The 288,358-nt window shown below is 34.9% G+C and overlaps 2 protein-coding genes and 1 long non-coding RNA gene across 11 annotated transcripts; 1 reads left to right on the top strand and 2 right to left on the bottom strand.

The window, feature by feature from the left end:
- The first annotated feature begins 27,913 nt into the window (after window positions 1-27,913).
- LOC148949832 (putative inorganic phosphate cotransporter) lies at window positions 27,914-46,759 on the top strand. Its single transcript, XM_089092798.1, has 10 exons — window positions 27,914-27,970; window positions 33,549-33,746; window positions 35,064-35,272; window positions 37,073-37,160; window positions 38,361-38,584; window positions 39,966-40,115; window positions 42,524-42,656; window positions 44,093-44,248; window positions 45,727-45,812; window positions 46,452-46,759. Exons 1-10 carry the CDS (start codon window positions 27,934-27,936, stop codon window positions 46,653-46,655), a joined length of 1,485 nt encoding a protein of 494 aa, XP_088948924.1. The 5' UTR covers window positions 27,914-27,933; the 3' UTR covers window positions 46,656-46,759.
- An 11,604-nt stretch (window positions 46,760-58,363) lies between these two features.
- On the bottom strand, window positions 58,364-65,848 carry LOC148949831 (uncharacterized). The gene is made up of 4 exons (XR_016142101.1): window positions 65,603-65,848; window positions 62,306-62,471; window positions 60,176-60,333; window positions 58,364-58,764 (listed from the first exon to the last, which is right to left on the bottom strand). It is a non-coding gene; the product is annotated as an uncharacterized LOC148949831 (long non-coding RNA).
- Window positions 65,849-113,372: 47,524 nt separating this feature from the next.
- On the bottom strand, window positions 113,373-233,676 carry LOC148949830 (uncharacterized). Of its 9 annotated transcripts, none has more exons than XM_089093791.1 (8): window positions 233,576-233,676; window positions 219,851-220,481; window positions 217,294-217,395; window positions 210,884-210,947; window positions 206,880-207,050; window positions 157,843-158,091; window positions 152,667-153,532; window positions 114,473-114,576 (listed from the first exon to the last, which is right to left on the bottom strand). In XM_089093791.1, exons 2-7 carry the CDS (start codon window positions 220,439-220,441, stop codon window positions 153,180-153,182), a joined length of 1,530 nt encoding a protein of 509 aa, XP_088949917.1. In that variant the 5' UTR covers window positions 220,442-220,481; window positions 233,576-233,676; the 3' UTR covers window positions 114,473-114,576; window positions 152,667-153,179. The 9 variants fall into 9 exon arrangements, with proteins under 9 accessions (XP_088949919.1, XP_088949917.1, XP_088949916.1 ...); XM_089093790.1 differs by having other exon boundaries at window positions 233,563-233,660; XM_089093789.1 differs by having other exon boundaries at window positions 233,526-233,640.
- Between the last annotated feature and the right edge of the window lie 54,682 nt (window positions 233,677-288,358).

Genomic DNA, 288,358 nt, shown 5'->3' with positions numbered 1-288,358 from the left:
GTAATTATTGAACCCTTTAACGTACATCCGGCTTTGCTAAATCCTTATGAATTTGGATAGCAAAGCTTCCGCTTAAAAAAAGGATACTTATTCCCGTCAAATTAAAAACAGTTTCACGCAGAAAGAGATTGTTGTTAATTAAATAAAAGTTCAAATAGGGATAAAATCCTTTTAATAGACAGTGATCATGATAACAGTGATAGAAATTCACAAAAATACCAGATATTTCGGTCATATATACAGTGACCGTCATCAGTAGTAAAACTGTTTACTACTGTTACCGTCAACAGTTTTACTACTAATGACGGTCACTGTATATGTGACCGAAATGTCTGGTATTTTGTGAATTTCTATCACTGTTATCATCATCACTGCTATTAAAAGGATTTTATCCCTATTTGAACTTTTATTTATCGTCATGGAAAGGCAGTGTGGTCTCCGAAATTATCTACGCTGTTAATTAATCTTGTGGGTTCACAACCTGTATGGAATAGGTAAACGGGTTATTTCCAAAATTAAGTCCTTTAGAGTGCATATTTTTTAGATACATCTTGAAATATCTCGCAGGAAAACGAGAGCCATTATTCCTTTTTTCTAGCTTTCTTTCGATGAAGTTTCTTTTATATTCCCAGGAGGGAGCATGGAAACTGTGGTTTTTAACTTTGATACACAAGGCTAGAAAGAAAAGTCTTTAATTTAGGGGAGTGGGGTTACATGAAGTCTATATTAAGTGTAAATTAAATAGTATTTTTAACTATGATCGCAAGTTTTAGGCCTATAAGCTGTGTGTTAACGAACTTTTTTTTTATCTTATTTAAAGCCTATCTACTGGAACTGTATTAAAAAGTTTATATCTAAATACCCCCTGTTTCTCGACCTTATAACGCATCGAAAGTTATGCTATGGGTTTGTAGCCTACGGAACTATCTAAATTATGATCTATCATTTTGAGTACTCAATGTTTATATGGGCAGGCAATGCCTCGCTTCCATCACCTTTGTTGTAAGGTGAAAACAAACTGTTTCTTCGCGTGAAAAGTAAGGGGGGATTCTTTGTTCAGACATGTACACCTTTTAACAAGAAAACTAATGTGCTCATTCCGACACGCAGCACTTCGGTTAGGATTGGGGGTACTAATTTTTCTTCTGTAAAAAGTGGAATCATTATTTATACTAAATTTTTTCTTCTTTTAAGGACCATTATGAAGAATGCGCACCTCCTCCATCAAATTGAGCAAGAGAGGGTGAGGCAGCCCCAGCGCAAGCCTCTATGCAACCTGGCAGAAAATTGAAAAGAGAATGGGCGGTTTCTCATAATACCTCAGCCTCACCTACGCAAGATCATGAGGTTGCCCGCCAGTATGCAATGCCAGAACCATCCGTTACTATGCTCTACCAGCCCCCTGTGTCCTCTATGCAAGCTGCAATGCCTGGGTCTTCAAGACCAACGCTGACTATACAAGGCGAGAATGAGCCTCCTTCAACCCTCCACAAGCAAGCTGCAAATCATAATGTTAAGTTTTTAAATATTTTTTTTAGCTAATGAATTTTCTCCCACGTCAATTTGAATGTTAGAGAATCTGCTGTTAGCCTTCGAAATAATTCCAGATTCTAATTTACGTAATAAAGGCTTCGATAAGAGATGTGAGACTTAACGGTCTTCATTTATCTTATGCTCCGGAAAATCTTGAAAATAACTGACTTGCATTAATGGATGTAAGGTCAAAGTAGATTGGTTTAGACACATAAAAATAGGCTATTCTCAGGAGATTACCTGAAGGAGTTAGACTACCAAGTAAAGACCCCGGTTTTTTCCAAAGCAGATAAAGAGTATTAATATGAAATTTTCGGTGGTTGTTTGAACAAAATCAAAACCTACTATGTCATCTTTTACGTTGTAAATATCTTATATTAAGTTGGAACTTTCAGAATGTATAGAGTAAACCAAATGCTACTATGTGCATACTGCTACTACTACTAAGCACACGTAAATAATAAACCAATTTTAAAAATAGGGTGATTTAGACACTTAGAAAATAAGCTATTTTCTTTTATAGGTTGCATTGGTTCCATATTCGCCATCTCCCCCCTACTCGTCAGTTGGAGAAAAAGACATACCTATGGAGTTCTGCAACAGTTCAAATATCAATGAAAGGTATGGTAATTCACTTGAAATACCGTTTAATACTGATGATTTTTTAACTGAGTATTTTAATGTTGATAATAGCACAGTTGAGCAGGGGGACTTACCTTTGCTAGGTCCAAACACTTGACAGCTTTTAGTAGATTTTGCCAATGAATTAACAGGGAACCCAACCCCCACTGATTACATACTTCCATTTCAAACAACTGAAATGGCTTCGAACAACCCTATTATTGAACAATGTGGGGGAGGGGGTGGTGATAATATACAGGGGGAGGGGGTGGTGATAATATACAGGGGGGGAGGAGGATGAAATGGCTTCGAAAAACCCTATTGATGAAGAATGTGGGGGAGGGGTGGTGATAAAAAAAAGAGGGGGAGGAGGAGGGTGGCAATACCCAATTTATAACATTTCCTGACTTTCAACTGTCAAATTCAATTTTAAATACGATAGTCGTTTACACTGCAACTTTTGGGGATCCTTTTAATTCGCTTATGGGGGGTAATTTTGTATTTGATCCTATAGCAATTGTCCATGAATATGTAAATAAAATTCATGCACTGCTAGAAAACCAGATTCAGTTGTGGGGGGTTTGGATGCTATTAAGGTTTCAATTGTTATAAAGATATTTTATTTAAATGAGGGTAAAAGCGAGGTTTATCATCATTATGTACATACTGAGATGCAAGTGGTCTATTCGCATTTATAAAATTTTGAGGGTGTGTGTTTCGGATTGAATAGGCCACATTATTACGCATCTCGAAAATTATAGCGAAAATGGGAGTGGGTCTGTGGTTCTTTCTGTTGTAAATTGAAGCGTTAATATTTGTAAATTTAAAAGAGATTTTATTTTAAGAAGGGGGCAGGTGGGCCGAGGGCTATAGTTTTAAAATGTCCAGATTTAGCAGGATGCATGGGCGTTCAGCGAATCTGTTTTAAAACAGGTCAAAAATGTTTCATGTACGCTTTCCTATTTCAGCTTTCCGACCTCTAGCACGTGACGCTTCAAAGAAAAATTTAGAATATTGGGCTGTACATGGGAAGGCGGGGTCCGATTTTCCCACCGTTTTCACAGATTTCACTCATTTAAAGGGAAATACCCAGTAACGCTCAGATCCAATGATATTTTTGAAAGGGCCAATGCCCATTTAAATATCGGCGTTACTGTGGTTCAGTATGAAACTGAATTTGAGGATGGGGCTCGTTCTAATAAGAAGGGGGAGGTGTTCCCGGTAAGGGGCCCGTCAATTGAATTGGTGAAGCACTGGGTTTGGTTGTTGTACACACCACCTAGTGCCCCAATGCAATTGGCCATTTCAACCCAATTACAGACATCAGTAGAGTTCTGGGGGAGGGTAAGAATAAGGGGGTACGTTTCTAATGTCCAACATGCCTGTCTCGCTTTTGAATTGATTTAAAACTTCAAAATCATATGAAGCATTGTAGACGGCATGGTTATCAGTCAGTGGAAACAGTTTCAGTTGATAGGGCCATTTTACGCTTTAAATTTTTTTTCAAAATACCCTCCTCCAGAGCAATAAAATCTCTTTGGATTGTGAAGCAAAGCTAGTGGAAGTAAATGATCCTCGATTTCCGAATGGAATCAAAGAACATCGAGCCTTTGCAGTTTCCTATGCCCACGCGCAAAGAGAGAGTTCTTACACAATGCAATTTTTAGAAATCGTTGAAACGTTGGATAAGGATGGTTTCAAAGCCTAGGCATTTATCAAATTAATTAGAACTGCTTATGGAACTATTCTTCGTTTGAGAAATACACATTACCCAATGGTGTTGTCTGCAGAGGATCGTCTCGCTATTAAAAATCAAAAAATATGCTGGAGAGGTAGTTTTAGAGAGGTAGCGCATCAATCATGTAATGTGAATGTAAGCCAGCAGTTTTTTATTCCGGTTTTCCTTCACAATGCAAATTGAGATTTAAAATTTATTTTACCAGATTTGGCACGTATGCACAGGGAGGGAGGGGGTGTAAATAGTCCATGGCTAAACAATTCATTTACCTACAACATCATCCCCAAATCAGCAGAGAAATTGGTGCTTCTCGATTTGAAATGGCAGGTAGTGAATAACGGGCATACGTGCCTGAATAAAATCAGGTTTTTAGATTCATTTAGTTTTTTCCCCAAGGCATTGAGTCAATTGATTCAAGCGCAGAAAAGTGACAATTTTGATAGTTTTCCTTTGCTTAAAAATCACTTTCCAGAAGTGAAATGTATGACCTATTGACCTGTAAGGGTGTATATGCATACGACTATTACTGTTCTGGAGCTTGCTTAAGCGAGGAAAAACTACCTTTAATGTAAGCTTTCTTTAATTGACTCACCAACAGTGAAAGAACTGCCGAGGAATATGAATTTGCCAAGAAGGTGTGGGCTAAGGGTAATTGTAAAAATGGGTAGGATTATTGTAGACTGTACTTGGCCAGTGACGTTTTAATTCTGTTAGATATTGTCCGTAAAAACACAGATCAATTCTATTCAGAGTTTGGACTAGATATAGGATTTTATTTTTCCACACCACATTTGGTGATGGACTTGATTTTAAAAATTAGTATGGAAGAAATAGGCTTGATAACTGATGTAGATCAGCACCTTTTTGTAGAAAGATCAATGAGGGGTGGGTATGTTTTTCATGGATATCGTGTTTTGACAACAGATACGAGTGGGCAAGACACAGGTGTAAGGTCAAATGCAGTTTTCCTTGACATGAACTCGTTGTATCCCTCGGCAATGTCTCACTACTCTTTGCCCTGTGGGAACTATAAATGGCTTGAGAATCTTTGTGAGATCCCCAACCTTAACACCGTCGAGGACAATGGGCCACAAGGATGGTTCATTGAAATTGACGGTCACATTCCATTGGCGCTTCATAATTCAGCCAGAGATTTTGTTTTCCCCTGTATCAATCGACCATTGACCAAGGACACACTGAGTCCATACAATCGATCATTGGTTGAGGATATGGTTATGCACTGGATCCCCTCCAAGCAGAAACTGATTGCAGATCTGGAACCTAAAGAGAATATCGTTGTTAAACCATTTGCTTTTGCACTGGATGGTGAACAATGGTTTCAAGATCACCAAAATACATAGGGTCTTGCAATTCAATCAAAAACCCTACTTGAAGACGTTTATCGATACCATTTTCGATAAACACTCCCGGGCAAACAGTAAAGTAGAAAAGGAAATGTACAAGCTCATTTTAAATTTAGCCTTTGTAAAAATGTGTGAAATTGTAAGGAACAGATCTCGTTGTGACGTCGTGACTGACCCTCAAGAGTGGGAAGGAATTATTGCAGACCCCAATTTTACATCGTTCACGAGCATAGAGACAAGCATGGTTCTTCTACACAGGAAAAAGAGAAATATGGTACTGAACAAGAATATAGCAGGAGGTAGTTCAGTACTTGAAATTTCCAAAAACCTCATGCTGCAGTTTTTTACAATGTATGCAAGGTACACTGGCCGAGGGAGGGGGAGACTCAAGTTTATTATGTGGCTAAAGATTCTCCGCTGTTAAAAGTAAAAATCGGGGATTTATTTGGAGATTTAGAAAATGGGGAACACATCAGCTCGTGGATGGATTTCACTAACTGGAATCCGTCCCTCTACCCCAAGTTGGTGAAATGTCAGGCCCCTAATCAGCTATTTATGTTAAAATCAGAGACAGGGAGTGACATTTGAAAATCAGAGACATTTGATATCCAATGGGGTGTTCCCGGGTCCTAAAGTTTATTGCACTGAAACTCATAACAGGGATGTAAAGCAGGCGTGTAAAGGGGTGCCTACACATTTTGTAAAGAACAATTTCAACATGAGTGTCTACAGAGACTGTGTAGAGAGTAGCCTAGTGCCGAGAGCACAAGTGCTTGCAATTTACTCTCTACAGTATAAAAATTATACTGATAGAGTGGAAAAGATTGCAATGTAATGTATATCCGACAAAGTCTTTGTGCTCGAGAATGGTGTAAATGTACTCCCCCGTGGCCACTATTGAATTTCAGACCGGGTTGAATTTATGGACTATTGCAATCAACTTGGTCTGGATAAATTAAACTAACCTAACCCTAAACCTCACCTGCTAACAATCAAACCCAACCTTTCATGAATTAACTGCTCTAACTTAACCCATCCTTTCATGAATTAAATGCTCAAACCCAACCTGTAGCAGCAGCAGCAGTGATGGCGACTATTGTATACTGTTTTGATCCGCAATCCCCGGGGAGGGGGGTCCCGCCTGCGGCCAGCCTTCTGCCTGCGGCTCCCAGGGGGGGGGGGGGGCGCCGGTGGGTGACCTTCGGCCCGGAGGGGATGGAGGGGTATCCTTTTAAATTCATAGTGTTCAACTGTGCTATTCATGTTCGTGTTTATTTTTTTAGTGTTGTACAAATAGTGCTATTGTACAAAAATGTGTGTGTGTACAAATAGTGTTGGTGTACAAAAAAGTGTTTTTTATGACAATAAATGTTGTTGTACAATTATTGTGTGTTGTTCTTGTTGAACAAATGTTTTTGATAGTAAATGTTATTCTTGTTGAACAAAAAAAGTGAAAAAAATGTTGCTTTTAATAAATGTTGTTCTTCTTGAACAGAAAAGTGTTTTTATGTTAATAAATGTTGTTCTTGTTTGAACAGAAAAGTGTTTTTATATTAATAAATGTTGTTCTTGTTGAACAAGTGTTTTTATGTAAATAAATGTTGTAATTGTTTGAACAGAAAAGTATTTTTATGTGAATAATTGAATGAAGTATTATTTTTGTTGTTCTCGTTAATGTACTAGATAGATTCATGGAAAAACTATTATTACTACTTATTCATTAGACATGTAAAGTTAGCAATTAGTTTTAGTCTGACTGTTGTCAACAGCAGCAGCACTATGTATCAATTTAAAACACCATTCAGGTCGTTTCTGTGTGGCCCATCAATGTCTGGGAAAACGACACTTTTAGCTAAAATAAATCAAAATTGTAATAAAATGTTTTTGGAAAAACCGAAGAAAATTTATTATTGCTATAGTATTTGGCAGGAATCTTATGATAAAATAAAAGCCATTGCCACATCCATACCAATACAATTCATACGGGGACTTCATGTTTTCAATAGTATTGGACAAAACTCGTGGCTGATTATTGATGATTTGGCTGAATCAATTGAACAGTTCTCACAGGAAATGCTACAACTGTTTACCGTTTACTCTCATCATGAAAACATTTCCATAATCCTAGTTCTACACAATCTATTTCATCAGAGCAAATGTATGAGAACCCTTGCTTTGAATTGCACCATCTATATTATCTATTGAGTTGTTCGTGATTTTAGCTCGCTAATAACTCTCAATAAGCAAATATTGAATTATCCTATGAAGAACTCACCTGTGTGAATGATTTATGTCGTTCTATTAATAAAAGAATTTCCGCTAGTAAAAAAGGAGCTTTTCATTTCAACTATTCAAAGGAGGAGGGCAAGATCTACATTAGTTCATCTATTGCTGAGGAAAATATTATTCTCAATGATAATCTAAAAGATGCTCTTGGCTTTAAACTCAATATAATCAATGGTAAAACTGCTGGAAACACTAATTTCATTTTTGCTGACTACCCCCCTGCTTTTTCCAAGGACACATGTACACTTCTCCACGCTTCATTTGTTGAACCATCTCAGTTTGGCAAAAACAATGTCCCCCTCCTACGAGTTCTTGAACGAACAACCAATCAAGAACATATTCACCACTATAATATAAAACATCTTCAGTATATTCCCGTAAACACTTCCTATTTGGAACTCTGTCAGTTAACACTAAGATCTGAATTAGATGACCCCCTAGCAATTTCAGACGGGATGGCTATGAGTATATGCCATTTTCGATCCATTATTCAATAACAACAAGACGTCAAATAAGAAAGTGGCATGTGTTTGTTCAGTACCTGACTTCTTCGGTAATGTTCGTTGTCTAAAACCCCTTGGTAACGAACTGAAATATTACAAAGGTCGTTCGTCAATGTCTGGCTATGGTCTTGGCAGTTGGTTTGCTAAGCTCTTTCGCTCTGCACTACCTCTGGCTAGAAAATATATTGTACCGGCTGCAACAGATTTTGCATCCTCTGAACTATACGATTGGGGCCCTGGCAAGGATTTAAAAAAAAGTGCTTCGGAAAACCTTAGATCCAGTGCGCGAACCCTTGGCGAGAGATTAAAACAAAATGGAAAAAGTTTGAAAAGGTCGAGAAACAGTGCACCACTCATCATTCTCTACTCAGGTCAGCAACGTAAGACATCACCCCTGTCAAAGGAAAGAAGGAAAAAGCCGACACGTACAGTAATCAGTAGAAGAAGAAGCCCCAGGAAGAGAATTGTTGGATCGAAACTAGAATTCTTTTCCTAAAATGTCATATCTACCGCATAAGAATTCTCGACCTTCAATCTCCTCCTCATTAAATCTATTCCATGCGGAAAATGTCAATGTTAGTGTCAAACATGGAAACTATGAATAATTTTATCCTAAGAAATCCCTCTCCAATAATATCCATTTTCAAATTTATTCCAATGAAGACTAATTTATGGATATGTCTTCAACATTTATAGATTTACGAATGAAAGTCCGGAAATTCGTTAATACATTGCCAATTCTTGCCGATGGAATATCCTATGAAATTTGTATAGTACATAATTTAATTCGTTAAATCAGTGTCTACATCAATGGCACACTGGTGAGCACAAGCAACAATCTCTCCAATTATACAAGCTATATGCAATTCATGCTTATGACACCAAAGTCATACAAGGAATTGAGAGGCACCTCCAATGGATATGAATATATTACTAATACTGATAGTACAGATGCACTTAAAAATGCTACAACTAGTGAATTACATCTAGTTGGAAAAATATATCATGAAATATTTAATATACCCCAATGGCTACCACCCAATGTTAAAGTGGATATAAAATTGACACTTGCACCATCCAATTTCATATTGACGAAAAGAACTTGCTGTCAATCCAGATGTAACTCTCTCCCTCACCTCGGCAATACTTCATGTACGCAAACAACAAGTTATGAGTTCTGTTGCTTTGGCAGTGGAAAAACTGAGAGCCAGTGGAAATAATATCAAACTACTTGTTCCTCATACAATCGCCAATCAGCGTCATATTGCCACAGGGTCATGCACCTTCACCGACTCATCATTTATCAATGGCGAAATTCCGTCAAAACTGGCCTTGGCATTTGTAAACAGCGCTAGTGCAATAGGATCGTGGACTGGATGCCCACATAAATTTGAAATGTTTGGGCTTTCAACTCTTGTTTGCAAAGTAAGTGGCATCCCACTCTACAATCTATCTTTTGATAAATCCTATAGAACATTGTATGAGTTGACCATGCAAACCCTAGATCATGATTCACAACTATTTGAAAATGGTATAACCTAACAAATGTTTGCTAGGACACATGGTATCATTTTGTTGGATTTGTATGGCACTGAGCATGTGAGTATAGTACGTACAGGAAGTCTGATTTTAGAGCGTTCATTTGCCGATCCACTAGCAGAGAGTATTGCACTAATCTCGCTAAATCAATATGAAACCTATTGGAAGGCAGTTTTCTACTAGACTTGGCACCATGAACACCAGTCAAATAATCAATGTATTTAATATGGACCCCTACATGTCCAAATACAAATCCTATTGTCTGCCCTCGGACTTTCTTGGAAAAATTCAAAGTGCCAACAATACCCTGATTATTGTTAATAACAGTCCGTCGACTGTGCAGACAGGTCATTGGTTGTGCATCTTTCAAACAATGAAGACGATTGAATTTTTTTATCCTCTTGGTCTAACGTATACATTCTACACACCACACATCAGCAACTATATTGAGAGCCGTGGGAAAGCTATTACTCAAAATCAGAAGAGAGTGCAGGATCTGACGACTAATAGCTGTGGCTTCCATGCACTACTATATTTTGTGTTCCGATGTCGCGGCTATACTTACAAGCAGTTTCTCAACATTTATGTAGACAATTTACGTCTGAACGACTTTATGGTGGTAAATATCCTCTCTGACCTGTATAATATAAATTTTGGTGCCCTGCGAGTAAAGTGCTTAAAAATTTAGGTGAATTTGTTTATTAATAAATGAAAAATGTAGATACAACAATGTCTTTATTCTTCACTTTAGATTTCTTCTTCTTCTTCGATGTATAGGCAACTGTCTTGAACCACTAATGCTGGTAAATCTTTTGGATTCACTATATATTGATCTTGATTGGCTGCAAAGTCAGGGTCACATTTTCTACAGTATAATGTAACTTCACTCTTGTCATATCTCTTTGTATAGTCAATGATACTATTTGCATTCATATTATGAAATTCCCTAGCTTCAATCTGTCTATTTGAAGCAATATCACATACAGTGTTTTCTAATGGTGAATCACATTCAGTAACTGCCAAATAAAAATCACTAGGTTTATAGTCATAATAGGCAGTGTCTTCCCTGGCAGAGTCATAATAGGCACATAATAGGCAGTGTCGTCCAAACGAGAAGAAATTAACATAAGTTGGGCGCAAAACCCTTCTGCTTTCCTAAGGCCAGAACAAAATTTGCACTTTACTGAAAAAATATAAATGTTTTTACTTTTATAACTTTAATAAATCAAATAATATTTAAATTTAGTTACTAAATTTCAGTATATGTATATTAAACTGACAATGCTTATTCATTTGTATTTTTCAGTAAAGTGCAAATTTTGTTAGTAGGGACCTATCAGGAGGTATAAAACGTACATAATTTATTCAAAGATTATTGATCGAGTCTAGGGGACCAATGACCCCATTTTCAAGGTCAATTTATTTGTGGTTTCTAGGTGTAATGACTCCGGTGCGAAGTTTGCACATGCGCATTGAATTCTAACGGGGCAATGTATTGATTCACTCGAGGGGAAGCAGATTTCTGAGAAATTGATTACAAAATCTGACGGTGAATTATTGATTCTAACGGGAACAAGATCACATGTCTCTTTCTAAGCCAATCAGGGAGTCAGAAATATTAGCGGGACAGAATTGCAGAGAATATAAGAAAAGGATTTTTGCTACAGTTTTATTAGTGTGTGAATAGAATTCAAGGAGTGAGAACAGTTTGACTTATCTCATTAGGATATATTTGTAATATTGATGAGTGGAATGTTTACCCTATTAAAAGTTGATATTGGAGTTAGTAGCAATGATACAAGAAGACCAAACATTGCGGTGGAAATCACGTCAGGATCAAGGCTTTGTCTGGAATGGGATGAAGTATATGCAAGATATGTGATATCCTTGAGCAAATTTAAAATGGAGGATAAATTATGCTTCGCTGGAAAAGTTGATATAGCGCATGTGAATAGACTTCAAAGTGTTTTAAGCGCATTAGTAAAGCATATCGAAGACAATAAGCAGTATCATTAATTGTACATGTGTAGTATTATTGTTGTAATTATACAATAAAATTGTTTCGAAATAGAAAAAGTTCCCTTTCTTTTGTTAGATTGTTAGGCTAACGATTCATGATCAGTCTAGAGTCAAGATTGAGAGTGAATGGATTGAAAAATGAATAAATTCGAAAAAGAGATAATCATATCGGATCTGTTGTTTATGGAAAAACATTTGATTTTGTATGATGATTTTCTCAAGTTATCCCTTCAATAAAAGATATTCTCTCGGGGAACACTTGACAATATAATGAAAACTGATCCCCCCCCCCCATTCGACTATTGTATGAAACTTTGTCAATGTGACTCAAATGCTTATACTCAATTTATTGATATATTAATTGGAACAAAGTAGAATAATATCGTGGATATACTTTTGAAAACATTGCCATAGATTCAATGTAGATGGCTCCCCCACCATTCGAAAGAGGTGACGTCACAGAGTTACTCCTCTCCCATTCCTCCCTCTGAATTTATCGAACGAGGATCAGTTTCGTTTTAGCTGTGAGAGAGTTGAGATCGGAAACCAAAAAAATGTTCTATACATTTCCACTATGTATGTACACTCTTGGCAGTTGGACCTCCTGTGAGAATTGTACAATTATTGATGACTATAATGAAAAGTGCAAATTATGTAATCCTTGTAAATTACATAGAGGTTATGCAGTACAAATTAAATGATTTAATTCATGTCTTGAAGAGATTTGTGACTCTCACCCTAGAGGACATCTGTGCTCCAATAGTCACTATGACAAATGTGATCAGTGGGAGAATACTTATCCCGGTATGATTGGAAAGAAGCTCAAACATGATTTTAGTTTATTTCTACGAGATTGGTATCGTCGTAGATTTAAATTATTTTGGGAGGAAGGATCAGGTCTACGATTCAACTATTGGGGTAACAAGACAGTTTGGTTTCTACGTCATCGTTGTGACGACACTGCCTATTATGACTGTAAACCTAGTGATTTTTATTTGCCAGTTACTGAATGTGACTCACCATAAAAAAACACTGTATGTGATATTGCTTCAAATAGTAGTAGAGAAATCATGAATACTCTTCTCAATAACCCCAGTTGAGTTTACCAATTGACAGTTTCCCTGCAAAAAAGAGTCACTTGTCCACGTTGTCAGTTCCATTAAATACTTTGCAATCTGAAGTAAAGGTGATGAACCTTGCTTTCTCTTACCACAGTTAGAAGCCAGGGATGCATACACAGCCCATATTTTATTAACATAATATTCCAGAGCCAGGTTTGCAGTTTCTTTTGAATTTACCCCAATAGGCATACCTAGGTATATAAGGCAGCTGGCAAAAAGAACTTCAGAGATGGATAGACTTATTTGATTTTTATTTCCTTTATAGATAAACGGTAGAGCAACTGTTTTATGACAATTAGAATGTAAACCATTTAGCTCATAATACTCTTGGAGAAGCTCAAAAGTCGAAGAGTATTCTTGTTTGAAAATGCAAGAAAGGTTCAGTAAGTCATTTTGCAAACGTAACTAACGAGAGATCAACTCCTTTGAAGATAAACGCACAGTACAACTTATCCTGAGCACAAGTAACACAATTATTTAATTGAACTGACAACATGGACAAGTGACTCTTTTTTGCAGAGAAACTGTCAATTGGTAAATCCAGCTGGAGCTACTGAGAAGCGTATTCATGATTTCTCTACTGAATACCATAAGTCTCCCTATCTTTCGTCAATTCTGTTTTTTCCTTGTTCGTAGTTGTAAAAATGTGTTTTTATTTCTGTTGCCTCTTTTTGGTTTTACTTGATATATCTTAACCGAGATTATTTATATTAGTCAAAAATAAAACTCAAGTTTCTTAAATGATCAAATATTTTTAATATTTCAGATGTATCTTAACCGTGTGCCATCATATTAATCGAAAACAAAACCCAAGTGCACTAAATGATTGAATATTTTTTAATTGATCAAATATATTTCATCCGAGTGTATTCATATTAGTCAAAATGAAAATCAAGTTTCTTAAATGATCAAATATTTTTTTTTAAATAAAACACCAGTTTCTTAACCCTATAGAGGCAATTGCTGTAAAAAACAACACTGTACTTTTCGAGCTTGGACTGCCATCTTGCTGTAAAAAAAATACTGCTTTTATCAACATCTTTCGATGGGGCTGAAAGATGGCAGTCGATTGAAACCTTCGGGGAGCGGCTGTGTGACATGTGGCCTAAACAGTGAGTCACCAAACCAAGGGATGAGAAAAACGAATGAAAAGGTAGGTAATTTCTAAGCTAGAAACTGGAAACAAAACGAAAAGGTGGGAGATTCCTTGCATGTCATATGTGTATAAAATATATACCGTTTAGAATTACTGTAGTTGAAATTCACGACATGTGCAAGAATTTGGATCATTAGCAAGATAAACTTCCTCCTGCTGTAAAAATACAACATTGGACGATCGTGGCTCAAAATTGTGAAACGAATACGAGAAAACGAGATACTAAGAAAACGAGCTCAAAATCGCCGAATTGACGCAGAAGAGGCGGCCAAGTATATTTTTGACATTCGAGAAGACATGTTGTCTGACTTGTCCGACGATGATAATGACGATGATCCAGACTTCCTGTCTCCAGAAGATCTTATCGATGATCCTGATGCTGACTTGTTGCCTCTACTGGACAATCTCCACTTCTTCTTCGAACAGGATGACGTGGAGGCTAACACTGAACCCAGTGACGATGACTCGGGGGAAACTCCACCCTCCAGTCAGCAACAGCAACCGGTAACAGCAAGTACAGGAAAATCAAAGAAGAAATCGAAAGTCCAAGAAAAATTCGACTGGAGAAAAGTAGAGATAGAAAAAGTTGATCTGTCTTGGAAAGGAGAACCTTGCCAAGTTCCGGGCATCTTGGAGACTCCGCTGAAATAGTTCCAAAAATTCTTTGACGATGAACTTCTTGAGCTGATAGTTGAGCAGAGTAACGTCTTTGCACTTCGGACCGAGGGATGCAACCTCTGCCTCACTGTCGAAGAGCTAAAAGTTTCCATGAGCATTAATCTACTATTGGGAGTGATAAAATTTCCCTATTATCGAATGCACTGGGAATCAGCCACCAGATACCCTCAAATTGTCGACAAGATGGGCAAGGGTTTGACAAAGGTTTGACAAGATCAAACGTTTTCTTCATTTCAACGACAACAATAAAGCTAAGAAACCTGGAGAACAAGGATTTGACAAGCTATACAAGATTCGACCCGTCCTGAGTTATGAGTACAACCGTCATATGGGTGGCGTATATTTAGCAGACATGCTGGCGGATATGTACAGAACTCATCTTCGGACACGAAAATGGTACATGAGAATCTTCTGGTGGCTTATTGACACAGCAGTCTGCAATAGCTGGCTTCTTTTCAGGTCAGACGTCAAAGCGCTGACTTCAAGGAGAGACGAACCGATGATCTTGAGAGCCTTTAGGTCTGAAGTTGCAGCAGGGTTGTATGCCTTGGCACGTGTGATGACCCAACGTAAACGTGGTAGACCATTTGCAGATGTCGAAGAAAGTCCCAGCCCCATTCAAAGTCGCAATCGAATCCGACCGGCAATACCTGCTCAACCCGATGGACTTGATCATTGGCCAAAACACTGACAAGCAGAGCCACTGCAAAGAGTGCAAATCAGAATATACCTCTTTTTAATGTAAAAAAATGTGGCCTACCAATGTGCCTTACAACAGTTGTTTTAAATCCTTCTACACCAAGTGAAAGTTCCCCATTTTTATATACTTGAGATGTTAATGTTGTATTTTTACAACATGGTCTAAAATTGACAATTTTGAATAAATCATGCAAAAAAAAATTTTTTCGTCAATAGTCTGACCTAGAGATTACATGGCAAGCGTTGGAGATTTTTCTTGGTATTCGAACCTATAGTGGCCTGTCAAGGGTTAAATGCTCAAATGTTTTTTTAATAGATCAGATGTATCTAAACCAAATGTATTCTTAGTAGTAGTAAAACTCATATAAAACTCAAGTTTCTTAAATGATCAAATATTTTTAATAAAATAGATGTATCTAAACCATGTTTATTCTTATTAATCAAAAATACACCCAAGTTTCTTAAATGATCAAACATCAAACAGTTCGTGGTAACGAACTGTAAGTAAGGAACGACCCGGCTCAATGGTAACCGAAACTGTAGAAAACGGAATTTTGATACCAATAGATACGTCAAAAGAATCATATTTTAATACTGATTTCAAATACATATGTTTCATCAAGTTTAGTCCTACCTATCAAAAGTTAAGTGCCTGAGAAAATTTGGCTGATTTTCGAAAAAAGGGGGAAAACCCCCAAAAAGTTATAGAACCTTAATGAAAATCACACCATCATATTAAGCGTATCAGAAAATCCTACTGCGGAGGTTTCAAGCTCCTATCTACAAAAATGTGGACTTTTGCAATTATTGCCAGAAGAAAGATCACGGATGCGTGTTTTTTTTTTTTTTTTTTTTTTTTTTTTTTTCTCCCAGGGGTGATCGTACTGACCCAGCGCTCCTAGAATATTGTGGAAGGGCTCATTCGAACGGAAATTAATAGTTCTAGTGCCCTTTTTAAGTGACCAAAAAAATGGAGGGCAACTAGGCCCCCTTCCACACTCATTTTTTTCCAATGTTACCCGATCAAAATTTTGAGATAGCCATTTTGTTCAGCATGGTCGAAATTATGATAACTATGTCTTTTAGGATGACTTAATCCCCTTAAGTCCCCGGGGGGATGGCTGAAAGTTATGAACTTTACTCAATGTTAACATATAGTATTGGTTATTGGGAAGTATACAGACGTTTTCAGAGGGGATTTTTTCTGGTAGTGGGTCGGGAGTTTATGTGGGAGGATCTTGCCATGAAGGAAGTTTTCATGGGAGAAGAGACATTGCTATGAAGGGGGCTCCGGATTTCCCAGCATTATTTAAATAAAGATCAGAAATTATATATACAAAAGACAAGTTTTTTAACTGAAAGTAAGGAGCAACATCAAAACTTAAAACGACAGAAAACATTACGTATATGATTGGGTTCATCCCCTAGTCAATACCTCTCTCTTTAAGCCAAAGATTATTTAGTACTTTCATAAGAGCTATTTATTCTAATTAACGGCATTTGTGATTAAGGGGTCATTTTTAAAGAATTGGAACAAAATTCGAACTTTAGCTTAAAGAGCAAGGTATTGACTAGGGGGCGAACCCTCTAATATACGTATTAAAAATATAAGAATATAGAGGTTCGTTACGTAAGTTAATTCGTAAGTTACGTATATTTATTACTAACTCTCTCTCTCTCTCTTTCTCATCTCTCTCTCTCTCTCTCTCCCCCTCTCTCTCTCTCTCTCCCTCTCTGTCTCTCTCTCTCTCTCTCTGTGTCACTCTCTCTCTCTCTCTCTCTCTCTCTCTCTCTCTCTCTCTCTCTCTCTCTCTCTCTCTCTCTCTCTCTCTCTCTCTTTCTCTCTCTTGCTGTGCCTGTGTGTCTGACTTTGTGTGTTTGTGTGTGTTTTTGTCCCTGTGTCTGTCTTTTTGTGCTCCTGTGTCTGACTCTGTCTGTTTTGTGTGTGTGTTTTGTCGCTCTCTCTCTTTTTTCCTTTTTATCTGACTCTGTGTATTTCTGCGTTTGTTTTGTCTCTTGTGTCTGTTTTGTCTATTGTATTTTTGTCTGTTTGCGTCTTTCCTTGCATATTTGGCTGTGTGTTTGTGTGTGTAGGCGTGTTTTCACTTTGGTACTGGTTTTTTTGTAGGAAAATGCCTGAAAATTTCTTAGGAATAATAATGTTTGCCACAGGATGCCACAGGGGATACACATACGCCCACGGTTGTGCGTGAAGTGAGTTGATACTTGAAGATCAAAGACAATAGGTAAACAACGCTTCCACATACCAATTGAGTTAACAAACTATTTGTATTAAGAAAATGTCTGAAAAAGCCTTAGGAATGATAATGTGGGCCTGAGGTTGCCACGAGTCAGCTAAAGAGTAAAACAGGTGGGGAGTTGACATTGAGTATCACGATCTAATACTGAACTGGTAAGTTCCCATTTTTCAAATAAAAACATCTATCAGGATATTAAAATATCAGAAAACGAGTAAGTAATTATGACGGGTGCCAGAAGGTGCCAACGGGCAGCCATATTGTGCCAAGATTGTATTAATTGTCACAATCCCTCAGAAGAAATGTTATTGGGAATTTTCCTTTAAGTTTAAATTATTATTTTTAGTGCATACGGTTTGTATGGTTATTTTTTGTAGAAAAAAGCCTAAAATGCCTTAGGAATGATAATGTGCGCCAGAAGGTGACACGGGCTAGCTAGAGAGTGGTAGAGGGGGGAATTGCCATGGAATATCACCATCTAATAAGGAAATTGTAGGTTCCCCTGTTCAAATAAAAACAATGATCAAGTTTTGTTTATACGGTTATTTTTGAAGGAAAATGGCTGAAAATGCCTTAGGAATGATAATATGTGTGACAGGGGAGACACATTGTACCATGATGGCATGAATTGCCATTGTATATCACGAGGGGATGACTTACTAAAAAACCACAAAGGAATTAATTTAAAGCATGATTTATATAAAGAAAATGTCTGAAAATGCTTTAGTAATAAATGGTAAGCCCCACTGTTTACATAAAAAAACATCTGTTTGGATTTTCAAACGATAAAATTACTTTAGAAATGATAAGAGGGTGTCAGAGGGTAACATGGGGCAGCCGCAGAGTGGCAAAGGTCAGGAATTGCCGGAAAATAACACCAACAAAAACAAGAACAAAATATGGAATTAAGTCACGTGTCTTGTGTCCCCTTGTATCTACCTCTAATAGCTCACCTCCCCCCTTAACAAATCTAGATTTATCAATCAAAAGATATGGTTTTCATGCAGTATTATGTTTCTGATTTAGTTGGTATATTTACAGCGAATTTCTTAGCTTTTATGTAGACCTCGATTGATCAATCCTCGATTAAATGACTTCATATTGGAAAATACTGTTTCCTAGCTGTATAATATTGATTTCAGTGCCATAGGAATAAATTGTTTAAATAATATTTTTAAATTTGTTTATTAGTAAAACTTATAAGTACAATAACGGTCTTTGTCTTCATCTTTTAGATTTCTTGTTCGACGATGTATGTTTAATATATTTCAATGTAGAAATTAAGATATTTTGCAGTCTATGCACGTCTGTAGTCATTAGGTACGTCCGTTCAATATTTGTGCCATTTTTTCACTCATCAATGTGCTAAGATCTTACATCTTTTGTCAGAAAACTTTTAAAAGCGAAATCTTTGAACTAAGATTCAACATCTTTTGTCGTTTTTATGCAGACATCTTACATCATTCTGCTCTGATCAGCGGTCTGAGAATAATGATGAGTATATCATCAAAGTTCTCTCATCATTGTTCTATATGTCAAAGCAGTGGCGTTCTTCACACTTTTTGCTAACATCAGCGAGCTGTAAGATCTTAGAACAAAGATGAGTTAAAAAATGATAATCTTTGCAGAAATATGCAAGATCTTAGATGTAAGATCTTAATGCTAAAAAACTGCCCTATTGTCTCTAATATAACTGTAAAATTCTTTGTAGCGAAGAGAAAAAGACAAACTATTGACCGTATAAGAAGATGTACCATATTTTAACCATAAGGTTTCTCTTGGTTTCATATCACCTATGCTAGTTAATTCAACTTCCAATAGAGTAAAAACATCAATTCCTAAAAAAATGCTAAAATCAAGATCAATATCTGCAATGTTGTTGCTCCGATAATATCCCCTAAACTATTACATAGAAAGCACATGTGAGTATAAGATCAATAATCAATAACATTGTTGGATACTAGCACGCGCTCGGGAACAAACCATTGCGTAGAATTTATTTCCAAGAAAATGATATTAGGAATGATTTGCTGGTTCAGGTGTCTAAAGCACCATTCCGTTGGGGAAATCTCTGGTCTTACATTTGATTCCTACAGCGGACAAAAATCTTTGATGACGGATTATAAAGGTTTCCTGAATCAAAACACATAATTCTTAAGTGGTTTGGGGAATGCTTTGATGAAACATCTCGAGGGAAAAACACATTGAAGAAAAAAAATATTTCGAAGAAAGGGTCTTGAAGAAAAAAATATCTCGAAACAAAAATATCTTGAAGAAAAAGAAATCTCGAAGAAAAAAAACCCTTAGAAGAAAAAAAAATCTTGAAGAAACTATAGTGAACAAAAACAAATCTCTAAGAAAAAAAAAACGCCTTGAAGAAAAAAATCTTGAAGGAAAAGGAATATCGAAGAAAAAAACCACCTTGAAGAATAAAAACATCTCTTAAAGTATTACGTAACACTTGAGTGTGCGCAATACGTCATCTTCATTCCCAACTGGGGGCTCCCTTCTTGACTAGTGGTCTGTGAGCTCTAGCAAAACAAGGTACGCGAGATTGCTTCATCCTCAGGTACATCCGGGGTTTCCCCCTTCTACTAGCGGGCCGTGAGCTCTAGCAAAACAAGTCATGTGAGATTACGTCATTCTAAGTTACATCCGGGGTTCCCCACATGATTTACATAGGTAATCACTAACACTCCCTATAGTAAACAAATACAACTTAAAAACAATAGGGAAATTTTTTCAAGACAGTGCAATTTAAATCGGTGAATATTTCGGCCCTACGTCCAAGGGCCGTCTTCAGCACAACATTAAAGAAGAAAATATATATAAAAACAAACTTACATTAAAATAGTTGAACTTCGTTGAAGTAAGGATACTAGGGCTGTTTTAAAGGTTTTTAAAAGCGGTTTTTTAAAAGCATTTTTAGTTTATACTTCGTATTTTAATGTAAGGTTGTTTTTATATATATTTTTTCTTTAATGTTGTGCTGAAGACGGCCCTTGGACATAGGGCCGAAATATTCACCGATTTAAATTGCCGTGTTTTGAAAAAAATTCCCTATTGTTTTTAAGTTGTATTTGTTTGATATGTAAAGGCAGTGTGGTCTTCGTCAATATTTACTCCCTATAGTATTACATAACAAACGGGTTTGCAATAAATCAATAATACCGACATCTTGAAGAACTTTAAAAAAAGTGCTGGCATCAGGATTCGAAGCGATAAGGCCCTCATTCAATCTGGGATGAAAAATAACATAAATAAATAAAATATCAAAATTTGTCCATACCCAGACTAAGAGGATCGAACAACAAATTATTTACGGTTTCACTTCCAAAACATTGAAAAAAGAAAGAAAGAAAACGTTACAAAAATCATATCAAGAGATAGTTTTTTAATCCCATAATCAAAGTGGAACCGACTTCAATACCAGTTTTTTCACCCAGCTAACTGACGAAATACCTGTAAACCTTGCAGAACTTTTGTTTCATTTAGTCGCTGATTAGTTATGAAACTACGAGTTCTTACCCCCGTTTCCCCGTCCCCGAAATAGAATTTTAAACAAAGCAAAAATCATATGTTTCGCTATAATAAATATTTAGTTTGTTAAAATCTTGTTGGCGATTTTTAGAGAAAATCCCTTGTCAGGACTGTAGTACAGTTTGGAGAAAAAAATTGGAGATATTGAACAAAAAAATTACAATGGTGACTTTCATATTTTCGTTTAATTTACAACTGATCCAAGATGAATGCTAAATTTGTCTGATAAATTATTCTTTGAATTAGCTTTTTTCTGCATACCTCAAAATATACTAAGATCAACCTCCAGAGATGACTTTCAGGAAATCACTCGTAATCTTGAAAATTGTATAATTTTCCTCATAAGGAGAATCATTGCGACTCAGGTGTTAAGAGGTTGTGAAAATTGTGGATTCCTGCTCTCATCCATTACTTTATTGAAGTTACAAGTCTGTTAATTAGTAGTTAATGTTGAATAGTTAGGAGTAAGCTGTTAGTGTTAATACAAAATTCTGAAAATTATTTTGGTTAAGAATATTACATGCCCTTAAGATTCACAGCTAACCCTAGTCATTACATTTAGTCAAGCTACAGCAGTAGCCAGGAGATAGTGAGACTTGTCTCCTATACCCTAAAACCTGCATAAACACGCACAGGGGTGTTGCTTCCGCATTTCTATGGAGGGGGGGGGGCAAGAAGGGTATATTTCCAGAGAGTCAAGGAACACATGATACAAAATAATTTGTTATCAGATTATTGAGAGGGGGGCCTGTAAAAAAATTTTTCGTCTGTAACACCAAAAGTTAAACCCAAAACTTGATCTCTTGTTCACTGGAAATGTTCTCTGCAGTAATAAAGTCATTAATATTTAATATAACATAAAACACTACATTGATAAACTTTCTTGAAAAAAAGTGAAAAATGATTTATTCGAAATATCGAAAATTAACATATATACATGGAAAATCCCATAAAAGTGTGGCTAATGCTCGCTGATGGAATAATGGAAAAAAAAATTTTTGATTGCTTGCTCGAATTTAGTATAACGTTACTTTTGAAATTTAAGAAAGTGTTTTCAAAACAAAACTGTATTTCCCAAGTTTGATTTGACCAAACAAGTTTTTACAGTGAAAAGTTTCTAATATGGAAATTTTGACCCCCCCCCCTCCTAAAAAAATACCAAGTTTTAAAATTTCAAATTTTCTCAGGGAGAGGACACAGTTGAAAAATTGATATCTTCACACATGAGTCATTCTCAGTCTAGTTATTTTAATTTACCTTGGGGACAAGCCTACAGGGTATTTTTTTCTTATTAAAAAAAATGGAGGCCGAAAATACTGAAGATAAAATAAACTTGGTAGTTGAGATGGTCCTGCCCGTGGGCACAGATGCTTGGGACTTCCTTGTAGTACGAGTTAAAAAAATCTTAAAAACAGACATTTGCAGGAAATATGGTATTTATTACCTTGATGTTTCTTCATTTTATATTTATTATGCAGAAGTTTCTTCACCTTTTTCTATCAAATACAAAAAAGAGTGCTTTTGGGCATTAGTTCCCTTAGTTTGCAATGGATTTTTGGAAACTACCTTAGAGAAGGTTTCCCCATTCTGAAAATATATAATTTCATATGAATATTACGGAGCTTGCAGGTGGATAATCTCCATTTCACCGAATATTGTTTGTAAATTTGGTGAACAAAGTATTTTAGGGCAAAAATACTTTGAAAACTGGTTGAAAATCCTTGAAAATAGAACAACTTCACTTTTTAAGCAAGTTTAGATCCTTCCCTAAGAAAAAGTCTGAGTAGCATAATAAATTCTGGCTCGGTAAAAGGATAGATGTAAGATAGATATAAATCAAATGATAAAAGTATCTTGTTTTGTTTGCGCATAATCCCTCGCTGTTTTTATCTTTGGTTATTACAAAGATAGAATATTACTGTGTTTAGAATATTACTGTATTCTAAAACATAGGTAGAATATAAGATGTTGAATATTTTATAGTGTTTATTTTTACGGAAATTCAACAAGGAAGTGAAAAACCATAAGTTAATGCTGATCCAGAAAAATGTGACCCTGAATTGCCCGTATCCGTAAGACCCCTCAAAAGTCAGGAAGTATAGTAAGTCTGTCAATGCCCAGAGTACCAGTGTGTCTGAAAGAAAAGTGGGTTGAATATTTAGCGAATGAGTTCAGTGCACCCAACAAAAGCACAGACGATTTTTTTTGAAAAACAGCTTGACCTTGTTCTTTCAAATAAAACGAAATATTACATTAACTGTCGCCAAGGACTGTTAACTCTTTGATTTCAAAAATAAAGAAAAATTCTTCCCTTAGTGTTGATTCTAGTTCAGAAAGGCATGTGCAACTTGCAGGTCCTTTAATTGAACAACATGTAGCTCTGCTGTTTCAGATGATCCTGATCCGTGGTGTAGTCCCTATGCAATTTTGTGTTGAACAAATAACTGCCATCCTTAAAAAGGGCAAAAAAAACGCTTCTCTGTTCAGTTTTTACCCCCCACCCCACCCCATTACTGTCTCGTGCACTACTTTCAAGCTCTTCGAGTCATTTTTTATACGAAACATTGAAAAAAAAAGTTCGGCCCCTCCTCGGCAGTTCAGTTAGCAGTAAGGCTTAGGTTGAGAGCACACTCTTTTTCTACTTGTGAATGTGCTAAAGAATATCGAAAAAAGAGGTGATTTCTTGGTCTTGTATGCACTCGATGTAGCAAGAACTTTTGACTCGTGTATATTGTCGACGGATTTACTTGAGGCCCTTTTGAAAGGTACTGATGCTGCAGTAATTATTTGTTTCAGATATATGTATAGAAATCTGAAAGCTGTTATTAAAGATGGTATTCTGCTATTATTGATCCTGAAAGGTATACGCCAAAAAGCTTTGACCTCTCCAGTTTTGTTTAATAATTGTGTTACTGGTGATCAGGATAAGTTGTACTGTGCGTTTATCTTCAAAGGAGTTGATCTCTCGTTAGTTACGTTTGCAAAATGACTTACTGAACCATTCGTGCATTTTCAAACAAGAATACTCTTCGACTTTTGAGCTTCTCCAAGAGCATTATGAGCTCAATGGTTTAAATTCTAATTCTCATAAAACAGTTGCTCTACCATTTAACTATAAAGGAAATAAAAATTCTATAAGTCTATCCATCTCTGAAGTTCTTTTTGCCAGCAGCCTTATATACCTAGGTATGCCTATTGGAGTAAATTCGAAAGAAAACTGCAAACCTGGCTCTGGAAAATTATGTTAATAAAATAGGGGCTGTCTATGCATCCCTGGCTTCTAACTGTGGTAAGAGAAAGCAAGGTTCATCACCTTTACTTCAAATAACAAAGTATTTAATGGAACTGACAACATGGACAAGTGACTCTTTTTTGCAGAGAAACTGTCAATTGGTAAAACCAGCTGGGGTTACTGAGAAGCGTATTCATGATTTCTCTACTGAATACCGTAAGTCTCCCTATCTTTCGTCATTTCTGTTTGTCCCTTGTTCGTAGTTGTAAAAATGTGTTTTCATCTCTGTTGCCTCTTTTTGGTTTTACTTGATTTTTACTCTGTCTTTTTCTGGGCTCTCCCCAGTTTTTTTTTTTTTGACAGGTTATAAATAAATGATGATGATGATTTTTAATTCTCTTAATTCTTTTTGTTGTGTTTTTTTGTTTGTTTGTTGATTTTTTTTTGGGGGGGGGGGGGGTTGTGTTAACAATAAAAATAACATAAAGGCTAAAGAAAATAATTTGAAATATAAAATTAACGGCTTCTCTGGAATGGATGCCCCATAATGAAAGTGTTCAAAAATACAGGATTTGACTCAAAAGTACGAGTAATTACTTCCCGTGGACTTGCTCTGGCACTGGTATTTATTGTACACCTTGCAATTTCACCCCGCAAGGGGTTCACCCCTTGCGATTTAAAGTGCGTCTACTAGGTGTACATTCAAGGTAGTATTCAGGGGTTTGACTCCCTCCACTAAACGTTTGTCCGACCCGTACGAACGTAATCAAATGCATCAGTACACCTTTTTAATGTTTTTTGTGCACCCCCTTCCCTTCCCTGTCGAGCAAAAATCTTGGATAGGGGAGAGAGGGGTGAAACCATACGGGGGCGACTAAGCTCGTTTGACCTCTTGTCTAAAGTTTTTGAGGTAATCCATTCAAAAACTTCCCACTAGATAACTTTCATGTAACGCACATTTGGCGCAAGTTTTAAATTTTAGATAAAAGATAAAACCTAGAAAAGAGATAAGGAACTTTTTATGTGCTTGCTGGAAATCATGACACATGTAGCCTAGTCTGTGTCAAATATTTTTTATGTTATTGTAGCTTTTGGACCTTAAGATAGCAGAATCAGACAAGGTATACCCCTGCTATCTGCATGGCAATTTTCATCAGTAAATATCAGGCTGTTATCAGGGGCGGTTCCAGGATTTTTTTTTTAGGGGGGGGGGCACAAAAAAGGTTGATCTAATAAAAAAAAATTAGGGGGATGCAAAAGAGGTTGATCCGACAAACTTGCGTTTAAAGCAAGTTTAATTAACGCAAACTTGGGTTAATTAAGTAAATTACGCTACTTTAGACTACGCTAGGGGGGGGGGGGCGTGCGCCCCCTCTCCTTCCTTCCCCCTGGATCCATCACTGGCTGTTATCTACGAAAAAATAAATTTTCAAAATGGCCTTAACATGGGGCAACTACGAACACTTTTTGGGGGGCGATTCCGGACACTTTTCATGGGGTCCTGTTTTGCCTCGTACTGACAGCAGTTTTTCGTAACTAGAAAATTGAACTATATGTAGTTGGGGGTAGAACATTGGTAAAATTGATAGTGTTCCTGTTGTGTTTTAGAGGACTGTTGTGAAATTATATATTTTTGCCTATCAAAGTTTGTTTTGTCTGCCTATCAAAGTTTGTCCAAGATTCAGTCTGCCTATTTCTTAGATATTTTGTTCCAGCTTTAAGATCCTGTGTTCAAAATTGGACAACACTTTCCATCAAACTTGCTTATGGCCCCAACTCCTGAAAGCATCAGACGAGATCCACAAGCAAAACTGAAATTGGGTCCACGCAAAAACTGTAGAAAAGGCAAAAGTAGAATTCTGACAGAAACGCAAGAAAAAAGGCACTAGAAGCAGAGACTGAGCTAAGGCTTGCTAAGAAAAAGGAAAAATCACTAAGAAAAAGTGAAAAGGTTTCATTCAATGCTGACGAAACTAGAGACGGCATATCAGACATAAATATGCCACTCAACGACGAGTTGGATGGTAAGTATTTACCTTGTGTAAGTATTAATGAGTTTGAGATTGATTAAATAAAAAAAAACAAGTTTTTTCAACTGAAAGTAAGGAACGACGTTGAAACTTTAAACGAACAGAAATTATTCCGTATATGAAAGGGGCTGTCCCCTCCTCAACACCTCGCTCTTTACGCTAAAGTTTGACTTTCTCACAACGCTATTTTTTTTAAACAATGAAAAACTTTAGCGTAAAGAGAGAAGCGTTGAGGAGGGGACAGCCCCTTTCACATACCGAATAATTTCTGTTCGTTTTAAGTTTCAACGTCGTTCCTTACTTTCATTTGAAAAAACTTGTTTTTTTTTATTTAATTTTTGAACGTTTTTGAATTAATGTAGGTTTTGATTTTGGCTCACCGTGTATGAATAATTAAAAAGAAATTGAATATTAATTTTACTTTTATTTGGTTAAATGACCAAACAACCAAAGCCCTGTGATTTGGCCAAATTTCCCATAACATAAATGTAATGTTGCATTTAACTTCTATATTATCTGAATTAAATGTAATGCTATCTGAATTTATTATTGCAAGCATTGATTAAGAAATGTCCAGGAATGCCCCATGTTTGTCCGAAGTCACCCCGGGGTTGGGGCGACTTTGTAAAGTGTAAGTGTTAAAAAATTTTTGGGTCCCTCAAATAAACGACTCGATGGATGTCATTGAAAAAAATCCCCAATAAAATTTAATAACTGAGTTATATATTCGTGTAAAAAGGAAATTTGTATTTTTAGAAATTTGCCTTGTTGGGGTTAAAATCCTCAAAATGTACGGTTTCGCCCCTTTCTCCCCATCATAGGGCTATTTTGTCAAAAATACATTTATGGGGCGTCCTTTTTTTAAATTCAATTTAAATAACATGGAGTGAAATTGCAATTCGGAACCAAGTAAATCTAAAAAAGAAAGAAGTCCTTATTTCAAATCTGTAAACAAGTTGTTTTCTTTAACCTCTATTTTACCCTTTTATGATAGCTGAACCATGACCCCCAAAAAAGCGAACAAAATACTGTACAGAAATAACAATTTTAAAATAAATAGAAAACTTCAAGATTTTCTACACCATATATTCTATCTGTATTTTAAAATATAGGTAAAATATTCAAAACTCCCTTCTTTTCTTCATTCTAATTATTTTTCTAACTTTCCTTTCGGCTGCTAAATTTTTTAGGGGTCAACAGTTTTAAAGGGGGATTTACATGGATGAATTGCGCACGGGACGGGACAACAAAAGGCAAAACCAACGACGAATTATTTTGAGACAGGGAATTTTTTTTAAATGAATATTTGGTCTCTATATCTCATAGCAGTCATCAGCAAGGCAAATAGTATTATTAATAATCTAGTCTTAAATTCAACAACCTTCTTAATCAAATCAATAAAGCCTTAAACGAAACCCCTCGGGAACCCCTGACCTAATTGTTTATACAGTCACCTGGTAATTATATTCTGTTCTCAGTTAATTATAAACGGTAAATATTTAAACGTCAGTCATTTTAATTACATTTACTAAATATAAAGCTTGAACGATTCCATCTTGCATACATTGATCAGTCTGAATTACACGAGTGCTTTTGTGAAAAAACTCGATTCAATAATGGATATTAAAACAAGTGAGTCGTATTCAATTTATTGTCAGTTTTTTTTTTCAAAATAGTCCAAAGATCACATGACAATATGAAGCCTTTGCGATTGAGACAATCCTCAGAGCCCGGTACAAGGAGTGTAAGTTATGTCTTAGGAGCATATCGGGTTTTTAGAAGGGCAACTAGGCCCCCCATCCACGACCTCATTTCCCTAAACGTATTGGACCGAAATTTTGAGATGGTCGTTTTGTTCAAAATAGTCCAGATGTCAAATAATTATGGTTTCGGGTTTAAACCCTTCCTCCCTCCACTTCTCGGGGACAAGCTTTTTTAAGGTGATATAAATTTTTTTATAAGCGCTAAAACCACATAGACTTGTTTTACCCCCCCCCCAGAATATAACCAAAGGGACTAGCCATATGCTGTTCCCAAAAATTTTAGTGAGTAAATAAATTTTTTAGAATGTAACTAATCGCGTGTAATTTTTTTATCCTATACCAATTTAGCTCTTAATTAACATATATATTTTAGCAAATTATAATTGAACTTAATCTGTGTTTCTTTTAGTTACAGCCAAGGCCGTATCCAGGATTTTTTTTTCAGATGAGGTTTAATAAAAAAACAATTTCGCGGGGGGGGGGGTAGCACAAAAAGCCTAAAAAAACATGACGAATTTGTCTATGTTCATTTTTGTTATGTTTTTACTAGTCGAAAATTTTTTTTTGGGGGGGGGGGGGGTTCCCCCCTAGATACGGCCTTGATTATAGCTGCACCGTCAGTGAAACTAATAATACTTAATTCTAATTATGCTCATGTTAGAGCGCCATAGATTTCCTTTCATTTCGTTTGCAATAGCATACCCCAATGAAACTTTAAGGCTTTGAGGTGAATTAGAAGTAAACGTTAGAATGAACGCCAAAGAAAACAAAAATTTTGTCTATTCTATATGCTATTTTACCTTACAATTGCTAGGGTGCCGGCAAAAAAATTTCCAGGGGGGGGGGGGGCAAACGCTAAAATATGAGTGGTGGTTGGGTGACAGGGGGAATATATTTCAGGAATTTTTTCCATAGGAATAAGTCTATTCTTAAATACTCTTAGGAAAAAAACTCTCAAATAAAAAGAGCAATTAAATTGCCTGCAAAATAAACAAAATACAGTAAATTTTTGGAATCCTGGCAAAGGGATCAATTTATTTTACCAATAATATATTTAATTATTATGATTTTAATCTTAAAAGAAACTCAAATCCAGATTAAAGAAAGATTTATTGCCTCCGTAGATTATAACAGATTGAGACTTGTCTTTATGCAATTTCTTACACCTTAGAATAGTTTACAGAAGGAGTAGAGATACTTAAAAATCATCCTGCCTGCATAGACACCACGTTTTGATTTTACAACATCCATTTAAAATGTACCTCTTTCATAACAGGACAATTCTCCCTCCCTCGAACTTTTTTCAGACATTAAAGAAAATAGAATAGCAAAAAAAAAAAATTTAACTTACTATCCAGCTGCCAAATTAACCCTCTTTCTTTTTAGTGTCCTATTCAACTCAATAAAATGAACAAGTTCACAAAACTTTCGTCACAAGAGAATCTTATCAAATAGTTTGTGATAAAAAAAAACAACTGGAAGTAAAAAGAGATTTGGACGGGAAAGACAATTGCTACACCGGCAGTATTGGCTTTTTATGCCGCCTCTACATATATAAAATTCTTTCAGTTTATTGTTAACCACCCAAAACCAAAAATCTGAGAAAATTTTCCTGATTTTTGAAAAAGGGGAAACACCCTCCAAAAAGCAAGCGATCTTATTGAAAATCCCCATATTAGATACATCATATCAGAGAACCTTACCATACAGATTTCAAGCTCCACTTTTCAAAATGTGGAATTTCGCATTTTTTTTTTTTAGAATAAACGTTAGGGCCGTTTTTTAACTCATCAATGTAACACCTTTATGTTTCAGAAGTATAAAAAATTAAATCTTTTTCAAAGTGACAACTAGATAAATACAATTACTCCTGGAATAAATCTTGGAACTAAGATCTTACATCTTTTGTCGTTTTTATGCAAACGTCTTTCATCATTCTACTCTGATCAGCCGTCTGAGAACAATGATGAGTATATCATCAGTTCTCTCATATGGCAGAAAAATGGCGTCTTTCACGCTTTTTGCTAACATCAGTCAGCTGTAAGATCTTACAACAAAGATGAGTTGAAAAAACGGTAATTTTTGCAGAAGATGAAAGGCCTTCGATGTAAGATCCTAGTGCTAAAAAACGGCCCTATTGTCGATGCACGTTTATTTGTTTTGTTTTTCACAGGAGACAAATGTTTAGAGACAAACGTTTTTCTAAAGGCTATGGAAAAAAATATGTCAATTAAAGTAAAAGTATATAAAAATGAAAAGAGTAATTAATTACCAAAAAATACACAAAACAATAGCCTACTTACAAAAACTAAGATACAAACTCCCAGCAATCAGTTCTGTTGAGCAATGCCGAAGCGTTGGTCGGATATTTTATAACAATATCGACAGTTTTGAACTTGGTTATCAAACACCAAAATATTTAATACCTTTAGACTCAATTGCTTATAAAAAGTAACGCATTATCAAAGTAGTTTGTTCAAAATAAAAAAATTAAAATTAAAGAAATCAAATAAAAATTTTTAATTCAATATTTTTAGAATACCAAACTCCAATATATTTGACACCTTTATGCTTCAGAAGTATAAAAAATTAAATCTTTTCCAAAGTGACAACTAGATAAATACAATCACTCCTGGAATAAAATAAATAATAGTAAAACACAAAAATGTATCCGTTCAGGCCTGTTCAGGGGGAAAATACACAAATTCCCAGCATTCCGTTCAGGGGAATCATTTCTGATTACAGCGGCTTCATATATCAGCTCATGGGTACTCTTGCAATGCAAGCAAAAGTGGACGGCATATTTTTACCGAAATTGCCCTTTATTAAGTTGTATTCATTGTGTTTTCTATAATTAAACGAATTTTCTTGAGTACTAATAGCTGGACTAATTACTAGTAAACAAATACATATTTAGATCACCATAAAAGCTGATTCTTTGATTGAATGCTATCAATAGTTAAACTCGTACACTTTCGTTATTTACAAGGATCATTATTTACTTACCATTTGTTGCTATGAAGAATTTGATTTTTATTTTGTTACTCCAACCAAATCATATAGAAAAAATGTTTATGGAAAACTGGAAACAGGTCACTCAGTCACAAATTAGAACTTATATTTCCCTTATTAAAGGTCAAAATCTATCGGCTGGCAGCCAACAATGGGGTAACACACATTTTTTCCATGTTTTTTCCCTATTCAGCTCTTTTTCCTTTAGTTTCCTTATAATTACTTTATAGTTCCAAATTTCTAGGAGGGGGGTGGGCATGCCCCCCCCCCTGCCGGCACCCATGTACAATTGTGCTGTTGAAACAAATTTAAACTAAGCATTAGCTCTGATATAATCGTGTGGACAGATTTTTAAGGTGTTTGGAGTACTGCTAGTGCTTTGAAAATACAAGAATCAAAGACAATTTGAAATTAACATTTCAAGGTCTTTTTCAAAATTTCCGAAAAATAATTTTCATATTTAACTCTAACCGTTGGGATAAACTAAGATAGCAGTTATTACTTCCAGACCAAATAAAATTATTTTCCCTTTGAAAAGTTTTGTTTTAACTTGTTTTCTAGTTTCCACTTACTAAGCGGGCCATAAGGGTGAATTGCAAGTTGGAGAGTTGTAAGCCCCCAGTAAAAGTTTTCAGGCCATATATACTATGATGGTATCCTTTTATGCTTCCCATGAATAACTGAATGATTTTATTCAGTGACTAGACCCGTGTAGAGTATTTCAGTGTCTAATCTACAAAATACAGCAAAATACATCAGAAATTGAAGACAATATTAAATAGCACAAAGTAACAAAAAACAATGAATAGGCAATACTTATTAATAGGAAGTAAATATAGGGGAGAAAGAAAAAGAAGAAGAAAAACATTTATACAATATCCATACCGAGCCTCTTTAATAGACAAAATAACATTAATACTAAAATATCAGAGTAAGAAAATTCTTGTAATTTAAATTGCATTTAAATTATTTCATTTTCAAAATATTTACACTCAAAATCATAATAATTTAAAGTCTCTTAATCACCACAATCACAAGCGGAACAATTACTTTATTAACTCTACATAAAAATGAATTCAATTTAAACTGAACAGTAACTAGTTGTGTCAGTCTATAATTACGAGAAGTTTTTGCAACTAGAAGAAGGTCAATGTGATCAGTAAAAAAAACTGAAGGGTCCAGGGCTTAATAGCTTGGCAGAATAACTTATACCACTTCATTTATAGATTTTTGCGTAAAGTTTTCGAATTTTAATTATAATATTGGGAATTGAAAAGAAACTGTCGAGTGCATAATTTACTTGCGAGTCAGTATAGTAAGCATGTTTATTTAATTTATAGATATTTCAATTATGCAGGGTGAACAATAGTCAGGCCGTAATCTCTTTAGATATCTGGTGAGAGCTATTTTTTGGCTCTAAAGTCAAAAGGAAGCCATCTTGCTAAAGCTGTTATTTTCTCATTTTTAGCGGATTGAAAAGCTTTGGAAATTGAAACCATAACCTTGAATCCTTTGGAAATTGGAACCAGTTTTTTTTTTCAATTTATCTCAATATAGACTTTGTCACATGTAAACAAATCCGCGTAACGCAGGTACCTATGTCCCGATTCTCAGGCTTTGATGGAAGTTGCACAGGTAGGTGTGATATTCTTAAGGAGTATTTTTAAGAATATATATATTTTGAGAATATATATATTTTAAGAATACATATATTTTAAGAATATACAAGTATTATATGTATATAAGAATATCACGCATAAACCTCACTAAAAGCATTATGCGTGCCTTGCTATTTGAATTTACTGAATCGCTGCTGAAAATTATAGGTTAATTATGGTCTAATATTCTACATTAATTTTCTTAGATTTAGAAGGAGCTCAGAATTAAATTTTTAATTATTGTGGGTATTTTTCTGATCATCTTTGATTTGATATAGCTCTTTACTTTTCTTTTCAATACTTTTTTATTTTTTTTTCTCAATTTGTCTGAATTATCTTAGTTGAATCTTTCTCACATGCAAACCAATGGTCCACGCAACGCAGGTATCTGTTTCTGGGATATAGCTGTTACGCCTTTATAATAGCCTGCATCCAGACCGCGTGTTCGAGTTTAGTTCAACATCCTCCTCAAAATTTCCTGAAAGTTTCACCGTTATATCTTTAATCTTAGTGGTACTAGTAGTAGCTGTCGTAGTTGCAGTTGTAGTAATAGTAGTTGTAGCAGTAGTAGTAGTATGTACATAGTGCATTTTGGTTAGTTTAATATCCTTCTCAACACGTCCTGAAACTTTCAACTTAATGCTGTAAGCTTAGGACCGAATCAGGACCGATGTCCTGATGCTCAGCCTTGGTCAAGAGTACTACACGGGTTGGATATACATATAGTCAATTTCTCGTTACAGGAAGTTTTCTTTGTGACATATTTAATATTTCCGATTTTAACTAATTTTTTTTTAGCTTACATACCGACAAGATATATCATGGCATTCTTGGCATTCCTGGGCTATATCAACATCTTTTTGGTTAGGAATAGTATCAATCTTGCTATAGTGGCAATGGTGAATTATACAGCTGTCAACCATAATGTACTAATCATAGATAACACGACAAAACCAGGAGCGATACAATGTGAAGTTCAGTCACAAAATTTTACCGGTAAGCCTGATCTATTATCATTTCTCCAGAATTGCAAAAATACTGCAAGGAAGACAAAGAAGACTTTTCGAGTCAAAATTTATGTTCAAAATAATTTGCATAAATTAATATGCTAATCAGGAATGTTTTTGACTGTAATAAATTATTTTTATTGAAAGTAACTCTATTTTTATTCCTTATGGCATTTCAGTGATTTGTCCTATTAAATTTTTCGTTGACAACTTTTTTTATATAAAATATTTCCATTCTTCTGTGAAGTGAAACTTTGCAAATTCAAGTTCAGCATTAATAGTTGTTATCTGTTGTTACATATGTTCTAGTCAAACTTTATTTTTTAGAGTTTTGGTCAGAGGCGTTGCGCTAGCGCAGCCCAAGTGAAGACCAATACACCTTACAGTCATATTTGTAGTTTGTTGCTAAGAAGTAGTGGATCAAGGGCTCTTTTAAATATGGAGAAGGCTGCCACCCCCACAACATCAGTTTTCCACTTCAAGTTTCAATATTCATAATTTAATGTTTTGATCCTTTCTGAACAAAATCCGGGCTTGGAAAGCACATTTTGAAATACATGTTATAGAAGGGGGGGGGGAGAGACGGATCAAAAGGTTTTGAAAAATAATTTTAACAATTTTTGTTCGAAAAATTCAACTTGAAAAGTGGAAATGATTACCTGAAACTTTTTTGCGTGTAAACATTAATACAATATTTTATTAAGTCTCAGTGTTAATCTTAAGTTTGAACAATCGTTATTTCTTAGAATAGTCTGTAAGAATAATCTTAAAGATAGCTTCTGCACAATAAAGGCAGTCTTTATTCAAAGGAACGATTTTGACGTTGAATAAATATATGCACTATGTTGACATAAAACACAAATGATGTAAGAAGAACATGCATTATTTGACTGTATGACAGTATTTAAAGCCTCTAAGTTGCAAAAAGAAAACATACTTTAAAAATTAATTTAAAAAATATCACTACTCAAGATTAACATATAAGGGTGAATCTAAGGGTATTATCAGTTAAAATAAAATTTACTCCGTTGGAAATAATTATTAAAGTTAAAAATACCCTGAGCTATTGTATTGCTGTTTAAGTAGCACTTATCAGAAAATTGTCTTAAATAAACAGTCTTGAGTTTCAAATATCTATCTTTGATATTTCCCTATATATTTTTTTTTTAATTCTCACAAACTAAAGGTTTGAAATTAGAACCAACCATTCAAAAACAGGATGCTCTCTCAAGAGCCAAAATTCCTATGACAATCCTCCACCGAACTGACAAATTTGAACCAGCAATAAGCTGCCATTTGTTTTCAGGTAAAAATGAAGATGGTCCTTTCGTTTGGAGTCAGCCAATTCAAGCATTAATCAGCACCAGCTTTCTCTGGGGCTACATTACAACCAATATTCCTGGCGGTAGACTAGCAGAAGTGGTTGGTACAAAGTACCTTCTTACCGGTTCTATCCTCTTAACATCAGTGCTGACCGTACTTGTGCCACCTGCAGCCTACCTTGGATGGCAAGATGTTGTGTTTATTTGAATATTGATGGGGATTGCCCTGGTCGGTGTAATATTCGTCGGATGTATTATTAAAACTAGCAGACGAAACTGCAGAGGGGGGGGGGTTATATATCGTTCTGAAGTCTTAAATATAACTGGAACTACAGGTATTTATTTTTAAAAATAATAAAATAAAATTAAAACCTGATCTTCTAAGTATTAAAACAGATTGCAATTGATTGAATCCAATGCTTATGATGTAACTGTATATGAAAGATAGCTGTGTAAAAATATTTCATAGTGATTCCAATAAGCACAAAAATATCTTCAGGTGAAGTTAAAATGTTTATATTTTCATTTATCTTGAAAACACTATTTTAGATTTAGTGAGGAAGTAAGATGACGTTTCAGTATGTCTTGAGAATTTAAAGACTGCAAATTCAGTTGTTTGTAAATTTTCAGAGACATTCAAGAATATTACTCAATTATTACAGACTAGCAAAAGTAACTATTTAGCTTATATTTTTTTGTGAAGATTACAAAAAAAATACTGATTAATGCATAAGATAAATATTCCCTGTACCTTCCCTCCCCCCCCCCTTCAAAACAAAAAACGAAACAAAAATCGTTTTCAAAATTTTTATCTTGATCCCCGAGCCGAGAGACATTATTGGGCATTCCTAGGAAAGTATATAAATTTATTTAAACCTTATCAAGGCCGTACCCAGAGGGAGAGCTTGGGGGATTTGAACCCCCCCCCCCCCCCCGAAATGTTTGTCTGACTCATAAAAACGTAACAAAAATGGATATAAACAAATTTTGTATGAGTTTTTTAGTTTTTTTTTGTGTGTAAAACCCCCTTCGAAAATTTTTTTTCAGTAAAACCCCCTCCGAAAAAAAATCATGGGTACGGCCTTGCACCTTATTATTTTACCCACTATAGTTAGAAATACTTACTTTCCTTCAGGCTTCAGACAATACAAAACAGAAATTCTCGTTGACTCTTTCTCAAATCCTGCTGACTCTAAATGTGCTGAATCAATTGTTTTCTGATTAATGATTTGCTAGGTTTTATGGACTCTTACTAATTATATAAGACAAGGTAATGGGCCAAGTTTTGGAGCTTACGTGTATGCTAATTTATTGGAGCAATTTATATCCGAATTGTTTTTTTGATTCGAAGGGGTATAAGAATCCTTCCGTTCAATGCATATTAAATTCCAATGGCACGCGTAGACAAAAACCTAAATAAAAGAAATCACTCTTCATATTAAATTATACTCAAATGTGTCTAGTTGAATTCTGATTGGATGCTGTATAGGCATTTCGTGCAAACGCAACCAGGGAGATTTTTAGGGAGCTACTTTTGGCTCTACCTCTGTCATTATCAATAATTGATCGGAATTTTTTTTTAGTAAGAATTAGATAGGAAACATTTGACTTGCCTTTGTCTTGAAAAATTTAGTCATATATTACCGATCAATTATTCGTTGTAAAATATTTTAATAAGAAATTACCAGTATTTTTATATTTTTTTATCATTCTCACCAAGATCAGTGTTGGCATTTCGGAATTAAGAAATTTGTCTTGATAATTTTATCAGAAGTGAATCCTTTTGCACTTTGAAATGCGCGTTAGGGGAATTAGAACCTGATAGCGCCCCAATATAGGTCAAGTTATATCTTTCATAATCATGCATTCTGAATAAAGAAATACACCTAACGAGCTTAGAAATCAAATGTCTGCTTAGATAGACGCACATCATGGTGTGCTTGCAAATAGTCTCTTCATTTTCTTCCCTAAAAGTACTTATTTATTTTTACAGGGTCCATCATTCCCGTCTATGCACCCGATGATAGCAAAATGGATTCCACCGAATGAGCGCAGCACCATTTCCGCCCTGGTTTATGGAGGTAATTATATGTTTACATGCTATATAAAAAATTTTTCACTGAATAAAATTAGAACTTACAGCTATTTTGAGTCTTCCAAATATATTATTTGTTAATTTTTCCATATGAATGGCCAAAGGAATAAGTATATCTATCTGTTTTTACTGTTTTTTTTTATCCCAGAAACACCAACAATCTTAACTCAAAATAAAGAATATACTCACTCATTAGCTTGTTCATCAAAAGCCTCTTTCATCTATAATGTCTTAAATGAATGTAATTTCTTACATTTATTTTGGCTTTTTGCTGCTCGGCTATATTTTTGCGGTTATGCCTATAATTAGACATTTTAGAAAGTAAAAGGAACCTCAAGGATCTATCCTTGGTAGCAAAGACAGGTGAAGTGCTATATCTTCCCATTTTCTTGTGATTCTACCGGAATATATCAAGACAGGCCGGGAAAATCTTTAAGTTTAAGGGGTAATCAAAACTAAAAACCAGAACTAATTTGATTCTTTTTACCTTTATGTAAGTTAAAATTAACTTAATTCATCTTTTATTTTCCGAATATATTATAACCTGATGCTTTATAACAGGTTTTGGTGTGACGACGAAGAATAAAGATTTAACTGCTACAAAAACAGTAGTTTTTGCACCATCACAAAATAACAAAACGTTACTTCTTAAAAAACAATCATCTCTAAATGACTTTTTGACACACTTTGGACTAAAAGCGTTTTTTTTTTGTGACATAAATGTTAGAAAACGCCACCAGTAGAGCATTATCTTTACTAATTTTAGTCGGGCCTAGAACTTATAATTAGAGTTCAAATTAGCCTATCTAAGACCATTGGTTGAATTTGATGATTCTCGAAAAATGATAAATAAACAAATTTTCGATATTTTCTAGAAAAAATCCCCAAATTCGACATTTTTGCAGATAGGTGCTTCAAAGCTTAAAAATAAGATCTTCTTTCTAAAGCTCCACCACAGGGTTATATGCATAGTAAACTTTGGCAAAAGTGGATTGCAAAAAAAAAGAAAAAAAATTGCTTAATACTTTTTCATTTGCGATTTTGTAACTTGTATTAGGATTTTGCTGGGTAATGCTAGATGTCACTGGTTGTGAGGCAAACTTTCTTTTCTGTATTTTCAGAGACAAACTTTAGGCTTCGTCGAGTACTTGTTTAGACTCTCGGCTTTGAAATTATTCTTTTTTAGGTGCTGAGCTTGGTACGGTGTCAGGTCTTCTGCTAACCGGTTTAATTATTGAGAATATTGGTTGGGAAGCCGTGTTTTATGTTGAAGGCTGTTTCGGTGTCGTTTGGGCCGTATTCTGGCTGTTGTTAGTTCATGACAATCCTGAAGAACATCCAAGAATAAGTGAAAAAGAAAAAATATATATAAAAACAGAAATTACAAAAGATGCACATGTGTCACACAAGGTAAAGTGTCTTTTAAAATCTTACGAACTTTTTTCGGTACTTCTGCGTTATAAACACTCCTTTATATTCTGCTAATTTGGTTAATGCTAATGAAATAAAATAAAATAGGATGAATATAGAATAGTTCAGAAACAAATTTGGACTATATATTTGTACATTAGGGGGGGGGGGGGGTGGTGGTGGGGGGCGAAGCATAACATATGTAAAATACGTAACCTAACCTAGGTACCTCCCCCCCCCCAAACCCAAAAAACAACACTTTAAATATCGTATACGCAATTAAAACCACGCTATACATCTACAACAGTGTGTTGAATCATGCCGTAAAATCGGCTTTCTTCAAAGCGTCTTGGGTTTGAGCTATAAAAAGAGTAGGTATAGAGCAGAAGTACCCTTTTTTCATAAGAAAAGAAAATTAAAAAAATAATTTAAAAAGGAGGATCATTTTTTTTTAAATATAAATATTTCATTAATCCTAGTTTATGAACTCATTTTTAACTGGACTTTTGGGTTAAAGATTTAAACTTGTCGAAATTATGCAAATACCCCATGGAAAAGAAGAACCCAAGACCAGATGAGGGGGTGAAACCTTTCATTTATTACTGAGATGATAGCTCATTTTGAACAATTATGCTTTATTTTGATAATCAAAAAGGACTAACTAAGTTCTTTTTATCAAAGTATTGTTCAACAAAGGTCAAACTATTTTATAAAGACTTGGGTTTGAGCTGAAGGTAGGTTTTCGCCACATTAAGGATACCACAGGGTTTGAAATTAAAAAGAAATAGAAATTGAATTAAAAACAGGACAGAGAACAATTATTTTTTTCACAGAACAGGGTCGGTTTTTTTTTTACAGTATCTCAAGTATGGAAGAGCCTATTTGTGTTCACTTCTTTTTAAAAATAGTGTTCGTTCAAAAGTTTAAAAAGTAAATTACATCTAAACACCATGTTTAAGCACACGTATGCTCCTACAGGGTTATGCCTAATGCACAGACCTATGAAACATTAGCGTAAAGAACAGGGGGCCGAGGAGGATGCAGCCCCCTTCGCATATGAACTAACTATGTTTGTTTAAGTTATCATGTCACTCTTACTATCATTTGATTTTTTAACAGAGGTAGATATAACTTTTATGTTAATTGCAACCTGCACAAATATAAGACCTATGTTGACAATGTATGGGATAGCTAATTGTATTGGATTGCCTACGTTGCATGACTAATTGATTTTGATTAAAATATTTTTTCAATCTTTTTTCTTTATGGCTCTTTTTTGTTCAAAATCGCGTATTTCCTCTCATTTCACGTACTTTTTGGGTAAGCAGAAACACTCTGAAATTATTTGCTAATATTCGATTGAAAAAAATTATCTTTTTAGGCTTTGCCTATACCGTGGAAGTCTATTCTGACGTCCATGCCATTCTACTCAATTTTGATAGCCAACATTGGTCACAATTGGGGATTCCTCATCCTTCTAGTGGACCTGCCAGTATATCTAAAGACTATCTTTGGCTTTGACATCAGAAGTGTAAGTTTTTTTCTATTTTCTTACTCTGCTGCTCCACATAATACAAAAATGAGTGACAGGTGCTTAATTCACTTTATTTTGTTTTTGTGATGTAATGTCTTTACTAGGTCTACTAAAGAGCTTAATACCCCAGAGTAAGTTTAGAGGACAGAAACTTTTTCTAAACTTAATTGTGTTTTAGTTGTTATAGTTGTTGAACTGTTAGTTATAATTTTTTTTATAATTGGTGCCAAATTAAATGCTCCGTTTCTACTGCAAGTCCATCTGCCTTTCATAAGGCTTTAAGATGAAATTGGGGAGAGGCCACTCTTAAAGAATAAGGAAATTTTCAAACAATTCCCAAATTTGAAGATAAAAAGAATATTCTATTTGAAGAATATTATAAGAATAGAAAAACCCAGTTTTTATACGAGTTTAATTCAATACTAAACTAAACTATGCCGGGTTCGTCTTATTAAATTCACAGTTCTACACTATGAATGAGTGCATTACTAATTTGTTTTACTTTGGTTCAAAGTAACCCAACTACTTCATTTAGAATGAATTGTACTAAAGCAGAAACATAATTATAAATATTTTATTGGTTAAACAAACAAAAAACCCATTTATTTAGATTACAAATTGTTCTTCTCTTCATAAAAACTGTTGATAGTAGTTTATTTTAGTTTTTGTAGCCAGTTTAATAAATCTGATATTTTTTTGACTTTTTAAATTTCTGAGAAAATAGTAATCTTCTATTTTTTCTCACGTTGGCTTTAGTATTTTCCCTCACTTAAAAGAATAGTTTGAAATTTGAGACCTGACTTAACATTATTTGTGTCATATATTGGATGTGCCAAAAAGTAAATAAAAGATTTAAGAACATAAGGAAAGCAAATAAATGATGAAAATATTTCTATTTTTTGTTATGCTTCATCTGGGAATTGACGAAGAGTTTTTACTGTGCCCAACAGAAAAGCTTCGAATTCTAAGTTTTTTGTATCAATCTATTTGCAATTAAATTTGTTTAATTTTCCACATCCAACTTCCACATTTTCAGACTCCAATTTCTAGTTTCACACCCGATTTATCTTTTTATTTTCTATTCAAATGTTAATTCCAAAGTGCCAACTCAGAGTATCAGAGTGTCCCATCAGTGTCATTAAAACCTAAAAATAGTTCGTTGTTTCTATATCTCATCATCACCGCAGTCATGAATTTTGCTGAGTGCATTCTCACAATAATTGTGTACATATATATCAGTAAATTTCTATCGAAAATGATGCTATAATCTCTTCTGAAAATCACTGTGCTGCATTTTGCAATGTGATAAAACAATCTAGATAGGTCAAAACTTTTGGAAAATTCGTTTCACCTCCCAGAACCTATAGCAATTTTCAAAAATCGTCTGCTGAAAGGAATTACAGACTCTTGAAGGTTGAAGGCCTTGAGCGCAAGAAGGATGAGTTTCAAAACACCATTTATTTGTTCACAAATCAGTTAATTCCGAGCTTTTATAAAACTTGGGGATTGCTGTAAAGTGAGTCAAAGGCTCTTAATAGCTTTGTGTTACATGCTACGCATCGCGAAGGAAAAATTACAACGACAATCCGTACACCAGGTTTCTCGGATTCTCGGATAATTTGAATCTGATGGTGTGGTTCTCATTAAGATTCCTTAATTCTTAGAGGATGTTTCTCCCTTTTTTCGAAAATCTTGACGAACTTTCTCATGCTCGTATCTTTTGATTTGTACAACCAAACTTAATGGATATTATATATTTGAAATCAGTATTATAAACCAGTTTTTTTATGTATGTATTGATATCATAAGTTTTTGAGTTCAGTTGCTATTGGGCGGAGTCGCTATTTACTTACAGGTCGTTAGCACAAACCCTCTGAAAAAAAAAGATCAAATTTAAGATGAATTCTACTTGGGGCTGATTGTCCCTTCTCATAAAATGAATTTAATGAAAACATTATATTAAATGATTTAGTAGAACACAATACTTACATTATTCTAAAAACTCACACTAGACTCTGCAATAATGGTTATACCTTTTGAATTGATTTAAAACTTACATCACCCTCCTAACAAAAAAGAACTTAAACAAACATTATTAAATATCAAATTGTATGGCTAGAGTATATATGATTCTTTTCTCTGCTTATTTTGGTTATGGTCAGATTGAGAATTTTCCCAGGCCTTCTGACGGCGAAAAAGCTTCAGGTTTGATAGATTGTAAAGTTAGGGGAGACGGATAACCTTTAAATATCCAGACTTTTCATTAAGGCATAACCACAACACGGCTTTTGGTAAGCCAACACAGTAATTATAGGCCCCACCTTCCCAAAAAATATTGTTCGTGGTAATAACGCTAAACCCTAGCCGTTTGATTCGTTCATTGCTTAAAGAATTTCCTATTTTAGAACGCTATTATCCTGGCTCTACCATATTTCTTATCATGGATCTCAACTTTGATACTCTGCCCATTCGCTGATCTATGCAAAAAAAGGAAATGGCTGTCCACCGTTGCAGTACGAAAGATATGGACACTTATTGGTAATTCTGCTGATATTACTTAGTCTAAATTTCGAAGTTATTTATTTCTTATCAAACTTTGGTTGAATATTCATTTTGTTTAGGGTTTTGTTTGAAGGATTGTGAGTGTAATGACTTAGTTTTATATATTGGCTTGTTTCGAGTCTGAAGATTAGAAGGAGGTTGCATGAGGAAGGGAAATTCCTAATCTCAGTAACTAGTCTGTCTATTCTCAGTAAGTCTAGTCTGTCATGCTGCATCCCCCCCCCCCTTCTTAAAAATAAAGACCACCAAGCTAGGAGAACTGTTGTCACGGAATATGTTTTTCTTTTTAAATAATACTTTTTATTTTTCCTAATTATTAAAATTTTTTTTATTTTCAATGAAATTTTTTTTAATATTAAATTTTCAGGTTCATTCATTTTTATTAAAAAAAAAACAACTCAATATTACAACAAGTCGCGATAAAGCAAAAATATAGCTGAAAGAGTAACCGGTTGGATATAATGCATGCCAATTCAACATACCAAATAAAATGAAAAAAGGGGATAACAATAATAATAACTGAAATTAATGATAAATATATAATGGCACAAAATATAAAAAAATAAAAATAAAATACCTACAAAAAAAAACACAAAAAAAAACAAAAGCCTTCTCTCCAACCTTTAACACTACCAAATTCCTGAAAAGAAATGATTTTTAATACGGGTTTTAAGTTGCGGCACACTTTCAGCTTGACGAACAGAATCTGGGAACGAATTCCAAACTGACGGGCCCATGTGTCTGGTCACTTGACTCGCTCTCGTTGTGTTCCGTGGCTCAGATGCAAGACTTGGCGAATAATCGTGATAAAACGAATTAGGCTTAAAAATATTAATAAAAAAAATCCGGTGCAAGACCATTCAGACACTGAAATACAAATACTCCAATTTGATAATCCCTTATTTCACCAACCTTTAAAATTTTAAACTTTCTAAAAAGTGGTTCAGTGCTATCAATACCACGATCATACCTTCCAATCAACCTTATAGCCTAATTCTGCAGAACTTGAACTCTTCTAAAATTGCAACTAAAATTACTCGCCCAAATCAAACATTTATATAAGGCGCTATTAATGAAAAATACAATAAAAGCAGAATTTTCAGAGGTAAAAAATTTTGAAAACGGTTCAGAACTCCAAGGCCTTGCGCCAGCTTGCACGCTATGATGTCGAAGTGTTTTCTCCGACTCAAGTTTCGATCCAGGATGAATCCCAGATATTGGATCTCTTCGACTTGTGAGAGCGAAAATGATAGCTATCATTTTTTTTTTTGTGGTTTCTAGTAATTTACAAGGCATTCACCAATTGTAGTGAGGCTACAAATGAATTTAAGGAATCAAGAAACTAGATTTACACTTATGTCATATATGTCAAAACAAACGTAAAAAAAAGTATAATTTTTTTTATCTTTTAGGTCATTTAGGACCAGCACTATGCCTCTTTGTTATGGCAGGTGCTGGATGCAATATTCAGTTAATTATTACAATGCTGATGTTATCACAAGTTGTTGAAGCTGGAAATTACGGTGGCTGGCTCATTAACCATATTGATATAGCGCCCAGTTTCTCAGGTAATTTGGTCCTCTGTTATTTTTTTTTTTTTGTTACACCTGCGCTTATGTTTCTTGATCGGAATTTTACAAGTAGGCTACTGCCAAGCCTTAAACGTTATTTCCTTAAAGTGCCGTAAACATAAGAAAATCTTTTGGACCTTCTACCCATTTCAAGCTAATACCTAAAGCGAGAATCTACTGTTTTCTGTGAGGGTTTCTTTCAGTTGTTTAAAAATTATGAAACTTTTAGGGCAGTATCATCGTTTCCGTCAGTGTCAACACCCTGCGAAAAACAAATAAGAAAAATAAGTTAGACAAATTTCACAATGCTGTTTGTCTGTTAATATATATAAAAACTATAAAAACAATTTAAAATTCTTTCTTTCACAACTATTTCTTTCTTTCTTTCTAACACCCTTTTCAACGCTCTTTGACTGTGAAATAACTTTATTTAATTGCTCTTTCCTCTTGAAATTAATGTTCATTTACAAAGGAAAAAAAGTTAAGAAAATCCTTTAATTGGTATTAGTTCTGTACGGCTAGCTTATTTACATGTCTAAAAGCTCCTAGAAATAATTTTAATGTTCATACGAAACTTAATTACTTTTAAATATCTAATTGATTCATAAGATGAATAGATTTAGTCACCTCTTTAACTTAGTCTATTAATGTCTGATTGGTTTTAGATGTTTAAAAAATTAAAAATGTCATTTTTTCTAAAGTGTTTCTATGTCGTTTTTTCTAAAGTATCATTTCTATTTTGCTTGTACTCTTTCTAACATGTTGTCACTTATTCTTTTTTTCTTGTTTTTTCTTTATAGATGATTTCTATTTTTATTGTTGTTATGTGGTCTTACGTTAATTCCACTTCCTGTCTTGTCAGAATTTTTAAAATTAGTAAGCATCTATTGGAAATCGAATGTTAGTTTAATTATATACATTTTGTTCCTCTGCAATATACTGTCTATTTTTGACTCTGGAATATCTACATCGCCTTTTCTTCCTTCCCTCGGTTTTTTTTTTTTTATTTTTTTTAAGAAGTTTGAAAGGATTCCTTTTCGATTGAATAGTCATATAAGGTCGTAAAGAGTGTATATTTTATTTTGTTTTCAATTAACCTGTTAGGTAGATTGTATATTAACACTAAGAATTGTTTTTGCTTATAGAATTTTTTATACCATCAAATAGAAGTTAAAAGTTTGCATATATCGGACTTTTTTCCATTTCACGTATGACCACGAATCTCAATTCCCAAACCAGGACCTTTTTAGGTTCATTGATTATTGACCAGATCATAAAATTTTGAAATTTTGTGTTTGGCTTTTCTCCCATACACAGCTTATTGGCCCCTAAAATTACTCAAAGCTAGTGTATAGTACATTTTAATGGCAAACGACACATTTTTCTCCCAACCTATTAGTGGGTGACATCTCACCGCAAGGACATATTATTAGCTATTTCTATTTGACCCTTTTTATCGAAATATTTTCCCACAGGGACTCTGTTTGGAATAACAAATGGCGTTTCAATGCTGATCTCCTGGCTAGGCCCAGTCTTAGTAGGATTCATGACGGATGAAAATGTAAGTATATTTCTATATTTGTCATTTCCAATATTTTTTTAATTTTGACATTTGTTTTTTAGTCCGTAGTTAAGAGTGTACGTGTGTGCTTTCAGATATTCAAAGGAAAAGTCAAACTGCGAATTACTTCCCTGCGAAGTACAAATTACTTATAATACCATTTAGAAATAATAATGTACAAATTTAATTTTTCATGCAATTGCCTAAAAAAATTATCTTTTCAAATTTAAAAAGTATCTTCAAAATTATCAATAGAGATTATTAAAATTTTGTTGCCGAAAGTTTTGAGTAACTTATTGTGTTTTTTTGCTGAAATTGGGTTTGCAGTGAATTTGTACAGTTTGTACTAGCTTATAAAATTGAATTGTGTTACAAAAACATATTATAAATACACAAATGTGTATTAAATGTTTCTAGAAAAAATTTAAATGCAGCCAAGGCTTCTTTGACTTCAATCTGTATCACTTCCGTAATTTTCTCTAGTGGACAACATATGCGATTTGCCTTATGCGGGTTTTCTCGATTTTACTACTTCTGATTTCTTATCCTGATTTTACCTTTTTCTACTACTTCTTACTACTACTTACTACTTCTGATTTCTTATCCTGATTTTACCTTTTTTTTTTTTTTTTTTTTTAGCAAACTCTTGAAGCTTGGTTGGCAGTGTTTATTATGGCAGGTGCTGTGTTAGCAGCAGACTCAATTTTCTTCATTATATTTGGATCTGGTTCTGAACAATCATGGAATTACAAGGCTGAAGGAGAGAACGATAAAGAAGAAGCTAGGATGAATATTGAAAATAGTCCATCTATAGTAGCACAAGAAAATACTGGACTTCCTTAATTTACCTTTACTTCGTTAAATCTATTTTAGTTATGACCTTTCTTTGAAATATGTTATATAATTCTGTATACAAAAATGAAGCATAATTTTATATTAAAATATGTACTAATATAAAAGTTTAATAAAATCATAAACTTTATGTAATAAACTAAATCAGACTAAAGTATCAGGTTGATTATTGAAATGATTTCGAAGTTATTTTTGAATCTAACGGTGTGATTTTCATTAACATCACATAGCTATTTGAGGATGTATACTCCCCCCCTCTTATTTTCGAAAATGTTAAAAGTAGACAAATAGGAAGATAAGTCCGCAAACCAAAATTAAAATATAGGAAGCCACATTGATGACGATTGTTAAATATGGTTATGAAGCATGGATGCTCCGAAGAACGGAAGAAGATTCATCATTTGTTTTCTAGAGAAATTGCCTACTGATTATTTTGGGTACCCGACTGAGTGACCGTATTCCAAATAGTAGGCTGTACGAAAAATGTGGTTCATTTGCGCTTTCTAGGGATATAATGAGAGAAAGGTTGAGATGGTCAGGGCTAACTCTGTGGATAAGGGATGACAGATTGTCAAATATTGTCTTTTTCGGCAAACCATCAATGGCTAACGAAAATAAATAGCGACGAAGACCACACTGCCTTTCCATCATTAACAATAAGTAGAACAACAGGGAAATTTTTACACAAGACAGTGGATCACAACTTTAGATGAATATTTCGACCCTATATCCAAGAGCCGTCCTCAGCAAAACAAACGAAAAAAAAAACAATATAAAAGAAACTTACATTAAAATTCGATCCTTAAAACAGAATTTTTTTTTTTAATTTTCAAAACTGCCCTAATATAATTACTTCAATGAAGTTCAACCAGGACTCAAATTTTCAACAAGGAAGTTGACAATTTTAAAAAGCCTTTTTCAGTTTTAATGATCGAATTTTAATGTAAGTTTCTCTTATATTGGTTTTAATGTAAGGCCGTCCTCAGCAAAACAAACGAAAAAAAAACAATATAAAAGAAACTTACATTAAAATTCGTTTGTTTTGCTGAAGACGGCCCTTGGATATTGGGTCGAAATATTCATCTAAAGTTGTGATCCACTGTCTTGTATAAGAATTTCTCTGTTGTTCTTCTTATTGTTTATGCTAACGAAAATACTTTAATAAAAGAGCTCTGTTAGTCTTTTCGGTTTTCAAAATTGTTAAAAATTAACAATCATCTCAGCAATAAATGAAAGGTTTCACCCTCGCATATGGTTTTTGGTTCTTCTTTTCCATGGGGATTTTCATACTTTCTACATTGGTTTCAATCTTTAACCAAAAAGTCCAGTTGAAAATGAGCTTATAAAATAGGATTAATGAAGTTTTTTTTTAAAAAATTATCCTCCTTTTTACATTTTTTTTTTCTCATTTCCTTTTTTATGAAAGATGTTTGTAAGATTTTAAAAGGCACGTTACCTTGTTTGACATATGTGCATCTTTTGTAATTTCTGTTTTTGTATATATTTTCTCCTTTTCACTTATTTTTGGATGTTCTTCAGGATTGTCATTAACTAACGACAGCCAGAATACAGCCCAAATGATACCAAAACAGCCTTCAACATAAACCACGGCCTCCCAACCAATATTCTCAATAATTAAACCGGTTAGCAGAAGACCTGACACCGTACCGAGCTCAGCACTTGACAAAAGGATAATTCAAAGCTCACAATAAAAAATATACTAAGATCAACCTCCAGAGATGACTTTCAGGAAATCACTCGTAATCTTGAAAATTGTATAATTTTCCTCATAAGGAGAATAATTGCGACTCAAGTGTTAAGAGGTTGTGAAAATTGTGGATTCCTGCTCTCATCCATTACTTTATTGAAGTTACAAGTCTGTTAATTAGTAGTTAATGTTGAATAGTTAGGAGTAAGCTGTTAGTGTTAATACAAAATTCTGAAAATTGTTTTGGTTAAGAATATTATATGCCCTTAAGATTCACAGCTGACCTTAGCCATTACATTTAGTCAAGCTACAGCAGTAGCCAGGAGATAGTGAGACTTGTCTCCTATACCCTAAAACCTGGATAAACACGCGCAGGGGCGTTGCTTCCGCATTTCTACGGGGGCGGGGGGGGGCAAGAAGACTCTATATCCAGAGAATCAAGGAACACGGGCTATATAATAATTTTTCTTGCCTGGGAGTCTGTCAAAAACGAGGTTGCAGCACAGGCTATCTGAAGACACGTTACACTTGCTTAAACATTGATATTCAAGGTTGTCACTACCCCTTTTCCTTTGGGAATGGACCATGAAAACATGCCTAAATAATACCCACTCGTATTCTTAAAAGTAGTAACACTTTCTATAATAAAGCAAGTGTATGGGTTGGAGAAAGTATTTTCTGCCGCAAAGCGATAGAAATTTTTGAAATAAGTTATCCAAAATTGCAATTGTTCTTATATTTGCATCCCTTTGAAAACCTATTTAAGAGAAGAGAATACTTAAAGAAAGTATTGTGTGGCAAAGGGTCAAAGTTTCTTTGAAATTCAGAATTTGAGAAATTTCATTTTACGTAATTCCCTAAGTATGGAGACTGTGTAGGGTCTAGAAAATCATGTTCTAGTGGAAAGTGCTATAAAAATATACGACGTACCCATTCACTATGAATGGTCTTTTTGATTTTTGTCTCACGGGCATTGGCTTGAAGATAACTAATCTAAAAAGGTTGTTTTAAACCACGAGGCAATGAAAATTGTTGACTTGGTGGTAAGAAGTGTCATTTTCCCGTGCATTTTTCTTCTTTAATACATTGTTTCAGATGGCTTCCAAACATCAGGATTGGGGAAGGGGAAAGCAAGGTCTGGAGGGGGAGACTGTAGCCTGCCAAAGCAAATATGGGCTCTTCTTAAACACTAATGGCTTTGATCTGACTGCGCAATTTGACGACGAAAGTTATTTTATTCTCAAAACGTCTCAAATAACTAGTAGGCTATGCATTTCTGAGAAATTCGAGGAGATTCCGTATAAACATAAAAGCGCATTTTTGTAAAAAAGGAACGGGAAGATGGAAGAAAATAACCATAAAAAAGGATGGCGATGTTGTGTGCAGAGACAGTTTTTCAGCCCTTTATTGAAAAACTGTTCTTTTTGGCGAAAAATGCTGCAATAGTACTGATAATAAACCAAAACGTATCATTTACATTTTTTTCTTCTTTAAGCTTTAGGTGTTCGAAAAACAGCTGTTTTTTGAACGAAAACAGCTGTTTTCTGTTTTAACCAAAAAACGGAACAGCAATAGAAACAGGTTTTCTGTTCTGTGTTTACCTATTCTGTTTCTGTTTCATTCAAACCCTGTTTATTTTTTTCTGTTTCTTCAGAAAAACAGAACAGTGCCCATGCTTACAATAGAGCCTCTTGGGGGATGTGGGAAAGAGACCAGGTAAACATCAAATCCCTTTACATCCTTTAGAAGGAAACTAAAGTTTTCGATTTCTATGTCAATAAGCCCCCTAAGATATAATATGATACAAATGAGTAAATGGAAATATAGTACTTTAAATTTTAGTCTTTTTTTTTTTTTTTTTACAGAAACTTGTTTGATTCATCTTAAAGTTTGATCAAAGACATTGAAAATATTTTTTATTGTGTAATTTAAATTATTGTGTAGTTCGACAATTATAGGGAAATCGAATTGTGTTTTGCGCAGGAGCATCCCGAGGCACATTTCATTGGGTGGGGGCCGATCTTCGTAAATTTTACCGAATCGCTACCTGATTTATGCCGAATTTTCTGCAGAAATCAAGAATTTTGCAAAATTTCGGCCGATTTTGTAAAATTTCTGTCGAAATTTTCGCCTTTGACAAAAATTCTACCGAATGCCAAAAAAGTTAGGGGGCGGCACGCCCCTCCCTGCCCCCCTCGGGACGCCCCTGATTTATGATAAATTTTGGGAAACACTATTTAAAATTTTTGTTCTTTTTGGAAATTAACAGCCTTATTTACTGTTTTTCCCTCTCAGAAAAAGTTAGAAATTTAAACTTTTGATGTCACATAGATTTTTGCCGTAACTTGTATGCCTCATAGGTGTTGCTTTTAGTAACTGTTCCAAGATACAGCAGTGAATCACGGCAGTTGATTAGACCCATTCTACTGCCCTAGGTTAAAGTTTAGTACAGAGATATCACAGTATCCTAAAACTGGATCCTTATATTTTATCCGATACATGTTTTGGGGTACCTTATGATGCTCTTCTTGCCCAATCTTAGCAAGCAGTGAAAGCTAGGAGCTGAGTAGGGTGGTGAAAGATTACTATGCTTAAACTAGACTGTGACATCGATGTGTCTCCAAGCATTGGCAACTTAAGAATTGTTTAGGTGTCTTTTAGTATTTGTGAAGAGAAGTTGGGTAATGCGCCAGAACAAAGATTAAAGCTAATGTGTAAAACTGCGTAAAGAATAGGATGTTTATCTGATAAATAATTGGGGTCTCTACCCTCAACATATACTATGGAAATAAAAACAAAAGCAGCAGATGGTTTCAGAACCTCAAAATAAAGGACATGACAGTCTATTTATCATTTTCCACAAGAAAACTTTTTCATTCTTTTCTTTATCATTTCTTGTAACTTTAACACGGTTTAGCACGGTTTAACACTAATTATAGCACCATTTCTATCTTTAATTGAGACAAGTCCAGATTAACTATTCCCTCTCAGATTTAACAGGTCAATACAATATTTTCCTATTTTGCGGCCTGGCTGAACATTCTAGATCTTTAGCAATTTTACCCATGGACTCCACTTCCCACCTCCTTATTCATACTTTCATGTATTCTCCACTTTCTTTACATCCCTCTTATTGTCATGTGTCCTATCACTAAGATAATTCTTACACAAGCCCCTCCTCCTCTCTGTTAAACATAAAGAATTTTCACTAATTTTCCTAGCTGCATCCCCAACTTTCTTTCCTAGGACACCATCAGCAACCTCATAAATTATTTTTCTAAAATTATTATATTTCACCTTCTAGATTGTCAAATTTTAAACTCTCCAATTTAGTATTCAACTGTTCCTGGAAAGTTTATCTCAAATTCTCATCCTGGAGTCTACAACGTTATGGCTTCCTGGAAAGAATCTTCCTTAATTTTAGCTTTAGGTTAACCCCAGACACTACTTGATGGTGATCTTTACTTTTAACATCAATAACAGCACTCCTATATACCCTAGTATCGTACCTATATACCTATTAGTATATATATTTGTATCGATCCTGGCAGTCTTCTGTTTCCGATAAAATAATCAGTAAGGTCGGTCGTCTTACCATCTTATGAGTACCTGACATGTATTTGTTCTCGCTAAAAAAAAAATTTATGAAGAAAGTAGATAATATTCTCATTTATTCAGAATATACACGTGTATTACACACATAAATATATTAAAAAAAGATAATATTGCATGTATATATATATATATGTATATATATATATATATATACATGTATATATATATATATATATATATATATATATATATATATATATATATATATATATATATATATATATATATATGTATATATATATATATATATATATATATATATATATATATATATATATATATATATATATATATATATATATATATATATATATATATATATTTGTGGAAGAGAAAGTAAGCACCTTTAAAATGCATGAGAGAAGACAAAAGTCTGCAAATAAATATTGCACACAAACAAGATCTAACAGAAACACCATAAATTAAGTCATCCTACCTCACAACCTTTGCAATGCGAAATCAAAGAAAAATAACAAACAATAATGCATATATTTTTGTTTGGAGAAACAAACCTTTTCCCTGTCCCACTCTTACAAAATTTAGGCTATGCTAAAGAGTATTTTGTTATATACAACATCCATTTGACTGGACAGCAGTGGTGTCAATTCATGGAAATTAGGATGAGGAGCAACAATACATTTTTCATAAGCCTAGGGGGGAAGGAATTTTTTTTAAATGAGGTTAAAACATTAAGTCCTTTTCCAATTGTAATACCACTTTTTTTCCAAATTGGGTGGTGGGACAAAAAATCCTGAGGTGCGAAGGACAGATCCCCCCAAGCGACGAAACTGCAGGACAGTGCGAAAAAAGAAATGATATTTTATAGTTATCAATAACTAAGAGTAATACCAAGAGTTTATTTGACATGAATATGGAAATTATTATATTTCAGTACAGGTCTGTTACGCAGATTAATTCCGGTAAGTCCCCTTTCCCTTGCCATCCTTATCTTTAATACAACTCAAGAAATTTTATTTAAGTGACCGAATTAGTCTAAAACCTAAAAGATCGATCTTTCTTTAGCAGAAACTTATTTTATTTTCAATTGTTTGTTGTAAAACATAAGATTTTAGTGATAACATTTTGTGAAAAAGCGTGAGACTAGGCCAAATTACTTCACTAGTGGTGCTGAGTCCGTTAAGAGCAAATTCAAACGACATTATGCTACGAAATACAAATTATACAGGAGAGAAGAACCATTGAAAAAGAGCTTCTTGTTGTTGTATTTTTCTTGGGACAAAACCAGTGGCGTCAATTCAAACAAATTTACAAGACAGGGGAAATGTGTTTTTAAACCTATGGGGGAGGGCAAACTATTTAAATTTTTGTCAATGAAAGTACCAAAAAAAATCTTGCACCCGAAAAGGTGTTTTTCAAAGTCTAGAGGGAGGGACAAAAATTCCCCTCATCTTGCATACGTAATTTGAACACAAGAAGCATCTCAAAAAGTATTTAAATCTAGGGGGGGGGGGTGGCAAATTTGTCATGTTTTCAGTCAGAAAAGAAATTTTACACCCGAAAAGGTATTTTCAAAATCTAGGAGGAGGGGGCCAAAAATGCTCCTAATCTTTCATATATAATTTGAGCACAAAAAGCATCACAAAAAGTAAAACTTAATGCAAATCATTCTGCTATTAAGTAGTAATATAAAAGCGAAAACATATAAATTTGTGAATTTTATCACACTTCTATTTAAATTTCTTCGGACTGAAAAAAAAAAAAAATCTCTTCTACTTCCTAAGCAAAACTGGGAACTAAGGTCACAAATTTTTGCAGCCGAATATCGACCAGTAGCAAACCTATATACATTAATATCCACCAAAAAATACTTGGATCACTTATTCCAAACCAAAGGAATGGAAAAACTTGGAAGTCTTTGACGATTTAACAAGGAAATATAGGGAGTTACGGAATACAGGGAATAAGGAAGAATAGGGAATTAGGGAACATAAAGAATATGAAGTCTAAGAGCTACTAGCATTATTGACAGAGCAAGGCGTGGCGACTTTATTAAAATAGTGGATGATTTCAAAGAAACTGCATAATCGATATAAACTAATCAGGACTGTTATGAGGTTAAAGCAGGGATTTCTAAGCAAGTAATAATTAATCAGTATCTTTTAAGGTTTTTTTTAGTCAGAATCTGGTTTGCATAAATTAGGCATAGGAAAAATCCAAATTATATTTGCTTAGGAAAAGTTTCGGCGTGAAAAGTAGGCTAGCGGATTTTTCCCTGGTAGACCTACTCGTGACATAATTTTGCTCTCTTTGTTTCCTCCCAGTGACGTATATTCACAAAAATGTACAGGGAAGGGGTAGAGGATAAAATTTATCATTCAAAATTTTGTGAAGGGCAATTTTGCTGCATTTTTTAATGAAAATAACAAAAGCTATTTTTCAATGAAAATACCAAAGAAAGGTATTTTTCAAACCCAGAGGGAAAAAAACCAGGAAAACATACCCCCTGCCTTCCCAGTTAACGCTTCTTTCCCCTCGTGCAAATTAAAGTATATGGAAAGACAATTAAGCAGCAGTCTTATATAGGGTAAATAAAGGAAAGAAATGGGAAATTTTAGTTTTTTGAAACTTACCTTTTTTTCTTTTTCTTTTGAATTTCCTTTTCGACACTAGCAAAACTTTTGACTCGTTTACCCTTCTTATATTCTCTATTCTAAACTAAAAAAAACATTTAAGGCTAGGTTCTGAAAAAACTTGAATTTGGCTTCAATCGCCAGATTTGCAGTTTCCGGAGCGGCTGGTGTTGGATACAATGAACATGAACGTCATTATTTAGGTGGGAGGACGAACATTTGGTTAATTTCTGTTCTGGACCGGAGTTGAAAAATTAGCTTATGTAGCCAGCAAAATTATGCTTGAAAAGAATATAAAAGTTTCCTGTTTATGTACTTTAATTCGTCTGATTGACATTCCTATTACTGGAGATGGCAACACACAATAAATCTTAATTGACTCAAGTCCAGTCAAACGGGAATCAAGATCGTACTTATCAATATCAATCCTCTTACCTCGAAACAATGGGTGGTTAAACCGATTTGGGTATTGGGATTTTTTTTCAATTCGGGAGGGAGTTATTTGGGGTTGAAGTTTATGTGAAGTATGATGTGGATAAGGGGATGATTTTGGGGTACTCTTAAAAGGCGGGACTGGACCAGGCTTGAAAGGAAAAAAGGAAAGCGGAAAAATTATGAGGATTTTATTAAGTTGGGATGGAACTATGGTGGAATTAGTTTACTATTGGAAGTTTTAGAAACTCTGCACGGATGTGTTACCTGTGGATCATTCTTAAGCCAGATCATTCTTACTCTTAAACCAGTCATACTGGTAGGGTAGCCAGGGGGGATAAAGTGCAAGGGAAGGGAAAAAGGTTTCCTGGTGATCTGGGAATAAGCCAAATTGGGAGTGTTCTTTATATGGGGCAAGATGATGCTGAGGGAGGGAAGTACGGTGGGGGTGTCTGAGAGGGGAGGGGTTTGTTTCGGCAAATAACGGGTGGAGCCCAGAACCGGTCGGTAACTTCTTGGATGCACAGAGAAGAACGGAGTCGAAAGGAAGTGGATTTCTGGGAGGAAAATGAGTGAGGGGGTTTGGGGATGGTCCGAATTGAGTAAAGTGATTGTGGGGGTTTGACTGACTGGGCAGGCGTAAGTACTTGGGGCGGAGGATTGTTTCGAGGTAAGTACGATCCCACCCCCAACTTATCAGATTATGATGAAATTCTATGGCTGAGCCTCAGACCGAAAGTACTTCCCCGCCCTTTCAATTTAATTGTAACCGCCGTCTTTTATCATTCCCCTAACCAAAGTATTGACCAGAAACGCAAATTTATACAACAATTTCTTATAAGTGCTGACTTTGTGTTATCAAAGTATCCGAACGCTGGTATTTGCTTACTTGGCGATGCAAATGACTTGAGGATAGACTCTATCTGCACCTCTCTTAATATTAAACAACTGGTTAAAATATCTACAACAAAAGGTAACACCTCTCTGGATGTTATTTGTTCAAACATGAGTAAGTATTACAACTCCCCGCAAGCACTGCCACCACTAGGAGGCAGTTACCACTATTGTCTTCTTTTTCTCCCTCCTCAGCCATTGAACATTCCTTTACTACCTCCATTGGGGTTTGCCGTCCCCTCAGTGACACAGGCCTTTTTTATTTTGTATCATGACTGACCGGTGAAAGTTGGTCAGACACATATAAGTATAATAGTCTTTGTAAAAAAATTTGATTTTTCACAAACAACTAATGCTTCAAGCTCATTATATTTCCCAGAAAAAAAAAAATCAGAAAATGCTCATTTGATTAACATTACATAAATAATCACATAAAAATTTTAATCCGCACGAAAATAAGCTTAATTAAGAGGGGTAATTTAGCTGAAGCAAATAAGTTAAGACAGGAATTATAAAGTCAAATTAGAAAAGATGCCCGAGCCTAATATAAAAATTAAATTATATACTTTCGCGCTCATAAACAAAAGAACTTGTACTCTGAAATTAAAAAAATTACCAGCAAGAGTCAAGAACATCTAAATTTTTATATAAATGAACTTCCAAAGACCACAGCTAATGATCTCAATGAGTTTCAGGCTTCTTTTTTCCAGATTCTCCCATCACTATTTTAGGCACTTCCAGATATTCCTGATCCTTTTTCACTCCTACATATTTCTCCACTTGATGTTGTAAAAAAAAATGAAAAACTAAAACGATCAAGCATTTGCCCTTTAGATATTCTTGTTCCTCTGATTAAAGCTTTCAGTGATTACCTGTCAAAACCCCTATCCACCCTGTTTAATGAAATTACCGAATCTGGACAGTTCCCTCAATATTGGAAACAAGGCTTTATAACCCCAATCAAAAAGAAAAATGGGAAGCCTGGCTTTGATGGCATTCTTCCTATTACCCTCACCTCGATTTTTTCAAAATTGTATGAAAGTTTTCTCGCAGACTGTCTTAAGATGAAAGTCCTCCCCCTCATTGATCTTAGACAGTTTGGTAATCTCAAATCCACGTCAACCTCTCATTACCTGATCCATCTTGTTGATACCATGGGTAAATTACTTGAAAAACCTAACACTTGGCTTAATCTAATTTCTGTTGATCGTCAAAAAGCCTTCGATTTGATTAACCACGATTTACTAATAAATAAACTTATAAATGAATTCCACATTGAAACTTTCCTTGTTAAGCTCGTTGCCTCTTTTCTTTCTAATAGATCTCAAGCAGTTAAATATCTAAATTGTTTCTCAGATCATCTCCCCATATTTAATGGCATTCCTCAGGGCCCTCTCCTTTTTTCTCTTATGATTAATAGCCTTTCAACCCTTTATGACAATAGGTGGAAATTTGTCGATGACTTGACAGTTTTAGAGATATGTCATAAAAACATCTTTAGCAACCCAATGGGCATACTCCAAGATATTGCCTGTGAGGCCTCTTCCCTTGACATGACAGTTAACCCTTCTAAATCTAAGTCTCAGTAAGTTTCCTTAAATCCCCTTCCCTTTTTCTTGCCCCTATTCCTCCTAAAACCTCTGTCACATCTCTTAAACTCCTTGGTGTTACAATTTCTTCCAATTTGAAATGGGATGCCCATATAAATAATATCCTACGACAAGCAAACTCCTCGCTTTCCCTCCTTAAACCTTTAAATAAATTCAGCTGCCCCCAATCACATTTACTACAAGTATACATATCTTTTGTGCGTCCCATATTAGAGTATGCTTGTCCTGTGTGGCAGCCTGGCCTCTCAAATGAAGCAACACAAAAATTGAAAATGTCCAAAAGAGCTCTAAGAATTATTTTTAAAGAGGGCAAGATACCGTATTTGCATTTGTTAAATATTTCAAACCTAGAGACCCTCGAGAGACGAAGAGATAATTTGCGCCTCCGTTTTGGTAAGTTGGCACTTTTGAACCCCCGTAATGCGAACCTTTTCCCTGAATACCAAGTACCTGATACAAATCGTCCTCCACGTACAGTGTCACAGCCTATCCCCACCTTATTTCCCATTCTTTGTACTACCTTGCGGTATAAGAAATCTTTTATCCTTTTTTTTACTGATATAATAAATAGTGGTTAATTTGTACATAAATTTTGTCTTTTCTCTTATATAATAAAAGAAACACCTCGTTTTTCTTTATACCCTTTTTTTTTTGTTCCCTATCCCCTTTTTATGTTGTTTTTTAAACATTTGTTAATATGTATATTATTTATTTTTTAGGTTTTATCAGTTTTTATCTTTTTAACTAATTGCCAATTTGCAATTTTTAATATAAGTGAAAAAGGATCATATAGCATTCTTATATCTAATTAATTATTTATTTTTTTGCATTGGTTGCCTTTTTTTTAGTTGTTGTGCTTTTGTTATGATTTTCTTGCTTGTTTGTTTTTTTATGGACTTCGAAATTCGAATTCGGCCCTTCAGGGCTTGTGATAGTAATTTCTTGAAATAAATATCTTTTTTTTTTATCAATGATCAATAAACGTCTTTAAATAGATGGGTGAATTTCTATCTTAGACCAAAGCTGAAAAACTAATCTATACGGCTGGTATAATGATTTGAAAATCAATAAGTACTTCATATTTATGCAAGTCAAAATGGTATCATTGCCATTCTTATTACAGAAGATGGCAACACACAATCGATCTTTATTAACTCAAATCAAGTAGAACGGGTATCAAGACCGTGTTTCATATGTGGATTTTCCAGAAACTAATTCACCTTTTGGGGGATCCAGGTTAGGTTCTCGTCCTAAAATGAAAATACAAAGATAATTTAATCACTGGAACAAAAGTATGAAATAAAGAGGAATCAGAAGATAAAAGTAATGTAGCTCAAAGGGCTTACCCATACTTTTTGGGGGGAAGGGGGAAAGTTTTCTGGGGTAGGGGTAGAACAAAACATAAAAACATACATACAAAACTTGCTTATATACATTTTCATTACTTTTTAACGAGTTGAACAACAATTTCGATGGGGAATCGAACCAAGTAGCGTCCCCCTGAATACAGCTTTGGGTGGCTCCCCTCAACGTTGGTCAAAGTTTTAGAAAAGCCATTCTCGTTAAAAATATTCAAGAAATTTAAAAAGTATGCCTCCGGGTATCCCATTTCTCTCACAGACTTGGGGCAAGGATCGTAAATAAAGAAAAATTATATTGTTTACACGAAGGACATTTAATTTGGAAAAGGGAGAATGTTTGATCCTGGGTGTGTCCAATAAAACCAAGGCTGTTAAGATTAAACTAGATTAAAAACACTATACACTTCCAAGTTCGTTTTCAATCTTCTTTCTATTTTGTTTTCTTTCATATGTAATATTTTGAACATTCTCCGATGAGATTTCTTTCGAGTATATTTTCTAGATAATATTTTCTATTATTTAATTCTTTCGAGTATATTATCTAAATTGCTTGTACAATAAAAATTATAGTTCAAGAAATATTCTAAAGCTTGATTTCAAATCGACCTAAATTTATGCTATAGTTACACTAAATAAAATGAGAGACAACGCTCAGAAAACCTTAGGAAATTTAAATTAGAATGTGATAATTTAATTCTCAAAAAGGAAAAAAAAAGAAATATTTTGCGGTGATAAAGCGACCATATTAGCCGAACTCCTGTTTTTTGTAATTTTGTTCGTTTATTTATTCAGCTATATCAATATTTGTGATCTTAATGTTTAGTTTGACTATTTTTATATTCTTTGATGGTAATTCTTGGTCATTTTAAGTTGAATTATTATATGACTTTATTTCTACTCGTTTGGAGTTCATTGTGGCTTTTCATTTTTCTTTGTAAAACCTATTATACCAATAAAAGGTGGGTACGTATATGAGAGGTAATACTGATTGGGCTTGATGTCACTGATACACAAACTTCTCCCCTTCAAATGGAATAGCTTACATAAATTACGGCTTGCATCGTTGTGTCCTAACAGCCTAAAAAAGATAGACACATGAGAGAGAGAGAAAAAGAGAGAGAGGGAGAGAGAGAGAGAGAGAGAGAGAGAGAGAGAGAGAGAGAGAGAGAGAGAGAGAGAGAGAGAGAGAGAGAGAGAAATAGAGAGAGATAGAGAGAGAGAGATAGAGAGAGAGAGAGAGAGAGAGAGAGAGAAAGGTAGTAGTAAACTAATGAAACATTTTAACGAAAAAATGCCTTACTTCATACATTTCAAATATTTAACGTTCCATTGCGTTCATGATGCCGAGCTCCTGCTTGTTTAGCACCATATTAATAAAATCAATATAGCTCCAAATGTCATGTTGTGTAGAAATATGCCGCTTAAACTCGGTTTTTCCACAGCTATATTTGTTCAAGCCTAAATAAAAAAAAAAAAAAAATAGAAGGTTCACTAATTAAGCTTGACTTATGCAATTCCTACTTTCAGGTTTTTGCTAAATAGATTGAGCTTTCTGTACAATTTTGTATGACTGTTGTGTTGGTTAAATTACACTTTGCGCGGGTTTAGGCTGGAGGACAGGAGGGGTGGGGAGGGGGCAGGGAAACAAAATATGTGGAAAGAACAAGTTAATTTCCTTTGAAATGAGTTCATAAAATATTACTAGCTCAACGAATAACAGGATTTTCAAAATTCTTAAACTTCGGAGATTGAAAAAGACTGCGATGCCAGAATAGGAAAAAAAGTTGTTTGAAGCATCGAAACTTATACTACTGAAAGCCCATGAAATTCCCCCTCCCAAGGAAAGTGCAGTCATTTGTTGGCTAAAAAAATGACCTATGAAGTACCCTAGCCAAAATCAAGCCCTCCATTTTATTTTACGTAAACTATTTGTGAATAAAGGGCCCTAGGCATTACTCAGGGACTGGGGACGCACTGGCCATGTCAAACGTGGAATTCATATTTATTTGACCGTTAAACAATTTGAGAAAAATGGTTGTCCACTAATTTTGACCCCAGAGCTATAGAGACTCTTGGGACATGTGGGAAAGAGAGCAGGTAAACATCAAATCCCTTTACATCCTTTAGAAGAAAACTAAAGTTTTCGATTTCTATTTCAATAAGCCCCCTCAAGATATAATATGATACACATGAGGAAATGGAAATAGAGTACTTTAAATTTCAGTCTTTTTTTTTTTTTACAGAAACTTGTTTGATTCATCTTAAAGTTTGATCAAAGACATTGAAAATATTTTTTATTGTGTAATTTGAATTATTGTGTAGTTCGACAATTATAGGGAAATCGAATTGTGTTTTGCGCAGGGGCTTCATGAGGCTCATTTTATGGGGGGGGGGGAGGGGTGATCTTCGATTAAATCGCTGCCTGATTTATGCCAAATTTCCTGCAGAAATCAAGAATTTTGTTAAATTTCGGCCAATTTTGCAAAATTTCTGCCGAATGTCAAAAAAGGTAGGGGGCGGCGCCCCCCCCCCCCTCGGGACGCCCCTGGTTTTGCGATATATTTTGGTGAACATTCTTCAAAATTTTTGTTGTTTTTGGAAATTAGCAGCTTTATTTACTGTTTTTCACTCTCAGAAAAAGTTAGAAATTTAAACTTTTGATGTCACAAAGATTTTTGCCGTAGCTTGTACGCCTCATAGGTATTGCTTTTACTAACTGTTCCAAGATACATCAGTGAATCATGGCAGTTGATTAGACCCATTCTACTGTCCTAGCTTAAAGTTTAGTAAAGAGATATCACAGTATCCTAAAACTGGATCCCTATAGTTTATCCGATACATGTTTTGGGGTACCTTATGATGCTCTTCTTGTCCAATCTTAGCAAGCAGTGAAAACTAGGAACTGAGTAGGGTGGTGAAAGATTACTATGCTTAAACTAGACTGTGACATCGATGTGTCTCCAAGCACTGGCAACTTAAGAATTGTTTAGGTTTCTTTTAGTATTTGTGAAGAGAAGTTGGGTAATGCGCCAGAACAAAGATTAAAGCTAATGTGTAAAATTGCGCAAAAAATAGGATAATATTTGTCTCATAAATAATTGGGGTATCTACCCTCAACATACACTATGGAAATAAAAGCAGAAGCAGTAGATGGTTTCAGAATCTCAAAATAAAGGATAGGACAGTCTATTTATCATTTTCCACGAGAAAACTATGAGCAAAAAGAATCTTGTTTTATTGTGACTAGCAAATCTATTGACTCTGAGGTTTAGCCTAAATACAGAGTTTAATAGAGAGGTTTCTGTCTTCATAGTTCCCAATCTAAGTAAAAAAAGACCATGTATCCTAGGCAACTCATATTTTGGCAACAATAACTATAATACTTAAAATGGTCAAATAAAATGAAATGAAATTTTTTTTTTTAACTTACTGTATATACAACATGCGGAGTTTTTTCTTGTTGTGCAAGACGATTGTAAGCTTAGCCAGTAGGCTAGCCGAGCATACACGGCAGATCCAATCACGCTGAAACTTATCATTGTAGTGCACAATCTCAGACTAACATCATATACTAAACGTCAGCTGTAGTTTGGATCCTAAAAACCAAAGATCAAGAAACTATGCAATTTTAATCGAATCAAGGGCATGAAACAACATAACAAATAAAAACCTCGAAAAACAGAAACATAAATAAATAAAGGCAAGACAACCATTGTCTTAACAAGAACCTTACAACCTACAACACTGGTTGACGCAGCAGACCTCTTCAAGGAAAAATATTACACTAGAAAGAAAAATCTACGAACTTCAACGCATCAGAGAGAGCTAATAAATTTTGGCTTAATATCCTGCTGGATGTACAAGTAAGTAAGCTTCTCCTATTGTTAGCTGTCTAGCAAGAATTTACACCGTTGCTTTTTTTCTAAGACTCATCAAAATCATCGACAGAAGCTGTCAACTCACTGGAAAAAAAAAAACGAAATTAATTCCACCCCCCCCCCCTTCGATTGTAATTAATAAGAACTTTAGTATATATTGTATCTATATTGAATCTTTCAATGATAAAAAGGTGTTTTGAACGATAATTTTCTTTTCCGAGTCAGCAACTGACCCAGCTTTCATAACCAATCCGGGTCTATCACTCAAGAGCCTGAAAAATAGTTAAAATAGAAATCCTTTAGTTTTTAAAAACTGGATTTTTTTACACAAATCATCGCCCTCTGCGCGTCCCATTTCATGTGTAATGTGTTGTAAACCCATGTAATGTGTTTCGGCTTGGTTTACCTAGGTTCAGCTCTTTTAACGATTATCAAATTTGAATCTTTTTTATCCTAACTATAAATGATTTTCGTAACATGTCATTATATGCCTTCAGGATTCTTGATGTCTGCAAAAAATGCTTCACCACAACGAGACACTATTTTCTCTTCCTGTGCTGTTCATTTGATTAAACTTTACTAAAACAGCAAAATTACCAATAGCAAAATATTCCGTTCCCTGTATCTATGGTATCCCTTAATGCACATCCTTACCAAGTGCATTGCTCAAAAGTGGTGACACTCGTAATCTATTTAATAGTTAAACTTTCTACATTATTCAAGAGGAGAGGCTGTTTTTTTTCTTGTCGTGGAGGGAACATGAACATTTCTTTTTGAGTCAAAAGTCAAATAGTGGAAATGACCTGAAGCTTATGATCGCACTTATACTAAGTGAAATATATTTTCCTTATACAGTCTAATCCAAATCGAAGGGATGTGGTAGGATTTTTAGATGTTTTCCCTTCCAAGATTAATTATTCTAGGGATTAACACAATTTTCAGATGATACGACAACCAATAAAGCTTGTTTATGGAGATGGGATGTTTTTTCATTATATAATTCATACGACAAAAAACGTGCACAATCAATATGATCTATAAGTCCTATAAGGAAATGAACAACCGTTTAGAAAAATACTTCAAAGGTCCCATAGCTAAGCCTCTAAGGATCGCATTACCCCCTTAATGCCCATGAGGCAAAGTGAAGTCGTTCAAGCAGTCCATTATTCACACATAGAATTATTTTTATGGAAAGCGAATCCTGCTTGAATTTAGGTCTCCAAAACAGAGTATTAGGGTGAAGATTTCAAAGAAATTTTAGTATTGAACTATATCAAAACACACCATAGACATGCAAAAAGTCAAAAGGACGTATCAGCAATATCTTAGGAGTAAATGGAGGTATACAATTGAAACTTTCAGGATATTTTGAAGGGGTTGCTGAAGTAACCTGTGTACATTCTACTGTAACCACTTCCGTTGCTACTTTAAGTATTAAGTTGAAAATATTCAGGCATACTGAGGGGCTGGAGGTGGTTTAGTCAAGGTACAATTTTCTTATTCCTAAATTCATGGTACCAGGTTTAATTAAACATCTAATTTGTAATCTAATATCTAATTTGTAAAATATCTAATTGTAACTATCTTAGGAAAATCATCCCAGATCAAAGTGCACCATCAAATGAAGCTATTTTTTGAGTACTCTGTTTCCGGGTTGCAAGCCTTTAAAATTTGACCCTTCTGTGTGCCTTCTTGCCTGTCTTGTTAGTTGAACAATTGGAGGCAACATACGAAAAAGCTCTAGTGAAGGAAGCGAGCTTAAGTATTTATAGAAAATAGTCATCGACACTGTATCAAAACTCACACTAACAAACTGGAGATAGTCATGAGATACAACTAAACCTACCCGATTAGCCCTATTTTAGATCTTTGGAGTGGTTCCAGAAACTTTTTGGGAGTACCTGCATAGAACTGGCATCCATACTTGCAAATGAGTATGACTCAAGAATTGTAAAGCGGGCTGATGAGTTAATCGGTAGAAGGTTTTGTAGCAAACAGATAAACCCAGCTTTCTTGCGCAGGGTGTTCTTACAAGATTAAGGCAGTTGTCCGAAGAGAGATCTGTGGAGAAGTGGATTCCAAGGAGACAAAACTCAATCGAATTTCTTTGTAGCTTTGATCAAAAAGATGAAGCTGGGGATGTGTTGTGTGCGATACTTTTGATCGGGAGATCGTCATCACCTTTGTTTTCGATGCATTGAATCTGACCATCCAGGCATCAGACCACTTCAATTTCCAAAAGATCTGTCTGTAGTGGCAGGGAGGCTTTAATTGGGTTAAAAAGCTCTGGGAGGATTAAATCCGTTGTAATGTCATCGGCAATATGATACAGAGGACTCACAAATCTATCTCCTATGTCAGTTATGTAAAAAATGAAAAGCGTAGGTCCCAATATACTACCCTAGGGTACACCTCACATTACTGGATATTAGAGGGACGTGAAACCATCAATAACAACTTCCCATGAAAGATCAAAAATTCGGTTCAAGTTGCTAGTGATAACAAAAAAAAAACAGTTGATATTAACACCACATAATTTTTTTTCTTCTATATACGGACACAGTCCACAAGACGCCTATCCAAAATGAACAATCACCTTGAAGACGTATTGAATTATATCCTAATCAGCTGCTACTAATAAAGGAATCTTTAACAAAATTAAAGTTAAATAATAACCATCTTAAAAACAGGAGGGTCAAGCAGCGCTTAACAAACTTGAGCACGTAAAACCTGATATGGCTTCAAGGCTTTCCTATGAAGACACTATAAAGACAATTGCTTCGAGGAAAACCCGTAAAGGTAAATTTTAGTGTACAGAATAAGATTGGTTTTATATAACTTAAACTTACGTTCATGCTAACGGGCCGAAGAATGCTCAGAGGGCCATTCCCGTTCCCAATAATTTGATGTACGAGGGTTCACCCATACAAATCAAAATGAAGGTGCAAGAATTATCCTTTTTTTCCTCTTGGCCATCATCTATAAGAAAAATGCAAACCTATGAGAAAAGAATGTAGACAACTGAAAACTAAGAGAGTAGCTGAAACACACTTAAAAAAAAGTTAGTTGAAGTTATTTTTGATGACCTAGCTATATTGATGTCATTATGAATTTAAGAGGTCCCTTAGTGCTCTACTTTTTTCTTCCCTTTTTATTAACCAAAAGAGATACAAAGATCAGAGGAAGTATCACAGTTGATGTGTGATTATGGTCAAATTCCCCCCACAAGAGTAAAAACGACTAATTTGGCTAAATCATCATAAGCATAGGCAGCGCGCTAGCGCTGCCTAAGTAAAGAACGATGTGGGTACAATGTGTTTTTTTTTTCTTCTTCTTCAGTCGGGTACTTCGTATCGAAGGAGTTGTCGTAGAAACTTCGAAAAGGCATCATTCGTTTGGAAATTGAAGTGGCTAGGGCCCTTTTTTATAGTCAAAAGTGATTTGAGGGAAACTAGCCCCCCCCCAAACACATCATTACCCCAAACACATCCAATCAAATTTTTTAAGTAGCCAGTTGGTACAGCGTAGTTGATTTTCAGATGGAAAATATATTTTTGAGGAGGAAATTCCCCCCCAAACCTCAGGGCAAGGGTTTTAAGGTACGCCCTGATGGTATTTAAGAATGATATCGGCACAGTGTACTATGTATTAATTTTTCCTTTAGAGATGGGCACTTTCTTTGTGCAGGGTCGTCGTAAAAACTTCAAAGGGGGCTCATTGGATTAGAAATCCAGAGTTAAAATGCCCTTTTCAATATTCGGAAGTGAATGGAGGGAAACTAGCCCCCCCCCCACGACCATTATTCCCCCAAACACATCCAATCAAAATTTGGAGATAACCATTTTGTTCAGCGTAGTTGATTTTCAGATAGAAAATATATTTTGAGGAGGACACTCCCCCAAAACCCTCAGGGCAAGGGTTTTAAGTTATGCCCTGTGGGCATATAAGGTTTTATAAAAGTCGTTGTCGTAGAAACTTCAAAACAGGCTCATTCGATTAGATATTCGAAGGGCTAGTACCATTTTTAATAGTCGAAAGTGATTGGAGGGCAACTAGCCCCCCCCCACGCCCATCATTCCCCACAACACATACTATCAAAACTTTGAGGTAGCAAATTGGTTCAGCGTAGTTGATTTCCAGATAGAAGATAGGTTTTCAAGGAGGAAACTCCCCCACAGACCTCAGGTAAAGGGTTTTAAGTTATGCCCTGGGGACATATAAGGTTTTTATAGATGGCGTTGTCGTAAAAACTTCAAAAAAGGCTCATTCGATTGGACATTCAAAGGCATAGTGCCCTTTTTATGTCCTCCGTAAAAAGAGGGGGGTCGTCCAGAACTTCAAATCCACTTCCTGTTGCCTGTTTCTGGGCAACAAATTTCTTGTATGTCTTAATCATATTACTCCATTTATTTTTAGATTTGATTCCTGGGTTTTCTCCCAAACTATACTCCATTTGCTTTAAATTATCTCCAACCAAGTCCCAAACTTCACTCTTTTGTGTTTTATCATCACTTAACTTTGGCCAATGCGTTTCTAAAATATTTAAAAATAATTTGGTAGCATCAAAGTCAATTTTTTTTTGGTGCTTGTCTTTCTTCCCAGTCCAAATTTGTATTTTTTTTTTCTTTGCATGAATTTTCTATAATCATTTTCAAGCTACTTTCATCAAATCCAGCTGATATAGCTTCTGTGAAACTGAAACTGTAAAGTATTTCCGGTGATTCTCCTAAAACAAAACAACATTTATTATATATAATATGTATCTAACAGAAAAATGTGTAACTTAATGAACAATAATTATATCACTTCAAATATTACAGTAAAACAAAAATGGTTGTATCTCTAAATTACTATTTTAGGGCAAGTTTAAAAATGATGTTTCAAAATGTTATTCCAAAGCTTTGTAAATTTTATTTTGATAGAATATAGAATTTAGGATAATGACTGAAGATGATTTTTTTTTTTTTTTTGCTAAGTTTAGGAAATGTATTTCCAGTCTCAACAAGTTGTCATGTTCGGAGCTATCTCAGCTCATCATACTATTATTCCACCATGCATGATTTCCCCAAGGATTCCCCACACATACGCAACAAATTTCTACCAGGGAATGTGGGAGTTTCTCATCCCTCAGGGTGGATGACTGTAGAGAACTTTGTTTATCCTAAGTACTTTATTAAACAAACATAATATTGTAATTATGACCAGCCTGCGTTATATCTCTGATCAAGCTGTGCACTGGGGTACATTGGTCACTCCTGACTTTGCATGTCAAAAATGCTGAACAACATAATGGGCATAAAAGTCTTAAAAAAAATAATAGGAGCCAGAACAATGAATCCTGCAACATTTAGTGTTCAAACAATTCTTCTAGCCTTTCTAATTTGGCTAAACTGTCTATAACAGCAAAAGTGGGACCATCTATATCCACCTTCCCCTTCAACTACTGCAAAGAAAAGAAGAAGGAAACAAATTATTCTATATATTAGGCTGTACATAAAATTTTCTGGTCTTTCTGAATTATAAGACATTCTTGTGATTGAGACTTTGCAAAATAGCCAACTGAGAACCATTGTTAAACTGTTTTCAATAGTTTTCTCGTATTTATCTTCATTTTTCTATTGTAAAACATAAAAACACTGGTGCTTTGAAAACCAGTTATGGCAGATTAATTTGGATTTTAACCCCAGGTTTTCAAGTTCATTGCAGAAATGTTTACATTGTTATCACTTTTCTTTATTTTAAATTTTAAGTTAAGTTTTATCACATATTTTACTTTTTTTTAAACTAAACATGTCTAAGTAAAATAAACTTCTAGTGTTTTCAGAATTAAGTTATCTATTAGCTTATTCTTCCTAATTTGAAAAAAATCTACAAAATTTGACAAGCAGCTTTATGTAAAACATATTTTACTTAATTGATATCACAATATTGTAGAACATGGAATACTATGTGTAAACATGAATAGTGTATGGAAAAATACTTTTTATGGGGAAGAAATTTAAAATCCAAAAAATTATATAGACTACGAAAATGGGAAAGTATATAAGAACATAACTATTCAAGCTGATGCAGCGCTTGGAAAACACTATACTGGACATACCGTACATATAAAAAAAGGCAATCATGTTTTTTTTTTGGTCAAAACTTTATTTAGGAAGATTAAACACAAGACCCTTCATTTTCTAGTTTCATTATTGTTGTCTCTTTATATTTGCAGTTTTTTGGGGCTCCTTTATGGTTTTCTATCCTAATCCATAAGAGTATTATGACTTTTAAAATGTATAACCAAAGAAACAGACAATTAGTTTTATTTCGGTTAACTTGTAGTGATGACTGCCAATTAGGTAAGCTACAATAGGAGTAATCATGTAAATCTCCAGCTTTTGTAATTTTGTTGTACAGCTTCAGTTTACAAAGCAATAGACAAGTAATTTGCAAAAAGATTTGTCAACCCCTAATTACTATTACTCTATTACCAATCAAGGAGGCACACTTGTGCCTCTATAAAGAGGCGACCCACCACAATATTAAGCGATTTCAGGTCCTAGAGGTCGCAGAGAGACGGCGGTAATCGCATTTTGTAGCCCAAGCTCAAACTAAGAAACTTGCAAAATTTCATCCTCCTCCGACTTTATCTTCATGGGGTAAACTGGGCCGGAAGTTTGGACCCTCCCACCACAGCCCCCCTTTAACGTTGTCCGATTGGGCTGATAATTTAGAGGTTAAGCTCTCCTAGGGCCCGGGAGCTTATCCTCGAAATTTCAGCTCAATCCAATCAATCCTTCCCTGTTTTCAAAAAACCAAATCTCGCCACTTAAAAGTCATCATTTATTTTTTTTTTCTTAGCCACGCCTAAATGTCACAGTTGACAATTGATCTAGGTGAATGATGACTCATTCAAAGCAGAATTCAACCTGGTATGGCCTGTTTATATTTACAGACAGAAAATATTATAACCCGAATTTACATTTACGAAAAACCTTGTTTTCCTATATTAGCCCATGTTAATTTTTCCCACCACAACCCCCTTTAACGTTGTCTGATCAGGCTGAAATTTGGAGGATAAGCTTTCCTGGGGCCTGGGAACTTATCTTCGAAATTTCAGCTCAGTCTGATTACTTCTTTTTTTCAAAAACGAAATATCAAGTTTTGCTTGCGTCAAAAAGGTTTATGACCTTACTAAAAAACAATTCCAACTATGTCTCTTTAGTGTAGCGGTGAGATTCTTGGATATCAGACGGAAATTCCGAGTTCAATTCAACGTTAGATTGAATTTTTTATGTACTGAATTTAAATTTTTTAAAAAAAACTCATTTTCTTTTTTAAATTATTTGAAAAAAATTATGTTTTCTAAAGAGTTAAAGAGGCTGAGTTACAAGGTCGACCCTTAAAACACCCTGTCGAGAAAGAAAAGAATAATACACAATCATCTAACAGTTAGTCAAGCAATAATAAGTAATAAACTGTACAAAAACGTGCAGAAATTATTTGAAAAAAACTACGTTTTCTAAATAGTTAAAGAGGCTGAGTTACAAGGTCGAACCTTAAAACGTACAGAGATTAGGAGGCACAGTCGGGGGGCTACCACCCCCCAAACCCCACGCTTTCACAGCCTTTAAATAAAAAAAAAAAGTTGTTTAAACTGAAAGTAAAGAGCGACATTAAATCTTAAAACGAACAGAAATTATTCCGTATGTGAAAGAGGCTGTGCCCTCCTCAACGCCTCGCTCTTTACGCTAAAGTTTGACTTTCTCACAACTCTTTTTTTAAACAATAAAAACTTTATATTTTTTTTAAACAATAAAAAATTTATAGCCCTGGGTAGTTCACAGCATATTTTTCATTTTCCTTATTCTTAATAGTTAAATTTTTGTATGAAAATAATTTTGCAGAATTTTTTAAAAGAGCCTGAAGCGCTCTCAAAAATGACTTTAGTTTTGTTGTGAAGTCATTTTCAATGGGCTTCAGACACTTTTAAAAAGTTCCTTTAAATTTTTTTTCAAAATAAAATTGCCTGCAAGGATGGCCAAAAAACATCTCCAAATTACTGTCTGGGCTCCATTTGAACAAATAGACAGAAGAGAATAAATTTGTTTTATTCCTATTCAATGCTCATGTTAAGAGATTCTTGGACATCTGCCCAAGTCTTGAGACTTCCCAACTCAATCTAGCCCCCTTTACCTGTTAAATACACCATGTTTGAATGCTCAAGGAGGGACATGGTCATTCAACCTTTTGACCTAACTGACCCCCTTCATTTCTCCCAATTTTATCTCACACTTGTTCTTCAAAGTAAAATTGTAAAATAACAATTAGGCCTACCATTCTTGAATCAGCTACAAACTATTTTTTTCACTAGAGTTTTCTTTGAATGATTTTAAACTTCTGGTTACTATAGGCTTTGAGGCCTTTGGGGGTTTAAATTCTGACTGTACCCCCAGAGTAATTATTAAATTTTGAAAAAGAATAAAAAAATTCATCATGCAATGCAGTGACTTTCATCAAAGCTAAATTATGTTGTCAACCAAGCATTTACCATTATTGATGTGAAGTAAAAACATTAAATTGATACTGATTAGACATACAAACTAGCTTTTGAATGAGCCCACAAATAGGTCAATGTTTGTCTCAACTCCTAATGGGATCAAACATAGCTGTAGGTTATTTGGTTTTTGATTTTAGAGCCATATGATATATCTCTTTTCCATAATTTTTCCATCATACACATGCTTATCTTTTCAACTTCTTCAGCTCTTAAAAATCAAATTTAAATACTTGTACAATTGATACCTTTGTCTTTAAATTAGTTCAAAAAATGTGTTTGAATAAAAAGAGGTTGTAAAAGAGTTCTTAAGACCTGATCAGGAAAATTTTTAATTTAGGTGTAATAAGACAAATCTAATAAGTCTAATTAAAAGAATATGTAAAAAAAAATAATTAAAAGAATAAGAAAAAAGGTAGCATGAAGCAAGAACAAACTGAATCATATGCTCAAAAATAAATTACATAAATTCACCACAGACTTAGCAAGAAACAAAAATGCAGTATCATCAGGAAGTATAACTGCCTAAAATGCCATAAAGGAGCAACAAAACTTCAAACATTAGAGATGACAATAAATGAAGCTGAAAAATACATGAAGGAAAAGTTGTTATTCAAAGACAGAATTAAACCTTGAAACTTGTCAGTTTACTTTATGTATTAAATAATAAATATTCTTAAATGTGAAGTAAGAGTTGGAACAAAAAACAAATTTTTTTCAAACAAAAAGCAAAATTATTGTTATTTCATGATATGCATGTCAGATAGTGCTTTCCAAGCACTCCATCAAATTGAAGAGTTTAAAAATCATCAACTGCATCAATAGTTGGCTTACAATTATGGCCCATTCTCACAACACACAGGGTCTGCAATAGTTGACTTGGCTATAGACACGTCTAGCACGGATAAAAACAAAAATCATGGACCAAAAAGTTTAAAACAACAAATTTTTTCAGTCTGTTTATTTTGTACTATAAAGTCGTTGCTAGTATATTATTTAGGTAATGTTGCATTGAAAAATTTGGTCTTATTGTTATTGGTAATAGAGTAATAGTAATTAGGGGTTGACAAATCTTTTTGCAAATTACTTGTTTATTGCTTTGTAAACTGAAGCTGTACAAAAAATTACAAAAGCTGGAGATTTACATGATCACTCCTATTGTAGCTTACCTAATTGGCAGTCATCACTACAAGTTAACCGAAATAAAACTAATTGTCTGTTTCTTTGGTTATACATTTTAAAAGTCATAATACTCTTATGGATTAGGATAGAAAACCATAAAGGAGCCCCAAAAAACTGCAAATATAAAGAGAAAACAATAATTAAACTAGAAAATGAAGGGTCTTGTGTTTAATCTTCGTAAATAAAGTTTTGACAAAAAAAATGATTGCCATTTTTTTATATGTATGTCCAGTATAGCGTTTTCCAAGCACTGCATCAGCTTGAATAGTTATGTTCTTATATACTTTCCCATTTTCGTAGTCTATATAATTTTTTGGATTTTAAATTTCTTCCCCCCAAAAAGTATTTTTCCATACACTATTCATGTTTACACATATCATTCCATGTTCTACCATATTGTGATATCAATTAAGCAAAACATGTTGTACATGAAGTTGCTTGTCAAATTTTGTAGATTTTTTTTTTTTAATTAGGAAGAATAAGCTAATAGACAACTTAATTTTGAAAACACAAGAAGTGGAGTGGAAGTTCTGGACGACCCTCCTCTTTTTATGGAGGACATTCAGCGAATCCTTGGCGAGGCTCATGGAATTCACCCAACTTATATTGGGGATTCCATGAAAAAACTTAAACGCCTAAATTGTTATTAAATTTTTTTTTTTTTTTAGAAAAATGTAATATACAGAGGGGCCAAGACATTCAGCCTAAAGAATTAAATTTAAATGAAGAGTTGAATAATATCAGCCAAGCTGATACTTCATTAAATGCTGATTTTATCAGCGAAACTCCCTCCCCTGCACTATCAACTTTCACTCAAAATGAAACTCTCTCCTCTGGACAATCAGCTTTCACTCAAAAGGAAACTCTCTCTCCTGGACAATCAACTTTCACTCAAAATGAAAACTCCATTCCATCAACTTCAGCAGCTAGTTGTGAAATAAATTGTGCTAATGATATTCATAACCCCAGGAGAAGACCCCCATCTAAGGCCAGCCATTTTGAAAAACTTGTCAATTTGTTAACGGAAAGTGAAAAAAAAGGATCAAGAAATTGAAGAGCTAAGAAATATTCGTGGGGAAAAAAACAGCTAGAATTAGACAAAGAAGTGAAAAAGCAGAAGAGACATGAAGAAAAATTAGCCTTATATGAGAAAATGCAGCTGAGCAAAATTGCTGCCATGAAAGAACTTTTTGGCGAAAAACAAAAAAAGTGAAAAAGAAGACAAGCTAGCTCTGACTCAGAAAAAAAGGTTATGATATATATATATATATATATATATATATATATATATATATATATATATATATATATATATATATATATATATATATATATATATATATATATATATATATATATATATATATATATCTAATCACTTTCAATAGCATTTTCCAAGAACTTTTTTTCTTATGAATAATAGTCATATTTGAATCATTTATTTTTTTCTAATTTAACTCAGTGGTTGATTTAGTAATAAAAAACGTATCTAGTAATTAAACTATTTCTTAATTACTTTTCTTTCTTACTGCTAATAGAAAAATATAAGATTCACAAAAAATTATTTTCTAGGTATTTTGGTGTGACGATCTTGTACTTTAGACTTTTTTAACTTGCTGATTCAGCTTTTCTAAAATTATGAATTATTCAATGATTTTAAAGCAGTTCAAATATGGATCAAAATAGAGAGAAGATAACTGTGGTCAAAATTTACAATGATTGTTGTTACTTTTAAGGTTACAAGCCTATGTTTAACAATTTCTTTTTCTTTCACAGAAAAGATCATATAGCTTCTGATTTCCTTCATTTCAATGTATTGTATATAATTCTGCCATTTTCGTGAGATGTGATACTCAAATACGTTCCTACACTCCTAACCTTTAGAAAATTTATTCATCAATGTGCCATTTTCAAATTTTATGAGTAATGTTTCTGTGCAATTATTGTTTTGGGTTGTAGGATTGTTGATATATATTCATGTATCATGAAAAGTTGAGTGCCAAAGTTGTCAATGAGTCTTCCTGGAATGAGACTTGTGCAAGTTGACAACAACCTTAGAAGGAATTCTCGTTCGCTTTTCTCTCTAGCGAGCTGTTTGATGAAAATTTATGGGTTTTGATTTAGTTGGATTTTCATATTGTTGAATGTAATTTTAGTCATTTCGATGTCGGGGCTATTCTTTTTCTGTGTTTTTTTAACTGGTTTTTAAATTGATCTGTGCACAGTTATATTTCGGTCTTATTTAAATAGATCCTTGCCTGATCTAAGCAAACATGACCCCATAACCTTAAGAAGGTGTCTTGAAAGTATTGATATGACTATTATCAAACTAGTAATTTCCTTCATTTCAATGCATTGTGTATAATTCTGCCGTTTTTGTCAGACTTAGTATATATATATATATATATATATATATATATATATATATATATATATATATATATATATATATATATATATATATATATATATATATATATATATATATATATATATATATATATATATATATATATATATATATATATATATATATATATACTTTGAAGTTATTTTCAATCCCTACTGAATATTCAATTACTTAAAAATTTTAAGAGTATATGCTCCTACTACATTAGTGCAGAGCCATTTGTAGACTTGGTAGTTTCCAGGGCAAAATTCAATTATAGCATTACCTCCTAGGAACAGCAGTGTCAGGGCGATATTACAGCCAGTATTCCAGAATTACACGCTAGAAAATTTACAACAGTAAGATAGCCAAGGTATCTAAATTATATTAGGCTACCCCTCAGTATGTATTTTTATGCTCTTTTCCAATAAGGATAAACAAAAATCAGGTAAATATGATCAAAAGATTTTAATTGAACCTTTAAATATCTTCCCATGAGGTTAGATTTTTTCATAGATAACTTTGTCTTTTTGGTCTAAATATAAAATTTGTCAAGTCTATCCCAAATAATTTAACCAAAGATCAAGGTTTTCAATCGCAAATTTTTAATAAATATTTTCAGTTTGTCTTAGAAATTTTCTATACAAGGTCTCAGTTCAAATTTTCTATATTCATTCATTTTTCAGGAGAAATGCACACAAAAATATATATCTATTTCGTTTTTAAACTGTCTTCTCATAAACTAAAGCCTGGTTTATCACAACAATAACAAAGAGTTCTAATTGCTACACTGTCATGTCCTCTTTAACAGTATTTGTTGTTCCCAACCAGTCAAATGTTACTTGTGCAGGAATTTTAGCAGTAAGATAGCCTAGAACTCAAATTATTATTTAACCTTAATGTGTCTTTTTTTTATTTTCCTTTCAAATATTAATAAACAAAAAACATTTTAGCATAATCAAATTTTTAAATGATCTTTCACAAAGAGAATTAACAACTAGACTGTAATGTCTTCTTTGGCAGTGACTGTTTTATAGTTTTGCTTTTCCTAATCAGTCACTTAGTATGTGCTAGGAAATTTATAAAAGTAAGATAGCCAAGAGGTCAAAAAACTATTAAAGCTCAATGTGCTTTTTCTATGCTCTTTCAAAAATTGAATGCACAAAAGCATGCTAATATGATCAAAAGTGCCTTTTATATGCTCTTTCAAATATGACTGCACAAAAAGTATGTAAATATGATGAAAAGATTTCAGTTGTACCTTTAAATATCCTTCCATGAAATTGCAGTTGTCTATTCTATCCATTCACACCAGGGGCCCTTGCCCCCAAGGTTTCATTGCCCCCCCCCCCCAAATCAAGATGTTAAAACTTGCCTTTTTAGGTATTTATTGTGAAAAAAAGTTTGGCACTCCCAGACATTGAAAAATACATTTTACCTCTCTCTCCCCTCAATATTTTTGAAGGGATCCAAAACAACCATCCTAGTTCTGTTAGTCAATATGCAATTTATAAGACTTACTAAGGGGAAAAGAAGGGTGAGGTTACAAGAAGAGGAGTAATAAACTTCAAGTTAAGAGTTTTTGACAATGGAGATTATGAAGGTGCTCTTTTCATGCTTCCCATCTTTTCAGTCAGGAAAAGGCATCAGAAGTGCCATTTTCTGGTGTCATATGAAACTATAATGGTATTATCAAAATATATTCATAAAAAGCCTACAGACACAAAATTTATTTTTCAAGTCAGCCAAATGCTATTAATTTGTTACTAATAGTGTTTCTATGTGAAGCAAAAATAAAATAACCTAAATTAGGAATTACTGAGGATAATGAGGCTCAAGACTTTGTTTAGCTAAAGATATTGAAGCCTATAAGAAAGAATTTTTTCATAGATAACTTTGTCTTTTCAGCCTAAATACAAAATTAGTCAAGTCTTACCCAAAAAATTTAACCAGAGATCAAGGATTCCAATAGGCTACCAAAAAAATTTACAGATTAAAACTAATAAGAAAACTGGAAAAATTATCAGAATGCCAAAACCTATTAAATGATAGTGTACCCCCCCCCCCCTGAACCATCAAGGAGGAATGTGCATTTCTAGTGTAATAACTCTTATATTGAAAAGGAGGATAAAATAAAGAATCTAATGACAGGCTATTTCCTTTATTAGCATGTTTCCTTCATAGGAGCCCTAACTCTTAAATGTCACTAAATTAGGTTTTAAAAACGAAAAACCAAACCTTATGTTGCCTGACTTGATAAAAATAATTAAAATTGAGTGTTCCAAACCAGCTAGTTTTGCTTGAAATTTTCTATATGAGTTAAGGTATAGCTGAGATGGATTTATATTTTTTGCTACATGTTTAGCTGGATTATAAAATCAACCTCTAGTTGAACAAAAGATGTATTTTATCCATCTTTCTTTTTTTTCACGTGGTTTTTAGTTTAACTAGAGTAAAACTCACGTCCTCGATAAAACGGCCTCTATGCGTCTCTAGGTCCGGGCCTAGTGGTAAATCCAGGCCTGAGCTTGCAAATATTTCCTTTTGGTGAATTGACTTTCCCTTTAAGTACTCTCTGAAAGTTCCAACTTAATACCCAAATCCCTTTTTGAGATACGCCATTTTGACAATCTGCATGCACATAGTGGCTTTTGATTTAGTTCAATTTCCCCTCAAATCGCCCATTCTGTCAATTTGTCAACTTTAAATGCGCAACCTTAATAGTAATAGTTTAATAGTAGTAGAGATTGTAGTAGGAGCAGTAGAATAATAGTGTTGAATCAGTAGTAGCAGTAACAGTAGTAGCAGCAGTATTGATAGCAGTAGTAGTAGGTTCATGTTGTCTTTTGGTCAGTTAAACATCTCCCTCATGATGTCCCGGAAGTTTCATCTTGATAGGCTAAGCCGTTCCAAAAAAATTGCTGATGCACCTATATCAGCAATCTGTATGTTATTGCAAGCTACCCATTGTTAAAATTTAAGGTCTTTATAGAAGGGATGGTCGTATAAACTTTGAAAGAGGCTCATTCGGTTGGAAATGGAAAGATCAAGATTAAATTTGAAGAATCAAACGTAATCAGAGGACAATCAGCCTATCTCTCTTAACCGTCATTCCCCCTCCTCCCCAATTCATCTAAAAAAAACAACAATCGTTCAAAATAGTCCAAAGGTCAAATAACCATGCCTCTGGAGTTAAAAACCCCACCAGCAGCTCCTGCGGCAAGGCCTGTAAGTTAAGTAAGTTGCTCATTCCTAACACATAAGGATTTTATGGAAAAGATTTTGTAGTAACTTTGGGAGGGGGGGGGGGCTTCATTCGAATGGAAATCAAAAGTTCCAATGCACATTTTCAGAGTTAAAAGTGATCGGAGGGCCTCCACATCACCCTCGAAGCATTTGCAGAATAAAAATTTAGAAATATATGCATTCACGTGCCTATATTCGGTGATATAAATTTCAAAAGGCATTTTCATGATAATAATTAAAAAAAAAAAACTTTCCGAAAAACAAGTTTTCCAAAGAAAAGTAAAAGCCATTTTAAACTTAAGCTCAGCAGATACAAATACCTTTTAAAATTCAAACTCAAAACGACCAGAAATTACTATTAAAGAATAAATGAAACCCAAAACGAACAGAAATGAAATAAACAATCATAGCAAAAAACATACAACAAGTAATAATATAAATGAATAAATAGATCTTAAAGCGAGTAATGCTTATATTGAATATGAAAATCAAGCTTAAAACGAAAAAAAATTATTTTGCTATTGAAGTACAAATGAAACTTAAAACGAAGAGAAATTAAATAAATAATCAATGCAAAAAAAAAAAAAATATTAGTAAATTTTTAACTGATGAGCTTTCAGCAATTAATATCATTATACATAAAATATTCAGTTTAATTTTTTAGTTCTTTCTAAAAATGTTCAAGACCAATATAGTTTCACTACAAACAAGAGTTTGGATACCGCCCCCTTCCTTAAATGTAAATAAAAACCAAAAGCCTACTACGTCATTGGCGCTTAACTGAAAACGAATTATATCACAAATATTTTCTTTTCCAGTTCTTACAGCATTGAAAATAAAAATAAAATTACAGTGAAATAAATTTTCGAACTGATGGATCTGAACATCAAATATTCAATTCGATGTTGTTTATGCTTTCCAAGACCGTTCAAGACGCATATAGTTTTCAGTGAAGCGCCAATGACGCAGTAGGTTTTAGACTTTTACAGTGAGATAAGGAGGCGATACCCAAACACTTGTTTGTAGTGATTTTTGTTCGTTTCAAGCATGATTTGTAAATTCAATTTAAGTTTCACTCGTTTTAAGATTTATTTATTCGTTTCCATTAATATCTATTGTATGTTTGTTTGCATTGATTGTTTATTTAATTTCTGTTCGTTTTAAGTTTCATTTATACTTCAACAGCAAAATACTTTTTTTTTCATTTTAAGCTTCATTTTCATAATCAATCTAAGCATTACTCGCTTTAATATCTATTTATTCATTTATATTATTACTTGTTGTATGTTTTTTGCTATGACTATTTATTTAATTTCTGTTCGCTTTGGGTTTCATTTATTCTTTAATAGTAATTTCTGGTCGTTTTGAGTTTGAATTTTGACATATATTTGTATCTGCTGAACTTAAGTTCAAAATGGTCTTTACTTTTCTTTGAACAACTTATTTTTCGGAAAGTTTTTTTTAATTAATTTGTGTTCGTTTTTGATTGCAAAAAGTTTCCAGTTTTTGAAAATTCCTTATTTCAAAATCAAACTTTATAAAAAATCAAATGTTCATCAAAGTATCAAAACTGGCATCAAAGTGAAAAAATGGGTTTTTGTCAACCTCGGAGTTTTTATTATCTGATGTTGGAACTATTTTTAACAAAATGGCTATATACAATTTTTATCGGATGGGTTTGGGGGAAAAAGGGCGTGGTGGAAGGCTAATTGCCCATCGGTCTCTTTTGACTGTTTAAAAGTGAACTAGAAATTTCTATTTTCCATCAAATGAGCCCTATCTGAAATTTATACGGGCATCCCTTCATTAAGAACCATATATACCCCCAGAGCAAAACTTACAACGCCTTTACCTGGGCCCTGGGGGGTCGTGCCGACCCCGAAGTTTTAATATCTGATGTTTGAACTGTTTTTAACAAAATGGTCACCACAAATTTTTATCGGATGAGTTTATCAATACGATAAACCCAAAGGCGTGGAGGGCGGGAGGGCTAATTGCCGTCCAATCTTTTTTTACTCTGAGAAAATGAACTAGAACTTTTAATTTTCATTCAAATGAGCTCTCTCTGAAGTTTTTACGAGCATCCCTTTCATAAAAACCATATACGGCCCCAGGACATAGCTTACAATGCCTACCCCCGAGCCCTGGGTGGTTTTGTCGACACCGGAATTTTTGTTATCTGACCTTTGAACTATTAAAAATGACTATCTCAAAATTTGTATCGGATGGGTTTGGGGAAAACAGGGCTTGGGGGGACGGGTAGGGGCCCTCTGATCTCTTTTGACTCTTAAAAATTGAACTAGAACTTTCAATTTTCACTACAATCAGCCCTCTCTGAAGTTTATACGAGCATCCCTTCCATAAAAACCATATAAGCCCCCAGGGCGTAACTTGCAACGCCTGCCCCCGGGCCCTGGGTGGTTGTGTCGACACCGAAGTTTTTTCATCTGACCTTTGAACTATTTTTAACAAAATGGCTATCTCATAATTTTTATCGGACGCATTTGGGGGTAAAGGGGCGTGGGGGGGATAGATGCTCAATGATCTCTATTTACTCTTAAAATCTGAAATAGCACTTTCAATTTCCAATCAAATGAGCCCTCTCTGAAGATTATACGAGCATTCTTTCCACAAAAGCTGTATATACCCCCCATGCATAACTTACAACACCTACCCCAGGCCCTGAAGGATTTTGTTGACCCCAGAAATTTCGTTACATTATTTTTGAACCATTTTGGAAAAAAATGGGTCTCTCAAAGTTCTTATCGGACGGGTTTGAGGAAAATAGGGCGTGGAGGGGGGGGGGCTAGTTGCCCCCCGATCTCTTTTGACTCTTAAAAGTGAACGAGAACTTTTAATTTCCAATCATATGAGCCCTATCCGAAGTTTACACGAGTATCCCTTCCATAAGAACTATATATGCCCCCAGAAAATTGCTTACAATGCCTGCCTCTGGGCCCTGGGGGGTTGTGTTGACCCCAGAGTTTTCATTATATGATCTTTGAACTATTTTTTAATCAATGGCTATCTCAAAGTTCTTATCGGATAGGTTTGAGGAAAAAATGGCATGGAGGGGGGGGGGGGGAGTTGCCCTCCGGCAATTCTCTTTGAGAGTTGCCTCTCTCATATCTTTTGACTCTTAAAAAGTGAATTACAACGATCAATTTCCAATCAAATGAGCCCTCTCTAAAGTTTTTACGAGCATCCCTTCCATAAGAACCATATATGTTTAACAAAATGTCTATCTCAAAATTTTTATCTAATGCATTTAGGCGTGGAGGGGGCGGGGGCTAGTTACCCCCCGATCTCTTTTGACTCTTAAAACGTGAACAAGAACTTTCAATTTCAAATTAAATGAGCCCTCTCCGAAGTTTATACGAGCATCACTTCCATAAGAACTATATATGCCCCCAGAGCATTACTTACAACGCCTGCCTCCGGGCTCTGGGGTGTTGCATCGACACAGGAGTTTTTCTTATCTGACCTTTGAACTATTTTCAATGAAATGGCTATTTTTAAAAAATTTATCGGCTGTGCTTGGGGAAAAAAGGGTATGTGTGTGGGGGGTGGGGGGGTGGGAGGTGGGGGGGGGCTAGTTGCCCTCGGATATTTTTTGACTCTTAAAAAGTGATCTAGAACTTTCAATTTCCAATCAAATGAACCCTCTCTGAAGTTTATACGAGCATCCCTTTCATAAGAACCATACACGCCCCCAAGGCAACACATAGAACACCTACCCCCCGGGCCCTGGGGGGTTGTGTTGACACCGGAGTTTTTGTTATCTAATTTTTGAACAATTTTGAATCTCAAAGTTTGCAGCGAATGGCTTTGGGGAGAAAAGAGCGAGTTTGGGGGGGGGGGGGCTAGTTGCCCTTAAATCTCTTGACTCTTAAAAAGTGAACTAGAACTTTCAATTTCTTATCAAATGATTCCTCTATGAAGTTTATACGAGCATTCCTTTCATAAGAACCATACATGCCTTTAGGGCATAACTTAGAACCTTTTCCCCCCGTCCCTGGGGGGGGGGGTTTATTGACACCGAAGCTTTTCTTATCCGACCTTTGAACTTTTTTCAAAAAAATGTCTATCTCAAAATTTTCATCAGAGGTTTGGAGAAAGAAGGCGTGGGGGAGGGGCTAGTTGCACTAGGATCTCTTTTGACTATTAAAAAGTGAGCTCGAACTTTCAATTTCCAATCAAATGAGCCCTCTCTGAAGTTTATACGAGCATCCCTTTCATAAGAACCATATATGCCCCAGGGCATAACTTACAACGACAGCTCCCAAGCCCTGGGGGGGGGTTGTGTCGACACCTGAGTATTTGTTATCTGACTTTTGAACAATTTTTAACTTAATGGCTATCGAAATTTTTTATCTGATGCATTTGGGTAAAAAGGGATGTGGGGGGGGGGGGCTAGTTGCCCTCCATTCTCTTTTGATTTTCAAAAATTGAACCATAACTTTAAATTTCCAATCAAATGAGCCCTCTTTAAAGTTTTTACGAGCATCCCTTCCATAAGAACCATATAGTCCCCCAGGGCATAACGTAAAACGCCTGCACCTGGGCCCTGTGTCGACCCCGGAGATTTCGTTATATGGTCTTTAAACTATTGTTAAAAATGGCTATCTCAAAGTTCTTATCGGATGGTTTTGAGGAAAAAAGGGCGTGAAGGGGGGGGACGAGGTGCCCTCTAATGTCTTTTGACTCTTAAAAAATGAAATAGAACTTTCAATTTCCAATCAAATGAGCCCTCTTTGAAGTTTATACGAGCATCCCTTCCATAATAACCATATATGCCCCCAGGGCATAACTTATAACGGCTGCTCCCAGGCCCGGGGGGTTGTGTCGACACCGGTGTTTCTTTTATACAATCTTTGAACTATTTTTAACAAAATAGCTATCTCAAAATTTTCATCATATGAATTTGGGAAAAAGGGCGTGAGGGGGGGGGGGGGGTGGTTGGCGGTTACCCTCTGATATGTTTTGACGCTTAAAAAGGGAACTAGAACTTTCAATTTCCAATCAAATGAGCCTTCTCTGACGCTTATACGAGCATTCCTTAAATAAGAACCATATATGTCTCAAGGGCAAAAATGACAACTCTTGCATTGAAGACTGTGGGGGGATTGGTCCTGGTCAAAGGCTTCCTTTCAAGCACTATCGACTACCTTTAACAAAAGGGATGGATAAAAATTTTGAGTGGACGTTTTTGGGTAAATGGTGGGCGTGAAAGGGAGGTTAGTTGCCTTCCAATTACTTTAGACTATTAAAAAGGGCACTACCCTTTGAATTTCCAATCGAATGAGGCTTTTTTGAAGTTTCTACAACAACGCCTTCAATAAACACCTTATATGTCTCCAGAGAATAACTTACAACCCTTGCCCTGAGAGCTGTGGGGGGAGTGTCCTCCTCAAAGACAATTTACAAAACTTTAAACTACGTTGAACAAAATGGCTATCTCAACATTTTGATTTGATGTGTTTGGGAAAAAGGTGGGCATGAGAGGGGGGTTAGTTACCCTCCAATCACTTTAGACTATTAAAAAGGGCACTACCCTTTGAATTTCCAATCGAATGAGGCTTTTTTGAAGTTTCTACGATAAAGCTTTCTATGAACACCTTATATGCCTCCAGGGCATAACTTACAATCCTTGCCCTGAGAGCTGTGGGGGGAGTGTCCTCCTCTAAAACGTAATTTCTATTTGGAAATCATCTTCGTAGAGCAGAATGGCTATCTCAAAATTTTGATTGGATGTGCTTGGGGAAATGATGGGCGTAGAAGGGGTGTTAGATGCCTTCCAATCACGTTTGAACCTTAAAAAGGGCACTAGAACTCTCGATTCCCAAGCGAATGAACCCCGTTTGAAGTTTATACGACAACCTCTTCCATATGAAGTGCTTCTGGGACAAAAAATTAATAAATAATAAAACATTGGAGCCGTATGGCCTTTACTATAGGCAATGTTATAGCATTGCCTCTGATTTAGGGGACACAGACGTAAATTAAGGTAAGCACAAAATGAGCGCAAAAAAGAAGAAAAGAGAACAAAACCGTAAGCTCAAAATGAACCAACTGAACCATCAAATGAGAAAACATCAAGAGAATTACCTCAGAAATGTAGATGAACGAGTGAAAATGAACAACCTAGATCATCAAAAGTGACAAGACTAATCCAAGCAGCTAAGGCAAAAGGCCATGTAAAATGTCTGAAGCAATGATTAACGACAGCAAAGATCAAATAGATATGTAGTCAGAAAATTGGCAAAACTGACAATTAGAACAAAGTAAAAAAGAAATTGAAGAGAATAAAAATATGGATTTAAAAGTTAAGTTGCAGCGAGAATCGCAACGACACAAAAACGAAAGTGAAGAACAAACAAAGTATACTGTTATAAGACATATAACAATGAGGATCAGAACGAATCAAAATGAAAATGAAGAACAGAGATGTGTGGTTAGAAGATATAAGACCGCGAGAACAAAGAAATGCATTTAGAAGATAATCAGTAGCGAAAATCACAAGCAACAGTAGGAATAAGAACGTGTCAAAAATGAAAGTGAAGAACTGTGCTGTTAAAGGAAAGTGAGAATTGGAACGAATCAAAAATGAAAGAGCAGAAGAAAAAAATATTATTTTAGAAGAACAGCACCATCACAATCTCTGATGCTAACTAACTGTGGCGTAAAACCCAGTAAAAACCTAAAAAGATGCCGTAAACTACGCAGGTGTTATTCACAAGTCGTTGGGGCCTTTCAACTCTGTAAGTATTCACTGTGGAGTCCCCCATTATGCCGCAGTAAAAGTTGCCAACAAAGATGAGTTACTTGGGGACGCATTCCTGCATTGTTGATGCATTCCTGCATCAACAATTTCTAAATGAGTTTGTTTGGCCTGTTATAGGACATTACTTGCTGTCTAAAGAGTTCCACAAACAAATACGGAACTGGAACTCATGTTTTACTTTAGATATATATATATATATATATATATATATATATATATATATATATATATATATATATATATATATATATATATATATAAAGGATCTGAATTTTACTAAAATTTAATTTATAGAGGGCCCCGCAAAAAAATTCAATCGGGCCCCACATTTAGTCAATCCGGCCCTGAAAGAGGGCATGTTTGATCCTATTAAGAAAAAGAAGCATGGAGCATTAAGGTCAAACCTTAGGGAAATATCAAGAAGAATGCCAAACATAATCAAAAAATATTTTTTCCTTTATTGGTTGTGAAAAGGAAATACCAGCAATATATACAGCAATATATATACAATATATAGCAATATAATCGTTCGGAAAATGTTTAGGAGCATCTCCAACTAAATCAAGAGGCAATTTGTGCATCCAGTTTTAAATGAAGTTGTATCTGCAATGTGTCGAGAACATTTGAGGGTATAAACCTGAGGGTATGAAGTTTAAACTTTCAGGGTATGTTGAAGGAATGTTGAAAAAAAAAGGCTGTAGTGCAACCAGTCTCCTTCCCATGTCCTTTGTATCTGCAATCTCCTCAAAGACATCTGATCAAAATTCGTTATCTAGATTCACAAAGGTTAAATATTTTCAACACATGTGTTTATTACTTAACGTCTAGAAAGGTCTGATGCATTTAAAAAAAGAGAAGTAAATCAGCTTTAATGGTTTGTGACATCGGATATTCTTTTTTTTTGCAAAAAAAACAAAACAAAAAAAAGTTTTTTAAAGTTAAAATAAGGAGCAACATTAAAACATAAAAAGAACAGACATTACTACGAACAGAGGGGGGGGGGAAGTCGCCCCCTCCTCCACACCTCGATATTTACGCGAAAGTTCGAATTGTGTCCCAATTATTTAATAATGACTCCTGATCCATAAATGCCGCTAATTAGAATAATAAGTTCTTTTACAGGTTCTAAAAAAACTTTTGCGTAAAGAGCAAGATATTGAGGAGGGGGCGACCCCCCTCATATACGTAATAATTTCTGTTCGTTTTAAGTTTTAATGCTGCCCATTACTTTCAGTTGAAAAAAGCTTGTTATTTTTATTTAATTTCTGATCGTTCCCCGAAATCCGGCTCTGGAAAATTCCCTCCTCAACGCCTCGCTCTTTACGCTAAAGTTTGACTTTCTCACAACTCTTTTTTTAAACAATAAAAAATTTATCGTAAAGAGCGAGGCGTTGAGGAGGGCACAGCCTCGTTCATATAAGGAATAATTTCTGTTCGTTTTAAGATTTAATGTCGCTCCTTACTTTCAGTTTAAAAAACTTTTTTTTTTATTTAAAGGCTGCGAAAGCGGGGGATTGGGGGCGGCAGCCCCCCAACTGTGCCTCCTAATCCCTGTACGTTTTAAGGTTCGACCTTGTAACTCAGCCTCTTTAACTCTTTAGAAAACGTAGTTTTTTTCAAATAATGATAAATAAGGGCTAACAATAGAATGATAAAGTAAAAGTAAAACATTTGACGGTAGTTGATTTTTCAGTCTTCTTATCACACCCAACCCTCTTGAAATCTTAACTGCCACAAGATCACAATGTGATTTCCAATTTAAATTAAAATCAAGACTCAAGCCCAAATATTTAACACTATTTACATGCTTTAAAAATTCACCATTAAAAACAATTTTATTATCTAAAACACATGAAACTCCATTTCTACAAAATGTCATGAAATTTGTTTTGGAAATATTCACTACCAAATAACTAGAATTTGTAAAACTTATCAATTCAGCGAGGGCCTTATTTGTCTTCTCAATTAACTGGTTCAGACATGTAGCTGTAATCGTAAACACCATGTCATCAGCAAAAGACGTTATCAGTGCATCTGATATATAAAAACGCATGGTGTCAACGTAAATTAGATAAAGAAGTGGGCCAAGCACTGAACCCTGAGGCACACCGGAATTAACGATAAAAGTTTTTAAAATAGAATTTTTAATAGAGACTCGAATAATACGCTGGTTAAGATAAGATTCAAACCATTTCAGAATAACCCCTTGGATCCCTAAACGGCTTAGCCTATTTAATAAAATTTTATGAACCACCGTGTCAAAAGCTTTTCTAAAGTCTATAAATACTGAAAGTACCAGTACACTTTTTTCGAGAGCAACATTGATGAAATCTGTTAGGTGCTGGACTGCATGTATTGCAGAGTGGTTTTTACTGAATCCAAACAGAGTATTACTAAGAAAACAGTAAGTAGTCAGAGGGTTATAAAGCCTCCGATACGTCACTTTTTATTTCAGCTTAGCAACGAAGGGTAAAATTTAAATTGGCCTCCAATTAGACGGCTCGGGCTTTTCACCCATTGACTGAAGGTGACTAATCTTAGCCTCTTTGAGCCGAGTCTGAAACTCATATGTCTTCAAAGTAAGGCTCATCAAATAGATCATACAAGGCAACAAATATACCATAACATACTTGAACGCTTTCAGATTAATTCCATCATTCCCTGGAGAACTTGATTTTACCAATCCTATTATCTGTTTTAACTCTTCAACATTCGTTTCATCTGCAGACATTTCCAATCCAACTCCCCTTTCATCACTAAACGTCTCATTAATTTCATTATTTTCATCGTATTGATTCTCACTTATTGATTCACCAATCTTAGAAAAATATACACCAAAGAAATTAGCCACCTCTTCATTTCCATCAACAAATTTACCATCAAAGATCAGACTAGCAGGAATCTCGGTCTCTTTCTTCTTATTTACGATTTCGTTTATAACATTCCAAGTCGTGTTCGTATTGCCTTTGTTTTACTTAAATTTATCTCCAATATATTAGCGGATGCATGACCGCCATAGCCGATTTAATTTATTAAAGATTTGTTTAAATTCAGTTATATCTTGACTATGGTTACTATTTAAGTAACTCAAATACAATGTATTTCTCCTTCTAATTAAGTCAAGTAGCTCCATAGTTATCCAAGGTTTCCGGGGTTCCTTTTTCCTCACCTTTATGCTCTTTACTGGGCAAGTTCTCTCAAATATTGGCTGCAATATGTCCATGAACTTATCGAACGCCGCAGAAGCACTTTCAGATTCTTCATAAACTGGTTTCCATGACACGATACTTAGTTCCTCTCTAAACTTCTGTAGGTTCTCTTTTTTTTAGTTGCCTTTTTTTAACCTTTGTCTTGTTCTGCTTTATCGCATATTGATATGAAGTCAGTGCTACTATAGGAAAGTGATCGGAAGCCTCATTTACTATAACGTCAGCATAACAGCTATGTAATACCCGGGATCGCACGAAAATACTGTCAATAAGTGTAGCTGACTGTCCTGTTACACGAGTCGGAATCCCAACTCATGGATAAAAAGCATAACTGGAGAAAAGGTTTAAAAAATCCAAATTATCAATGTATAAACTTAAAAGATCAAAATTAAAACCCCCCATGCAAATGCACTCCAGATTACTCAATTCTACTGCATCCATTAAACTACTAAAACCATTTTCAAACTCCTCCCAAACTGTACTCGGCTGCTTATAAGCCTCAGTAATCAATATATTTTTTCCACCAACTTCCAGCTCAAGAGTACGAGATTCTACCTTACCTTCTATCCAAACTGATAGGTCTTCCCTTATTTTAGCAACAAAATGATCCTTAACCAAAAATGCCAAACCTCCACGCCCCATTCTCTCTCTATTCCTTACAATAAGCCTGTATCCTGGAAAACTATATAACGACAGAACATGCTCAGAAGTTAAAAAAGTTTCACAAAGGCCAATTACATCAAATTTGCTATTCACATTATCAATTAACTGGAGAATTTCATAATACTTTGAAGTTACATGGCGATTCCAATGACACAGGCAAATCAATCTTGAATTCACCTCTAATACTGAAGAAATCACATCCACATAACAACTATCCCTCTGCGGTGACAAATAAGCATTTTTACTTTCCGAAAATAAATCATCAGATAGAATATCTCTTACTCTAAAGGAAGTACTCTCTAAAAAACATAAGTGAGAAATATCACCCATTATCCTTACAAAATCCACTCAAATCAACTTTAAAAAATTCAGTAAGTATCAGCTAGGCTATAGAGCCGACGCGGTGCGCTTTGGCTGGATAATTTCGCGAAAATGCGACCTTTGTCCAAACATTTTTCACACCGAACTTGTCCCGTGCACTATTTAATATTGCCTTTCTACGTTTTGTAAGAAATTCACTAACATAAACTCCGGATCCAGCTAATTTTGATTTAGTTTTAAACACTTTGTACGCAAGTTCTTTTGAAACCAACTTCACTAAAACTGGGGCCACAGGATCTGGATTTCTGCGGGCTAAATTTTGAGAATCTTCCGTAGAGTTGAGTCTGAAACGCTGAAACGACACGAAATGCTCCCTAGTAATAGTCGAAACTCCCATAGTTGAGTTAACATGGTTTAGGACAGTCATATCAAGATCTGAGCCAGGTGTCTGTCTTATTCCTGAGAATATCAGACAGTCTTGCATAGCTTCCTGTTCAAAATCATCAAGCTTGTTCTCCATTGTAAAAATACGATTTTCTAGTGCTTCAATTTGACTCTTTAGTCCTTTAAGTAAGTTTTCAATGCGTTCAAACCTCGGATTAAAATCTAGCACTATAGCATCATAAATTTCTGCAGTAATAATTTGAGTATTTATCTGTACAGCACCAGCACCCAGTTCCAATGTTTAGCGCTATTTTTTCTGCAACACGTTTTTCAATATCTGCCGCTAGCTTATTCTTAGTTATCGTAACTTCTTCCTGGGTCGCAGCTAACTGTTGAAAAAGTCCAGAAATAGACAAACTAGAAGAATTTTCAGATGTCCCTGTTCTTGCAAACTCTTTGTATATATTGGGGAAAGTCGCTACTTCTGTGAATGCTTGTCCTACCTTTTTAGCTTTCGATCTCTTTGCTTCATCAATATTCTCTGCATAAGAAACTAAGCAATCTTCACTAACTGTCTGCTTATCATGAGTACCGTAACAGAATACTAGATAACTCAGTCCATTTCTAGTGGAATTTCTTCCAAGTATTCTAACTGGCCAAAGGGGGTAGTTAATAAACTTTGCTAAGGCAAGATCTCCGATAGTAAACATCTCTTGTTTAGTTAATCAGTCTATCAAGAAGCACATCAGTAAAAAAAGAGATATACCGGTCTTAATTTTGAACTTTTATAACTGCTGAAGGTCACTGTATTAATTAAGTTCTTGCTAGTGAAATAATAAGTCCAAACCCATTAGTGTATACTCAGAAGACTGGCTATGGACATTTACTGTCCTAGCCCGCAAAACTATAATCCGCTTATGAAAATAAATCCAAAAAGACACTTTACAATGACCTTTCACAGATTGAGTAGGGTCCTATGCGACAAATTTTTGATGTTAACACAACGAAGTCTGAATCAATACAGATTTTACCATTCAAACATTAAACATATCCCTCTGTTAAGAAAAAGATAAGAAGAATACTTGTACTTACAATCAACTAAACTTTACATTAAAGGTGGGTTTAATGGTCTAAGAGTTTGCCTTTGTTTGCTGATATTTTAAACAAAACAATGAGAGGCAAATTAAAAAAAAAGTGACCTTAAAAATGTAGCCCTTTTTTTACGTAATTCTATTTATTAATTCCGTTAACAAATTATAATAATTAATAATAATTTCTTACATAATTCTATTAATTCCATTGCAACTGAAACACCGTGTAACTGAACCCCAAGCAACTGAACCACCGTGCAACTGAACCACCGTGCAACTGAGCCACCTTGAAACTGACCCACCCCGCAAGTGAACCACCGTGCAACTGAACCACCGTGTAACTTAACCACCATGCAACTGAACCCTCGTGCAACTCAACCACCGTACTCACATTGGATAAAACACAAGTTAGAATCTTTACATATTCAACCTTTTTGGAATTGTTTGCTTTTTAGAGTCTTGATATAAATGACTCTCAAGATGAATAATAAAAAAGATCTGTTTTGTTGTCACAAACTAAAGAAGATCGGACGTCATAAACTCTTAAAGCCAAAATTGATTTATCCTCTTTTATGTCTGTTAATGGGGTCCCCTTCACCCTCTCACTGTCTATGGATCTAAACGTTTATCCCCCGCGGGAAATACCCCCCTCCTACCCACGGAAGCCCCTCACCTGGAAAATACCCCCCTCGTGGAAAATATGGTTTTTAAAATTTCAAAATCTTATTTGAGTTGTGTTATCTTTTAGTCCAATTGAGAGGTGCTAAGGAAAGTGGAAAATAGGAATTTATGTGTAAGTCTTGCCCCCCCTCCGTGCGAAAAATTTCTTCTCACAGAAAATATTCCAGATCCCCCCCCTTCAGAAAACCCCACGCGAAAATCGTCCGCATATTTACCAATGACAAATACTATCTGTAAGCAATAGACAAATTACAAAACTTAAAAAGGAACTGAAACTTGTGCAATGAGGTTATCTGATTGTTTTGTAGCTAGGGAGAGAGGTAGATACCCCAAAGGGTGCAAATTGATGCCAAAACATGTCTGCTCTCATTGAGCTTTCAGATAAATGCAGAATTAGCTCTAAGGGAGAGACGAGAGGAGGATTTTGGTAAAAATTGTTTGATAATCCCCAGTAATTTCTAGTCTTTTTATTAGATGAATCAGACCTTTCCTAAACGTTGACTAATGAAAATCTGTGTTGAAAATATCGGAACTTTGAGAATTTAGATAACAAAAAGGTAGCTTTTTGTTGCGCTTTCTTTAAATTAATTAAAAAGATTCTTTCGAAAAATAATTTTTCAAAGAAAAGTAAAGAGCCATATTAAACCAAAGACTAGCATAAACAAATTCCTATAATAATTAAAACCCAAAATGATCAGAAATTACAAAAAAAGGAAACCCAAAACGAACAGAAATTAAAACAAACGATCATAGAAAACATAGGGGTTTTAGGGACTGAACCACTGTAACTGAACCACCGTGCAACTGAACCACCTTACAACTGACCCACCGTGCAACTGAACCACCGTGCAACTGAGCTACCGTGCAGCTGAACCCTCTGAACTTACACGCTGAACCCCCATTCTAGAAAAAAACCCCATTTAATTTAACCCAACCCTCATTTAAATCAAGTTCTGTTTCACTGAACTCAAGCCAAGGCCTAAAAATAAGTTTAAACTAAGGCTGATTAACAGCTCAAAATCTATTTCTTTCTTCGTTTGCAGTTTTTAACTTGTATTACTCATCAATGTTACCCCTAAACCCTCTAAAATAAATGAAACTTTCAGGAATGGGCCTATCGCCAAAAGCATGGTTCGATAAAGTGTTTGTTTTGGTTTTATTACAAACTATGAACTTCTCAATTAGAACTTGGTTAGGGACGTGCCAATGGGCAAATAAACGCATCGATTTTACAATTTAAAACCGGTTCCCAAAGCTCTTTCAGTTTGACTATTAAGTGTTTGAGTCAGTTTGACTTTGACTATAAAGCGTTTTGGTTATGTCGGTGGAGTCTGTGTCATTCTGATATCTGAATTTGCTATAACTGAATCTCAACGTGGAGGAAATGTTCTAAACTTGAATGGACACGAGTACCTTTCCCATAGTAACTTTAAGAATGGCTCCATCTTATGGAGATGTCGCAAGTATGTTACATATAAATGTTCAGCTACTATAACAACAAGAAATGAACAACTTGTGACGCAACCACGTGACCACTTACACTCTGGTGATTCATTAAATATACAAAGGAATCTTGTTCTAGCTGAAATTAAAGGTGCAGCCGCAACAACAAATGTTTCTACTAGAAATGTCCTAGGTACACTCGAGAAACTTAAATGAAGATTTAACGTTACCAAAAAAAGTTCAATTGAATCAACTATTAGCAGGGAGAGGCGGAACAAAACATTTCAGCAGAGAGCCACAGTCAGGCACTTTTCTATTCCTCAAGAATATAAAGATTTAGTTCTTATTGCCTCAGGAGAAAATGATTACAGAAGAATTTTGGTTCTGGGAAACAACAATAAGGTGAAACTTTCTGAAAGATCGGAATTAATACTCTGTGACTGAACCTTTAAATGCGTACCACGTGTATTCTTCCAACTTTACAGTATACATGGAAAAGTAGAAGATGCTTGCCCCCTTTGTCTATTTTGCCCTCTTTGAATATTTTAAGCAAGTATCTCCTCTAACCAATCCGAGTAAATTATTGCTGGACTTGGAGGCAGCAGCAGTTAATGCATTTAAGCAAGGCTTTCCAAACACTCAAATATCTGGATGCTTTTTCCATTTTAGCAAGAGCATACAAAAAAAAATTTGTGCTATAGGTTTGAAAATTGAATATGGAACAGATGTTCACATTAATATGCTTGTGAAAAGTTTGTTTGCTATGGCATTCCTTCAAACTGATGACATAGAAAACGTTTTGAGTTATTATGTGGGCAGTTTCCGGATCGTAATGACACAGAGCTACTGTCTTATTTGGACGAAACATACGTAAGGAGAGTCCAGATACATGGCCGTAGGACAAAACCTAGATTCCCACCTGAGCTTTGGAATCATACAAACGATGCACTAGTTTGTGAACCAAAAACAACCAATACTACAGAAGGCTTTCATTATGCTTTAAACGCCATGTTCTCTTGCAATCACCCAGGTGTTTAGAAATTATTTGAAGGAATAAAAAGTGATATCGGCATTGCAAGATTAATGGCCATTCAAGCACAAAAGGGCATAGAAGGTATTAGAGGCAAATGCAAAGTTATTGCTGAAAGGATGTCTATGAACATACAGGGATATTCTAATGAGCCTGACAAGCTCAAACATCTTCGGCAAATAGTCCATTTGCAAGTTTCGTAAACACAGTATTAGTGTCATATTAGTGAATGTTTAATGTGAAAAATTATGTAAAAAATTCCATATTAGTGAATTATATGACTAAATTCATACTAGTAAACGGAAAAGTAGTTTGTGTCATTAAGTCTTTGTGTAATCCATAAAATAAATAGATAACTGAAAATATTGTATTCCTCTTTCAATATTAAGGAATGTATACAACTAGCGTTAATACTGTCACTACCAACTTAATGCAGCATCAGGATGCTTAAGGCCGACGCAGCTTCACACGCTCCTCCTCCATCCCAATTTATTGAGAGCCTCCCTTTTTAAACCCACCCAAGAAGTTCTTATTTCCCTTAAATATTTCCTTACGACATCTACCAACTCCATTGGCTGATAACGTTTAGGGTACTTACGTTTGGTTTTTGTTTGGGGTACTTGTCCATTTTTCAGAAAACTGCCAAGTTGATTCAATTTACAGGTATAAGGGTTGAAACAACTGAGACACAAGAGACAGATAGGATATATATAATTTGAGCTATATATTTGCATATTATGGGGACTGGGGGTTAAATATAACGGCGGTGAATACAAAATGTAACCTAACCAAAATATCAACTCTATATATTAAATATTTAATTAAAACATAACTACAAGGTAGTTATTCCCTTGAGCCTAAGCTAATTGTCTCCGAATACAGACCACTATAAACCAGTTATTGTCTGATCTTGCAGATCCAAACTCTTGGTGTTTTCTGAATAATGGACAAGAACCTCGTTTGGTCCTAGATTGTTGACCGACACGGATAATCTTTGGCAATCCTTCAACCACAAAACATGTCCTAGCCATCACAAACTTTCTCTCACTACAGCCCTAGAAAGTGGGACTGAACTACATTTTTGTACAGCCCACGAAATTTTAACTTTGAATCAAATTAGCTCTTTTAAAAGTTTAAAGAATATTTCTAGCTATTATAGAGCAGGGCTGCCGATTATTTTGTTTATATGCCCTTTCAAAAACCTGCATGCACATAATATTTTTGTTTAATTAAAATATCCTCTAAATGTTCCTTAAAAGTTTCACTTTAATATTCTTAGCGTCATTAGTTACAGTGATTGTAGTAGTAGTATTAGTAGCATATACATGGTGCCTTCTGGCTAGTTTGAGGTCCCCCACAATTTATCCTCAAAGGTCGAACTTACTAATAGAAGCCGTTCTTGAGATACTGCTGTGTAACTAGACCCCGGCGCCGCGCCGGCGGATCGACCGAACGCCGCCGACGAGACGCTCGGTCGAACGCCGCCGAACAGTCGTAACGCCACTGGCGCGCCACAGGCGCACCGCCGCCGGTAGAGGCAGCGGCGTTCGGTCGACTTTAAATTAATTTTGCGGCAATTCTTTATTGCGTCAACCGCAAAGCTGGAGCTTTTTCTTCTCGTGTGGTTTAGTATTTCGATTTTCCTGAATAGAAATCAAGCAGGGCTTACACTATCCCCGAATTTTCGGGAATTTCCCCCAAAATCTATGCGTCACCCCGAAATAAAATTTGGTTCCCCGAATCCCCGAAAATCACGCAATCCCGGTGCCACCCCTAGCGATTTATCACCGGTGACTTTCCCTGCCAAATATTACTTTGCATACCATAATTCTTTACTTCTCTCTTGTTCATTAATTTTCGTCTCTTTTGTTACTTTGCATAAATAAAAACCAGACAGATGCAATATGCAATTGCAAATATTGTAATATACACAGTTCTTCATATGTTGACAAAAAAAGTATCGTCTTTATGAAATGAGTTTAAATCATTTCGAATGCAGTTTCCCAACCGTTATTTCTTACATCATTCGTAGTCAAGAATTTTATTTTCAAGTTGAATAGAATTATAGAACGCATTCACTACTATACAGCTTTAGCCTTCAGTTGGATTTTGAAATTGACAGCCGACAGATTGTTTCTACAGCTAAATTGTAAGTTTGCATATTTTTTTTTTTGCTGATTTTAGATGAGATTTTCTTAATGTTTAATACTCAATTGTTGAACGCCTGATAGAACATACAATCTTCTTTCTGAAACATTTTTACCCCCCCCCCTCCCACCAAAAAAACCTTCTATTAAGACAAAATTTAGCTATAGACTAAGCTATGTACAAAGTTGGGTAAATAAAGATTGAACCGGAAGTTACCCCGAAAATATGATTCATAAATGAATTGTAAATTATTACCTATAGGGGGGGGGATATGGATTTATCATTTTTAAATGATAGTACCTCATTTTTTTTTTTTTTGAAATCTGGGATGCCAAAAATATAATTATTTTTTTCAATTAAATTGGATACAGGAGTAAATGATATCAAATTCCCTGGGAAACCATTGAAATATATTGACAGACCCAGCCCCCCCCCCATTAGGACTTGTTCATTGTCTTGGGTATTTTGCGATTTCTCATAGACTACTGGCCTAATTTGGCTTTTGTGTGTGCTCCCTTTTAATTAGATTCTTTGGATCTTTAGAATGCCAGGGCGAATCTATGACTCAGTTTTCCAGTAATTTGAGGTAAATCTGAATAATTTCGACATTTTTGTTGTCGTCTTTGTACCCCTTTACTCATACCCTCAATTTTTTTTCAAGGAACACTAAACTGTTTACCGTTATTTTGCGTGTTTGTTTCAACCAAATAGCGACCTAGTTAATTATTAAGTAAATAATTCTTCTAATGAAAGCTGAGACGGCATCCTATCAAGAGGGTATCCAGAGGGGGGGGGGGTAGGGAGGTATTACATTTAAATGATAATATCTTGAAGTTTTTTTTTATCGAAAGCAGGGATCCCAAAAAGTTTTTTTTTATTTTAAAGCAGAGACTGCATCCTATCAAGGTGGTATCCAGGGGAGGGGGGGGGGTAGTTAGCTATCACATTTAAATGACAATACCTCGTTTTTTTTGAAAGCAGGGGTGCCAATAAATTTTTTTTTTAATTAAACTAGAGACGGTATCCTATCAAGATGGTATCCAGAGGGGGGGGGGGCATAGGGAGTTATTATATTTAGGTGATAGTAACTTGATTTCTTTTATTGAAAGCAGGCATGCCAAAAAGTTGACAAAAATTAACAAGATTTTCGTGAGCTATACTTGATACAGCACTTGCAGGGTTTTATCGTCCAAAGGGAAAGGGATATATGCGTCCAACCCGTTTTTTTTTATTGATGAAACGGGTTTACTTTGAAAACATTCATTCATTAGTACCAGGCAGATTAACGCTAAAACGAATTGGTGTGTTAGGATGACAGTTTTTTTTTTTTTTTTTTTTTTTTTTTTTTCTTGCCAAGTACTTACCTCTAAAACATAAAATGTAACATTTTGAATATTATAACACTTTTTTCAAAGCTTTGAAGAAAAGCAAAAAAAAAAGGCTAAATACCCCTAACTACGCTTGAAAGCTATTTTAAAAAGATACTCTTTGGAGATTTCCATGGAACTGACCATAGCAGAAGCTTTGAGCCTGGGTGGGGATCAAAGAGGAGTCTTTGAGTATTTTGACCACAGGTGACTTATTGTTGCGACTTTCTTAAATTTGGTAATTTTTATGAGCATTTGGAAATCAAAGCTTAAACTCAAAAACTGATACTAAGTCTCCTAACATTTTGCTTGGATTAAAAGTGATGAACTAGGAAGAAAATCTCAACATCTTCCTGGAGCTACTTCAGTCTGCATATTATTTCATTTAATTACATTTAAAATGGATGAGCTTTTCATTTTTACCTAAGAAAATAGCTGGCACTTCATTTTTCTTCATACCGAATAAACCACTGAGTGTTTTTTGTTTCATTGTAATTGGTGTTCTCATGTGAAGTGTTCATCATGTATTTTTCTATTTGATAAATTTATTCCTTTTAGATGCAGTGACTGATATTAGGTATTTGTGAATTTATAATTTGAAATGAATCCCCAAAAGAAAAAATGAATACTATCCAAAAGAGCAGCCAAAAGCAATAAAAAAACAGCAGTTCAGCCTTAGCCTACATGACATATATTCTATAAAGAAGCCAAAAAAAAACTTCAAATGTATTTTTTTTAAATTGTTATTAAAAACCACTTTTTAATACAAGAAGGCTTCTTAGGAATCCAAAAGAGCAAAAAAAAACAATCAATATCAAAGTAGCTCATTTCAACTGTTTTAAAGGTGAACAAACAGATATAGGCAAAGGGCATTATGAAAAAATTAAGCTTCTAAGTTCAAAGTTCTTACCCAGGTAACTGACGAATTTTGTGATACGGTATTTAAAGTTTTGTATGCGGCAATGCTCGATGAAAAAAAACTACTAATTTTGATAATAATGTATGTTAAGAATTCATACAGGCATTTCATTTCTACGAGATTTCTTCTTCTCCTGATGAATAACGAAGAAGACCAGTTTCCAGCCAGCGACTTGTGAATTTTTGAACTCATGAATAGGCTCGAATCTGTTGTAAATTTAAGCTTTGATTTGAGAAAGACTGATGAAAACACTAATGTTTGCAGTCAACATTTATCGTGCCGGCGACGTGCTGTCGACATATTAGAGGTGGCGTGGCCCGGCGTGCTGTTTTTGGTCTCGCCGCAGCCGGTTTCCCTTATCGGCGCGGCGCTGGGGTCCATGTGTAACCCTTTTGAGAATGTACATAATCATTGTCAATTGTATTCAGTTCAATATCCGCCGAAATATTCTTTGACAGCTTCACCTTAATGCCCTTAGCTTGCGTAGTAGCAGTTATAGAATTAGTAGCAGCATGCACATAGCACCTTTTATTTTCTTCAATATTCTCTTCAACACACCAAACTGTTCCTAAGATATTGCTAATGCACCCTTTTGACAACCTGTATACAGATGACGTGATGTGATTCAGTTCACCTTCCACCCTAAATATTCCCTGAAAATTCCACCTTCATATCGTTAGGTACAGCTGTAATAGTAGTCTCAGTAATAGTAGTAGTATTATTCGTAATAGCACTAGTACCAGTAGCAGCAGTAGTAATAACATATTACCTTTAGGTCAGCTGAATATTCCTCTCATCAAGTTCTGGATGTTTCAACTTAATAAAATTAGCAGTTGCTATCCCATTGCAGATATATCCTTTTGATAACCTATATATTCATATAGCTCCTTAATTTTTGTCTTAATACTTTTAGCTTACAATTGGTTGCAATAGAAGAAGTAGTCGAACTAGCAGTAGTAATAGTAGGATGTAGTAGCAGCAGTAGTAAATGTGATTAAAATAGTAATAGTATTAGCAGTAGCGTGCACAGGGCCGGATTTAAAGCTTTGACGCTTCAAGAACTAGAGTTTTTGCAAGATTTTCGGGTTATTCCCAAAAATTTCAGGGATAATGGAAGCGATTAACAGAACACAACTGATGTGCGAAAAGTGACGAAAGAGAGGAGTAATACAGAACTCTGAGCTAGAATTCTCGGGAGACATCTGATAGTTTATAAGCACAGTTTATATAATTATCAAGTAAGTTTACCGCAGATGATTTCTGGCTCTTCATTCTCAGTGCAAACAAAAAGCTCCTCCCACTTATTTGTGCACTTATTGTCCACTTATTGGTGAGCCGGCCAAGTGGTTTTGTCAGTACTTGTTCCATAGGTGATTATTCTTTGTCTACCCGAGAAAAGATCTAATGCCGCTTATGTTTATAAGTTCTCTGGAGCACTCGCATCTCCGTCCGGGTTTTTATAATGGGTGAGATAGGGAAAGATCATACTGCTAATTATATAAACTGTGGTTTGTAAGTGACCATGGAATTCCTGTGTTATGTTAAAGTCACTTCTCTGTGAACAGGTAGCGTGGCGGCAGAGTGCACCTGGCGACAGTAGATACCTATCTTATACTCCCGTCCGAACCACGTGGTTTATGGTTTTTGTCAGTGAGAATGGAAAAACAGGAAATATCTCACTTTGATGGATCTTTTCTGGATTATTGAGTAATTTCTGACAGGTGACGTCAAGTTGATTAATGTCTTTGGAGTTTTTCCCGAGAAATTGTTTCTAGGCGAAGCCTATTAATGTCTGATGTATTTCCAAAGAGAATTGTTCCCAAGCGAATGTTTATTAATATCTTTGGAGTTCTTTCAAGGGAAATGTTTCCGGGTGAATGTTTTGATCTTAGCGATGAATAGATTAACGCGGGAAAGGGTTTCCCAGTAATTTCAAATGTGACAGCACAGGGATGCCAAAAATAAAAGTAACACGTTGAAATTACGTTTAGGGGTTATTTGGGCGAAACCGTTTTAGACATTTTAGGGAATTATTTCGGCAAAACAGTTAGAGACATTTTAAAAGATGATTTTAGAAGATGTTTAATAAGAGGATTTGAGGGTGAAACTCTGTGGTCGTTATAATACACAAGTTGTATTTGAACAGCGTTGTGAGGTCCTCTACCCAAACCTTAAAGGGTCCTCATACCCCACCCCAACCCCGAAGGAAGCCCCCCGGTCCTCAAAAGTCCCCCGGCGCCCCAAAGGGCCCCCGGCGTCCCAAAGACCCCTGAGTCCCCCTTTTTTTAATACTTTTTTAAGGCTTTATTATATCTTTTCATAACAACTTCTTTTCTTAATGTCCTTAAACCCATTTTGTAATTTTAATTACCCTTCCTTTATATACACAGCTTTCCTATACCGCTTTTTGGAATGCTCCAACACCAAGCAATACTTTTCAAAAGGCATTTCAGAACGAGTTCTTTTCAGAATGTCCCTCCTAAACCCATTTTACAAGTTGAAGTATCCATCCTTTTTACACACAACTTTACTTTACAGCTTATTGAATGCTCCAACACCAAGCAATACTTTTCAAAGGGTATTTCAGAACAATTTCTTTTCTTACTGTCCTTCCTAACCCAATTTTACAATTTGAAGTTCCCATCCTTTTCAGACACAACTTTACTATACACCTTTTTGAATGCCCAACACCAAGCAATACTTTTCAAAAGGCATTTCAGAACAGGCTATTTTCTTAATGTTCCCTCCTAAACCCATTTTACAAGTTGAAGTACCCATCCTTTTCACCCACAACTTTACTTTACAGCTTTTTGAATGCTCCACCACCAAGTAATACTTTCAATGGCATTTCAGAACCAGTTATTTTAATAATATCATTCCTAAACCAATTTTACAACTTGAAGTACCCATCCTTTACACCCACAACCTTACTTTACAGCTTTTTGAATGCTCCAACACCATGCAATACTTTTCAAAGGCATTACAGATCCATTTATTTTCATAATTTCCATCCTAAATCCATTTTACAAGTTGAAGTACCCTTCCTTTTCACACACAACTTTACTTTACAGCTTTTTGAATGCCCAACACCAAGCAATACTTTTCAAAAGGCATTTCAGAACAAGTTCTTTTCTTAATGTCCCTCCTAAACCCATTTTACAAGTTGAAGCATCCTTCCTTTTCACCCACAACTTTACTTTACAGCTTTTTGGATACCCCAACACCAAGAAATACCTTTCAAAAGACATTTCAGAGCAACATCTTTTCTTAGTGTCCCTTCTAAACCCATTTTCCAACTTGAAGCATCCTTCCTTGTCACCCACAACTTTACTTTACAGCTTTTTTTATACCTCAACACCAAGAAATACCTTTCAAAAGGCATTTCAGAGCAAGTTCCTTTCTTAATGTCCCTTCTAAACCCATTTTCCAACTTGAAGTACCCATCCGTTTCACCCACAACTTTACTTTACAGTTTTTGAATGCTCCAACACCAAGCAATACCTTTCAAAAGGCATTTCAGAACAACTTACTTTCTTAATGTCACTTCTAAACCCATTTTCCAACTTGAAGTACCCATCCTTTTCACTCACAACTTTACTTTACAGCTTTTTGGATACCTCAACACCAAGCAATACTTTTCAAAAGGCATTTCAGAACAAGTTCTTTTCTTAGTGACCTTCCTAAACCCATTATACATAATTGAATACCCCTCCTCTTCACCCACCAATTTAATTTATAGCCTTTTGTATTACAAAACGCCGATAAATACTTTTCAACGGTCCTTTCAGACCAAGTTCTATTCTCAATATTCAATCTGACGACATTTTATATTTTGAAGTAAACCTAATTGACAACCAATCCCAAGCAATAAGTCTCAAAAGGAATTTCACAACACGCTCGTTTCATAGTGTCCATCTTAAAGACAATTTACAAGTAGAAGACCCCATCCTTTTCACCATAGCGAAACTTTACAACTTTTTTTCTTAATATCATTCCTAAGCCAATTTTACAAGTTGAAGTACCCAACTTTTTCACACAGAACTATACTTCACAGCTTTTTGAATGACCACAATACCAAGCAATACTTTTCAAAAGGCATTTCAGAACAAGTTATTTTCTTAATGTCCTTCCTAAACCCATTTTACAAGTTGAAGTTCCCAACCTTTTCACCCGCAACTTTACTTTACAGCTTTTTTGATACCTCAACACCAAGAAATACATTTCAAAAGGCATTTCAGAGGAACTTTTTTTCTTATTGTCCTTTCTAAACCCGTTTTACAAATTGAAGTCTCAATCCTTTTCTCCCACAAATTTACTTTACAGCTTTTTGAATGTTTCAACACCGAAAAATACTTTTCAAAAGACATTTCAGAGGAACTTCTTTTCTTAATGTTCTAAACCCATTTTCCAACTTGAAGCATCCTTCCTTTTCACCCACAACTTTACTTTACTGCTTTTTGGATACCTCAACATCAAGAAATACCTTTCAAAAGGCATTTCAGAGCAAGTTCCTTTCTTAACATCCCGTTTAAACCCATGTTGAAACTTGACGTACTAATCCTTTTCACCCACAACTTTACTTTATAGCTTTTTGAATGCTCGAAAACCAAGAAATACATTTCCAAAGGCATTTCAGAGCAACATACTTTCTTAATGTCTATTCTAAACCCTTTTCCTATCTTGAAATACTCGTCCTTTTCACTCACAACTTTACTTTACAGCTTTTTGGATACCTCAACACCCAAGAAATACTTTTCAAAGAGCATTTCGGAACCAGTTCCTTTCTTAATGTCCCTCCTAAACCCATTTTAGAAGTTGAAGCATCCTTCCTTTTCACCCACAACTTTACAGCTTTTTGGATACCTCAACACCAAGAAATACTTTTCAAAATGCATTTCAGAGCAACATCTTTTCTTAGAGTTTATTTTAAACCAATTTTCCAAGTTGAAGTACCAATCCTTTTCATCCACAGCTTTACTTTACAGCTTTTTGGATATCTCAACACCAAGCAATACTTTTCAAAAGGCATTTCAAAGCAAGTTCATTTCTTAATGTCTCTCCTAAACAAATTTTACATGTTGAAGCATCCATCCTTTTCACTCACAACTTTTCTTTACAGCTTTTTGGATGCCTCAACACCAAAAAATACCATTCAAAAGGCATTTCAGAGCAACTTCTTTTCTTAATGTCCCTTCTAAACCCATTTTTCAACTTGAAGTACCCATCCTTTTCACCCACAACTTTACTTTACAACTTTTTGGATGCCTCAAAACCAAGCAATACTTTTCAAAGGGCATTTCAGAGCAAGTTTCTTTCTTAAAGTCCCTCCTATATCCATTTTACAAGTTGAAGCATTCATCGTTTTCATCCACAACTTTACTTTTCAGCTTTTTGGTTCTTTTGAATAAGCTAATACCATGCAATACTTTTCAAGGACATTTCAGAACACGTTATTTTCATAATGTCCATACTAAAACCATTTTACAAATTGGAGTACCCATCCTTTTCACCCACAACTTTACTTTACAGCTTTTTGAATGCCCCAACATCAAGCAATACTTTTCAAAGGGCATTTCAGAACAAGTTCTTTTCTTAATGTCCTTCCTAAACCCATTTTACAAGTTCAAGTACCCATCCTTTACAACCAACACCAGGCAATACTTTTCAAAAGGCATTTCACAACAAGTTCCTTTCTTAATGTCCCTCCTAAACCAATTTTACAAGTTGAAGTACTCGTCTTTTTCCCCACAACTTTACTTTACAACTTTTTTTCTTAATGTCCCTCCTAAACCCATTTTACAAGTTGAAGTACCCAACTTTTTCACCCAGAACTATACTTCACAGCTTTTTGAATGCCCACATCACCAAGCAATACTTTTCAAAAGGCATTTCAGAACAAGTTATTTTCTTAATGTCCTTCCTAAACCCATTTTACAAGTTGAAGTTCCCAACCTTTTCACCCGCAACTATACTTTACAGCTTTTTGAATGCCACAACATCAAGCAATACTTTTCAAAGACATTTCAGAACAAGTTCTTTTCTTAATGTCCCTCCTAAACCCATTTTACAAGTTGAAGTACCCATCCTTTTCACCCACAACTTTACTTTACAGCTTTTTGAATGCCCCAACACCACGCAATAGTTTTCAAAAGACATTTCAGAACAAGTTCTTTTCTTAATGTCCCTCCTAAACCCATTTTACAAGTTGAAGTACCCATCCTTTTCACCACAACTTTACTTTACAACTTTTTTTCTTAATGTCCCTCCTAAACCCATTTTACAAGTTGAAGTACCCAAGTCAGTTGAAGTCATTTCAGAACAAGTTCTTTTCATAATGTCCATCCTAAACCAATTTTACAAATTGAATTACCCATCCTTTTCACCCAGAACTATACTTCACAGTTTTTTGAATGCCCACAACACCAAGCAATACTTTTCAAAAGGCATTTCAGAAGAATTTCATTTCTTAATTTCTCTCCTACATCCATTTAACAAGTTAAGGTACCCTATCTTTTCACCAAAACTTTACTTTACAATTTTTGTGCACGCCACAATATCATGCAAGTTTCCACTTGAGTTCAGATTTTTTTTTTGTACACAACACAATATAATGCAAGATTCCACTTCAGTTCAAATTTTTATCAAAGAGATGGAATAACTTAAAATAATTTTCCAAATTTTTCATAGAAGATAGAATGTTCAAGTTATATTCTGAATTTTATTAAAGAACTTACAGTTCAATTCTAACTTCGCCGGAAAAAATAAAAATCTTCCACTTCAGTTCTTAATTTCATCAGGACACAAGGAAATTTAAAGTTCTATTCGAAATTTTTCCGTAGAAGATAGAAAAAGCTATACCATAGTTGTGAATATTTTCCCGGAAGATAAAAATTTCTTCTTCAATTGGAAATTTCTACGCCTGCCTCCGGGCCCTGGGGGGTTGTGTTGACCCCGGAGTTTTCATTATGTGATCTTTGAACTATTTTTAAATCAATGGCTATCTCAAAGTTCTTATCGGATGGATTTGAGGAAAATAGGGCATGGAAGGGGGGGGGGGAGTTCCCCTCCGGCAATTCTCTTTGAGAGTTGCCTCTCTCATATCTTTTGACTCTTAAAAAGTGAATTACAACGATCAATTTCCAATCAAATGAGCCCTCTCTAAAGTTTTTACGAGCATCCCTTCCATAAGAACCATATATGTTTAACAAAATGTCTATCTCAAAATTTTTATCTAATGCATTTAGGCGTGGAGGGGGCGGGGGCTAGTTACCCCCCGATCTCTTTTGACTCTTAAAACGTGAACAAGAACTGTCAATTTCCAGTCAAAAGAGCCCTCTCCGAAGTTTATACGAGCATCACTTCCATAAGAACTATGTAAGCCCCCAGAGCATTACTTACAACGCCTGCCTCCGGGCTCTGGGGTGTTGCATCGACACAGGAGTTTTTCTTATCTGACCTTTGAACTATTTTCAATGAAATGGCTATTTTTAAAAAATTTATCGGCTGTGCTTGGGGAAAAAAGGGTATGTGTGTGGGGGGGGTGGGAGGTGGGGGGGGGGGCTAGTTGCCCTCAGATATCTTTTGACTCTTAAAAAGTGAGCTAGAACTTTCAACTTCCAATCAAATGAGCCCTTTCTGAAGTTTATACGAGCATCCGTTTCATAAGAACCATACACGCCCCTTAGAACACCTACCCCCGGGCCCTGGAAGGTTCTGTTGACACCGGAGTTTTTGTTATCTAAATTTTGAACAATTTTGAATCTCAAAGTTTGTAGCGAATGGCTTTGGGGAGAAAAGAGCGAGTTTGGGGGGGGGGGGCTAGTGGCCCTTAAATCTCTTGACTCTTAAAAAGTGAACTAGAACTTTCAATTTCTTATCAAATGATTCCTCTATGAAGTTTATACGAGCATCCCTTTCATAAGAAAAATACATGCCTTTAGGGCATAACTTAGAACCTTTTCCCCCTGGCCCTGGGAGGTTGTATTGACACCGGAGTTTTTCTTATCCGACCTTTGAACTATTTTCAACAAAATATCGATCTTAAAGTTTTCATCAGAGGTTTGGAAAAAGAAGGCGTGGGGGGGGGGCGAGTTGCACTCGCATCTCTTTTTACTATTAAAAAGTAAGGTCAAACTTTTAATTTCCACTCAATTGAGCCCTATCTGAAGTTTATACGAACTTCCCTTTTATAATAACCATATGTGCCCCAGGGCATAACTTACAACGACAGCTCCCAAGCCCTGGGGGGTTGTGTCGACACCTGAGTATTTGTTATCTGAATTTTGAACAATTTTTAAATTAATGGCTATCGAAATTTTTTATCTGATGCATTTGGGGAAAAAGGGGCGTGGGGGGGGGCTAGTTGCCCTCCATTCTCTTTTGATTTTCAAAAATTGAACCATAACTTTCAATTTCCGATTAATTGAGCCCTCTCTGAAGTTTTTACGAGCATCCCTTCCATAAGAACCATATATTTCCCCAGGGCATAACTTACAACGCCTGCCCCTGGGCCCTGTGTCAACCCCGGAGTTCTCTTTATATGGTCTTTTAACTATTTTTTAACAAAAAAAAGGCTATCTCAAAGTTCTTATCGGATGGTTTTGAGGAAAAAGGGCGTGGAGGGGGGGGACTAGGTGCCCTCTAATGTCTTTTGACTCTAAAAAAATGAAATAGAACTTTCAATTTCCAATCAAATGAGCCCTTTTTGAAGTTTATACGAGCATCCCATCCATAATAACCATATATGCCCCCAGGGCATAACTTATAACGGCTGCTCCCAGGCCCGGGGGGTTGTGTCGACACCGGAGTTTCTTTTATACAATCTTTGAACTATTTTTAACAAAATAGCTATCTCAAAATTTTCATCAGATGAATTTGGGAAAAAGGACGTGAGGGGGGGGGGGGGGTGGTGGTGGTGGTGGTTACCCTCTGATATGTTTTGACGCTTAAAAAGGGAACTAGAACTTTCAATTTCCAATCAAATGAGCCTTCTCTGACGTTTATACGAGCATTCCTTCCATAAGAACCATATATGTCCCCAGGGCATAACTAACAACCCTTGCCCTGAAAACTGTGGGGGAGTGTCCTGCTCTAAGATATAATGTACAGAACTTTCAACTACTTTGAACAAAATGGCTGTCTTACAATTATGATTGGATATGTTTGGGGAATTGGTGGGCATCAGAGGGAGGTTAGTTGCCGTCAAAAAACATTCGACTATTAAAAGGTGCACTACCCTTTGAATTTCCAAGCGAATGAGCCTTTTTTGAAGTTTCTACGATAAAGCTTTCTATAAACACCTTATATGCCTCCAGGGCATAACTTACAATCCTTGCCCTGAGAGCTGTGGGGGGAGTATCCTCCTCTAAAACGTAATTTCTATTTGGAAATCATCTTCGTAGAGCATAATGGCTATCTCAAAATTTTGATTGGATGTGTTTGGGGAAATGGTGGGTGTAGAAGAGGTGTTAGTTGCCTTCCAATCGCGTTTGACCCTTAAAAAGGGCACTAGAACTCTCGATTCCCAATCGAGTGAGCCTCCTTTGAAGTTTGTACGACAACCTCTTCCATATGAAGTGCTTCTGGGACAAAAAATTAATAAATAATAAAACATTGGAGCCGTATGGCCTTTACTATAGGCAATGTTATAGCATTGCCTCTGATTTAGGGGACACAGACGTAAATTAAGGTAAGCACAAAATGAGCGCAAAAAAGAAGAAAAGAGAACAAAACCGTAAGCTCAAAATGAACCAACTGAACCATCAAATGAGACAATATCCAGAGAATTACTTGAGAAATGTAAATGAACGACGGGTTATAATGAACAACCTAGATCATCAAAAGTGACAAGACTAATCCAAGCAGCTAAGGCAAAAGGCCATGTAAAATGTCTGAAGCAATGATTAACGACAACAAAGATCAAATAGATATGTAGTTAGAAAATTGGCAAAACTGACAATTAGAACAAAGTCAAAAAGAAATTGAAGGGCATAGAAATTTGGATTTGAAAGATAAGTTTCAGCGAGAATCACAACGACACAAAAACGAAAGTGAAGAACAAACAAAGTATACTGTTACAAGACATATGACAATGAGGATCAGAACGAATTAAAATGAAAATGAAGAACAGAGATGTGTGGTTAGAAGATATAAGACCGCGAGAACAAAGAAATGCAGTTAGAAGATAATCAGTAGCGAGAATCACAAGCAACAGTAGGAATAAGAACGTGTCAAAAATGAAAGTGAAGAACTGTGCTGTTAAAGGAAAGCGAGAATTAGAACGAATCAAAAATGAAAGAGCAGAAGAAAAAAATATTATTCTAGAAGAACAGCACCATCACAATCTCTGATGCTAACTAACTGTGGCGTAAAACCCAGTAAAAACCTAAAAAGATGCCGTAAACTACGCAGGTGTTATTCACAAGTCGTTGGGGCCTTTCAACTCTGTAAGTATTCACTGTGGAGTCCCCCATTATGCCGCAGTAAAAGTTGCCAACAAAGATGAGTTACTTGGGGACGCATTCCTGCATTGTTGATGCATTCCTGCATCAACAATTTCTAAATGAGTTTGTTTGGCCTGTTATAGGACCTTACTTGCTGTCTAAAGAGTTCCACAAACAAATACGGCACTGGAACTCATGTTTTACTTTTATATATATATATATATATATATATATATATATATATATATATATATATATATATATATATATATATATATATATATATATATATATATATATATATATATATATATATATATATATATATATATATATATATATATATATATATATATATATATATATATATATATATATATAAAGGATCTGAATTTTACTTAAAAATTTAATTTATAGAGGGCCCCGCAAAAAAATTCAACCGGGCCCCGCATTTAGTCAATCCGGCCCTGAAAGAGGGCATGTTTGATCCTATTAAGAAAAAGAAGCATGGAGCATTAAGGTCAAACCTTAGGGAAATATCAAGAAGAATGCCAAACATAATCAAAAAATATTTTTTCCTTTATTGGTTGTGAAAAGGAAATACCAGCAATATATACAGCAATATATATACAATATTATTTGAAAAAAACTACGTTTTCTAAAGAGTTAAAGAGGCTGAGTTACAAGGTCGAACCTTAAAACGTACAGGGCTTAGGAGGCACAGTTGGGGGGCTGCCGCCCCCAAACCCCCGCTTTCGCAGCCTTTAAATAAAAAGAAAAGTTTTTTAAACTGAAAGTAAGGAGCGACATTAAATCTTAAAACGAACAGAAATTATTCCGTATATGAAAGAGGCTGTGCCCTCCTCAACGCCTCGCTCTTTACGCTAAAGTTTTTATTGTTTAAAAAAAGAGTTGTGAGAAAGTCAAACTTTAGCGTAAAGAGCGAGGCGTTGAGGAGGGCACAGCCTCTTTCATATACGGAATAATTTCTGTTCGTTTTAAGATTTAATGTCGCTCCTTACTTTCAGTTTAAAAAACTTTTTTATTTAAAGGCTGCGAAAGCGGGAGGTTTGGGGGGCAGCAGCCCCCAACTGTGCCTCCTAATCCCTGTACGTTTTAAGGTTCGACCTTGTAACTCAGCCTCTTTAACTCTTTAGAAAACGTAGTTTTTTTCAAATAATTTCTGCACGTTTTTGTAGTTTATTACTTATTATTGCTTGACTAACTGTTAGATGATTGTGTATTATTCTTTTCTTTCTCGACAGGGTGTTTTAAGGGTCGACCTTGTAACTCATTTTTTTTAACTCTTTAGAAAACATAATTTTTTTCAAATAATTTAAAAAAGAAACTGATTTTTTTTTTTAAATTTAAATTCAGTATATAAAAAATTTGATCTATAGTTGAATCGAACTCGGGTTTTCCGCCTAACTCCCAGAACTCTCACTGATACACTAAAGAGACATAATTGAAATTGTTTTTTAGTGAAGGGATGAATCTTTTTGACGCAAGCAAAACTTGATATTTGGTTTTTGGAAAACAGGGAAGGAGTGATCAGATTGAGCTGAAATTTCGAGGATAAGCTCCCAGGCCCCAGGAAAGCTTATCCTCTAAATTTCAGCCCGATCAGACAACGTTAAAGGGGGTTTGTGGTGGGAAAAATTAACATGGGCTAATATAGGAAAACAAGGTTTTTCGTAAATGTAAATTCTGGGGGATAATTTTTTCGGTCTGAAAATATCAAAAGGCCCTAACAGGTCGAATTCTGCTTCGAATGAGTCCTCATTCAACCGGATCATTTGCCAACTGTGGCCTGTAGGCGTGGATAAGAAAAAAAAAGAAATGATGAATTTTAAGTGGCTATATTTGGTTTTTTGAAAACAGGGACGGAGTGATTGGATTGAGCTGAAATTTTGAGGATAGTCTCCCGGACCCGAGGAAAGCTTACCCTCTAAATTTCAGCCCAATAACACAACGTTAAAGAGGGGCTGTGATGGGAGGGTCCAAACTTCCGGCCCAGTTTACCCCATGAAGATAAAGTCGGAGGAGGATGAAATTTTGCAAGTTTCTTAGTTTGAGCTTGGGCTACAAAATGTGATTACCGCCATCTCTCTGCGACCTCTAGGACCTGAAATAGCTTAACATTGTGGTGGGTCGCCTCTTTATAGAGGCACAAGTGTGCCTCCTTGATATAGCAATATAATCGTTCGGAAAATGTTTAGGAGCATCTCCAACTAAATCAAGAGGCAATTTGTGCATCCAGTTTTAAATGACGTTGTATCTGCAATGTGTCGAGAACATTTGAGGGTATAAACCTGAGGGTGTGAAGTTTAAACTTTCTGGGTATGTTTAAAGAAAGTTGAAAAAAAAAAGCCTGGAGTGCAACCCGTCTCCCTCCCATATCCTTTTTATCTGCAATCTCCTCAGACATCTGATCAAAATTCGTTATCTAGATTCACAAAGGTTAAATATTTTCAACACATGTGTTTATTACTTAATGTCTAAAAAGGTCTGATGCATCTAAAAAAAGAGAAGTAAATCAGCTTTAATGGTTTGTGACATCGGATCTTCTTTTTTTTTGCAAAAAAAAAAAAAAAAAAGTTTTTTCAAGTGAAAATAAGGAGCAACATTAAAACTTAAAACGAACAGACATTACTACGTACAAAAGGGGGGGGGGTGTCGCCCCCTCCTCAACACCTCGATCTTTACGCTAAAGTTCGAATTGTGTCCCAATTCTTTAAGACTGACTCCTGATCCATAACGGCCGTTAATTAGAATAATAAGTTCTTTTACAGGTTCTAAAAAAAACTTTTGCTTAAAGAGCAAGATATTGAGGAGGGGGCGACCCCCCTCATATACGTAATAATTTCTGTTCGTTTTAAGTTTTAATGCTGCCCATTACTTTCAGTTGAAAAAAGCTTGTTATTTTTATTTAATTTCTGATCGTTCCCCGAAATCCGGCACTGGAAAATTCCCTTCCCCAATGAAAAAATTTTTCATGGAAAGATCCTCCCACGTAACCTTCCCCCCTCCACGTTAAAAATCACCCCTGAAAATGTCTATAGGCTATACTTCCCAATAACCAATACTATACAATACAATGGGAAAACTTCATAATTTGCAGCCCTTTCCCCAGGAACTGCGGGGGGTTAAGTCATCCTCGACGACACAGTTATTAGACTGTTCGACTATGCTGCAAAAAATAGCTATCTTAAAATTTTGATCGGGTGACTTTGGGGAAAAAATGAGCGTGGGAGGGGGGCTAGCTCCTCTCCAATATTTTTGGTCACTTGAAAGAGCACTAGAATTCTTGATTTCTGATCAAATGAGCCCTCTCCCGAGCCTCTACGATCACTGGTTCGATACGACCATCTCAGGAAAAAACATAAAACAAAACATAACAACAAATAAACACGCATCCGTGATCTTTCTTCTAGCGAAAAATGCAAAATTCCACATTTCTGTACATAGGAGCTTGAAAACTCTAAAGTACGGTTCTCTGGTACGCTGAATCAGACGGTGTGATTTTCATTAAGATCATTTCATGTTTTGGGGGTGTTTCCTCCCTTTTTCAAAATTCTGGCAAATTTTCTCAGGCTAGTAGCTTTTGATGGGTGCCATTAAATTTGGTGAATTATACATATTTTGAATAACCATCAAAATTCGATTCTCTTTATGTATCTATTGTTATCAGTAAACTGTTTTTTTAGCGTTTCGGTTACTATTGAGCCACATTGCTCCTTACTTACAGTTCGTTACCAGGAACTGTTTAATAAAACAAAGCGTTACCACGAGCTGTTTGAAAAAAAACAACGTTTTTTATGAATGACCTTGACAAGTGATGTGACTTTAAAAAAAGACAAGACAAGTGACAAGATCATGACTTTAAAAAACAAACAATTCCAACAAGGTTGAACAGATAAAAATTCTAATTTGTGTTTTACCCAATGATATTGCCTCAAATTTTTAGAATACTGAAAAACTGAGTTCAGTGGTTCAGTTGGATGGTGGTTCAGTTGCACGGTGGTTCAGTTGCACGGGGTTTAGATACACGGGGGTTTAGTTGCATGAGGGTTTAGTTAAATGAGGTTCATTTGCCCGGTGGTTCGGTTATACAGGGGCTCAGTTGCACGGTGGTTCAGTTACAGGGGTTCAGTTGCTTGTGGTTCAGTTACACGGTGGTTCAGTAACACGCACACCGCTTATTGAAATTAGCAATAACTTACTGTAATATTGTGGTGAAATAAACGCCGTTTATACAGCATTACTAATTTACGCAAGTAATTTAAAAGGTGAAAAAAACGAAGTTCAGGCTACTATTGATGCTTTCAAAAATAAAACGAGTAGCGAAGAATAATCCAAAAATAACGAATTATAATAAGTGAGTTAGTCAACAGTAAAAGAGAACTTCATTCAGGGTTCATATTTACAACCTGAAAGTTATAGGTTGTGGTTTGCTCTTTGTCAAGGCCTAAAACACCGCCAGATTTGCCATATTGGCATATTTCCTTCCAGACTGACGGGAAAATTTTGAGTTATGCAGCCAGGCGGGATAATCTTGGCGTATTTTGAAAAATTAGTCAAGATTTACTTAATATTCACCATTGTAAGGTTGAATTGCTACTTCGAAAAAAAACAACAAACAAACGAGGGACAAATAATAATAATAAAAAAAATATTACTCCCCCTCTTTCTTACATAATTGTACATAAAAAGAGCTAGTACTAAATCTGAAAGTCCTTTATTACTTAATTTTTGCATTGCAATTATCTTTTACAGCAGGTATTATTTTAAAACAGAAGCTTTATGTAAGGTGTACACAAACTTCCTGGGATCCAAAAAGATTGATGAAAGTAATTTGTTTTTGAGAATAATAACAAAATCAACAATACATGTCATAGTTCACCAATCAGCTGTCAGAACACGGGATTGTTAGGGCTCATGAACCGATGATCTAATTTTACACTATTTTTACATCTTGTTTTGGCTTTCACCTGTGAAAAACAATTTCAGATATCAAGGCTGTAGAAAGGGCTGATCCGACTGATCAGCAGTCCATTTGTACAATAACCTCACTTATATATGCCCTGAGTGTCTTGTACCGATCCTGCCAGTCTATGGTTTACAATGATAGCATTAATGGGGTTACCTGTCATAACCTTGTATGAAAAATCACTATTCTGTAACAAGTTTTTATTTGAAACTACAAACAAGCGGGATTTCTCCAAGAATGGGTTGTGAAATGACAGTTCAGATTCGACTTAAGCTGAAAATGCTCTCTTATACACTTTTTCACATATTACATTTAAACGGTTTCTACCCACTGTGCACCCTTCGGTGTATAATCAAAGAACCTTAATGAGAAAAGCTCTTCTCACATACCTCACGTTTATAAGGTTTCTTACGAGTGTGCAGTCTTTGATGCGTATTCAAATTAATCAGGTGAGAAAAGTTCATCTCACACACATCACATTTATAAGGCTTCTCACCTATATGCACTCTTTGGTGCAGATGCAAACTGCTTGAGTGAAAAAAAACCTTTTACACACGTCACATTTAAATTACCTCCCACCTGTGTGCACTCTTTGGTGCTCATTCAAACTGCTTGATCGAGAAAATTTTTTTTCACACATCACATCACGTTTCTCTCTCCTGTGTGCAGTTTTATATGTCTTTTCAAATTGCCCAGATGAGAAAAGCTCTTGTGGCATACATTACATTTAAAGGGTCTCTCACCTGTGTGTAGTCTTTGATGGATTTTCAAATTGCCCAGCTGAGAAAAGCTCTTTTGGCATACACCACATATAAACGGTTTTTTTCCCGTATGTTTTCTTTGATGTGTTTCCAATAGTGAATGGGAGGGAAATCTTTTATTGCATATATTGCACTCATTGTCTTTTTTGCACTTTTTCCTATGCAAGCCAATGTTAGAATTTGAAGTTTCCATAAGTGCACTGGTATTACTTGATGATATATCTGCACCTCCTACAATAAAATAAATAAAAGCGATAAAAAAAACCTATAACACTACAATGAAACATTCTCATTCATATAATCTAGAGCAATGATGCTCACATGAAAAAATCAATAAAAAAATGAAAAAAATCAGAAAAATTAAGAAAAAATTATAGCAAAACGAGAGGCTTGAAAACATTCAGGCCTATTGCTATGAGCATTATAAAATAAAACTCCCCAATTTTATTTACAGATTTTACCATTCAAACATTAAACATATCCCTCTGTTAAGAAAAAGATAAGAAGAACACTTGTACTTACAATCAACTAAACTTTACATTAAAGGTGGGTTTAATGGTCTAAGAGTTTGCCTTTGTTTGCTGATATTTTAAACAAAACAATGAGAGGCAAATTAAAAAAAAAGTGGCCTTAAAAATGTAGCCCTTTTTTTACGTAATTCTATTTATTAATTCCGTTAACAAATTATAATAATTAATAATAATTTCTTACATAATTCTATTAATTCCATTGCAACTGAAACACCGTGTAACTGAACCCCAAGCAACTGAACCACCGTGCAACTGAACCACCGTGCAACTGAGCCACCTTGAAACTGACCCACCCCGCAAGTGAACCACCGTGCAACTGAACCACCGTGTAACTTAACCACCATGCAACTGAACCCTCGTGCAACTCAACCACCGTACTCACATTGGGTAAAACACAAGTTAGAATCTTTATATATTCAACCTTTTTGGAATTGTTTGCTTTTTAGAGTCTTGATATAAATGACTCTCAAGATGAATAATAAAAAAGATCTGTTTTGTTGTCACAAATTAAAGAAAATCGGACGTCATAAACTCTTAAAGCCAAAATTGATTTATCCTCTTTTATGTCTGTTAATGGGATCCCCTTCACCCTCTCACTGTCTATGGATCTAAACGTTTATCCCCCGCGGGAAATACCCCCCTCCTACCCACGGAAGCCCCTCACCTGGAAAATACCCCCCTCGTGGAAAATATGGTTTTTAAAATTTCAAAATCTTATTTGAGTTGTGTTATCTTTTAGTCCAATTGAGAGGTGCTAAGGAAAGTGGAAAATAGGAATTTATGTGTAAGTCTTGCCCCCCCTCCGTGCGAAAAATTTCTTCTCACAGAAAATATTCCAGATCCCCCCCTTCAGAAAACCCCTCGCGAAAATTGTCCGCATATTTACCAATGACAAATACTATCTGTAAGCAATAGACAAATTACAAAACTTAAAAAGGAACTGAAACTTGTGCAATGAGGTTATCTGATTGTTTTGTAGCTAGGGAGAGAGGTAGATACCCCAAAGGGTGCAAATTGATGCCAAAACATGTCTGCTCTCATTGAGCTTTCAGATAAATGCAGAATTAGCTCTAAGGGAGAGACGAGAGGAGGATTTTGGTAAAAATTGTTTGATAATCCCCAGTAATTTCTAGTCTTTTTATTAGATGAATCAGACCTTTTCTGAACGTTGAGTAATAAAAATCTATGTTGAAAATATCGGAAAATAACTTTGAGAATTTAGATAACAAAAAAGTCGCTTTTGTTGCGCTTTCTTTGAATTAATTAAAAAGATCCTTTCGAAAAACAATTTGTCAAAGAAAATTAAGGAGCCACATTAAGCCAAAGACTAGCATAAACAAATTCCTATAATAGTTCAAACCCAAAATTATCAAAATTTATTACAAAAAAAGGAAACCCAAAACGAACAGAAATTAAAACAAACGATCATAGAAAACATAGGGGTTTTAGGGACTGAACCACTGTAACTGAACCACCGTGCAACTGAACCACCTTACAACTGACCCACCTTGCAACTGAACCACCGTGCAACTGAACCACCGTGCAACTGAACTAACGTGCAGCTGAACCCTCTGAACTTACACGCTGAACCCCCATTCTAGAAAAAAACCCCATTTAATTTAACCCAACCCTCATTTAAATCAAGTTCTGTTTCACTGAACTCAAGCCAAGGCCTAAAAATAAGTTTAAACTAAGGCTGATTAACAGCTCAAAATCTATTTCTTGCTTCGTTTGCAGTTTTTAACTTGTATTACTCATCAACGTTACCCCTAAACCCTCTAAAATGAATGAAACTTTCAGGAATGGGCCTATCGCCAAAAGTATGGTTCGATAAAGTGTTTGTTTTGGTTTTATTACAAACTATGAACTTCTCAATTAGAACTTGGTTAAGGACGTGCCAATGGGCAAATAAACGCATCAATTTTACAATTTAAAACCGGTTCCCAAAGCTCTTTCAGTTTAACTATTAAGTGTTTGAGTCAGTTTGACAAAGTCAGTTTGACTTTGACTATAAAGCGTTTTGGTTATGTCGGTGGAGTCTGTATCATTCTGATATCTGAATTTGCTATAACTGAATCTCAACGTGGAGGAAATGTTCTAAACTTGAATGGACATGAGTACCTTTCCCATACATGGGCGCCCATATGGGGGGGCAGGGGGGGCTCTTGCCCCCCCTGGCTGAATGATGCTGCCTTATTGTTATATTTTTTTTCTGAGATTTCTATTATATAGCATTAAAAGTAGCAAATAGACGAAGTTTGCCGCCCCCCTGGAATTCAGCTTATGGGCGCCCATGTTCCCATAGTAACTTTAAGAATGGCTCCATCTTATGGAGATGTCGCAAGTATGTTACATATAAATGTTCAGCTACTATAACAACAAGAAATGAACAACTTGTGACGCAACCACGTGACCACTTACACTCTGGTGATTCATTAAATGATTCACAAAACATTTCAGCAGAGAGCCACAGTCAGGCACTTTTCTATTCCTCAAGAATATAAAGATTTAGTTCTTATTGCCTCAGGAGAAAATGATTACAGAAGAATTTTGGTTCTAGGAAACAACAATAAGGTGAAACTTTCTGAAAGATCGGAATTAATGCTCTGTGACTGAACCTTTAAATGCGTACCACGTGTATTCTTCCAACTTTACAGTATACATGGAAAAGTAGAAGATGCTTGCCCCCTTTGTCTATTTTGCCCTCTTTGAATATTTTAAGCAAGTATCTCCTCTAACCAATCCGAGTAAATTATTGCTGGACTTGGAGGCAGCAGCAGTTAATGCATTTAAGCAAGGCTTTCCAAACACTCAAATATCTGGATGCTTTTTCCATTTTAGCAAGAGCATACAAAAAAAAGTTTGTGCTATAGGTTTGAAAATTGAATATGGAACAGATGCTCACATTAATATGCTTGTGAAAAGTTTGTTTACTATGGCATTCCTTCAAACTGATGACATAGCAAACGTTTTGAGTTATTATGTGGGCAGTTTCCGGATCGTAATGACACAGAGCTACTGTCTTATTTGGACGAAACATACGTAAGGAGAGTCCAGATACATGGCCGTAGGACAAAACCTAGATTCCCACCTGAGCTTTGGAATCATACAAACGATGCACTAGTTTGTGAACCAAAAACAACCAATACTACAGAAGGCTTTCATTATGCTTTAAACGCCATGTTCTCTTGCAATCACCCAGGTGTTTAGAAATTATTTGAAGGAATAAAAAGTGATATCGGCATTGAAAGATTAATGGCCATTCAAGCACAAAAGGGCATAGAAGGTATTAGAGGCAAATACAAAGTTATTGCTGAAAGGATGTCTATGAACATACAGGGATATTCTAATGAGCCTGACAAGCTCAAACATCTTCGGCAAATAGTCCATTTGCAAGTTTCGTAAACACAGTATTAGTGTCATATTAGTGAATGTTTAATGTGAAAAATTATGTAAAAAATTCCATATTAGTGAATTATATGACTAAATTCATACTAGTAAACGGAAAAGTAGTTTGTGTCATTAAGTCTTTGTGTAATCCATAAAATAAATAGATAACTGAAAATTCCTCTTTCATTATTAAGGAATGTATACAACTAGCGTTAATACTGTCACTACCAACTTAATGCAGCATCAGGATGCTTAAGGCCGACACAGCTTCACACGCTCCTCCTCCATCCCAATTTATTGAGAGCCTCCCTTTTTAAACCCTCCCAAGAAGTTCTTATTTCCCTTAAATATTTCCTTACGACATCTACCAACTCCATTGGCTGATAACGTTTAGGGTACTTACGTTTGGTTTTTGTTTGGGGTACTTGTCCATTTTTCAGAAAACTGCCAAATTGATTCAATTTACAGGTATAAGGGTTGGAACAACTGAGACACTTAAGAGACAGATAGGATATATATAATTTGAGCTATATATTTGCATATTATGGGGACTGGGGGTTAAATATAACGGCGGTGAATACAAAATGTAACCTAACCAAAATATCAACTCTATATATTAAATATTTAATTAAAACATAACTACAAGGTAGTTATTCCCTTGAGCCTAAGCTAATTGTCTCCGAATACAGACCACTATAAACCAGTTATTGTCTGATCTTGCAGATCCAAACTCTTGGTGTTTTCTGAATTATGGACAAGAACCTCGTTTGGTCCTAGATTGTTGACCGACACGGATAATCTTTGGCAATCCTTCAACCACAAAACATGTCCTAGCCATCACAAACTTTCTCTCACTACAGCCCTAGAAAGTGGGACTGAACCACATTTTTGTACAGCCCACGAAATTTTAACTTTGAATCAAATTAGCTCTTTTAAAACTTTAAAGAATATTTCTAGCTATTATATAGCAGGGCTACCGATTATTTTGTTTCTATGCCCTTTCGAAAACCTGCATGCACATAATATTTTTGTTTAATTAAAATATCCTCTAAACGTTCCCAAGTTTCACTTTAATATTCTTAGCGTAATTAGTTAGCGATTGTAGTAGTAGTATTAGTACCACATACATGGTGCCTTCGGGCTAGTTTGAGGTCCCCCACAACTTATCCTCAAAGGTCGAACTTATTAATAGAAGCCGTTCTTGAGATATTGCTGTGTAACTAGACCCCGGCGCCGCGCCGGCGGATCGACAGTAGAAATGATTATAAAGGTCGTGACGGGCACCCCTGCTGCCACCTACAACTTTTTTTACATAATTTATTCAAGGATTATCGATCGAGTCTAATGGGGGTCGATGGTCAATCGATCTGTTGTTGTTTGGCCAAGTGTAATGACATGAGGGGTGATTTACATAATCGCTAGGGGAATGTATTGATTCACGAAGGGGAATTAAGAAACAAACATGGCTTGTTTGATGTTTGGCTAGCCTAACCTGAGAAATTGATTTACATAATCGGTGGGGGAGAATGTATTGATTTACGAAAGGGGAATTAAGAAACAAACATGGCTTCTTTGATCTTTAGGCTAACCTAACCTGAGAAATTGATTTACATAATCGGTGGGGGAATGTATTGATTCACGAAGGGGGAATTAAGAAACAATCATGGTTTCTTTGATCTTTAGGCTAACCTAACCTGAGAGCTTGATTTACATAATCGGCGGGGAAATTATTGATTCACGAAGGGGGAATTAAGAAACAAACATGGCTTCTTTGATCTTTAGACTAACCTAACATGAGAACTTGATTTAAATAATCGGGGGGGGAATTATTGATTCACGAAGGGGAATTAAGAAACAAACATGGCTTCTTTGATCTTTAGGCTAATAACCTAACCTGAGAAATTGATTTACATAATCGCTAGGGGAATATATTGATTCACAAAGGGGGAATTAAGAAACATTATGGCTTTCTTTATTCTTAGGTCTGAGGGATAAACGTTCTTTAGGTCAGAGAGAAAAATTAATATTTTATTTTTAAATAGGGCTTCATTGATCTTTACTGTCAGGAATTAGAAATAACATCACTTGTTATCTTGGAATTATGCGGGAGGCTAAAGAGATAGAAATTCTATTTTTAAATAAGGCTTAATACCTTAATAGTGTAGCTAGGAACATTTATGAGATGAAGAGAGTAACGTAGGAAAGGGTTTCCTAGAAATTTGAAATGTGAAAGCACAGAGATGCCAAAAACAAAAGGAACATGCTGAGATTACTTTTAGGGGATTATTTGGGTGAAACGGTTTTAGACATTTTAGGGAATTATTTCGGCGAAACAGTTAGAGACATTTTAAAAGATGATTTTAGAAAAGGTTTTAGAAGAGGTTTTGAGTGTGGTCGTTATAGTAAACAAGTTCTATTTGAACAGTATCGTGAGGTCCTCTACCCCAACCCCAAAGGGCCCCGATCGCCCTACCCCGATCCAAAGGGTTCCGATCCCCATACCCCAATCCCGAAGGAACCCCCCGGTCCCCAAAGGTTCCCCGGGCTCCCACCCGGCCCCCCCAGACCCCAAAAGGCCCTCCCCGGGCCCCCAAAGAGTCCCCTCCATATTTTTTAATACTTTTTTTTAAGGCTTTATTATATCTTTTCAGAACAAGTTATTTTCTTAATGTCCATCCTAAACCCATTTTACAAGTTGAAATGGGCGAAACCGTTTTAGGCATTTTAGGGAATTATTTCGGCGAAACAGTTAGAGACATTTTAAAAGATGATTTTAGAAGATGTTTTAGAAGAGGATTTGAGGGTGAAACTCTGTGGTCGTTATAATACACAAGTTCCATTTGAATAGTGTCGTGAGGTCCCCTACCCCACTCCCAACGGCCCCCGGTCCCCCTAATGCACATCAAGCCCCCAAAGACCACCGGAACCCCATCCCCCCCATTTTTTAAAAATAATTTTTGAATTTTTTTAACATGGTATTTTCTTATATAAACCCTTTTCCAACTTGAAGTACTTATCTTTTTCACTCACAACTATACTTTACAGCTTTCTGGATACCTCAACACCAAGAAATACTTTTAAAAGACCATTTCAGAGCAAGTTACTTTCTTAATGTTCCTCCTAGACCCATTTTGCAACTTGAACTACTTATCTTTTTCACCCTCAACTATACTTTACAGCTTTTTGAGTGTCCCAACACCAAGAAATACTTTTCAAAGACCATTTCAGAGCAAGTTACATTCTTAATGTCCCTCCTAAACCCATTTTCAAACTTGAAGTACTTATTTTTTTCACCCAAGACTATACTTTACAGCTTTTGGATACCTCAACACCAAGAAATACTTTTCAAATACAATTTCAGAGCAAGTTACTTTCTTAATGTCCCTCCTAAACCCATTTGTAACTTGAAGTACTAATCTTTTTACCCCACAACTATACTTTACAGCTTTTTGAATGACCCAACACCAAGAAATATTTTTCAAAGACCATTTCAGAGAAATTTTCTTTCTTAATGTTCATCCTAAACCCATATTGCAACTTGAAGTACTTATCTTTTTCACCCACAACTATACTTTACAGCTTTTTGGATACCTCAACACCAAGAAATACTTTTCAAAGACCATTTCAGAGCAATTTACTTTCTGAAGGTCCCTATTAAACCCATTTTCCAACTTGAAGTACTTATCTTTTTCACTCAAAACTATACTTTACAGCCTTTTGGTTACCTCAACACCAAGAAATACCTTTCAAAGACGATTTCAGAGCAAGTTACATTCTTAATGTCCCTCCTAAAACCATTTTCCAACTTGAAGTAATTACATTTTTCACCCACAACTCTACTTTACAGCTTTTTGTATACCTCAAAACCAAGAAATACTTTTCAAAGACCATTTCAGAGCAAGTTACTTTCTTGATGTCCCTCCTAAACCCATTTTTCAACTTAAAGTACTTGTCTTTTTCACCCACAACTATACTTTACAGCTTTTTGGATACCTCAACACCAAGAAATACCTTTCAAAAGGCATTTCAGAGCAAGTTACTGTCTTAATGTCCCTCCTACACACATTTTCCAACTTGAAGTACTTATCTTTTTCATCCACAAATAGACTTTACAGCTTTTTGGATACCTCAACAACAAGATATACCGTTCAAAGGCCATTTCAGAGAACGTTACTTTCTAATTGTCCCTCCTAAACCCATTTTCCAACTTAAAGTCCATATCTATTTCACACAAAACTATACTTTACAGATTTTTGGATACCTCAACACCAAGAAATACTTTTCAAAGACCATTTCAGAGCAAGTTACTTTCTTAATGTCCCTCCTAAACCCATTTTGCAACTTGAAGTACTTATCTTTTTCACTCACAACTATACTTTACAGCTTTTTGGATACCTCAACACCAAGAAATAATTTTCAAAGACCAGTTCAGATCAAGCTAATGTGTTAATGGCCCTCCTCCCAACTTTTTCAATCATGTAGATCTTATCTTTTTCATCCACAACTATCCTTTACAGCTTTTTGGATACTTAAACATCAAGAAATACTTTTAAAAGACCATTTCAGAGCAAGTTACTTTCTTATTGTTCCTCTTCAACCCATTTTCCAACTTGAAGTCCTTATCTTTTTCACCCAAAACTATACTTTACAGCTTTTTGAATGCTCCAACACCAAGAAATACTTTTCAAAGGCATTTCAGAACAAGTTCTTTTCTTAATATGCTTCTTGAACCCAATTTTACAAATTCTAAATTTTTCCATAGTAGATAGAAAAATCTATATCATAGCTGTGAATATTTTCACGAAAGATGAGCAGTTCTATTTCAATTTTAAATTTTCTCAATGAAGTGAAGAAAAGTTCAAGTTCTCTTCTGAATTTTCTCAATGAAAAAGAAATTAGTTTTTATTCAATTCTATTTATTTCACAAAGACATAAAGAAATTTAATGTTCAATTCTAATTTTTCGGTGGAAGATAGAAAAAGTAATACCATACTTGTAAATATTTTCACGGACGATAAAAAGTTCTAGTTCAATTTAAAATTTTCTCAACGAAGTCAAGGAAAGTTCAAGTTCTCTTCTGAATTTTCTCAATGAATAAGAAATTAGTCATTGATCATTTCTATTTTTCCAAATAATATAAAAATTTTCAACTTTAGTTCAGATCTGTCTCGAAGAGATGAAAAATTTAAAATACTGTTCCAAATTTTTCACAGAAGATAAAAAAGTTCAAGTTCTCTTCGGAATTTTACCAAAGACAACAATTGAATTCTAATTTCTTCAGAGAAAACAAAAATCTTCCACTTCAGTTCTTTATTTCACAAAGACATAAAGAAATTTAAAGTTCAATTCAAAATTTTTCGGTGGAAGATAGAAAAAGTAATACCATACTTGTGAATATTTTCACGAAAGATAAAAAGTTCTAGTTCAATTTAAAATTTTCCCAACAAAGTGAAGAAAAGTTCAAGTTCTCTTCTGAACTTTACCAAAGAACATACTTCAATTCCAATTTCTCCAGATAAAATAAAAATCTTCCACTTCAGTTTTTTATTTCACAAAGACATAAATAAATTTAAAGTTCAATTTTAATTTTTCGGTGGAAGATAGAAAAAGTAATGCCAGACTTGTGAATATTTTCATGGAATATAAAAAGTTCTAGTTCAATTTAAAATTTTCTCAACGAAGTGAAGAATGGTTCAAGTTCTCTTCTGAATTTTACCAAAGAACATAATTCAATTCTAATTTCTCCAGAGAAAATAAAAAGCTTCCACGTCAGTTCTTTATTTCACAAAGACATAAAGAAATTTAAAGTTCAATTCTAATTTTTCGGTGGAAGATAGAAAAAGTAATACCATACTTGTGAATATTTTCATGGAAGATAAAAAGTTCTAGTTCAATTTTTAATTTTCTCAACGAAGTGAAGAATAGTTCAAGTTCTCTTCTGAACTTTACCAAAGAACATACTTCAATTCTAATTTCTCAAGAGAAAACAAAAATCTTCCACTTCAGTTCATTACTTCACAAAGACATAAATAAATTTAAAGTTCAATTCTAATTTTTCGGTGGAAGATGGAAAAAGTAATACCATACTTGTGAATATTTTCACGGAATATAAAAATTTCTAGTTCAATTTAAAATTTTCTCAACGCAGTCAAGGAAAGTTCAAGTTCTTTTCTGAATTTTCGCAATGAATAAGAAATTAGTCATTGAACATTTCTATTTTTCCAAAAAATAAAAAAATTTTCAACTTTAGTTCAGATCTGTCTCGAAGAGATGAAAAATTTAAAATACTGTTCCAAATTTTTCACAGAAGATAAAAAAGTTCAAGTTCTCTTCGGAATTTTACCAAAGAACACAATTGAATTCTAATTTCTTCAGAGAAAACAAAAATCTTCCACTTCAGTTCTTTATTTCACAAAGACATAAAGAAATTTAAAGTTCAATTTAAAATTTTCTCAACGAAGTGAAGAAAAGTTCAAGTTCTCTTCTGAACTTTACCAAAGAACATACTTCAATTCTAATTTCTCCAGAGAAAACAAAAATCTTCCACTTCAGTTCTTTATTTCACAAAGACATAAAGAAATTTAAAGTTCAATTTTAATTTTTCGGTGGAAGATAGAAAAAGTAATGCCATACTTGTGAATATTTTCACGTAAGATAAAAAGTTCTAGTTCAATTTAAAATTTTCTCAACGAAGTGAAGAATAGTTCAAGTTCTCTTCTGAACTTTACCAAAGAACATACTTCAATTCTAATTTCTCCAGAGAAAACAAAAATCTTCCACTTCAGTTCTTTATTTCACAAAGACATAAAGAAATTTAAAGTTCAATTCTAATTTTCGGTGGAAAATAGAAAAAGTAATACCATACTTGTGAATATTTTCATGGAAGATAAAAAGTTCTAGTTCAATTTTTAATTTTCTCAACGAAGTGAAGAAAAGTTCAAGTTCTCTTCTGAACTTTACCAAAGAACACAATTCAATTCTAATTTCTTCAGAGAAAACGAAAATCTTCCACTTCAGTTCATTATTTCACATAGACATAAAGAAATTTAAAGTTCAATTCTAATTTTTTGGTGGAAGATGGAAAAAGTAATGCCATCTTGTGAATATTTTCACGGAAGATAAAAAGTTCTAGTTCAATTTAAAATTTTCTTAACGAAGTCAAGGAAAGTTCAAGTTCTCTTCTGAATTTTCTCAATGAAAAAAAAAATTAGTCATTGATCATTTCTATTTTTTCCAAATAATATAAAAATTTTCCACTTTAGTTCAGATCTGTCTCGAAGAGATGAAAAATCTAAAATACTGTTCCAAATTTTCTCAACGAAGCGAAGAAAAGTTCAATTTCTCTTCGGAATTTTACCAAAGAACACACTTCAATTCTAATTTCTCCAGAGAAAATAAAAATCTTCCACTTCAGTTCTTTATTTCACAAAGACATAAAGAAATTTAAAGTTCAATTATAGATTTTTCGGCGGAAGATATAAAAAGTAATACAATACTTGTTAATATTTTCACGGAACATAAAAATTTCCATTTCAATATAAAATTTTCTAAACGAAGTGAAGAAAAGTTCAAGTTCCTATTCTGAACTTTACCAAAGAACACACATCAATTCTAATTTCTCCAGAGAAAACAAAAATCTTCCTCTTCAGTTCATTATTTTACAAAGACATAAAGAAATTTAAAGTTCAATTCTAATTTTTCGGTGGAAGGTGGAAAAAGTAATATCATACTTGTGAATATTTTCACGGAAGATAAAAAGTTCTAGTTCAATTTAAAATTTTCTCAACGAAGTCAAGGAAAGTTCAAGTTCTCTGCTGAATTTTCTCAATGAAAAAGAAATTATTCATTGATCATTTCTATTTTTCCAAATAATATAAAAATTTTCCACTTTAGTTCAGATCTGTCTCGAAGAGATGAAAAATTTAAAATACTGTTCTAAATTTTTCACAGAAGATAAAAAAGTTAAAGTTCTCTTCGGAATTTTATCAAAGAAAACAATTCAATTCTAATTTCTCCAGAGAAAATAAAAATCTTCCACTTCAGTTCTTTATTTCACAAAGACATAAAGAAATTTAAAGTTCAATTCTAAATTTTTCGGTGGAAGATAGAAAAAGTAATACCATACTTGTGTAGATTTTCCTGGAAGATAAAAAGTTCTAGTTCAATTTAAAATTTTCTCAACGAAGTGAAGAAAAGTTCAAGTTCTCTTCTGAACTTTACCAAAGAACACACTTCAATTCTAATTTCTCCAGAGAAAACAAAAATCTTCCACTTCAGTTCTTTATTTCACAAATACATAAAGAAATTTAAAGTTCAATTCTAAATTTTTCGGTGGGAGATAGAAAAATTAATACCATACTTGTGATTATTTTCACGGAAGATAAAAAGTTCTATGAAGTGAAGAAAAGTTCATATTCTTTACCGAATTTTACCAAAGAACACAATTCAATTCTAATTTCTACAGAGAAAATAAAAATCTTCCACTTAAGTTCTTTATTTCACAAAGACATAATTAAATTTAAAGTTCAATTCTAAATTTTTCGGTGGAAGATAGAAAAAGTAATACCATACTTTTGAATATTTTCCCGGAAGATAAAAAGTTCTAGTTCAACTTAAAATTTTCTCAACAAAGTGAAGAAAAGCCCAAGTTCTCTGCTGAATTTTAATAGAGAACACAACTAGTTTATAATTTCAGCATAGAAAATAAAAATCTTCCAATTCAGTTCTTTTTTTCAAAAAAGAAATAAAGAAATTTCATGTTCAATTCTAAATTTTTCGGTGGAAGATAGAAAAAGTAATACCATACTTGTGAATATTTTCCCGGAAGATAGAAAGTTCTAGTTCAATTTAAAATTTTCTCAACGAAGTGAAGAAAAGTTCAAGTTGTCTTCTGAACTTTACCAAAGAACACAATTCAATTCTAATTTCTCCAGAGAAAATAAAAATCTTCCACTTCATTTTTAAGTTCCCCAAAGAAATACAGAAATTTAAAGTTCTATTCTAAATTTTTAATGGAAGATAGAAAAAGTAATACTATGACTGTGATTTTTTTTCCATGAAGATCAAAAGTTTCACTTTATTTATAATTTTTCTTAAATTCAGTTCTGATTTTTCTCAAAGAGATGAAAAATTTAAAGTCCTGTTCCAAATTTTTCATAGAAGATAGAAAAAGTTATACATTGATTATGAATATTCAACATGGAGATAAGGAACTTCACTTTAATTCTGAGTTTTCTCGAAGAAGTGCAAATTGTTCAAGTTCTCTTCTGAATTTTCTTAAAGAAGAGAAAAAAGTTAACTCAATTCTGAATTTTACCAATGAAAATGAAAAAACCTTTCACTTCAGTTCTTAATTTCTCAAAGACATAAAGAATTTAAAGTTCAGTTCTAAATTTTTCTATAGAAGATGGGAAAAGTTATACTATGATTGTGAATATTTTCCAGTGAAGATAAAAAGTTTCACTTTAATTCTAATTTTCTTAAGTTCACTACCGATTTTTTGCAGAGATGAAAAATTTAAAGTTCTGTTCCAAATTTTTCATAGAAGATAGAAAAAGTTATACATTGATTTGAATATTCGACATGAAGATAAGGAGCATCACTTTAATTTTTAGTTTTCTCGAAGAAGTGAAAATTGTTAAATTTCTCTTCTGAATTTTCTTAAATAATTAAAAAAAGTTAGATCAATTCTTAATTTTACCAATGAAAATGAAAAAAAGCTTCCACTTCAGTTCTTAATTCCTCAAAGACATAAAAAATTAAGTTCTCTTTTAATTTTTCCAAGAAAATAAAAGGGCTCCACTTCAGTTCTGGTTTTTTTCTTCAAAGAGATTAACAATTTAAAGTTCTATTCTAATTTTAAATTTTATTTTAACTCCTTTGTCTTATGGATTTAACCATCAAATTTTTTAATTAGAAAATGAGTGACTCGTTCTATTATTAAAGACAATCGTTCAAACTCCTTCATCTAACCTCCAAAACAATAGGTTAGGTTAAGTATAAATAAATATTAATAAATAAATAGAAACATTTCTACATGTTTAAGTTAGGTTAGGTTAACTTATCATGAGTGCTCATGATAAGTTAGCCTAACCTTTTCCGGCGAGTATGGTTAGGTTAGGTTAGATTAAGTTAGGTTAGATTAGATTAGGTTAAGTTAGGTTAGGTTAGCCTACGGACGCTTCACTTAGGTTAGCTTAGGTTAGGTGAGAGACAGGCAAAAAGTTAGGTGTATGATTAGGTTAGGTTAGATTAAGTTAGGTTAAGTTAGGTTAGGCTAGGTTAGCCTACGTACGCGCTTACGTGTGTTCTTTGGTAAAGAGTGTGTTCTTTGGTCGAAGTGTGTTCTTTGGTAAAGTTCAGAATAGGAACTTGAACTTTTCTTCACTTCGTTGAGAAAATTTTAAATTGAACTTGAACTTTTTATCTTCCATGAAAATATTCACAAGTATGGTATTACTTTTTCTATCTTCCACCGAAAAATTTAGAAATGAACTTTAAATTTCTTTATGTCTTTGTGAAATAAAGAACTGAAGTGGAAGATTTTTATTTTCTCTGGAGAAATTAGAATTGAAGTGTGTTCTTTGGTAAAATTCCGAAGAGAACTTGAACTTTTCTTCGCTTCGTTGAGAAAATTTGGAACAGTATTTTAGATTTTTCATCTCTTCGAGACAGATCTGAACTAAAGTAGAAAATTTTTATATTATTTTGAAAAAATAGAAATGATCAATGACTAATTTCTTTTTCATTGAGAAAATTCAGAAGAGAACTTGAACTTTCCTTGACTTCGTTGAGAAAATTTTAAATTGAACTAGGACTTTTTATCTTCCTTGAAAATATTCACAAGGATGGTATAACTTTTTCCATCTTCCGCCGAAAAATTAGAATTGAACTTTAAATTTCTTTATGTCTTTGTGAAATAATGAACTGAAGTGGAAGATTTTTGTTTTCTCTGGAGAAATTAGAATTGAAGTGTGTTCTTTGGTAAAGTTCAGAAGAGAACTTGAACTACTCTTCACTTCGTTGAGAAAATTTTAAATTGAACTAGAACTTTTTCTCTTCCATGAAAATATTCACAAGTATGGTATTGCCTTTTCTATCGTCCACCGAAAAATTAGAATTGAGCTTTAAATTTCTTTATGTCTTTGTGAAATAAAGAACTGAAGTGGAAGATTTTTGTTTTCTCTGGAGAAATTAGAATTGAAGTGTGTTCTTTGGTAAAGTTCAGAAGAGAACTTGAACTATTCTTCACTTCGTTGAGAAAATTTTAAATTGAACTAGAACTTTTTATCATCCATGAAAATATTCACAAGTATGGCATTACTTTTTCTATCTTCCACCGAAAAATTAGAATTGAACTTTAAATTTCTTTATGCCTTTGTGAAATAAAGAACTGAAGTGGAAGATTTTTGTTTTCTCTGGAGAAATTAGAATTGAAGTGTGTTCTTTGGTAAAGTTCAGAAGAGAACTTGAACTTTTCTTCACTTCGTTGAGAAAATTTTAAATTGAACTAGAACTTTTTATCTTTCGTGAAAATATTCACAAGTATGGTATTACTTTTTCTATCTTCCACCGAAAAATTTAGAATTTAACTTTAAATTTCTTTATGTCTTTGCGAAATAAAGAACTGAAGTGGAAGATTTTTGTTTTCTCTGGAGAAATTAGAATTCAATTGTGATCTTTGGTAAAATTCCGAAGAGAACTTGAACTTTTTTATCTTCTGTGAAAAATTTGGAACAGTATTTTAAATTTTTCATCTCTTCGAGACAGATCTGAACTAAAGTTGAAAATTTTTTTATTTTTTAGAAAAATAGAAATGATCAATGACTAATTTCTTATTCATTGAGAAAATTCAGAAGAGAACTTGAACTGTCATTGACTTCGTTGAGAAAATTTTAAATTGAACAAGAACTGTTCATATTCTCTGAAAATATTCACAAGCATGATATTACTTTTTATATCTTCCACCGATAAATTAAAATTGAACTTTAAATTTTTTTATGTCTTTTTAAAATAAATAGAATTGAATAAAAACTCATTTCTTTTTGATTGAGAAAATTCAGAAGAGAACTTGAACTTTTCTTCACTTCATTGAGAAAATTTAAAATTGAAATAGAACTGCTTATCTTTCGTGAAAATATTCACAGCTATGATATAGATTTTTCTATCTACTATAGAAAAATTTAGAATTTGTGAAATTGGTTTAAGAAGCATATAAAGAAAAGAACTTGTTCTGAAATGCCTTTGAAAAGTATTTCTTGGTGTTGGAGCGTTCAAAACGCTGTAAAGTATAGTTGTGGGTGAAAAAGATAAGTACTTCAAGTTGGAAAATGGGTTTAGGAGGAGCATTAAGAAAGTAACTTGCTATGAAATGGTCATTGAAAAGTATTTCTTGGTGTTGAAGTATCCAAAAAGCTGTAAGGTATAGTTGTGAGTGAAAAAGATAAGTACTTCAAGTTGGAAAATGGGTTTAGGAGAGACATTAAGAAAGTAACTTGCTCTGAAACGGTCTTTGAAAGGTATATCTTGGTGTTGAAGTATACAAACAGCTGTAAAGTATAGTTGTGGGTGAAAAATAAAAGTACTTCATGTTAAAAAAGGGGTTTAGGAGTGACATTAAGAAAGTAACTAGCTCTGAAAGCGTCTTTAAAAGGTATTTCCTGGTGTTGAGGTATACAAAAAGCAGTAATGTATAGTTGTGGGTGAAAAAGATAAGTACTTTAAGTTTCAAAATGGATTTAGGAGGGACAATAAGAAAGTGACTTGCTCTGATATGGTCTTTGAAAGGTTTTTCTTGGTGTTGAGGTATCCAAAAGGCTGTAAATTATAGTTGTGGGTAACAAATATAAGGACTTCAAGTTGCAAAATGGGTTTAGGAGGGACATACAGAAAGTAACTTGCTCTGAAATGCCTTTTGATAGGTATTTGTTGGTGTTGAGGTATCCAAAAAGCTGTAAAGTCTAGTTGTGGGTGAAAAAGATAAGTACTTTAAGTTGCAAAATGGGTTTAGGAGGGACATTAAGAAAGTAACTTGCTCTGAAATGGTCTTTGAAAGGCATTTCTTGGTGTTGAGGTATCCAAAAAGCTGTAAAGTATAGTTGTGAGTGAAAAAGATAAGTACTTCAAGTTGGAAAATGGGTTTAGGATTGACTTTAACAAAGTATCTCGCTCTTAACTGGTCTTTGTAAGGTATTTGTTGGTGTTGAGGTATCCAAAAAGCTGTAAAGTATAGTTGTGAGTGAAAAAGATAAGTACTTCAAGTTGGAAATTGGGTTTATTAGGGACATTCAGAAAGTAACTTGCTCTGAAATGGTCTTTGAAAAGTATTTCTTGGTGTTGAGGTATCCAAAAAGCTGTAAAGTATAGTTGTGGGTGAAACAGATAAGTACTTCAAGTTGCAAAATGGGTTTAGGATGAACATTAAGAAAGTAACTTGCTCTGAAATGGTCTTTGAAAAGTATTTCTTGGTGTTGGGACATTCAAAAAGCTGTAAAGTTTAGTTGTGGGGGAAAAAGATAAGTACTTCAAGTTGCAAATGGGTTTAGGAGGGACATTAATAAATTAACTTGCTCTGAAATGGTCTTTGAAAAGTATTTCTTGGTGTTGAGGTATCCTAAAAGCTGTAAAGTATAGTTGTGGGTGAAAAAAATAATTACTTCAAGTTGGAAACTGGGTTTAGGAGGGACATTTAGAATGTAACTTGCTCTGAAATGGTCTTTGAAAAGTATTTCTTGGTGTTGGGACACTCAAAAAGCTGTAAAGTATAGTTGAGGGTGAAAAAGATAAGTACTTCAAGTTGCAAAATGGGTCTAGGAGGAACATTAAGAAAGTAACTTGCTCTGAAATGGTCTTTGAAAAGTATTTCTTGGTGTTGAGGTATCCAAAATGCTGTAAAGTATAGTTGTGAGTGAAAAAGATAAGTACTTCAAGTTGGAAAAGGGTTGATATAAAAAAATACCATGTTAAAAAAATTCAAAAACTATTTTAAAAAAATGGGGGGGGGGGTCCGGTGGTCTTTGGGGGCTCGATGGGCATTAGGGTGACCGGGGGCCGTTGGTATTGGGGTAGGAGACCTCACGACACTGTTCAAATGGAACTTGTGTATTATAACGACCACAGAGTTTCAGCCTCAAATCCTCTTCTAAAACATCTTCTAAAATCATCTTTGAAAATGTCTCTAACTGTTTCGCCGAAATAATTCCCTAAAATGCCTAAAACGGTTTCGCCCATTTCAACTTGTAAAATGGGTTTAGGATGGACATTAAGAAAATAACTTGTTCTGAAAAGATATAATAAAGCCTTAAAAAAAGTATTAAAAAATATGGAGGGGACTCTTTGGGGGCCCGGGGAGGTCCTTTTGGGGTCTGGGGGGGCGGGGGGGAAGCCGGGGGAACCTTTGGGGACGGGGTGGTTCCTTTGGGATGGGGGTATGGGGATCGGAACCCTTTGGATCGGGGTAGGGCGATCGGGGCCCTTTGGGGTTGGGGTAGAGGACCTCACGATACTGTTCAAATAGAACTTGTTTACTATAACGACCACACTCAAAACCTCTTCTAAAACCTTTTCTAAAATCATCTTTTAAAATGTCTCTAACTGTTTCGCCGAAATAATTCCCTAATATGTCTAAAACCGTTTCACCCAAATAATCCCCTAAAAGTAATCTCAGCGTGTTCCTTTTGTTTTTGGCATCTCTGTGCTTTCACATTTCAAATTTCTAGGAAACCCTTTCCTACGTTAATCTCTTCAACTCATAAATGTTCCTAGCTACACTATTAAGGTTTCGTTAGAATATCAATTTATCTCTCCGACTTAAAGCTCAGTGAAGCCGTATTTAAAAATAGAATTTCTATCTCTTTAGCCTCCCGCATAATTCCAAGATAACAAGTGATGTTATTTCTAATTCCTGACAGTAAAGATCAATGAAGCCCTATTTAAAAATAGAATATTAATTTTTCTCTCTGACCTAAAGAACGTTTATCCCTCAGACCTAAGATTAAAGAAAGCCATAATGTTTCTTAATTCCCCCTTCGTGAATCAATATATTCCCCTAGCAATTATGTAAATCAATTTCTCAGGTAAGGTTAGCCTAAAGATCAAAGAAGCCATGTTTGTTTCTTAATTCCCCTTCGTGAATCAATAATTAACCCCCCGATTATGTAAATCAAGTTCTCATGTTAGGTTAGCCGAAAGATCAAAGAAGCCAGGTTTGTTTCTTAATTCCCCCTTCGTGAATCAATAATTTCCCCGCCGATTATGTAAATCAAGCTCTCAGGTTAGGTTAGCCTAAAGATCAAAGAAACCATTATTGTTTCTTAATTCCCCCTTCGTGAATCAATACATTCCCCCACCGATTATGTAAATCAATTTCTCAGGTTAGGTTAGCCTAAAGATCAAAGAAGCCATGTTTGTTTCTTAATTCCCCTTCGTGAATCAATACATTCCCCTAGCGATTATGTAAATCACCCCTCATGTCATTACACGTGGCCAAACAACAACAGATCGATTGACCATCGACCCCCATTAGACTCGATCGATAATCCTTGAATAAATTATGTAAAAAAAAGTTGTAGGTGGCAGCAGGGGTGCCCGTCACGACCTTTATAATCATTTCTACTATCGACCGAACGCCACCGACGAGACACTCGGTCGAACGCCGCCGAACAGTCGTAACGCCGCCGGCGCACCGTCACCGGTAGAGGCAGCGGCGTTCGGTCGACTTTAAATTAATTTTGCGGCAAGTCTTTATTGCGTCAACCGCAAAATTGGAGCTTTTTCTTCTCGTGTGGTTTAGTATTTCGATTTTCCTGAATAGAAATCAAGCAGGGCTTACACTATCCCCGAATTTTCGGGAATTTTCCCCAAAATCTATGCGTCACCCCGAAATAAAATTTGGTTCCCCGAATCCCCGAAAATCACGCAATCCCGGTGCCACCCCTAGCGATTTATCACCAGTGACTTTCCCTGCCAAATATTACTTTGCATACCATAATTCTTTACTACTCTCTTGTTCATTAATTTTCGTCTCTTTTGTTACTTTGCATATAAACCAGACAGATGCAATATGCAATTGTAAATATTGTAATATACACAGTTCTTCATGTGTTGACAAAAAAAGTATCGTCTTTATGAAATGAGTTTAAATCATTTCGAATACAGTTTCCCAATCGTTATTTCTTTCATCATTCATAGTCAAGAATTTGATTTTCAAGTTTAATAGAATTATAGAACGCATTCACTACTATACAGCTTTAGCCTTCAGCTGGATTTTGAAATTGACAGCCGACAGATTGTTTCTACAGCTAAATTGTAAGTTTGCAGATTATTTTTTTTTTTGCTGTTTTTAGGTAAGATTTTCTGTAATGTTTAATACTCAATTGTTGGACGCCTGATAGAAAATACAATCTTCTTTCTAAAATATTTTTACCCCCCCCCCTCCCACCAAAAAAACCTTCTATTGATACAAAATTTAGCTATAGACTAAGCTATGTACAAGGTTAGGAAATTAAAGATCGAAATGGAAGTTACTCCCAAAATATGATTTATTAAAAAATTGTAAATTATTGCTTATAGAGGGGGGGATAGGGGGCTATCATTTTTAAATGATAATACCTCATTTTTTTTTGAAAGCAGGGATGCCAAAAAGATAATTATTTTTTTCATTTAAAGTGGAGACAGAAGAAAATGATATCAAATTCCCTGGGAAACCATTAAAATATTTTGATAGACCCAGGCCCCCCCCCATTAGGACTTGTTCATTGTCTTGGGTATTTTGCGATTTCTTATAGGCTACTGGCCTAATTTGGCTTTTGTGTGTGCTCCCTTTTAATTATATTCCTTGGATCTTTAAAATGCAAAGGCAAATCTATGACTCAGTTTTCCAATAATTTAAGGTATATCTGAGTAATTTCGACATTTTTGTTGTCGTCTTTGTACCCCTTTACTCATACCCTCAATTTTTTTTTCAAGGAAAACTAAATTGTTTAACGTTATTTTGCGTGTTTGTTTCAACCAAATAGCGACCTAGTTAATTATTAAGTAAATCATTCTTCTAATGAAAGCTGAGACGGCATCCTATCAAGAGGGTATCCAGAGGGGGGGGGGGGGTAGGGAGGTATTACATTTAAATGATTATATCTTGAAATTTTTTTATCGAAAGCAGGGATCCCAAAAAGTTTTTTTTTAATTTAAAGCAGAGATTGCATCCTATCAAGGTGGTATCCAGGGGGGGGGGTAGTGAGCTATCATATTTAAACGACAATGCTTCGTTTTTTTTGAAAGCAGGGGTGCCAATAAAATATTTTTTTAATTAAATCAGAGACGGTATCCTATCAAGATGGTATCCAGAGGGGGAGGGGGGGGCATAGGGAGTTATTATATTTAAGTGATAGTACCTTGATTTCTTTTATTGAAAGCAGGCATGCCAAAAAGTTGAAAAGTTGACAAAAATTAACAAGATTTTCGTGAGCTATACTTGATACAGCACTTGCATGGTTTTATCGTCCAAAGGGAAAGGAACATATGCGTCCAACCCGTTTTTTTTTATTGATGAAACGGGTTTACTTTGAAAAAATTCATTCATTAGTACCAGGCAGATTAACGCTAAAACGAATTGGTGTGTTAGGATACCTCTAAAACATAAAATGTAACATTTGGAATATTATAACACTTTTTTCAAAGCTTTGAAGAATAGCAAAAAAGGCTAAATACCCCTAACTACGCTTGAAAGCTATTTTAAAAAGATACTCTTTGGAGATTTCCATGGAACTGACCATAGCAGAAGCTTTGAGCCTGGGTGGGGATCAAAGAGGAGTCTTTGAGTATTTTAACCACAGGTGACTTATTGTTGCGACTTTCTTAAATTTGATAATTTTTATGAGCATTTGGAAATCAAAGCTTAAACTCAATAACTGATAATAAGTCTCCTAACATTTTGCTTGGGTTAAAAGTGATGAACTAGGAAGAAAATCTCAACATCTTCCTGGAGCTACTTCCGTCTGCATATTATTTCATTTAATTACGTTTAAAACGGATGAGGTTTTAATTTTTTACCTAAGAAAATAGCTGGCACTTCATTTTTCTTCATACCGAATAAACCATTGAGTGTTTTTTGTTTCATTGTGATTGAAGTGTTCTCATGTGAAGTGTCCATCATGTATTTTTCTATTTGATAAATTTATTCCTTTTAGATGCAGTGACTGATATTAAGTATTTATGAATTTATAATTTGGAATTAATCCCCAAAAGAAAAAATGAATACTATCCAAAAGAGCAGCCAAAAGCAATAAAAAAGCAGCAGTTCAGCCTTAGCCTACATGACATATATTCTATAAAGAAGCCAAAAAAAAACTTCAAATGTATTTTTTTTAAATTGTTATTATTACCACTTTTTAATATAAGAAGGCTTTTTAGGAATCCAAAAGAGCAAAAAAAAAAACAATCAGTGTCAAAGTCACCCATTTAAACTGTTTTAAAGGTGAAAAAACAGATATAGGCAAAGGGCAGTATGAAAAAATTAAGCTTCTAAGTTCAAAGTTTTTACCCAGATAACTGACGAATTTTGTGATACGGTATTTGAAGTTTTGTATGCAGCAATGTTCGATGAAAAAAAAACTACTAATTTTGATAATTATGTATGTTAAGAATTCACACAGCCATTTCATTTCTACCAGATTTCTACTTCTCCTGATGAATAACGAAGAAGACCAGTTTCCAGCCAGCGACTTGTGAATTTTTGAACTCATGAATAGGCTCGAATCTGTTGTAAATTTAAGCTGTGATTTGAGAAAGACTGATGAAAACACTAATGTTTGCGGTCAACATTGATCGCGCCGGCGGCGTGCTGCCGACATATTACCGGCGGCGTGGCGTGCTGTTTTTGGCCCCGCCGCCGCCGGTCTTCCCTCATCGGCGCGGCGCCGGGGTCCATGTGTAACCCTTTTGAGAATGTACATAATCATTGTCAATTGTATTCAGTTCAATATCCGCCGAAATATTCTTTGACAGCTTCACCTTAATGCCCTTAGCTTGCGTAGTAGCAGTTATAGAATTAGTAGCAGTATGCACATAGCACCTTTTATTTTCTTCAATATTCTCTTCAACACACCAAACTGTTCCTAAGATATTGCTAATACGCCCTTTTGACAACCTGTATACAGATGACGTGATGTGATTCAGTTCACCTTCCATCCTAAATATTCCCTGAAAATTCCACCTTCATATCGTTAGGTACAGCTGTAATAGTAGTCCCAGTAATAGTAGTAGTATTATTAGTAATAGTACTAGTACCAGTAGCAGCAGTAGTAATAACTTATTACCTTTTGGTCAGCTAAATATTCCTCTCATCAAGTTCTGGATGTTTCAACTTAATAAAATTAGCTGTTGCTATCCCATTGCAGATACATCCTTTTGATAACCTATATATTCATATAGCTCCTTAATTTTTATCTTAATACTTTTAGCTTGCAATTGGTTGCAATAGAAGAAGTAGTCGAACTAGTAGTAGTAATAGTAGGGTGTAGTAGCAGCAGTAGTAAATGTGATTAAAATAGTAATAGTATTAGCAGTAGCGTGCACAGTGCCGGATTTAAAGCTTTAACGCTTCAAGAACTAGAGTTTTTGCAAGATTTTCGGGTTATTCCCAAAAATTTCAGGGATAATGGAAGCGATTAACAGAACACAACTGATGTGCGAAAAGTGACAAAAGAGAGGAGTAATACAGAACTCTGAGCTAGAATTCTCGGGAGACATCTGACAGTTTATAAGCACAGTTTATATAATTATCCAGTAAGTTTACCACAGATGATTTCTGGCTCTTCATTCTCGGTGCGAACAAAAAGCTCCTCCCACTCATTTGTGCACTTATTGGTGAGCCGGCCAAGTGGTTTTGTCAGTACTTGTTCCATAGGTGATTATTCTTTGTCTACCCGTGAAAAGATCTAATGCCGCTTATGTTTATAAGTTCTCTGGAGCACTCGCATCTCCGTCCGGGTTTTTATAATGGGTGAGATAGGGAAAGATCATACTGCTAATTATATAAACTGTGGTTTATAAGTGACCATGGAATTCCTGTGTTATTTTAAAGTCACTTTTCTGTGAACAGGTAGCGTGGCGGCAGAGTGCACCTGGCGACGATAAATCACTTCAGTCCAGTTTTGTCAGAAAAAAAAATCAGTCAGTGATAATTTATTGTGTCCTCTGGCATTATGCGTCTCTAGGTCCGGGCCTAGTGGTAAATCCAGGCCTGAGCTTGCAAATATTTCCTTTTGGTGAATTGACTTTCCTTTTAAGCACTCTCTGAAAGTCCCAACTTAATACCCAAATCCCTTCTTGAGATACCCCATTTTGACAACCTGCATCCAAATAGTGTGTTTTGATTTATTTCGAATTTCCCCTCAAATCGCCCATTCTGTCAATTTGTCAACTTTAAATGCGCAACCTTAATAGTAATAGTTTAATAGTAGTAGAGATTGTAGTAGGAGCAGTAGTAGCAATAATTGTGTTGAATTAGTAGTAGTAGAAGCAGTAGTAGCAACAGTATTAACAGCAGTCGTAGCAGGTTCATGTTGTCTTTTGATCAGTTGACCACCTCCCTCATGATGTCCCAGAAGTTTCGTCTTGATGAAACTGCCCACTGAAAGTTAAGTTGATTTTTCTTCTCTTTTTTTTTGGGTTTTTCTCGTAGTAGCGAAATAATGACAAAATTCCAACAGTTCCAGCTTGTGTTAGCGAATTTCAAAAAATTACCGCTGTGCCCCGTAAGAATTATCCAAGTTTCAAAGGATTAAAAAGGAATCTTCAACTACTTAGTTTTTGCGTATGGAGATCACAGAGTCGCACCTAACGGAGAATAGTCTCATCTCGTTTGAGGATAATTACTGCGAAGCATCTACAAAAACTGATAAAAATGTTGGAAGTGCGTTTAAAGAGGTTAACCAAAACCCGGATATTTATAAGACGGCTTCCAAAACTTTCGTGTCGCTGAAAGTAGTTTCTTCTGAACCATCTACCGCAGATTTGCTAGCTAAAATAGTCGCAACTGAGATAGAAATCGCTAAGACAAATGAATCAATGATGAGCGCGATTACTAAGCAAGTTCAAGATAAATGCGGAAACGACCGAACTCTGAAAACTTCTGTTGAGAATATCGTGAGTGAAATATACTCGTCAGTGTCGCTTGAGTTTAATCCGAAGCTAGAGCAGTTGTTGGTATCAGTAAAGAATATCAAAGGACTGGAACCGTATGTAGCCTCCAGATTGAAAGCATCACGCTTATAAACGTGCACATGCCTTCGGGAAGTAATAACATCAAAGCCAGAGCTGATTTTATTCAGAATATCATACCAAGATACGTCCCTATAACTGGATTTAAATTATTGATGGGAGATTCCAATTGCGTAGCCAGAGAAGAGGATGTGCAAACAAGAACGGGGACGAGTCTCAAAAAGAGAGTAAGTGAAGATCTGAAAAGCTTGGTAAAACCATATGATTTAACATACATGTGGATTCTAAAGAAAAAGAATGAGTCTTCTTTCACCCGAATCGGAAACCAAGGAGCAATTAGAATCGATAGGATTTACATATCCAGGGAGATGGAAAAGTCTGTAAATTCCATTCAGCATGAGCACGTTTTATTCTCTGATCATTACGCGGTCCGAGCAAGTATAGGGGATGTAAACAGGAAAACAAGTTTCATGAGAGCTCCGTATTGGAAACTACACCCTGATACTATCAAGGATAAAGGAAACAAAGAAATAATCCGAGAAAAAATCCAAAAAATACTCACAGAACGACAACAAGACGAAAGCCACCTAAAAGCATGGATTAAATTTAAAGAACAGATCGTAAATTTTCTAAAATACCTACAAAAGGAAAGCGAAAGAGAGCGGTTAGCCCACGAACGATTTTTAAGAAAAGTCCTTAGCCAACTAAAAGATGAAATAGACCAAAATACAGGCGATCCGATTTTCAAATACCATGAAATAAGGCGACAATTAAAGGAAATCGAGCAGAAAAAATTTGAAAACTGGACAGTAAAAAATCGTTTAAACGATTTATATGAGGGAGAACAAATAAGCCTGGCGACAATCTTGAAAGCTAAAAGGAAACGAGAAGAAAGCAAAATTGACCGAATAAAAACACATGATGGAAAGATAACAGATGATCACGAAGAAATAAAAAAGACGGTATACGGTTTCTTCTCAGAGTTATATAAATGGAAAGAAGGAGCAAGAGAGGCAAATGCTTTTGGTGATTTTAAAGTGAAGCGAAAGGTTTCAAAGGACGAGAATGAAATGTTAAGTCAGCCCATTACTGAAGATGAACTAAAACAAGCTTTAAGTTCTACTAAAACAGGGAAAGCCCCAGGAAGAGATGGTTTAAGCTATCATTTTTACAAACTGTTTTTTAGTGAAATCTCGGAAATCATGTTATCAGCAATGAACGAGATGCTACGTGAAGGAGCTACACCGGATAAGACCCTAGCGATCATCACATTAGTGCCAAAAAAGGGAGACATGCAACATATCGAGAACTGGAGGCCCATCTCTCTACTTCCCTGTGATACCCGATTATGTTCCAAAGTACTCATGAACAGGCTCAGAAAGCTGATGGGAGAGATTCTGGGTGAGACCCAACATGGGGGCATAAAGGGTCGAAAAGTCCAACATATTCTTGCAATTTTACGCGACTTACTCCTTAGAAGAGAATAACTATCGGAAAGTGATCTCAAATGGGTTTAAATATGCGTTGATTTTATCAAAGCTTTCGACTGGGTAGTCCGGTAAGTCCTATGGGAACTGATGACGGCGAAGTATTCGTTTTGTGGCGAATATGTCGTTTTTTACAAGAACCTATACCGTGGTGCAGCGGCGAAAGTGGTGGTAAACGGAAGCCTCACTGAGGAATTCCCCCTTGAAATATCCCTCCGGCACGTTGATCCAAGCTCTTCATTTCTGTTCGAGATCTATTTCGACCCTTTGATAAAATACATAGAAGCCAGAATAACGGGTATCAGAGTACTGCCAACTTTAGTTCTCAAGTCTGAAGCCTTTGTGGATGATGGGAATTTCTTCGCCGATGGAGTGAGTGACATTAAAACAGTCATGCGGGGCCTAGAATGGTACGAGAAAAATTTTGCCGTCAGGACTCACAAGAAAAAGAGCAAGATCCTCCCGTTAACAAAAAGTGCAAAGGCGAGTTGGATTAGGAGCTCGGAAAAGGAAACTTGGCTGGAAGTCAGTCCTACAGTAAAGACACTTGGCGTGGAGTTTTCAGTCAGAGGAAATTGCTTGCAGAACGCATGGGAAAAGAAAGTACTCGAGATTCAGTGTTTGCTATGTGGCGAAGATAGAGGCAGGAATCTTTCCTTGTTCCAGAGATCAACTTTCGTCAACATGTATTGTGTATTAAGAATACTTTATCTGGCCCCAGTAATACCCCTCCCGGAACCTATAGCAAAGAAAATTGAAACCTATATGTGGCGTTTTATATGGAGCGGTAAGCTAGAAAAACTGAGTAAAAAGTTGCTCTTTTCCACAAAGGAATCGGGAGGTCTAGGAGTACTGGATTTTAGAAAACTGTGCCAAAATATACTTGCTAGAATGACACTTGAATTTTTAAATGGACCACAAGAACACTTTCAAATAACCAGAGAGTGGTTGGTTCCCCTACTAAACAATCCTAATTCAACAAATTCAGACACAAACGGTCCAATTTTCATGAAAGATTCTTTCCCGATATTAAAGCAACTGCAAGAGAAGGGACTTCTTCTGTCAGATAGTACAGAAATAAAAACTGAAATAACCAGGATTTTAACTCCCGAAGAGGAAAATAACGGATATCACGTAAAAGAAAAGAACCATTTGTAAATTTTGAAAATGCCTTTAGAAATTTACATTCTTTCCCCATGGAACCAAAAGTGAGAGAGCTTATGTTTCAAGTCATACACATGAATTTGCCTTACCGAAATAGAGTGTCACGTTTCCTGAGAAATGAAGATAAAAAATGCTCTTTTTGTTTTAAAGTAGTGGAAGATGGTTTAGACCACGAGTTCATCAAGTGTAATGAAAATAAGGGAATTTTTCAGTTTGTTTTTGATTTAAGTGAAAAGTGCAAAATTAAAGTTCAAAGTGATGAAGAAAAGAAGAAGCTGGTGAAATTTGACATAAATTCGGATTTGGATGTGAAAAAGAAAAATTCTATGTGTTATATTATTGGAAATATGTGTCATTATGTGTGGAGTAGAAGGAAAAGAAAGAAAGTGGTGTGTTTAGAGGGTTTTAGGAGTTTAATTGAGAAGAAAATGGAATTATTGAAGATAAGAAATGAGTGGAGAGTATTTTTTTGATTTTGAATTATGAATTTTTTTTGTAAATATGGTGGGTGGAAAAAGAGAGTGAGAAAGTAAGTAGTGGAGAGTTTGAGTTTTTTATTGGTAAGAGATTGGTGTTTTTGCGTGAGTGAGTGAGAAAACAGCGCTGCCAGTAAGGTAGTTTAAAGAAAACTATTGATAATTGTTTTTTTTTCTTTTTTAATTAGCAGCCAAAAAAGGAAAAAATAGGAAAAAAGGAAAAAAAATGAAATTTAAAAATGGAGTTTGGTGGTCATTTCAGCTTATTTGTTTTTCGTAAATATTAGTGTGTTTATTTTTGTGTGTTGTAAAAATAATCTGAAATGATAATGTAAAAGAGGTTTTTTTTAGGGTTTTTTGTTGGTTTTTTTATTTATTTTCTATTGGGATATTTTTTTTATATTTTTTTTTTTAGTAGTGGCTTCTTTGCAGAATTGGAATTTGAGAAAATTTTGTCTGTTGTTGTAAATAGCCACCGCAAGCGGGGACTTCCTGTGGAGGGGGGACGTCCTCTCTGCGGGAGAGAATTTTATTTTATTGTTAATATGGATTAAAAATTATTTTAGTAGAAGTACAATAATGCGAAGACCACTCTTTGGCTGCTAATTTTAGTAAAATGCGGAGTGTAGGTGGCATTTAGATTTTTGTAATGTTTAAAGTAGTTTTTTTTAATGTTAGTGCCACTGAGAGGAGAGGAGGTGGGATTTAAAAAAAAAGAAAAAAAAAGGACTGATTGAAAATCTAGAGAACCGAATTGCAAAATTAGAAGTGAAAATTGATGATTATGAGCAAGAAAAACAGCTTGGAACTCTAGTTTTTCACGGTATGAAACAGCAGCCGGGTGTTGACTTGAAGTCGACCATTCCGAATATAGCCTCGCAAAAGCTGGGACTTTCCGGTATCTCTGATTGTGATTTAGGCATAAAGGGTAGTGATTTAAATTGGTTTGAATCGTATTTAAGTGAAAGGAAGCTACGAGTGACTTTGAGTAATAAATCTTCTCAGCCGTTTCCCATAAAGTGTGGTGTTCCACAGGGCTCAGTTCTTGGTCCTCTCCTGTACCTGATATTCGTAGACACAATGAGATTCTACATTCCCGGAGCTTCAGTTACTTCGTTTGCTGACGACACGGCTTTAGTAATTGCAGCAAAGTCGCTGTAAGAGCTCTTGTTCAAGGCGAATAAGGCGCTTGATGCCCTACATGAATTTGTTTGTGCTAGCATACTTAGCGTCAATGCATCAAAAACAAATTTTATGATGCTTACGAGGGCTAGTTTTCCTCCCATTCTCCCTGGTGTCCGTCTATATAATGACCTACTGCTCTCCCTAGTCGAAGAGATCCGATATCTGGGATTCATCCTGGATCGAAACTTGAGTTGGAGAAAACAGTGCGAGACTTCATAACATGCAAGCTGGAATGAGGCCTTGGAGTTCTGAACCGTTTTCAAAATTTTTTACCTGTAAAAATTCTGCTTTTATTGTGTTTTTCATTAATAGCGCCTTATATAAATTATGGTTGTTTGATTTGGGCGAGTAATTTTAGTTGCAATTTTAGAAGAGTTCAAGTTCTGCAGAATAAGGCTATAAGGTTGATTGGAAGGTCTGATTGTGGTATTGATAGCACTGAATCACTTTTTAGAAAGTTTAAAATTTTAAAGGTTGGTGAAATAAGGGGCTATCAAATTGGAGTATTTGTATTTCAGTGTCTGAATGGTCTTGCACCGGATTTTTTTATGAATATTTTTAAGCCTAATTCGTTTTACAATGCTTGTTCGACAAGGAGTGCGGATAGTCTTGCATATGAGCCACGGAACACAACGAGAGCGAGTCATGTGACCAGACACATGGGCCCGTCAGTTTGGAATTCGTTCCCAGATTCTGTTCGTCAAGCTGAAAGTGTGTCGCAACTTAAAACCCGTATTAAAAATCATTTCTTTTCAGGAATTTGGTAGTGTTAAAGGTTCGAGAGAAGGCTTTTTTATTTTATTTTTTTTTGTAGTTATTTTATTTTTTTGTGCCATTATATATTTATCATTATTTTCAGTTATTATTATTGTTATCCCCTTTTTCCATTTCTTTTTGTGTGTTGCATTGGCATGCATGATATCCAACCGGTCGCTTTTTAAAGCAACTTCTTTCTTTCGTGCGACTTGTTGTCACATTGAGTTGTTTTTTTTTGTTAATAAAAATGTATGAACCTGAAAACCTGATAGGCTAAGCCGTTCCAAAAAAATTGCTGATGCACCTATATCAGCAATCTGTATGTTATTGCAAGCTACCCACTGTTAAAATTTAAGGTCTTTATAGAAGTGATGGTCGTATAAACTTTGAAAGAGGCTCATTCCGTTGGAAATGGAAAGATCAAGATTAAATTTGAAGAATCAAACGTAATCAGAGGACAATCAGCCTATCTCTCTTAACCGTCATTCCCCCTCCTCCCCAATTCATCTAAAAAACAAAACAAAAAACAATAGTTCAAAATAGTCTAAAGGTCAAATAACCATGCCTCTGGAGTTAACAACCCCACCAGCAGCTCCTGGGGCAAGGGCTGTAAGTTAAGTTAGTTGCTCATTCCTATCACATAAGGATTTTATGGAAAAGATGTTGTAGTATCTTTGGGAGGGGGGGGGCCCTCATTCAAATGGAAATCAAAAGTTCCAATGTGCATTTTCAGAATTAAAAGTTCGGAGGGCCTCCACCCCACCCTCGAAGCATTTGCAGAATAAAAATTTAGAAATATATACATTCACGTGCCCATATTCGGCGATATAAATTTCAAAAGGCATTTTCATGATACTAATAAAAAAAAAAACTTTCCTAAAAAAAATTTTTCAAAATAAAAGTAAAAGCCATTTTAAAATTAAGATAAGCATATACAAATACCTGTTAAAATTCAAACTAAAAACGACCAGAAATTAATATTAAAGAATAAATGAAACCCAAAACGAACAGAAATTAAATAAACAGTCATAGCAAAAAACATACAAAAAGTAATAACATAAACGGATAAATAGAACTTAAAGCGATTAATGCTTAAATTGGATATGACAACAAAGCTTAAAACGAAAAAAAAAATATTTTGCTATTGAAGTACTAATGAAATCTTATACTAACAGAAATTAAATAAACAATCAATGCAAAAAAAAAATATTAGTAAATTTTGAACTGATGAGCTTTCAGCAATTAATATCATTATACATCAAATATTCAATTTAATTTGTTAGTTATTTCTAAAACTGTTCAAGACGAATATAGTTTCACTACAAACAAGAGTTTGGATACTGCCCCCTTCCTTAAATGTAAATAAAAACCAAAAGCCTACTACGTCATTGGCGCTTAACTGAAAACGAATTATATCACAAATATTTTCTTTTCCAGTTCTTACAGCATTGAAAATAAAAATAAAATTACAGTGAAACAAATTTTTGAACTGATGGATCTTTTAACAATCAATATCATTATACATCTCTAAGTTGTGTGTGTGTGGGGGGGGGGGGGTGGGCTAGTTGCCCTCGGATATCTTTTGACTCTTAAAAAGTGATCTAGAACTTTCAATTTCCAATCAAATGAAGCCTCTCTGAAGTTTATACGAGCATCCCTTTCATAAGAACTATAAACGCCCCCAAGGCAACACTTAGAACGCCTACCTCCCGGGCCCTGGGGGGTTGTGTTGACACCGGAGTTTTTGTTATCTAATTTTGAACAAATTTGAATCTCGAAGTTTGTAGCGAAAGGCTTTGGGGAGAAAAGAGCGAGATAGGGGGGGGGGGGGGCTAGGTGCCTTTAAAGCTCTTGACTCTTAAAAAGTGAAATAAAACTTTGAATTTCAAATCAAATGAGTCCTCTATGAAGTTTATACGAGCATCCCTTTAATAAGAACCATACTTTCCTTTAGGGCACAACTTAGAACCTTTTCCCCCTGGCCCTGGGAGGTTGTATTGACACCGGAGTTTTTCTTATCCGACCTTTGAACTATTTTCAACAAAAATATCGATCTCAAAATTTTCATCAGAGGTTTGGAAAAAGAAGACGTGGGGGGGGGGGAGGGCTGGTTGCCCTCGGATCTCTTTTGACTATTAAAAAGTGAGCTCGAACTTTCAATTTCCAATCAAATGGGCCCTATCTGAAGTTTATACGAACATCCCTTTCATAAGAACAATATATGCCCCAGGGCATAACTTACAACGACAGCTCCCAAGCCCTGGGGGGTTGTGTCGACACCTGAGTATTTGTTATCTGAATTTTGAACAATTTTCAACTTAATGGGTACCGAAAATTTTTTATCTGATGCATTTGGGGAAGAAGGGACGTGGCGAGGGGGAAGGTCCAATTGCCCTCCATTCTCTTTTGATTTTCAAAAATTGAATCATAACTTTATATTTCCAATCAAATGAGCCCTCTTTAAAGTTTTTACGAGCATCCCTTCCATAAGAACCATATATTCCCCCAGGGCATAACGTAAAACGCCTACCCCGGTGCCCTGTGTTGACCCCGGAGTTTTCGTTATATGGTTTTTGAACTATTGTAAAGAAATTGCTATCTCAAAGTTCTTATCGGATGGTTTTGAGGAAAAAAGGGCGTGGAGGGGGGGACTAGGTGCCCTCTAATGTTTTTTTACTCTTAAAAAATCATATAGAACTTTCAATTTCCAATCAAATGATCCCTCTTTTAAGTTTATACGAGCATCCCTTCCATAATAACCATATATGCCCCCAGGGCATAACTTATAACACCTGCTCCCGGGCCCTGGGGGGTTGTGTCGACACCGGAGTTTCTTTTATACAATCTTTGAACTATTTTAACAAAATAGCTATCTCAAAATTTTCATCAGATGAATTTGGGAAAAAAGGGCGTGAGGGGGGGGGGGGGTGGTTACCCTCTGATATCTTTTGACACTTAAAAAGTGAACTAGAACTTTCAATTTCCAATCAAATGAGCCTCCTCTGAAGTTTATACAAGCATTCCTTCCATAAGAACCATATATGCACCCATGGCATAACTTATAACTCTTGCCCTGAAGACTTTGGAAGAGTATTTTGCTCAAAGATATAATTTCCAGAACTTTCAATTCCGTTGAATAAAATGGCTATCTCAAAATTTTCATTAAATGTGTTTGGGGAAATGTTGGGCTAGTTACCCTCCAATCACTTTAGACTATTAAAAAGGGCACTACCCTTTGAATTTCCAATCGAATGAGCCTTTTTTAAAGTTTCTACGATAAATCTGTCTATAAAAATCTTATATGCCCCCAGGGCATAACTTACAACCCTTGCCCTGAGAGCTGTGGGGGGAGTATCCTCCTCAAAAACATAATTTATATTTGGAAATCATCTTCCTAGAGCAGAATGGCTATCTCAAAATTTGATTGGATGTGCTTGGGGAAATGGTGGGCGTGGAAGGGGTGTTGGTTGCCTTCCAATCACTTTTGACCCTTAAAAAGGGCACTAGAACTCTCGATTCCCAAGCAAATGAACCCCGTTTGAAGTTTATACGACGACCTCTTCCATATGAAGTGCTTCTGGGACAAAAAAATAATAAATAATAAGACATTGGAGCCGTATGGCCTTTACTATAGGCAACGTTATAGCATTGCCTCTGATTTAGGGGACACAGACGTAAATTAAGGTAAGCACAAAAAAGAATAAAAGAGAACAAAATCGTAAGCTCAAAATGAACCAACTGGACCATCAAATGAGACAATATCCATAGAATGACCTGAGAAATGTAAATGTACGACGGGTTATAATGAACAAACTAGATCATCAAAAGTGACAAGACTAATCCAATCAGCTAAGGCAAAAGGCCATTCAAAATGTCTGAAGCAATGATTAACAGCAATAAAGATCAAAGAGATATGTAGTTAGAAAACTGGCAAAACTGACAATTAGAACAAAGTCAGAAAAGAAATTAAAGGGCATAAAAATATGGATTTAAAAGTTAAGTTGCAGCGATAATCGCAACGACACAAAAACGAAAGTGAAGAACAAACAAAGTATACTGTTATAAGACATATAACAATGAGGATCAGAACGAATTAAAATGAAAATGAAGAACAGAGATGTGTGGTTAGAAGATTTGCAGTTAGAAGATAATTGAGAACAAAGAAATTTGCAGTTAGAAGATAATCAGTAGCGAGAATCACAAGCAACAGTAGGAATAAGAACGTGTCAAAAATGACAGTGAAGAACTGTGCTGTTAAAGGAAAGCGAGAATTAGAACGAATCAAAAATGAAAGAGCAGAAGAAAAAAATATTATTTTAGAAGAACAGCACCATCACAATCTCTGATGCTAACTAACTGTGGCGTAAAACCCAGTAAAAACCTATAAAGATGCCGTAAACTACGCAGGTTTTATTTACAAGTCGTTGGGGCCCTTCAACTCTGTAAGTATTCACTGTGGAGTCCTCCATTATGCCGCAGTAAAAGTGCAACAAAGATGAGTTACTTGGGGACGCATTCCTGCATTGTTGATGCATTCCTGCATCAACAATTTCTAAATGAGTTTGTTTGGCCTGTTATAGGACATTACTTGCTGTCTAAAGAGTTCCACAAACAAATACGGAACTGGAAATCATGTTTTACTTTATATATATATATATATATATATATATATATATATATATATATATATATATATATATATATATATATATATATATATATATATATATATATATATATATAAAGGATTTGAATTTTACTTAAAAATTTAATTTATAGAGGGCCCCGCAAAAAATTTCAATCAGGCCACGCACTTAGTCAATCCGGCCCTGAAAGAGGGCATGTTTGATCCTATAAAGAAAAAAGAAGCATGGAGCATTAAGGTCAAACCTTAGGGAAATATCAAGAACAATGCCAAACATAATCAAAAAATATTTTTTTCTTTATTGGTTGTGAAAAGGAAATACTAGCAATATATACAGCAATATATATACAATATATAGCAATATAATCGTTTGGAAAATGTTTAGGAGCATCTCCAACTAAATCAAGGGGTAATTTGTGCATCCAGTTTTAAATGACGTTGTATCTGCAATGTGTCGAGAACATTTGAGGGTATAAACCTGAGGGTATGAAGTTTAAACTTTCAGGGTATGTTGAAGGAATGTTGAAAAAAAAAGGCTGTAGTGCAACCAGTCACCTCCCATGTCCTTTTTATCTGCAATCTCCTCAAAGACATCTGATCAAAATTCGTTATCTAGATTCACAAAGATCAAATATTTTCAACACATATGTTTATTACTTAACGTCTAGAAAGGTCTGATGCATTTAAAAAAAAGAGAAGTAAATCAGGTTTAATGGTTTGTGACATCGGATCTTCTTTTATTTTTGCAAAAAAAAAAAAAAAAAAAAAAGTTTTTTCAAGTGAAAATAAGGAGCAACATTAAAACTTAAAACGAACAGACATTACTACGTACAGAGGGGGGGGGGGTGTCGCCCCTCTCTCAACACCTCGATCTTTACGCTAAAGTTCGAATTGTGTCCCAATTCTTTAAGACTGACTCCTGATCCATAAAGGCCGTTAATTAGAATAATAAGTTCTTTTACAGGTTCTAAAAAAACTTTTGCTTAAAGAGCAAGGTATGGAGGAGGGGGCGCCCCCCCTCATATACGTAATAATTTCTGTTCGTTTTAAGTTTTAATGCTGCCCATTACTTTCAGTTGAAAAAAGCTTGTTATTTTTATTTAATTTCTGATCGTTCCCCGAAATCCGGCACTGGAAAATTCCCTTCCCCAATGAAATTTTTGTTCCTTGAAAGATCCTCCCACGTAACCTTCCCCCCTCCACGTTAAAAATCACCCCTGAAAATGTCTATAGGCTATACTTCCCAATAACCAATACTATACAATGCAATGGGAAAAGTTCATAATTTGCAGCCCTTTCCCCAGGAACTGCGGGGGGTTAAGTCATCCTCAAAGACATAGTTATTAGACTTTTCGACTATGCTGAAAAAATGGTTATCTCAAAATTTTGATCGGGTGACTTTGGGTAAAAAATGAGCGTGGGAGGGGGGCTAGTTGCCCTCCAATATTTTTGGTCACTTAAAAAGAGCACTATAATTCTTGGTTCCTGATCAAATGGGCCCTCTCCTGAGCCTCTACGATCACTGGTTCGATACGGTCATCTCAGGAAAAAACAAAAAACAAAACATAACAACAAATAAACACGCATCCGTGATCTTTCTTCTAGCAAAAAATCCAAAATTCCACATTTTTGTACATAGGAGCTTGAAAACTCTATAGTACGGTTCTCTGGTAGGCTACGCTGAATCAGACGGTGTGATTTTCATTAAGATCATTTGATGTTTTGGGAGTGTTTCCTCCCTTTTTCAAAATTCTGGCAAATTTTCTCAGGCTAGTAGCTTTTGATGGGTGCCATTAAATTTGGTGAATTATACATATTTTGAATAACCATCAAAATTCGATTCTCTTTATGTATCTATTGTTATCAGTAAACTGTTTTTTAGCGTTTCGGTTACTCTTGAGCCACATTGCTCCTTACGTTCAGTTCGTTACCACGAACTGTTTAATAAAACAAAACGTTACCACGAGCTGTTTAAAAAAAACAACGTTTTTTTATGAATGACCTTGACAAGTGATGTGACTATAAAAAGACAAGTGACAAGATCATGACCTTAAAAAACAAACAATTCCAACAAGGTTGAACATATAAAAATTATAATTTGTGTTTTACCCAATGATATTGACTCATATTTTTAGAATACTGAAAAACTGAGTTCAGTGGATTCAGTTGGACGATGGTTCAGTTGCCCGGTGGTTCAGTTGCATGGGGTTTAGATACACGGGGGTTTAGTTGCATGAGGGTTTAGTTAAATGAGGTTCATTTTCCCGGTGGTTCGGATATACAGGGGCTCAGTTGCACGGTGGTTCAGTTGCTTGTGGTTCAGTTACACGGTGGTTCAGTAACACGCACACCACTTATTGAAATAACTTACTGTAATATTATGGTGAAATAAACGCCGTTTATACAGCATTACTAATTTGCGCAAGTAATATAAAAGCTGTAAAAAAAAAGTTCAGGCTACTATTGATGCTTTCAAAAATAAAACGAGTAGCGAAGAATTATCCAAAATAACGAATTATAATAAGTGAGTTAGTCAATAGTAAAAGAGAACTTCATTCAGGGTTCATATTGACCACCTGAAAGTTATAGGTTGTGGTTTTCTCTTTGTCTAGTCCTAAAACACAGCCAGTGTTGCCATATTGGCATATTTACTTCCAGACTGGCGGGAAAATTTTGAGTTATGCAGCCAGGCGGGATAATCTTGGCGTATTTTGAAAAATTAGTCAAGATTTACTTAATATTCCCCATTGTAAGGTTGAATTGCTACTTCTAAAAAAAAAAAAAAAAAAAAAAAAAAAAAAAAAAAAAAAAAAAGGACGAATAATAATAATAATAAAAAATAAATGTTACTCCCCCCTTTTCTTACACAATTGTACATAAAAAGAGCTAGTACTAAATCTGAAAGTCCTTTATTACTTAAGTTTTGCATTGCAATTATATTTTAGAGCAGGTATTATTTTAAAACAGAAGCTTCATGTAAGGTGTACACAAACTTCCTGGGATCCAAAAAGATTGATGAAAGTAATTTGTTTTTGAGAATAATAACAAAATCAACAATGCATGTCATAGTTCACCAATCAGCTGTCAGAACACGGGATTGTTAGGGCTCATAAACCGATGTTCTAATTTTACACTATTTTCACATCTTGTTTTGGCTTTCACCTGTGAAAAACAGTTTCAGATATCAAAACTGTAGAAAGTGCTAATCCGACTGATCAGCAGCCGGAACAGCTACTTTTTAATGCTCTCAAATCACTGGAAACCGTTGGAACTTGATTATATCATGTGTATAAATAACAAACGATTAGCAGCCAGGACACGTGATTTTTAAAGCTCCTGAATCGTTGGAGGCAGTTGAAACTTGATTATATACCATTATTTGTACAATAACCTCACTCCTAAATGCCCTGAATTTCTTATACTGATCCTGCCAGTTTTCGATTTAAAATGATATCATTAATGGGGTTACCTGTCTTAGCCGTCTATGGAAATCACTATTCTGTAACAAGTTTTTATTTGAAACTACAAACAAACGGGGTTTCTCCAAGAATGGGTTGTGAGATGACAGTTCAGATTCGACTTAAGCTAAAAATGGTCTCTTATACACTTTTTGGTGAACTTTCAAATGACTTGATTGATTTGCACATATCACATTTAAACGGTTTCTATCCACTGTGCACCCTTCGGTGTCTAATCAAACAACCTGAATGAGAAAAGCTCTTCTCACATATCTCACATTTATAAGGTTTCTTATCTATGTGCAGTCTTTGATGCGTATTCAAATGAATCAGCTGAGAAAAGTTCTTCTCACTTACATCACACTTATAAGGCTTCTCACCTATATGCACTCTTTGGTGCAGATTCAAACTGCTTGAGTGAAAAGAAAATTTTTACACACATCACATTTAAATGACCTCCCACCTGTGTGCACTCTTTGGTGCTCATTCAAACTGCTTGATCGATAATTTTTTTTTTTCACACATCACATCACGTTTCTCTCTCCTGTGTGCAGTTTTACATGTCTTTTCAAATTGCCCAGATGAGAAAAGCTCTTGTGGCATACATTACATTTAAAGGGTCTCTCACCTGTGTGCAGTCTATGATGTCTTTTCAAATTTCCCAGCTGAGAAAAGCTCTTTCGGCATACACCACATATATACGGTTTTTTTCCCGTATGTTTTCTTTGATGTATTTCCAATAGTGAATGGGAGGGAAATCTTTTATTGCATATGTTGCACTCATTGTCTTTTTTGCACTTTTTCCTATGCAAGCCAATGTTAGAATTTGCAGTTTCCATAAGTGCACTGGTATTACTTAATGATGTATCTGCACCTCCTACAATAAAATAAATAAAAGGGATAGAAAAAACCTAAAACACTATAATGAAAAATTCTCATTCATATACCTTAGAGCAATGATGCTCACATGAAAAAATCGACAAAAAATTGAAAAAAAAAATCAGAAAAATTAAGAAAAATTATAGCAAAAAGAGAGGCTTGATGAAATTCAGGTCTATTGCTAGAAGCATTTTAAAAATAAAACTCCCCAATTTTATTTAAAGATTTTACCATTCAAATATTAAAAATATCCCTCTTTTAAGAAAAATATAAGAAGAACACATGTACTTGTAATCAACTAAACTTTACGTTAAAGGTGGGTTTAATGGTCTAAGGATTTGCCTTTGTTTTCTGATATTTTAAACATAACGATGAGGGGCAAATTAAAAAAAGTGACCTGAAAAATGTAGCCCATTTTTTACGAAATTCTATTTATTAATTCCATTAACAAATTATAATTATTAATAATAATTTCTTACATAATTCTATTAATTCCATTGTAACTGAAACACCGTGTAACTGAACCCCAAGCAACTGAACCACTGTAACTGAACCACAGTGCAAATGGACCACCTTGCAACTGAACCCCCGTACAACTGAACGACCGTGCAACTGAACGACCGTGCAACTGAACAACGTGCAACTGAATCACCATGTAAGTTAACTACCATGCAACTGAACCCTCGTGCAACTCAACCACCGCACTTACGCTGAGTAAAACACAAGTTAGAATCTTTACATGTTCAGTCTTTTTGGAATTGTTTGTTTTTTAGAGTCTTGATATAAATGACTGTCAAGATGAATAATAAAAAAGATCTGTTTTGTTGTCACAAAACAAAGAAATCGGACGTCACAAAGTCTTAAAGCCAAAATTGATTTATCCTCTTTTATGTCTGTTAATAGGGGTTCCCTTCGCCCTGTCACTGTCCATGGATGTAAACGTTTCCCCCTCCTCCGCAGGAAATAACCCTCTTCTACCCACGAAAACCCCTCACCTGGGATATATCCCCCTCGCGCAAAATATGGTTTTTAAAATTTGAAAATCTTATTTGAGTCGTGTTATTTTTTAGTCTAATTGAGAGATGCTAAGGAAAGTGGAAAAGAGAAATTTATGGTTAAGTGTTGCCCCCCTCCCCCTCCAGGCAAAAAATTTCTTCTCATAAAAATAATGAAGAACCCCCCACGCGAAAATTGTCCGCATATTTACCAATGACAAATACTATCTGTAAGCAACAGACAAATTACAAAACTTAAAAAGGAACTGAAACTTGTCCCATGGGGTTATCTGATTGTTTTGTAGCTAGGGAGAGAGGTAGATACCTCAAAGGGTGCATTTTGATGCCAAAACATCTCAGCTCTCACTGAACCTTCAGATAAATGCAAAATTAGCTGTAAGGGAGAGACGAGAGGAGTATTTTGATAGAAATTGTTTGATAATCCCCAGGATAACCACAAAACATGTCCTAGCCATCACATACATTCTCTCATTACAGTCCTAGAAAGTGGGACTGAACCACATTTTTAAGTCATCCTCAACGACACAGTTATTAGACTGTTCGACCATGCTGCAAAAAATAGCTATCTTAAAATTCTGATCGGGCGACTTTGGGGAAAAAATGAGCGTAGGAGGGGGGCTAGCTGCCCTCCAATATTTTTGGTCACTTAAAAAGGGCACTAGAACTTTTGATTTCTGATCAAATGAGCCCTCTCCCGAGCCTCTAGGACCACTGGTTCGATAAAATCATTTCAGGAAAAAACGAAAAACAAAACATAACAACAAATAAACACGCATCCGTGATCTTTCTTCTAGCAAAAAATACAAAATTCCACATTTTTGTACACAGGAGCTTGAAAACTCTAAAGTACGGTTCAATGGTACGCTGAATCAGACGGTGTGATTTTCATTAAGATCATTTGATGTTTTGGGGGTGTTTCCTCCCTTTTTCAAAATTCTGGCAAATTTTCTCAGGCTAGTAGCTTTTGATGGGTGCCATTAAATTTGGTGAATTATACATATTTTGAATAAGCATCAAAATTCGATTCTCTTTATGTATCTATTGTTATCAGTAAACTGTGTTTTAGCGTTTCGGTTACTATTGAGCCACATTGCTCTTTACTTACAGTTCGTTACCACGAACTGTTTAATAAAACAAAGCGTTACCACGAGCTGTTTGAAAAAACAACGTTTTTTATGGATGACCTTGACAAGTGTTGTGACTTTAAAAAAAGACAAGATAAGTGACAAAATCATGACTTTAAAAAACATACAATTCCAACAAGGTTGAACATATAAAAATTCTAATTTGTGTTTTACCCAATGATATTGCCTCATATTTTTAGAATACTGAAAAACTGAGTTCTGTGGTTCAGTTGGATGATGGTTCAGTTGCACGGTGGTTCAGTTGCACGGGGTTTAGATACACGGGGGTTTAGTTGCATGAGGGTTTAGTTAAATGAGGTTCATTTGCCCGGTGGTTCGGTTATACAGGGGCTCAGTTGCACGGTGGTTCAGTTACAGGGGTTCAGTTGCTTGTGGTTCAGTTACACGGTGGTTCAGTAACACGCACACCACTTATTGAAATTAGCAATTACTTACTGTAATATTGTGGTGAAATAAACGCCGTTTATACAACATTACTAATTTGCGCAAGTAATTTAAATGCTGAAAAAAAGGAAGTTCAGGCTACTATTGGTATTTTCAAAAATAAAACGAGTAGCGAAGAATTATCCAAAAATAACGAATTATAATAAGTCAGTTAGTCAATAGTAAAAGAGAACTTCATTCAGGGTTCATATTTACCACCTGAAAGTTATAGGTTGTGGTTTGCTCTTTGTCTAGGCCTAAAACACAGCCAATGTTGCCATATTGGCATATTTCCTTCCAGACTGGCGGGAAAATTTTGAGTTATGCAGCCAGGCGGGATAATCTTGGCGTATTTTGAAAAATTAGTCAAGATTTACTTAATATTCCCCATTGTAAGGTTGAATTGCTACTTCGAGAAAAAAAAAAAAAAAAAAAACAAGGGACAAATAATAATAATAATAATAATAAATAAATGTTACCCCCCCCCCTTTCTTACATAATTGTACTTAAAAAGAACTAGCACTAAATCTGAAAGTCCTTTATTACTTAATTTTTGCATTGCAATTATATTTTAGAGCAGGTATTATTTTAAAACAGAAACTTCATGTAAGGTGTACACAAACTTCCTGGGATTCAAAAAAATTGATGAAAGTAATTTGTTTTTGAGAATAATAACAAAATCAACAATGCATGTCATAGTTCGCCAATCAGCTGTCAGAACACGGGATTGTTAGGGCTCATGAACCGATGTTCTAATTTTACACTATTTTCACATCTTGTTTTGGCTTTCACCTGTGAAAAAAAATTTCAGATATCAAGACTGTAGAGTGCTGATCCGACTGATCAGCAGCCGGAACGGCTACTTTTTAATGCTCTCAAATCACTGGAAACCGTTGGAACTTGATTATATCATATGTATAAAAAACAAACGATTAGCAGCCAGGACACGTGATTTTTAAAGCTCCAAAATCGTTGGAGGCAGTTAGAACTTGATTATATACCATTATTTGTACAATAACCTCACTCCTATATGCCCTGAGTTTCTTATACTGATCCTGCCAGTTTTCGATTTACAATGATAACATTAATAGGGTTACCTGTCTTAGCCGTCTATGGAAATCACTATTCTGTAACAAGTTTTTACTTGAAACTATAAACAAGCAGGGTTTCTCCAAGAATGGGTTGTGAGATGACAGTTCAGATTCGACTTAAGCTAAAAATGGTCTCTTATACACTTTTTGGTGAACTTTCAAATGGCTTGGTAGAGAAAAACCTTTTTTGCACATATCACATTTAAACGGTTTCAATCCACTGTGCACCCTTCGGTGTCTAATCAAACAACCTGAATGAGAAAAGCTCTTCTCACATACCTCATATTTATAAGGTTTCTTATCTATGTGCAGTCTTTGATGCGTATTCAAATGAATCAGCTGATAAAAGTTCTTCTCACTTACATCACACTTATAAGGCTTCTCACCTATATTCACTCTTTGGTGCAGATTCAAACTGCTTGAGTGAAAAGAAAATTTTTACACATATCACATTTAACTGACTTCCCACCTGTGTGCACTCTTTGGTGCTCATTCAAACTGCTTGATCGAGAAATTTTTTTTTCACACATCACATCACGTCTCTCTCTCCTGTGTGCAGTTTTATATGTCTTTTCAAATTGCCCAGATGAGAAAAGCTCTTGTGGCATACATTACATTTAAAGGGTCTCTCACCTGTGTGCAGTCTATGATGTATTTTCAAATTTCCCAGCTGAGAAAAGCTCTTTCGGCATTCACCACATATATACGGTTTTTTTCCCGTATGTTTTCTTTGATGTATTTCCAATTGTGAATTGAAGGGAAATCTTTTATTGCATATGTTGCACTCATTGTCTTTTTTGCACTTTTTCCTATGCAAGCCAATGTTAGAATTTGCCGCTTCCATAAGTGCACTGGTATTAATTGATGATGTATCTGCACCTCCTACAATAAAATAAATAAAAGGGATAGGAAAAACCTAAAACACTATAATGAAAAATTCTCATTCATATACCCTAGAGCAATGATGCTCACATGAAAAAATCGACAAAAAAAATGAAAAAAATCAGAAAAATTAAGAAAAATTATAGCAAAAAGAGAGGCTTGATGACAATCAGGTCTATTGCTATAAGCATTTTAAAAATAAAACTCCCCAATCTTTATTTAAAGATTTTACCATTCAAACATTAAACATATCCCTCTGTTAAGAAAAAGGATAAGAAGAACACTTGTACTTCAATCAACTAAACTTTACGTTAAAGGTGGGTTTAATGGTCTAAGGGTTTGCCTTTGTTTGCTGATATTTTAAACATAACAATGAGGGGCAAATTAAAAAAAAGTGACCTGAAAAATGTAGCCCCTTTTTTTACGTAATTCTATTTATTAATTCCATTAACAAATTATAATTATTAATAATAATTTCTTACATAATTCTATTAATTTCATTACAACTGAAACACCGAGTAACTGAACCCCAAGCAACTGAACCACTGTAACTGAACTACAGTGCAAATAGACCACCTTGCAACTGACCCACCGCGCAACTGAACCCCCGTGCAACTGAACGACCGTGCAACTGAATGACCGTGCATCTGAGCCACCGCGCAACTGAATCACCGTGTAACTTAACCACCATGCAACTGAACCCTCGTGCAACTCAACCACCGCACTTACGCTTGGTAAAACAAGTTAGAATCTTTAAATGTTCCACTTTTTTGGAATTGTTTGTTTTTTAGAGTCTTGATATAAATGACTGTCAAGATGATTAATAAAAAAGATCTGTTTTGTTGTCACAAAACAAAGAAATCGGACGTCACAAAGTCTTAAAGCCAAAATTGATTTATCCTCTTTTATGTCTGTTAATAGGGGTTCCCTTCGCCCTGTCACTGTCCAAGGATCTAAACGTTTACCCCTCCCCCGCAGGAAATAACCCTCTCCTACCCACGAAAACCCCTCACCTGGAAAATATCCCCCTCTTGCAAAATATGGTTTTTAGAATTTGAAAATCTTATTTGATTCGTGTTATTTTTTAGTCTAATTGAGAGATGCTAAGGAAAGTGGAAAAGAGGAATTTATGTTTTATTCTTGCCCCCCCCCCCTCTATGCAAAAAATTTCTTCTCATAAAAAATAATGCAAAACCCCCCACGCGAAAATTGTCCGCATATTTACCAATGACAAATACTATCTGTAAGCAACAGTCAAATTACAAAACTTAAAAAGGAACTGAAACTTGTCCAATGGGGTTATCTGATTGTTTTGCAGCTAGGGAGAGAGGTAGATACCTCAAAGGGTGCATTTTGATGCCAGAACATCTCAGCTCTCACTGAGCCTTCAGATAAATGCAGAATTAGCTGTAAGGGAGAGACGAGAGGAGGATTTTGGTAGAAATTGATTGATAATCCCCAGGAGTTTCTAATCTTTTTCTTAGATGAATAAGACCTTTCCTGAACGTTGAGTAATAAAAATCTGTGTTGAAAATAACGGAACTTTGAGAATTTAGATAACAAAAAAGTCATTTTTTGCTGCACTTTCTTTAAATTAATTAAAAAGATTCCTTCGATGCACAGTTTTTCAAAGAAAAGTAAAGAACCTTATTAAACCAAAGACTACCATAAACAAATTCCTATAGCAATTCAAACCCAAACTGATCAGAAATTACTACAAAAAATAAATGAAACCCAAAGCAAACAGAAATTAAAACAAACGATCATAGAAAACATGGGGGTTTTAGGGACTGAACCCCTGTAACTGAACCACCGTGCAACTGAACCCCCGTGTAACTGAACCACCTGAACTTACATGCTGAACCCCCATTCTAGAAAAAAAAAACATTTAATGTAACCCAACCCTCATTTAAATCAAGTCCTGTTTCAATGAACTCAAGCTAAGGCCTCAAAATAAGTTCGCACTAAGGCTGATTAAAAGGACAAAATCTATTTCTTGCTTCGTTTGCAGTTTTTAACTTGTATTACTCATCAATGTTACCCCTAAGCCCTTTAAACTGAATGAAACTTTCAGGAATGGGCTTATCGCTAAAAGAATGGTCCGATAAAGTGTTTGTTCTGGTTTTATTACAAACTATGAACTTCTCAATTAGAACTTGGTTAAGGACGTGCAAAGGGGCAAATAAACGCATCGACTTTACAATTTATAAATAAAAAAAAAAACAAGTTTTTTAAACTGAAAGTAAGGAGCGACATTAAAACTTAAAACGAACAGAAATTATTGCGTATATAAAAGGGGCTGTCCCCTCCTCAACGCCTCGCTCTTTACGCTAAAGTTTTTATTGTTTTAAAAAATAAAGTTGTGAGACAGAATCAAACTTTAGCATAAAGAGCGAGGCGTTGAGGAGGGGACAGCCCCTTTCATATATGGAATAATTTCTGTTCGTTTTAATTTTTTATGTCGCTCCTTACTTTCAGTATAAAAAAACTTGTTTTTTTTTAATTTAATTTCAGATCGTTTTTCAGTTAATGCAGCTTTTATTTTAGCTCGCCGTCGTTGAATAAGTAAACAAAATTTGATTAAAAATTTTACTCTTCTTTTTCTAAGTGGCTGTCTCTCAATTCGGTTATGACGTGATTTACAAATTAACTTACGTAACGAAATTCTATATTCGTATATTTTTCTTCTGGCAAAAAATACAAAGTTGCAGATTTTTGTAGATATGAGCTTGAAACCTATGTAATAGGGTTTTATACGCTGAATCTGACGGTGTGATTTTCATTAAAATTCTTTCACTTGTAGGGGATGTTTCACCCCCTCTTTAAAAAATCAGGTAAATTTTCTCAGGCTCGTAGCCTTTGATGAGTAATACTAAACTTAATAAAATTTATATATTTAGAATCAATAAGCCCATTCTTTTGATACATTTATTGACATCAAAATTCCGTTTTTAAAAATTTCGATTACTATTGAGCCGTATCGCTTGTTTTTTTTTTATTACGTATATTTTATTACGTATACGAGGGGGTTCTTGCCTTAGTCAATAACACGCTCTTTACGTTAAAAGTTAAAAAAAAAATTTAATTCACAAACCCCTGAATCACAAAGGCCGTTTAATTAGAATAGATAGCTCTTTTGAAAGCGCTAAAAAAAACTGTAGCGTAAAGAGTGAGGTATTGAATTGGGGGACACCCCTCTAATATACGTAATTATTTCCGTTCGTTTTAAGTTCTAATGTTGCTTCTTACTTTCAGTTGAAAAAACTTGTTTTTTTTAATTTAATTTCTGATCGTTTTTTAAATAATGCTTAGAAATCCGACGCCCCCTTCATAGAAATGTCCCTTACCCCTAAGAAATATCCTCCACGGAAAGATTCTCCCGAGTAGCTCCCTCCTCCAGCCCCCCCCCCCACCAGGAAAAATTCTTCCTGAAAATGTCAGTATACTTCCCAATAACCAATACAATATGTAAGCAATGGGCAAAGTTCACAACTTGCAGCCCTTCCCCTGGGAACTGTGGGGGATTAAGTCATCCTAAAAGACATATTTATCAGGTTTTCGACTATGCTGAACAAAAAGGCTATCTCAAAATTTTAATTGGGTGACCTTGAGAAACAAATGAGCGTGGGAGGGGGTCTAGTTGCCCTCCATTTTTTTGTCACTTAAAAAGGGCACTAGAACTTCTAATTTCCGTTCCAATGAGCCCTCCTAAGATATTCTAGGACCACTGGGTCAATACAATTACACCTGAAAAAAAAAGAAAAAAAAAAAAACAAACAAAGAAACACCCACCAATGATCTTTCTTCTGGCAAAAAATGTAAAATTCCACATTTTTGTAGATAGGAGCTTGAAACCTCTACAGTAGGGTTCTCTGATATGCTGAATATGATGGTGTGATTTTCATTAAGGTTGTATAACTTTTAGGGGGTTTCCCCCTTTTTTCGAAAATCAGGCAGATTTTCTCACGCACGTTACTTTTATTGAGTAAGATTAAACTTGATAAAACTTATATATTTGAAATCAGAATTAAAATCTGATTCTTTTGATGTATCTATTGGTATCAAATTTCCGTTTTTTAGAGTTTCGGTTACCATTGAGCCGGGTCGCTCCATACTTACAGTTCGTTACCACGAACTGTTTGACAACCGGTTCCCAAAGCTGCTTCAGTTTGACTATTAAGTTATGTAAAAGCATTTTGCTGTGTCGGTGGAATCTCTGTTATTCTGATATCTGAATTTGCAATAACTAAATCTCAACGTGGAGGAAATGTTCTAAACTTGAATGGACATGAGTACATTTTCCATAGAAATTTTAAAAATGGCTCCATCTTATGGAGATGTCGCAAGTATGTTACATAGAAATGTTCAGCTACTATAACAACAAGAATTGAACAATTTGTGACGCAACCACGTGACCACTTACACTCTGCTGATTCATTCAGTATACAAAGGGATCAAGTTCTAGCTGAAATTAAAGGTACAGCAGCAACAACAAGTGTTTCTACTAGAAATGTCCTAGGTATACACGAGAAACTTAAATGAAGATTTAACGTTACCAATAAAAGCTCAATTGAATCAACTATTCGCAAGGAAAGGCGGAACAAAACATTTCAGCAGAGAGCCACAGTCAGGCACTTTTCTATTCCTCAAGAATATAAAGATTTAGTACTCATTGACTCAGGAGAAAATGAATACAAAAGAATTTTGGTTCTGGGAAACAACAATAAGGTGAAACTTCCTGAAAGATCGGAATTAATACTCTATGACGGAACATTTAAATGCGTACCACGTGTATTCTTCCAACTTTATATTATGCATGGAAAAGTAGAAGATGCTTGCCCTCTTTGTCTATTTTGCCCTCTTTGAATATTTTAAGCAAGTAGCTCCTCTATCCAATCCGAGTAAAATATTGCTGGACTTAAGAGGCAGCAGCAGTTAATGCATTTAAGCAATGCTTTCCAAACGCTCAAATATGTTAATGCTTTTTCCATTTTAGCAAGAGCATACAAAAAAAAGTTTGTGCTATAGGTTTGAAAACTGAATATGAAACTGATGTTCACTTTAATATGCTTGTGAAAAGTTTGTGTGCTATGGCATTCCTTCCAACTGATGACATTGCAAACATATTTGAGTTATTATGTGGGCAGTTTCCGGATCGTAATGACACAGAGCTACTGTCTTATTTTGAAGAAACATACGTAAGGGGAGTCCAGATACATGGCCGTAGGACAAAACCTAGATTCCCACATGAGCTTTGGAATCATACAAAAGATGCACTAGTTTGTGAACAAAAAACAACCAATACTACAGAAGGCTTTCATCATGCTTTAAACGCCATGTTCTCTTGCAATCACCCAGGTGTTTAGAAATTATTTCAATGAATAAAAAGTGATATCGGCATTCAAAGATTATTGGCCATTCAAGCACAAAACGGCGTAGAAGGTATTAGAGGCAAATACAAAGTTATTGCTGAAAGGTTGTCTATGAAAGTTCAGGGATATTCTAATGAACCTGACAAGCTCAAATATCTTCTGCAAATAGCCCATTTGCAAGCTTCGTAAAGTCAGTATCTTCGGCAAACAGCCCATTTGTAAGTTTCGTAAAGTCAGTATTAGAGTCATATCAGTGAATGTTTCATGTGAAAAATTATGTGAAAAGTTTCATATTAGCGAATAATATGACTAAATTTATACTAGTAGACGGAAAAGGAGCTTATGTCATTAAGTCATACAATAAATATGTGATTCATACAATTCATACAATTCATACAATATGTGATGTGATTCATACAATCATAAATATGTGATTCATACATGTGATTCATACAATAAATACATAACTGAAAACATTGTGTTCATCTTTTCTTATTAAGGAATGTATACTACTAGCGTTAATACTATCACTACCAACTTACTGTAGCGTCAGGAAGCTTAAGGCCAAAACAGCTACAGACGCTCCTCCTCCATCCCAATCTATTGAGAGCCTCCCTTTTTAACCCCCCCCCCCAAGAAGTTCTTATTTCCCTTAAATATTTCCTTACGACATCCACCAACTCCATTGGCTGATAACCTGGTTTTCGTTTGGGGTACTTGTCCATTTTTCAGAAAACTCCCAAGTTGATTCAACATTTTATACGGGTTGCAACAACTGGGACGCTTGGGAGACAGATGGGATATATATAATGTCGGCTATATATTTGCATATTATGGGGGTTAAATAAAACGTCGGTGCATGCAAACCCAACCTAACCAAAATACCAACTCTATACATTAAATATTTAATTAAAAAATAACAACACGGTAGATTTTCCCTTGAGCTAATTGTCTGAGCTAAGCTAATTGTCTCCGAATACAGACAGCTGTAAACCGTATTGTCTGATCTTGCAGATCCAAATTCTTGGTGTTTTCTGAATAATGGACTAGAACCTCGTTTGGTCCTAGATGGTTGACCGACAAGGATAATCTTTGGCAATCCTTCAACCACAAAACATGTCCTAGCCATCACATACATTCTCTCATTACAGCCCTAGAAAGTGGGACTGAACCACATTTTTGTACAGCCCTCGAACTTTTAACTTTGAATCGATTAGCTCCTTTAAAAGTTTCAAGAATCTTTCTAACTATTATAGAGCAGTGCTGCATATTATATCGTTTATATGCCCTTTCGAAAACCTGCATGCACATAATATTTTTTTTTAAATTAAAACATCCTCTAAACGTTCCTTAAAAGTTTCAGTTTAATACTCTTAGCGTCAAAAGTTACATTAATCGTAGTAGTAGTACCATATACATGATGCCTTCTGGCTAGTTTGAAGTCCCCCACAACTTATCCTCAAAGGTCTATTTTATTAATGGAGGCCGTCCTTGAGATATTGCTGTGTAACCCTTTTGAGAATGTACATAATCATAGTCAATTGTATTCAGTTCAATATCCGCCGAAATATTCCTTGACAGCTTCACCTTAATGCCCTTAACTTGCGTAGTAGCAGTAATAGAATTAGTAGCAGTATGCGCATAGCACCTTTTATTTTCTTCAATATTCTTTTCAACACACCAAACTGTTCCTAAGATACTGCTAATGCACCCTTTTGCCAACCTGTATACAGATGACGTGATGTGATTTAGTTCACCTTCTACCCTAAATATTCCCTGAAAATTCCACCTTCATACCGTTAGGTACAGCTGTAATGGTAGTCCCAGTGACAGTAGTAACATTAATAGTAATAGCACCAGTAGCATTAACATATTGCCTTTTGGTCAGCTGAAGATTCCTCTTATCAAGTTCTGGAAGTTTCAACTTGATACAATTAGCTGTTGCTATCCCATTGCCGATATATCCTTTTGATAACCTATATATTCATATTGCTCCTTAATTTGTATCTTAATAATTTTAGCTTACAATTGGTTGCAATAGAAGTAGTAGTCGAACTAGTAGTAGTAGTAGTAGTAGTAAGTGTAGTAGCTGTAGCAGTAAATGTGATTAAAATAGTAATAGTATTAAGTGTAGCATGCACAGGGCCGGATTTAAAGCTTTGACGCTTCTAAAAACAAGCGTTTTTGCCGCTCTGTTTTTGCAAGATTTTCGATGTTATTCCCAAAAATTTCAGGGATAATGGAAGCGATTAACAGAACACAACTGATGTGCGAAAAGTGATGAAAGAGAGGGGTAATACCGAACTTTCAGCTGCCATTCTCGGGAAACATCTGATAGTTTATAAGTGACCATGGAATCTCTGTGTTGTTTTAAAGTCACTTTTCTGTGAACAGGCAGCGTGGCGGCAGAGTGCACCTGGAGACGAGAAATCACATTATTCCAGTTTTGTCTGGAAAAAAAAAATCAGTCAGTGATAATTTATTGCGTCCCCTGGCATTATGCGTCCCTAAGTCTGGGCCTAGTGGTAAATCCAGGCCTGAGCGTGCAGAAATTTCCTTTTGGTGAATTGACTTTCTATTTAAGCACTCTGAAAGATCAAACTTAATACCCAAATCCCTTGAGATACGCCCTTTTGACAACCTGCATCCAAATAGTGTGTTTTGATTTAGTTCGAATTCCCCCTCAAATTGCCCATTCTGTCAAATTTTTAACTTTAAATGATCAGCCTTAATAGTACTAGTCTAATAGTAGTGGAGGTCGTGGTAGGAGCAGTAGTAGTAATAAGTGTTGAATTAGCAGTAGTAGTAGCAGTATTAATAGCAGTAGTGGCAGGTACATGTTGTCTTTTGGTCAGTTGAACATCTCACTCATGATCCCCCAGAAGTTTCATCTTGATACGCTAAGTCATTCCAAAAAATAGCTGCTATACCTGTATCAGCAATCTGTATGTTATTGCAAGTTACCCATTGTTAAAATTTAAGGTTTCTATAGAAGGGATGGTCGTATAAACTTTGAAAGAGGCTCATTCGGTTGCAAATTGAAAGATCAAGTTCAATTTTGAAGAATCAAAGGTAATCAGAGGACAATCAGCCTATCTCTCTTAACTCCCCCCCCCCCAAATGCATACAATCAAAAAAAAATGTTCAAAATAGTCTAAAGGTCAAATAACCATGCCTCTGGGGTTAACAACTGTAAGTTAAGTCAGTTGCTCATTGCTAACACATAAGGTTTTTATGGAAAAGATCTTGTAGGAACTTTGGGAGGGGGGGGGGGCTCATTCAACTGGAAATCAAAAATTCCAGTGCACTTTTTCTGAGGTTAAAAGTGATTGGAGGGCTTCCACCCCACTCTCTTTTTTCCCCAAATACATCCAATCTAAGTTTTGAGACGGCCATTTCATTTAAAACAGGCTAAAGGTTAAATAACTATGCCATAGTTAAATAACTAAGGGTCCACAACCATAAGCCCCTGGTGCAAAGGCTATAAGTTATTGCATATTGTTAACATATAAGGTTTTTTTTTCAAGAAAAGAGGGCAGGGCCAGATAACGGGCAATTGGAGCGATTGAGCCCAATCGGGTCCCGCGTTAGAAGGGGCCCCGCGCTGCCATCAAAATGAACAATTGATTTTCAAAATTGTGAAATGTTCTTAACAATTCCAGTAAGCATTGCTTCTGGAGAGAGCTCATTTTCCAGGCTAAAACCAGTAAAAAAAAAACTAGCTGATATCAACAATAATCAGGATAAACTAAATAGTTAAGCAATTATGTAGATTCAAAGTGAAGACGCAAGGAAAATAGATTTTATAATCGTTGTAGAAGTATTTGCAGAATAATAATTTAGAAATATGTACATTCACGTGCCCATATTTGGTGATATAAATTTCAAAAGGCGTTTTCATAAAATCTAGGGGACATAAACGTAAGTTAAGGTAAGCACAAAATGAGCACAATAAAGAAGAAAAGAGAACAATACCGTAAGCTCAACATGAACAAACTGGACTATCAAACGAGACAAGATCCAGAGAACGACCTAAGAAATGTAAATGTACGACGGGTGATAATGAGCAACCTAGACCATCAAAAGTGACCAGCCCAATCCAAGCAGCTAAGGCAAAAGGCACTGTAAAATGTCCGAAGCAATGATTAATGAAAATAAAGATCAAAGAGACATGTAGTTAGAATATTAGCAAGACCAACAATTAGAATAAGTCAAAAAATAAATTGAAGAGCATAGAAACATGAATTTAAAAGTTAAGTGGCGGCGAGAATCACAACGACACAAAAACGAAAGTGAAGAACAAACAAAACATACGGTTACAAGACATATGACAATGAGTACCAGAACGAATCAAAATGAAAATTCAGAGCAGTGAAATGTATGGTTAGAAGATATACGACCGCGAGAACAAAGAAGTATGCAGTTAGAAGATAATCGGCAGGGAGAATCACAAACAACAGTGGGAATAAGAACGTGTCAAAAACGATAGTGAAGAACAAAGAACTGTGCTGTTAAAGGACAGCGAGAATTAGAACGAAACAAAAATGAAAGCGCAGAAGAAAAAGAATATTATGTTAGAAGAACAGCGCCATCACGATCTTTGATGCTAACTAGCTTTGGCGTAAGACCCAGTAAAAACCTATAAAGAAGCCGTAAACTACGCAGGCGTTATTTACAAGTCGTTGGGGCCCTTCAACTCTGTAACGGTGGGATACAGAGTTGCTCTATTCAACTGCAGGATAATGTAGAGTCCTCCATTATCCCGCAGTAAAAGCGGCCAACAAAAATGAGTTATTTGGGGACTGCTGCCTGCTTGGTCAAATTTGCATTCTTGCATCAACAATTTCCAAATAAATTTGTTTGGCCTATTATAGGACATCACTTGCTCTCTAAAGAGGTCCACAAACAAATACGAAACTGGAACTCATGTTTCACTTTGACTTCATTCAACGTAAGCGATGATCGAACCCAAAAAGCTTCAAAACAGCTTCAAAACAGCTGAACAAATTTATTGCAAAATGAATTTAGCGGCACACCCATCACAGACTTCTGACGGTGATTTTGAACCAATTCAAAAGGCCAAATGCACTTTTTAGACACCAATGGAGGTGTTGAGAAACGCCTTTCACATCTTTTAAATCATTAGATCAGTCGTAATCCAATACATCTTATGGAAGAAATATTAGGAGACACAAACACCTATGCTAAAGGTTACATGAAAATGCAATATATATATATATATATATATATATATATATATATATATATATATATATATATATATATATATATATATATATATATATATATATATATATATATATATATATATATATATATATATATATATATATATATATATATATATATATATATATATATATATATATATATATATATATATATATATATATATATATATATATGTGTGTAGTAGTAGTGTATATATATATATATATATATATATATATATATATATATATATATATATATATTCCTTTATTGGCTTAAACATTTTTTCCTTTATTAGTTGTGAAAAGAAAATACCAGCAAAATATGGTAGCTGATGGTATTAGACGTAAAATCGTTTGGAAAATGTTTAGGAATTTGAAAATTTGCACTTTAATGAAAAAATATAAATGTTTTTACTTTTATAGCTTTAATAAATCAAATAATATTAACATTTTGATTACTAAATATCAGTACATGTATATTAAACTGAAAATGTACATTCATTTGTATTTTTTTCAGTTAAGTGCAAATTATTATTAATATTTTATTTAATAAAGGAGGAAGCCATAGGCTTGTCGCATAAAATGTCACAATTATGTTCTGGCCTTGGGAAGGCATAGGGGTTTTGAACCCTATTCATGTTAATTTCTGCTCGTTTTGGGTTTGACTCGGTTATTTATTGTAATTTCTGTTCGTTTTGGGTTTCATTTATTTATCAATGCTGATTTGTGGTAGTTTCACGCTTGGTAGATTATTTGATTTTATTTTTGCTCATTTTTGGTTTAATGGAGTTCTTTACTATTCTTTGAAAACCTTATTTTGTGAAAAAGTTTTTTAATTAATTTCTGTTCTTTTCATATTGACATAGTCTTTTTAGAGAAAAATAAAATAATGCTTTAAATCTTTTCGTTTGTTTTAAGACTTTATAGTTTGGCCTGCTATTTGTATTCTGGACAAAAATTTTCAGCAATTTTTAACTACATACACTCTTTTAAAAACCTGGACACAAATAGTAGTGTTTAATTTAGTTTTATACCTCCTCTAGTTGAACTGAAATAGAAAACTTGATACCATTCGAAAAAAATCGGTTTACTTTCTTTGATAGCTTAGAAACCCTTACGCTATTTTGATTTGGTCAAATTTTAAGAGCAGAAGTAGCCCCGAAAGTTTCAACATAATACCCTCAGTCATTCTTGGGATCCTGCTGAGTTGCCTTATTGGGAATTCGCATTAACACGGTGCATCTTGATTTAATCTTAAGGCAACATTTAGTTTTTAAGCCTAATGGGCAATTGAGAGGGTGGGTGTGGGAGGGGGATTAGTTGCCCTCCAATCACTTTCGACTATTAAAAAGGGCATTACTCCTTTCTATTTTCAATCGAATGAGCCCTTTTCGAAGTTCCTAAGACAACTCCTGCGATACGAAGTGTCCTGGTCTAAAAAAAAAAAACAAAAAAAAACGGCAATCTCGAAATTTTAATTTTTTAATTGGATGTGTTTGGGGAAATGGTGGGCGTGAGAGGGGCGTTTGTTGCTCTCCAACCACTTTCAACTATTAAACAAGGCACTAACCCTTTCAATTTCCAATCAAATGAGCCCTTTTGAAGTTTCTGCGACAACACTTTCAATAAAACCTTATATATCCCCAGGGCATAACTTACAACACTTGCCCTGAGGGTTGGGGGGGGGGGGTGTCATCCTCAAAGACCTAATTTCCAGAACTTTCAACTACGTTGAACAAAACGGCTGTATCGAAATTTTGATTGGATGGGTTTGGGGAAATGGGGGGCGTGAGAGGGGGGGTTAGTTGCCCTCCAATCAATTCCAACTATAAAAAGGGCACTAGCCCTTTCAATTTCCAATCAAATGAGAACTTTTTGAAGTTTGTACGACAACACTTTCTATAAAAACCTTATATGCCCCAGGGAATAACTTACAACCCTTGCCCTGAGGGCTGTGAGGGGATTGTCATCCTCAAAGACATGATTTCCGGACCTTTCAACTAAGTTGAACAAAATGGGAATCTCAAAATTTTGATTGGATGTGTTTGGGGAAATGGTGGGCATGAGAGGGGGGTTACATGCCCTCCAATCACTTTCGACTATTAAAAAGGGCACTAGCTCTTCAATTTCCAATCGAATGATTCGTTTTTGAAGTTTCCAAGACAACAATATCTATAAGAACCTTATATACCCCCAGGGAATAACTTACAACCCTTCGTCTTAGGGCTGTGAGGGGGTTGTCATCCTCAAAGACATAATTTCCGGACCTTTCAACTACGTTGAACAAAATAGAAATCTCAAAATTTTGATTGGACGTGTTTGGGGAAATGGTGGGCGTGAGAGGGGGTTACTTGCCATCCAATCACTTTCGACTATTAAAAAGGGCACTAAAACTTTCAATTTCCAATCGAATGATTCCTTTTTGAAGTTTCCACGACAACGCTTTCTATAATAAAAACCTTATATGCCCCCAGGGCATAAAAACATAGTTCCCGGACTTTTTAACTACGTCGAACAAAATGGCCATCTCAAAATTTTGATTGGACGTGTTTGGGGAAATGGTGGGTGTAAGAGGGGTGTTAGTTATCCTCCAGTCACATTCGACTATTAAAAAGGGCATAAGCCCTTCTAATTTCCAATCAAATGAGCCCTTTTTGAAGTTTTTACAACATCAGTATCTATAAAAACCTTACATGCCCCCAGGGAATACCTGATTTACGCCGAAGGCTAAAATTTCGGCAGAAATTTTGCAAAATTGCCCGAAATTTAGCAAAATTTTTGATTTCTGCAGAAAATTCGGCATAAATCAGGTATCGATTCGGTAAAAATTTACGAAGATCCCCCCCCTCCACTGAAATGAGTCTCTGGACGCCCCTGGAACTAGCCCTTTGAAGTTCCAATCGAATAAGCCCTTTTTCAAGTTTCTATGACAAATTTTTCAATACGAACCTTATATGCCCCCAGGGCATAACTTACAACCCTTACCCTGAGTGCTGTGGGGCTAGTGTCATCCTCAAAAATATAATTTCCGGACCTTTTAACTACTTTGAACAAAATGGCTATCTCAAAATTTTGATTGGATGTGTGTGGATAAATGGTGGGCGTGGAAGGGGTGTTAGTTGCCTTCCAATCACTTTTGACTATTAAAAAGGTTACTAGCCATTTCAATTTCCAATCAAATGAGCCCTTTTTGAAGTTTCTACGACAACGCTTTCTATAAAAACCTTATATGCCTTCAGGGCATAACTTACGACCCTTGCCCTGAGGGCTCTGAAGGGGGGGGGGATATAATCCTCAAAGACCTAATTTCTAGAACTTTCAACTACGTTTAACAAAATGGCTATCTCAAAATTTATATTGGATGTGTTTGGAGAAAAGGTGGGCATGTGAGGGGGCTAGTTGCCCTCCAATCACTTTCGACTATTAAAAAGAGTACTATCCCTTTAATTTCTAATCAAATTAGCCCTTTTTGAAGTTTCTACGATAAAGCTTTCTATAAAAACCTTATGTGCCGCCAGGGCATAACTTAAAACCCTTGCCCTGAGGGCTGTGGGGCTAGTGTCATCCTCAAAAATATAATTTCCGGACCTTTTAACTACTTTGAACAAAATGGCTATCTCAAAATTTTGATTGGATGTGTTTGTATGAATGGTGGGTACAGAAAGAGCGTTAGTCGCCCTCCGTTCAATTTTGACTATTTAAAATGGCATTATCCCTTCAAATTTCCAATCAAATGGGTCATTTTTGGAGTTTCTACGACAACGCTTTCAATAAAAACCTTATATGCCACCAGGGCATAACTTACGACCCTTGCCCTGAGGGTTGTGGGGAGGGGGTGGGCTGTAATCCTCAAAGACCTAATTTCCAGAACTTTCGACTACGTTCAACAAAATAGCTATCTCAAAATTTATATTGGATGTGTTTGGGAAAAAGGTGGGCGTAGAGGGGGGCTAGTTGCCCTCCAATCACTTTTGATTATTAAAAAGGGCACTAGCTCTTTTATTTTCCAATTAAATGAACCCCTTTTGACCTTTCTATGATAACGCTTTCTGTAAAATCTTATATGCCCCCAGGGTATAACTTAAAACCCTTGCCCTGAAGGCTGTGGGGGAGTTTCCTCCTCTAAAACAAAATATCTCAGTGGAAATCAACTATGCTGATCAAAATAGCTACCTCAAAATTTTGATTGGATGTGTTTGGGGACATGGTGGGCGTGGACGGAGTGTTAGTTGCCTTCCAATGACTTTTGACTATTAAAAGGGCACAAGCCACTCCGATTTCCAATCGAATGAGCCTTTTCGAAGTTTCTACGACAACTCCTTTGATACGAACTGCCCTGGTCTAAAACCAAAAAATAAATAATAGTATTACATTGTGCCAACATAGTTGTTTACTTAGGCAGCGCTATTGCGCTACCTATGATTAGCAATAACTTACTGTAATATTGTGGTGAAATAAACGCCGTTTATACAGCATTATTAATATGCGCAAGTAATTTAAAAGTTGAAAAAAAAGAAGTTCAGGCTACTATTGGTATTTTCAAAAATAAAACGAGTAGCAAAGAATTATCCAAAAATAACGAATTATAACTAGTGAGTTAGTCAATAGTAAAAGAGAACTTCATTTAGGGCTCGCATTTACAACCTGAAAGTTATAGGTTGTGGTTTGCCCTTTATCTAGGCCTAAAACGCTGTCTCAATATAGGCATATTTCTTTCCAGACTGGCATATTTTGATGGTGACAGGCGGGAAAATTTTGAGTTGTGCAGCCAGGCGGGATAACCTTGGCATATTTTGAAAAATTAGTCAAGGTTTGCTTAATATTCACCATTGGGATGAATTGCTACTTCAAAAAAAAAAACGAGAGATAAATAACAATATAAAAAATCAAGTAAAAAATGTTACGCCCCCCCCCCCTTTCTTACATAATTGTATTTAAAAAAAACTAGTACTAAATCTGAAAGTCCTTTATTACTTAATTTTCTTTTAATTTCTGCTTTGTAATTAACTTATAAGATAGGTATTATTTTAAAACAGAAGCTTCATGTAAGGTGTACACAAACTTCCTGGGATCCAAAAAGATTGATGAAAGGAATTTGTTTTTTAGAATAATAACAAAATCAACAATACATATCATAGTTCACCAATCAGCTGTCAGAACACGGGATTGTTAGGGCTCATGAACCGAAATTCTAATTTTAAACTATTTTCACATCTTATTTTGGCTTTAACCTATGAAAAACAGTTTCAGATACCAAGACTGTAGAAAGTGCTGATCTGACTGATCAGCAGCCAGAAAACCTGCTTTTTAAAGCTCTATAAAACATAAAATCGTGAAGAAAGGATGAAAACTAGGACAATTAAAACTCTCAAATCGTTAGAAACGGTTGGAACTTGATTATATCATATGTATAAATAATAAATGATTAGCAGCCAGAACACGTGATATTTAAAGCTCCTAAATCGTTGGAGGCAGTTGGAACTTGATTATAAACCATTACTTGCACAATAACTTCACTCCTATATCCCCTGAGTGTCTTGTACCGTTCCTGCCAGTCTCCGGTTTACAATGATAGCATTAATATGGTTACCTGTCTTAGTCGACTATGGAAATCACTATTCTGTAACAAATTTTTATTTTAAACTAGGCTACAAACAAACGGGGTTTCTCAAGAATGGGCGGTGAGATGACAGTTCAGATTCGACTTAAGCTGAAAATGCTCTCTTATACACTTTTTGGTGCTCTTTCAAATGGCTTGGTTGAAAAAAAAAACATTTTTTTGCACATATCACATTTAAACGGTTTCTAACCACTGTGCACCCTTCGGTGTCTAATCAAAGAACCTGAATGAAAAAAAGCTCTTCTCAGATTCCTCACATTTGTAAGGTTTTTTACCTGTATGCAGTTTTTGATGCGTATCCAAATGAACCTGAATGAGAAAAAGCTCTTCTCACATTTATAAGACTTTTCACCTATGTGCACTCTTTGGTCAAGATTCTAACTGCTTGAGTGAGAAAAATACTTTTTACACACATCACACTTTAATGGTCTCCCAAATGAGTACAATCTCTGGTACTGATTCAAACGGCTTGATCGAGAAAAATTATTATTTCAAATATCACATTTAAAGTGCCTCTTCCATTTAAAAGGGTCTGTGTGAACTCTTTGATGTCTTTTCAAATTGCTCAGCCGAGAAAAGCTCTTTTGGCATACATTACATTCAAAGGGTCTCTCACCTGTGTGCAGTCTTTGATGGCTTTTCAAATTGCCCAGCCGAGCAAAGCCCTTTTGGCATACACCACATATAAACGGTTTTTTCCCGTATGTATTCTTTGATGTGTTTCCAATAGTGAATGGGAAGGAAATCTTTTATTGCATATGTTGCACTCATTGTCTTTTCTGCACTTTTTCTTATGCAAGCCTGTATTGGAATTTGAAGCTTTCATAAGTGCATTGGTATTAATTGATGATGAATCTGCACCTCCTACAATAAAATAAATAAAGGAGATCGAAAAAACCTAAAACACTAAAATAAAACATTCCCATTCATATACCCTAGAACAATGATGCGCACCTGAAAAGAGGAAGAAGAAAATAAATAGCAAAAGGAGAGACTTGAAAACATTCAGGTCTATTGCTATAAGCACTATAAAAATAAAACTCCCCAATTTTTATTTAAAGATTTTACCATTCAAATATTAAAAATATCCCTCTGTTAAGAAAAAGATAAGAAGAACACTTCTACTTGCAATCAACTAAGCTTTACGTTAAAAGTGGGCTTAATGGTTTAAGGGTATGTCTTTCTTTGCTGGTATTTTAAACAAAACAATGAGGGACAAATTAAAAAAAAAAAAGTGACCTGAAAAATATAGCCCATTCCTAACATAATTCTATTTAAAAAGAGCTAGTACTAAATCTGAAATTCCTTTATTACTTAATTTTCTTTTAATTTTTGCATTGTAATTAGCTTTTAGAACAGGTATTTCTTTAAAGCAGAAGTTTCATGTGGTGTACAGAAACTCCCTGGGATCCAAATAAAACTGATAAAAGTAATTTATTTTTGAGAATAATAACAAAATCAACAATGCATGTCATAGTTCGCCGATTAACAATCAGAACAAGCGATTGTTAGGGCTCATTTATCGATATTCTAATATTACGCTATTTTCACATCTTGTTTTGGTTTTCACAAGTGGAAAAAACCGCTTCCGATATCAAGACTGTAGAAAGCAGTTGGAACAAAGAAAATGCGATCAGCAGTCAGAACACGTAAATTTTAAAGCTTGCAAATTATTGGAAGCAGTTGGAACCAGATTAAATCATATATAGAAATATCATCCGATCGGCAGTAAGGACACGTGATTTTCAAATCTTGCAAATTATTGGAAGCATTTGGAACCTGATTATATCATATATAGAAATAACAACCGATCAGCAGTAAAGACACGTGATTTTTAAAGCTTACAAATTATTGGAAGCATTTGGAACCTGATTATATCATGTATAGAAATCACAACCGATCAGCAGTAAGAACACGTGATTTTCAAAGCTTTCAAATTATTGGAAGCAGTTGGAACCTGATTATATCATACATAGAAATAACAAACGATCAGCAGTAAGGACGCGTGATTTTTAAAGCTTGCAAATTATTGGAAGCAGTTGGAACCTGATTATATCATATATATAAATAACAATCGATCAGCAGTAAGGATACGTGATTTTTAAAGCTTGCAAATTATTGGAAGCAGTTGGGACCTGATTATATCATATATAGAAATAACACCCAATAAAGGACACGTGATTTTTAAAGCTTGCAAATTATTGGAAGCAGTTGGGACCTGATTATATCATATATAGAACAACCGATCAGCAATAGGGAGACACGTGATTTTCAAAGCTAATAAAAACTAGGATACAGTTGGAAGTTAACCATACTATATATTGAAACAATAACCAATCAAGCAATCAGCAGCCAAAGAACGTGATTTTTAAAAGCTATTAAGCCGCTGGAAGCAGTTGGAACTTGATTATATTATATATACAAACAAAAAGCGATCATCCAACCAGCAGTCAGAATACGTAATTTTAAAGTTCAGAAATCATTAGAAGCAATTGGAACTTTAGACCATCATGCATATAAAATTGCATAATGTATATTATATCATCATGTATATTATACATCCTATTATATAGCCTACATGATACCATCATGTATATAATAACATCCCTCCTATATGTCCCATTATCTTGTGTCGACCCTGCCAGTCTTTGGTTTGCAATGATAGTACTAATAGGATTAGCCGTCTTACCATCATGTGAGTTTCATCTTAGCTTATGGGCAATCTTAAGACCAAATACTCTGGACGAAATGGCAGAAGATTTCTCAGTAGTAATCTCTAAGTTTCGAAGGTTGAGTTTTAACGGTTTGAAGATTTGGTTGTTGATGAGAAAAGGAGGAACTCAGAAATCTGTTCAATTAATTTATTACAACCAGTTCAAAGAGTAGATATTTAAGTTAGAAGGTTTTGGAGAAATTAGACATTAAATCTATTGCAAAAAGTTTTATTCACCTGCCAAAACAAATTTGAAATGAATAAATTACGTTTTATTTACATGGAATAGCTTTAGTTCTTCATTGAGTATTCTTCAGCGTGCAAAAATCACTATTCTGAAGCAAGTTTCTATTGTAAATTACAAACTAGCAGGCTTTTTCTTAGAATGGATTGTAAGATGGTATTTCACATTCGACTTAAATGAAATCCAATTCTCGCAATTTCATGTATCCTTTGGTATAGTTGCTTTTGTCTTGCAATATTGTTTCTAAGATATCCATTACTTTACCAGAGATCTCATAATTTAAAGGATGTAAAAGGCGTTCTTCAAATGCTTTATCAAGTCTAAAAAGTACATTTGGCTATATGAAGGTGGTTCAAAATCACCTTCAGAATTTGTGATGGATGTGCCTCTTAACTGGTTTGGTGATAAATTTGTGACACTACTTTGAAGCAGAAAACATTATGAGTATTGATGGTTCGATCATCGCTTACATTAAATGAAGCTAAAGCAACATATAATTACAATTTTCGGATTTGTTTGTGGAACTCTAGAGAACAAGTGACGTCCTATAAAAGGCCAAACCATTTCATCGGGATATTGTGAAGGTGGTAATACAGGTCGATTAGGTAAGAAGCAGCCTCTAAATAAACATTCTTTGCTGGCTGCTCTTTCTTTGGGAAAAGGAGGACTTAACATTGAATGCATAAAAACCTGTAGGGTCACAATAAATTTTGATTAACAAAATTTGTTGTTCTACTGGATCTTTATTTCTTTGTTCTTCATTTTTATCTGTTCTGATCCTCGTTGTGGCATGTCTTGTAAACGCATATTTTTCTTGTGCTTCACTTTCGTTTTTGACCCCTTGTAATTCTTGCTGCCGCTTATCTTTTAACCCCATATTTCTGTGTTCTTCATTTTCGTTTATTATTACTTTAGAACTTTTTTTCAATACCCCTCACCATAGCTACTCAAATTGGTCTTGTCACATTTGACGGTCTAGGTTGTTCACTTTTACACGCGAATTTCAATTTCTCAGACCTTCCTCTTTATCTTGTCTTATCTGATGGTTCAGTTTGTTTATTTTAATCAATTGTCAATTTACAGCAACCGAGCAATTGACCACCCCCATGCCTTCTCAAGACCAGAACATAACTTGCACTTTATTGAGAACAAAATAGATTTTAAATGTTTTCACTTTTTTAATTTTACCAAACAAAAAATTATTAAAACTTTAAGGAATAAATATCAGTATATGTATATCAAACTGACAAACCATGGCCATTTACTTTTTTCTATTAAGTGCAAATTATTTTCTGGTCTTGAGGAGGCATGGGGGTTGCCATCGCTGCTCATGTTAATTTTTATTCGTTTTGAGTTTGACTAGGTTATTTATTGTAATTTCTCTTCGTTTTGAGTTTCAATTATGTTTAATGGAACTCATTACTTTTATTTTTGAAAAACTCATTTTGCGGATAACGTTTTTTAAATAAATTCCGTTCTTTTTTTATTGACTTTTTCCCTGAAAGATAATAATATATTATATCTCTTCGTTTTTTTCTGTAAGAATCCATAGTTTGGCTTGCTAATTGTATGTTGGAAAAACTTTTCAAACAATTTTTAATCCTGACACAAATAGTAGGCTACTGTTCAATTTAATTTTGTACCTCCTCAAGTCGACCTGAAAAATAAAACTCAGTGTCATTCCTATAACATTATATCTATGTTCTTTGACCAGTTGGACAAAATGACACTTTTTAGATTTATTTAAATTGTAATAGCAGAAGTATTAATATTAGTAGCCCAGAAAGTTTCAACTATATATGCCCAGTCGCTTTCGATATAATACTGAGGTCTCTTATTGGTAACCATATACACAATGCCTTTTCATTTGGTTTTTAAGCATAATGGGCAAATTGCATACTTATGGGGGTGACATAACCAATATCCCAAAGATTTTCGTTTACGGTAGACCCTCTAGGGCTAAACAAAAACAGGTCATCTGCGGTTTGGATTGAAGGATGTCGCAAAAAAAAAGATCTAAGGGAAATAGAAACTACCTTGGAGGGTGTAAAGAGGGATACTTCGAATAGATTGGGATGAAGGAGGAGATTGCGTAGCTGTGTTGGCCTCAGACGGCTTGGTGCTGGGGTAAGTTTTTTAGTATTAGTAGCAGCATTTCGATCCCTGGGTCCTGTATTACCAAGTTGAGGATTGGTGCTCTGTCATTTTATGGCCTAAGATAGGTGCATAGAACAAGAAACAGAGACAAGACACATTTAATAGCAAACGAAAATGTGACTTACTTAAAACTAAAGAATAATACAGTAATTATTGTACTGTAGAGTTTAGATATTCCGAAAAATTACGTTTTAACAAGGAACGTGTTAAGTAGAAAGGAACAATAGAAATCAGGACAAAATTTCTGACTTCAACTGAAATTACTGATTTGCCACCATATTACTTGAAACTAAAAAATTAAGGATGATTATGTCAATTTAGGTGTTTCAGAGGGCATAGGCATTACAGCACATGGTTTTGAATGAATCCAAACAGCTATAGTAAAGGGAATGAAAAAAGCCTGAGGTAATGATGCACGTAAATAAAGCGTAAGCGAGATCTGCGGCTAGAAGACATTTGAATGCCAGTATCATAACAAATACATCGAATCGTAAATAAAGAGAAGTAACAGTGACAATCACAAGACTTCCAGAGGAAAACAAATCACGAAAAACGGATGATTCTTTGATGCATTAACAGGAAGGAGGAATTGACTTCACGACTTTTTTAACTCAACTGATATTGCTTATTTGACACCTCATGACTTAAAACAAAAGAATAACGAATATATATACTTCATTTAAACAAGCAAATGTGCATTTATTAAAACATCTTTTTGTTAAAATTATATGCTTTTTTAATACGCTATATACTTTTTTTTAAGAGACAATGAGAATTATTATGTACAAGCCTGCCACGTAGCATGGCTACACGGCATGCTTGTATTTTTCCAATCGACTAACAACTTCAAACGACATAACCGCTTTATATAGGCCTCAATATTGCACCCCCTCGTTTAAGGAGGACAAGGGTCTAGGGTGGGATTTAGTTTTTCTTATCGGCTAAAACATACACGGGTCAGACACTTAGAGTTCTTATTACGAGACTTTGTCTTGCAAATCAGAGTTTGTTTATTTAACACTAAATCTATAATAAAAACAGCTTCAACATAGCAACTTACAAACAACATAACTTTTTGAACTAAAATCAAGTTGCCCTGAAGCAATGGATAATTGGAGAAAAAGCCAAGACAGATAGTCTGAGGGAGAGGCAAAGCTGGCATAAGCCATTTTTAGGATTGTATAAAACAACAAAGGCCACGTAGAAAAAAAAACAGAAAGAAATGCAATCCCTTACCTCAAGGGTCCCCAAAACCAGAAATTAGACAAGAAAGTAGCGCCTTGTTTCAGATCATTAGAGCCCAGTAGAACTTATATAAATCATGCTCTAGCAAACATACAAACCTAATTGGGAGATACTAACTCTAGCAGAATCTATACAAAAACTTTTAACTAGAAATTCTTTTTAAGGCACCCAAAGTATCGTAGATTCGCGAAGACTCTAGGAACGTGGTTCTGGTCATATCGAAACCTGTGAGAGGGTTAAAGTCAGACTGCAGTGATTGAATATAAGAAATCTGTTAATTGTTGAAAGTGCAAAGATGATAAGCGGATTGATGTCAGACTGCAGTGATTGAACATAAGAAATCTGTTAATTGTTGAAAGTGCAAGATGATAAGCCTATTGATGTCAGACTGCGGTGATCGAATATAAGAAATCTGTTAATTGTTGAAAGTGCAAAGATGATAAGCGAATTGATGTCAGATTGCAGTGATTGAATATAAGAAATCTGTTAATTGTTGAAAGTGCAAAGATGATAAGCGGATTGATGTCAGACTGCAATGATTTAATATAAGAGATCTGTCAATTGTTGAAAGTGCAAAGATGATAAGCAGATCGATTTCAGACTGTAGTGATTGAATATAAGAAATCCGTTAATTGTTGAAAGTGCAAAGATGATAAGCGGATTGATGTCAGACTGCAGTGATTGAATATAAGAAATCTGTTAATTGTTGAAAGTGCAAGATGATAAGCGGATTGATGTCAGACTGCGGTGATTGAATATAGAAATTTGTTAATTGTTAAAAGTGCAGAGATGATAAGCGAATTGATGTCAGACTGCAGTGATTGAATATAAGAAATCTGTTAATTGTTGAAAGTGCAAGATGATAAGCGGATTGATGTCAGACTGCAGTGATTGAATATAAGAAATCTGTTAATTGTTGAAAGTGAAAAGATGATAAGCGGATTGATGTCAGACTGCAGTGACTGAATATAAGAATCTGTTAATTGTTGAAAGTGCAAGATGATAAGCGGATTGATGTCAGACTGCAGTGATTGAATATAAGAAATCCGTTAATTGTTTAAAGTGCAAAGATGATAAGCGGATTGATGTCAGACTGCAGTGATTGAATATAAGAAATCTGTTAATTGTTGAAAGTGCAAAGATGATAAGCGGATTGATGTCAGACTGCAGTTTTTGAGTATAAGAAATCTGTTAATTGTTGAAAGTGCAAGATGATAAGCGGATTGATGCCAGACTGCAGTGATTGAATATAAGAAATCTGTTAATTATTGAAAGTGCAAAGATGAAAAGCGGATTGATGTCAGACTGCAGTGATTGAATACAAGAAATCTGCTAATTCTTGAAAGTGCAAAGATGACAAGCGGATTGATGTCAGACTGCAGTCATTGAATATAAGAAATCTGTTAATTGTTGAAAGTGCAAGATAATAAGCGGATTGATGTCAGGCTGCAGTGTTTGAATATAAGAAATCTGTTAATTGTTGAAAGTGCAAAGATGATAAGCGGATTAATGTCAGACTGCAGTGATTGAATGTAAGAAATCTCTTAATTGTTGAAAGTGAAAGATGATAAGCGGATTGATGTCAGACTGCAGTGATCATCTTTGCACTTTCAACAATTAACAGATTTCTTAAATTCAATCACTGCAGTCTGACATCAATCCGCTTATCATCTTTGCACTTTCAACAGTTAAAACATTTTTTATATTCAATCACTAGAGTCTGACATCAATCCGCATATCATCTTTGCACTTGCAACAATTAACAGATTTCTAACATTCAATCACTGCAGTCTGACATCAATCCGCTTATCATCTTTGCACTTTCAACAATTAACAGATTTCTTATATTCAATCACTGCAGTCTGACATCAATCCGCTTATCATCTTTGCACTTTCAACAATTAACAGATCTCTTATATTCAATCACTGCAGTCTGACATCAATCCGCTTATCATCTTTGCACTTTCAACAATTAACAGATTTCTTATATTCAATCACTGCAGTCTGACATCAATTCGCTTATCATCTCTGCACTTTTAACAATTAACAAATTTCTATATTCAATCACCGCAGTCTGACATCAATCCGCTTATCATCTTGCACTTTCAACAATTAACAGATTTCTTATATTCAATCACTGCAGTCTGACATCAATCCGCTTATCATCTTGCACTTTCAACAATTAACAGATTTCTTATATTCAATCACTACAGTCTGACATCAATCCGCTTATCATCTTTGCACTTTCAACAATTAACAGATTTCTTATGTTCAATCACTGCAATCTGACATCAATTCGCTTATCATCTTTGCACTTTCAACAATTAACAGATTTCTTATATTCGATCACCGCAGTCTGACATCAATCCGCTTAAGATCTTGCACTTTCAACAATTAAAAGATTTCTTATATTCAATCACTGCAGTCTGACATCAATCCGCTTATCATCTTTGCACTTTCAACAATTAAACAGATTTCTTATATTCAATCACTGCAGTCTGACTTTAACCCTCTCAATGGTTTCGATATGACCAGAACCACGTTCCTAGTCTTCGCGAATCTACGATACTTTGGGTGCCTTAAAAAGAATTTCTAGTTAAAAGTTTTTGTATAGATTCTGCTGGAGTTAGTATCTCCCAATTAGGTTTGTATGTTTGCTAGAGCATGATTTATATAAGTTCTACTGGGCTCTAATGATCTGAAACAAGGCGCTACTTTCTTGTCTAATTTCTGGTTTTGGGGACCCTTGAGGTAAGGGATTGCATTTCTTTCTGTTTTTTTTTTCTTCGTGGCCTTTGTTGTTTTATACAATCCTGAAAATGGCTTATGCCAGCTTTGCCTCTCCCTCAGACTATCTGTCTTGGCTTTTTCTCCAATTATCCATTGCTTCAGGGCAACTTGATTTTAGTTCAAAAAGTTATGTTGTTTGTAAGTTGCTATGTTGAAGCTGTTTTTATTATAGATTTTTTGTTAAATAAACAATCTCTGATTTGCAAGACAAAGTCTCGTAATAAGAACTCTAAGTGTCTGACCCGTGTATGTTTTAGCCGATAAGAAAAACTAAATCCCACCCTAGACCCTTGTCCTCCTTAAACGAGGGGGTGCAATATTGAGGCCTATATAAAGCGGTTATGTCGTTTGAAGTTATTAGTCGATTGGAAAAATACAAGCATGCCGTGTAGCCATGCTACGTGGCAGGCTTGTACATAATAATTCTTATTGTCTCTTAAAAAAAGCATATAGCGTATTAAAAAAGCATATAATTTTAACAAAAAGATGTTTTAATAAATGCACATTTGCTTGTTTAAATGAAGTATATATATTCGTTATTCTTTTGTTTTAAGTCATGAGGTGTCAAATAAGCAATATCAGTTGAGTTAAAAAAGTCGTGAAGTCAATTCCTCGTTCCTGTTAATGCATCAAAGAATCATCTGTTTTTCGTGATTTTTTTTCCTCTGGAAGTCTTGTGATTCTCACTGTTGCTTCTCTTTATTTACGATTCGATGTATTTGTTATGATACTGGTATTCAAATGTCTTCTAGCCGCAGATCTCGCTTACGCTTTATTTACGTGCATCATTACCACGGGCTTTTTTCAATCCCTTTACTATAGCTTTTTGGATTCATTCAAAACCATGTGCTGTAATGCCTATGCCCTCTGAAACACCTAAATTGACATAATCATCCTTAATTTTTTAGTTTCAAAGTAATATGGTGGCAAATCAGTAATTTCAATTGAAGTGAGAAATTTTGTCCTGATTTCTATTGTTCCTTTCTACTTAACACGTTCCTTGTTAAAACATAATTTTTCGGAATATGTAAGCTCTACAGTACAATAATTACTGTATTATTCTTTAGTTTTAAGTAAGTCACATTTTCGTTTGCTATTAAATGTATTTTGTCTCTGTTTCTTGTTCTATGCACCTATCTTAGGCCATAAAATGACAGAGCACCAATCCTCAACTTGGTAATACAGGACCCAGGGATCGAAATGCTGCTACTAATACTAAAAAACTTACCCCAGCACCAAGCCGTCTGAGGCCAACACAGCTACGCATGCTCCTCCTTCATCCCAATCTATTCGAAGTATCCCTCTTTACACCCTCCAAGGTAGTTTCTATTTCCCTTAGATCTTTTTTTTTGCGACATCCTTCAATCCAAACCGCAGATGACCTGTTTTTGTTTAGCCCTAGAGGGTCTACCGTAAACGAAAATCTTTGGGATATTGGTTATGTCACCCCCACAAGTATGCAATTTGCCCATTATGCTTAAAAACCAAATGAAAAGGCATTGTGTATATGGTTACCAATAAGAGACCTCAGTATTATATCGAATGCGACTGGGCATATATAGTTGAAACTTTCTGGGCTACTAATATTAATACTTCTGCTATTACAATTTAAATAAATCTAAAAAGTGTCATTTTGTCCAACTGGTCAAAGAACATAGATATAATGTTATAGGAATGACACTGAGTTTTATTTTTCAGGTCGACTTGAGGAGGTACAAAATTAAATTGAACAGTAGCCTACTATTTGTGTCAGGATTAAAAATTGTTTGAAAAGTTTTCCAACATACAATTAGCAAGCTAAACTATGGATTCTTACAGAAAAAAACGAAGAGATATAATATATCATTATCTTTCAGGGAAAAAGACTATGTCAATAAAAAAAGAACGGAATTTATTTAAAAAACTTTTCCGCAAAATAATTTTTTCAAAAATAAAAGTAATAAGATCCATTATACATAATTGAAACTCAAAACGAAGAGAAATTACAATAAATAACCTAGTCAAACTCAAAACGAATAAAAATTAACATGAGTAGCGATGGCAACCCCCATGCCTCCTCAAGATCAGAAAATAATTTGCACTTAATAGAAAAAAGTAAATGGACATGGTTTGTCAGTTTAATATAAATATACTGATATTTGTTCCTTACAGTTTCAATAATTTTTTATTTGGTAAAGTAAAAAAGTGAAAACATCTAAAATGTATTTTGTTTTCAGTAAAGTGCAAATTATGTTCTGGTTTTGAGAAGGCATGGAGGTGGTCAATTGCTCAGTTGCTGTAAATTGACAATTGATTAAAATAAACAAACTGAACCATCAGATAAGACAAGATAAAGAGGAAGGTCTGAGAAATTGAAATTCGCGTGTAAAAGTGAACAACCTAGACCGTCAAATGTGACAAGACCAATTTGAGTAGCTATGGTGAGGGGTATTGAAAAAAAGTTCTAAAGTAATAATAAACTAAAATGAAGAACACAGAAATATGGGGTTAAAAGATAAGCGGCAGCAAGAATTACAAGGGGTCAAAAACGAAAGTGAAGCACAAGAAAAATATGCGTTTACAAGACATGCCACAACGAGGATCAGAACAAATAAAAATGAAGAACAAAGAAATAAAGATCCAGTAGAACAACAAATTTTGTTAATCAAAATTTATTGTGACCCTACAGGTTTTTATGCATTCAATGTTAAGTCCTCCTTTTCCCAAGGAAAGAGCAGCCAGCAAAGGAGACTTATTTGGACGTTGCTGGTTGCCTGGTCGAACTGCATTGCCACCTCCACATTATCCCGATGTAATGGTTTGGCCTTTTATAGAACGGCACTTGCTCTCTAGAGTTCCACAAACAAATCCGAAAATTGTAATTATATGTTGCTTTAGCTTCATTTAATGTAAGCGATGATCGAACCATCAATACTCATAATGTTTTCTGCTTCAAAGTAGTGTCACAAATTTATCACCAAATCAGTTAAGAGGCACATCCATCACAAATTCTGAAGGTGATTTTGAACCACCTTCATATAGCCAAATGTACTTTTTAGACTTAATAAAGCATTTGAAGAACGCCTTATACATCCTTTAAATTATGAGATTTCTGGTAAAGTAATGGATATCTTAGAAAAAATATTGCAAGACAAAAGCAACTATACCAAAGGATACATGAAATTGCGAGAATTGGATTTCATTTAAGTCGAATGTGAAATACCATCTTACAATCCATTCTAAGAAAAAGCCTGCTAGTTTGTAATTTACAATAAAAACTTGCTTCAGAATAGTGATTTTTGCACGCTGAAGAATACTCAATGAAGAACTAAAGCTATTCCATGTAAATAAAACGTAATTTATTCATTTCAAATTTGTTTTGGCAGGTGAATAAAACTTTTTGCAATAGATTTAATGTCTAATTTCTCCAAAACCTTCTAACTTAAATATCTACTCTTTGAACTGGTTGTAATAAATTAATTGAACAGATTTCTGAGTTCCTCCTTTTCTCATCAACAACCAAATCTTCAAACCGTTAAAACTCAACCTTCGAAACTTAGAGATTACTACTGAGAAATCTTCTGCCATTTCGTCCAGAGTATTTGGTCTTAAGATTGCCCATAAGCTAAGATGAAACTCACATGATGGTAAGACGGCTAATCCTATTAGTACTATCATTGCAAGCCAAAGACTTGCAGCGTCGACACAAGATAATGGGACATATAGGAGGGATGTTATTATATACATGATGGTATCATGTAGGCTATGTAATAGGATGTATAATATACATGATAATATAATATACATTATGCAATTTTATATGCATGATGGTCTAAAGTTCCAATTGCTTCTAATGATTTCTGAACTTTAAAATTACGTATTCTGACTGCTGGTTGGATGATCGCTTTTTGTTTGTATATATAATATAATCAAGTTCCAACTGCTTCCAACGGCTTAATAGCTTTTAAAAATCACCTTCTTTAGCTGCTGATTGCTTGATTGGTTATTGTTTCAATATATAGTATGGTTAAGTTCCAAGTGTATCCTCGTTTTTATTAGCTTTGAAAATTACGTGTCTCCCTACTGCTGATCGGTTGTTCTATATATGATATAATCAGGTTCCAACTGCTTTCAATAATTTGCAAGCTTTAAAAATCACGTGTCCTTACTGCTGATCGATCGTTATTTCTATATATGATATAATCAGGTCCCAACTGCTTCCAATAATTTGCAAGCTTTAAAAATCACTTGCCCTTACTGCTGATCGGTTGTTATTTCTATACATGATATAATCAGATTCCAACTGCTTCCAATAATTGGAAGCTTTAAAAATTACGTGTCTTACTGCTGATTGGTTGTGATTTCTATACATGATATAATCAGGTTCCAACTGCTTCCAATAATTTGCAAGCTTTAAAAATCACATGTCTTCACTGCTGATCGGTTGTTATTTATATAAGTGATATAATCAGGTTCCAAGTGCTTCCAATAATTTGCAAGATTTGAAAATCACGTGTCCTTACTGCTGATTGGTTTTTATTTCTATATATGATATAATCAGGTCCCAACTGCTTCCAATAATTTGCAAGCTTTAAAAATCACGTGTCCTTACTGCTGATTGGTTGTTATTTCTATATATGATATAATCAGGTCCCAACTGCTTCCAATAATTTGCAAGCTTTAAAAATCACGTGCCCTTACTGCTGATCGGTTGTTATTTCTATACATGATATAATCAGATTCCAACTGCTTCCAATAATTGGAAGCTTTAAAAATTACGTGTCTTACTGCTGATTGGGTGTGATTTCTATACATGATATAATCAGGTTCCAACTGCTTCCAATAATTTGCAAGCTTTAAAAATCACATGTCTTCACTGCTGATCGGTTGTTATTTCTATAAGTGATATAATCAGGTTCCAAGTGCTTCCAATAATTTGCAAGATTTGAAAATCACGTGTCCTTACTGCTGATTGGTTTTTATTTCTATATATGATATAATCAGGTCCCAACTGCTTCCAATAATTTGCAAGCTTTAAAAATCACGTGTCCTTTATTGGGTGTTATTTCTATACATGATATAGTCGGATTCCAACTGCTTCCAATAATTTGCAAGCTTTAAAAATTACGTGTCCTTACTGCTGATAGGTTTTTATTTCTATATATGATATAATCAGGTCCCAACTGCTTCCAATAATTTGCAAGCTTTAAAAATCACGTGTCCTTACTGCTGATTGGTTGTTATTTCTATATATGATATAATCAGGTCCCAACTGCTTCCAATAATTTGCAAGCTTTAAAAATCACGTGTTCTTACTGCTGATCGGTTGTGATTTCTATACATGATATAATCAGGTTCCAACTGCTTCCAATAATTTGTAAGCTTTAAAAATCACGGGTCTTTACTGCTGATCGGTTGTTATTTCTATATATGATATAATCAGGTTCCAAATGCTTCCAATAATTTGCAACATTTGAAAATCACGTGTCCTTACTGCCACTCGGATGTTATTTCTATATATGATTTAATCTGGTTTCAACTGCTTCCAATAATTTGCAAGCTTTAAAATTTACGTGTTCTGACTGCTGATCGCATTTTCTTTGTTCCAACTGCTTTCTACAGTCTTGATATCGGAAGCGGTTTTTTCCACTTGTGAAAACCAAAACAAGATGTGAAAATAGCGTAAAATTAGAATATCGATAAATGAGCCCTAACAATCACTTGTTCTAATTGTTAATCGGCGAATTATGACATGCATTGTTGATTTTGTTATTATTCTCAAAAATAAATTACTTTTATCAGTTTTATTTGGATTCCAGGGAGTTTCTGTACACCATATGAAACTTCTGCTTTAAAGAAATACCTGTTCTAAAAGCTAATTACAATGCAAAAATTAAAAGAAAATTAAGTAATAAAGGAATTTCAGATTTAGTACTAGCTCTTTTTAAATAGAATTATGTTAGGAATGGGCTATATTTTTCAGGTCACTTTTTTTTAATTTGTCTCTCATTGTTTTGTTTAAAATACCGGCAAAGAAAGACATACCCTTAAACCATTAAGCACACTTTTAACGTAAAGCTTAGTTGATTGCAAGTAGAAGTGTTCTTCTTATCTTCTTATCTTAGATTGAATATAAGAAATCTGTTAATTGTTGAAAGTGCAAAGATGATAAGCGGATTGATGTCAGACTGCAGTGATTGAATATAAGAAATCTGTTAATTTTTGAAAGTGCAAAGATGATAAGCGGATTGATGTCAGACTGTAGTGATTGAATATAAGAAATCTGTTAATTGTTGAAAGTGCAAAGATAATAAGCGGATTTATGTCAGACTGCAGTGATTGAATATAAGAAATCTGTTAATTGTTGAAAGTGCAAAGATGATAAGCGGATTGATGTCAGACTGCAGTGATTGAATATAAGAAATCTGTTAATTGTTGAAAGTGCAAGATGATAAGCGGATTGATGCCAGACTGCAGTGATTGAATATAAGAAATCTGTTAATTATTGAAAGTGCAAAGATGAAAAGCGGATTGATGTCAGACTGCAGTGATTGAATACAAGAAATCTGCTAATTCTTGAAAGTGCAAAGATGACAAGCGGATTGATGTCAGACTGCAGTCATTGAATATAAGAAATCTGTTAATTGTTGAAAGTGCAAGATAATAAGCGGATTGATGTCAGGCTGCAGTGATCGAATATACGAAATCTGTTAATTGTTGAAAGTGCAAAGATGATAAGCGGATTGATGTCAGACTGCAGTGATTGAATATAAGAAATCCGTTAATTTTTGAAAGTGCAAAGATGATAAGCGGATTGATGTCAGACTGCAGTGATTGAATATAAGAAATCTGTTAATTGTTGAAAGTGCAAAGATGATAAGCGGATTGATGTCAGACTGCAGTGATTAAGTATAAGAAATCTGTTAATTGTTGAAAGTGCAAGATGATAAGCGGAATGATGTCAGACTGCAGTGATTGAATATAAGAAATCTGTTAATTTTTGAAAGTGCAAAGATGATAAGCGGATTGATGTCAGACTGCAGTGATGGAATATAAGAAATCTGTTAATTGTTGAAAGTGCGAAGATGATAAGCGAATTGATGTCAGACTGCAGTGATTGAATATAAGAAATCTGTTAATTGTTGAAAGTGCAAAGATGATAAGCGGATTGATGTCACACTGCAGTGATGGAATATAAGAAATCTGTTAATTGTTGAAAGTGCAAGATGATAAGCGGATTGATGTCAGACTGCAGTGATCAAACAGTTCGTGGTAACGAACTGTAAGTAAGGAGCGACCCGGCTCAATGGTAACCGAAACTCTAGAAAACGGGTTTTTGATATCAATAGATATATCAAAAGAATCAGATTTCAATGCTGATTTCAAATATATAACTTTCATCAGTTTAGTGCAACCCATCAAAAGTTAAGCGCCTGAGAAAATTTGGCTGATTTTCAAAAAAAGGGGGAAAGACCCCCTAAAAGTTATAGGACCTTAATGAAAATCAAACCATCATATTAATCTTATCATAGAAACCTACTGTTGAGTTTTCAAGCTCAGATCTAAAAAAATTTTGAATTTTCCATTTTTTGCCAGAAGAAGGATCACGGATGCGTGTTTATTTGTTTGTTTTTTTGTTTTTTTTTTTTCTCAGGGGTGATCGTATCGACCCAGTGGTCCTAGAATATCGTGGGAGGGCTCATTGGAACGGAAATTAAAAGTTCTAGTGCCATTTTTAAGTGACCAAAAAAAATGGAGGGCAACTCGGCCCCCTCCCACGCTTATTTTTTTCCCAAAGTCACCCGATCAAAATTTTGAGATAGCCATTTTGTTCATCATGGTCGAAAATACGATAAATATGTCTTTTAGGGTGACTTAATCTCCCGAAGTTCCCAGAGGGAGGGCTAAAAGTTATTAAATTTACCCATTGTTAACTTTTTGTTTGGTTTTTTGGTATTTATACTGATTTTTGCAGGTGTTTTTTTTGGGGTTAGGGGTGGGGATGGCTGGGTCAGTGGTTATGTTGGAGGATCTGTTCATGAAGGAAGTTTTCATGGGGGAAGGGAAATTGCCATGAAGGGGGCGCCGGACTTGCCAGCATTATTTATTGGTTATTGGAAAGTATACAACCATTTTCAGGAAGGATTTTTTCTGGAGGGGGGGGCTAGAGGAGGGGGTTACTCTGGAGAATATTTCTGTGGAGGATGTTTCTTTGGGGTAAGGGACATTTCTATGAAGGGGGCGCCGGATTTCCAAGCATTATTTAAAAAACGATCAGAAATTAAATTAAAAAAAACAAGTTTTTTCAACTGAAATGTAAGAAGGAATATTAGAACTTAAAACGAACAGAAATTATAACGTATGTGAGGGGGTTCTCCCCCAAGTCAAAACCATGCTCGGTACGCGACAGTTTTTTTTTAGTGATTTCAAAAGAGCTATCTATTATAAATAAACGGCCTTTTTGTTTCTGGGTTTTTTTAATAAAATTTTTTTTATTTTTTATCTTTATTAGCTTGTTATTGACTACGGACACAAACCCCTCATATAATTAATAACATAGACGTAATAAAAAAAAAACAATGAAAAAACAAGCGATACGGCTCAATAGTAATCAAAACTTTTAAAATCGGACTTTTGATGTCAACAAATGTATCAAAAGAATGGGTTTATCATGCTGATTCTAAATATATAAATTTTATTAAGTTTAGTATTACTCATCAAAGGTTACGAGCCTGAGGAAATTTACTCGATTTTTTAAAGAGGGGGGAAACATCCCCTACAAGTGAAAGAATTTTAATGAAAATCACACAGTCAGATTTTCAGCGTATCAGCGTATCTGATTCAGCGTATCAGAAAACCCTATTACATAGGTTTCAAGCTCATATCTGCAAAAATCTGCAACTTTGTATTTTTTGCCAGAAGAAAAATATACGAATATAGAAGTTTGTTACGTAATTTAATTTGTAAAGACATCCATTTAGCAAAATAAAAGTAAAATTTTTATAAAAATAAAAGCTGAATTAACTAAAAAACGATCATAAATTAAATAAAAAAAAACAACTTTTTTAAACTGAAAGTAAGGAGCGACATTAAAACTTAAAACGAACAGAAATTATTCCGTATATGAACGGGGCTGTCCCCGCCTCAACGCCTCGCTCTTTACGCTAAAGTTTGACTCTGTCTCACGACTTTATTATTTAAAACAATAAAACACTTTAGCGTAAAAAGCGAGGCGTTGAGGTGGGGACAGCCCCTTTCATATACGGAATAATTACATTTCAACTGAAATGTAAGAAGGAATATTAGAAATTAAAACCAACAGAAATTATAACGTATGTGAGGGGGTTCTCTCCCAAGTCAATGCCTCGCTCTTTACGCTACAGTTTTTTTTTTTAGTGCTTTCAAAAGAGCTATCTATTCGAATTAAACGGCCTTTGTGATTCAGGGGTTTGGGGCTGTCCCCTCCGCAACGCCGCGCTCTTTACGCTTAAGTTTGAATCTGTCTCACAACTTTATTTTTAAAAACAATAAAAAACTTAAGCGTAAAGAGCAAAGCGTTGAGGAGGGGACAGCCCCTTTCATATACGGAATAATTACATTTCAACTGAAATGTAAGAAGGAATATTAGAACTTAAAACGAACAGAAATTATAACGTATGTGAGGGGGTTCTCCCCCAAGTCAATAACTCGCGCTTTACGCTAAAGTTTTTTTTTAGTGCTTTCAAAAGACCTATCTATTCTAATTAAACGGCCTTTGTGATTCAGGGGTTCGTTAATCAAATTTTTTTTTAAATTTTAACGTAAAGACCGTGTTATTGACTACGGGCAGAACCCCCTCATATACGTAATAACATATACTATATAAAAAAAAAAAATTAAAAAAACAAGCGATACGGTTCAATAGTAATCGAAACTTTTAAAAACAGAATTTTTATGTCAATAAATGTATCAAAAGAATGTGTTTATAATGTTGATTCTAAATATGTAAATTTTATTACGTTTAGTATTACTCATCAAAGGCTACGAGCCTGAGAAAATTTACTCGATTTTTTAAAGAGGGGGAAACATCCCCTACAAGTGAAAGAATTTTAATGAAAATCACACCGTCAGATTCAGCGTATCAGAAAACCCTATTACATAGGTTTCAAGCTCATATCTGCAAAAATCTGCAACTTTGTATTTTTTGCCAGAAGAAAAATATACGAATATAGAAGTTAGTTACGTAAGTTAATTTGTAAAGACATCCATTTAGCAAAAGAAAAGTAAAATTGTTATGCAAATAAAAGCTGCATTAACTAAAAAACGATCAAAATTAAATAAAAAAACAAGTTTTTTAAACTGAAAGTAAGGAGCGACATTAAAACTTAAAACGAACATAAATTATTCCATATATGAAAGGGGCTTTCCCCACCTCAACCCATCGCTCGTTACTGTTTATTTTTACTATTTATAAAAAATTAATTTTTTAAAACAAAAAAATACTTTCTATTAACGCGCGAGGTGTTGAGGAGGGGACAGCCCCTTTCATATACGAAATAATTTCTGTTCGTTTTAAGTTTTAATGTCGCTCCTTACTTTCAGTTTAAAAAACTTGTTTTTTTTATTTAATTGAATATAAGAAATCTGTTAATTGTTGAAAGTGCAAAGATGATAAGCGGATTGATGTCAGACTGCAGTGATTGAATATAAGAAATCTGTTAATTGTTGAAAGTGCAAAGATGATAAGCGGATTGATGTCAGACTGCAGTGATTGAATATAAGAAATCTGTTAATTGTTGAAAGTGCAAAGATGATAAGCGGATTGATGTCAGACTGCAGTGATTGAATATAAGAAATTTCTTAATTGTTGAAAGTGCAAAGATAATAAGCGGATTGATGTCAGACTGCAGTGATTGAATATAAGAAATCTTTTAATTGTTGAAAGTGCAAGATGATAAGCGGATTGATGTCAGACTGCAGTGATTGAATATAAGAAATCCGTTAATTGTTGAAAGTGCAAAGATGATAAGCGGATTGATGTCAGACTGCAGTGATTGAATATAAGAAATCTGTTAATTGTTGAAAGTGCAAAGATGATAAGCGGATTGGTGTCAGACTGCAGTGATTAAGTATAAGAAATCTGTTAATTGTTGAAAGTGCAAGATGATAAGCGGAATGATGTCAGACTGCAGTGATTGAATATAAGAAATCTGTTAATTGTTGAAAGTGCAAAGATGATAAGCGGATTGATGTCAGACTGCAGTGATTGAATATAAGAAATCTCTTAATTGTTGAAAGTGCAAAGATGATAAGCGGATTGATGTCAGACTGCAGTGATTGAATATAAGAAATCTGTTAATTGTTGAAAGTGCAAGATGAGAAGCGGATTGATGTCAGACGGCAGTGATTGAATATAAGACATCTGTTAATTGTTGAAAGTGCAAAGATGATAAGCGGATTGATGTCGGACTGCAGTGATTGAATATAAGAAATCTGTTAATTGTTGAAAGAGCAAAGATGATAAGCGGATTGATGTCAGACTGCAGTGATTGAATATAAGAAATCTGTTAATTGTTGAAAGTGCAAAGATGATATGCGGATTGATGTCAGACTGCAGTGATTGAATAAAAAAAATCTATTAACTGTTGAAAGTGCAAAGATGATAAGCGGATTGATGTCAGACTGCAGTGATTGAATATAAGAAATCTGTGAATTGTTGAAAATGCAAAGATGATAAGCGGATTGATGTCAGACTGCAGTGATTGAATATAAAAAATATATTAACTGTTGAAAGTGCAAAGATGATAAGCAGATTGATGTCAGACTGCAGTGATTGAATATAAGAAATCTGTTAATTGTTGAAAGTGTAAAGATGATAAGCGGATTGATGACAGACTGCAGTGATTGAATATAAGAAATCTGTTAATTGTTGAAAGTGCAAGATGATAAGCGGATTGATGTCAGACTGCAGTGATTGAATATAAGAAATCTGTTAATTGTTGAAAGTGCAAAGATGATAAGCGGATTGATGTCGGACGGCAGTGATTGAATATAAGAAATCTGTTAATTGTTGAAAGTGCAAAGATGATAAGCGGATTGATATCAAACTGCAGTGATTGAATATAAGAAATCTGTTAATTGTTGAAAGTGCAAAGATGATAAGCGGATTGATGTCAGACTGCAGTCATTAAATATAAGAAATCTCTTAATTGTTGAAAGTGCAAATATGATAAGCGGATTGATGTCAGACTGCAGTGATTGAATATAAGAAATCTGTTAATTGTTGAAAGTGCAAAGATGATAAGCGGATTGATGTCAGACGGCAGTGATTGAATATAAGAAATCTGTTAATTGTTGAAAGAGCAAAGATGATATGCGGATTGATATCAGACTGCAGTGATTGAATATAAAAAATATATTAACTGTTGAAAGAGCAAAGATGATAAGCAGATTGATGTCAGACTAAAGTGATTGAATATAAGAAATCTGTTAATTGTTGAAAGTGCAAAGATGATAAGCGGATTGATGTCAGACTGCAGTGATTAAATATAAGAAATCTGTTAATTGTTGAAAGTGCAAAGATGATATACGGATTGATGTCCGACTGCAGTGATTGAACATAAGAAATATGTTAATTGTTGAAAGTGCAAGATGATAAGCGGATTGATGTCAGACTGCAGTGATTGAATATAAGAAATCTGTTAATTGTTGAAAGTGCAGAGATGATAAGCGGATTGATTCGAAAAAAAATATATTATTACACAGGGGTAGCCAAAATGTAGCCATGCAATTGTAGCAAAGTCAAAAAAGCATAAGACATCCTACATACTAATCCTTTCTTTATTGCTAAATTCTGAAAGCTACTTTCATGACGAGGGAATAGTTGACATCCACACAGTATGAATATTTTCTATGAAATATACTATTTAAGAAAATGTATATTAGAAGTATATTACAAAATATAGTAAGAACTTTTGGTAGATAGTAGAGACCAGTTTGTGCTTTTTTCAAAATCATAATCTTTCATTGTAAAATCAGATGATAATAAACGAATTCAAGCATTGGTTTACAAAAAAAAGAATCAATAGCTGCGTTTTTGGTCACTGTTCAGTAAAACAGTTTAACTGATAGCGTTGGACGTTCAAGTGGTTAATTTTCGTTTTTACTCCACGGTGGACGTTTATGAGGCCGTTTGGCGTTCTTCAGTAAAAACAGGAATTAAGAACGGATGGCTAGAGTAGCATGGTTTTTCAAATTGCAGTCAACAACTAAAATTACCCGAAGATGACAGCTAAAGAAGTTAGTAAAATTGTGGGGTAAATAGAAGGGGGGGGGGAAATTGTTGTTTTTTCAAGGGAAATACGAAAAGGGGTATTATTCATAAGAAATATCCTCCAAAAGTATTTTCAAAGTTCAAGATGGAGGGGTATCCCGATAAATCTAAACCTAAAATTTTATTAAGCAAGCTCAACTACTTTCCAAGATAGTAAACAGACAATCATCTAAAATTCAAACCAGCATAGTCTAAAATCTTACCATAATAATTCAGCTGAAGGTCAGGAGTAATATTTCAACAAGTGATAGTGACGTTAGCTCAGAAAGTAAACCCCTAAAACTGATGAAGATATTTATAATAAATCAAATTTAAACCGATGCATTTAAATTTAATTGTCTGCAAAGTTAATACGTTTGCATACTTACTCTATTATTAGGTTAATCATGCAATGTCCTACTTCCCTTTTTGAGCAGAAACTTAAGTCATTTTATACAACAGTTTATGTTTAAAATCAGCCTACAGGCTAGTCAACTAGCTACCCTTAACTCTCCCTACAAGTCAAGGGCCAATCCTTTTTTTCTAGTACCCTATACTTTCCAGGCTGAAAAGTATCTTCAAACCGTCAACTTTTACTTGAAACTAGCTATTTTCATAGTGTAAGACTTCTAGCTCATGCTTATCGATTTTATTGTCTAAACTCTATCCAAGTTGAACTTCCAACGTCCTCGTAATCAAAGTTCGACGTTCTACTGCTTTTCGCCGTAGGCCTTTGACATCACCGGTCGCCATTCTGAGTTTTACTCGAGCAAAAACGCAAAAAAGCACAACGGTGAACGTGCCGGCCATCAAAAACAAATTTTAGGCAAAAACGGCAATAAAACGGCGATCAGAAACACAGCTAATCTTCACCAAAACTCTTTCAAAAGGACGATTTGAAACGTTCCTTCTTGACATAAAAGCCAGTTTAGCATTTAGAACAATGAAATGAGACAAGAGAAAAATTCCGTCTTCAGATTAGTCTAAAATTTAAAGTTTTGTCCACTTGTCAGTGCTAGTTTTTTTTCTTCAAATAATTTAAACTCTAATGCATTTGATTCTATGAATTTATTTATTATGTATCTATATATTTATGCATTTGGTGTGAGGTTGAAGTTTAAGAGGTCCCGAAAAGCCAGAAAAATTACCCAAAGGACCATCTTCACGTTTAGGAAACAAACGAAAATTTAGATCGCCCAAAACCTCCTCATTGTGGCTTGGTGAAGCATCTTCAACTTTTAAAACAATATTTAACTCAAATTGACATAAACAAATTCAGCAGTAAAGCTTACTAAACAAATTTAATGAAATTTGTTTTTATTATACGTTAGTCACGAGAATTGATAATAATAAGCAGCACAGTAGCACTCTGAGTTTTCAGGTTCTGTGCATTTTTAGTATTTGCTTTTTTTCCCTCACCACTTTGTACAGAAGAAATTTCGAGTATCGTTTTTTAAGAGTGCGAGATACCCCACCAGAACCTTCTGGCCATGGGCTATAATTTATACAAGATTTTGTTATTTCGAAAAGGAGATGTGTTTTATCGTCGTTCTTGAAAACGGCTATGGGTATGCATGGACACCCATAGACTGAATTTTAGGGGGGGCTTTGATAATTACTTTATACCCTTGAGTATCCGTATATTCTTCATTAATTTTTTTAGAGAGCACCTTGTTGTACAAACACACGATTTTCCCTTTTAAAATGCGAAATGTAATTTTGATATTGGCCTTGCTTTCAAAACCAACAAAAACAGAAACAAAAAACACAATGGTGGCAGAAAATTTTGCCAACAATGGTGGGTTCTGCTAAAAATCACATTTTTCCTCTTAGCGACCTTATCTGTTGTGAACTACATGAGTGAAATGAAATGAACCACTAAAAAGTGAAAAGAGTGAAACTGGGGTTCGCAACATAATCATGAATTTTTAATCATTAAAAATAAAAATAAAAAAACGGATTTAAGATTTGGATTAACCAAATCTTAAAAAAACTGAATTAACTCATGAAAAGAAACTTACACATGATCTTTACATCACAAGATTATAACTTTTCAGAAAAAAAAATTGTAGATTTCGGTTCTGTTTGGAAAACTTGTCTATAGCCAGCTCTTCCAAATTGAGCTCTTGTACTCTACACCTATGAATACTTGATAAGCTCAAACTTGATAAGCGTTATTCACTCATAGTGCTCCTCAGCCATGTTTTAACTCGCCTCAGGGCGCTAAAGGATCTCTCTACAGTACATGTTGTTGGTGGGATGATTAGATAGTTAACAAGGGCTCTCATAATTGAAAAGAAAAATGTAGTGTCAGAGAAGAGATCTATGAGCTTCACTTCCTCACCATTGAACCTCGATTCAAATGACAAAATTAACGAGTCCAAATAAGGAATAAAAACAACTAACCTATAGTAATCTATTGGATTAGTCGTAGAGATGTTTGAGCGATGAGTTTGTCTTGCGGTTGTCCTAGGTGTTTTGATTTCAATTTCCAGTATATCCCAAAAGACCCCAAATTTTTGGGGTCTTTTTCCTTCTAAGAGTGCTCTCCCTGAAGAATCCGATCACTTTTTTTTATTGCGCCTATTGTGTTTCTAATTCCTGGTACAACATTGTGGTCATTGACTACTAAATTTAATCTACGAGAGGCAAAGTAAAAAAACACAGCTTTTGGATATTTTTCCCGGATTCTTCGTTGAACTCCAGTATCTTTCCCGGCCATCTTTGAACATCCATCAAATCCTAAACCAATTAGCTTTGTCATGTTAGGTCCCATCTTGTCTGTGAAATGCAAAATTGCATCAGCAATACTTTCTGCATCTAATTTTTCAAGTTCGGCAAACCCCATAAATTCTTTTGTGATCACCCATCCAGCGTTTGAATCCGTTTTTATGTAACGTACCCTTATTGACATCTGCTCTTTCCCAATAATATCAGCAGTCTCGTCTGCTAGCAAAGAGAATGTTTGGCTATCATTTACTGTTTTGACTATTGTATCTTGTAGTATAGTCCCACAAATATTTATCAGCTCATTTTGGACTCTATGAGGTGTATATTTAGCTTTTCCTGAATGTGTCGTTATGTGGTCTTTAAGGACTTGATCTCCTGCTTCAATGCGAAAACGGCGTAGGTCTTCAAAGTTTCCTCCATTTGAATGTTTTCCACGGAGAGAAATGTCGTGAGTACCAAAAAATATAATTGCTTTTAAAACTGATGTAAGTTTGCTTCGGTTTATCTGTATAAGATCAGATATAGCAGAATCCAGTTGTTCTTTGATGTTTTTTTCTTCATCGTCATTGAATCACAGAAGTTATTAGCATCAATTACAGCTTCATAGTGGCATCAGGATTTGGCATGATCCCGTGCGTCTTCATGAAAATGTTTGAAGTCCTTGTGACCTTTTATCACAAAAGAACCGAAATAGCCTCTCTTCAAGGCTGGCTTAAATAACACACAATATTTCCAAAGCCCGCCTTTTAGTGAAGTCGAATACACTAACCATGGATAAGCATACCACCAGCTTTCCTTAAATTGACGGGTTTTTTTTATCAATAATGGAAACATCTTTCTTGAAATCATGAGAATAACAGTTTACATTTGGGTTTGTCAGCAATTCGTATTTTTTACAATCAGAAATACCTGGCTTTTCCAAAAAGCTCCCTAAATCAACACTTTCAACGGCACCGTCATTAACCTTCGTGTTCTTGGATTGTAAAGATTGCGTTCAATCATTAGGTATTAAACATTAATACAGTATGTCCAAAACCAAAGTAGCAAAAAAAAAAAATTTTTACTTACGATTCAGCTTTCAAAAGAATTCTCCTTCTCTAGATGTTCAATTTCAGAACCCAAAATCCAACTGAAAAATCCAACTTCAAATAAAATTTTTCACTAACCTTGACCACGAATGCTGTAGAATCGTACAGCATTAAGAATACTGCATTCGAAATGGTTTAATCTCATTTCAGGAAGAGCATACTTTTGTCAACATATGAAGAACCGTCTACCATTTTTATGCATAGTAACACAACAGACCAAAATTAACGAGCAAAAGATTAAGGTAGTGAAATGTATGGCAAGTAAAGTAATATTCGCTAGGGATGGATAGTCACTAGTGATAAATTACTGGGGGTGGTAATGTGATTGGGTGACTTTCGGGGATTCGGGGAACCAAATTTTTTTCGGGGAGCCATAGAGATTTTGGGGAAATCCCCAAAAATGCAGGAATAGTAAAAGCTCTTAACGCCACGCAACCCCATTTGTGTAAATTTAAACGGGAATATATATATTTAAAATGAAGATTAAAAACTAAAACGGAAAAAATAAAAAAAACGAACATTTCGCGCGTTTTTGACCCTAAAAACTTTAGCAGAAGTCAGAATTTGCCGCAAACTTACAGGGCTTTTATTTGGGACCCCCAAAACCTATTTAAACACTTTCCAGCTTTTGAAGATCTTTCGGGAAGCATATGTGTAATTTAACTGGTCTAATCGGTACTTCCAATGCTATATAATAGAAATCTCAAAACAAAATGTAAGGCAACGTAATTCTGCCCGGGGGGGCCCCTTATGGGCGCCCATGTGGGTATGAGGGTCAAAGTTTTGAGAAATAAAGAAAAGAACAAAGAAACAGTATGTACATGCAGAATGACCAAAGAGCGCATCAGCAATATTTCAGCAGCATCATACGGTCTTAAATTGAAACTTTCAGGGATATAACTATTAACACTGCTACTTCTATTGAACTGAGTTTACAGGTTTTGGGCTAATCCAGATCGCAAAAGGGGCGTCCACGTGACATCCAAGGTAAAGCTAAAGATATTACGCAGGAATGCAGGCCTGTCATCAATGGTTTGCGGCATTAAGCTGAAACTTCCGGGACTTTAACAACTACTACTGCTTCTACAACTGAGCTAAATCAAAAGAAGTGGATTTAGTCAAAAGAAGTTGATTTAGGTTCTCAGAATAGCATAGATGTAATATCCCAGGAACAGAAGAGAATATTAAGTTGAAATCAGAGGCAACGTTGTAGCGTTACCTATAGTAAAGGCCATACGGCTCCAATGTTTTTTTTTTATTTTTTTTCCCCAGAGGCACTTCAAAAGGAAGGAGTCGTCGTAGAAACTTCAAAGGGGGCTCATTCAATTGGAAATCGAGAGTTCTAGTGCACTTTTTAATAGTCGAATATGATTGGAGGGCAACTAGCCCCCCCCCACGCCAATCATTCCCCCAAACACATCCAATCAAAATTTTGAGATAGACATTTTGTTCAGAGTAGTTTATTTCCAGATAGAATACATATTTTTGAGGAGTACACTCCCCCACTACCCTCAGGGCAAGGGTTTTAAGTTATGCCCTGGGTGTCATATAAGGTTTTTACAGAAGGCGTTGTCGTAGAAACTTCAAAACAGGGTTATTCAATTGGAAATTCAAAGGGCTAGTGCCCTTTTTAATAGTCGAAAGTGATTGGAGGGCAACTAGCCCCTCCCCACGCCCATCGTTTCCCCAAACACATCAAATCAAAATTTTGAGATAGCCATTTTATTCAGCATAGTTGATTTCCAGATAGAAAATATGTTTTTGAGGAGGACACTCCCCCACAACCCTAAGGGCAAGGGTTTTAAGTTATGCCCAGGGGGCATATAAGGTTTTTAAAGAAGGCGTTGTCGTATAAAATTCAAAAAAGGCTCATTCAATTGGAATTTCAAAGGGATAGTGCCCTTTTTAATAGTCGAAAGTGAATGGAGGGAAAATAGCCCCCCCCCCCTGCGCCCATCATTCCCCCAAACACATCAAATCAAAATTTTGAATTAGCCTTCAAATAGAAATTCAAAGGGCTAGTGCCCTTTTTAATAGTCGAAAGTGATTGGAGGGCAACTAGCCCCCCCACCCATCATTCCCCTAAACACATTCAATCAGAATTTTAAGGGGTCGACTTATTTCAGCGTATTTGATTTCCAGAGAGGAATCACGTTTTACAGAAGGATACAGCACCACTACCTTCAAGGCAAGAATGGTAAGTAATACCTTTGGGGCATATAAGGTTTTTATAGAAGGTGTTGTCATAGAAACTTCAAAACAGGCTCATTCGATTGGAAATTCGAAGGACTAGTGCCCTTTTTAATAGTCGAAAGTTATTGGAGGGCAACTAGCCCCCCACCCCCACGCCCATCATTTCCACAAACACATCCAAACAAAATTTTGAGATATCCATTTTGTTCAGCGCAGTTGATTTTCCGATAGAAAATATGTTTTTGAGGAGGACAATCCCCCACAACCCTCAGGGCAAGGGTTTTAAGTTATTCCCTGGGGGCATATATGGTTTTTATAGAAGGCGTTGTCATAGAAACTTCAAAAAAAGCTCATTTGATTGAAAATTCAAAGGGCTAATGCCCTTTTTAATAGTCAAAAGTGATTGGAGGGCACCTAGCCCCCCCCCCCCACGCCCATCTTTCCTCCAAACACATCCAATCAAAATTTTGAATTAGCCATTTTGTTCAGCGTAGTTGATTTTCAAATAGAAAATATTTTTTTGAGGAGGACACTCCCCCATAACCCTCAAGGCAAGGGTTTTATGTTATACACTGGGGGCATATAAGGTTTTTATAGAAGGCGGTGTCGTAGAAATTTCAAAAAGGCTCATTCGATTAGACATTCAAAGGGCTAGTCCCTTTATAATAGTCGAAAGTGATTTGAGGGCAACTAACCCCCCTCTCACGAGCAATTTTATTAAACGTAGTTTTAAGTTCTGGAAATTAGGTCTTTGAGGATGACAACTCCCCCACAGCCCTCAGGGCAAGGGTTGTAAGTTATGCCCTGGGGGCATATAAGGTTTTGTATAGACAAAATTGTCGTATAAACTTCAGAGAGGGCTCATTTGATTGGAAATTGAAATTTCTAGTTCACTTTTTAAGCGTCAAAAGATATTGGAGGGTCACCAGCTCCCCCCCCCCACTAAACCCTATTTTCCCAAATGCATCTAATAAAAATTTTAAGATAGCTATTTTTTTAAAAATAGTTCAAAGACTATGTAACAAAAATCCCGGTGTTGACACAACCCACCAGGGCCCAAGGGTAGGCGTTGTAAGTTATGCCCTGGGAGCATATATGGGTCTTATGGAAGGGATGCTCGTATTAACTTCAAAGAGGTATCATTTGATTGGAAATTGAAAGTTCAAGTTCACTTTTTAAGAGTCAAAAGAGATTGGAGGGCACCTAGCACCCCCTCACCTCCACACCCTTTTTTCCTCAAACCCATCAGATAAGAACTTTGAGATATCTTATTTTAAATGGTTCAAAGACCATATAACGAAAACTCCGTGGTAAACACAGCCCTCTCAGGGCCCGATGGCGGGGGTTGATAGTTATACCCTGGGGGAATATATGGTTCTTATTGAAGAGATGCTCGTAAAAAATTAAGAGATGGTTCATTTGATTGGAAGTTGAAAGTTCTAGTTAAGGTTTTTCCATTTAAAAGATATTCGAGGGCAACTAGCCCCCCATGCCCCTTTTCCCCAAATGTATCCAATAAAAATTTGGAGATAGGCATTAAATTAAAAAATTTTCCAAAGTCAGATAACAAAAACTCATGTGTCGTCACAACCCCCCTGGGACTAGGGGCAGGCGTTGTATGTTATGCCCTGGGACATATATTGTTTGTATGAAAGGGATGCTCGTATAAACTTCAGAGAGGGCTCATTTGATTGGATACTGAAAATTGGATATTGAAATCCAGCCCTTTTTAAGTCAAAAGTGATCAGAGGGCAACTGGCCCCCCAAGCCCTTTTCCCCCAAATACATCTGATAAATAGCTTGAAGTAGCCATTTTGTTAAAAACAGTTCAAAGATCATATAACAAAAATGCTTTACGTATCGTCATTTCGTTAAAAATAGTTCAAAGGTCAGATACAAAAAACTCATGTGTCGACACCCCCCCCCCCAGGGCCGGGAAAGGCGTTGGAAGTTTTGCTCTGGGGGCAAATATGGTTCTTATGGACGGTAAGCTCGTATAAACTTCAGAGAGGGTTCATTAAAATGGAAATTAAAAGTTTTTGCTTATTTTCTCAAATTGAAAAAAGATTAAAGCGCAACTAGCCCCTCCCGCCCTCCACATGTATGGGTCTATTGTATGGAAAAACCAATCCGATAAAATTCGAGGAAACCATTTTGTGAAGAATAGTTCAGATATCATATATTAAAACTCCAGAGTCGACACAACCTCCCAGCGACCAGGGACAGGCGTTGTAAGTTATAGTCTGGGGATTTATTTGTTTTTTATAGAAGGGATACTCGTATAAACTTCAGAGAGGGCGCATTTGATTGAAAATACAAAGTTCTAGTTCACTTTTAAAGAGTCAAAAGAGACTGAAGCTTAATCTAGTTCCCCCACGCCCTTTTTCCCCAAACCCATCCGATAAAAATTTGGAGATAGGAATTTTGTTAACAATAGTTCAAATATCAGATAATAAAGACTCCGAGGTTGACAAAAACCCATTATTTCACTTTTATATTCTTACTTTGATATCAGTTCTGATACTTTGATGAATATTTGATTTTTTTTTTTTTTAAGTTTGATTCTTAAATAAGAAATTTTTTAAAACTTTAAACTTTTTGCAATCGAAAACGAACACAAATAAGTTTAAAAAAACTTTTCAAAAAATTAATTTTTTAAAATAAAATTGAAGTAAATTTTAAACTTATGATCAGGATATAAAAATACCTTTTAAAATTCAAACTCAAAACGACCAAAAATTACTATTTAAGAATAAATGAAACCCAAAACGAACAGAAATTAAATAAACAATCATAGCAAAAACATACAACAACTAATAATATAAATGAATAAATAGATCTTAAAGCGAGTAATGCTTAGACTGAATATGAAGATCAAGCTTAATATGAAAAAAATATTTTTCTATTGAAGTAAAAATGAAACTTAAAACGAACAGAAATTAAATAAAAAATCAATGCAAACAAACATACAATATATATTAATGTAAATTAATAAATAAATCTTAAAACGAGTGAAACTTAAATTGAATATGCAAATCAAGCTTGAAACAAATAAAAATAACCACAAACAAGAGTTTGGGTATGACCTCCTTCTTTCACTGTATAAGTCCAAAACCAACTGCGTCACTGGCACTTTACTGAAAATTATTTGAGTCTTAAACCGTCCTGGAAAGTATTAACAACATCAAATTGAATATATGATGTATAATGATATTAATTGTTGTAAGATCCATCAGATCCAGAATTTATTTCGCTGTAATTGTATTTTTATTTTCAATGCTGTAAGAACTGGAAAACAAAGTATTTGCAATATAATCCGTTTTCAGTTAAGTGCCAATGACGTAGAAGGCTTTCGGTTTTTATTTACAGTTAGGAAAGGAGGCCAAACACTTGTTTTTAGGGAAACTATATTGGTCTTTGACAACTTTAAAAAGTGCTAATAAATTAAACTGAATATTTGATGCATAACGATAATAATTACTAAAAGCTCATCAGTTTAAAATGTTAATATAATTTTAATGTTTATTTTCAGAGATAAGTACAAAAGAAAATATTTGTCATAAAATTGGTTTTCAGTAAAGCACCAATGACAGCAATGACGCCAAAAACATCACTTTTCCTAATTAAAAGAGTTGTACCGCCCCAATGATTATTGAAACACCTAACTCAATTGATACGCGTAGAATGGGCGGTACAAGTGTCTTTTTTTTCTGCTTTCAATGTAAAAAAGTCAATTTTTGGCATTTTTCTCCACGATTTAATGTGGCAATTAAGGAGAGAATTTACATGATCAAAATGATCTTAACATTTTAATTACCACTGTTTAATTAGACAGGGAAAAATATGTTTTTCCCTGATCAGCCTTTTAATAACCACTATAATAATTGTAAAGAATCACTGTTTTAAGGAATGGATAAACCTAAGATGGAGCGAGGGATAAAATGTTTTCAGTTTGATACCCTTGGCGCCCTAATCATACACTTCTCTGCCAGGAAAATGCCCAATATGGTATCCTCGCGATATACACTTAGAATGGATATCAGACATTTTAAGTATTTTCTAGTTCGTTTTTGGAGCAAGTCATATGTGTTCTGGACTGAATAATAAGAACAAAAAATATCAGAAAACTCACTTTCATGATCACGAAAATTTGATTCAGGCTCAGAAGGCTTGAAATTACAATTAAGCTGTTCAGATACGCCAGAAGAAACCACCAAAGGAACATCTTCATGTTTGGGTGATAAAATAGCATAATTCCATCCAATAATATCTTCACTAAAATTTGGGAATGTTTCTTCAACTTCTAAAGAAAATTGAAAGTAAATCAATATTAAAACTCTCAAAAATGTAACCCTTCTAGTCTTACAAATTATAAAGAACAAAAAACAATCATTATATGGTACTTCCAAAAGTAGAAAAGAAAACTTAACAGTAAAAAACAAAATCGAAAAACAACAAACAAACAACAAGTGTCGTGGCGACATTTTGACAGACGAGTTTAGACACTTAAGACTGGACTTGAGGGGAATTTCAGAAACTCATATCCCAGGGTAAGGAAATATAAAGTTAGGGGAAATACAATTTATTTACTCAGGGAGGAAGGATGGGGTGAATAGGCCTGGAGTAGGCCTTGAATACGGATGCTGCTAAGTAATGTTTAATTAGAGAAGCATATAATAATAGAATTCTAGTTGCCCATTTTATGAGTAAAAAGTTAAAGGTATCAGTCGTAGTAGTGGTGACTCAAACGAAATTTTACCCACAGCTGAATTTTGTCCTAGGTAGAAATATTGTAATTTTATTAAAAGATTTTACCACCCAGGTTGGTAGAAATAGGGATAGATTGTACCTTGGGATGGATGAATTTGTCGTAAGAAAACAAAACAATAATGGTGGTACTCCCTGCAAACAGAAAGGTATCCTAGCATACGTAAATTTTTTGAAGGCAAAGAAAATTATAATGGTTATAGACTGCTGCAATTTAGTAAGCATTACAATCTAGTTACAACCAATACAATATCTGGCCATAAAATGGCCCATAATTTAACATTGAATTTACATGATGGTAAGACAGCTACCCTTATTCATTATTATATTTGAAGCCAAATACTGACAGGATCAATACTAAGGAATATAGAAGTGCTGTTATTGATGTTAAAAGCAAAGATAACAATCTAGTTGGGTCTAGGATTAACCCTAAACATAACTTAGGAAGCCTAACTACTTTCCAGGAAGCTATGACGTTGGCAGCCTCCAGTATGAGAATTGTAGAACAGGATTAAAAAATAAAAAGCATCTGATTGCGCAGTAATTAGAGCAGAACATACTCAGAATGGTTCTGGTTTGTTGGTATATCAACTCCCCTTGCTACCTCAAATAATTCCTGTTTGATATTATTGTTATTTTTATTTCATTGTAATGTTATATTTGTATTGATATTGTTATTATTGCCTGTTATCTTGGTTTTTTTGTGTAATTATTCATTTAAAATTTTGGTTGTTCCGGGCTCCACTTATTCATTGATAATGGTTTATATTCGTTTCAAGTTTGCATTACTGTCGATCATTATTTCCGCTCATCATATATTTTATATGGCTCTTAATTTTTCTTTAAAAGACTTTTCAAAACTATCTTTTAGATGAATCTAAAAAATCAGAATGATTATTCTGAACATTATTCCTATCTAACAATCTCACAGCACAGCAGAAATTTGAAAAACAGTCCAGAACCCAGTTTAGTTGACCAAAATGTATTTTTTTTTAGATCTATATTTGGCAAAATGGCAAAGCAGGCACAGAAAAGAACCTGAATTAATTTCTAGGTATTAACACTTTGGCTGCTACAATATAATGGTTTTGTATTCTAATAGCTCTGTTTATTATAGACTCTTGGAAAAATTACTGTCATGAGTGGATTCAGTAAGCAAAACTTTGAGCAACGAAATTAAAATAAAATTATTTAATCGTACTCCCGTCTAAGGGTATCTTGGATATTCGATAATGACTGAATCAAGAATTATACTATCATGCATTTAGGAGAGGAAGTAATGACCCTTACCACTGGATAGAGGATATCTAGAAATATATCTAAATAGACTATCTAGAACTACACCATATAGAATATGGTATTTAAAGAATACAAGAATACCTATAAATAAAAGTTAAACAAAGTATTATGACTAGTTGTGGATCTATATCTAGACACACTCTATCTAGAACTATATCTACATATTGATAAATATCTAGATAAAAACCTAGATGAAATAAGAAAAACCAAAAATATTCGAAGCAAGAGTGGATATTCACAGTTAAACTTAAAGCAGTATTTTGTCGTTTTAAGCAATAGACATGTCGATATTTGATAAAGTAGACTATCGATTATCAATGGACACCAAATCCTATTGCACTATTATGATTTTTTTTTTTCCATAAAAAAAATCCCTCTTAGGCAAACGAGTGCATAATTTTATTATAATGATAAAGAAAAAATAACGCTCCATATAACCCTTTGGCTGCATACTGCATAATATTGTTATTTAAAATGTGTAAAGTCTTTATTTCTTATATTGATTCCTTCACGAACCTCTAGTGTTGGTTTAGAGTGAAGGCTTAAGCAAAAGATTAGGTTTAATAAAAGGGTTTAATTGGTTTAAGCAAGTCATTAGGCCTACTCTTGTTTTTCCTATTCTAATCAAAATACAGAAACAAAAGAAAAGAGAATAACAAACAGTACACATTGCTTCTTCTTACTTTCTAATTAATTAAAACACTTTTTCCACAAATAAGTTCTTCAAAGAACAGTGAAGAACTCCATTAAACCACAAATGAGCAAAAATAGAATAAAATAATCTACCAAGCGTAAAACTACCACATATCAGCATAAAAAAATTGATGAAACCCAAAACGAACAGAAATTACAATTAACCGATTCAAACTCAAAACGAACAGAAATTAACATGAGTAGGGCTCACAACCCTTATGCCTTCTCAAGACCAGAACATAATTTGCACTTTACTGAGAAAAAAATTAATTTTTTCACTTTTATGATTTTAATAAATAAAAAATTATTAAGACTTCTAGGAATAAATATCAGCATATGTATATTAAACTGACAATGCACATTTATTTGTATTTATTCAAATCAGATTTAGCCCCAACTGAAGTTTTTACGACCACCCATTCCATAAAAACCTTATATGCCATAAATCAAAAATTATTAAGACTTCTAGGAATAAATATCAGCATATGTATATTAAAATGACAATGCACATTTATTTGTATTTATTCAAATCAAATTTAGCCCCATCTGAAGTTTATATGACCACCCATTCCATAAAAACCTTATATGCCCCCCGGAGCATAACTTGCAGCCCTTGCCCCAGAGCTCTGGGGGTTTTGTCAACCCTAAAGGCATTGTTATATGCTCTTGGGCTATTTTGAACAAAATGCCTATCTCACAATTTCAATCAGATACGTTTGGTGAAGATGGGTAGTTGGGAGGGGGGGGGGCTAGTTGCTCCATCAGTTTTGACTCTAAAAAGAGATCTAGAACTTTCAATTCTCAACCAAATGAGCCGCCTCTAAAGTTTATTCAGCCATCCCATCCATAAAAACCTTAAATGCCCCTGGGGCATAACTTACAACCCTTGCCCCAAGGCTCTGGTGGTTTGTATCAACCCCAAAAGCGTTGATATATGATCTTTGGAGTGTGTGTGTGTGGGGAGGGGGGGGGGGTTAATGCCCTCTGATCACTTTGATGCTTAAAAATTCACTAGAACTTCTGATCACCAATCTAATGAGCCCCCTCCGATGTATATACGACCACCATTTCAATAAAAATCTTATATACCCCCAGGGCATAACTTATAACCCATGCCCTGAGGGCTGTAGGGGAGGGTTGTCATCCTCAAAAACATTATTTCTGGATCTTTCAACAATGTTGAAAAAAATGCTATCTCAAAATTTTGACTGGATATGTTTGGGGAAATGATTGGTGGGGGGGAAGACATTTCCTTTCTATATAAAGTGCCCTGGTCAAAAACCAAAAATAAATAAATAAATAATATACTGTGCCAACATTGTTCTTTACTTGGGCAGCGCTATTGCGCTGCATATGATTACGCAATAAAAGACTAACCTGAAAAATTTAACCTTGAGTTCGGCTTTCTCTCTCTTCTTTCCAAAATCTGATTCCCATTGAGCTTAGAAAAAAGAAAAATTACGCACAGAAACATGGACAAATCTTTAGAGTTGGGATAAACCTAAATTTCAAACATGTAACCACACATATTTAGTAATGTCAATCCTGCTAAAATGTCAATCTCAAGCATAAAAATCAAGCTTTTTTGAGGCAAGACCATAATATTTATTCATGTGTAGTATGGGAGAAAAATAATGAAAATCTCTCTTATGGGCAATTGCTTCAACCCATCACCATTTTTAGAGGTTTCAGGCTGTTTTTTACCCTTAAATTTGTTCTCAAAATAACATTTTACTATTCAAAACGATTTAGATGATAATAACTATCCATGAATCAGCTACAATTTTTTCTAACTTGCAAGTGTTTTTTAAATGTTTTCTTTTATTATTATTTTTGGTTACTATGAGCCATGAGCTATTACTATGATGCAACCATGATTCTATATCACATAGGAAAAATCCTTCAGCTTTTTTTGGCTAGATATAGTAAATAAAACGTACCACAGTTGCATTGCAACCTGTTGATGTTGAGGAGAAAATACGTAAACTAAAGAGAACTTCAATATGCCCCCTTGTTATTCTGATTGATTTAGTAAAACCATTTCCAGATAAACCATCAAAACCCTTATAAAATATTTCAAACACAATAACTAGAAGAGATTCCTTCCCTAAGAGCTGGAAAAAGGGATACATTACACCCATACGGAAGAAAGGTGTTAGTTTGGATTTTTATGGAGTCCAACCAATTATCATAACACCGTTATTCTCTCAACAGTATGAGAGATTCGCAGCAGATTGACTTTAAGAGGCGATTCTTGAACTTACTGATGAACAAAAAGTTGGAAACATGAAAAGTTTATCAACGACACATTACCTGGTCAGTCTCCTAGATATAGTAAACAAACTAATTGACGAGCCAGATACTTGGCTCAATCTTCTTTTAATTGACCTCCAAAAAGCTTTTGATCTTGTTAGTCATAACGATTTAGTTTAAAAATTACTGAGTAAATTTAAAGTACCTCATTTTCTAGTCAATATTATTGCATCTTTTCTGTTAAATAAGAGTCCAGTTGTTAAGTACATAAATGTTTATTCTTATTCACTCCCTATTTCTTGCGGAAATCCGCAGGGTACTCTCTTAGGTCCTTTTCTATTTTTGGTAATGACTAAAAATCTTGCTTATGAATCATCCAATCGAATCAGCTGATGGAGATTTGTGGATGAAATGTCATTGCTCGAAAAGTAAAGAAGAAATATTAAGAGCAGTACCATGGAAATTCTCGAAGACGTTGCAAGTGAAGCAGCCCAGTCAATTTGAAAGTGGATTCCCATAAATCTAATATTATGACCCTTAGTTTTCTTAAATCAAAACCATCGTTTAAAACTCCAATACCTAATGAAATAATCAACACAAAAACTAAACTCTTTTGGAATCAAACTGATGAGCGATTTGAAATGGGAGGCCCACATTTGTTTTATTAATAAACAGGCTAGTGCGTCTCTGTTACTCCTTAAGCTATTTTCTAAGTATTCATGGCCAAAAGCACATATCCTCCGCTGTTACACATCTTTAATCCATCCACTGCTTGAGTATGCTTGCCCAGTGAGGCATTTTGGCCTTATGGTGGATCAGTCCGACAGGCTAGAAATTATCCAGAAGAGAGCCTGAGAATTATTTATGGTCAGAACAAAGTGCCTTACATTCTCCTCCTCAAGGAATTCGGCCTACCTACCTTGGCAGTCCGGTGCGTTAATCTTTGCACCAATTTCGGGAATAATCTGTGTCGTAACCAACGCTCTCAATGTGTATTCCCAGCCCCTTATTGCCCACCAAAGTCCCGTTTACCTCGATGAAACGTAGAGGAAATCCCGGTTCTAAATCCTATTAATGCAGGAGCAAGCGTTAAAGAAAGAGCTTTGTGCCAGCGTTTATTGAAATCATAAATAAATGAAAATAATAATGTATCATGTGTAGCCTAAGTTCTAGTACCCCACCTGCATGAAGAAGTAAAAGGGAAAAGATACATAATACCACACATCAACTCACTACTGTTTGAATTTCCTTTAAACTTGTTTTTAAAACAGCATTTTACTATTAAGTCTGATTTAGATAATAATCAAACAGTTCGTGGTAACGAACTGTAAGTAAGGAGCGACCCGGCTCAATGGTAACCGAAACTCTAAAAAACGGAATTTTGATACCAATACATATATCAAAAGAATCAGATTTTAATGCTGATTTCAAATATATAAGTTTCATCAAGTTTAATTTTACCTATCCAAAAGTTACGCGCCTGAGAAAAGTTGGCTGATTTTCGAAAAAAGGGGGAAAGACCCACTAAAAGTTATAGAACCTTAATGAAAATCACACCATCATATTCAACGTATCAGAGAACCGTACTGTAGAGGTTTCAAGCACCTACCTACAAAAATGTGGAATTTTCCATTTTTTGCCAGAAGAAAGATCACGGATGCGTGTTTATTTGTTTGTTTTTTTTCTTTTCCCCAGGGGTGATCGTATCGACCCAGTGGTCCTAGAATATCGTGGGGGGGGGGCTCATTGGAACGGAAATTAAAAGTTCTAGAGCCCTTTTTAAGTGACCAAAAAAAATGGAGGGCAACTCGGCCCCCTCCCACGCACATTTTTTTCCCAAAGTCGCCCGATCAAAATTTTGAGATAGCCATTTTGTTCAGCATGGTCGAAAATATTATAACTATCTCTTTTAAGATGACTTAATCCCTCGAAGCCCCCAGGGGGAGGGCTGAAAGTTATGAACTTTACCCAAGGTTAACATATAGTATTGGTTATTGGGAAGTATACAGACATTTTCAGGGGGAATTTTTTCTGGTAGTGGGGGGGGGGGGTGGGTCGGAGGTTATATGGGAGGATCTTTTCATGAAGGAAGTTTTCCTGGGGGAATGGACATTGCTATGAAGGGGGCGCCGGATTTTCCAGCATTATTTAAAAAAAAGATCAGAAATTAATTAAAAAAAAAAACAAGTTTTCCAACTGAAAATAAGAAGTAAGATCAAAACATAAAACGAACAGAAAATATTACGAGCATAGTTAGGTTAACCCCCCAATCAATACCTCTCTCTTTAAGCCAAAGATTTTTTAGTACTTTCATAAGAGCTATTTATTCTAAGTAACGGCCTTTGTAATTAAGGGTCATTTTTAAAGAATTGGAACAAAATTCGAACTTTAGCGTGAAGAGCGAGGTATTGACTAGGGGGTAAGCCCCATGATATACGTATTAAAAATCTATGAACATAGAAGTTCGTTAAGTAAGTTAATTCCTAAGCTACATAAATTTATTACTAATAAAAAAGTTCTTAATTAAAAATAAACAACTGTCAAGAAAGCAGTTTAACAAATAAAAGTAAAACTAATATGCAAATTTTGTTTAATTCTTTGGCCTTTGTGATTAAGGGGTAATTTTTAAAGAATTGGAACAAAATTCGAACTTAAGCTTAAAGAGCAAGGTACTGACCAGGGGATGAACCCCCTAATGTACATATTAAAAATATATGAATATTTGTTCATTTGTTTCCTCTTTAAAACATTAGGAACTTGTTGCTTTTTGTGTTTTGCATAATTGTAATTCCTTGTTTTTGCAAATATTCTTCAGTTTTCTTGCCTTCTATGTCAAAAGGCACTTACCGCCATAATTTGGCAAAGTCCGTGTCCACATTAAAACTAATAGTTTTATAGTTGTGCCATACCCATGTAGTATCATGTAGTATCCAAATACACATGATGGCGTATATATTTTTCATGATTGCTGTTTTATAAAACGAACAGAAATTATTCCGTATATGAAAGGGGTGTCCTCTCCTCAACGCCTCGCTCTTTACGCTAAAGTTTTTTTTGTTTCAAAAACGAGGGCAACTAGGCCCCCTCCCACGCTCATTTTCTTCTCAAAGTCACCCAATTAAAATTTTGAGATAGCCATTTTGTTCAGCATAGTCGAAAATCTAATAAATATGTCTTTTAAGATGACTTAATCCCCCACAGTTTCCAGGGAAAGGGCTGCAAGTTATGAACTTTGCCCATTGCTTACATATTGTATTGGTTATTGGGAAGTATACAGACATTTTCAGGAAGAATTTTTTTCTGGTGGGGGGGCTGGAGGAGGGGGTTGCTCAGAAGAATCTTTCCGTGGAGGATGTTTCTTTGGGGTAAGGGATGTTTCTATGAAGGGGGCGCCGGATTTCCAAGCATTATTTAAAAAACGATCAGAAATTAAAATTAAAAAAAAACAAGTTTTTTTCAACTGAAAGTAAGAAGCAACATTAGAACTTAAAACGAACAGAAATTATTACGTATATGAGGGGGTTCTCCCCCAATTCAAAACCTCGCTCTTTACGCTACAGTTTTTTTTTTAGTGCTTTCAAAAGAGGTTTGTGAATAAATTTTTTTTTTAACTTTTAACGTGAAGAGCGTGGTATTGACTAAGGGGAGAACCCCCTCATAGACGTAATAACATATACGTACTAAACAAAACAATAAAAAAAACAAGCGAGTCAGCTCAATTGTAATCTTAAGTTTTAAAAACTGAATTTTGGTGTCAATATATGTATATGAAAAATGAGATTATAATGATAATGCTAAATATAAAAAGGTTATTAGGTGTAGTAGTACTCATGAAAGTCTACAAGCCTGAGGAAATTGATAGTATTTTTTAAAGAGGGGGGAACATCCCCTACAAGTGAAAGAATTTTAATGAAAATCACACCGTCAGATTCAGCGTATCAGAAAACCCTATTACATAGGTTTCAAGCTCATATCTGCAAAAATCTGCAATTTAGTATTTTTTGCCAGAAGAAAAATATACGAATATAGAAATTCGTTACGTGAGTTAATTTGTAAATTACGTTAGAACCAAATTTAGAGACAGCCATTTAGCAAAATAAAAGTAAAATTTTTATTCAAATTTTGTTTACTTATTCAAGGACGGTGAGGAAAAATAAAAGCTGCATTAACTAAAAAACGATCAGAAATTAAATAAAAAAACAAGTTTCTTAATCTGAAAGTAAGAAGTGATATTAAAATTTAAATCGAAAAGAAATTATTCTTTATATGAAAGGGGCTGTCCCCTCCTCAACGCCTCGCTGTTTACGCTAAAGTTTGACTGTCTCACAACTCTTTATTTTTTTTAAACAATGAAAACCTTATTCTTTATATGAAAGGGGCTGTCGCCTCCTCAACGCCTCGCTCTTTACGCTAAAGTTTTTTATTGTTTGAAAAATAGAGTTGTGAGAAAGTCAAACTTAAGCGTAAAGAGCGAGGCGTTGAGGAGGTGACAGCCCCTTTCAAATAAGGAATAAGGTTTTCATTGTTTAAAAAAAAATAAGAGTTGTGAGAAAGTCAAACTTTAGCGTAAACAGCGAGGCGTTGAGGAGGGGACAGCCCCTTTCATATACGGAAAAATTTCTGTTGGTTTTAAGTTTTAATGTCGCTCCTTACTTTCAGTTTAAAAAACTTATTTTTTTTTATTTAATTACCATTCAAGAATCAGTTAAAAATGGCAAATTTTGCTGACCTGCCAGTTTCCTTTAAAAAAGCGTTTATTAATTTTTGGTTGCTATAGGCTGCAGTTTGTTCCCTATTAGATTGCAGCTAGTGGTTGGTGGTGGAAAACTTAATCAAAGTGATCAAAGACTTATTAGAAAATTAGAGTAAAGCCAAGACAGATAGTCTCTGTGAGAGGCAAAGCTGGCATAAATTTTTCCGAGTTTTATAAAAATGATTATTTCTTTCATAGTCTATCATCCTAGGTAAGAACTGAGGCAGATAAAAAATGTAGCAAGGGTAATTCAGATAGTCTATCAGTTTTGTAAGCCATTTGAGGGTATTAGAGACCAAAATATGACTAAAAAATTCACTATGCACACAGAACTTACAGGCAAGTGGGCAATTGAGATTGTCCATATTTTATGGACTTTGTCTACTGGGAACATTCATTAGAATTGGCTACTGCAGCAACCATGATTATTTGCAGCTACATCTAAATACTTTTTCAGTAAATGACTGTGTAGAATAAGATCATTTTTACAAAGAAGATAACAAAAACAACTGAATTTGAGAAAAAGACATATCTGACAAACTGGACCTTGTTTTAGTCCTATACAAGAATGAACATCCCATATTTGTGGCTTAAACAGGACATTTATTTTTAGTGAGCATAAACAGATAAAGTCATCCTTAACTATCCTCATTGCTGATCTAACTATAAAAAAGAACTGCCAGTCAGCCAAATGGGGAAAGACCTGTTTCAAAATAAAAGCTATGATCAATCATGTGCTTTGAAAAAAGCTAGACAATAATAAAAGAAAACAAATGCTTACTTTGTCACTGCCAAAGTCAAAATGTCCTCTATCATCTCCAAACTGACTAGAACTATTGTTCCCCTCTTTGTCTATAACTACTGCAAATTCATTTTTGACTTGCTAAAAAAAAAAAAATGAAGGTTATCAAAGGACAAATATAAAGAGCAGGGCAAAATTTAATCTTCCATTCAAATTAGGTACTTTATGGACTGATAGATGAATCTTGTCTCGTGGGGGTGCAGTGAATTTGACCTCAGCTTAATAATATGAAATCTAAAGATTGAATCCGGCCGTAGTTACAAACTACAGCTAATCCAATACAATACAATAGATAAATCTCTTAAACATAATGAGAAAATTGGAGTTTTCTTTCTACAGACTTTACTTGATCCTTTTCAGCAGAATACAGAGTCATTCTGACAGCTTAATAGGCCTAGTTTTTATTACAAGATATATAATATGAATATCTTTTTCAAATTAATCACTATAGATGAACCTAGTTATTCCAGAAAAATACTTGATGTGACTGTCCGTGCCAGAGCAAATCTGCCAGGACACGTCTACCCCAAAGAAATGAATACATAATTTAGACTAATCCTTATCTTAAAAGTATTTTGTATTAAATCAGGAGCTAAGCAGGGTTGTGTTCTATCTCCCTTTATATGGATTATTTTGATGGATTTTGTATTAAGGAGCACAGGAAAGGCAGTGGGAGACCACGGAATCAATTGGGGAGGAAAAAGTCTCCTGGACTTAGAGAATGCTGATGATCTAAGCATCCTAGAGGAAAGCGTGAGCAAAATGAACGAACTTTTAGAGGTTTTGCGAGTTCAGGGTGCTAGAATAGGTTTGAAAATTAATACTAAGATGCCTAAGTCACTAAGGCTAGGAATAAGGGAAGATGAAAAGGTGACGTTGGGTAATGAAAAGATTGATCAAGTGGGCAGATACACTTACCTTGGTAGTACTATTAGTAAAGATGGTGGGAGCACTGAAGATATTAAAAGTAGAATAGCCAAGGCTCAGGGTGCTTTTTCACAATTAAAAAAAGTTTGGAAGAATAGTAAGATAAGTCTGCAAACCTAGATTAGAATGTTAGAAGCTTCAGTGATGACAGTAGCCAAATATGGCTCTGAAGCATGGGCGCTTCGAAAAGCGGATGAAGATTTGCTAGATGTTTTCCAGAGAAATTGCCTAAGGATTGTTCTGGGTACCCGGCTGACTGACTCAAACAATAGACTGTACAAAAAATGTGGTTAAATACCGCTCTCTAGGGCTATAATAAAAGAAAGGTTGAGATAGCTAGGGCACGTAGTGCGGATGAAGGATGACAGATTGCCGGTGATTGTTCTTTTTGGCCAACCATCTAGGGCTAAATGGAAAGCAGGTTGTCCTTGTCTGGGGTGGGAGGACATCATAAAGAAATATTTAAAGGAAATGGGAACTTCGTGGGAGGGTGTAAAAAGGGAGGCTTTGAATAGAATTGGATGGAGGAGGAGCGTGCGTAGCTGTGTTGGCCTCAGGTTGCATGTTGCTGCAGTGAGTTGTTAGTAGTAGTAGTAGTTATCTTACAAGTTCAAGGGTGTGAAATTAAAAACCTTTTAAAGATACAAGAAATTTACACATGGCCAGGAGCATTTGTAAAAAAAAAAGTTAAAAAAAATTAAAAAAAAATGTAAAAAAAATTAAAATAAAAGTAAATTTAAAAAAAAACTTTAATAAACAAGGAGTAACAATGACCTGAGAATGCAGTTTTCTTAAAAATTTAATCTATAGGGCAGAAAGGTCTTCTAGCAGATTTCTAAAAGGACTGGAAAAAGACCCCGAATATGAACTATGCCATACAGTAAATTCCTGAACTGCAAACAGTCTCTAAAGGAGTTAACATTGCAGACATATCAAGGTTTTCTAAATTGAAAATTCAAGAATCTAAGAAGGGTTTTTTTCTTTTACCTTGGATTTGTTTATTTTCCGCAAAAAGTCTCATCAAATTATGCATAAAGAAGTCTGGTAATGCCTATTATGAGCAGAAATCAGTTTAACTTGTGATGAAAAAAAATTGAAATAATTTTCTTTATTTAAGCCTAATGTGTGAGGAGTCTAACCTCAAATTTAACATCTCAGATCCTTTCTCAATATATGAATGTTCATTCTACTCAAGTAAGTAGTCTAAGATATTTGATTTAAATATTACTAAACTGCTCTATCCTTGTCTTATAGGAGAAATAAAAATAAAACAGTTTTGGCAAAGATCAGGAAGCATTATAATAGCCTATTGACAACTTGAACTAAATAGTGAATGTGAGAAATAAGAAATTTCACATCAAAGAAAAAGCCTTAATAGCAATATCAGACCTTGTGCTTTGTACTTTTTAACTGTTCAGTTAATCAAGTTCTAACCAATGGTATTCTTCAGGTGGAGATGGAAATTCTGGTGGCCAGGTATTATACAAGTATCATGTTACCTTTTGACATCAACCTAGCCTAGTTCCTTCCTGAAATCATAATAAAATACATAACCATCCTTTGGTCACTTAATAAAGTGGACCTCCAGAAAAAAAAACAAAAAACTTACCAATGAGTTGCATGCAGCAATATCTGTTTTATAAACAGAGGAACTAGTTTCAGAAAAATAGTTTTCCAACTTATTACTTGAGGTATCTGCTACAGGAGGTTCTACATTACTGGAAGAATCTTCAGCCAAAAAGTTGTTTCCAGAGGCTTTATCAACTCCATTTCCTTTTGCATTAAGTTGATTCATTTGAGTATTTTGAGAGAGATAGCTAGGTTTCTGCATCTGGTTAAGTGTCTCATCAGGATAAGCAAGACCCTTTACTTTCAGCATTTCAGCCACTTTTATTAATGAACTAGTCTGACCTTGTGGAACAGTCACTTCACCTGTATACATAAACTTCACCAAAGCTAGCAGATCATAAAATTTTACATCCTTTAGAATGATAATAGGATGGGGGTGTGAAATCCCTGGAAGCAGAGTTTCAAAGTAGGAACTACAAGATGAGAGAACAAGTCTGTGACATTTGATGCTTTGACTGTCACATGATAGGGTGACATCTGTGAAATGTTCACTATTTAATAGAGATAAAAAAGTTCCATGAAATACATCCATGTAGTTGTTCCACTTCAAACAAAATTCTTTTTGCTCCATTTCAGAAATAGTGACTAAATCCTTGAATAACACAAACTCACTGAAAAAGATTGAAACATATAAATAAATATTCCAAATCACAGGTATTATTGGCACTAAAGGTGAAAATTAAGGGAGTAGTCTACAATTAGAAATTAAAAAGCAACTCAATACATGTATTTGTCTTTTAGACCTTTAACATTCCATTTCAATTTATAAATATATAACCTCTTTTGATAAGAATGCCTAGCTTGATAAGAATCACTCTTGGAATGTTGAACAGTATGCTTTCATAATTTGCAAGAACTCTTAAGACAACATTATCCCATATAGTTTGTGTATACACCACAATGGAACTAATTTTTATTACTGATACAATAGTTCTAAAGGGATTTAAGGACCTAATAAATGTAATAATCTACTTGTCCAGACTGTATTCATCCTTCTATCCTTCATGAATGTCATATACTCTTGTGTCAACCCCTTTTCGTGCTATTCCATTTATCATTGAATCTTTCTAGACTACCTCTGAATAGATAAACTGCCCATTTTATTCCAATCATAGGCATCGCAATCGCGCTGCCTAAGTAAAGAACAATGTTGGCACAGTGTATTATTTATTTTTTGTTTTAATTTTCCATACCAGGGCACTTCATATCAAAGGAGTTGTGGAAACTTCGAAAAGGGCTCCTTTGATTGGAAATTGGAATTGCTAGTGCACTTTTTAATAATCAAAAGTGATTGGAAGGCAACTAACACCCCTTCCACACCCACCATTTCCCCAAACACATCCAATCAAAATTTTGAGATACTGGTAGCCATTTTGTTCAGCATAGTTGATTTCCAGATAGAAATATGTTTTTGGAAACTCCCCCACAGCCCCCAGGGCAACGTTTTAAGTTATACCCTGGAGCATATAAGAACAATGTTGGCACAATGTATTATTTATTATTTTTTTTCCTTCAGACCAAGGCACTTTGTATCAAAGAAGTTGTTGTAGAAACTTCGAAAAGGGCTCATTCAATTGGAAATTGGAATGGCTTGTGCCCTTCTTAATAGCCAAAAGTGATTGGAAGGCAACTAACACCCCTTCCACGCCCACCCTTTCCCAAAACACATCCAACCAAAATTTTGAGTTAGCCATTTTGTTCAGCGTAGTTGATTTCCAGATAGAAATTACGTTTTTGAGGAGGAAACTCCCCCCCACAGCCCTCAGGACAAGGGTTGTAAGTTATGTCCTGGGAACATATAAGGTTTTTACAGAAAGAACTGCTGTAGAAACTTCAAAAATGGCTCATTTGATTAGAAATTCAAAGAGCTAGTGCCCTTTTTAATAGTCGAAAGGGATTGGAGGCAACTAACCCTCCTCACGTGTCAACCTTTCCCCAAAACGCATCCAATTAAAATTTTGAGATAGCCATTTTGTTCAACGTAGTTGAAAGTTCTGGAAATTAGGTCTTTGAGGATGACAACCCCCTTACAGTCCTCAGGGTAAGGGTTGTAAGTTATGCCCTGGGGGCATATAAGGTTTTTATAGAAAGCGTTGTCGTAGAAACTTCAAAAAGGACTCATTCAATTGGAAATTCAAATGACTAGTGCCTTTTTTTAAATCAAAAGTGATTGGAAGGCAACTAACACACCTTCCAAGCCCACCATTTTCCCAAACCCATCCGATAAAAATTTTGAGATGGCCATTTTGTTCAGCATAATTGATTTCCAAATAAAAATTATGTTTTTGAGGAGGAAACTCCCCCACAGCCCTCAGGGCAAGGTTTTAAGTTATACCCTGCAGTTCCTTGTCATAGTTCAACCTGTCAACACCTCTAAGTTCAAAGCTACAGTGAATGTGACCTTTGTCCAAATGGCAAAACAAAAACAATACTGTCCAGAATGCAGACTACGAGTTACTTCTAACTCAATCAAATGTACCAATTGTGACTCTTGGTTCCACACAGGGGCCGAAAAGTGTACCAGGATAGACATTGCTAATTGGAGTAACTCCTGGATGTGCCTTGACTGCTCCACTAAATCCAAGGTAAACCTTACTTCTTCTCCGGGTCTTTCTGTACCCAGTTCTGACTTCCCACAAACGCCTCGTACCCCAGTTGAAAGAAAAAGAATTCTTAGCATCCTAAGTGACCTAAGCAGTCCTACTCCTTATCCTGACCCTCCACACAGCCAGCTTTCTGTTTCAACAGAAAAATCAAACAAGCCCCAGGAGGCTAGTTCAGTTGGTCCAACAATTTTACTTGCCCCACCTCAGTGCCAAGTTCTTGAAGTTCTTCCCGAAGGTCCAATGCATGTATCATGCCAAACCACTGAGTGCAGCATGGATAAATATATTCAAACGGACAGCGTCACGACATCCCCCTCATCACAAGCAGATTTTACAAAAAATTTTACTTTAAAAGAAAAGGTAACGGATGTGTTAATGCTAATTAGAGATTTTTTGTCAATTTATGAAAATGATTCAAGAAGTCAATTTACAAATTATTCCATCACAAACGAGGTAAATAACACCTTAGATTCTCATCATCAAAACAGTGCATCGTCCCCAAGCTCAATGAATATTAATGAAGGAAGCAGAGGATTAAGTTCATCAACTTTAGCCACTACAAGTGATATAAACCTAAGTTCAGAAACTGTACCTGACCCCAATATCACCTCTATTCAACCTAATTATAATCCTGACCTTGAGAACTCAATCAGAGATGCCAGAATTTATATTAAAAGTAATGAAGTGACTAATAAAAGGGGCTTCTCTGCAAATAATCGCAAATGTGCTAATATAATTTTGGCAGGTATTTGCAAATTAGGTGATAAATGTCATTTTGGACATGATCGTGCACCAAGCAAGCTGCAGGAAAAAAGTATTCCTGATAAAAGTGCTATGAAAAATTGCAAGTTTTTTAAACAAGGAAATTGTAAATTAGGTCCAAAGTGCCCCTATAATCATGGATCTATTACCCATAACTTCAAAAAACAAAATGAAGGTAGTCCAAGAGTTTGTTCTCGATTTTTATATAGCAAGTGCGACCAAAAGAAGTGCTCGTTTTGCACTTATGTCGTTTTTACCTCACTGGCAAGTGTACTAAAACAAAGTGTAATCTTGACCACGTTCGTTTATGTAAGTTAGCATCAAGTGGTTGTTGTTTCGGGTGTGATAGCCTGCATATTTATGTCCCCCCCTTCCTTTTTACGAAATAAATCAAGCTGCAAAAAAAAAAAAAGTGCACAAACTTGGGCAGTCCCAGCTGTTACCAGTCAAGGATTCAACACTGGAAAGCCCCTTTTTTTAGGCAGCACTACGGACCCCATTCCTCCCTCATTACCTACCTCCCTATCCATTACAAAGCAACATGCCCCAGGCATCCTCTACCTGAAACGCCCCTCCAACCCGAAATTTTACTCACGACCAGTCAAATCATCATCACAGACGTTACTGCACTAAAACCCTCCCACAATCCCCTCTTACTCATATCCCTCCCAGTCACAAGCCCCCTTGCATACCCTACCCGCTCCATATGCCCTAGATGCTGTTGATTGGTTCTGGCCTCCATCTATCATTTGCCAAAGTAAATCCCACCTCCCTCCTCCCAGTACGTTCCCGCCCCCCTTCCATGTCCCACCCCCTTCGGACCTTCCCCTCTCCCCATTTCCTCCCGACCAAAAATCCGCCCGAATCAACTACTTCTTACCCTATATCCACGAAACACCACCTCCGACCTATTCGTTTTACCCCGCGTGCCCACCCTACCAGTGTGACTCAGGTCTGAGACCATTTGCATTTAATAATTGTCTTGTATTAAATCCTAATTGTTCGCACTTCCCGACAACTGAAAACAAGTCGCACCTTCCTCATCATGCTTCGTCTGTATCCTCGCCCTTCCTTCCACCTCCAAATCCCCTAGGTAAATCCTTTTCTTACCCTACTTCTCTGTGGCATCATAATATTAAATTGAAACCCCATCCAGGAAATTTTCAAACACACCAAGTATCCCTGTCAAGATTCCCCAATTGGTTTGTTTTTCCTAAACTTTTAGTTACTAATGCTGAAAGTCTTAATTTTGAAAAGCTTACCAAACTCGAGGTGCTTTCAGAATCAAATCTAATCGGTATTATAGCTATTACGGAAGCACAGTCCCATGACCCAGGGTCTCTGCGCCTGACAAATTATATGGAGTTTATTAAACTCCGTCCTTTAGACCACCCACTTGGAAAAAAAGGTGGCGGTGTTTTGTTCTTTACTAAGAGTAACCTTTACCCCAAGGTTATTCGAGTCCCTAGTTTATCCGAGTATGGTGAAATCCTCTGGCTTAGACCAAAGTATTAGACCAAAAGTTCTTCCTCGTCCATTTAATATTATTGCAATAGCTGTTTTCTATTACTCCCCAAATCAAAATATCGAGTCAAAACGTAAATTCATCCAGCAATTGCAGACAAATGCTGATTTTGTTATTTCTAAATACCTTAATGCTGGTCTATTTTTAGTTGGCGATGCAAATGACCTTAAAATGGATTATTTTTATTCCTCACTTAAAGTTAAGCAAATTGTTAAAATACCAACAACTCGGGGAAATACCTCTCTTGATGTTATTTTAACTAATATGTATAATTTTACAACCATCCCTGAGCTCTCCTTCCATTAGGTAGGAGTTATCATCTTTCGATACTTTTATCTCCCTCTTTAAATTTTAAGTATTCTTTCTCAATAACTTATGGCAGTTATTACCCCCTTCAAAATTCTGTTCTTTTTACTTTTGGTATGCGGCTGAATGCTGAAAATTGGTCTTATATTTACAGTTAAAAAAATCTTGATGAGAAAATGGCTATGTTCCACAAAAAGCTAATTGACAGATATAAAATTTGTTTCCCAGGAAAAAAATTTAAAAAGTGCTCCAGTGATAAACCCTTTATTAACCAAACTATAAAAACACTAATTAGAACCAAATTGAAGCTTTTCAGAAATGGTAAACAAGATGAAGCGAATAAACTAAGAAAATCCATTAAAAGAGAAGTTCCCAAATTGGCACAATTGTACTACAAAAATAAAGTCGAAGTATTGTTCACTAATAAACCAAAAAACTGGTATTCTGAGGTTAAAAAGCTATGTGGCAGAACGTTTGAACAGCTTAACTTCAATCTACCCGAGTCCCCTGATATTACTGCCAATAATCTCAATAAATTTCTCGCTTCCATTGTCCAGAGCCTTCCACCACTGTCCTACCAATTACCATCAGTAGCCCTTTCCCCTTCTTTACCCACTGTTTCCCCGTCTGAGATAGAAAGAAGAATTCAAAACTAAGAAAGTCAAGTATTTGTCCTTTGGATCTCCTATTTCCTCTTATTAGTGCCTTTGGTGATTTCTTGTCTAAGCCCTTGTCTTTCCTATTTAACAAAATTACCGAGCCTGGGCAAATTCCTACAATTTGGAAACAGGGTTTCATAACCCCTTTGAAAAAGAAAAATGGAAAGCCGGGTTTTGAAGGCACTCAGCCTATAACTCTTACTCCTATTTTCTCAAAACTTTATGAAGGATTACTTGCAGATTGGCTAAAGGAAAAAATCCTACCTCTTACTGACTTGAAACAATTTGGGAACCAAAATCCACCTCTACTTCCCATTACCTCGTTTCTCTTATTGATCACATCGGGAAAACCCTTGAAAAGCCTAATTCCTGGCTAAATGTAATTTCTATTAACCATCAGAAACATTTAACCTTCTTAATCACAGTATTTTAAATGAGAAACTTGTTAACAAGTTCAATATTGATCCTTTACTGGTGAAATTAGTTGCCTCCTTCTTAACAAATAGATTACAAGGTGTCAAATACCAAAACCATTATTCAAATCCTCTACCTGTCCACAATAGCATACCCCAAGGTACTCTCCTTTTTTCAGTAATGATCAACAGCCTCGCAAAGGAATTTCCTGACCAATGGAAATTTGTTGATGACCTAACGGTTGTCGAAACTTGCTTCAGAAATTTAATAAGTGACCCTATGAGTATCCTCAATGAAATTGGACACGAGGCCTTAGACTTAGACATGACAGTAAACGCCTCTAACTCCATGAAAATGCCCATTTGTTTCCTCAAATCCTCGCCCTGTTTTCTTAATCATATCCCTCCTGAAATTCCTGTGTCCTCAATTAAACTACTTGGCATCACAATTTCTTCAAATTTAAAGTAGGATATCCACATTAAAGACATCAGCCATAGAGCTAATGTGTTTATCACCCTCCTTAAGCTCCTAAATAAATTCAGCGTCCCCCCTTCCCACTCCTTACGAATTTACACGTCTGTTGTCAGCCCGCATCTAGAATAGGCTTGTCCAGTTTGGCACCCTGGTATCTTTCGCGAAGAATCGGAAAAAAAACGAATCAATTCAAAAAAAGGCCTTACGAATAATTTTCAAAGAAGAAAAGGTGCCATACTCTCTGCTTCTAAAAATAGCTAGTCTGAAAACCCTGGAGCAAAGGAGGGTTTCGTTGTGCCTCCGTTTTGCAAAAAATGCCATAACAAACACTCGGACGGCAAGTATTTTCCCCAAACGTCACTCCCCATCCAGATTACGGCCGCCTTGAGCTGTTTCTGAGCCCATCCCTGTTTTGTCCCCCATTCGCTGCGTTACTTCCTGATACAAAAGAACTTTTATCCCCTTCATTACAGAAAAAATAAATAAAATGTCTCAATAGTTTCTTCCCCCCTCTTTTTTGTTTGTTAGCTGATGGTACTGCGCCGGTTCTTGCACTCATTTGCTTGCCCCCTCCCCTTTTTTTGACCAGTTTTTATTGTTTTTTAACTCTTTTATTGATTTACTGTAGTTGAATTATTGACATTTTCTTAGTATCCCTTTTAATTTAAATGCATTTATGTCTTGCTCTAAGTTTAGTTTGACCAGTTTTTAATGCATTTATGTCTCGCTCTAAGTTTAGTTTGACCAGTTTTTATCTTTTAATTTTTTAATTGACTTTTTACAGTTTTAATTATTGACTTTTAAATGATTGTTCATTATGGTTTTCATTTATTTTGTTGTTGTTCTTTGCATTTTTAGTGCAACCATTTATATTATCGACTCTAAAGTCCGAATTCGGCCCTTTGGGGCTTGTGATAGCGATTTTTTTGAAATAAATATCTTTTCTCATACCCTGGGGGCATATAAGAACAATGTTGGCACAATGTATTATTTATTTATTTTTTCCTTCAGACTAGGGCACTTTGTATCAAAGAAGTTACTGTAGAAACTTCAAAAAGGGCTCATTCGAATGGAAATTGGAGTGGCTTCTGACCTTCTTAGGAGTCAAAAGTGTTTGGAAGGCAACTAACACCCCTTCCACACCAACCATTTCCCCAAACACATCCAATTAAAACTTTGAGATGGCCATTTTGTTCAGCAGAGTTGATTTTCAGATAGAAATTATGTTTTTGAGGAGGAATCTCTCCCACAGCCCTCAGGGCAAGATTTTAAGTTATACCCTGGGGGCATATAAGAACAATGTTGGCAATATATATTATTTATTATTTTTTTCCTTCGGACCAGGGCACTTTGTATCAAAGAAGTTGTTGTAGAAACTTCGAAAAGGGCTTATTCAATTGGAAATTGGAGGGGCTTGTGCCCTTCTTAAGTCAAAAGTGATTGGAAGGCAACTGACAACCCTTCCACACCCACCATTTCCCAAAACACATCCAATCAAAATTTTGAGATAGCCATTTTGTTCAGCGTAGTTGATTTGAAGATAGAAATTATATTTGAGGAGGAAACTCCCCCGACTGCCCTCAGGGCAAGGGTTGTATGTTATGCCCTGGGGGCATGTAAGATTTTTACAGAAAGCGTTATTGTAGAAACTTCAAAAAAGGCTCATTTGATTGGAAATTCAAAGAGCTAGTGCCCTTTTTAATAGTCAAAAGTGATTGGAGGGCCACTAACCCCCGCCCCCCACCTTTTCCCAAAACACATCCAATCAAAATTTCGAGATTTTGTTCACTATAGTTGAAAGTCCTGGAAATTAGGTCTTTGAGGATGACAGCCCGCTTACAGCCCTCAGGGCGAGGGTTTTAAGTTATGCCCTGGGGGCATATAAGGTTTTTATAGAAAACATTGTTGTAGAAACTTCAAAAAGTGCTCATTCGATTGGGAATTGAAAGGACTAGTGCCCTTTTTAATAGTCGAAAGTGATTGAAAGGCAACAAACACCCCTTCAAAGCGCACCATTTCCCCAAACAAATCCAATCAAAATTTTGAGACAGCCTTTTTGTTTCATGCAGTTGAAAGTTCTGGAAATTATACCTATGGCAGGACACTCCCCTCACCGTCATCAGGCCAAGGGTTATAAGTTAAGCCCTGGGGGCATATAAAGTTTTTATTGAAATGTTTGTCATAGAAATTTCAAAAAAGGCTCATTTGATAGGAAATTGAAAGGGCTACTGCCCTTTTTAATAGTCGAAAGTGAATGGAGAGTAATTAACCCCCCTCTCAAGCCCAGCATTTTCCCAAACACATTAAATCAAAGTTTAGAGATAGCCATTTTGTTCAACATAGTTGAGAGTTCTGGAAATTATGTATTTGAGGATGACAAACCCCACAGAGCCCCCCGGGCAAAGGTTGTAAGTTATGCCCTGGGGGCAGATAAGGTTGTTATGGATAGCGTTGTTGTAAAAACTTCAAAATGGGCTCATTCAATTGGAGGGCTAGTGCCCTTTCAAATTTTAAAATAAAATGAAACAAAAAGATTTAAAATATTATTTACTTTTTCCCTAAAAAGACTATGTCAATATAAAACAAACAGAAATCAATTAAAAAAACTTTTTCCATAAAATAAGCTATTCAAAGAAAAGTAAAGAACTCCATTAAGCCAAAAATGAGCAAAAATAAAATCAAATAATCTACCAAGCATGAAACTACCACAAATCAGCATCAATAAATAAATGAAACCCAAACAAACAGAAATTACAACAAACAACCAATTCAAACTCAACACAGGCAGAAATTAGCATGAGTTGGGCTCAAAATCCCTTTGCCTTCCCAAGGCCAGAACATAATTTGCACTTTAGTGAAAAAAATACAAATGAATGTGCATTGTCAGTTTAATATTATTATTATTTATTTATTGCCCATCAAAAAAAGGTACAAAAGATGGAGTATTAGTAAAAAAGAAAAACAAAAAAACACACACACAAAAAAAAAGCACATCAAACAAATTACAAAGACAAGAAACAAAACCTCAATTATAAACTGCACTGCAGGTATGTAAGAAATTTTACTTTTTAAACATTTTAAACTACAAGTACTGAACAAACATAAGCAATATGAGCATCATTGCATCAAGCTGCAATCGGTAAAAAATTAAACCCAAATAACCATCAGTGAATAAAAAAAACAACAACAAAATACAGATAAGAGATGGTAAAAAGATTAAATATAACAAGATAATAAATATGACAAGAGATGGCAAACAAAATTAAATGGACACCAATTCACTGCTGTAGCAAATGGTACCAAGAGTGGGAAGAAGCTTTCTTGTTGTATTGTTTAACTTGTTCATATACTGATATATATATACTGATATTTAGTACAATAATTAAAATGTTAATATTATTTGATTTATTACAGTTATAAAAGTAAGAACATTTATGTTTTTTTCAGTAAAGTGCAAATTGTGTTCTGGCCTTGGGAAGACATAGTGGTTTTGAGCCCAACTCATCTTAATTTCTGCTGGTTTTGAGCTTCACTCGGTTATTTATTGTAATTTCTGTTCGTTTTGGGTTTGATTTATTTATCGTTGCTGATTTGCGGTAGTTTTACGCTTGGTAGATTATTTGATTTGATTTTTCTTATTTTTGGTTCAATGAAGTTCTTTACTTTTCTTTTAAAAAGTTATTTTGTGGAAAGTTTTTTTTAATTAATATTTAAGAAAGGTACATAGGACCTTCCTGAAAATTATTGACCTATTAGCATGACATCAGTGATTATTAATGTTCATGAAAAAATAATCAATTCTGCAGTTATTAGACATCTTTAAGCAAATAATACCTTGCACAGCCCAAGGCATGGCTTTTTTTCTGAAAGATCCGAAAAAAATATATATATATATATATATAAAAGATATATATATATATATATATATATATATATATATATATATATATATATATATATACATACATATATATATATATACATACATATATATATATACATACATATATATATATACATACATATATATATATATATATATATATATATATATATATATATATATATATATATATATATAGATATATAGATATATAGATATATAGATATATATATAGATATATAGATATAGATATATAGTATATATATATATATATATATATATATATATATATATATATATATATATATATATATATATATATATATATATATATATATATATATATATATATATATATATATATATATATATATATATATATATATATATATATATATATATATATATATATATATATATATATAGATATATACATATAGATATATATATATATATATATATATATATATATATATATATATATATATATATATATATATATATATATATATATATATATATATATATATATATATATATATATATATATATATATATATATATATATATATATATTAAAGTTGCCTCCTCAAAAAGAACCAAAGGTGTAGGATTTTCAAAGATATGCAGGGCCTAGGCAGAATCAAAGTTGTCATTTTTATTTTCGAATCTCAGGGACTATTCTATTGAGATTTTGTGTTCATGCAAATGTTCACCAAGTTGTTGATGGGTTCTACCTGTGTAAAATTTCCCACATGAACACGGGACTCTGTAGACACTACCATGGGCGCCCATAAGGGTGGGGGTAAGGGGGGGGGGGGCACCTGTCCCCCTGGCTGAATGACGGTGCTATATATTTTTATTAATTTAAAAAACTTTCCACAGATTACGTTTTCAAAGAAAAGTAAAGAGCTCTATCAAGCCAAACATGGGCAGAAATAAAGTCAAATAATCTTCCAAGCGTAAAACTATCACAAATCACTATCAACAATTAAAGGAAACTCAAAATGAACAGAAATTATAATAAATAGCCGAATCAAACTCAAAACGAGCAAAAGTTAACATTACCAGGGCTGACAACTCCCATGCCTTCTCAAGACCAGAACATAACTTAGGCTTTACTGAAAAAAAATTACCATGGATTGTCAGTTTAATTTACCTATACTGATATTTATTCCTTAAAATAAAAAATGGGTAAAAAAAGTGAGGAAATTTTTTTTTACTTATTTAAGTAAAAAAAGGTGAAAACATTTAAACATAATTTGTTTTCAGTAAAGCGCAAAGTGCAATTATGTTCTGGTCTTGAGAAGGCATGGGGGTTATTAGCCCTACTAATATTAATTTTTGCTAATTTCGAGTTTGACTTGGCTATTTATTCTAATTTCTGTTCATTTTGAGTTTCATTTATTTATTGATAGTGATTTGTAGTAGTTTTACGCTTGGATGACTACTCTACTTTATGCCCGGTCATTTTGGGCTTCTGAAGCTATTTACTTTTCTATGAAAAGCTTGTTCTGTGGAAGAAGATTTTTTTTAGATGAATTTTTTTCATTTTTTATTGACAAAGTCATTTTCATGAAAAAAAAAAAATTTATATCTTTTCTTGTTTTTTTATATACGAATCCATATTTTTGCATAATTGTGGGGGTTTGACATGCTCAATATTCCTAAAGACATAGTTGCTGGACCATTCTACTACTCTGAACAAAATAGATGTCTCAAAATTTTGACTAGATGTGTTTGGGAAATAAATTGGCTTGAGAGACGGGCTGATTTCCCTTTAATCTCTTTTTACTCTTAGAAAGGACCCTAGAACTTCTAATTTTGAATCAAATTAGCCCCTTTAAATGTTTCAATGGTATTTCTAGATATTATAGAGTGGTGCTGCCTATGATATTGCTTATATGCCTTTTCGAAAACATGCATGTATACAGTTTTTTTGTTCAATTGGAAATGCTTCCTAGAAGTTTCACCTTAATACTCTAAGTGTCATTAGTTACAGTAACTGTAGTTGTAGTACTTAAAGTATACACATAGTGCTTTCTGGCTAGTTCAAAATCCCCCACAACTTACTCATAAAGATCTAACTTAATAATATAAATTGTTCTTGGGATATTGCTTTGTCACCTTTTTGAAAGTTCACATGTTAATAGTTTGTTTTTATTTTGTTCAACGTCCACCTAAATATTTCTTATATTTGATTACTGAAGATATTGTTATATTCTCTTTGGACTATTGGCTACAAAATGGCTGTCTCACAATTTCAATCGAATGTTTTTGGGGAAAAGAGGATATCATGGAGAGGGGGGGGGGGCTATTTTCGCTCCAGTACGCTTGACTCTTAAAATGAAACTAGAAGTATGCATTTCTAATCAAATCAGCCTCCTCTAGTTCACAAGACCACCTCTTCATAAAATCCTTACATCCCCGGGCCTATTGAGTTAGGAATAAAGTGAATAGCCTACACATTTGATGCCTTTTTTATGCTGATTACGAATATAATAGCCTAAGCATTTCTATCAGAAATGAATTTCAGCCCCCCCCCCCCATATAAAGGCTATCGGCCTACTTAACCTAACCTAACCCTGAATTGGCATATATGGGGGGGGGGGCTGTAATTCATTTCCGATAGAAATGCTTATTATATTCGTAATCAGCATAAAAAAGGCATTGAATGGTGTATTCACTTTATTCTTAAGTCAATAATGATTTGGTAGATATTGACCAAAAAATGATTATTCTTTTAAGGATCATAATAACCACTGATGTCATGCTAATAGGTCAATAACTTTCAGGAAGGTCCTATCTACCTTTTTTAAGTATTGGAATGATATGGGCAGTTTTTCTCTTCAGAGGTAGTCTAGAAAGATTCAGTGATATGTGGAATAGCAAGGAAAGGGGTTGGCACAAGAGTATATGACATTCATGAAGGATAAAAGGATGAATACAGTCTCGACAAGTAGATTAGGTATTTGTTTAGCCTTATGTCATCTGCTAAGGAGACATGTTAAGAAAACAATTCTTACTTCAAAATATGTATAATGATCCTAGATCTTATATTACCAAACGGGAGAACCTTTATCATCAAGTATTTCCTCTAAAAATCCTTCTTTTTCCAGCTTAAGAGAATAAGTTTCCAAAAATCACCACGTTTTAGAATCAATGCTCAGGTCTTTTTAAATTGCCGCCTAATAAGTTCTTTTATAGATAGCGTTCAAGCCGGTCTTTTGCGTTCATATTTTGATATTCTCCCTTCACCACTGTGCTTTAAAAAAAAAAGTATTAAAAAGACCGGCATGAACGCTATCTATAAAAGAAATTATTAGGCGGCAATTTATAGCGGCAATTTAAAAAGACTTAAGCATTGAATTCTCAACTATGGTGATTTTTGTAAACTTTTTCTCTTAAGCTGGAAAAAGAAGGATTTTTAGAGGAAAGACTTGATGATAAAGGTTCTCCCGTTGGATAATATAAGAACTAGGATCATTATACATATTTTAAAGTAAGAATTGTTTTCTTAACATGTCTCCTTAGAAGATGACATAAGGCTAAACAAATACCGTAGATTATTTCATTTTCTAGGTCCATAAATTCCTTAAGAACTATTGTATCAGTAATCAGAATTGGTTCCATTGTGGTGTATACACAAACTGAATTGAATAATGTTGATTTAAGAGTTCTTGCAAATTATGAAAGCATATTGTTGAACATTTATAGAGATTCTTATCTAGCTAGGCATATTTATAAATTGAAATGGAATGTTTAAGTTTTGAAAGACAAATACATGCATTCAGTTGCTTTTTACTTTCTAATTATAGAGTACTCTCTTAATTTTCACCTTTAATGCCTATAATGCCTGTGATTTGGAATTTTGTTTATATGTTTCAATTTTTTTCAGTGAGTTTGCTATTCAAGGACTTAGTCACTATTTCTGAAATGGAGCAAAAAGAATTTTGTTTGAAGTGGAACAACTACATGGATGTATTTCATAGTGCTTTTTTATCTCTATTAAGCAATGAACATTTCACAGATGTCACTCTATCATGTGACAGTCAAAGCATCAAATGTCACAGACTTGTTCTCTCATCTTGTAGTTCCTACTTTGAAACACTGATTCCAGGGATTTCACACCCTCATCCTATTATTATTCTAAAGGATGTGAAATTTTATGATCTGCTAGCTTTGGTGAAGTTTATGTATACTGGTGAAGTGACTGTTCCACAAGCTCATTAATAAAAGTGGCTGAAATACCAAAAGTAAAAGGTCTTGCTTATCCTGATGAGACAGTTAACCAGATACAGAAACCTAGCTATGTCTCTCAAATGACTCAGGTGACTCAACTTGCTGCAAATACAAGTGGAGTTGATAAAGCCTCTGAAAAGAACTTTTTGGCTGAGGATTCTTCCAGTAATGTAGAACCTCCTGTAGCAGATTTGAATTGAATTCAGAGAGAGAACAGTTTACTTTTTATGCTCTATTATTTGACACGATATTACCATAGAAAATGAGTGGTATGTTTACACTATTGGAGCTTGATGGTGGTGTAGGTAGCAGCAATGATACAAAAGCGAGAGTACCAAAGGTGGTAGTGGAAATAAGACGAGGATAGACTAAGCCTTGAATGGGACGATATGTATGCAACATATGTGATATCATTGAGCAAATTTAAATTGGAGGAGCAATTATACTTTGCAGCGAAACTAAATATAGTGCATATAAATAAACTTCAAGATACTTTAGATGCACTAGTGAAATATATCGATGAGAATAAATTTTATCAGTGATTATTATTATTGTTTTAATTATATTTAATACAATTGTTTCTAAATTGAAAATATTTTTTTTATATAGTAGGTTAAAGTATATTTTTAAAGTAGAAAACGAATTTTGGTTAGTCTGAAATTGGTTGTGAGAGTGTTAGGACTCTAAAAAATGGATAGATTTGAGAAAGAGAAAATTAATGGGAATCTTGTGTTTATGGAAAACGTTTGACTCTAGATGATGATTTTCTGGAGTTATCTCTTCAAAGGAAGATATTTTCTCAGGGAATGCTTGTCGATATAATGAAAACTGATTCTCCACCATTAGACTATTGCATGCAGCTTTTACGTTGTGGTCCAAAGGTATTTACACAATTTATTGACATATTAATCACGACAAGACCACAATGATATTTTCCAAAATCCACAAAATCCCCAATGATATTGTGGATTTGCTTTTAAACACACTAGCTTAGAAATTTAAGACTATTTTTTTTTCACGAAAAAGATATTGTTCAAAGAGGATTTACTCCTCTCTCTCCTTCCATCTCAATTTGTTGATCGTAGCTCAGTTTTATTTTGACGGTGAGAGTGTCAACACATGAAAAAAATGTTCTATACATGTCCACTATGCATGTATACACTGGGCAGCTGGTCATCATGTGAGAATTGTACAATGATTGACGAATATGACGAGAAGTGCAGATTAAGCAACCCGTGTAAATTGCAAAGAGGATATGCCGCATAAATTATAGAATTTAATTTCTGTCCTGATTAGATGGGTGACTCTCACCCTAGAGGGCATCTATGCTCTAATCGTCACTATGATAAATGTAATCAGTTGGAGAATACATATCCAGGTATGATTGGAAAGAATCCTAAACGTGATTTTAGTTTATTGCTAAGAGACTGGTATCGTCATGGCTTTAAATTGTTTTGGGAGAGGGAACCAGGTCTACGATTCAGTTTTTGGAATAACAAAAGAATTTAGTTTCTACGTGATCGTTGTGAAGACAATGACTACTATGATTATAAGCCTACTCATTTTTATTTGGCTGTTACAGAATGTGATTCACCACTTGAGGACACTGTATGTGACATTGCTTCAAATAGGCAAATTGAAACACGCGAATTTTACAAAATAAATGAAAATGGTATCATTGATTATACAAAGAGCTATGATAAGAGTGAAGTTACATCACACTGTTTGAAATGTGACCCTGACATTGCAGCAAGTGAAGATCAGTATACGGTTACTTAATATAATCTTACTAATATAGTTATTCTTAACAAAAACCTATACGTAGTAGAAAAAGAAATTACACGAGCATAAACGTCGTTTTTTTATAATGTATATACATTATTTTTTATTAATAAACAAATTTACAAACATTTTTAGAACATTTTATTCGCAAGGCACTAAAAACAATGTTAAACACGTTTGAAAGTATATTTTCAACTAGAAAGTCGTTCAATCAAAGAAACTCAACATAAAAGCTAGGAAACTGCTCGTAAGTATAGCCATGACATCTGAAAATGAAATATAGTAGCGTATGAAAGCCGTAGGTCTTAGTCGTTAAATTCTGCACTCTTCTCCGATTTTGAATAATAGTTTTCCCACTGCTCTGAATAAAATTGTGTTTGTGTGGAGTATAGAATCTATATGATTGGCCAAGAGGATCAAAAAATTCGATATTCCTCGCTATTTAAAAGATGCATAGCCAGTGACCTGTCTTCAAACTCGATAGACTGATATTAACAATGATTAGGATATAGCCAGCATTTAAATCTTTTTTAATGAAGTCCGATTGTATGTAATAGAAGTGGTGTTAGAACATATATAAGTCCAAATTAATTACACTGATTATTTAGTTTGTGTTCATGGTGCAAGGTCTAGTAGAACACTGCCATTGGTTGTGATTTCCCAAAAGGTTTCAAGTTGACTCAATGATACTTTCAGCCAAAGCATCGGCAAATGTGCAGTAAACGTACATTCCTCGTTCGTACTATGCTTTTATCTTGAGTGCCAGACAAGTTCAAAACAATTACACCCTGATTTTTTGATAACATTGAATCGGTTATTCCATTGTCAAATAGTCGTGAATCATGATCTAGGGATTGCACGGTCAACTCATACAGAGTTGTGTAGGATTTTGTATCAATTGATTGAGTGTACAGTTGAATTCCCTTCACTTTGCAGACAAGGCTAGATAGACAAAAAAAAAATTAAAATCATTGGGGGATGCAGTCTAGGATCCAACGGCACTAGCACTCTTCACAAATGTCGAAGCGAGTTTTCAGGGTATTACTTCATTGACAAATGATTAATCGGTATGATTACAAGAGCCTCTGACAACGTGACGTTGATGGGCGACTATATGGGGGACAAGAAGTTTGATGCTGTTACTATTGGCACTTAACTTTTCCCCTACCAATGCAAAAGAGCTCATAATCTGATGTTTTCGAACATGAAGATTTGCTGAAGTGATAATGACATTTGCATCAGGTGCTGCAGCAAGTGTTTTTCTCAAAATGAAATTCGATTGAGCTAGTTGTAATTCTATGTCAATCTTGACATTGGGAGGTAACCATTGGGATATATCTCATGATAATTTTCCAACTAAATGATACTCCTTGGTCACTGCAGCAGTTAACTCACCGTCAGTATCAACACCTGATCTATATTCATAGCCCAGTGCCTGTCCTTTCAACTCCTGATATACCTTTGGAGTCATCATGATAAATTGTATATAGCTTGCATAGTTTGATAAATTATGCTAGTGCTCACTAATGTTCCATTAATGAAGACATTAATTTGTTTGAACAAGTTGCGTAGGATACGGTTTTCATAGGACAGACCATTGGCAGCAACGGGAGTTGTATTGTCTGACTTTTTCTTCACCGCAATATTTAAATCAATAAATGTTGATGATAAATCAATGAAATAATCTTCATTGGAAAATATCTTAAATAGTATATTTTCAGACAGAGGTCGCTGAGGATGAAATTGTTCTAGGTAGCCATACTTGACACTGACAGCAACATTTTCAGAATTGAATAAATTCAATGAGGAGCTGATTGATGCATGCGATTTTTTGTGGGGGAGATAGTTCATCTTAAGAGAAGAAATCCTTCTTTGATCTAACAATCTCTTTCTTCTTCTTCTTTTTGGTCTTCTTCCTTTTATCCCCCAGATTCGTTGCTGATATCTTTTGCTTCCCAGCTGGGTAGATACTGATGAGTGAATGATGACCACGCACCCTGTTTAACCCCTTCCCATGTTGATGAAATTTTAACTGTTCGCTAACGGCTCATTCCAAAGATCCAATATTTTCTATAAGACTCGTTGACATTTTTACCCGACCTCCAGTCCTGTAGTGTTGAGGCAGCAAAATTTGATGCAGCAGGTACAAGATATTTTCTGGCAAGGGGTAGTGCAGATCGAAATAGCCTAGCAAACCAAATACCAAGACCATAGCCAGAAATTATGGTACGCCCGTTTTAATAGTCCAATCTATGACTTATGTGACGTGGACTCAAAGCACCAACATAACAGTAGATATCAGAGAAGACAAATGGAATTCTTCTATTGTTCATCTTAGACAGTGACGATTGGTCGAAAATGACATATAATCACAGCTAAACCTTTCGTTATTGCTAGAGGATCCCCTAATTCAATTCTTAGTGTTAACTGACAGAGTTCCAAATACGAAGTGTTTACAGGAACATACTGAAGATGCTTTATATTATAGTGATGAACATGTTCATGGGTTGTTTTTCGTTCAAGAACACTTAGCTTGGGGACATTTGAAATACCAACTCTCGATGTTTCCAGAGAGGACGCATAAAGAAATATACAAGAGTCCGAGGCAAAACCGGTTGGATAATCAGCAAAAATAACATGATCCATCCCGCTAACAGTTCCAGCGTTTTTGCCACTGATCATATTCTGTTTAAAGCCAAGAACATCTCTCAGATTATCATTGACATGAACCATTTCAGTGTCAACAGGTGAGCTAATGTAAATTCTATAATGTTCCATTGAATAATTAAAATGGAATGAACCATTCCTACGATATGAGATTTTTCTATTGATTGTACGACACAAATCAGTCATAGTACCATATTCTTTATATTTCAATGTGACTTGCGGATATTCACTAGATTTAAGTGCTTTAACCCATTCATACTCGACAAAGTGTGACCAGTCGAATGGAATAACTTTTATCTCATACACACGATCCTTTCTCAGGATATCATATGTATTTTTGAGAATACAATCGACAAGAGCAACTTCATACTTTCCGTCATCGAATTTGATAGTGGGGGAGAGTTTCGTCCAAAACTCACTTGTTTTGTTAAAATCATTGTAGAGAGGGTCGGAGACGTTGGAGATAAATGCTACATAAAAATTATTGGGCATTGTTAATTTCTTCAACACCGATCCAAGAATCAAAATCAGAGTTGTATCCTAGCCAACGAACAAGCAACTATTTCTTGCCTCTGTGAGTACGGCTCTTTAATATCTTTTCAGTTTGATAAAATTTCACTATTATTTTTAACTTTTTGCAGTTCATAGTCATAAAACCTGCCAAGAATCTCTTCAACCTTGGTGACTCGTAGCGAATAAAATATGGGTTTGGTGTCTAGGATTTTTGCCTCTTTAAAAAGTTCAGTGGACCACAAGTAAGTGCCTTTTCAAAAACATTAGTTGTTCTATTAATTCGAACAGTATCACCAACACTGAATTTTTTCTTCACAATCGTTGCATTGGAATATTGTTTCAGAAAAGTATCAAATGTATTATAATCAGAATGATGAACTTCGTTGGGGTTGAGTTGGACAATGATTGATGGGGTCGTTGATTATAAATAAACATGATTTTATCTAAATCATGAATAAAAACCGGTCTATTTTTCAATGTACAGTATCTTGAAATTAAAAGTCGAATAGTTCTTATCAATCGTTCGGCCAATGCAGCCTTTATAGGACTATGACTATCTACTGGGGAGGGGGTTCTCTTAAAAAAAGGGGGAGTTCTAGTTTATTCTACCTTGAGTTATATCTTTGCATATGAATACCTCATTTAATTATTTCTATGGGTAATTTTCAGTTAAACTCTTAGTTGACGGTTTGCGAGTAGCATGCCTGAGTGGAGGCGGAATTTTGCGCGTGGGGAGCTTAAATTAGCGGTTCATATGGGGAGCTTGTATTAATGGCCGTGCTGAGTCGTAATCTGATGGAAGAGTTTCAGGTTCTTTTGAGAGCGAGTGGAGCCACAAGGACTAGCTATCTTGAGAAATACTAACATAAAGAGAATAAAATAAGAAAGTAATGTATTTATTTTTACTCACATAGTTGATACAGATCTTGGTGGGAATATCAAGAGCACTTTGCGGTAACAGACACTAAAAGTTGTTCACTGAAGCAAAACAAATAACGTTCAATATAATTTGTTTTTAAATTCACATAAAGACTCACAATCAATTTCAAAAGACTATCATAAGACTCCTATAAGACTTCTAAAAGACTGTTGCAAAAACTCCATAAAAGACTGACTCCAACTTGCTCAATTCGAAAGTACTATACTCTGAGGTTTTAGCCGAAGGTTACATTCGGGCGTTACTAAAGAGCGCGTTATATTGATCCTATTGGTTCAAATTTTATGTCCTCTATTACTATTGGCCAGTGATGTACCAATCAGCTAGTCGATTTTAACTAACTTTTGATACGATTTATGACTCTTTAAAACTTCACTTTGGAATTTTTCTTAGCGGAATAAAGTTTTTACCTTATAATTAGTGCGAACTACATAGTTGTACATTGTATCTCAAGAAAATATTTTTTAAAGCTTTACCTTGTAATTACAGCGGAATATTTAGTTTTACTTTTGTATCTCGAGAAACTAATTTTTAAAGTTCTTACCTTGTAATTATAGCAGAATACATAGTTTTATTTCTTATCTCAAGTGACCACCTCTTGATCGTTTGGAACTTCAAACTCAAGATTTAGATTACATGGTTGGTTGCATGTCATGTGAAATTGGTCATTCTGAATATTTATTGCTGTTACCTTTTTTGTGGGAACGATTTTTTTCATAGTTACAATTGTGATACCATGTTTCGCTACTTTTTAAGTTTGATAATTAAGTATTACTTGAATTCTTTGGGTTTATATTCTGGGCAATTTTATTTTACTTGGAAAGTTTCGGGGTCTTGGAAATTGATTCCATTACTTATCATCCTTCCCATTCTTAACGATGTCCTCATCGTTGTGTTACCCTGCTCTTTCTACTCTTTCAAATTTTGATCTCGCTTCCTCCCCCTTTTTTTAAATTTTGACTTGGTACTTGTTGTTTGAATTAACTTAGCTTTGGTAAGATATATATTATTTCTTTTCATGTTCCCGATTGTTTATAAGACTACATGCATTAAAACAGCACTTTAAAGTCCACCACCTATACACTCTATTTGACGAAAGGGTCAAAGAGTTTCTATTGACTAATACATTTGGTTATATGATTATGTAATAATTATTACTCCCTCCACCTGATACTAAAATTCCTTCACCTGATATGCTAATAAGTCTACATGGTTCTAACTAATTAAATTCTGTCTTTGCGACTATTTTATCACTTAAAATGGTACATATTTGGTTTTTCTCTAGACTTGACTATACCTCCACCTGACGCTATAATGATACGATACGCAACTGGTTCTAACTGGCTCTACATGGTTCTAACTAATTGAGTTCTGCCTTTGCGACTATTTTATCACTTAAAATGGTACATTTTTGCTTTTTCTATAATCTTGACTATACTTCCACCTGACGCTATAATGATACGGTACGTAACTGGTTCTAACTGTTTCTACATGGTTCTAACTAATTGAGTTCTGCCTTTGCGACTATTTTATCACTTAAAATGGTACATATTTGCTTTATCTCTAAACTCGACTATACTTCCACCTGACGCTATAATGACACGATATGTAACTGACTTCAAGAGCACTAATATATATAAATTAAATGATTGCAAATAACAGGTTTCACAATATAATTTTTAAACTTGATGTCTGATTGCAAAATTGTGATAATGTAATTACACTTATTTTCATCTGATTAGGAAAGTTTCTCAGTATTCACTAAGGTTATAAGTTAGATACATAAGATTCACACTTACTTCATCATTCTACGTGTCTATAATACTCACATACGTTGTCACTTTATTTTGGGCTTCCGTTGAACTAATTATTGTGTCGGCTAATTGTTTTATGGTTTGTCTTCGTGGTGTTTCATCTTTTGGCACTTGTTGCTTGGGATAGGCGTTTACATTGTTCATAAGTACGACTACTTGCACAAAATTGTCCGTGCGTGGTTTTTCACGTCAAATACGAGGGATTGATGTTACCGAGTTGTTGAAATGTTTACTAGGTACATAACTCTTGGGGAATTGATTACATGAAATGGGTATCTTGATCGCTGGGTATCTCTTCTTGGGCACTTTTATCCGCGGGAAAAGCTAATACTCGTACAGTCTGTGTTTCCCGTAAATTGTTCACGTTCAGTTCTTCCTTTATTTGGACTTTGGGTTATGTTACGACATGTAAGGGTAACTATGGTTGGGTCAAAACTTTATCTCAGGTTCTATGTTCGACGCATTGTCTTTTATACATCATCATTGAGGGATTAATCATGGGGATTAAAACAATAATGACTGGTTGGTTCTCTTCTCTTAACACTTCATTTTGGGAAAAATTTAGCACGTACAGTTTATATTTCCCACAAAATTGATTATGTTTGGTTCTTCTTCTCATGGAGGATGGTTTGATTTTGCGACATCTAATAATGATTGGAATAGGTGCAAAACATAAACTTGGGATCTTGTTCCGATATATTGTCTCTGATTTGGCGCTTAAGATATATAATCTTCGAGGGATTGACTCCAGGGTTATTCTTGGGACCATTGTTTTCTGGATTCAGCTAAACGGTCAATAATCAGCCAAGAGTTTGGTTAAATAATGTCGGAAACAACAAGTCCCTTTATGAAGTGTATCTTCCCCGATGAAGTAATTGCTTTTATTCCATCATTTGAATCCTGCCAAACACTATATCAGTATTAGATTTTTTCTGGCCTTTCTATAAATATTGTATCATAATTTTTAATTATTTTAGTTAAGAGTGTCGTTTTGCCTGACATTGATGGACCACACAGAAACGATCTGAATGGTGTTTTAAATTGATATGTATTTCTGTTCGCTTCAATACCTCACCTACAGCTAACTGTAAACTATAGATGTCTAATGACTAAATAATTACCCTATTACTACTCCGTTCAAGAATAATAAGAAGAGGAACAAAACCAATAAAGAATCATATTTTCTTTTATTTTTAACGTAAAAGCAGCACTTTACAAATAATGCAATTAGAAAAAAGCACTTCATATTTAATAAATACACTTAATTGAGATTTTTTTATTTATAACAAAAACAACATTTATTTGAAATAGGCACTGGGAAAAACAACTTTTTTATTAAACAATAAATACACTTAAAATAATATCACAGTTCTTTTTGTTATTTTTTATTTACAAAGAATTACAACATTTATTTGAAACAGGCACTAGGAAAAAAAACTTATTAAACAATAAATACACTTAAAATAATATCATTTTTTGTTTTTATTTGCAAAAATTACAATACATTTAATAAACAACATTTTTAATTTGAAATGGGGTCTCCCACCCCCTCCGGTGTGGCCGCTGCGGCAGACGAAGGCCGAGGCGGAATGTGCGGGGGGCCCGCTGGGGTGGGCCGGGCCGGGCCGGGGACATTAAATTATGAAGAAATAACTTTGCCTTGGACAAGCACATTGAAAATTTATAAATTTTGAAAAAAAATATGTTTCCACAAAACCACCCCCCCCACCTTGTATTATGAATGAATTTAGTTTAATTTATCCAGACCGAGTCTTTTTCTGTACTCTATACATTCAACTCGATCTGAAATCATATAGTATCCGTGTGGAAGTACCTTCACACCATCCTCAAGTACATAAGTTTTGTCTGATATGGCAGACATGGCGGTTTTCTCAACTCTAACTGTGTAGTTTTTAAACTGTAAAGAGCGATTCGCCATGACTTTTGCCCTTGGGCCTGAACTACGTTCTACACAGTTTCTATAAACACTCATATTGAAATTATTTTTTACAAAGTGTGTAGGCACCCCCTTGCTAACTTCTTTGATATCCTTTTTGTGCGTTTTCACACAGTATACCTTCGGCCCAGGAAAAACACCACTTGATATCAGATCTCTTCCCGTTTCAGATTTTAGCATTAACAATTGATCATCGAGGCACACTTGTGCCTCAATAAAGAGGCGACCCACCACAATGTTAAGCGATTTCAGGTTCTAGAGGTCGCAGAGAGACGGTGGTGATTGCATTTTGTAGCCCAAGCTCAAACTAAGAAACGTGCAAAATTTCATTCTCCTCCGACTTTATCTTCATGGGGTAAACTGGGCCGGAAGTTTTGACCCTCCCACCACAGCCCCCTTTAACGTTGTCTGATTGGGCTGAAATTAAGAGGTTAAGATTTTCTAGGGTCTGGGAGCTTATCCTCGAAATTTCAGCTCAATCCGATCACTCCTTCCCTGTTTTACAAAAACCAGATATAGTCACTTAATGTTCATTTCTTTTTTTTTGTTAGCCACGCCTACAGGTCACAGTTGGCAACTGATCCGGGTGAATGAGGGCTCTATTTAGAATAGAGTCTAAATTTAAAAATTTAGATGATAAGCTTTTCTGGGGCCTGGGAGCTTATCCTCAAAATTTCAGCTCAATCTGATCACTCCTTCCCTGTTTTCCAAAAACCAAATATCAAGTTTTGTGGGGATTTGCTTGCGTCAAAAATAGATTCCACATACTAAAAATACAAATACAATTGTGTCTCTTTGGTACAGCGGTCGATACTCCTGAGTGTCAGGCGGAAGACCCGGGTTGAATTCGCCGTCAGAGGAAATTTTTTATATACTGAATTTAAAGTTTAAAAAAGAAACTCAGTTTCTTTTTTAAATTATTTGAAAAAACTACATTTTCAAAAGAGTTAAAGAGTCTGAGTTACAAGGTCGACCCTTAAAACACCCTGTCGAGAAAGAAAAGAATAATACACAATCATCTAACAGTTAGTCAAGCAATAATAAGTAATAAACTGTACAAAAACGTGCAGAAATTATTTGAAAAAAACTACGTTTTCTAAAGAGTTAAAGAGGCTGAGTCACAAGTTCGAACCTTAAAACGTACAGGGATTAGAAGGTACAGTTGGGGGGCTGCCGCCCCCCGAACCCCCCGCTTTCGCAGCCTTTAAATAAAAAAAAAATTTTAACTGAAAGTAAGGAGCGACATTAAAACTTAAAACGAACAGAAATTATTCCGTATATGAAAGGGGCTGTGCCCTCCTCAACGCCTCGCTCTTTACGCTAAAGTTTTTATTGTTTAAGAAAAAGAGTTGTGAGAAAGTCAAACTTTAGCGTAAAGAGCGAGGCGTTGAGGAGGGCACAGCCCCTTTCATATACGGAATAATTTCTGTTCGTTTTAAGTTTTAATCGCTTCCCGTTTCCCGTTTCAGATTCAGATCGCTTCCCGTTTCAGATTTTAGCATTAACAATTGATTTGATTTGGGGCCTAGCGTTTCACTAGCTCTGGATGAAGGGATTCATTCCAGGGGGTGTAGTCCATGCGAGAGCTAATGTACTCTCCATTTTGAAATTATTCAACAAATTGTCAGTTTTAACTTTTAACAGGAGTGAATCAGTGTCTCCATAGTACACTTGAACTTGTCCCTCAATCGGCCATTGCACCTTGCATACATTGTAATAAAATGACAACATGAATTTTTTTGAAATATCCGTTGTTGCACTCCCGCCTGCAAAATTTTATTTAAAATAATGTTTCTTTTCTTGCGATGTAGGAGCACCATATAAGAGTTTATGGTTGTGAAATATGTAAAGCTCGGGTCAGCGATGATTCGAGAATAATATTTTGTATTGGTTACAACGTCACAGCGACTTTTGTTTCGAAAGCTTTTGCACATTTTACCGAAGGCTCAATTTAAAATGAGTTTATAGATTTCTTTTTCAACCTTCTTTTTCGCCTATGAACGTTTACTGACAAAGGTGTCAATAAACGTTTTCATTTAAGGCTTTTGATTTTATTGTAGGGTTCTATGTATCTTTGTGACTTTGAAATAATTGGACACCATCCATCGCAATACCACATGGTGAACAACGATATTCTGTTTCGGGTTAAGGTCAGCAATACGTTTTTGCTTTGAAGGCACCCAGTGCATACTCCCATCCTCTACTAAAGATAAATTGTAGGGACTCAGAGAGTCCCTACCCACCGGTCTATTTATGCCGGGAAAACAAAGTCTTTTACCGAGTCGTGGATTTCTATGGGTATTTCACCGTCAATTACAAAAAACCATCCTTGCGCCCCATTCTCCTCGACGGTAGCAATGTTGGGGAAATTTGAAGCACAAGGATCGTTAAGCCATTTGTAACTGTCACACGGCAAACATTAATGAGACATTACCAACGGATTTAAGGAATTAATATCCAAAAAAACTGCATGAGACTTTTCATCTGTGTGCTGTCCGGTCGGATCAGTTTTCATGATACTCTCCCCGTGGAAAACCTCCCCTCCCCTCATTGATCTCTCTACAAATAGATGCTGATCCACGTCGGTGATCAGACGTATTTCTTCTTTCTGATTTTAAGAATCAAGTCCATCACCAGATGAGGAGTTGAAAAATAATACCCTCAATCCAACCCGAATTCCCCATAGATTTTATCCGTGTTTTTGCACACAATGTCCAGAAGAGTCAATACATCATTAGCCAAGCAGAGTTAACAGTAAACCCACCCATATTCACATCCTTCCGTTGCCCAAATCCTCTTGGCAAATTTATAGTTGCCAGTGGTGCATTGAATATCCGTAAGGGAACTGTAAAATAATGCTTCGATAGGCAGCAATGACACCTCATCTGGCATCAAGGTAGAGTTGGAGCAATAGTATGCCTATATGTCCTGACACTATGATAAATCATACATTTCATCATCAGGGAATCGCTGTTTAAGGAGGGGAAACAATCGAAATTGTCACTTTTCTGTACTTGAATCAATTGACTCAAAGATTTGGGGAAAAAACTGAAAGAGTCTAAAAAACGGATTTTATTCAGGCACTTGTTACCCTCGTCTACTGTTTTCCACGGGAATTATAGCAGAAGCAGCTTCTCTGATGATTTGGGTATGATATTATAGGAAAAAGAACCAGCTACCCATGCGTTGTCTACAACTCCCCCCTGGGCCATGTGGGCCAACGCCGGTAAAATAAACTTTAAATTTTATTAGGAATTGTGAATAAAAACCTGTACGAAATATTGTTGACTAACGTTTATATTGCACGATTGATGTTTAACCCCTCTAAAGTTGCTCCCTCCCGATGAAATTTCCTGCCATAAATAATCATGATCGATCACCTTCCTCTTTTCCCAATAACCATTATCAAATTCCCGCTTACAAACCCAACATATTTTACGATATTTAATCGCCAATCTGTCATCTGGTGATAGAATCATAGGATAGTATGCATAGCTTAGGGGTGAAATTGCGCCATTTCCTGTTTTAATGAGACTGGTCAATGCCATGTGCATGAAGTCTTCTCCACCCAACGACTCAACTACATACAGCACTTGCATGGTATTACTAGAGTCTCTTTGATCGTGAGTGTAAGAGATCCATATGGCTTCATGTAGCTTCGTCTTTCCAAGAAGACGAAAGACATTCAGGTGAGCCTCTCAGAGAATGTGGAGAGCTTTTAGGGTAATAATTTGTATTACCCTAAAAGCCCTTGCAATGGTAATATGAAATACAAAATTCAATTCTAATTAAATTAAACGACAGAAACAAAAACATTACAAAAATTACTAAAAAAAAATTCTATTTTATGAATTTCAAGAAATTCAGATTGCATGTATTTGGCCTTATTTGGGATATTTTACCTAAATGTTGTTTGCCCTTTGCGTAGGCGCGTAAACTAAAATCTATATCAGGTAGGGGAAGTTACGGGAAAAAAAAATCGAAAAAGACACAATTTGGATTTGACGAGTCGTACATGTCTGTGAGTTTGGCCTCGCAGTCCAAAGCGATCTTGTTGCTCTGCAGGAGCGAGTTTTCAAATTCTTAAAACTCAAGATCGCTCTATCACTACTAAACGTTTCCACAGCCTGGTATCCATGACGTTTACAGTGTTTCGTGTGATGCTTTACTTTAAATCAGTCCAAAATCTGGACAGGCATGTTGGACAATAGTAGCGTACCCCATTATTGTTACCCTCCCATAGAACCCTACTAATATCAGTATCTGGATTAAAATATCCAATTGAATTAGGCTCTGAAGGAGGCGTGTATAGAAGCCAGACCCAAGGCTTCATTGATTCAATGGACGGAACCCTCACTGGAAATATTATACCCTTCTTATCAGAGCGCTGACCCTCCTCAAATTCTGTTTTGTACTGTAACACCGTAACACCAATCTTTAAATGTTCATTAGCCCGCTCAAAAATATCTATCCATTTTAGTGTTACGGGAAATTGACCATTTAAACAATTGAAATCTACTTTAGGAAACTTTGATCCATCCCCATTAGCTGCCAATTCATCCAACTTTTTCTTAGAAGCATTATCACGCAAGGGTCAAAAGGCCGCAATCAAAAATGCATACTTGAAACACTGTAGTCTCGCATCGAAACAAATGTGTTGTATTCCTTTTCAGCCCTCTAAATCTGAATGATATTTTAAAACTATAAGACCCTCCCCATACCCACCTCTTAAAATAAAATCTTTTTTGAATTTACAAATATTAACGTTTAAATTTTCAATAAATAAGACAACCGAATCACTACCCCCCCCCCCATTATAATTATTCAGTTTAGTTATGATGCTATTAACCCAATCCAAAAAACCTCATAATTTTCCAAATGCGGGCGAATTGCTAACATCTTTGTATGTAAATATATTGAATATAGTTGGCTCGCATTTTCATTTAAATAAAATATTTTTAGTGTAGTTGATGCTTTTAAACTGTCCCTGCCTCCCCACATCCCCATCTGTTGTCCAAGAAGGGCTCGAATCTTGTTAACGTAGGAATGAGTAATATCCAGGTGGTCTGTTACTATACCCCCTGACATTAACGAATTAAAGGGTCCACCGAAAATGGTGGTGTAGGCATTAGTATGCTGCAAGGCAGATTTAGACAATTAAAAATCTGGTAGTGTAAATGTAGGTGGGGCTAATGTTTCACTATAACTACTGCTACTCTGGTCAACCTTAATCGTGGGGGTGGGGGTGCCGTAAAATCTCCCGATTCAATAGCACCACCACCAGTCTGTTCAATTGCAATAGTGGGATGGGGTCGGTGTGAAATCCCCCAATTCACTAAGGATACCTTCCAGCGTGTTTGGGGATAGTTGATCAAGCCACCCAGCATTGTCTTGTGACACAATTTAATTATAATGCATATTAGCATTGTCAATAGAAGTAGCATGCGAACCTGGTTTAGATGCACTTGGAGGAATATTACCCAAATATTTGTTTATAAACCTATTTGTCTATTCCGGGTCCTCATTCGTGTCTAAGTCACAAGTTAAGTCTTGTAGGCTAGCTATATCCCCAAAACAATCATTTAAGAAGTCCCTTTTCCATTGTAAATCATTATCAATTACTGCTCTATCCTGAATGTCTACTGGCGGTGTTAATAACGGTGTAGACTCACTGACAATAAATATTCCTAGAGCTGGTGGTAAAGGCGATAGTTCATCAATGTTAATCTATAAAAACAGGATTTATTTTCCATGTGGAATATCCACTATTTTATAAAGTCAAAAAATGAATTATTAATCATCTGTATGCTCACTTATGTCAAATACAAAAGGATTTTTTTTGTCCCCCTCCACCCCTCTTTTTCAACAATTAGCCCATGAGTTTATATACACACAACCAGCTGATTTAAAATTATTAAGAGTAAAAATAAGAATAGATGAATGCTATAACCTAAAATGTAACAAGAAGTATCTAAACCCTCATGATCTCGTTAACTTACCATCCGTGATCTATATTCTTTGCGAAATTGTAAGTGCATTATAAACTTGAATAAAAAATAGGGGTTATTAAGGATATTCATTTATGCAGAATAGAAATAGGGTTTTTTCCAACCCCCCCCCTCACCCCCTACACGCCTTTTTTTCTACAAGTACACCATGACTTAATATTCACATGTAGCTGATTTAAAATTAGTAAGAGTTGAAATAAGAATAGGCGAATGCTATAACATAAAATGTAACAAGAAGTATCTAACCCATTAGGTTCTCGCTAGTTTACCATCCGTGGTCTATTTTCCTTGCAAAATTGTTAGTACATTATAAACTTGAATAAAAAATAGGGTTTATTAACGATTTTCATTTATATATAATAGAAATAGGTTTTTTTGCCCCCCCCCCCACACCCCCTCCACACCTCTTTTTTCTACAGGTACACAATGACTTAATATACGCAAGTAGCTGATTTAAAATTATTAAGAGTAAAAATAAGAATAGACGAATGTTATAACATAAAATGTAACAAGAAGTATCTAACCCGTTAGGTTCTCGCTAATTGTCATCCGTGATCTATTTTCGTTTCGAAATTGTAAGTGCATTATAAACTTGAATAAAAAATAGGGGTTATTAACAACTTATATTTATGTAGAATAGAAATAGGGTTTTTGCACCCTCTACCCCTCCTCTTTTTCCCTGCCGCACTTACTCCATTACCTAATATACAGAAATATCTGATAAAAGCACTTACGTCAGGAATTTTTAGGTAAATCGTCAGAAATGTCCTTGCTATGAGATGGCGTTGCGTATGTGATTACAGTCCTCCTGGCCATGTTCATTGATATAATTAGGTCCACATCATGCGTGCTAGATCTGACATCGACCTTTGCCCGTTTTTGCTGTGGATGACACTGACCATCAATTTCCTTGAATAAAAATTTATTTTCAGTTTTTTCGCCAGGTAAGTCCCACAGATAGGGTTAGATAATCTCTTTCTCATCATGCAGGATAAAAGAAAAAAAATTTATGCTTTTTCAACTAGGAAAAAACACAATTAAAACTTATGGGGATTAATTATTTCGTTCATAATTTCAAATTTGCTTAAACTCGTAAAAAAGAAACATGACCCATCCCCCTAAGACGGGGAAGAATAAGTTTAATGCATTAGTTAATAAAACGAATACGATGTAACATAAAAAATATAACACGATTTGTGAGATAATCTCTCAAGAAACAGGATAAAAGAAAAAAATGTGTGTTTTTTTCAATTATGTAAGAAACGATTTAAAACTTATGGGGTTAAATTCCATTTGCTCAAGCTCGTAAATCATTTAAAAAGAAAGAATTTTGCTAGTCCAAGATGGACCCTAGCCTATCTATATTTTAAATACGATATGCATAAAAATAACAATTTTGCCTATTAGTTCCGTTAGATTTTTATTCAGAATATTAATAATCCTCACCCTCCCCCTTCTCATAACCAAACACGTTATACCTTTCGAACACTTTATACCAAGGAAATTTCTTTAGTTTTGGGTATTGACCCTAGAAAAACGTTTCTGGTTGCTTGGTCACATTATAGGTCCGTAATATAACTTGTTTGGTCGGTTTATAGGTCCATAATATAAAGTGTTTGGTCGCTTTATACAACCTCTCGTAGCGTAGCAATATAGGTTACTACTATCAAATAAAAGACTCGTGACGGTAATTTCGGACTTGGGTAAAAAAAAAAGATAATATTGTTCTCAATTTGAAATTTTAGTGTTTTAGCAAACGATGGTGCAAATACGAAGCGGCTATACAAAACTAACCTTCGCTAAAATAATAATAATAAAAAAAAACATAGATTCCTACAGCTGTGTTCCAAACAGTTCGTGGTAGCGAAATGTAAGTAAGGAGTGACCGGGCTCAATAGTAACCGAAACTCTAAAAAACGGAATTTTGATACCAATAGATTCATCAAAAGAATTGGATTTTTTTGCTGATTCATCAAGTTCAGTCTTACTCATCATAACTTACGAGCCTGAGAAAATTTACCTTATTTTTGAAAAAAAGGGAGAAATATCCTCTAAAAGTCATAGAATTACAATGAAAATCACACCATCAGATTAAGCGTATCAGAGAACCCTGCTACAGATGTTTCAAGCTCCTATCTGCAAAAATGTGGAATTTTGTATTTTTGGCCAGAAGAAAGATTACGGATGCGTGTTTATTTGTTTTTGTTACCCATGAAGCTATTATTTGCCCTATTTCTTCTTTGCTCCTTCAAAATATAACATAATGCTAAATCATCTGGATATATTATGATCATCAGAATAAATGAAAACCTAGCCTCCAAGAGTGTAATTTACCATGCACAACTTTAAAAAGTTACCCAGCCATGTGATGGTTTTGCGTGAAGTGTTCTCTGCATTGTCCTGTGTTTTCAGTATCCCAAAATGTTTGGAGTCTCCCCTAAAAAAATCAGGTTGTCTGAAATATCCTCAAAATTAACATTAACGAAAATTAACAATTTTTATTTCGTTTTATCGTTCATGTATTTATTAACGTTAGTTTTTGGAGAGATTTTGGAGAAGCCACTTTCTTTTCAGGGAAATTTGGTTTGACCAAAAAATAAGGGCTAGTTCAGACACTGGTAAGGCCGAAATGTCAGCAACCTTATAAACTATATTGTTTGTATATTTAATGAATACTGCCGAATATGATGCATGGAAATATGGAAAGTGGTCTCACATGCTTGAATTACTGAAAGAATTTCGATCGGTGTCTTTTGAAGCGGCTTTATTAGTTGCTCTTCTGCCAATGCTACAGTCAAGATTTTATTCTGTTTCTTCAAGCCTGGTTTATTTTCCACAAGAAGTACAGCTTACAGTTGGTGTTCTTCAATATCACTTCAAAGGTTAGATTTTTCATTTCAATTTTTGATTTAATTAAGTACTAAAATCTGATGCACCAAAGCAAAATCCCATTCTAGCTTATTTATTCTGTTTAATACGTGAAGTGCATCAATTAGTGTAGTAAATTTACTCCGGGGTGATTTTATGCGAAAATTTTCAAGAAGAAAAAATGCTTTAAAATGATAAATCATGCTGTGCTTTAAGTCCACTGGGGCTCGGAACCAAGAATCAAATTATTATTTTTATTATTAATTTATTTTGTTGTTTAAATAACTACAAGTAAAAAAATCCCACGATGTCTCTTTTTTTAAATAAAAAATTGAATTGTTCAATTTTCATGATTTTCAAACCAAATATCCATGCTCACCTCTGCTCTCAACCATTCAACTCTTCCTCATTTGTGTAATCCCAGCTTCACAGAATAGAAAATTCTCTTTTAATTGTGATTGTGTGGTTTAAAACTTCATTTCAAAAATGGCAAGTCTTTGGCATAGATGTTGCAAAACTACGCCTGATAAATTTTGTTACATTTGTAGACATTTTATACTAAAATCACGAGGCAGACATTTATCAAAAGAAGTAAAAAAAACTTATTTTCTATATTTCAGGGCAAATTCGGTGATCAAGGTAAAAGTTGGGCTCCTCAAATATTGTGAATACAACAACCGCACCCACAACTTTGCCCCTCGGGGTATCAATACTGCAAAAGTCCCTATCCCTTTTGTATTAGTAGCAATTTGGAGTTATCGACACCTCGTTATGCTTCCATACTAGCTAAAAATATTTATCTATCTAAACAATGAAGACTTGAAAAATTTCAGAGACACTTCTCAGGCTCATTGTATCAGTTAAGGAGGAATGGTACAATTGAGAGCTTCTAGTATAAACTTATCGATTTAGCAATTGAACGAATATTTTTAGAGTTACGTGATAAGTTTTGGAAGAGTATACGCGTCAAGTTAAGGGAATAAGAGCATTTATAATACTTGCATTGAAAGATGGACAATATTAAACAAAGTATTTAAGTACCATTGAGATTTTTCCAGCCAGAGAAACAAGTGCTATATGGATCTTTTTGTGTAACATTTAAGTTCACAATAAATACAGAATTTGATGAGGTGTTTGCTAATTTCTAATAATGAGTGTGATGAGTGACTATCCAAGCAAACAATAGAAATACAGACAAAATCAAATTGAAACAAACCATCAACTAAAAGCATATTTTCAATCTTGAACATTGCTAAGTCTAGTTTTTAATAATTGATCCGGTACTTATCCATTAAACGAAACACATCCAAAAAGGGAAGTTAGTTTAATCCTAGTGAAATATACCAAAACAAAATGAAAAAATAGTACTTTAGAAACAAAATTATGGAAACTACAACAAAACATTGTGGAAAGCAGGTCACGCAGAGCATATTAAATTAAATACCTAACCCAACCTAACCCCTAACCACCTCTATATATTAAATAAATTAAAAAAAAAGTTTCACCTGAAAGTAAGGAGCACCATTAAAACTTAAAACAAACAGAAATTATTACGTATATGAGGGGGTTACCCCCTGGTCAATACCGTGCTCTTTATGTTAAAGTTCGAATTTTGTCCAGATTCTTTAAGAATGACTCCTGAACCACAGATCGTTTAATAAGAATAAATATATTTTTTAAGTACAAAAAAGAACTGTAGCATAAAGAGTGTGGTACTGACGAGGGGGCGACCCCCCTCAATTACGTAATAATTTCTGTTCGTTTTAAATTTTAATGTTGCTCTTTACTTTCAATTGAAAAAACTTGTTTTCTTATTTGTTTTCTGATTGTTTTTAAATGACGCTGGGAAATCCGGCTCCCCCTTAATGGAAACTTCCCCTTCCCTATAACAAAGTCCTCCATAGAAAGTTTATTCCATGTAACCATCCACCCACCGACCCCACACTAGAAAAATCCCCCCGAAAACGTCTATAGTTCCCAATAACCAATACTAGATGTAAACAATGGGCAAAGTTCATGACTTGCAGCCGTTCCCCCAAGGACTGTGGGGACAAGTCATTCTCAAAAACATAGTTAATAGATTTTTTGACAATGCTGAACGAAATGGTTCTCTCACAGGTCACTGGTTCGATGTGATCACCCTGAAAAAAAGTAAATAAATACGCATCAGTGATCTTTCGTCTGGCAAAAATGCAAAATTCCACATTTTTGTATATAGGAGCTTGAAACCTCTACAGTAGGGTCCTCTGGTATGCTGTATTGAATGGAGTCATTTTCATTAAGATCACTTGAGGTTTTTGGGGTTCTTTTCCCCCTTCATTAAAATTGGGCAAATTTTCTCTGTCTCATAACTTTTGATGGGTACCGATTAAATTTGATGAATTGTGGTAAGGTGATTTTATGGTATTTAAGTGGTGATCTAGTGGTAGATGCCTTTATTCTCCCTTTATAGGGGAGATAAACTATGGCCCTATGGTAATTAAACTTCGGTAGCATGCCTTAGGCTATGACCGGACTAATGAGGCGTACCAGCTGGGTATTTTTGCGGGACTAAATGTAGATTGTAGAGACGTTGGCTATAACACAATACTTTTATTCAGTTAACATATAATAAAACCAGATATATATATATTCTACTGGGACTGGCTGTCCCAAGTAGATCACAAGTCTCAGAAAACTACAATAATATATAATAAGATACTTAGACACTTACAATGGTCCGATAATATTCCAAGGTATTTCTAAATCAACGGATCAGAGGTCAGTCCAGCATAAAGTTAGTATCAGTCTACCCCTTCTGATAAAATGTATCTTTTATAAATTTTTATCAACCACACATTCCTGGACCCAACCGACGCAATAGCTAGGAAGGGGTGATTTCTCAATTTCTCGTTAAGCAGAAACTTGGCAGGATATGTTCCTTATCTTAATAAAAAGTGGTATTTCGAAACTTTGTATTTGCGTCTTAATATATTTTTACTAAATTCCAAATTGACTTAAATTAGAAGCTTTACCACGTAAATGTTGTTACCACATGAAATGATGTTTTTGAGGTTCTTTTCCCCTTTTTTCAAAATTGGGCAAATTTTCTCAGTCTCATAACTTTTGATGTGTACCGATTAAATTTGATGAATTTTACGTATTTATAATAAGCATAAAAATTCAATCCTTTTTATTTATCTATTGTTATCAAGACTTTTTTTTCTTAGAGTTTCGGTTACTTTTGAGCCGCAATGCTTCTTACAAACAGTTCGTTACCACATATGATTTATATTTAGTTAAAATATAGCTACATCTTAGTTTTTCTCACTCAAAATAAGCAAATCATAACTGATTCCAGAGAGTCAAACCGGATATTTGCAGATTTTACACGGTATAATTCTTGAACGTGTATAGTTTAACAGGCAAGTACTGTTGACCCAAACAAAGTCGATAATTTTTTATCAAAATAAGAGTTTTTTGATACATTAGTTCTTTCCCAGTAGAATCATTAAATGTATGAGGAAAGGGAGTCCGTATATAACTGGTTTTAAACAAAAACAACAAGTTTATTTAATTGAAAGTAAGGAGCAACGTTAAAACTCAAAGTGAATGGAAATTATTCCATATATGAAGGGGCTGTCCCCCTCCTCAATACCTTGCTCATCACGCTAAAGTTTTTAGCACTTTTAAGAAAGCTTCATATTCTAGTTAAACGGCCCTTGTGTTTCAGGTGCTGTTCTTCAATAATTGGACAAACAGTCAAACTTTAGTGTAAAGAGCAAGGTATTGAATAGGGGGGCAATCCCTTCATATACGGAATAATTTCTCTCCGTTCTGAGTTTTAATGTTGCTTCATACTTTCAGTTGAAAAAACTTCAGTTGAATAAATTTCCCCGTTTATTACACCTAGCTGAACTTGCTTTAAGCTCTTATGTAAAGGAGCGACATACCAATTCTTAACATCTGCCTGTGACTGGATAAGACGCCTTTGTCTTTTTTTTCTATTTGTTTATGTATTGTCACAATAATTATTTTTATTGTTTATTTTTTTCCGTTTTTTGTTCCGGTTGTAGTTTTATTTTTGTGTTTTGATCCATGCTCCTTTTATTGATAAATTGTTTCTTTACAGCTTTTTGACTCGTGTTGCTTTGATTTTAACATTTTTTTACTTGAAAAGTGAATTTTTACCTTTTTACCTTGTGATTGTCGTTTACTAATATTAATTAAAAAAAACTTTCTGAAACATAAGTTTTTCAAAGAAAAGTAAAGTCCATTTTAAACTTAAGTTCAGCAGGTACAAATAACTGTTTGAATTCAAACTCAAAACGACCAGAAATTACTATTAAAGAATAAATGAAACCCAAAACAAACAGAAATTAAATAAACAATCATAGCAAAAGACGTACAACAAGTAATGATATAAATGAATAAATAGATCTTAAAGCGAGTAATGTTTAGACTGAATATTAAAGTAAAGCTTAAAATGGAAATAATATTTTCCTATTGAAATATAACTGATTCTTAGAACAAACAGAAGTTGAATAAACAATCTAAACCAACAAACATGCAATATATATTAATGTAAATGAATAAATGAATCTTAAAACGAGTGAAACTTAAATTGAATATGCAAATCAAGCTTAAAACGAACAAAAACCCCTACAAACAAGAGTTTGGGTATCGCCTCCTTCTCTCACTGTAAAAGTCTAAAACCAACTGCGTCATTGATGCTTTAATGAAAACCAATAAATTCTTAACTGATGGATCTTTTAGCAATTAATATCATTATATATTAAATATTCAATTTGATTTTTACACTTTCCAAGACTGTTCAAGACGCATATAGTTTCGTCTGCTTGTCGCATATATTCTGGCTGTTTCTAACAGCCAAAATATAATTTGTACTATACTGAAAAAAAATTCAAATGAATTTAGTGAAAAAAACGTGCATTGTCGGTTTAATATATATATGTTGATATTTATTCCTTAAAATCTTAATTAATTTTTGATTTTTTAAAGTTATAAAAGTGAACACATTTAAAAGAATTTTTTCAGTAAAGTACAAATTATATTCTGGCTTTTAGAAAGCATAGGGTTTAGAACCCTACTCAGATTAATTTCGGCTTGTTTTGAGTTTGGCTTATTTTAAGATTTTCTTTCAAATTAAAAAAAAAATCTTTCAAATATTTCACTTTTATAACTTAAAGAAATCAAAACTTAATTAAGATTTTAAGGACTAAATATCAGCATATGTATATTAAACTGACAATGAACATTTTTTTCAGTAAATTCATTTGATTTTTTTTTCAATAAAGTACAAATTATATTCTGGCTCTTAGAAATCTTAGGGTTTAGAACCCTACTCAGATTAATTTCTGTTCGTTTTGAGTTTGGTTTATTTTAATTTCTGTTTGTTTTGGGTTTAATTTATTTATTGATACAGATGTGTGGCAGTTGTAGGTTTGTTAGATTACTTGTTTCTATCTTTGTTCATTTTTGGTTTAATGGAGTTCTTTACTTTTTTTTGAAAAACTTATTTTGTGCAAAAAGTTTTTTGGATCAATTTCTGTTCGTTTTATGTTGACATAGTCGTTTTCAGGGAGAAAGACTGAGCCTCTTCTGAAGTTAAACAACAACCCCTTCCATAAAAACCTTATATACCCCCTGGGCATAACTTACAACCCTTGCCCCTAATCTTAAAGAAAGGGCCTTAGCCCTTTCAATTTCCAATCAAATGAGCCCTTTTAAAGTTTCTACTACATCGCCTTTTATAAAAACTTTAGATGCCCCCAGGGCATAACTTACAACCCTTGCCCTGAGAACTGAGGGGGTGATGGTTTGTCATCCTTATAGACCTAATTTCCAAAATTTTAAACTACGTTGAACAAAATGGTTATAAAATTTTTTTGATTGGATGTGTTTCAGGAAAAAGTGGGTGTGAGAGGGGCGTTAGTTGCCCTCAAATCACTTTCGACGGTAGGGGCACTAGCTCTTTTAATAGGCATAACTCCTTCGATACGAAGTGCCCTGGTCTAAGCCAAACAACACATTGTGCCAACATCGTTCTCTACTTAGGCAGCGTGATTGCGCTACCCATGATCGTGAAAATACGAGGCTGTGGGGGGCATCCACCCTTTGATCACTGTCAATCTTAAAAAGGACACTAGAGCTTCTGATTACCCATCCAATGAGCCCCCCTCCGAAGTATATACGATCAATCTTTCTATATAAACCTTATCTGCCCACAGGGCATAAATTGCAGCCCTTGCCCGGAGGGCTTTTGGGGGGTGGGGTGGGTGTCATCCTAAAAGACATAATTTATGGACCTTCCAATTACGTTGAACAAAATGCCTATCTCGAAATTTTGATTGGATGTTTTTGGGGAAAAGGTGGGCGCGGGAGGGGGGTTAGTTGCCCTCCAATCACTTTCGACTATTAAAAAGGGCACTAGCCCGTTGAATTTCCAATCGAATGAGTTCTTTTTGAAATTTTTACAAAAAAAATTTTCTATAAGAACTTTATATGCCCGTAAGGCATAACTTACAACCCTTGACCTGATGGCTGTGGGGGGAGCGTCCTCCTTAAAAACATAATTTCTATTTAGAAATCAACTACGTTGAACAAAATGGCTGTCTCAAAATTTTGATTGGATGTGTTTGGGGAAGTAGTGGGCGTTGAAGGGGTGTCAGTTGCCCTCCGATCACTTTTGACTATTAAAAAGGGCACTAGTCATTCCAATTTCCAATCGAATGAACCCTTTTCGAAGTTTCTTCGACAACTTCGATACGAAGTGCCATGGTCTAAGGAAAAAAATGATACATTGTGCCAACATTGTTCTTTACTTAGGCAGTGCGATTGTGCTGCCTATATCGAATATGATTAAAAAAGAGGTTTGTAACACTTTGATGACTTTCATTAATTAAGTACTGGATCAGAAAATCGGAACATTCAGTCACTTTCACAGTTATTAAGACAGTCTTCATCGGGATTTGCTTGCAAATTTAGCTCCTCTCCTTCAGACTTATATTCTGATTCAGGTGACCGGGCATATTCTGAAGCCCCACCCCCTAAACGAAAGTCCTGGATACACCTACGGAGGATTATATATGAATTTCTACCTCCACCCTCCAATCGTCTCTCCTTTAGAGCTAATTCTGTATTTATCTGAAGATTCTTTCAAAGAACTGCCGAAACACAAGGGCTGTCAAACTAGAATAAGATTTCATTTTAGACACTGTAGTTAGTAACAGCTCATTCGGTAGCAATTCGTTGAAAAACAGGATAAACCTTAGAAAAGGGCTAATGAGGATATTTATTCTGCTTTGGCCCTCCACATGGTTGAAAATCTGAATCATATAGTTCTTTTTCATGAAGCAAATTTAATATTTGAAGCAAATGGCTTCTCACATTCTTTTTGGAGGCAATTGAAATTTTAAACAAATCCATAAATAGAGACCTTGCTTTTAACAGAGATACTGGAGATATTCCTATAAACCCAATTCATAATAACTTAAAATTAAAGGATTCAAATAAATTTTTCTTCAGTTTAAATTAAGATTATCTGTCCACACTTTTAATGAAAATTAGGTCAGTAGAAAAGCTAAGTCAATCAATAAGCAGAGAATTTTTACCCAACTGAATTGGTGAATACTCTTTCATTCCTTTTGGCTTGGTTTTTTGGTTTGTTTGATTTAGTCTTTCTTCTGCTCAGTTAGAATAAATTCAAGAGATTCGTTTTTTTCTTTTTTTGAGCATTGAAGACGGCTAGGAGTAAATCCCTGGCGAAATATCTGCCTCTTTAATTTTCGCTTCTTTTTTTGTCTGCTAGCTGACATTACCCTCATTTTTCTTGGCTATTTAGTTTTTTTTATGTTTTTCATATGTCAATTGTGCTTATAGCCCTTTCTGTCTTAAACATTTCACAGAACTAATATAATTTTATTTCAGCCAATATTTCTCCATTTTAAAATTAAAATTACCTGTACTATAACAGATTTTATTGTTCTGATAACAAGAGACCTAAGTCAGACAGATCGTTTTTTCAACCAGAGAATACAGCTATACATAAAACAAAATCTTATTCACTCTTTTTCTGAAAAGCTCTTCGCGCTTTAGTGCTCCGAAAATTACGAGGCGTCGTAAAATATGTAAGATAACGGTAAAATGCGTTATTTACATTATTTACGTAAAATACTTAAATTACGTAAAATAGGTAAAATACCAATTTTACGGGGGTCCGTAAAATTACGGTAAAATACGTAAAATACCCAATTTCACCGTGACCAATTTTACCAGTTGCAACACTACTCAGATGGCTTGGTGCTACAGTGAGTTTTTAGTTGCAGTAGTAGTAGTAGTCTCAATATTGTTAACCGGGCACGGGGTGTTCAGCACGCTGACCTCTATCGTAAGATTTTCTGAAAGACTTATCTTCTAAGACATGTTGGAGAAATATAGTAATATGTATAAAGCCTTGAAAATATCTTGACCAAACTCTAATATAATGTTTATCATAATAATAATGAATAATTTATTTTTTTAACCATGTACAAAAGGGAAAAATGTGGAACGCAACAAGAAAGAAAACAAAAACGACAATTCGACAAATTAAATTATTAAACAAAAACACAAAAAAAAAAAAATTGTCAAAAGAGTTAGACGTAAAAATTTCTCAAAAGAATTGGCATATAATCAATTTATTTTGAAATTAACAATTCCAAGGATAGAATAAATATCTGTAGCATGATATTGACTTATTAACCTCCGATTTGGAAAGGGTTGTGTTAAATGAGCAAAAAATTTACAATAGCGATTTCAATTTGTCGTGTAAATCTGCCCAAAATAATACAGAAAAATCGTAGGAACTCGAGAACAGCTTTGTTAATGCTTCCTTAATAAGCTACCCTAAAACATGGTATGCATGTTGACAAATCCAACCTGACCTGAATTTGAACTGTTTAGTCTTGTTATTAACAAATTTCTCAATATCTGGAAATAATGCATTCTAAAATAGTAATAATAATCTTTCTTGGCCCGCCTTACGTCACCTCTCTTCAGAAGTATTTAAACCCCAGCACAAAATAACACAGAAGTATGGTGGAAGCAGCCCCGAAAGCTTGAACATAATACACTCAGTCGTTCTTGGGATACTGCTGAGATACCTTATTGGGAATTAGCATTAACACAGTGCATTTTGATTTAATCTTATGGCAACATTTAGTCTTTAAACATAAAGTCAAATGGGAGGGTGGGTGTTAGAGGGGGATTAGTGTCCCTCCAATCACTTTCAACTATTAAAAAGGGCATCAGCCCTTTCTATTTTCAATCGAATGAGCCCATTTCGAAGTTCCTACGACAACTCCTTCGATACAAAGTGCCCTGGTCTAAACAACAACAAAAAAATAATACATTATAATAATAATAACTTATTTTTGACCAACTAACATTATAAAAATGTGGAGTAACAAAAAAGAAGAAAAGGCAAAGACATACAAAACAAAACGCATGCAAAAGAATATCAATAGAAAGAACTACAAATGCAAGTCAGAACAATCGCACAAGAGGATGAAAAGGACCCAACCGCTTGCTTGCCTCATCTTTTAACTTGGAGTCCAACTTATTATATGACGTCAATATATCAGTTGCATTAAACATTCGAATAATCTTACGGTTTCTATACCAACGAGGCAAAAAAAAGATATTTACAATAAAGGAAATACAAAACTCTAATATCCTGCATATCACTAGTATTAAAAAACGGGCCTTAAACCTGATAGAAAAAGAATGGAATGGTCGCAATATGTACAGTAGAGTTTAGTCAATGCCTTACGAGAATGTCGGCCGTGATTTGGGACAATTTACTAAGGTCAATCACTTCACGGCATTCTGCAGGATTATTAAGGTGAGATGGAACTGGAAATGACAATAATGGCCGGATTATCAGCGATTGGCTGGGGTCTGGGGTCACTAAGAGGAGGGAAATTTAGATCATAAGACACAATTTTCTCACGAATTTGCTTGAGTTCGGAGTCAATGTTTAGAAGCCTTGATGCGAGGCTTGAATATGCAACGGCTGGAATGACAGGAACCTCGGTAGGCAAAAAAATCACGTAAGAAGGCAAAATAAAATCATCAGACTCGCATTTCTGAAAGGTCTCAATTATATCCTTTATGTGACGGTAATTAGCTAGATCACCTTGCCGTCGATGCACACGTTCGCCCGCGAACACTCGAGACCATAGGTCACTTTTAGCTATCATAATAGACTTTTCACCAAAAAAGTCAGCCGCGTGTTTGGCAATAATTTCATTATCCACTCCTTCATGAAAATTCGACTGCACTAAGTTTAGCAGCGCAGAATGTACAAGCTCCATCATAATCATGAATATATTCAATATATACCACATTCATCCATTTAAGTAATAAATAAGTTCAAGTCTAAACTAGTTACTAGCACCCATCTCTATTCAATTATTGCATAGATATTCAACTACAATTTACTGTCCCAAGGGAATTTAAAATAGTTAGCAAAACGGTAATCCGATTATAAAAATAAATCCAAAACAAAAGTCCACAGGGAAATTTCACAGCTTGAGCAAGTTTGTATCCGAAATAATTATGATGTTACCACAACGAAGTCTGAAAACCCACATCGATCTTTACTATAAAAATGTCAAGCCTTTCAATCACTTTCGACTATTAAAAACGGGCACTAGGCCTTTCGATTTCCAATCGAATGAGCCCTTTTTGATCTTTTACGACAACACTTCCTATAAACACCTTATGTGTCCCCAGGGCATAAATTAAAACCATTACCCTAAGGGCTGTGAAGGTGGTTGTCATCCGGTAAGACCTAATTTCCAGAACTTTCAACTACGTTAAACAAAATGGCTATCTCAAAATTTTGATTGGATATGTCCGGGAAAATGGTGGGCGTGAGAAGGGTGTTAGTCTTTCTCCAACCACTTTCAACTATTGAAAAAGGCAGTAGCCCTTTTAATTTCCAGTCAAATGAGCCCTTTTGAAATTTCTACGACAACGCTTTCAATAAAAAATTATATCCCCCCAGGGGATAACTTACAACCCTCGCCCTGGGGACTGGGGGGGGGGGTTATCATCCTCAAAGACCTAATTTCCAGAACTTTCTACGACGTTGAACCAAATGGCTATCCGAAAACTTTGATTGGACGTGTTTGGGGGAATGGTGGGCGTGAGAGGGGGGTAGTTACCTTCCAATCACTTTCAACTATCAAAAAGGGCACTAGCCCTCTCAATTTCTAATTGAATGAGCCCCTTTTGAAGTTTTTACGACAACTATATCATTAAAAGCCTTATTTGTCCCCAGGGCATAACTTACAACCTTCGTCCTGGGGACTCTGGGGGGTTTGTCATCCTTAAAATCATAATTTCCAGAACTTTCTACTACGTTGAACAAAATGGCTATCTCTAAACTTTTATTGAATGTGTTTGGGGAAATGGTAGGCGTGACAGGGGGGTTAATTACTCTCCACTCACTTTCGACTATTAAAAAGGGAAATTTCAATTTCCCATCAAATTAGTCACTTTTGAAATTTCTACAACAACTTTCTATACAAACCTTATATGCTCCCAGGGCATAACTTTCAGCCCTTGCAATTAGGGCTGTGATGGAGCTATCATCCTAAAAGACCTAATTTCCAGAACTTTCGACTACATTGAACAAAATGGATATCTCAAAATTTTGATTGTATATGTTTGGGGAAATGGTCGGCGTGAGAGGGGGGGTTAGTTGCCCTTCTATCACTTTAGACAATTAAAGGGGGACTAGCTCTTTCAATTTCCAATTGAATGAGCCCTGTTTGATGTTTTTACAACATCGCTTTCTATAAAAACCTTACATGCTCCCAGGGCATAACTTACAACCCTTGCCCTGAGGATTGTGGGGGGACGGATGAATTGTCATCCTTAAAGACCTAATTTCCAAAACTTAACTTCGTTGAATAAAATGGCTATCTAAAAATTTTGATTGGATGTATTTGGGGAAAAGATGGGCGTGAGAGATGGGTTAGTTGCCGTCAAATCACTTTCAACTATTAAAAAGGGCGCTACCCCTTTGAATCTCCAATTGAATGAGCCCTTTCTCAAGTTTCTACGACAAATATTTCAATCAAAACCTTATATGCCCCCAGGGCATAACTTGTAACCCTTGCCCTGAAGACTGTGGGGGAGTGTCCTGCTCAAAGGTATAATCACCTGAACTTTAAACCCCATTGAACAAAATGGCTATCTAAAAATTTTTACTAGATATTTTTAGGGGCAACGTGGACGTTGGAGGGGGGTTAATGGTCCTCAAATAACTTTCGATTATTGTAAAGCACACGCCCTGTACATTTTCACTCAACTTAGCCCTTCTAAAAGTCTCTACAACAGCCATTTCTACAGAAACCCTATGTACTCCCAGGGCATAACTTACAACCCTTGCCCTGAGGGCTGTGGGGGAGTGTCCTCCTCAAAAATATAATTTCTATCCGGAAATTCACAACACTGAACAACATAGCTATCTAAAAAATTTTATTGGATGTGTTTGGGGAAAAGGTGGGCAAGAGAGGGGGGGCATTTGCCCTCAAATCACTTTCAACTATTAAAAAGGCACTAGACCTTTCAATTTCAAATCGAATGAGCCGTTTTTCAAGTTTCTATGACAAAGATTTCAATAAAAACTTATATGCCCTCAGGGCATAACTTATAACCCTTGCCCTGAAGACTTTGGTGGGAGTGTCCTGCTCAAAAGTATAATTTCCTGAATTTTAACTGAGTGGACAAAAATGGCTATTTCAAAATTTCGATTGGCTGGCTTTGGACAAATGGTGGGTGTGGAAGGGTTTTTAGTTGCCTTCCAATTACTTTAGACCATTAAAAATGGTACAAGCCATTTCAATTTGTAATCGAATGAGCCCTTTTTGAAATTTCTACGACAACGCTTTCTGTAAAAACTTTATATGCCCCCAGGGCATAACTTAAAACCCTTGTTCTAAGGGCTGTGAGGGGTTTTTCATCCTCAAAGACCTAATTTACAGAACTTAAAACTACGTTGAATAGTGTGTCTGTCTCAAAATTTTGATTGGATATATTTGGGGAAAAGGTCGGCGTGAGAGGGGGGTTAGTTGCCCTCCAATCACTTTCGACTATTAAAAAGGGCACTAGCCCTTTGAATTTCCTATCGAGTGAACCTTTTTTGAAGTTCTACGACAACGCCTTCTATAAAATATGAAAAAAATGGCTATCTCAATTTTTTGATCGGTTGTGTTTGGGGGATGATGGGCGGGGGGGGGGGGCTAGGTGCCCTCCCTCCAAATATTCAACTATTAATCACCTTCAACTATTAAAAAGGGCACTAGCTACTCCAATTTCCAATCGAATGAGCCCTTTTCGAAATTTCTACGACAACGCCTTCTATAAAAACCTTATATGCCCCCAGGGCATAACTTACAACCCTTGCCCCGAGGGTTGTAGGGAATGTCCTCCTCAAAAATATATTTTCTATCTGGAAATAAACTACGCTGAACAAAATGGCTATCTCAAAATTTTGATTGGATGTGTTAGGGGAAAAGGTGGGCGGGGGGGGGGGGCTAGTTGCCCTCCAATCTCTTTCGACTATTAAAAGGGCAATAGCCCTTTGAATTTTCAATCGAATGAGCCTTTTTTGAAGTTTTTACGACAACACCTTCTATAAAAACCTTATATGCCCGCAGTGCATAATTTACGACCCATGCCCCGAGGATTGTGGGGGATTGTCCTCCTCAAAAAGATATTTTCTATCTGGAAGTCAACTACGCTGAACAAAATGGGTATCTCAAAATTTTGATTGAATGTGTTTGGGGGAATGATGGGCGTGGGGAGGGGGGGCTAGGTGCCCTCCAATTACTTTCGACTATTAAAAACAGCACTAGCCCTTTGAATGTCCAATCGAATGAGCCTTTTTTGAAGTTTCTACGACAACGCCTTCTATAAGAACCTTTTATGCCCCCAGGGCATAACTCAAAACCCTTGCCCCGAGGGTTGTAGGGTAGTGTCCTCCTCAAAACATAATTTCTATGTGGAAATCAACTACACTGAATAAAATGGCTATCTCAAAATTTTGATTGGATATGTTTGGGGAAATGATGGGTGTGGGGGGGGGGGCTAGTTGCCCTCCAATCCCTTTGACTATCAAAAAGGGCGCTAGCCCTTTGAATTTCCAAACGAATGAACCTTTTTTGAAGTTTCTACGACAACGCCTTCTATAAAAACCTTATATGCCCCCAGGGCATAACTTAAAACCCTTTCCCCGAGGATTGTGGGGGAGTGTCATCCTCAAAAAGATATTTTCTATCTGGAAATCAACTACGCTGAACAAAATGGCTATCTCAAAATTTTGATTGGATGTGTTTGGGGGAATAATGGGCGTGGAGGGGGGAGCTAGTTGCCCTCCAATCACTTTCGACTATTAAAAAGGGCACTAGCTACTCCAATTTCCATTCGAATAAGCCCTGTTCGAAGTTTCTAAGACAGCTCGTTCGGTACGAAGTGCCTGGGTATGGAGAAGAAGAAAAAAGAAAAATAAATAATACATTGTGCCATCATCGTTCTTTACGTAGGCAGCGCTATCGCGCTGCCTATGATAAATTGTTTCTTTACAGCGTTTTGACTCACGTTGTTTTGATTTTAACATTTTTTTACTTGAAAAGCGCATTCAGCTATTTTTTTTTTACCTTGTGATTGTCGTTTACCAATAAAGGTAAACGTATAATTTGTATAAATATATAATGTTGTTCTATGATCACCTTTTTTTCCAGTTAGTTCCTAAGGAAGGCTCTCTTTTGATTGGAAGTTCTAGTGCCCTTTTTAAGTGTCAAAAGAGATCGGAGGGCAACTAGCCCATTCTCCCAAGCCCCTTTTTTGCCAAATGCATCAGATAAAAATTTTAACATTGGCATTTTGTTAAAAATAGTTCAAAGATGGTTGGTTGTATAAACTTAAGAGGAGGCTTATTTGATTGAAAATTGAATGTTCTAGATCCCTTTTTTACAGTTGAAAGTGGTAAGAAGACAAGTAACCCTCCTCCCCCATGCCTTTCCCCCTAAATGTAGCTGATTAACAATTTTGAGATAGCCATTTTGTTCAAAATAGTTCAAAGATCGTATAACGAAAAATACAGTGTCGACCCCCCCCCCCCCCCCAGAGCCATAAATGATAAGGGTTTTATTTAAATAAACAAATAAATTAATCAACCACCAGAAGCAAACTTGTTTAGGCTATACACCCTTCAAAAAGAAACCCTTATCATTTGCATATGGGTAAATGTTGTAAGTTATGGCCCGGTCGTATAAACTTCAGAGAGGGCTCAATTGATTATAAATTGAAAGTTCTAGTTCCATTTTTAAGAGTCAAAAGTGATGAGAGGGCAACTAGTCCACCGTGCCCTCCTTTCCTCAAATGTATCCGATTGAATTCGACATAGCCAGTTTCTTCTGACTAGACCAAAGATCATATAGTAAAAACTCCGGGGTTGACACAACCGTCAGAACTCGGGTGCAGGTGTTGCAAGTTATGCCCTGGGGGCATATAAGGTTTTTATGGAAGGGGTGGTCGTATAAAGTTCTGAGGGGTCTCATTCGATTGGAAATCGAAAATTCTAGTTCTCTTTTCAGAATCAGAAGTGACCAGAAGGCAACTAGCCAACTCCCCCACGCCCTCTTTTCCCCAAATGTATCCAATCGAATTTTTGAGATAGCTATTTTGTTCAAAATATACCACAGATCCTATTACAAAAACTCCAGGCTTGACACTCACCCCCCCCCCCTTTGAGCCCAAGGGCAAGTGTTGTGAGTTTTGCCCCAGGGGCATATAAGGTTTTTATGGAAGGGGTGGTCGTATAAATTTTGGAGGAGGGCTCATTTGATTAGAAATGGAAAGTTCTAGTTCTAATTTTAAGACTAAAAAGTGATGGAAGGGCAACTAACCTCCCCCCCCCATCCATCTCCCTTTACCCCTAAATGAATCTAATAGAAATTTTGAGATAGGAATTTTGTTCAAAATAGTCCATGTCTTATTTAACAATGCCTCTGGGGTTTACGCAACCCCCCAGAGCCGGGTGGGGGGCATAATGTTTTATGACCAGGGTGGTCGTATAAACTTTGCATGAGGCTCATTTGATTGGGAACTGAAAGTTCTAGTTCCCCATTTTTAGAGTCAAAAGTGATCAGAGGGCAACAAGGCCATTATGTCCCTTTTTCCCTAATGCATCCGATTGAAAATTTGAGATAGTGATTTTGTTTAAAACAGTCCAAAGATGATATAACAATGCCTTTGGGGTTGATACAACCCTCAAAGCCCGGGGACAAGGGTTGTGAGTTAAGCCCCCGGGGGTATGTAAGGTTTTCAAAGAAAATTGGGCCGTATAAACTTTGGAGGAGGCTCAATTGATTAGAAATCAAAAGCTCTGTTTCGCTTCTAAAGAGTCAAAAGTGATCGGAGGGCAATTATACCCCCCCACCCTCTTTTCCGATCTAACTTGTAAGATAGCCATTTTGTTCCAAGCAGTCCAAAGATCAAGTAAAATTGTTTTCGGGGCTGACACAATCCCCACAGCCCGAAGGCAAGGGTTGTAAGTTATTCCTCAGGAACATGTGAGGTTTTCTATTGAAGTGGAGGTCGTATAAACTGTGGAGGAAGCATATTTGATTAGAAATTCAAAGTTATATTTCCTTTTTAAGAGTCAAAAGGCATAAGAGGGCAGCCCCCCCCCCCCTCCTGCACTCCCTTTTCCCAAATGCATCCGATCGAAATTTTGAAATTTTCATTTTGTTCAAAATTGGCCAAAGATCCTATAGCAATGCCTTCGATCATTGCTATCATATAGGAACCCCGCAGAGCCCGGGGGCATTTGTTGCAAGTTATAACTCGAGGGAATATAAGGTCTTTATGGAAGGGGTGGTCATGTAAACCTCGGATAGGCTCATTTGATTTGAAATTGAAAGTTCTAGCTCCGTTTTAAAAGCCAAGAATGATCGGACAGCAACCAGTCTCCCCCCCCCCTACATGCCCAATTTTCCTAAATGCTTCCGATCACAATTTTGGGTTAAAATAGTCCATATGACAAACAACTATAGCTTCAAGTTTGAAAACCCCGTAGCCCTCGTGGAAAGGGCTATAATCTATGCTAATTTCCCATTGTAAAGTTTTTATGGAAGATGTGGTCGTATAAACTTTGAAAGAGAATCATTTGATTGGAAATCAAAATTGGTAACCAGCTGGTAACTAGTCTCCCCAAAATTGGTATCCAGCCAATCAAGAAGGTAACCAACCTCCTCCTCGTGCCCTTTTTTCCCCTAATGCATCTGATCAGCATTTTGAAATACCCGTTTTGTTCAAAATAGTCCAAAATTCAAATAACTATAACTTAAAGGTTGAAAAATCCCCCATAGCTTTTGGGGCAAGGGTTGTAACGTATGTAAATGTTACGTATATGACTTTTTAACATAAATTGTTAACATATGTGGTTTTTGTGGAATGTGGTGGTCTTATTAACTTTGAAGAAGGCTCATTCGATCGGAAATTGAAACTCCTAGTTTTTTTCAGAGTCAAAGGTGATCAAAAGGCAACCAGCCTCCCCCCTCTCCCTTTTTTCCCCCAAGGCATCCGGTTGAAAAAAATTATAGCCATGTCGTTCAAAATAGTCCAAAGGCTAAATAACCATATTTCCGATTGTATATCGGAGGGTCATTCGATTGTATATTGAAACTCCTAGTTTTTTTTAGAGTCAAAAGTGAACAAAGGACAACCAGCCCCCTCCCTCCTCTTCCATTTTTCCCCAAGGGCATCTGGTTAAATTTTTATAGCAATTTTGTTCAAAATAGTCCAAAGGCTATATAACTGTATTTCCAGGGTTGGACCCACCCCCCCCCCCAGCTCCGGAGAAAAAGCTGTAAGTTATGCAAGTGGCTTATTATTACTTTGACACTTTGATACTTGGATATATGGATTTATGGGGCAAGGACTGTAAGTTACGCAACTTGCTTATTGTCACTTTCTTTACTTTGCTACTTTGATACTAGTTTTGATACTTCGATAAAAATTCGATGCTAAAAAAGAAATTTGAATTTGAAATAGGGAATTTTGAAAAACTTGAAACTTTGGCAATCAAAAACGAACAGAAAGTAATTAAAAAACTTTCCGGAAAAGAAGTTTTTCAAAGAAAAGTAAAGATCATATTACGCTTATGTTCAACAATAATAAAAACCTACAACAATTCAAACACAAAACGACCAAAAATTACAATTAAAGAGTAAATGAAACTCGAAACAAAAATAAATTAAATAAACAATCATAGCAAACCAACATACAACAGGTACTAATATAAGTGAATAACTAATTCTTAAAACGAGTAAAACTTAAATTGAATATGCAAAGCAAGCTTAAAACGAACAAAAATTACTACAAACAAGATTTTGTCTACTGCTCCCATCTCTAACTGCAAAAATATAAAGCCTATCGTGTCATTTATTTAAATAACTTATTTATAATTAGAATGAATATTCTAATAGGGGATTTTTGGAAATATTTACTATAGGCAAGCTTTAAGCTAATCATATCTTATTCAACTTAAATATTAAACACGCTATATTTTTATGAAAAAGTGACCTTAATGTCCACACGCATGCGCTCTTCAAACACCGAAAGAAAGAACGCTACGCCAGTTTAGCTTTGAGCAAACGAGTCAGAAAAACATTTCGGGGTGGGGGGTTCAACCCCCCCCCCTGGATACAGCCTTGCATGTGATCAAAAAGTTACACACTTCAAAGCAGAGTAGGTGAAACTGGTAAGTGGAGAATCATCGGCTACAGCCAGGGGCATCAATGGGGGTGGTGGTGGCAATCCCTCCCCCCAGATTTTGAAAAATATTTCTTCTTTGGTATTTCATCGAAGAAAATATAAAAACAACAAAATGGTCCTCCCTAGATTTGAAAAATAAATTTCGCCCCCACCCCCTATATTTTCATGAATGGAAATATTTACTATAGGCAAGCTTTAAGCTAATCATATCTTATTCAACTTAAATATTAAACACGCTATATTTTTATGAAAAAGTGACCTTAATGTCCACACGCATGCGCTCTTCAAACACCGAAAGAAAGAACGCTACGCCAGTTTAGCTTTGAGCAAAAAGCAATTGCCCATATGTTAAGAAAATTAGTGTAAACTAAATTCTCACGCTTTTTTTCTCTCAAATAAAAAAACATCGTTAGGTTGGGTAAAACGTCGTTTGGTAAAACGTTTTTTTAAAATAAAAAAGACGTCGAATTCTAATTCTTCCTGCTAGGCCAACGTTGTCAGGATTTAAAAGTACTTGAGGGTCTTTAAAAGACATTCTTCATTGTTTCATTAGGTTTTAAAGCTTTGATACGTAAAGTACTTAGCCCCCCCCCCTTTTGATTGGTTGATTAGCTTTCAAAATTTCAATAAGTGAAGCACTTGATCCTTCCCCTTTCTCTCGATTAACTAAAAAAATTCCCAAAAAAAGTTTTTCAAAGAAAAGTAAAGGCCGTATTAAACTAAAAATCAGCAGAAATAAAAACTTATAATACTCAAAACGAGCTTACTTTAAATTAGTCATTTAATTCTCAAAACAAGCGTCAATTTATAAGAGTTTCTAGGTCAAAAGCTGATGTATTTTACGCTCATATTGATTGAATACGATCATTTGTTGTTTGAAAAACGCTACGTCTGTCAGTTCTTAATTTATGTTCAAGTGCAAGTTCATTATGGGTTTTAATTAAAAAAAAAAAAATTAAAATACACTTAACACAATTCCTTGTGCATTGATGCACGTTTGGACCCGTAATATTTGTACACTTTAAGTACAACGTGGCCTCCTCTCCTCTCCAATTTCCACCCCAAACCGCCATCAATAACCAATAAATTTAACACAACTTCTCCTCCGCTCACACCCCTTGAATTATCAAACTAAAATATAATATATAATAATAATATCAAAAAATTCTAAACATAAAAAAATTAAATAAATATAATAAATTAATTTTTCAATCTTTCACATATTTTATTACATTCTTTTTCAAGGAGCCAAGAGACCTATATGATTTCAGCTCTTGCGGAAGTGCATTCCACTCCCTAGCACACGCAATTCTAGGAGAAAATTCTGACCTAGCTGTCGGTGTCAGGGGTATGTAAATATCTGATGATGATCGTGTACTTAAACTATGGATATGTGATGTTAGTGTGAATAAACTTTTAAATGGTGATGGGAGTTTTCCTGAGAAATATTTGAAACAAAAAACGGTGCAAGATAGTCTGTAAAGTGATGCCATTGATAGTCTGTTCGGTACTGGGCCTAAAATTTGAAGTGCTTTGTTGTGAAGTGAGTTTAGTCTCTGTAAATGTGTTTTCAAAGTGGGATCTTCCTTCTGAAAAAGCTTTTAGACGTCTCAACACCAGGCTTTTATGCTTTTTGAGATAGGTTGAATAAAACTTTCCGAAATAAGAAGTTTTTCAAAGAAAAGTAAAGCCCATATTAAACATAAAATCAGCAGAAATAAAAATCTATAATACTCAAAACGAGCATTCAATAAATTCTCAAAACAAGCGTTAATCAATAAAAGTTTCTAGGTCGAAAGCTGATGTGTTTTACGCTTGTATTGATTAAATACAATCATTTAATGTTTGAAAAACGCTTCATCTGTCAGTCCTTGAGTTATTGATGTCTTAATCTACAAAAAGCTTTTGAGACGTATCAACACTGGGCTTTTATGCTTTTCGAGCTAGGTTGCACTTAAACTCAATATAGTCGCATTTGGGTCTATTTGAGCTATAATACTGGCGCCGCTCCACGAGGGTTCACTTATTCCTGTCGATTTCTCAGCATTTTCGGCTTTTATCTGGCTCTCTGTTTGGCAGTGTTTACTCTCTGATTGTTTCAAATTTAATTTTCTATTTTGCGATTTTTTTTTATTTGGGTTTCTTATTAGGGCATTGTATGGTAACTGTTTTATTTCTTTAGGGCAGTGGGACAGAGCAAAGCTCTAAAACTTCCAAATAGCGATGCAGTCCTGAATTTTCCAGCGTGTTTCACTCTATTGTGTCTTCATTGTCAGACATGGGCGCCAATAAGCTGAATTCCAGGGGGGGGGGGGGGGCAAACCTCATCTAATTGGCACTTTTAATGCTATATAATAGAAATCTCAGAACAAAAATATAAAAAAAAGGCAGCATCATAAAAATAAGGCAGCATCATTCATCATTCAGCCGGGGGGCTCCAGCCCCCCCATGCCCCCCCCCCATATGGGTGCCCATGTTGTCAGAGGTAAGTAAAGAGACAAACCTAAACAATACGTTATTTTTTTATTCATGGTGTTTTCGTTAGTAGTTATAGATATCCGTTTCCACTGCAAATATGCAGTGGAATTTTGGAGGGAGGGGGATCACTAACATATTGTAAAATAGAAGAATTATGTATAGGTAATATAGGTACAATTAAACTATTCTAAAACTATAAGAAATCCAACTTGGGCAATACTAGGAGCTCCCTCTCTACGTATATCTCTCTATGTATATATGTTTATATGTAAACTTTACTCAATGTATACTTGAATTATGAATTTTTGATAAATTGAATTATAAAAAATTGTAATCATAGGCTACTTTAAATTGTTCTAGAAAATCATTGGACCAATCTCAGGGGCCTCATCCTTTATACAGGTATCATATTCCAATATCTATAGATGGTATCTTGACATTACAATCAGCTGATAAAAGTTTAAAAAATGTAGAAGGAACATTTTCTGACACTTATCTGCTGTATGAACAAAACTAGTAAATTATTGGGAGATTCCTACTTTATCAAACAGTTCGTGGTAACGAACTGTAAGTAAGGAGCGACCCGGCTCAATGGTAAACGAAACTGTAGAAAACGGAATTTTGATACCAATAGATACATCAAAAGAATAAGATTTTAATGTTTATTTCAAATATATAAGTTTCATCAAGTTTAATCCTACCTATCAAAAGTTACGTGCCTGAGAATATTTGGCGGATTTTCGAAAAAAGGGGAAAAGACCCCCTAAAAGCTATAGAACCATAATGAAAATCACACCATCATATTCAGCGTATCAGAGATCCCTACTGCGGAGGTTTCAAGCTCCTATCTACAAAAATGTGGAATTTTGCATTTTTTGCCAGAAGAAAGATCACGGATGCGTGTTTATTTGTTTTTTTTTCCCAGGGGTGATTTTATTGACCCAGTGGTTCTAGAATATCGCGGTAGGGCTCATTCAAACGGAAATTAAGAGTTCTAGTGACCTTTTTAACTGACCGAAAAAATGGAGGGCAACTAGGCCCCCTCCCACGCTCATTCTTTCCCCAAAGTTACCCGATCAAAAATTTGAGAGAGCCATTTTGTTCAGCATGGTCGAAAATGTAATAAATATGTCTTTTAGGATGACTTAATCCCCCACAGTTCCCAGGGGAAGGGCTGCAAGATATGAACTTTGCCCATTGCTTAAATATTGTATTGGTTATTGGGAAGTATACAGACATTTTCAGAAAGGATTTTTTTCGGGTGGGGGGGGCTGGAGGAGGGGGTAAATTGGGAGAATCTTTCCGTGGAGGATGTTTCTTTGGGGTAAGGTACATTTCTATGAAGGAGGCGCTGGATTTCCAAGCATTATTTAAAAAACGATCAGAAATTAAATTTAAAAAAAAACAAGTTTTTTCAACTGAAAGTAAGAAGAAACATTAGAACTTGAAACGAAAAGAAATTATTATGTATTTAAGGAGGTTCTCCCCCCAGTCAATACCTTGCTCTTTACGCTACAGTTTTTTTTTAGTGCTTTCAAAAGAGCTATCTATTCTAATTTAACAGCCTTTGTGACTCAGGGGTTTGTGAATTAAATTTTTTTTTAACTTTTAACGTAAAGAGTGTGGTATTGAATAAGGGGAGAACCCCCTTCATATACGTAATAATATATACGTAATAAAAACAACAATAAAGAAAAAACAAGCGATACGGCTCGATAGTAATCGAAACTTTTAAAAACGGAATTTTGATGTCAATAAATGTATCAAAAGAATGGGCTTATAATGCTGATTCTAAATATATAAATTTCTTTAAGTGCAGTATTACTCATCAAAGGCTACGAGCCTGAGAAAATTTACCTGATTTTTTAAAGAGGGAGGAAACATCCCCTACAAGTGAAAGAATTTTAATGAAAATCACACCGTCAGATTCAGCGTATCAGAAAACCCAACTACATAGGTTTCAAGCTCATATATGCAAATAACTGCAACTTTGTATTTTTTGCCAGAAGAAAAATATACGAGTATAGAAGTTTGTTACGTAAGTTAATTTGTAAATTACGTCAGAGCCAAATTTAGAGACAGCCATTTAGCAAAAGAAAAGTAAAATTTTTATGCAAATTTTGTTTACTTATTCAATGACGGTGAGCCAAAAAAAAGCTGCATTCACTAAAAACCAATCAGAAATTAAATAAAAAAAATAAGTTTTTTAAACTGAAAGTAAGGAGCGACATTAAAACTTAAAACGAACAGAAATTATTCCGTGTATGAAAGGGGCTGTCCCCTCCACAACGCCTCGCTCTTTACGCTAAAGTTTTTATTTTTTTTAAAATAAAGTTGTGAGACAGAGTCAAACCTTAGCGTAAAGAGCGAGGCGTTGAGGAGGGGACAGCCCCTTTCATATACGGAATAATTTCTGTTTGTTTTAAGTTTTAATGTCGCTCATTACTTACAGTTTAAAAAACTTGTTTTTTTTATTTAATCTCTATAAAAACCTGACCTTTACAGCAACATATTTAATAGTTAAAATAATTTTAATGTAAGAAAAGGCGAATATTATGCATGGTACGTATTTGATCAGCTTTTTTTCAAACCATAAATTAGACTGGCTAACCAAGGTGCGGTGTGTCATATCCTGCGATAGGATAAAAATTGATAATCAACTATATCTCATGACTCGAGACAAAGCCTTAGCGTTCCCTGCTGTCTGAGTCATGAAGCTTCAATGTATTATTTTTTTTTTCCCAGAGCAATTTCACATGGAATGGGTCGTCTTAGAAACTTCGGTGGGAACTCATTCGATTGGAAAGTAAAAATTCTAGTGCCATTTTTAAGAAGCAAAAGTTATCCTAAAGTAATGAGCCCCCCTTCCGCGATTTTTTTTTTTTAGCTAACCTCCTTTCACGCCCGAAAGACATCCGATGAAAATTTGAGATTCCTTTTGTTCAAAATAATCTGAAGCTTAAAAAACTATGCTTCCGGGGTTGTCATAACCTCCACAGCATCCGGGGCAAGGGTTGTAAATTTTGTTATTTGCCCATTGTTTACATGAAGGATTTATCGTTGTGAAAGGGGGAACGTCTGATCCTGGTTGTGTTCGGAAAGTGGTAAGGGTATTAAAGCGAAACTTCAGGGAATGCTGAATTAAATCCAAAGACACTATGCATATCCAGGTTATGAAAAGGGCGCATATTCAATATCTTAGGAACAGCTAAGGGTTTAAAACTTTCAGGGTTACTACCATTACTACTGTGACTACTTGCAACTGCCGCTGTTTTTACTTGCAACTTTGACTGCGACTACATAGGGACGTGGACGTGACTGCAGGAACTATCAGCAGAATGTTGAGCAAAATCAAAAGGCACTATGTGTATCCAGAATATCAAAAGGGCATGTCTGCAATATCTTAGGAACGGCTATGGACATTCAATAGAAACTTTCAGGGCCACTATTATTATTGTGGCTTCAAATACAACTACTTATAATTGTGTCTACTGACAGCTTTAACTAAATGCGGTTTTGACAGTGTCCACCTGCAACTGCGACTACTTGCGATGCGATTTCAATTCTTTGCGCTGACGACTACTTGTGACTCCGACTGTGACTATTTGCATATTTGGCTGCAACTACTTGTCACTGCAACTACTTTTGACTATGATTGTGACTACTTGCGACCCGCACTACTTGTGATTGTAACAAATTGCGACCGTAACTACTCTCGACTGCTACTGCGACTACTCCTGACTATGATTCCTACTAGTTGTGGCTGCGACTACTACAGATAGTAGGATAACGACTGAAAATTCTATTGCTACTTCTACTACAAATATAATTATTGAAAAAGGGTTTAAAAGTATCCTGCTTGTCAAAATGGCACAGTGCATCCAGGTTGTCAAAAAGACTTATATTCGATGTCTCAGGTACAGCTTAGGTTATTAAGTTGAACATTTCAGGGAATGTTGAGGTAGATAATGAATCAAATCAAAAGGCTCCACTTATATCCAGGTGCTCAGAAGGGCGTATCTGCAATATCTCAGGAACTGCAATGGTTTTAATTTTAAATTTTCAGAGAATGTTGAGGGGACGTTGCACTGAATGACATTATATATCTGCATCCAGGTTGCAAAATGGGCGTATCTATATTGGTCTCAGCAATGTTTATGGGTATGCAGTGGAAACTTTTAGGAAATGCTAAGTGGAATTTAAACTAAATCAAAAGGCACTAGATGTATCCAGGTTATGAAAACGGTACTTCCTCATATTCTTAGAACAGTTAGGGAAGGGTATTTGTTTGGGTCATTCAGAGAATGCCTAGAGGAATATCGAATTCTATCAAAATTGCAACTATATGCCTCCCATTTGTCAAAAGGACATATTGTGTTATCTCAGGGACGGCTTATGGTATTTGATTGAAAACTTCCAGGGAATGCGTTGGGGGATGTTAAATTAAATCGAAAGATACTACATGAGTCCAAGTTTTTAAAATGCTGTATGCAATATCTCAGGACTAGTCATATTAAGCTGAACTTTCAGAGAATGTTGAGGGGTATGTTGAACTTAATCAACAAACACTATGAGCATCTTAGTTGTCAAAATAATGTGTCTACTGTATCTCAGGAACAGCCAATGGTGTTGAAAATTTCAAGGAATGTTGAGGAGGATGTTAAACTAATAAAAAAACACCAAGTACATCCAGGTGGTCAAAATGGTGTGAGCTATATATGCACATGAGAAAGAGGAGTTAGTTACTGTCTCCCTTCTCCTTACCATGAAAATTCTAAAGCCTGTTTTGCCTTTCACGCTTCACCGAAAATAAAATATTCCATAGATGCTTATATTTATAACATTGAAAAAAATACTGTTATATAAAACATCGAATTGCTGCGACTTCCTGGAAAAAATAAAGGTATATATTAAACATTCAGTCTATTTTCATAAGTTCTCTCTAATCATCTTGAGTATTATCGATATCTATTTCCATTTTTAAGTTAAAGCGAACTGTTCAAAATACAAAGTGTTTTCTAGTAAAAATCAAATTCTATAATAGGCTTTAAAATTTTACCGTTAGGAGAGGTGTTGGGGCAGTAGCCAAACTCCTGTTTGTAGTAACTTTTGCTGCTCTTAAGTCTGACTTTTTTTTTCGTTTTACGATTAATTTATTATTTTTCTCAGTGTTTGTTGTCTTGATGTTGGATATGTATTTTATATTTTAATTTATGTTTGTTTTGGCGTTTGTATATCTTTTGATAGTAATTTCTGATCGTTTTAAGTTCGAATTTTTATAGGATTGTTATAAAATGGCAGGTCTGAAGTATCTCAGGAATAGTTAAGATTATTAATTTGGGGGGTGTTAAACTAAACCAAAATACAATTGTTTCATCCCGTGTGTCAAAAGAAGGTCAGCAACATCTCAGGGATTACTTATGGTGTTTAGTTGAAACTTTCTGGAAATGTTGATACTATGTGCATCTAGGTTGTTAAGATGTGTGTGCGATACATACACAGGAAAATAAAAGTTAAGTTGATTAGAATCTTAAATTTCCAGGAATTAATATCTGGAATTAATTTCCAGGAATTAATATCTGGAAATCTAAGAATGCTTAGATTTCCAGGAATTAGTATCATTATACATAAAACATTCAGTTTATTTTCTTTAGTTCTCTCCAGTTATCTTAATTATCACGGTGATTCATTTTTATTTTTCGTGATGTTCACAATACATATAATCTTTAATAAAGCACAAATTACGTAATAGGCTTTAGAACTTTTACGGTTAGAAGAAGGGGGGGGGGGGGCAGTAGCCAAACTCTTATTTTATGATTTTTGTTTGTTTAATTTTGACGTGAGCATTCCATTTAATGTTTACTCGTTTTAGGATTTATTTATTAATCTATATCAGTATCTGCTATCTTTATGTTTGATATGATTGTTTTTCATTTAACTTTTGTTCGTTAAGTTCATTTATTCTTTGATAGTAATTGTTTTAGGTTTGAATTAGTATAAGACTGAATTTTTGCTCGTCTTAAATTTAATATGTCTCTCTACTTTTCTTTTCAAAATTTTTTTTAAACATTTTTTTTTAATTAAGGACAAAGAAATGGTGTCATCTCAGTTTTGATAAAATGTTTTTTTTTTTTACATGGTTGTTTCATAGTCATATTTTTTTTAGGCATTTGGTATCTTTGCAATTAAAAAGGGAGAAGGGTCCTTAACTAGTCATTAATGTGGATGCTTGCTTATCGAAAGTATATGAAAAACAGTCCAGATGAAATTTTTACGCCTTAATTTTCTATGACCGTTTTGTTTTTTTTTGTTTTTTTCCTTTTTTCGTTTTGTTTTTTTCCTTTCTGCCTATTTTACCGTGTTCGTCGTTGTTATATGCTTTTTGCCAAATTTTTGCACTATTTTGCGTTTCTTTTCAGCTTCAGTTTCAAAATTCAGTTAACAGTTATTTATTTTTCAGATTCTTCTGTCACCATTTCTGGTGAGTTGTAGAGGTTGACCTCCTGTCCTCTGATTCGAGCTGATATGTTTATATACCCTTTGACATTGCTTTATTTTTATTTACCTTCTACAACTTTAGTCGCCTATATTGATTTCTTAATGTTTACTTGATTTCTTTTGTTCTCTTTCTGTTAGTTTTTCAATGTTGACTTTAACAATATTTCAGGCACGATATTTACGAGACCCAATATCGAGCAATGTTCGTATCGAATTGTAGTGTTGATGATTCGCAAGTACTCAAAATGCAGCCAAAGATTTCAAACAAAGGAAAAGCCAACAAATTTGGACGAGGGAAAACTGAAATACCTAAGGAAGGGTAAGCTTTTAAATTAAACCCCTTTTTTTGGATAACTAAGATATAGTTTATAAAACCCTTTGGGGAAGTACGAAAAAGGGCGTTTTAATGGACAGTACATTATATACAATTTGTATGCGTTTGGAATCCGTGTTTTGTGGCCAATACTCAAAAAGACGCTCTTAATCCATTCAAATTTGTTCAAACTTTACTTTTACCCCCTCTTAAAAGTTTTGATTTCCTTTAAATGTTTTCTTATGGCCTCTTCACACACTATTTTGGTTTGACTACTTTTCGTTTGGCCCCAAATGGATAGCCAAAACTACAATCTGGCAATCTTGCAACTTTTATTCGTAAAAATGGGCCAACTCAACATGTTATTGTAGCCATAAAACGTGGAATTGGGCTAAATTCTTCGTAAAGCTTATTGCATGATTAATAGTCAGTTAATTTGTCCGTCAGTACCCGTCAATGTATGGTCGGAAGGCGTCTAAACTGACCGTATTTCAAACAGTAAGCTATACGTAAAATGTGGTTCTATCCTTCTTTCTAGGGCTATAAAGAGAGAAAGCTTGTGGTGGCTAGGACACGTTCTGCGGATGAAGAATGACAGATTACCATATATCGTCCATGTCGGCCAGCCATTCAGGGCCAGACGAATCCAAATGGGGCGGAAGGAGGTTGTTAGGAAAGATTAAATGGAAAGAGGAACTTCCTTTTTGGAAGTTCCGCAAAAACTCCTTTTTGCGTCAAGTTTGGTCTTATTATTCGTTATCTGACCCTGTACATCGCTTTAAATCTTAACATTCATTTTTTCTGAAATTTCAGCTTGTTAAATGGTTATAGGTCTGAAAGGAATGGGTTAAAATGGAAGAAATTATTGGTGAAAATTTAAGACGTCTTAAACTAGTGAAACTAAATTGGCTGCAACAAGATAATTTTTATCGAAACATTTTTTTTTATGTATTTTGGCTGTTGTGAGCCCTCTTAATTATTAAAACAAAAAAAAAACTAAAATAGTATTCAATATATTTTGTTATGTGTACAGTAAAATTGAGACTCTTTTGCGTAGTTTGAAGGGACTGCAATATGTATATGTGGTAATGTCTGTTTATTTTGAGTTTTAATTTATTGTTCATCATAATTTCTGTTCATTCTAAATTTTATTAGTAGTAATAGTGGTAAAGGTCCTGAATACACATGCACTTTCACAAGCCTGAGGCATGGATATGTGTGCAGTTTAACCGGTATATTGGCTTACCAGGGTCATTCACCTATTACTAGGAACGGTACATTGGCTTAGCAGACGGGTTTTTTATGAGGTAACAGGTATTTTTTTTGGGGTCAGACTGTAAGAGAGAGTGGCGGCCACACTAACTTGATTAGTAGTTGGATTCGGATATAAGGAGTAATTTTCATTGTTTAGTTTAAATAATTCTAGGAGGAATTGGGTTTTGTTGGATGGTATGGAAAAATGGTACGTGTTAAATATTCGGAAAACATACGATCAGAAAAAATACTTCACTAAATATAAGGCTATTGTATCCTTCTGACCTTTCTGAGGGGGGAGGGGGTAACTTTTGAGTTTTAAAAATTAGTTTATGAATAGAAAAACGCTTCACTACAGATATGGCTATTGTGTTTTTGTGAAGTTTCTGAGGGAGGAGGGGATAACTTTTTAGTTTAAATAATTCTAGGAGGAATTGGGTTTTGTTGGATGGTATGGAAAAATGGTACGTGTTAAATATTCGGGAAACATACGAGTAGAAAAAATGCTCCACTACATATAAGGCTATTGTGTCTTTCTGAGGGAGGAGGGGGTAACTTTTTAGTTTAAAAAATTTGTTTATGAATAGAAAAACGCTTCACTACTGATATGGCTATTGTGTTTTTGTGAACTTTCTGAGGGAGGAGGGGGAAACTTTTTAGTTTAAAAATTCTAGGAGTACTTGGGTTCTGTTGGATGGTAATGAAATATGTTACCTTTTAATTATTCTAGAAACATACGAGTAGAAAAATTCTTCACAGCAGATAAGGCTATTGTATCTTTCTGAACTTTCTGAGGGAGGAGGGGGTAACTTTTTAGTTTAAAAAATTTGTTTTTGAATAGAAAAACGCTTCACTACAGATACGGCTATTATTTATTTGTGACTTTCTGAGGGAGGAGGGGGTAACTTTTTAGTTTAAAAAATTTGTTTATGAATAGAAAATCGCTTCACTACAGATATGACTATTGCGTGTTTGTGAACTTTCTGAGGGAGGAGGGTGTAACTTTTAGTTTAAATAATTCTATGAGGAATTGGGTTTTGTTGGATGGTATGGAAAAATGGTACGTGTTAAATATTCGGGAAACATACGAGTAGAAAAATGCCTCACTACAGATAAGGCTATTGTGTCTTTCTGAACTTTCTGAGGGAGGAGGGGGTAACTTTTTAGTATTCGAAATTTTTTTATTAATAGAAAAAACGCTTCACTACAGAAAACGCTATTGTGTTTTTGTGAACTGTCTGTGGGAAGAGAGGGAATCTTTATAGTTTTAAAAATGATATTATGAATAGAAAAACGCTTCACTACAGATATGGCTGTAATGTTCATTTACAGACCAGATTTCTATTTCATATATTTTTTTGATAACTTGATAGGTGATTTGAATAAAAGGAATTCAAATATTTTGTCTATGAAATAGAAGCTAACTCAATTTGCAAAAAGGTATTTCATTTTGCACAACTCTGATCTGATTGAATTGTCACCGACAATGAGATTTAATCACTGCTAAGCCTATTGTTACTGTGAGAGAGTTACCCGATTTACAGCTTAGTGTTAACTGACAGACTTCCAAATACGAACATTTTGAAAAGCAGACAAAAAATAACAAAATTTGCACTTTACTGAAAAATACAAGTGAATATTTTTTTTTTTGCAAAAACTGAATTTTGTTTCTAAACTATTACATTTTTATCCCATTTTGTTTTATTTCATTTGCATTAACCGAACTTTACTTCTTGTATGGTTTACAGCTAATAGAACAGTACCATTGAATTTTACTAAACTTTTTTTTATTTACAAAAATGTACTATCTTCAAATTTTTGGGGGAAATAATACATATATCAAGTGATATTTGCATTTATATTACTAAATATTAGTATATGTATATTAAACTGACAATGAGGATTCACTTGTATTTTTCAGTAAAGTGCAAATTTTTTTCTGGTCTTGGGAAGGCATATGAGTTTCACGCCCAACTTATGTTAATTTCTGCTCGTTTTGAGTTTGAATAGGTTAATATATTTATTTATTTTTTTTTTTTGCAAAAACTTAATTTTGTTTATAAAATTTTAAATTTTTATCCTTTTCTTTTTTATTTAAATAACTTTAACCTATTTATTTTTTTTTGTACAAAATAAATTTTGTCTCTAAACTGTTACTTATTAATACGATTTTGTTTTATTTAATTTGATTTAAAAAAAAGTTAATTACTTTAGTATTTACAGCTAATAGAAAACAACCGTAGAATTTTACTAAACTTTTTTTTTATTTATAAAAATGTACTATCTTAAATAATTGGTGGGACATGATACATATACTAAATGATATTTGAATTTTTATGGCTAAATATAAGTAAATGTAAATGAAACTGACAATTCGGATTAACTTGTATTTTTCAGTAGAGTACAAATTTGGTCTGGTCTTGGGAACGCATAGAGGGTTTAGGCCCAACTGAAGTTAATTTCTGCTTGTTTTGAGTTTGACTCTGTTAATTATTGTAATTTCTGTTCATTTTGGGTTTCATTTATTTATCGATGCTGATTTGTGGCAGTTTCATGATTGGTAGATTATTTGATGTTATTTTTGCTAATTTTTTGTTTATCATTACGTTTAATATCTACTAACCAAATGGTCCACGCCTTAAAAGAAGCAGGGGTTTTGACAACTGGGAGCCATATTTTCGAAAAAAGGGAGAAACACCCCCCCAAGATTCACAAAGCTTAGGGTGACACTCCATATGCATCATCAAGGTCGGACGTACAGTCCCTCCTCCTGGAGACTGTGGGATATTAAGTCATCCTCATTGATATAGTTATTAGATATTTTGACTATGCTGAACAAAATGGCTTTCTAAAAATTTGGATTGTGTAACTTTGGGGAATTTGAGCATTGAATGGAGCATAGTTACCCCTTCAGTTTTTTGGTCACTTAAACAGGCCACTAGAACTTAATTGTCATTCAAATGAGCCCTACAGTAGGATGTTCGCTACTATCCTAAACTTCAGCTGAAGCTAGCTTCAAACATTGAACCTAAAAGATTCATATTACCATAGTTACGAAGTGTTTATAGAATTGGTGGTCTTTAAAAAGGCCGTTGGGTAGTAATGAGTGCGATGACTTTTAAAAAATCATCATTTTTCGTCATCCACTCAGTGTCACTCCAATGTATATCCCAGGTACGTTTGTTCTTCTTCTTCTTCTTAGGATATCGCACACACATATTTCAATATGGAATGTCTATTGTTAACCGTTTACTAAAAAATCGAACCTCGTCCTCTGGGCTGTTTATCTTACTCGGAAATATCTCACAAATAAAATCTTCCAAGTTGAATAACGGTATATCTGATTTGCATTTCTCGATTAAAAGTTTGTCAGTGGGCACATTCCCTTTTGTGTACAGTGCTGTTACGCCAAAAAACAGCATACCTCTCTAACCTCCTCCTGTATATAGGATAAATCCTTCCCTTTGTTATAAGATGGAAAAATCATTCTATTATATAAACCTTTTTTGTTTATAAAATGTGGAGTACTGTACCATCTCTCTTCATTTTCTCCATACATATTTTAGTTAATATACCAGTGATAACAGGATACTTCTTGATGATCGGTAGTCAGAATTAGAAATGCATATTCAAAAATCACTCCACACGCTGATTTTTTCACGCTAATACATTTACAGTAAAAAACGCCAAACATTTTTGAAGTTATATTGATAGAATGGATATTCATTCTATTTAAAGTTCCAAATTGAAACTACATTATATAATAAAGAAATTTAATATATTAACATCTCAGACAAGAATTTTTAGGTAACGATTTCTTCAAATAATATCAAGAGGATTTGTTTTTACACTGGTCACAGTATGGAACGTGTTACTAAGATTTTGTTTAAAGAAATTGAATACCATTCTTATCAGATTCAAACGCTTAATATCCCTAGGCATATGCGATTATGGTTAGTTACTACGAAAATCACACGATAGAGAAAACTACATCTTCAGGATTAAGAGAAATTAAACTTCTTCTTAGCTGATTCAAACGCTTAATAACCCAAGCTTATGCGACTCAAATACCTCTTTAGAGTGCTAACGTGTATCTTTTGAAATAATTTAAGTCCAGTTTCAGAATTCCTATCAAGTCAAAGTATTAAGTAGAAAAAAGAATACCAGTGGGAAACCCACATTGTGTCTCTGACCAATCACAGAGTACAGTTGTTAGAGCCGTAAGTATATTTTGTCATTTTAAGATACGCACACAAAAAAAATAAATAAAGTTGAATAATTTCGAAGTTTAAAAAAAAATAGTTTGTTTTTATGGAAAAAAAATATTGAATTAGAACCATCAGTCTTCATTATTATGAGTATCAAAAACTGGACATAAGTTTCACATTTGAACCAGAGAATTGACCTAAGTTTCACATTTGAACGAGAGAATTGTATTTTCCATAATTTTCTTACAGGAAACTAGAGTTTATGGTCAAAAACCCTTATTAGCTTAGATTCTACAGAAATAGTTTATTTTACGATCCATACCTGGACTTAATTTTCACCTATGAACCAACAAATTGTATTTTCCATAATTTTCTTACAAAAAACTAGAGTTTACGGTAAAAAACCCTTATTAGATTAGATTTTTCGCTAGCAACTTGCACTCCACTATAAATTCACTAATACATCCTTCTGCCAATCAACCCATCTCCCCGAAAACACTTTTCAGTCATTTCTTGTTAAAAAATTTCTATTTTAACTCATTCACACGGGTTTTTCCACATTTGAACCAGAGAATGGACCTAAGTTTCACATTTGAACGAGAGAATTGTATTTTGCATAATTTTCTTACAGAAAACTAGAGTTTATGGTAAAAAAAAACCCTTATTAGCTCAGATTCTACATAAATAGTTTATTTTTTGATCGATACCTGGACTTAAGTTTCACCTATGAACCAACGAATTGTATTTTTCTTAATTTCTTACGAAAAACTAGAGTTTACGGTCAAAAACCCTTATTAGCTGAGATTTTTCGCTAGCAACTTGTCCTCCACTATAAGTAGGCTAATACATCCTTTTACCAATCAACCCATCTCCCCCAAAACACTTTCCAGCCATTTCTTGTTAAAAATTTTTATTTCTACTCACCCACACAGGGTTTTGCTAGCAAATCGCCCTCAACTATAACTACGCTAATACATCCTTCTGGAAATCTACCCATCTCCCCCAAAACAATTTTCAGACATTTCATGTTAAAAAAAAAAAAATTATTTCAACTCATCCACACTGGTTTTTCGCTAGCAACTCGCCCTCCACTATAACTTCGCTAATACATCCTTCTGCCAATCAAACACTTTTCAGTCATTTCTGGTTAATGCATCCTAAATCTTTTGGAAACAGCCTCATAATTCAAAATTTTTGCAGAGAGGAGCTTGAAACTTCCGAAGTAGATCAGGAGTTTTATAGCAGCATTTCAGCAAGCTATTGAGTGGTTTTTGGATTTTCGGTTACTAGTGAGCCGTTTCGCTCCCTACTTACATTTCGTTACCACGAACACAATAAAAAAATAATAAACTTTTCGGTTACTATTTAGCCGTGTCGCTCCTTACTTACAGTTCGTTAGCACAAACACAATAAAATAAGCACGCATCTGTGATCTTTCTTCTGACAAAAAAAAAATACAAAATTCCACATTTTTGCAGATAGGCGC

This window comes from Artemia sp. Qi Xiang Cuo, chromosome 8 (genome assembly GCF_049724085.1).
Source record: "Artemia sp. Qi Xiang Cuo chromosome 8, ASM4972408v1, whole genome shotgun sequence".
Taxonomy (NCBI): domain Eukaryota; kingdom Metazoa; phylum Arthropoda; class Branchiopoda; order Anostraca; family Artemiidae; genus Artemia; species Artemia sp. Qi Xiang Cuo.
Note: the sequence above shows the minus strand (reverse complement) of the source record. Positions and strands in the feature narration are given on the sequence as shown.

Excerpts from the sequence above, each read along its gene's own strand:
- LOC148949832 (XM_089092798.1), top strand. The coding sequence starts at position 27,934 with ATGGATATTAAAACAAGTGAGTCGTATTCAATTTATT. Across the intron at positions 27,971-33,548 it reads TGAGTCGTATTCAATTTATT|CTTACATACCGACAAGATAT; the intron begins GTCAGTTTTTTT and ends ATTTTTTTTTAG. Across the intron at positions 42,657-44,092 it reads AAAGATATGGACACTTATTG|GTCATTTAGGACCAGCACTA; the intron begins GTAATTCTGCTG and ends TTTATCTTTTAG.
- LOC148949830 (XM_089093789.1), bottom strand. The coding sequence starts at position 233,584 with ATGATAAAGGTTCTCCCGTTTGGTAATATAAGATCTAGGATCATTATA. Across the intron at positions 207,051-210,883 it reads CTCAAGGTTAAATTTTTCAG|AAGTTGAAGAAACATTCCCA; the intron begins GTTAGTCTTTTA and ends AATTTTCTTTAG. Across the intron at positions 153,533-157,842 it reads ACATCATAGACTGCACACAG|GAGGTGCAGATACATCATTA; the intron begins GTGAGAGACCCT and ends ATTTTATTGTAG.